This window comes from Apodemus sylvaticus, chromosome 8, assembly GCF_947179515.1.
Source record: "Apodemus sylvaticus chromosome 8, mApoSyl1.1, whole genome shotgun sequence".
Classification (NCBI taxonomy): Eukaryota; Metazoa; Chordata; class Mammalia; order Rodentia; family Muridae; genus Apodemus; species Apodemus sylvaticus.
In genome coordinates this window covers 101029524-101317843 of record NC_067479.1, presented here as the reverse complement: position 1 = coordinate 101317843, position 288320 = coordinate 101029524, and the positions used below count along the sequence as shown (strand labels likewise).

Genomic DNA, 288320 nt, shown 5'->3' with positions numbered 1-288320 from the left:
CCACAATGCTATGTCTGTCCTGTACTACATGGATAAGAAAATTGAGGCTGTGAATGGTTAGAAAAATTACCTTTAGAATATTCTATTAAGAAGTCACACCACTGGGTTAGAACTCTTCATAACTATCTATGTACAAATGCAAAAATATTTTTCAAGGATTCCCTAACTCTAAGAGGAAATAAAAATCCTCGCATTGCCACAAACACTTTTTTGTTTCATCTGATTTCATTCTTCATTGAAGATTTAATCCCTTATTCCTTCAACAACAGCCTGATATTTTCCAAGCTCATTGCTTTGCTCTAGAAGGGGAGAACAAGGAGATGAAAACTCATAACTTAGCAGCCGGAGAGGACAAGGCACACACTGCCATTGGCTGCAAGTGTTGTAAGAGGAGAAAATCCAAACTCCCATGAGATTAGCATAGGAGTAATGGTTTCTGTTATATAAAATCAGTGAGAATACTGGCTTCTAAAGAAAGGTTAATATCAAAGGGCGGATGTGCAAAGACCTGGCTCAATCACAAGCACCACGCCAGTTGTTGTTGGTGGGTACATTTTCCAGACCCTTGTTCACGTTAGACAGGAAGTGATTTAAAAAGGGCTCCCCAAAGTCAGGAAAGAAGCATGCTGGCTCGCACCTGTGATCCCATCACTTGGGAGTGGAGCCAGAAGCACTGATGTTTGAGATCACCTTTGGAAACACAGTGAGTTCAAGGCAAGCTTGGGCTGCAAGAGGCTCTATCTCACTATCTAAAATTAAAACAACAACCCAAACCAATCTTTGGATCACCAAGAAGAACTCTGTCACAATGGTGTCACTTCTTGGTAGGTTACCCTATGGAAGTTTTTATAATCACTCAGGTCCTCCACTTTCTCAGTGTGCAATACAGACAATAAGACTTAGTGTCATTATATCATGATCCAGTACTTTTCAGAGGCTTAGAGATTTCAATGACTACAAAGCCAGTCAGCGTGTATGCTGCCAAGCCTGGTGCCCTTAAGTTTAATCCCCAAAGCCTCCAAAGTGGAAGGAGAGAACTGATTCTCATAAGTTGCCTGATGATACACACACACACACACACACACACACACACACACACACATATATATATATATATACACACATACACACATATATATACATATATACACACACACATATACTTACACACACACATATATATACACATACACACACACATATATATACATACATACACACACATATACTTACACACACACATATATATACACATACACACACACACAAACACACACACACACACACACAAAGGTCCAGAGACATATCATGTAAATATGTCCAGGATTTAAGTGAAAACTACACACCTTGTGATGAACTCCAAATGAAAAATCGCAGTCAATAGTGGCCAATGACAAGAGAAGAAAAAAGATGGATCATCTAATGAATAATTTTAACATAGCTATGATTTGTTTTTTAAGTTGAAATGGTGTCTCACTTTGTAGAATCCCAAGATGGTCTCAAGCCTGCAGCCACTCTTTTGCCTCAGCCTTCTTCCTACAGGAATTATAAGCATGACCATCCACTGTACCATTCCCTGCTGACTTTTACAACAACTTAAGAGCTGGTGAAATGGCTCAGCTGGTAAAGACTCTTGCTCCATAATATTGATGACATGAGTCTGTTCCCTAGAATTCACAAAAAGTGGAAGAAGAGAAATTACTCCACGAAGTTGTTTTCTGACCTATGCTATGGTACACACACACACACACACATACCAAATAAATTTTTGAAATATTTAACAAGAAATTCTGAACACATTAAAACAAATAAGAATAAAAATGCAGCTAAAAGAATTTTATTAAAACATAAATTTAGCTGGGCAGTGGTGGTGCACGCCTTTATTCCTAGTGCTTGGGCAGCAGACGCAGACAGATTTCTGAGTTCAAGGCCAGCCTGGTCTGCAGAGTGAGTTCCAGGACAGCCAGGGCTACACAGAGAAACCCTGTCTTGAAAAAAAAACCATAAATTTTACAATAGAAAAATATAATAATCAAAAAGGACATGGTTCTACAGTTGAATGAAGAAGGTAGAGAGATTATATAGCAAAGGAAAGAGAATGTCAGATAAAGTAGACCTCTCAGTAGAAAAAATGATTAGAGAAAACCTGTGTCTCATTCACATTGCTGTGGGTATTAATTCACATTATCCAAAGAAATGTGGCAATGATGAATAAGACCACCAAGGAGACATTAATCATAAGAATATACACACACAGTAATAAGGCTTCAAATCATTGGAACAAATTATAAAGCAAAAACAAAGACTAGAAGAGTTCGAAATTATAGTTAGAAACATGAACACCGCTTTTCAACAACTCTAAAGAGAACTAAAAGGTCATCATCCAGAATCCAGAACCTAGCATTTTAAACAACAGTATCTGGGGTGGCTTGAATACGAATGATGCCATAGGGCGGGCGGTGGTGGCGCACGCCTGTAACCCCAGCACTCTGGAAGGTAGAGGCAGGTGGATTTCTGGATTCGAGGCCAGCCTGGTCTACAGAGTGAGTTCCAGGACAGCCAGGGCTATACAGAGAAACCCTGTCTCGAAAAAACCAAATCCAAAAAACCAAAAACAACAACAACAAAAAAAGAATGATGTCAAATACTTAAATACTTGGTGCTCAGGTGGGGGAACTGTTTGGAAAGGATTAGGAGGTGTGGCCTTGTTGAAGGAGGTATGTCACTGGGGGTGGGGGGGAATGGCTTTGAGGTTTCATCTGTGCAATTGAAGTTTCCTCTCTGCTTGCCTGATTGAGGATCAAGATGTGAACTCTTAGTTGTTCCTTGTTCCATGCCTTTGTTACTTTGGTAACTTTGTCACTTTGGTAACTAAGACAGTATCTAATGACAGTTGTGGATTATCCTACTCAATCACAAGAGAGACACTCCTTTCAAGTTCCTGCAAAGCACACACATAGGTTAATCAGATCTTGGGACAGAAAACCACTTAAAATAATCAAAACTCTATAGAGTATGTTCATGAATTCCAAATCAAACCAGAATTAAAGAGCAGCAAATAACACAAAGAAGAAAATTATTTGCAGTCTTTCAAAAGTTTTATCCCACGATTGGCTGGCCCAATAGAACACAGCTGCCCCTCCCATGGTTGCTTGGATAAAATTCAGTTGGAAGAATGAAACCCCAGATTTCACCCCCAAACCAAATGTAACCTGGCCTAGGGTCACCCAGGTGAAAGCAATGGGAGCTGCTGCTCAGGATTATCCTCAATTACAGAGCAAACTCAAGGCCAGTTGGGCTACATGTATCCTGCTTTTTGTTTGTTTGTTTGATTGTTTTGTTTTGGTTTCATTTTGTTTTGCTTTGTTTTATTGTTAAAGAAAACAGAAGGGTAACAAATAAAACAAACAAACAAACAAGCAGAAAACCTCAACACAACATTGAAATTAGAAATCCCATGATCAAGTACGGTTTATTCTCTAATATATAAGGCTAATCTCACACAGGAAAAATCAGCTAGTGAGGCACACCATACACATACAGGTGTGTGGTGGTACGTGCTTTATTTCTAGCACTTGGGGAGAATGAAGAACCACTGAAGAGAACACCCAAATCCCATGCATGTGCATGTGTGCACAAGTGCACATGTGTACACACATGTATATATGCACCTATACATAGAAATGCACATATGCCATACTCACACCATACAAACAATATAGAATTATCCTGAGTGGAAAAACTGCCATAGGAAGTTACATACCTTATGCTTCCGTTTATACAGTGATTCTCAAATGATAACATTTTAGATATGCTGGTCGGGTGGTAATTGTTCAGAGCTAGGGATGGAGACCAAATCAGAACAGGAAAGATGCATCTGTCAACAGATGAAGGGCATCCTCGTGATGCTGGAGAATGTATGAATCTTCACAGTGATGATATACAATTTAAAGTGCAAATTAGGACAAGTACAGAGGAGATCTGATCAGATTGGGGAATTCAATCAGTGTTGAGATTCTGTGACATAACAAAACATTAATGAAGAAAATTGGTCAGAATACACAGATCTCTAGTAGTTTTTTAGGATTATGTGAATCTATCATTTTATCTGTATATCTACATAAGTCGGTAAAGTGTTTAATGGAGATATCCATATAACAGAAGGCTGGGGTTTCATTCCCTGCACCAATATTCACGACCATCTGAAACTCCACTTCCAGGGAACCTTCACCCTTAATCTGGATCCTGCAGGCACCAGGCATACATATTATTTACATATGTATTTGCAAGTGAAATACCCATAGACATAGTCTAAAATAAATAAACTTAGAAAGAGAAAAGGAAGAGAAGACTGGTGAATGGCTCATGATTAAGAGAATTTTCTGCTAAGTCATGAGGACGTGAGTTTGGCTCCAGCCAGCCATATGGGGCAGTTAACAGACTCCTATAACTCCAGCTCCCAGGAACTCAAAGCCTTCTTTTGACCTGTGTGCATGCATCCACGCAGACACTCATGCATACAAACACATAAATAATATATTTGAAAAAAAGAAGGTTTTATATGTTTGTTGAAAACCAAGAGGCTTACCGCCCACTATTTATGGTGAAGCCAAAGAATACTGGAATTCAGGAAAACGCAAGCTGGATTGAAGGGTGTGTCAGAGAGGGCATTTTAACTAGACCATGCAGGTGGACCATAGGGGAAATCACGATGAGGTGTTGTGGACAAAAAGATCCCTGATAATAGATCAAGAATATAAAAGTCCCACAAGTTGTGCTGAAATAACGAAATTTATCGGCAGGCAATAGGAAGATGGAGAACAAGGCTATGGGCAAGGAACCTAGCACTGTGGTCTGTGGCAGAGTGTAGTGGCTTTATCACTTGTTGACTTAGCAAAAAGAAAACGCTCCTCAGAATCCTTTCCTTGTTTGTTTCTAGTAGGGTTGGTTACAATAGGCTATTTGTGAGGCATTTGGGAGGAAGAAATGTAATGTTAGTCCCAGGAAGTTCCTACACTCTGTCATTTACCTGCTGGTCCATTTTGCTGGACTAAAACATCAACCATCCTGCAGCAACTCCTTCCTCCCCAGAATTTTACTCCAGCGTCTGCACTTGGGGAAGGAATGTACTTAGCTACATGGAGAAGGGCCCAGCTTTTCCTATGGAACACAGTGTATTCACACTGGGAGGCAGTGTTACACCAGTACTGGACACATTTCAACTCACCTCCCGACTTAGCTGGTCACATTTGTTCACGTTTTCAACCATCTTCTCTACCCCCTTCACTTCTCCCCTCCCCCTCTGTCCTCATTCCCCCTCCAGTTCCCTCCTCTTTCCTACCTGCCTTAAAATAACTTTAAGGTTCAGCCCCAAGGACAAATGCAAAAGCCTCATTGAGAGCGTGTAGCCAGCTTGTGGGGTTGGTTAAGCACTGTGCCAGCCTACACAAAGTCAAGACCCTGATATTCTGCTTCCCTCAGTGAGCCCCGGTTACTGCAGGTACCCTACTAGAATACACCTAATAGTTCCTAAGAGAAAAGGGGTGGGGCTTGCTTCAGGTGGGCAGAGACGGTCATCTGGTACTTTCTCAAAGACCCACATAGGATTCTCCCCACAATACCGCCATCCATCCTCTATCCCTCACTTCAGTCCCCATGGTAACAAGAAAGTGTTCTGCTGTGTACATTATAGAGTCCCAAACATCTCTGTATAAACAGTTCGTTAACCTGGCTGATTAGGGATCTCATCACAAATAGCTGTTGTGTCTTGCGTGCCTTGTACCAGTGTGCTTTTTTACCTAGAGCACATATACAAGTAGACAGAGCAACTGATCGTATTAATAAGGAAATATGCACTCAGTGTATTCTGACAGACAGATAGCTACCTCAGTTAGGAGGGGAGTATAGATGCCAGTTGTGATTTAATTGTTTTTAAATATTTAATTTAGGGCTGGAGGGAGTAAAGGGGAGAATGTAGAATCTCATTTACCTAACCCCTTTTATGAGACAATTTATCAGCTATGTTCTTTGAGCTTTCATGATAAAATTTTGAACGGCAAGCACTCTGGGATGTCAACGCAATATTTTTCTTGGAACTCGCCTATGCTGTTTATATTTTTGAAGGCATTAGATACTGAGAATCATAAAAGAACAATTTGTTAAAAAATTTTTTCTCTCTTCTCTTTCTTCACTGGAAATGTTTCAAACACTTCCAAAAGGAAGGGTCTGGACCAATTATACGCTTTCTCCTTCAGCTGAGGCTCAGGTCCAGAAGCTTCTCAGCTATGCACCTGGGATTGGACCAACTGTGCTAGAGGCATCTTCTGTCATTACCCCTCAGAGCCAAAGAAACTAATCCTCTTCTCCATGTCAGTTTCTGTTTTCCTCCTACTCACTGCCCAGAGATGCATTCTGGGCTCCAGCCCCACCCCCATGAAAAGGCTGTCTATTCAATCAGAGGCACAAAGTTTCCTTGTGCCAACCAGGCGTAGAACACACACGATGGATTTATTCTGGCTAATAAGATGGGAGAAAACATGTAGAGGCCAATTGTCTGCTGAGAACAAGAACAGCTCCTTGTCTGGGAGTGTATAGTGTTGTAGCAGACACTATCATTTGTTTTTCTTGCAAACAGCCAACCTCCTTTATTGCTGAGAAAAAGAAAACTATTTGCTATAGATACCAAGAAGGTGGCTATAGGGTTTGTTAACATACCCACAGGATGAACAAATCAAATATTGATCCACACATGGTACCAGCCTTCAACATCTCCCCAGGGATTCTCATCCCTGGGGTCCGTGATCACATGCCATCTTCTTCACTGGACAGGTGATGTGTGAAAAATAGGATACTGGGTAAATGACAGAATTTGACTTTTGAAGCTAAGCCAGGGGAGACACTGCAGCTTTTACCTTGCTCCCTTGGATCACTGACCATAAAGAAAGATTACTGTGACAGCCCTTTGTTAAAGTCCAACGGGCCAGGATCTGGTGTCTTTCCAAATAACACAAATTCGTAGTCCCTGTGCATGAGCTAACTCCTCAGATAACTGGGATCCCAGCCACAGTCCTTCCTATAATTTCATTATACATATTTTTGTTTGTATTTGTTCTTTTAATCAGAGCCTTACTCTACAGCCTACCAGTTTGAACTTTAACTTATAATTCTCTCTTTTCCTCTTTGCTTCCCTTGTGTTGGAACTACAGACATATGGTGACGTGCCCACGCTTATAAGATATTTAAGTCAGAACTATTCAGTTAACTTTAACCCTAAATCATGACCCAATAATCTATAAGGTAAAGTATGCATTTATTATTTTAGGCCACTATAATTCAAGGTAATTTGCTATGAGGCAGTTCATAATTAATACAACAATGATGTCAATTTGTGCTGCTTTTGTGGTTTATATAGCATATATGTAGCTAGAAACCCACGCTGTAAATATCACAGACCTAACTGATAATCCTATTCCCATACCTTACTCAAATAGACTTAGCCAGTAATATTTCAGTCAGTAAAATCTCTAGAAATACTTATACCTGATTTGTAATATTTACCTAGTTGGACAGTGTAAATAATCCCTCCATAGCAAATCCCATGCTACGGAGGTTGATGCCACTGAGCACAGAGTTGAAAAGGGAGGCAGACAATAAGCTCTTTCAAACTAACAAGAGTCACCTCCTGAGTACTTGGTTTGTGATCAGAAGAAATAGATGGATCACATAGTCATATGTGTACTACTGTCCATGTGGCTTAGAGACATCTTAGTAAAGAGCACAGCAGGGCTGAGGCTACAGCTTGCTAAGTAAAGTACTTGCCTTATAAGTACAAAGACATGAGTTCAATCTCCAAAATCCTTGTGGTTTTGTTTGTTTGGTCTTTTAAAGCTATGTGTGGTGGAATGCACTTTTGATCTCACCACTGTGAAGTCAGAGACAAACAGTTCTGAGGCTCACTGCCCCATCAGTCTAATATTTGGTAAGTCCCAGGCCAGTGAGATGGCCTATTTTAAAAAATTAAAATGTAGACACCAGCAAATGAATGTTGTCCTGTAACCCTTACACGAATGCATACACACACTCTTGGGCATGTGCACACACACACACACACACACACACGTAAACATCACATAAAAGAAGTAGCAAATTTTTGACAACAGGCTTTTTTAAAAAAATAATATGACCTTAGGTCTAACTTCTGCCTCAGTATGTACTATATGTTTGTTACAAATGTTAGATTATTCATATACAGCATGAAGGGGGTATTATCTGTTCATTAGAGTTTTGAAAAAATGAAAAAAAATAACAATGCCCAAAGCGAGTTACTCTGCATCAGGCCAGAGTTCACGCATATTATACACTGTTACTGAGCTTAGTGAGGCGGGGAGGGAGATGTGACCAGCAGACTTTTAATTCTTTCTTGAACAGGGAGCTGGTTGTTGAAGTTGAGTGCAGAGTCAGAAATGGATGGATGATTCTGACAGAGAACTACAAAAGTCAACTGTGGAGATGGACAATTAAATGGATCCAAGCTTTCCCCCCAAACCCGCGAGCCACTCTGTGTGACTCAAAGGTGGGGGAAAAAAACAGAACAGAGTAGTGTTGCTAAATGTCCTTCAGCACCATGGCCAGAGTGGGACCCAGAGTGGGAGGAAGGCGCTGTCCTTCTTCTCAGTGCTGATTCTTCCTAAAGGGGTTTGACCCTGCCCACCATGCATAGATTCCGAACTCACTATGGGAACATAAGAAAACTGCCGCTGGTACAACCACTCTGGAAATTAGTCTGGCGGTTCCTCAGAAAATTGGACATAGTATTACCTGAGGACCCACCTATACTGCTCCTGGGCATATAGTCAAAAGATTCTCTAACGTGTAATAAGGACACATGCTCCACCATGTTCATAGCAGCCTTATTTATAATAGCCAGAAGCTGAAAATAACTCAGATGTCCCTCAACAGAGGAATAGATACAGAAAATATGGCATATTTACACAATGGAATACTATTCAGCTATTAAAAACAATGACTTCATGAAATTCTTAGGCAAATGGATGTAACTAGAAAAGTAGTAAAGTAGTAAAGGTAGCCCAGTCTCAAAAGAACATGCATGGCATGCATTCACTGATAAGTGTATATTAGCCCAAAAGCTCGGAATACCCAAGATACAATTCACAGACCATATGAAGCTCAAGAAGAAGGAAGACCAAAGTTTAGATGTTTCAGTCCTTCTTAGAAGAGGGAACAAAATACTCACAGGAGGAAATACAGAGACAAAGTGTGGAGAAGACACTGAAGGAAAGGCCATCCAGAGACTGCCCTACCTGGGAATACATCCCATATACAGCCACCAAACCCAGACACTATTGTGGATGCCAAGAAGTGCTTGCTGATAGGAGCCTGATATAGCTGTCTCCTGAGAGGCTCTGCTAGAGCCTGACAAGTACTGAGGCAGATGCTTGCAGCCAACCATTGGGCTGAGTATGGGTTCCCCAATGAAGGAGTTAGAGAAAGGACTGAAGGAGCTGAAGGGGTTTGTAACCCCATAGGAAGAACAACAATATCAACCAACCAGACACCCCAGAGCTCCCAGGGACTAAGCCACCAACCAAAGAGTACACATGGTACATATAGAGGCACGCATGGCCCAGCCACATATGTAGCAGAGGATGACCTTGTCAGGCATCAATGGGAGGAGAGGCCCTTGGCCCTGTGAAGGCTCAATGCCCCAGTGTAGGGCAGGAAGACAGGAGAGGGTGGGTGGGTGGGTGGGGGAGCACTCTCACAGAAGCAGGGGGAAGGGGATGGAATAGGGGGGTTTCTGGAGGCAACCAGGAAGAAATGTAAATAAAGAAAATATCCAATTAAAAGAAAAGAAAACTGCTTAACTGAAACAAAGACCCTAGAAACAAGAAATCTCTAGGAAAAAAGGGTTACATAAAACCTGAATTGTTCCAGGTTTCTGGCTTTAAGGGGCTGACATAACAGTCGTGTTTCTTTTTACCAACAAAAAAGACAAGACCACCCACTAGAAGAATGTACACCCTACCCTCATCCTGAGACAGGCAAGCACAGGGCAGAGTCTGGCAACCTGAGACTCTACTTAATTGGGTTATGCACGCTACCCTCTTCTAATAATGCAGTTGGACACCCAGCCACCTTACCCAAGAGTCCAGTGCACAAACATCCCTCTTCAAACAGTGCTCATAGCAAACACAGACCCCAACTGCATCAGAATACAAGCAAATCTCTCTCTGAACAGTAGTATCACTTTCTCTGCTCCTACCAACAACAATTTAAACAGATTCTATATATTACTTTTTTAAGAGAAAGAAAGAAAGAAACAAAGAAACAAAGAAACAAAGAAAGAAAGAAAGAAACAAACAAACAAACAAAGAAACAAAGAAACAAAGAAAGGCTGACTAAGTTTGGGCCAGTTTGGAGTGCAGGCACAACAAAGCAAAATTGTGTTTTCCAGTAAATGTCAAGAGAGAGGAGAGAGAATACTTTTTATCATCGTATGTGAATACATAAATTAGATGCATTATGGAAAGGATTGTGAGCAGCAGGAAAAACAATACACGGCATAATCTGTAAATCTAACTACAGAAACACTAACTGGGCCCGTTAGAAACTAGCCCATTCTTCCTTTAAAAGCCATAGAAGGGAATCCAGGGCTACAGCTTCATTTTCACACATGAAGCCCAATGACAGACTTGTGTAGTCTGGATTACTGCTTGCTGTGAATAGTGTTATTTTGCTATTTTGTCCATCTGTGTAAGCCTTCCCCCCACCCCCCAATTATCTGAGTAAGAGGCCAAGAATTCAAAAGCACCCACACCCATCCCCTGGTCACTGATAACAATTCCTGGGCTAATGCTCTATAAACATTCTGGGGAGGGATCCTTAAAACCCTTATGGCATTTTCTCTGCTGAGGGGTAACTTGACCTATAGAAAATTCACTTTTCCAGGTGGGGTCTCCCAGTTAATTTAACAGGGAAAAGAATCTTGTCCCAGATCTCTGTCCAAAGGCACGCAGTTCATTCCTGTTTGAACAGTACTGTTTCCAAAAAGCCAACAACCCAGTAGATGTTCAACTTATGTTAAAAACTAACTGGATTTGGGGCCGGCAGTAAAGTTTGCTGATGAATTATCTTCGGAGGAGTTGACCTTGGAAGACACTGCTTGGACTGACTCTTCAGCTTCCTGGTGAGTCTCTTCTTGATGCTGGAGAGTCTGTTTATACTAAGTCCTACCCAGAACAAGAAGGCAAGACAGTCCATCCTGCAATGTCAGTACCCAGAGGCCAAAGAACAGCAACATTTGGAAACAATTAGGATGGTCCCTAACGAAAAGAAGGGGCCACTTGCTATGAGATTGTCATTCCTCAGATGTGGTCAAGTCGGTGAGAACCATACTCTGGGATAAATACTTACGCAAAAATAATGGTGTGGCTGCTAAGTGTCAACACAGACTGTCTCCACCCAAATGGAATTTCCTCTTTCTGGGTAACTGAAGATGACGTTTACTTGACTCCATACATCCCAGTGTATCCATCCTCAGATGTAAATGACAGGGTTAGTTGTATGCAATTATGTATGTCCTGTGCTTAGCCTGGGAGAATATTCAATAAACATGGTTTCATTTGTTACTACTGCTGCTATTACTGTGCGTGGATGGAGGTCATGGAAGGAAAAAGCTCAGCTTTTCAACATCAAAAAAGGAGACGAGGCTGGGGAAATAATGCCATTGTAGAGCACCTGCTTGCTCTGCACGTGGCTGTAAACTTGAGTCTACACACCTCTTCCTCAGTGAATGAGAGAGAGAGGCTTCTTCCTGTGCCTTCACCTTCTCTGAGTGAGAACAGGAGAGACAGTGGATTTGGCCTCACTTCAGGCCCTCCCTGCTCAGTCTCAGGGATGGCCCTGTGCAACAGAAGCGCCACCAGTCCGTATACCCTTCCTAACCAGCAAGGAGACAGCTTAGCCTCAGATTCCCAGATACATCACAGCTAGGCTGCTTGCCAGATGCCCGCCAATTCCTGGAGCACCCCTTCTCTGCCCAGTCACCCCTGTCTCTTGACTTGATTGCTAACTCACTCCCCTGCTGCTCTTTTCTGAGGATAGAGGCTTCCCACCTGGGTCTTGGGGCCTTTTGTCCCCGAGAGTGAGAGAAAACTACTCCCATGTTCTGTGATAACAGCTGTGCTCAGTCTTTTGAGTATGCTGACCTCCAGGGAGAGGAAGGCACAATATGCCTAGTATGCCAGTTGTCACCACAACTTTCTCACCCAGATGAGCACTTGTCACTTCCTGGGGAGAGCCGGCTGCTTAATCAAAAGAAGTTTTGGTCCTCTGGTGACTTAATCTGGCTTTGCAAATCTATTCGGTAGTGCAAGGATCCCTGTGGGTCTTGCAGATGAACTTGCCAAGGACATCCTACTTCCAAAGAAGCTTTTGATAAGGAAGCCTCCTCATCCACTCCCTCCTAGGCCCCACCTCAGTCTGCTCCCAGCTTTTTGGCCTCTATTCAGGCCAAAGGAATGCAAATACATTTGCATCTGCTGGTGATGCCAGCTTTTCTGCAGTATCTCAATTCTTAGTAGAATACAAATGTAGCCCCTGCCCTCCCATAATCAAGGCAAAGCCATATGCTGTTTTCTAAGTCAATGTTTCTAATTACTGTAGGAACACTGGAAACAGTAGACTTGCACTTATTAAATATTTATATTCATTGCTTTATAAGAGAGAGACTGAAGCTTATCCAGAGGAAGAAGGTGGTCACTTGGTCACTGTTAGTATCAGTGAGAATTCGCTAGAGAAACAATTGTGTGTGTGTGAGTGTGTGTGTGTGTGTGTGTGTGTGTGTTGTAGTTAAGAGAGCAGGAGTGTTAACAAGGATGACATATGTAGAGCAGGCCAATTTGCAGAAAATTTGAAAAATCAGACAAGACTCTGAAAACCTCCAGCTCACACAATCAGGCCAGGAAGTCAGTCTCCATTTCTCTTTCGTTTCTCTTCTTCATATGTCTATGTGTGTGGCATGTATACTTGTATCTTAAATGGATATAGAGGGAGGTCCGAGGCTGGCTGATGTCAACGATATTTCTCAATTGATTTCCTCTTTGATTATTGAAATGGGGCTCCTAGCCTATCCCAGCATTCACCAAATGTCTCCCGGGACCCAGACATAGAATGCCTACCTCCAGATTTGCAGTTACAAATAGACTTCCATGCCCACCTGGCACTTACATGTGCTGGGGATTCTAACTCCCGAAAGGCAAGGCCTTCACACCCTGAGTCAGCTTTCTAGCCCTGAGACTAAATTTCTTTTAACGTTTTGAAACAGAATGCATTCAGCTCTGACAATCCACAGTGATAACTCTTAAGGCCTTCAAATGATTGATCTGGCCCATCCACCTTCTGGAGGATTCGGCTTCAAAGAAACTTCCAGACAACTGGCTGACACATCTTGGCCATGTTGGAACATAAAATGCACTCTCTTAAGGTCTGAGTAAAGTATTTACATTTTAAAAAGAAAGATGCCTGTATGACCTTCCGTGATCAGGTTCCTTTCAGTCCCCTCTCTGGCATTTATTGTGTATGATAGAGGTAAATGAAGGAGAACACACTTCATACAAAGAAACTGTATCCAGAGGTTCCATGGGAAGCAAAGCCTGCCTGCCTGGGTCTCTGACAACAAATATTCAGGCATTTCCTATCAGTCAAGAAATCTGAGATGTTGAGTCTCCATTCCAGAGAAGTTGGATTGTGGCAAATATTCTTGAGAACACCACTACACACGCCACAGTATTAATTCTGAAGGAAAAGGCAGTTCTTCCACAAGAAACTAGATGACTAGAATAGAGATCTCGACTTCCCAGCATATATCTGGACCCTGGGAGCAATCTTTGGACTTGACATGTGCTATAACCCAGACAGAAATGGCCGACTCTCCTCCCCTCCCACCTGGGACAGTTTTAAGAGAGCTTCTTGTGCTCAGTCGTCTCCCAGTAACCTTAGCCTATGTAGTGAGAATTAAGCGGAGTGCTGGTTGGGGCGAGCCTTGGCCAAGCCAGGGGCTGCCTTTGGCTTCTGTTTCCTGTACAAGGCCCCTTGCCAAAGACTACAGCTGGCCCAAAAAGAAGCAGAGGAATGGATACGTGTCCCTGCTTTCTTTGAAAAAGTTTCCTGTGCAGTTCTAAAGCAGTGTTGTTTGTTGTTGGAACGTGTGCTCTTTCTGCTTTTTTCTTAAAACATCCTATTCTCCCAAGACTCAAACATTAAATACTGTACGGAGAGACAAAGCGGAGAGACGCCTGGCCTGGCCTCCTCCCAGATAACCAAGTTCCTGATTGGCTCAGACTCAGCTCTCAGCAATTCCTGCCCACTCATCCATTCACCAAATATGTTTAAGAACACATTCCCAGGCTCTGCTCTGCACCAGTGCGAGGGTAGGAGCTGAGGACACAGCTGTGACAATGCGTTTGCAAGAATGGGTGCTGTCCTCTCCCAGCCTAATGGCCAGATGTGTTCGAGGTCTCTGATTCCGCTTCAAGATGGCCTTTTTCGTCCCACATGTTTAAGTATTTTAAAACATGTTTTGAAAAGTATCTTGTAGGAGACAAGGTTTCAGAAAAAGAGGAAAGTTAAAGAAAGTATGAAAATTAATGAAACTATCATTTTTGCATCCATGCCCAGAAATGTAACTGCTAACATACTGATATATTGCTTTCTAGTCTCTATTTTTCTCTAATACATGTAAACTTGGAGACATACTACATCCTTGCAATTGGAAGGCTTGGTCTTATGACCCTTTCCTTCAAAAGAACTTGTGGGAACAAAGGCTCTTGGCTGAGGATAAAATGAAACCTTTTGTAAGTGTGGCTTTGCAGCCCCTCCAGGGTAACCAGGGGAGCCTTCTCAGAATATGAAGCACCCACTTTTTAAAGAGACACAGGAAACAAACCAAACGTGACACAACCCAGCAATGCAGAAACTGACTCCAGGAAAGAGGGAAGTGCACACTGATGATGTGGCCGCAGAGGAAAGAGCAATTTGCTTACCGAGACTTTGGGCTCTGTCCCTGATTGGTGTTAATGCCTGTCTGTCCTTGGAAGTTACAGGTTTTGATGAATGTAACCAAGGAAGCAGAGTCGAGGATCATACAGGCAGGGATATTGAAAATAAAATCTTCAATAATATCAATAAATTCAATAAAATTTTCAATAGATATTGAAAATAAAATCTACTGGGTAGACAGCCCAGTGGGTAAAGTGATTGCTCTGGATCTTAGCAGACTAGAGTTTGAACTCTAGCATCATGTAAAAGAGCCAACAGCAATGGGAGTGCACTTGAAATCCCTGTACTGTGAGTGGAAACAAGCAGATCTTCGGAGCTTGCTGAATAGCAAGTGAGAGACTGTGTCAAAAACCTCAAGGTGGATGCGGATGGCAGCTGAAGAGCAACACGTAAGGCTGCACTTTCACCTCCACGTGCATACACACAGATGCATGGGTCTGGGCGTGCACGCACGTGTACACACACACACACACACACACACACACACACACACACACACACGCACTTTGACCTAGTGCTAATATCCATCTAAACATCAAAGTCCTTCCAAGCCCATGTTATGCTGGTGTCTTTGTCATTCTTGGAGGAGGTCCTGTGCTACAAGGCAAGCACTCTTTCTTTCACTTAATCAATGCCCCTGGATGGCATTGGGGAATCACATCCTGATCAGAATAGGATGGTAGATGTCCCTGGAAGGGACTTTACATTTTAGAAGAAAAAGTGGTTAACTCCCAATTGTATACCATACCACAAAGAGCTTGTTTCTGTGGGGTTTGTATAATGGAAGAAAGGACACAAAGCAGAACACTTGGACCCCTTCCAGAAGAGAAAGACACAGAGCTGTGAAAGCAAAGGATGGGAGACACCGCAGATTCCTAGCTCTGCAAAGAACATCGTTGATGTAGACATAATACGATAGCCTCTATCGATTGATTTAAACAAAAACAGGTATGGAGCTATAATGGGAAAAGGGGAAAAGGGTGATGTAAGAACTAGATCATCAGCCATAGGAAGTTACTAGAACATAATACCCAGGGGGGAGCAATTTATAAAGGAAAATAATTTATATTGGTTCCTGGTCCTAGAGGTTGGCAAGTCCCAAATCAGGCAACTGTACCTGGAGAGAATAACAGGATTCAACTCATAGAGGAAGAAAGAAGGCCAAGCAGGCCCGTGCGAGGGGACACATCGTAAGAGGTATCCTCACTGCGCCGAGTCAGTCTTGAAACAACCGTCCTAGACCCGTGAGTCCAAGAACTTGCCTCTGTCTGCTGACCTTTGCCCTGTGACTTGATAGCTTTGTGAAGGTCGCACCATTCCTCAACAGCATTGCATTGGTGGTTCAGTTTCGGTGTCAGCTTTGGTAGAATGAACCATGTCTGCACCACAGTGACTGAAGACTGATAATGTCTAAAGTTCATTAATTGCAAGTGATGGCCTGGAAGAGGTGTACGCAGAAATGTATGTGGTCTGCTTTATCAGCGTCCCTGCGTGTACTCATAGTTGTCTCAGTTATGTTTATATAAAATCATTGCCAAAATTTTATAATCAATGAAGAATTACCACCCAACCATTTGCAAAAATGGAAGTGGCCCTGCTGTAGGGATTTGTAGATAGATCACGTTCTGGGATTGCAGGAGGTTGAAGGATAAGGGCTCCTGAGCTGCCCACTATTTTTGTGTTGCATTGAGGGTGAGAAGTGGCTGTGACACGGCATAACCAACGGTCTAGCAAGTGCATTTGTTGCACAAACAAGGAGGACTGAGTTCAAATCCCCAGAACCTATGTAAAAAGTCAGGCATGGTTCTAATCGTATACATACAACCTGGGTATTGTTGCGGGTGGGGTGGAGGAAACATGTTTTGTTGGCCACCAATCCAGCTCCAGGCTAAGTGAGAGAATCTGTCTGAAAGGAATATGGCAGAGAGAGATAGACCAGGGCACCTGACATCCTTCTGTGGTCTGTGTAGAAGCATGGCCGTCTATACTCTCACACATATATGCCACACACACACATACACACTACAATTTTTTAATTTAACCAACTTTTAAAAAGCTAATATTTCTCTACTACCATAGGTTAGAGGAAGCCAGTTCTGACTAGGGAAGACATGGAACTACAGAGTTCTGCATATGGTCTATGGCCTTTCTTGTTAACATACCCTATGGACGGGCTGGAAAATGGCTCAGCGGTTAAGAGCACTGACTGCTCTTCCAGAGGTTCTGAGTTCAATCCCCAGCAACCACATGGTGGGTCGCAACCATCCTTAATGGGATCCGATGCCCTCTGCTGGTGTGTCTGAAGACAGCTGCAGTATACTTATTACATATAATAAATAAGTCAGTCTTCAAAAATACTTATCCTTAAAAAAAAAAACATAGCCTATGGACATTTTCTGCACGAAGTAGTTCTTGACAATCTGCTTCTCATGACATCTGGTCTCATGCCACTGCCACATTAGTGGCAGATGTACATGAAGAATACCGTGGCTGGGTGTGGTAGCACACACCTGTAATCCCAGCACTTGGGAGGCAGAGGCAGGCGGATTTCTGAGTTCGAGGCCAGCCTGGCCTACAGAGTGAGTTCCAGGACAGCCAGGGCTACACAGAGAGAGCCTGTCTCGGGAAAAAAAAAAAAAGAAAGAAAGAAAAGAAAAGAAAAGAAAAGAAAAGAAAAGAAAAAAGAAAAAAGAATACTGTGTAGGTTCCGAGGGCAGTGGGTCAGTCTTCTCCTGGGCTAGAGTTCCAGCCCTGCTACTTTCCAGCTTTGGCACTGAGCTGCACAGCTGCACTTCTACCTATGAGATGAGGAAAGCACCTATTGCACAGGCAGTGGTGAGAACTAAGGAAATGAATATACGCAAAGTTCCGAGCAGACCTAGACTCAGTACACACTCAGTAAATCCTAGCTGCTTCTGGCTTTTGTTGTTGTTTGTATTTTTTTTTTAATTTACTCATCCTTTCTTTAAATATAGAGTTCCTGTTTCCAAAACATTCACATTCATAAACTGGGTAATGTTGTGCATTCTTTTACAGATTTTAATTATCTATCATAAGGGTGCATCTCTGTGACATCTGCATGTCTCCAGCTTGTGAGTTCAGTCTGCAGTACCAAAACCTCCATTTAATTATGTAATGTCTTGGCCATTGTTCTATTGCTGTGAAGAGTCATCATGGCGATGGCCGATCCTTTGCCCCCTTTTTATTTATTCTTCTCTCATATATTACATCCCAACTTACTGTAGCTTCCCCTCCCTCACCTCTCCCCCAGCCTCTCTCCTCTCTCCTTTATGCCCCCCCCCATACCACCTTCCTTCATCTTCTTTCAGAAAAAAAGCAGGTCTTCTAGGGATATTAGGCAAATATGGCAAAACAAGCTATAATAAGAGCAGATGCATATTCTCACACAAAGGCTGGGTGAGGCTACCTAGTAGGAGGAAAGGGTCCCAAAGGCAGGCAGACGACTCAGAGACAGCCCCCATTCTCACTGTTAGGAATCTCACAAGAGCACTGAAACTGCACAACTATAACACGTATGCAGAGGACCCAGATGAGAACCATGCAGGCTCGCTGATCTCCATGAACCCACATGAGTCCTGGTCAGTCAGTTCTGTGGGCTGTGTTCCTGTGGTGTCCTTGACCCTGGCTCCCCCAGTCCTTCTCTCTCCTTCACAGGACTCCCCAAGCTCTGCCTAATATTTGGCTGTGGGTCTCTGCATCTGCTCCCTCCAGTAGCTGGAGGAAGTCTCTCTGATGACAATTATGCTCAGCTCCGGTCCCAGAGCATCATGCAGCCATGAAAAACTGTAGGCTAGAGGTTTTGTGGCTCAGTTGGTGTCCCAGTCCCTCCACTTGAGGCCTTGTCTGACTGTAGAAGGTGCTAGATTCAGGCTCCATGTTCCCCATTATGAGGAGTTTGCTAATGTCACTCATGGAAGCAAGGAGTTTCCATTGCACTAGGTTTCTATCTTGCTCCCAAAATGCCCAGCCCCAGTTCTAGTCACCTCTCCCAGTATTCTCCCCTCCACCCCCAAACCTGATCCTTCCTAGTTCCATCCCTACCTGGCCCTAGTGCACCTGTGAAATCTGTTCTGTTTCCCCCCCCCCCTTAATCCCCTTTGTTCCCTAGCCTCTCTGGGTCTGTAGACTGCAGCATGTTTATCCTTTACAGCTTATGTCCATTTATAACTGAGTACATACCATGTTTGTATTTCTGGGTCTGGGTTACCTCACTTAGGGTGCTTTTTTTTTTTGTTTTAATTCTGTCTATTTGCAAGCAAAGTTCATGAAGTCATTGTCTTTAACAGCTGAGTAATGTTCCATTATGTGAATGCACCACATTTTAAAAATCCATCCTTTGGTTGAGGGCCATCTAAGTTGTTTCTAGTTTCTGGCTATTATGAACAAAGCTGCTGTGAACATGGCTGATCAAATGTCCTTGTGGTATGGAGTAGCATCTTTTGGGTATATGCCCAGGAGTGGTGTAGTTGGGTCCTGAGGTAGATAGAGTCTCAGTTTTCTGAGAAACCACCATATTGATTTCCAGAGTGGCTGTGTGAGTTTGCACTCCCACCAGCAATGGAGGAGTGTTCCCTTTGGTCCACATCCTCCCCAGAATGAATTCTCACTTGGACTATGGCAACTCTTATATGACACACTTTCTCCAACAAGGCCACACTTCTTAATCCTTCTCAAGTACTGCTACTCCCTGGTCACTAAACATTCAAATATATGAGCCTGCTGGGGCCATTCTTAGTCAAACCACCACATGTAAACAATTGATATTTATTAGGTAATAATAATGCATAGAAAATAAAAGAAAAATAATTTAAATATTTTATCGAAAGATAAGAATGTGAATCTTTTCCACACACACTATACATGTAATCATAAACATGAAAAATAGAACTGTTTACAAAAAATGAGTTTTGTGATTCTTTTCTAATTTTCTTCTTATCAGTTGAGAGCAATCTGTGAACATTTGTCAGGAAAATAATTAAGGTTTTAATGGCTATTTACAATTCCTTTTTATGCTTATATCATTTTTGTTAGCATCTAATGTTACTACAAACAACATTTTAATTATTTGTTTTTTTCGTGTGTGTGTGTGTGTGTGTGTGTGTGTGTGTGTGTGTGTGGTATATTTGGTGTGCCTCAGCAGTAATGTAGAGGTGAAAGGACAACCTACAGGACTCAAGTTTTCGCTCTCTAGCATGTGAAACCTGGGGATTGAACTCAGGTCTTCAGCCTGGGTAGCAGGTGCCACCAATTATTTAGACTTGGAGGGGCTTCCTTCAAAATGAAGCATTTTTAAGGCTGGGGTTTTAGCTCAACAAGAGTAGAATACTTCCCTAGCATGCATAAATCCTGGATTCAAGCCCCTCTACCGAAATAAAAAAGTAAAAGCTAAAATTTCACTGATGGAGAGATGGTTCAGCCATGAAGAGTTCTTACTATTCACAGAAGACACAAGTTTGGTACCCAGCAGCATGTTGGATTGTTCACAAATCCTGGTATCTTCAACTCCAGCAGATCCCACAGCCTCTGACATACACAGAAACACCTGCAAGTCTGCATGCATACATACAGTTAAAAATAAAGATATATTTTGTTTAAGGTAAGGCTGAGAATTATGTAATCTATTAAGATACAAAAGAACACAGCTTTCTATTCTTCTATAATGGTCATGGGAAAGTCTTCATCCTGTAATGAGACCTATGAGATAAAACTTCCAACTGCTATTTGAAAGTTCAGACCCCTTCTGCCTAAGTCTCTTATTTGAGATAAACATTCTGTCCATATTCTGTCTCTTACTTCTAAAGCTGGAATCTAGGTAGGTGGGAACACAATATGTATAGGAGTGTAGGTAAATCTGGCCTGCATGAGACACAGCATGCACATGGGATCTCCTGGGAGCTCTCTGTTCCAGCTGTCTGTACCTCCATAGTCAGCCTCCTAATCATAGTGCCTATTTCACTGATGGAGAGATGGTTCATCTATTAAGAGTTCTTATAATTCACAGGAAACAAAAGTCTTCTTAAGTGTTAACTCAAGAGTTTTCTCAGAACACATTTCTGGCCAGGCCCAGAGATACAATGGAGCTGAAAGTTTGCAATTCCTATGAACTGTAGGTGAGGAGGTCCAAAGGCCTTACTTGGCCATGTGAGCATATGCTGCAACTTAGCCCTGGGATCACTTTGTCCTCAGAGAGTGAGTGATACAGTGTCTTGTTCTCCGGTTCTTAGCTACAGTAGGGCATCACTGGAGCTTCTGAAGCTTTCTAGAGTCCTGAGTTCGACAGCAACCACAATGTGTGGGAAGAGTGCTTCCTGTAGCCTTCCTCCTTGTCCTTGAATCCATTCCCAATCTGTATCCTATAAGCACAGACCTTCCAAAGCCCCAAATAAGAAAACACAAACTTGCGTTCTTAAGGTTAAGATCTGAAGAGGTATTTTTCTCCACTGTCTTTTTCCCATCGTAACATTAAACACGGACTATGGCAACAGATTAACACAAAGGCTCTGACATCTCACATCCTTGGTAGTGTTGATGTCTGTTTTCACTACCTTCTAGACCAGAAAGACTCCCTGCATTTCTCATGTTGTTGCTTCAAATTGTTTTGCCATATGTGTGTATGCACCATATGTGTGCTTTACACCCAGTGCTGCCAGAAGAGGGCAGACATTGGAATCCCTGGAATTGGAGTTATAGACCTTTGAAGACCACCATGAGGGGTGTTGGGAACCAGATCCCAGTTCTCTGGAAGAGTAGCCAGTGCTCTTAACTGCTGAGCCATCTCCAGTTCCACATCTCCATTCTTAAAACTTTTTTCCTCTGGCTTCTTTTCCTTTCTTTGGTTATGTCTGCTAGGACTAAAATAGCTGAGTGTTTGCTAAGGAACATAAGTTAGAGATTATAAAGTTATACTGTTAAAAATACATAGTGTAATATGCCAGGGGTCTACCCAGCCTTAGGGGAATGGGTTGAGGTGGGACACAGTGCTGGACAAAAGCCAAAAGGCTAATGACCTCTGGCCTTATGTACTCTTAACTCTTACTTTGTAATTCTCTGTGCTTGAATAACCGCTGATCTTTGGTGGCTAACATATGCTATGTAGCACAAGAAGTTCAGTAGAGGATTTATTACTATGGTTTCTTTCTCTCTTGCCCCAGAGCCTCACCTTTTTGACCCCAGAGCCTGGCCAGGGGAAGACTTTGGAGCTATTAACTCTTTGTGAACCAGGAAAAGAAAGTTACCCTCCCAAAGAGAAAACTTTTACACAAGCATATGCACAGACACGCACATATTCTTGTCAGGCCTGATCACCTGCCTCATTCACTCCACAAGTATTTATGCATACTTACATATATAGACAGATCTATACTTACATACATATTTGGTGGATGGACCACAAGCCCCGATGATCAAGTTCCATTGAGCAAGCACGATTGCAGAAAAACTTAACTCATTCTGAATGAAGAACAACCTCCAACCTTTATTGCTCAGGGAGAGAAAAAGCTTCTCTTTTTATTGCTGAATGAAAGAAGCCTTGTGAGTAAGAAATAAGAGCACTTAACTGCTGTTCTTGGTGCTTATTCTTTCTCAGGATACATGATCACTTGGTTTTCCACGTTATCTTTATATTCCAAAAGTTCTTATAAATTGAAAAAGAAGTTTCAGTAGCAATGTTTACATGAGTTTCCATTAAGACTAGTTATCTAAGTAAACATTTATTAACAGTCACTAGCTCCACAAATTCATTAAAAGTTTAAAACAATAATTTTTATGTTGTAAGTTAGCAGAGTTTTGTCAAGAGGCAAATTATATGCTTTGTGTCTCAATAGTGTTGAAGTTTTGTATGGATAAATCCAGCCAATATTCATCTTCTGTCCTTGTGCCCACAAGAAGTTGTCCTCTCCCTGTTTGCAACCTTTAGCTATCAAAGAATCATTTCACAGCCAGCCCAGAAGGAATTCTTTCCCAGATCACAAATCTGTTCCAAGCCTGCTTTCTATCCTAGGGCAATTAGCCCAAGACATGTGAAGGTTTACTGAGCCATTCATATCTATAGAGGGCTCAAAATTACCTTTATAAATTTAGGAATTCTATAGAATCACTATTAGGACTTATGATATCATCAATTTGTCTGCATAGCATTGCTACAAGAGAGTACATCTTCACTGATCTGCAGAAAGTCTGTCCAATAGGATGGGCTAGTGCCCAGGAATTATTATACTACTTTAATAATGACAGGAAAGGCATATCAGCTGCAAGAAGCAGTCCTGAGATGAAGTCTCTTTGGGCTCTTAGAGCTCACTCATTACAGATGATGATGGGCCATCTCCAAAGGTCACTCAACTACCTTTAGCTTATTCTAGATGGCTCCTGACAGAAATAATCCCTGGAACACACTGGAATTGTGTATTTTCACTTCATTTTTTTCATTACATTTAATTCTAGACTTTCTGGTTTCGGGCTCAATAAGTTTGTTATTTTTACTGTATACAGAAAGGGAAATGCCTTTTTAAGTTTTATTTTTATTTTATGTTTATGAATGTTTTGCCTGCATACAGGTCTGTGCACATATGTGCCCGGGGCCTACAGAGGCCAGAAAGGGCATCAGATTCCCTGCAACCAGAATTACATATCGTTGAGAGCTGCCACATATGTACTGAAAGCCAAACCTTAGTCCTTTGGAAGATCATTCAGTGATCTTAACCACTGAGCTATCTGTCCAGCCCTGGAAAAAAATTTCTATCCTTCTAGGTTTCATCTGGACCCTTTGTAACAAATGACAGATTAACATAAAGAAGTTTATTGAATATGCCTTTTATAAAGGCCAGATTTTTACAGCAGAATAAGATTAAAAGTGACTTGAACTTAAGTCCTTTCTTTAGTGAAGACAAAGAGAGAATGATGTGAATGAGGCACATTTGAAACACTGGCCACGAGAAGGGCTCTATTGAAGAGCTGATTTCCTCCAAGGATGAAGTTCTCTTGGAACTTAGAGCCTTTTCTTCCTAGTACAGGGGTGACATTGCTACAAACGTAAAGTTATTGTATAAACTAATTTTCCTTACAAAAGGGTGTAATAGACTCTGTTTTCCACAGTTGATCTCAAAATAATCCTTTTCCAATGTGGCCTTATTCTGCCCTCCTACCAATATCTTTTTCGCTTTTAGATTATTTTCTTCTTCTGATACATTTTTATTAAGTCTTATTTATTTGATTTTGTTTTTTGACATGCAGTCATCCTTGTCTGCATAGGAAAATTGAGGCTAGCTTACACTACATAAGACCTTACTCAAAAAACAAACAAATAAAATAAAATAACCAACCAACCAACCAAAAACCCCCATAGAGACTGACAGACATAAAGTGCCATTGAAGTTAATCTCTTTATAGCCTTTGACAAACTCATTAGTTTGACTGCAGCATTATGGTTTTCTTTAATGTATAATGATTGTAAGTCTTGCTGTGGTTTGAATTATGTATATGTTAATTTGAATCTAATAGACATCTGAATCTACAGGAAATAACTCATGTCCTTCCCTCTTTGGTTCTTTTTTTCCTTTCCACTTGGGGCTGGAGAAAGCTCTTATCTTCTTCAGAGGAAGAAGAATGCCAAGGGATGTGCTTGGGCAGCATGGCCAGCGACAACTCCAGCAGAGTTCCCCAGCCCATTTTCAGTTAAATATAAACCAGCTGACACACCACTGTGATTACTTTCTGTAACTGTTTAACCACTGAATCCAGAATTGTCCCTCTGGCTGTTACACTGTAGCAGCTCTTAAACTAGCAGGTGCTTCAACGATTTATTCCTAACTCCTATTAAAGAGATAAGAAAGACTTTCCTTGAAAGGGGCTTTCGTAGATGAGAGAGACAGCTCCCATCTGAATACTTAGAAACAGGGTTGGGTGGGTGGATGGAAAATTCCGAGGAAGAAGCATGAGGCTAAGGGGATTCTTGGTCAATCAACTCAATAGAGTTCTTTCTTAAATCATTTTATTGATGAATGATAGGCATGAAAAAAAAAACCTACTTATTTAATGTGCATACTTAGTGAGTTTGAAATAAGTACATACCCGTGAAACCAGCATCAAGGCTATAACCATTGATAGTACTTATTGAAGTTTTTCTCTTGCTTCTTTATTTTTATTTGTATTTATATAAGGAACATTTATAATGAGAATCGCCTTTCTAAATAGAAATTTAAATATAAGATATAGTATTGGTAGCTCTAGGCACTATACTACACAGATTCCTAGGCTTACTTATTTAGAAATTTTTACCTTTTGGCCAGCACCTTTCCATTACCCATCCTTTGAAGCCCTGGGCAATCACAGCTCTACTCTCTGAGTATGTGCTATTTCAGGTTCTACAAGTGACTCAACACAGTATTGCCCTTTCAATAGCTGGCTTCTTTCATTCACCATAATGTCCTCTGAATCCATTCATGTTGTTATAAATGACAAAGTTGTATTCTTTTGAAGGGCTGAACAGTGGACTATGTATATATACACACCACATTTATGTATGTGAATGTGGGAGCATGAGTTCATTCTTATGTTTTATAGGCACATGTGTATGTGGTTGTACATGTATACATGTGTTCCAGAATTTAACTTTGTATAGAATGTGTATGTGTGTGTGAGAGCATATATATTTGCACTATGTGGGTATAGAAGAGAGCACTGGATCTACTGGATCTGGGGTTACAGGCAATCGTGAGCCACCACGTGGGCAGTAGGAACAGAACTAAGGTATTCTCTTAACCACTGAGCCATTTCTCCACCCCCATCGATACTGCTTTCCATAATGGTTATTCTAATTTACACTCCCACCAACAGCAAAACAATGTTTCCTTGTCTCCAAATTCTTGTCCACAGGTTAATCTTATGTTACTAATTCAACATTGTTCCTCTGTGGTAACAGCATGCAACATGCCAAAGCACTGAGAGTCAGATGAAACTTGGCTGGATATCAAGAGGGAACAAATACCACCAGTGGGCCATTTTCACTAAACCAACTTAGCAAGATTCTTAAGAAAAGTGAATAGCCTTACTCAGGTTCGATGAAGCACACAGACTTTGTCACGGGTATCATCAAATATAGCCAAGGGAGGAAAACTTTTGGCTATAAAGACTTGTCTGGAGTTGTTCATCTCATTGACCTTCCATGGACATGACCCCCCATATTTTACAGTATTATATTTTTTGGACCTCTCTAAGTGAGTTATGATGGAGTTTTGCTGTTAACAAGTTTACTTGGGTCTGGTCTCATACCTCTTCTTTGTGAACACTCAGCCTGACAGAACAGCTTCTACTGAAGTAACTTTATGGGTTTTTTGTTTGTTTGTTTGGTTGGTTTGGTTTGGTTTGATTTGGTTTGGTTCGCCCACACTTTCTCATTTAGCTCCTGAATAAACAACACAGAGACTTCAGAATTTATTAACGAGCTACAAGCCTAAGCCAGGCAGATTCTAAGATGTTTATAACCGGATTAGGCTCTTAATACCCAATAAATGCCCTGTTATTTGCCAACTGAATCTTGCTCTGTTGCATGTGATTCCTCAGGGTGAGTTTCTCTCCATCACATGCTTATGGGCCATCCTCATAATCCATCCTGACTCATGGTGACCTTTTTACCTCCTTCTCCTCATGGTCCCTACCTAAGACCCCCTACTTGATCTGAAGTTCTGTCTTCCTTTCTCCTCTGCTCAGTCACAGTTCTAGCTTTTTATTACCCAATCAGAGATGATTGGGGAGCATTCTTTACAGCATATTGGTCAATACAATACATGTCCAGACTGCGGCCGGATTTGGGGCACAGAACTCAGCATCTGAATACACAGGGCACAAGACTAACTGCTACAGGCTTCCCTTCTTGGACATTCACGCACTCATCCATCTCTTCTCTCAGCTTTCACATGCCACACTGTTGTCTGGTTTCCAGTTCTACTGCATCTCATGGCTGTGGTGCTTCTCAATCCTCTTTTACTTCCTTTCTCAGTCCTACTTGCTGCTTGCTCCTGATTCTAGGATTCTAGCACTTACCACTCAGTTGTGTTCCCTCCCCTCCTCTCTCCTCCCTTTTGTTCCTCTTCCCTCCCCTCTCCTCCCTCCCCTCCCCTTTCTTTCTCTCTTCCTTCTTTCTTTCCTTCTTTTGTAGACAAGGTCTCCTGTTGCCCATGAACTCCCTGTGTAGCTGAGGATGACCTTGAACTTCTGATCTTCCTGGCTGTGCCTCCTGAGTGCTGGGATTGCCCATGTAACAACAAAGCCTGTTTTATCAGTTGTGTTTTATTATTATCATCATCATTTTCTAATTTTTATTGATACCTATTTTACATTGGTGTCTTTTTGTCCCCCAAGGATATATGTATAGTGAAAGTTAAGCTTTATTTCATACTTTATAGTAACAGAATCTCCCTGGGAGAAAACAACCACGATTATCAGTTAATTGAGAGTCTCCCTAGAGATGGCCTCATCTTTGAATTTATAAATATTCATATCCATCTACATATTTCCTCATGCATAAATTGCCTTTCTACTGCTTACTCCATACCTGGCTCTCTCCTATGATATCTAGACTTAGAGAGCTCTACTTGAGCACACAGAGAACTGTTTGCTCTTGCTAATTGGATGACATTTCTTTATCTTTGACTCTTGAAAATGACTTGGGCCACTCTGGGACACCACCCCAGCCAAACATGCCCTTGGCTTCTTTTACTCAAGATTCCAATGAACTTAATAGAAAAGGATTCCGATAGGCAGAGCTACTTGCTGATTTCCCACCCCACCTTCCCAGGCTCTCGCCACACCCAAGCTTTGTCTGACCTTCCTGCCAGAGAAGAATGAAGCAGTGCTGCCCAAGGAACATTCATCCCTGCCACAAAGCAGCTGAGCTAAAACGGGAAATGGCTCTTTCTGGAAGGGCATCTGTGGACCTTCAGCAATGACATACGGATGCCTGGCCATGAGCCCAGAATCACAAAACCTTCTCAGCCATATCAGACAAATGGCATTTGCACCATTAGGGCAAGGCTCAGCAATATCAACTCAGCAATACTTCCTGCTTAAATGTGTGCTTTTCCTTTCATATAAACAAAGGATCACTTTACACCAGAAACAATCAGGGCCCAGGACTACATAGTAGCTTTACTCTCCCACCTTTTGAGCTTGTTGTAGGAGCCCCAAACACTGAATCTCTTAGCAAATTATTACATTGTCACTTCCTAAAGAGTTAGACTTGGTCCCTGGTTCAACACACAGACACATAGACATACATATTCTCACACATACACACATAGACAGACAGACACACACACACACACACACACACACACCTAACTACGTAGATGTAGTCCTGGCTGGTCTGGAACTCACTATATAGACTCACTATATAGTAGACCAGTCTTGCCTCGAGCCCATAGATCTCTACCTGCCTTGGCCTCCCAGGTACTGGGATTAAAGCTGTACCACCATCATTACCAAGCTTCCCACCAATATGTTTGGATGCTTATCTTTTACATCATAGGTTAATTTTTATGCCCTGAATCATAACCATGTACATGAAAGCTTAGCTTTTGTTTTCGGATTAGCATGCCCACCCCCCCACCCCGTCCCTTCATAACCTTCTCTCTTTATATAACCTACAATCGGCTTTCTGACATTTTCTTGTGAATTTCTACTGGGAAAGAATCAAGAGGAAGGACAGAAATTTTGTGTGACTTTCTCCTAGCTCTTGTGCTAAGCAAAGCCCCTCAAGTTCCCTGGCTTAACTCAATGAAGGTGGAAAGAAAGGAAACGAAGCACTGCTCTGAAGTCCCCTGGCAGAAACTGTCCTGAATGCCCAGTCTCCCTTTCTTCAGTGGCGGTAAGCTTAGTATCTTGACACGGGGCTGCACAGAAGAAAGAACACATTCACCAGCTTCTGTACATTTAGATGTGGCTATGAACTAAAGTTTGGCAGAAAACACATGAAAGAAAACGTCCTGTGACCACATTAGGAGATTTCCTGAAGAAACTTCTAGAATATGTTCTGCCTTTTTTTTTTTAAATCATCTGCCTGGGACACAGATGTTGACTTATCCCTCAGAGATGAAGATATGGAATAAAAGATATTAATTGAAGCTTGTTAAGCAACAAGATAGACTTTATGCAGGACCACCATGATAGATATACAGAAAACAAGAACCAGAGGGTATTTATCACCAAGGGCCAGGGTGGAGCTCAGAGGATAGAAATTTACCAGGAGAAAACATCAAAGGTAAGGGAGGTTCCAGGCAAACTGACCTAACAGGGTTCTTGCTCAAGCAAGGTGTGGATTGTAGACCTCACCTGGAGGCTGGCGCTGGTGAGGAGCCTGTTCAGGAGGTGGTCAGATAGGGAGGACAGAGGATTCTTGTCAAACCAACCTAGCAGGATTCTTGCTTATGCTGGACATCATAAAAATAAACACAAAACTTCCAGAATAAGGCTAGCTGCGATTCACTTCAGAAAAGCTTGAGTAGAGTTTGCCAAAGGGAGCCAGTTTTGTAAAGGGCTATACCATGGAGATGGTACCCCGATACCCCATCCCGACCTTAGATTTGTATACCTTATTTTTCCATAGGGAAGAAGTTAATTCTGGCTAGATGTTTTTGAATTATATTTTTTTAAAAAAATCACAATAACATTAATTCACAGATGGTGATTTAAACGTTGTCAGTCAATCTTGGGCCCTGACTTTCCAACTTACACATTAAATTGTTTAGCTTGAAACTTCAACTCTTTGGCACTTGGAGCTAAAAACAGGACAGGAGAAACAGGGGAGCTTGAAATGTTCTTTGGGAGGCCGGATTCTAGGTGGCAGCTTGGGTATGCACGTGCTGGTAGAACTTTAGCCCCACCCCTGCTTGACCCAAGGGACAACTCTGTGTTTCTCTCCGTCTGGACAGCTGTGTGTGTCTACATCCCTTTACAATCTCTATTAGAAGAACTGGCTGCTGGTCAGGGGTCTAGGATGAAGATACACCCCACAATAGGGAAATTGCTAAGATAGACTTTATTCTGGATTGTAACAACAGGGAGAAATGAGCATTAATAACCAACCATCAGGATATATCTCAGAGTGTGGAAACTTACTGAAACAAAAACATTAAGGGTAAGGGGGACTCTAGACCTAATAGAGTCTGACCTAATAGAATTGGTAATGAAATCAGCAAGGAAGGAAAAAGTGGTTCATGGGTCAGTGTTTAGATGGATCCTTGTCCCTAGCCCCAGCCCTGGTCAGCGTTTGCATGAACGTTTACCTAGCCAGCCTGCCTAGGTGGAGGTGGTAGACAATTTTAGGTTGTAGCCATGTATTTTCTCATGTATGTGGTAGCAGTTATCAATCCCAGAACATGAGCACGCTAAATAAGCTAATACTGAGCTATAATAGATTCTGATCTAGCTCTTGAAAAATTTGAGAAGTCTCTCTAGTGACTGGTCTCCTGCCCTCTGGCCTGTTTGAAGCCATAGGAATCATTTGCAAGGCTTCACTGTGGCCAATGGACATGGTATGTTCATTCTGATTTAAGAGGGAACTTCTCAGTCCATCCCCCATTTCATGGCGAAGGGGATGCCTGCTCATGTACCGATGCACTCTGTGTGCTAACTTAGAATGTGTCTCTCTATAGGAGTCTTCTCTAAATGTTCTTAGTTCCTGTAGGATTATCCACCATCTCTTTGTTACCTGACATTTTATTGAGTCACCTGAATGGGGAAGAATGAGTATAAGATGGTAGGGTTGAGAGGAACCTGCTGTGTTTTCAAGGACAGAGGTGGTGCTGAGTTGTCCAGGGAGAGCTGACGAGCCAATAGATGGGTGTTTCCTGAAGCCTTGATGGAGTTTTCCACCTGGAAGGACAGCCAGGGGACATGGCAGCTATCGAAAATGGAAGAAGACAGAGTGCATGATGGCCTCCATGCCTCCCCATCTCTACAATACTCAGAAGACTGCAGCCTTCACCCTGCAGAACCAGACACCATCTTATAGCAAGAAGCAGGAAACAGCAGCTGCTGTGGACACCAACCCCTTAAAAAGAAATGCAAGATTTCTTTAAAGGTATGACTTAAGTGGCCACCTATAAAGATTTAATAAGTGAATGATAATTTTCATAACATCTCTTAAACCATCAAGCAAGCAAACAAAAACAGCAGTGGAGACTCAGGTGGAAAATCCAGATTGACTATCAAAGTAAGGAAATTCTACTTTGGGCTGGGAAGATGGCTCAGTGGTTAAGAGCACTGATTGCTCTTCCGAAGGTCCTGAGTTCAAATCCCAGCCACATGGTGGCTCACAACCATCTGTAATGAGATATGACACCCTCTTCTGGTGTGTCTGAAGACAGCTACTTACATAGAACAAATAAATAAATCTTTAAAAATAAATAAATGAAGAAATAAATAAATACATCTTTAAAAATAAATAAATGAATAAACAAATCTTTAAAAAAACAAAGGAAGTTCTATTTCTCTGTCATTATAGGCTGAGTTGCCCCCTAAGCATTATATTGTTGTTTTAATGTCTAGTAGTTCAGAATGTGATTTTCTTTGGTGATGAAAGAGATAACAGAATTAAAATGAGGTTTTTAGCCCAGCCCAATCCCTCACAGGTGGTACCCCTTATGAAAAAAAAAAGATTAGAACAGTTACATAAAGGATACCCCATAAGGCATCTACAAGCTAAGAAGAGAAGCTTCAGAATGATTCCAACCTTCTTGACATTAACACAAAATATGCATGTCAGAGGACAATTATGTGGAGTCAGGACCTTCCTTCTACTTATATAGGGTCCAAGGATTGAATCTGAGTGACTGGGCGCGTATAGCAAGTGCCTTCTCCTGCTGAGCCACCTTGCCAGCCTCTGGCATGCATCTGAAGGTCAGGTTCCCAGACTTCGGAACCATCCCTGTTTAAACCATTCTGCCTGAGATGCTTGCCTATGAAAGCCCTAGCAAATAAATATATCTGCTTATCTGAATAAGAGGGTGAACAAGCTTCTGTTTTACATTTTACATCTTTTACGTCAATGGCAGCATGTTAAGCTACGATACAGTTAGTTAGCACTTCCTGTGTGACAGAGACTGTTCCAAAGGCTTTTGTGTGTTTGCTCATTGAAGTCACCGAGTAACTGCACTTAGTCCTTATCTGAAGGTATGAAAACTGGGGCATAAAGCAATAAAGTAGCTTGCCCAAAGCTTCCCAAAGCTCTAGGGGCAAGTGGCAGAGAGAATCGTGAGCTAGATGCTCAGCTTAAGGGTTATACCCCCAACCCCTTCAGTTTTCATACAAAGAGGATTTCTTTTCTCCTTGTTCTTGTCCTTCTTCTTGTTCTTCTTGTCCTTCTTCTTGTCCTTGTCTTTCTCCTCTCCCCTTCCTCCTCTTCCTCTCCTCCTCCTCTCACCTGTCTCTGTCTTTTCCTTCTGGTATTCCTCCCTTCCTCCCTCTGTCTCCCCCCACCCCCCATAACACTGTGTCTTGCTGTATAATCCAGACCAGTCTTGAACTCATGATCCTCCTGTCTGCCCCAGCCTCCTGAATGCTAGGATTATAGGCATATGCCACCATAACCAGTCTATGTGTTAGAACTCCTCTGTTTACTGCATCTGCTATCAGAGTCCCCATGGAATACCATGTTTTATCATAGGTGGAAAAACTGAAGCCACACCGAAGTCTGTGCAGCCTTAGCAAGTAGCTTTCTGTCCCTTCTTAGTAACAGTGGGTGACTCATAGGAAAGAGCAAAGGCTCCCTTTCTCCCTTGCTAGGAGAACTTGGTCATTGAGCATTGGAGGTAGGTTACTTCTTTAGCTTTGAAGACACTTCTGTTTTGTTTGTAGGTGTAAATACTTTTTGAGCTTAGCCTGAAAGGACTTTTAAAACCTAGGAAAGAAGTGAAACAAGCTATTTGCAGTGTCTGGAAGGTTTAGGACTGGAGCGCTAAGAAATGTCTGGGAGTAGGAGACATGATGAGAGTCTTGGTCTTGGACCGGCAGCTGAACTATCCTTGAGAAGTTCCACCTGTGCCTGGACTAGGTCTGAAAGTTAAGATGGCTCCATTGGGGGCTTTGGTAGAGTGTCGAGGAAGGTATCACTGGCAGCTCACTAAAGCAGACTGAGCAGTAGTCCCACTTGCCTAAACTCTTAGGAGAACTTCTTGGAATCCTGACCTCATTACATTTCCATCCTCATGAGTGTCCCATCCCCCAGTGAGGAGTTTATCTCTAAGTACTCAAAGAATTTGGCAAGCCTTAGGATCTAATTAAATAGGCCTTCCCTCCCCATTATTTTCTGTCTTCTACTGTTTGTTCCTATTTGAAGATCTTTTTCAAAACTTCCCCTCATTTCTTCTACTGAGTTTTCATATCCTTCATTTCTAAGGGCTCTCTAGCCCTTTAAGAGTCTGCCTTTCTGCCTTTCTTTCTTTTCTTTTCTTTTCTTTTTTTTTTTTTAAAGCAAAGCATTAATTCTTGTTTCTGCAGCACAGTTTTCTTTCTCACTTCTCTGAACTGGTTTTTGGTTGTTTCTCAAGGAGAGTGGTGGTGGGACTCATTTTCCTCCAGAAGTTTCTTGTTCCTCTCAGGTCTCTATGTGTGGGTCTGTATCTTCAGTGTTCTATGCACTTCACTAGAGTGAAGGAAGACTAGAAATTTCAACCAAACGTTGTTGAATATTATATCTCTATAAATGTGAATTTACCTTCTTTTCAAGTGAACATAGAAATTCATGAAGCTTGACCAAATAATAGGTCATTAAAGAAACTTGCTAACTTTCAAAGGTTAAAATATAGAGATAACATTGCCTAACTATAAGGCAATAAAACCAGATTAATGATAAACGTTTTTAACATATAAAAATTCGGATTTTTTTAATTTAAAAAGTATTCAGGGGCAGGGTAGATGGTTCATTGGTTAAGATCACTGGCTGCACTTCCAGAGGTCCTGAGTTCAATTCCCAGCAACCTTATGGTCGCTTATAACCATCTGTAATAGGATTTAGTACTCTTTTCATCTGTCTGAAGAGAGTAACTGTGTACTCACATGCATTAAATAAATAAATAAATAAGTAAATCGTTTAAAAATACAAATATGCAAAATGGAAATGTGGCATAAAATAGAAAAAAGGAACAAGAAAAGTAGTTTAAATAATTCTATGTAAATAAATGTGAAAATGTGAAAGAATTTGGTATTTTAAGAAATGTATGAGTTACTACAATTGATACAACAGAATAGACAAATTTTAAATACATTTCTGCAGAAGAAAAAAATTAAATAATTTTCTTCCACAAAGCAAAAAAATCAACCAAAACAAAGCAAAATAAAAAAAACCCAAGAAACATATGTTTGTTGTGCCCTGGTGGTACATGCCTTTAATCCCAGCACTTGGGAGGCAGAGGCAGAACTCTGTGAGTTTGAGTACAGACTGGTCTATGTGGTTAGGTTCATGACAGCCAGGGCTACACAGAGATACAACATCTTTTTGAAAAAGGAAAGAATATATTAAAACCTAATGGCTTTCCATCAGGAACAAATAGAGATATGACAGACAAGAACTACAAACACAAACATAAAAATAAAAAGATAAAAGGTATATAGTAATTATAAAATCATTAAAGGAGTTTTGAAAAAAATTTCAGAAAGGCATATCACATTATGAATAGAAAGATTCAATCTCATAAAGATCAAGTTTTACATGAGGAAATGTAGATCTAGTTTGTAAATGCCAAACCATTCTTTAAAATGTAAATAACACATGATTTTCTTCTTGAAACTTGAAAAGCTTATTACAAAATCTATTTGGATGAACATGTAAGCAAGAATAGTCAGAAAAAGCCAGTCATTTAGTATACACCTTTAATCCTATATTCAAGAGGCAGAGGCAGTGGGATCTCTGTGAGTTTAGCCAGTCTGGTCTATCTACATAGCAATTTCAATGCCAATCAGGGCTACATAGGTAGGATTTCCATTGCTGTGAAGAGACACCATGATGAAGTAAAATATCATCCTAAGTGAGGTAACCCAATCACAAAAGAATACACATGGAATGCAATCTCTGATAAGTAGATATTAATTAGCCCAGAAGCTCTGAATACCCAAGGCACAAATAGCATAACAAATGACTCCCATGAAGAAGTAAGGAGAGGGTCCTGATCCTGGAAAGGATTGATCTAGCATTGGAGGGGAATATAAGGACAGAGAAAAAGGAGGGAGGTCATTAGAGAATGGGTGGAGAGAAGAAGGTTTATGGGACATAGAGGGAGGGGGGATCTGGGAAAGGGGAAATCATTTGGAATGTAAACAAAGAATATAGAAAATAAAAATATTTTAAAAAAAGAAGGTAACTCTTATAAAAGATACCATTTAATTGGGGCTGGCTTACAGGTTCTGAGGTGCTATTAATTATCATCATTGAAAGAAGCATGGCAGTGTCCAGGCAGGCATGGTACAGGAGGAGCTGAGAGTTCTGCATCTTCATCTGAAGACCTCTATCAAAAACTGACTTCTAAGCAGCTAGGAGGAGGGTATTAAAGCCCACAACCACCATGCCACACTTCCTCTAATAAGGCCACACCTACTCCAACAAGGCCACACCTCCTATTAGTGCCACTTCCTGGGCGGAAATATATTCAAATCATGTCAAAAAAAAAAAAAAAAAAAAAAGAAAGAAAGAAAGAAAGAAAGAAAAGGAAATCCCTGGAGAGGAAACAGTAGCAAGCTAAGGAGCTGCTGTACAATTCTATATTCTTCTGCATGTAAAGTAGTTTGGCAATTTATGTTCAGAGAAATCAGTGGAACAGAATTCTAACGTCCAGGTACAACTCATCTGTCTTTGGGAAGACAGTATCTCAGTTACTGATGGAATGATAGGCCTTGTAATTTCTTGTGGCTACCACTGTTGCAATTGCTGTCTTCAGAATTGAGGGGTTTTCTGCTGTAGAATGTTACAGGAGAAACTGGACAGTAGGTAGTCTTATGTTTAGTTTTCTTTGAGTGTATCAGAAACTCAATCCTTAAAAATACCAATTCAGTATTATTTTACTAATATACCTCAGGTTGTTCATTCATTTACCTGATGTTAAGGTTTTAATCTTAGATGGCCCTCCCAAGTTTTTATACTAAATAAAGGCTTGGTTGTGGTTTGTGATTCTGTCTGTGGGTCTATGCTCTTGAGGTGGGTGCTCCCTTGTAGGCTCTGAAAATAGCCAAGAACGCTCCCCTCTGCAGGCTCTGCCAGGTGGGTGGTGATGTGCCTCCCCAAAGGCTTAAAGCAACAGGGACAAGGGGCCATGACTAAATGAGTGAGTCAAAAAACATATTTTATTTATTTATTTATTTATTTTTATTAAGTACATTTTCTTAGGTAGTCACACATCAACTATTCATGAATACAAGACTATTTCCACTTTGGGTCAGTATAAACATTGTTGTCTAAGTCCTTTTGTGGTTATATGTTTTCATTTCTCTTGATTAATATCTAAAAATGGAGTTATGGGGTCAGAGGCAGAGGTCTGTTTAGCTTTATCAGAAACCGTCCCAGTGTATTACAATCCTTAATCGTCTGTCCCCACTTGTCATCACTGACATGGGACGCTTCCGATTCTCGACAGTCTTCATGCATTAGTACTGTCAGTTTCTCAAAATTCTTGGTCAGCTGGGCCCAGCAGTAAAGAGCTCTGGCTGCTCTTACAGAGCACCTGGGTTTTCTTCCCTGTACCAACATGGCAACTCCCAGACAACTATAACTCTGGTTCCAGGGGATCTGTGCCTGCTTCTGGCATCTGTAGAAATGAGGTATGCTTGTGTTGCCTCGACATTTGCAAACAAAATACACATGCACATTCAAAAATGCTTAATCATCACTGTTCTAGGTAATTTTCTAGACTGGGTAGTTTGGAGAGAAAATAAATTATTTAATTCCCACACTTCAGAAGGTTGAGAAGTCCTAGATCAAAAGACTGTGTCTGGAGAGGTTTTCCCTCCTCCCAGCGTGTACTACATCCTACTGTGATGGAGAGTAAGCAAACATGTGTGATGCAAGGAGAGGAAGAACTCAGGCTGAACTAATGCAGAACCAGAGACCTGCTCCTGGGATAATGGTAATGACTCCAAGGGGATGGGATCCTTATAGCCTGCTCCCATCTTGGAGGCCCCATCTCTGACTGTTGTTACACTGTAGTTACAGTTCAGCTTGAGCTGGTGATGTGGTGGTCATCCCAGCACTTGAGAGACCTAGTCAGATGACTGCTGGTTCCAGGTCAGGTCCATTTGCATATTAGAAAGGCCACTTGAACCACAGCAGCCACTATAGTGAATATGAAACAATATGTCATTGGGCTTTGATTTGTATTTCTTCAGAGACTAATGGCTTTACTCACCTTTCCATATGCTCATTTATAATCTTTTGTGGAGTGTCTATTCATAACTGTTATCCATTTGAAAATTCGGGGTATTTGTCTTTATTATTAATTGGAAGGGTTTCTTTAACTATTATTAGAAATTATTCTTTGGATTCACAGTTTTCTTGGGGTTGGTTTCCTTGGTAACAAGGTAATTTACCTTCAAAAATATTCAATGGAGTGTGTTCCTAGCAAGTTTAAATGCCTGGGGTCAATCTTCAGCACCCCAGGAATAAATATCTCTCTCTTATGCACACACACACACACACACACCAACAGATACTAAAATGTTTCCAAGTGAAACTAGATGAAAGTATTAAACACTAAGTATCTGTATTATGTAAGATTTTTGAATAACAGTCTCAGTTTATTTTAAAACCATTGTATTTGCTGTTTTTTTTGTGATCTGTGATGACATGTGGAGGGCAGAGGAGGAGTTTGTGGGATCTGTTCTCCCCTTCCACCTTTACATGGTCTCTGGGAACTGAATACACATTGATAGCAAACACTCTACCTACTGCCATATCTTGACAGCCCTTCAGTTTCTCTGAGAATTTGGTTTTACATTTCAGACTTCATTCACATTTGAAAATCTGAGGGAGAACATTTCTTTTGCAGGAGCTGATGTGTAATGATGGAGGTAGTCATACAGAAAATTTTCTCATAAGTAATATTTATGCCTCTGTTTATAACTAACATTGTGTGTGTGTGTGTGTGTGTGTGTGTGTGTGTGTGAGACAGAGTTCCATGTAACCTATGAACTCACTTTTTAGAAGAGAATGGCCTTGAACTTCTAATCTTTTTGTTTCAAATTCCAAAATTCTGGACTTAAAAAACAAACTGTCATGGCTATCATTTTAACTTAACCCTTTATTAATGAACGCTAATAATTAATAAGTTGATTCTTTTTATGTGGTATTTAATAACTTGAATTAGTTTAATCTTTTGATTCCTATCCCCACTCTCCTGCTACTAGGGACTAAAACCAAGGCTCCCTATCAAGGAATCGGTAGGTTAACCAGACTGGCTTTGAGTGGAATAGGTTTCGAACTCATTATCCTTCTGTCTCAGCCTTCCAAGTAGTTAAGATTATTGACTTGATCTTGCCCAAAGCGATCTACAGATTCAATGCAATCCCCATCAAAATCCCAACACAATTCTTCACAGAGTTAGAAAAAGCAATTCTCAAAATTTATCTGGAATAACAAGAAACCCAGGATAGCTAAAACTATTCTCAACAACAAAAGAAACTCTGGGGGAATCAGTATCCCTGACTTCAAGCAATACTACAGAGCAATAGTGTTAAAAACTGCATGGTATTGGCACAGTGACAGACAAGTGGACCAATGGAATAGAATCGAAGATCCAGAAATGAATCCAGACACCTATGGTCACTTGATCTTTGACAAAGGAGCCAAAACCATCCAGTGGAAAAAAGATAGCCTTTTCAACAAATGGTGCTGGTTCAATTGGCAGTCAGCATGCAGAAGAATGTGAATTGATCCATTCTTATCTCCATGTACTAAACTTTACTCCAAGTGGATCAAGGACCTCCATGTAAAACCAGACACACTGAAACTAATAGAAAAGAAACTGGGGAAGACCCTTGAGGACATGCACACAGAGGAAAAGTTCCTGAACAGATCACCAATAGCTTATGTTTTAAGATCAAGAATTGACAAATGGGACCTCATAAAATTACAAAGTTTCTGTAAGGCAAAGGACACTGTTAAAAGGACAAAACGGCAACCATCAAATTGGGAAAGGATAATCACCAACCCCACATCTGATAGAGGGCTAATATCCAATATATACAAAGAACTCAAGAAGTTAGACCCCAGGGAACCAAATAACCCCATTAAAAATGGGGTACAGATCTAAACAATGAATTTTCACCTGAAGAAATTCTGATGGCTGAGAGGCACCTTAAGAAATGTTCAACATCATTAGTCATTAGGGAAATGCAGATCAAAACAACCCTGAGATTTCACCTTACACCAGTCAGAATGGCTAAGGTCAAAAACTCAGGAAACAGCAGGTGTTGACAAGGATGTGGAGAAAGAGGAACACTCTTCCACTGCTGGTGGGGCTGCAAGATGGTACAACCACTGTGGAAATCAGTCTGGAGTTTCCTCAGAAAACTGGACATGAGACTCCCGAGGACCCTGCTATACTTCTCCTGGGCATATACCCAAAGGATTCCCCGGCATTCAATAAAGACACATGCTCCATTATGTTCATAGCAGCCTTATTTATAATAGCCAGAAGCTGGAAAGAACCCAGATGCCCCTCAAAGGAGGAATGGATACAGAAAATGTGGCATATTTACACAATGGAATACTACTCAGCAATTAGAAACAATGAATTCACAAAATTTTTAGGCAAATGGTTTGATCTGGAAAATATCATCCTAAGCGAGGTAACCCAATCACAAAAGAGTACATATGGAATGCAATCTCTGATAAGTGGATATTAATTAGCCCAGAAGCTCTGAATACCCAAGGCACAAATTGCATAACAAATGACTCCCATGAAGAAGTATGGAGAGGGTCCTGATCCTGGAAAGGATTGATCTAGCATTGGAAGGGAATATAAGGACAGAGAAAAAGGAGGGAGGTGATTGGAGAAGGGATGGAGAAAAGAAGGTTTATGGGACATGTGGGGAGGGGGAATCCGGGAAAGGGGCAATCATTTGGAATGTAAACAAAGAATATATAAAATAAAAATATTAAAAAAAATATTATTGGCCTGTACCACTGGGCCTTGTTCAAGTTCAGCTTAGGTACTCTTCTAGGTCACCTTAGAATACAACATTTACTGCTGCTTTCCAAGCCTCTATGGAAAACAGGATGGCATTTCATCAAACAAACAAACAAACAAACAAAAACCAAAACCCACTGATTATCCTGTGATTCAGCAAAAGAACAATCTTGAGATGTTTCTTCCACTCCATTATCTTGGTAGCATTTTCATGATAGTCCCAAGCAGGTGTGCACTGATGGGTAGACAGGTAAACAAAATATGCCTTACACATATGGTTGAAGCTTACTCAGCCTTAATGTATGAATTTCTACACATACCACAATATGGATGAACCTTGAGGATACTGTGATAAGGCAGTAACAAAAAGAGAAACACTATGTGGTTCTATTTATAAAGTTACTGACATGGCTAAATTAATAATATGTTGCCAGGCTGGGAAGAAATGGAGAGTTATTTAATGGGTGTAAGACTAAAACAGGTCTGCAGACAGATGGTAGTTAATAGTGCATGTATTTAATACCACTGAGATATACAATAAAAAAATAGCACAGAAAGTCAAACAGCCTGCTGTATATCAAGTTCATAGTCATGTTGACTGAGTTTCCCTTCCCCAGGGAAAAGAACAACATGAGGGTGAACCTACCCTCAGAGCTCTTTCCATTTAGAAATCAGACTCTTCTGAGCCTTTGTGAAGGGTTACATGAAGGAGGGGAGGGAGACTAGGAGAAAGAATGTGGGTGGCCTCTAGGACAAGGTAGTCACCTTAAAACAGCAGGGCATGATACTACTGCGAAATAATGGGGAAAATTGAAAACAAGGAAGGCTTTTTTTTTTTTTTTTTGGTTTTTCGAGACAGTATTTCTCTTTATAGCCCTGGCTGTCCTGGAACTCACTCTGTAGACCAGGCTAGCCTCGAATTCAGAAATCTGCCTGCCTCTGCCTTCCAAGTGCTGGGATTAAAGATGTGCACCACCACTGCCTGGCTGAAAACAAAGCTTTTAATAATCAATGTATCAATTTTTATATGTTGGTAACATTCATCTTCAAAAAAAAAATAATTCATAGCGTAAGCCAAAACAAAATGTACTTGTTGCCTGCTATGGTATCTTTCCTCGTCTTCTTGAACCAGAGCCAGGCATCTTAAAGGATGAACACACACACACACACACACACACACACACACACACACACACACACACTCTCTTCCTTCCCCTTTTATCATCTTCATGGCTGAGAAACAGGGTTTCTACAGCGTCAATGAAAACCCACATCTTGAGTGCAGGGCCCTTTAAAGCTGGGCATGCTTATTAATATTGCAAGGGTCTAGACGTCCTCCATGTGCCCCTAAGGCAGAGAGCTGGACCAAGAAAGACAGTCTTCTGTGTCCATAGGGTAGGGTCTAGACGTCATCCATGTGTCCCTAACGCAAAGATCTGGACTAAGAAAGACAGTCTCTTATGTCCGTGGGGCTAAACCTTCCCATCATGCTGCGTTTGAGAGAGAACTTCTGCTTTTTTTTAGTAAATCAACCCCACTGACTTCTCATCTTGTCGTGACCTAACCTCACATATCTGAGACATTACTTAGCATGCAGCTGGGGTTTGGTAAACACTGTGGAGAGAGGATTATTTCTTTAGACCCTTTAATGTTGTATTTAGGATCGCACACAGAACCAATTCTTAGTGGAGTCTTACAGACTGTTTCCCCGTGCTGTTTGTCTTGGAACCATAATGTTTCTCTGCAAAGTTCTTCTCTGGCCTGGGGTATGGAGCAGTTGCATGGGGCTTTCTTTCACAGCATGAGTGAGTGCCTGAGTTCAGACCTCAGCATCAGAAGCAAAGACGAATTAGGTTACAAGTGGAATCATGCTACTAACTAAGCAACCCAGATCATTCTATATCATCCAACTGTATACAACAAAGTCCATAGTCCAAGGTTTTGTTGTTGTTATTTTGTTTTTCTGGTTTTTTGCTGTTTTGGTTTTTCAAGACAGGGTTTCTCTGTGTAACCCTGGCTGTCCTGGAACTCACTCTGTAGACCAGGCTGACCTCAAAATCAGAAATCCACCTGCCTCTGCCTCCCAAGTGCTGGGATTAAAGGCGTGTGCCCCCACCCTGGCCCCAAGGTCTTTAAAATGAAAGACAGAGAACAGAGTTGTTTCTCTCCTTCATCTGGGAATTTCCGGGATAAAGCTCAGGTTACCAAACTTGGTAGCAAGTGAGGGGGCCCCCTCAGCAGGGGGCCCAACCATTATTGTTCATTTCAGTTTTTGACAAGTAGTTCCAAGCGACAATCCTGCAAGATCACTGGGTTCTCCATCTCTGTGCTCTGACACTACTCTGTGGACTGAAAAAAAAAAAAAAAAAAAAACAGCCCTCGAAGGAGAGTGGTCAAGGCATGTGCATTCCTATCATAGCAATTTGTACCATCTGCCTCTGCCTTTTCAGTATCAGTTTTTTTCCTCAGCTCACAGGCTGGGGTCAGACCCCGGCTCTCTCAGCTGTTCTTCAATGATCAAAGGTTGACACAGTTGTGATATTTGTCCACATGACATGTGACACTTACACCTTTAGACCTTTGTATCTTGACAATCCTTCAGGAGTTGATGGAGAGTTTCCCTGTCAGGTACGACTGGTTGTTGGAGAGGTATTCTACTGTGGTTCTCCAGGTTTGATCCCTAGAGCAGCCTTGCAGTTCTCTGGGGAATTTGTCAGAAATGTAAATTCCTGTGCCCCACCCCAGGCCTACCTAATTCAGAAATTCTAGGGCTGGTGGCCAGCAATCTGTGTCATATTGATTCCTCCTCCTGGATTCTGAGCCATGCTAAACATTATGAATCAAATGTCCAGCCTGCTCTGCTTTCTTACCCTCTCGTCCAGTGCTGGGCTTTTGAAATATAACCTGATTGTTTTCTATTCGTATTTCTAAAATGGTGTTTAAATATATATTTTTAGATTTGTCTATTCATCCTCCCAAGAAGGGCGACCATTGCTTATCTTCCCTTTCGACCCAGCTTTCACGAACATCTAACAATCCTATCATACAGCCTCCAGCCAATTTTAAGTCTATAACTACAACTGCCCCTTTGTCTAACTTCCACAAACCAAGCTAGTGTTCTCTCTGATCTAAATAACCCATGGTCAGTTACCAAACAACTAGAGAGGTATCCGTGGTTTAGAATCCTCTGACTTTATCTACACTAGCCATTCTCAAGATATTCCTTCGTCTCTCTTTTCCTTTTCCACATACATCCCAATGCTTTGGTCTTGATGCTCCCTTCACTCCCAGCCAAACCCAGTGTCTCTCCGTATGCCCCTGCAGGACATGACATGCCATCGTTCAGGAAACGTAAGCCATAAAAATAATCTTTCAGAACGAACACTGATCTCACCGTGTCGTCACAGCCATCTCGGAAATTAAAGTCCTGTGGGCATACATCGAAAGAAGTGCCTAATAGAAATAGAAGCAAGGTGACAATCAAGGAAGTGAGAAAATTGGGACAAAGACAAAACGGGAACACAGAAAATTAGATGAAACCTGAAAAATTCATGTGCATCAAGTACTCTCTGTAAGGCTTGTGACCTTTGCACAAGAAAGGGAAGTGGTAACCTAGCACGTCAAACTGCCAAAGGAAACACATACTTACCTCAAATATCCAGGGAGTCACAAGACAACAGCCAAGTGGTTCAGGGAAGCAAAGCTCTTCCTGGTTTGGGGAACAGAAAGATCACCCTGCCCCCTCCAGATCCTTTATAGATCCTAGTGGAACAGTTGCATCTTGTCTAGCTCCCAAGGACGAGCTGTGGAGATCCACTGCTTTCCCATCTCTCAATTTAGATTGTAGCATAAAGCCCAAAGCATATTTAGTAACCTCATCTCATGAGTATTGTGTTTGATGTGTCAGTATTTCAGAGGTCTGGGGCTGGTGTTTGCTCTCTCAATGTTTTACTAAATCGAAAGAGAAGCATACTCATGTCACCCTAATCTTTTCCAACATTTTAAACATACACATTATCATCCACAAAATTAAGTCCCCCTATCATTATTCTATTGGCCAATTAAAGAGACATGCAATAATGAAATAGGTAAAAAGGATATTTATTCAATATGGCCACATAGGGAACTGGAGGAAGCAAGAGGGTCCAGTTAATACCAAGTCCATTGTCAGGAGTACTGACAAGAGGTTTAAGTTTAAATAGCTAGAGATAGTCGTAAATTGAGTACTCCTGGTTAAGGTGTGATAGTGCTGTCCTAACACTGTCTCAGCTCACTCAAGTCTGTCTTGCAAAGTGGTCTGAGAAGTTGTCAGAGCTTTGGATCCTGGAAGGCAAACTCCTTCTCTGGATAGCGCTAGGCCTTCAGTGTTGTTTCCATTTCTCCAGGATGAAATACCTAAAAAATTTTAAATTATTTGGAATATAATGTTTCAATAGTCTGATGGCCTAAGGGAGGGGCTCAAGTGTCTCCTCTCCTACCACAGTGGTTAAGTTAGTGGTCTGGAGTAGAGGTAGTGACTTTCCAAGTTCTCGTTCAGTATTATTAATGTCAGTTGAGCTGTTGGGGCTAGAGATGAGAATGGGCAATCTAGGGTCAGATAAATATCACCTTCAATGCTTTTAATAGAAAGCCAGATACTGTGGACTTGCATGGGGACTCTCAACGACTTGTCTGACCATCTAGTCAGGAGGGAGAGGTGGCATATGGAAAGGGATTGAGATCCACAGACTCATAAGATAGCTTCAGTTCCCAGCTCTCGCGTTTTATTGCAATCTCTGCTCAGATTCACTATGCATGGCTGAGGCATAGCCACAGACAAGCCAAAACAAAATGTAGAGCGGGAAGTCATGCTTGCTCCAGTGTTCAGATCACTCGTGTTAGTCTGGAGCGGGAGCTGGCAGGTTTGGCCGTGGTCAAGCTGCACATTTGAACCCAGAGGTTCATTTCAAGATGGTCAGACAAGAGACTGGAGTGAAAGGGTCATGCCAGGAAAAGACCTGAGTCAGGGGGCAAAGAGGCAAGGTCAGTGGATCAAGGCGGAGCTTGGGAATGGCTGGCGTGAGGGTGGGGCGGGCCCGGAGGCGGGGCCTAGCCCGGTGAGACTCGCGCCTGCGCAAGGACCGTCCGGGAGGCGGGGCCGCGCACGCGTAGTGCGCGGGCCCTGGAGGGCGGAGTCCAGGAGGTGCCGGCCAAGGGAGGGGGCGCGGCGTTGGTGAAGTCCGGCGCTCCCGCAGGCCGTGGAGGCAATGCTGGCTGCTGCGGGGCAGGCGGCTGGACGGACGGGGATGTGACCGGACTGCCCCTCGCCTCTCTCCCATCCTCGGGCGGGCAGGTCGCTGGGCGACCCGCAGCCGGGCCGCGGCCGAGGAGGCAGCGCGACCTCCGCACGGTGAGAACCTGGGGGTCAGGGCCAGGGTCTCGGGGCGCCCGAGGCTGCCTGGCTCCGGGGAGCTGCACGGGCGCACGGAGGGCCCGGTGTCCTTGGCCATCAGAGCTCTGGGACGACCCTCGGAGCCCCCGCCCCTTCTCCCGAGCCGCCTGCGGTGCAGCGGGCAGGCCGGATGCCCCTGCTTGGTGGTGCTGTGACGGGAAGGGGCCGCGGGACGCCCCGGCAGCAGCCTTCCTGCACCGGGAAATCAGGGCGAGGCTGAGATGCTCTGGGATTTCAAAGACTGGATGCTCGCGTTGGTAAGGGAAAGTACCCGAGAGCCCGGAATGAGTGGGATTTTTTTTTTTTTTTTAAATCATTGAGTCAAAACAAAGACACGCCCTAAAACACATCTTGAGAACTTTGGTGGATTACACGGTATCTATAGGTTCAGGTCCTTTTTTTCCTTCCTCTCCCTCTTTTGGACATCTATTTTTTTTATACAGTTTTAAAATGTACCTACTTTCTTGACAAAGTGAAGGGAGGGGTAAGCCACTTGAGGTGGTCGTTGGTGATAACGCCTGATTTTTGAATTTAAATAATTGCAAATTCATCTTTGCTGGCTACCTAGCCAATTAGGTTTGCTGATCATAAAATAGGCCTTAGCAATGGAAATTACTAGTGCACAGACTCTTTGCTGTCCAAGATTGGAATGCCCTGTTTCACTTAAGGAGAGAGAAATCTGGTGTGGTGGCTCACGGCTTTATCCTGGCATTCAGGAAGCAGAGGCAGGTGGATTTCTGTGAAATCCAGGCTAACCTAGTCTTACATAGCAAGATCCACAATAGCAACGACAACTTAGACCTTGTCTCAAAAAAAAAAAAAAAAAAAAAAAGAAAAGAAAAAAAAGGGTGGGGGAAGACGGTTATGAATGAGATTGAGCATTTACTTTATTTTTTCAAAGTATCTGTTTGAAAAAGCATTTTTTTTATCGGAACATTAAGTATTAGTGGGATATATGTATTTGGACAGTTGATTAAAGTATCATCATTTAGATTAAAAAACTTTAATCAAACTTAATGGGAAGGATAAGTACAAAGTATGTGTTATAATGTGTAATCTCTAATTGGAACGGATGTAAACATTGATGAATGGTTTGCATGGATGAAGTCAGTCTTCTTTCCAGACTTTATTAATGTTTGTCTCTCTTAATTTGTTGGAGCGCATTGCTCCTCTCTTATATGGTGGTTTTCTTCCTGGTTCTCAACAACACTGACCTCAATCGCTAGGTTAAAAATATGTACAACCCTTAACCTGTAATTTGTCCTGTTTCTTTAATATGCCTTAACAAGAAAGCCAGAAGCCGTCCTGAGAGCAGGAGCTTTTTTATTCTACCTTCCCTCAGGTAGAATTTTTTGCTTGTTGCCATATTGCTTTTACCGTGTGGGGGAAGAAGAGAATTTTAACTTCACGGTTAGCATTCCTTCAGTCTTTCCCAATTTATGGCGTTTGCCTGCAGTTCTCATTTCATCTACAGTTACCCATGTCCTCCCCGTGGGACTGTCTGCAGTTCACAGAAGATGGCATCTTCCTTTGTTTCCTGGGTCCAGAATTGTCTTCCTAGTAAACATCTTGCATCCCCACTGGAGTATTGAGCTTGAGTCTTGTCTGGGCATCCCTTGTTTTCACTGAACCAGGAGCACCACGCCACGCTGCACTGAGCACTTCATCAGTTAGGAGTTAATGATTTGCTTATCTATGTATCCCCCAGGCTTCTGAGTTTCTTTTTAAGTTTGCTGCTACAGCACATACTGCTAAAATCTATTTACTAAATGCATTTGTAGGAACCGGTCCAGGCTTGAATGCAGATTTAGGAGAAGCTAAATATGTTTGGACCGACTTTCAGTACCAGAAGATTTGGGGAAAAAATCAGTATTTTAAAAAATGATTTTTAGAAAAATTGTATGATTGGTGTCTTACCTGCTGTTTTGTCTAAGTGTGGGTATCAGATCTCCGGGAACTACAGACAGTTGTAAGATGACATGTGGTTGTTGGGAATTGAACCGGGGTTTTTTGACAGAGCAGCCAGTGCCATTAACTGTTGAGCCATCTCTCCAGCCCCAACATTAGTTCTTTTATTTGTTTAAGGGTGAAATAAAAACTGATACTGGCTCAGAATGACATCCTGGTTATGATGGAAAAAAAGGTTCCTTGAAGGTGGATGAACGAAGGCCATGGCTAGTTAGGGTCGGTCTGGAACTTTATTTGAGGTGCAGGGGTTTGCCCACAGTTATGGCTAGAAAGGGACAGATCTGGGAACACAGATGTCCTCTGCCCATCTTTGTAGTTTACTTTTACCCCCCTCTATCCTAATTCTAAATACATTTTTTTTCAAATTACATTTATCTCTTTTGTGAGTGTGTGTTCTCACCTGCTCAGGCCCCTGTGCTGCAGTGTGTGCATTATGACACGTGTGAGAGGGTCAGTTGTGGGGATGGGTTCCCGTTTTTCAGCTTGTGGGTGTTGGGGATAGACTTGATGACAAACAAGCACCTTAACCCACTTTTTTTTCCCCTTTAGAAAGAGTCTCACTGTAACCCAGGCTAGCCCAGAACTCAATGGGTTGCTTAGCTCAGGCTGAGCTCAGATCACTGCAGCCCCTCCCTAACCCCTAGCCTTCTGAGTGTTAGGGTCACAGAAATGAGCCATCAGCGCCTAGCTTCTAATTTGTAATAACGGGTTTACCATCTTGGTATGGTATGAGAGAAATGGATATTTAGTATAAAAGGGCTATATCAGAAGATATTAAATTGGAAAGATTTAGCAGATCATTTGGTTCACTGCTAAAATAGCTTGGAACCACCAAAGCAGCAGGGAGCTTGCCTCTGTCTCCATCTGACCTCAGGCCACAGCTCTTTGCTTGCTTCTCATTGGTCCAGAGAGCAGCCTGTTCCTGCCTCCCTCTTCCCTAGCTGCCACTCCGAGGGACCTAAAGCCCTAGAGTGGCTGGGAAACCTGATACCTCATTTGGGAAAATAGGGGGAAACTGAACCTTTACCACTCCTGGACTGGAACTGGCTCACACTTCAGTGTTGGGAGCCTCTGGTCACCATATGGTGACTGCGCAGTGCCTTCTGGTGGTAAAGTGAGATTTTGGTATAACTGGTTACAGCTGGTTAATAGCCTGGCTAGAATGACATGCATGGTCTACCTGTTGTGAGAAGAGCTGCTCTGCTTAATCCTGTGATAGTTCTTAGGGACAAAAGGTGATAATTGTAGATTTGTGTCTCTAGCACATCCTTTTTCAACTATACGCCTAGTGTAGTGGGCTTCACTGGTTCCAGAAGACGTTTTGTTTTTTAAGAAATAAAAACAAACAAACAAAAAAACTAGTCTTTGTTTCTTGTTAATTTCAAATAATTTTATACCACTGATTGGTGTGTAAATGTAACCTTTAATCTAGGTTTTAATATTTGATGGGTTTTCTTTTTGCTAGTTTCTATACCGTTGGGTTAATTATACAGTGGTACAGAAAATAGTTCTTATTTCTAAGGGGACATGTGAGTTGGTTATTGTTTTGTAAGTAGTGCAGTTATTATATTTAGGTGTCGTAGATGGCCTTACTAAAATGCCACTCCCTGTCCTTTCAGGATTCTGCAGTTCACATATGCCCACTTAGTCTTCTTTGTTTCCCTGAGGCTAAAGGCCCTTGGGAGGAATTACAGCATCAGAGGGTATGAGGGTTTTATCAGTTTCAAAAGCTCTTGCTGGCTTTACTTTCCAAAGATCTGCACTTCTCCCAGAAGAATTTTAGTTGAATAATTTGTCATACTTTCATTGCCTTTTGTTTTGAGTTACTCTATTCAACAATGAGGATAAGAGGACTTTGTGTCTCACAGTTAAAAGGCACTTGCAGGCTTTGTCTCAGTTTTATTCTCTCCTGTCTGTGGATGGGTTTACCCACAAAGTCACTAAAATATTTTTACTAATTTTTATTAGCATTAACACTCCAAATATTATTTTTGCTACTTTGTATATTTATTTATTGAGTTTCAAGGAAACCCTGTCTGACTTTGAATCCTGGTCCTTCCTACTCTACCTTCCATGACTTAAAGGCCTGACTTATTTTTTAGTACTGACCACTTGGGAACTTTTTAAAATTTTACTAGAATAATTGACTTAAAAAAAAATACTTCGTGGTTTTGTCATTAATTGTGAGGCGTGCGTATGAAGGCACCCCACCGCTTGAGACATGCACTTGATTTAAGCCATCCTCTTATCTGAGATCCCCTTGAGCAGGGATTGTAGATATGAGCCATATTTCTGGTTGGTACTTACTTTTGAAAGATGAGTTCTGGGCATAAGTATTACTTTGAATATCTAGCAGGATGGTTCTTAGACTTTTCAAACTTAGAACCTCCATTGCACTTTTAAATATTCTTGAATACTTTAACAGGCTTTTGCTTGTTTTGAATGCTTAAAGTAACAATAAATCTATAATATATTAAAATTGTGGTACATTTTAGACAAACCAAAGAGTTCATGATTTTAGTGTACTTGTTAAAGGTTTTGTTTGTTCAGAAGGCCAGTTCTGATTTAGCTTGAATTGTTAACCTTTTAAAAAGCTACAAAACAAAACCTTGTTATCTGCTCTTTTTTCTTTCTTTTTTTTTTTTTTTTGGAAAGTGATGTATTCTAGGCAGATAGATAGCCCAGAGCAATAATTATCAGATGCACTATACTGATCCTGTCACACCATTGTTTCTAACTACTAGAAACTAGAAGATAGGCTTTTTGTAGCATCATTTTATGGATGAGATGTAAAGGGATCTGCTGAAGATAAAATAGGTGTCTCTAGCAAGCCATGGGATAGGACTAGACTGCTTTCATTTAAAAGGCACCATTCCACATGTGTATTATCTTACAGCTGGGCTGAAGACTGGACTTTTAGGCATTTGAAAGATATGTATTTAAAACCAAACCAACAGTGATAGTTGAAATTTTTCTTCTGTTTACCTTTTTGTGACATTTAATAGCTTACTATGATTGAAGAGGGTTATCTTTGAGGATTGTTGGTTTTAAAAATACTGTATGTTATCTCTTGGAGAGATGGCTGATGCAACAACATAGAAATACATTAAACTGTGTTTCTCATAGGAGGTAATAGAAATCATGTGAAATTAAGTCTGGGCTCTGAATTGGAGGTGGAGGTTGAATATAGTTCTTGAAAGATAAAAGACTGAGTAACCCTTTGTAAGAGGATGAGAATGTGGACTGTCAATTTGGAAAGAGCTGAGATTGAAATATATGTATTTTCTTTTTTTCCTATTGCTCTGTGATATAGTGTACCTAATTCTGTGACACATCTAGTCCCAATCCAGTTGTGTGCTTGTCAATCATATGGGCTGAGTCCGACAAGTGAGTGAGTACTGGATAGCATGACACTGGCAGAAGGGAAGAGACTTCTGGGAAATAAGAAATCCCCCAGCTGAAAGGAGTGACCAAGAAAGAAAGTCCTGGGATATGATACCTATAGGAGATTTGAGGGAAATATAAAGAGAGAGCCCAAGGACACACAGGCACACTGCACTTTGAGTGCCATGTCAGGCTACAGTTAGTTCAAGTTGATGCACCCTCATGTGACAGCTCTGTTGGATGTGACCTCTCATCCCCGTCTGTAGCTTCCTGTCTCTTTTGGTTTGTAACTTCTGATTGTTAGGTTGCCAGTGTTGGGATGTGACTCAGCCTACTAAGAGACCAGCCAATCAGAATGTTCCTTTCTTTATGAGTAAATTAAACAGTCAGAACATATGTGTAGTCCTTGGGTTGCTCTTGTCTGGTGAGTTAGTTGATTTTATGTCTCAGAGTGAATCTTTGGTGTTAGAGATTTCTAATTGCTTAAGTTGAGGCCTTGAACTATAAGGAGATAGAGGTTTCTTAAAGGCTACATCTATGAGAATTTTTTTTTCCTGTTTTTCTTTTTGATTGGTAGCTTCATTTGAATATGAGTGGACCAGTTTTGAAGATTCTTAGCCTTAAAATGGGACTGATTATTATAAACAATCAATAATCTGTTTTTTTTGTTGTTCTTTTGTTTTTTTTAGTTGAAGTTTTAATATGTAGCCCAGCCTGGCCTGCAGCTCAAAGAGATCCCTTTGCCTCTGCTTTTTGTTTGGTGAAGCAGAAGCTTGGTGGTCCATAGCTTCTGTTTTTATGTTAGGTATTGAAAAGGCCAGGTGACGTCTTCCGTGCTACAGATGTTTTCTGTTCCTCATTATTCTCCATCTGTCCAGATGCAGAAGGAACGATCTCCTGTCCTACAGTTTGAGTTGCCTGTCTCCCCACCCCGCCTAGCCACCTCCCCACACTTAGATGTGATCTCTGATGAGTGAGCTGGCAGTATACCCTAGGGACCACAAAGAGGCAGCATCACAAGGTTCTTTGACTAGTTCTTGTCATCATATTAATGATATTTGGTTGCAGCCTGAGTGCTTTGTGGAAATTTGAGAGCTTTCTCAGACCATTATGTCTTGGCAGCCAATGTTAGGGTTGAGAGTTGCATTTTTCTCAGAAGACCACAGCTGAGAAAGGCAGGAACTATTCCTAACGGCCCTTAAGTGTGTAGAATGGTGTAGGTGTTACTTTGGACAGAGTTGTTGGTATGACAGCTTACAGGAAACAATCAGGTGGTATTTCTTTTCAAGAGATGAAGAGGCAGAAAAGCCAGTTTTTCTTTGTCGTCCTCATTTTTTGCTTCATCATAGTCTGGGCTTGTCAACTCTTATTTTTGGCATTAGCTAGAGTTAGGCACTTGACTGTGTGGCCTATCTGGCAGTCTGTGCTTCTCTGGGATTTGAGAGCTTCTACATTGCTGATTTCTTCAGTCTTTGCTTTAAGAACAGACCAAGTCTGAATGGATTCAGTCATCAATCCATTTAAAATGGTTGAGCACTTGCTTGGCATAGTAGTGAACTAAACAGTTTATATGCCTTTTTGGAGCTTACATACAGTGAGGCAGTACTGAAAGAAATAAGCATCTTTGTAGTATCTCAACTGTTACAGTCGTGTGGTGGAAGCAGAGTGAGGTGGGAAGAACATGGGTGGGAAGCTGCTGCTTTATACAAGACGGTTAGGCCAACAAAAGCGTGGTCCCTGCAGACTCCAGAAAAGAGAATGCTTTTTATAATTAACAGTTTTTAGTGTGTTATGGGTTGCTGCTTATTTGCATGTATGTGCATGTTTGTGTGCATATTTGTGTGTGGAGGCCAGAGTTGGGTGTTGAGCATCTTCTTTAGTTAATTTCCACCTTGTTTTTGAGGTAGGGTTTCTCATTGAACCTGAAACTCATCGGGTCAGCAAGCCCAGTTGGCCAGTGAGCCTAGGGATCTTCCTGATCCCACGTGCCCAGCACTGAGATTACAGATGCATGATGCTATGCTTGACTTGTTATGTGGGTAATGTGGACCTGTGTTCAGGTCCTTATGCTGAACCTCTGCTGGGTCTGTCCAGTCTCCTCTCAGAGTGATGGGTATGTCAGTGAGTCATTGGCGGGAATTATTGGAAGAAAGTGATGTCTGATAGGTGGATTGCGTGGAGGGAGTCAGACCATCTCTGGTTGTCTAGACACTAAAAGCGCAAAGACAGTGTAGAATTTCAACTTCGTTTGCTTGTTTATTTGCTCTCCCAGTTGCAAACCAAGGTCTCCACCTCTGAGCGACATCCTTAACTTCGATTTTTTAAAAAATGATTCTCTTTGCTGCTAAGTAGAGAGTGTCAGCATTAGAGAAGAATACAATCCTTTAGCCAGCTGCAACAGTAAACTGGTTAGTGATGGCATTGATTTTAGACAGAAGTTGGGAGAAATATAAAATCTGCATACATTTTTAATACAGAGACAACGATTTGATGATGGATTGGATCTGGCCTGAAAAACTCAGATACAGTTGACACTAATCAGTAAGACTGCATAAGAAGCAGGTCTTAAGGGGCAAATAATTAATGACTTTAATCTTGGAAGTGCTAAGTTAACTGTGAAGACAGTAGGTATCTGGGTGTACTTGAGTGTGCAATTCACTGTAGACGTCTGTGGTAAAGATGTGAATTTCCAATGATTGGCAGATAGCATTTAATGCTCAGAGAACTGAGTAATAGAATTTGGGAGTGAGTGTGACTGGAGAAGTCCAGAGATGTTCCTTGAGGTCTTAGAATGCTGAGAAATAGAGACAGACAGACAGAAAGGTTTCTCTCTCTCTCTCTCTCTCTCTCTCTCTCTCTCTCTCTCTCTCTCTCTCTCTCTCTCTTACACATACACACACACAGGGGTGGGTGGGAGGAGGGGAAGAGGGAGGGAGACAGAGATGGGGAGGGAGAGAGAGGGGCAGAAAGTAAGTGGTTTCAGGACAGCTTGAGCAAACCTGTCTCAAAAAACCTAGAGAAAGATTAAACAGAAACAAATGAAAGAAAGCGGTGTCCATGAATTCAAATGAAATGTTTTATAAGGGAGGAGGGAGTGATCGATTGTGTTAGATTGAGGCCTAATTGTTGATTGCTAGGTTTAGCATAGGTTTCTGGGAAAACAGTGGAGGTAAAATTTGATTTGGATTACATGGAGAGGTGGCAGAGAGGAATCAGAGACAGTGCTGCAGATAGTATTTTCATACAGTTTGTTAGTGAACTTGGAAAAGTAGCAGTGAAGTCATGTGGAATCAAGCAGTCATTATTTTAAAATACAGGTATTTTATAGTTGTCTTAGACAGGGTTTCTATTCCTGCACAAACATCATGACCAAGAAGCAAGTTGGGGGAGGAAAGGGTTTATTCAGCTTACAGTTCTGCATTGCAGTGGAGGAAAGGGTTTATTCAGCTTACAGTTCTGCATTGCAGTTCATCACTAAAGGAAGTCAGGACTGAAACTCAAGCAGGTCAGGAAGCAGGAACTGATGCAGAAGCCATGGAGAGATGTTCCTTACTGCCTTGCTTCCCCTGGCTTGCTCAGCCTGCTCTCTTATAGAACCCAAGAATACCAGCCCAGAGATGGTACCACCCACAAGGGGCCCTCCCTCCTTGATCACTAATTGAGAAAATGCCCCACAGCTGGATCTCATGGAGGCACTTCCCCAACTGAAGCTCCTTTCTCTGTGATAACTCCAACCTGTGTCAAGTTGATGCACAAAACCAGCCAGTACAATTGACCCCTTGTCAACTTGACACACAATCACTATTAAGCCTCAACCCTTACTTTCTTATTCATCCCCAAGATCTAAATTACTTTAAAAGTCCCACAGTCTTTACATATTAAAAGTTCAACCACTTTAAAATGCCCAGTATCTTTAAAATTCAAAGTATTTTAAAAATTCAATGTCTCTTAACCGTGGGCTCCACTAAAATACTTCCTTCCTTCAAGAGGGAAACATATCAGGCAGGGCACAGTCACAACCAAAAGCAAAACTCAAACTCCAATGGTTCAATGTCTGGGATCCAACTCATGATCTTCCGGGTTCCTCCAAGGGCTTGGGTCACTTCTCCAGCTCTGCCCTTTGTAGCACACAGCTTGTCTTCTAGGCTCCAGCTGCCTGTACTCCACTGCTGCTGCTGTTCTTGGTGGTCATCGCATGGTACTGGCATCTCCAAAACACTGCTATCTTCCACTGTAATTAGGTTTCACCAATAGCCTCTCATAGGCTCTCTTCATGGTGACAAGCCTCTGCTCCTATGCATGACCCCTTCGAGTCCTGGGCCATCAATTGCAACTGAGGCTGCACCTTCACCAATGGCCTTCCGTGGCCCCTCACTGTGCCAAGTGCCTCAGCTGTTCTTCATGACCCCTTCATGCCTTCAAAACCAGTACCACCTGGGTGACTCTTACACAGTACCAAGTCCAGCCACAGCACAAAGTACAACTGTGGCTATCTTTGGAACACAGCCTCTGTGCTCTCAGAAAACACTTCCCAGAAGATTTCACCTCAGTGATGCTAGTTTCTTCTTAATCACCGTTAATTTCTTAGCTCCAGCTAACTAGCATCAATAGTCCCAGTAACACAAAGGTTCGATTTAGTGGTTCTGGTATCTTGTAAATCACAGCTGATTCTTAAGCCCCAGCTAACCAAAACCACATAATCTTCACAATCTGAAACATGGCCCTGATAAGAGTCTTTAATCTTCTCTCTGAAATTTCACAAGACAGGCCTCCATCTTCTGCAATGTTCTCAACATTATCTTCCAAGATCCTACAGAACATTTCACAGAGCTCTTAACACTGAATGGATCATTTAGCCCAAAGTTCCAAAGTCTTCCATAGTCCTCCCCAAAACATGGTCAAGTTGTCACAGGAATACCCCACTACGCTGGTACCAATTTGTCTTAGTCAGGGTTTCTATTCCTGTACAAACATCATGACCAAGAAGCAAGTTGGCGGAGGAAAGGGTTTATTCAGCTTATAGTTCTGCATTGCTGTTCATTACAATAGTGTAATTGTACATATACTTAAATTATATACAGTTAATTATATACAGTTAATAGAGTGGTCCAAAGAAGGGAAAAAATGCAAGGGGCATTTCTTTGAGGCACATATGAATTAATTTAAGTACTCTATCTCTGTCATTATTACTCTTGATCTTAGCCAAAGGACTGAGAAACAAACCAGTGTTACTTTTCTCATTGCTGTGGTATACTACCTGACAGAACATGGCACATGGCTTGAAGGGGCATGGTTAATTATGGTGAGAAAGACATGCCAACCTAGTGTGAGGCTGCTGGGGACATTATGTCAGGAAATAGACTTGGGCTAGATTAGCTGGGCAGTATCTCAAGCCCCACCTTAGATACCATCTCCAAAAGGTTCCACAATCTTTCACGATAGCACTACTAGAAGGACCAAATGGTCAAACACATGACCCTGTGAGGGCCATTTTGCATCCAGACTATAACATATGCCCCTGCGTATTTTCTTCTTCTCTTTTTTTCTTAGATAAGGATATTGGCTAGCTGAGAGATAGGTAGAAGAACACAGCCCTTTTATTGCTTTCTGATGGAGGGTTGATGAATTATCATCAGTTCAAAATTGTAGTTTTTATACACAGGTTGGCCACATTTAGTAAAGTCTTAGGAAATCAGTGTAATAGCCTCATATTTACTAACATTCGTTTTAGCAGTTTTGTTCAGTGTTTGTTCTATTATACATTCTATAGATTTGTAATCTGTCTGTTGTGGTACTTTTACTCTGAGATATCTCTTTTAGAAAAGAAATAAAATTAAAAAAATGAAAACAACAAAATGTAATTGAAATTTTAGAGGAAAGTGTAATGCCCACCTTTCCTAGTATATCTTTACATATACCTAACGTGATCATAGCGAAGGTAAGCTCGGAAGCAGTCCGACACGCGCGCTCAGGTCAGCATGAATGGCCTCCTCCTGCGGTTGCTTCTTGTTGAGCCATCAGCAGCGTTGCAATTGCTTCCTGGTGTTCTCCATTGGCCCGTCTCCATCCCTGCTCCTGACTTTAGGTTTTCTGAGTCTGACCAGTCCTGTGTGTTGTCACTTCTGGCTCCTTGTCCGTGGAAGTGACCTTTTGTTCTTTTTGCCTTTTATTCACTTTGTGCCTACACACCATTTCCTTGAGAAGTCTACTGTTTACCTGATGCTTCTCATTTTAGTACCATAAGGTAACTTCAGAAACACTTCTATGAGCTCCTTTGCTTATTATCTGTTGCGGTTCTAGGAAAACTGAGACGCTGGAAATATACGTTCTTTTGCACATGCTGTTCGTCATTTTCTAAGCTATCCTTCAGCATCTTAGTACCTCATTCAGTTGCTTCATCTTTATCTTTGTTGTTGTTTGAGACAGGATCTCATACTGTAGTTAATGTTAACCTTGATTACACCATCTGGAGTTACAGGTGTCTCTTCTAGGAAAGTTTTGCTTTCCTGACTGGTCCCTGTTAGTTTATAGTTACTCTGGATTTTTGTTCATTGAATGATTAAGTAAAATGTCAATATTGATCCAGTTTTGATTAACACATTTAAACAGTTTAAATAACATTATTTTGTGTGTGTGTGTGTGTGTGTGTGTGTGTGTGTGAAACTGATTCTCCACTTCTGCTCTGGGTTCTAGGATTGGAGATGAGGTGGTCAGACTTGCATAGAAAGTACTTCTACATGTCCATCCATCTCTGGCTCAAATAACATTCTTAAAGACAGAGCCATATAGAAATAACCTTAGAGAGCTAATTGTATATTTAAATATTCTTGTCAGCCAATGTAAGATTTATTGACAATTTTACTATATATGGCAGATCTATTTGTGTTTGGACTATTTAGTCTTCCGTTCTCATTATCTTCTCCAATTATATTTCCAAGAATATTGTTGTGAGTCCTCCCCCACTCTGAAAGTCAGCCTGTCTTAAAACTCATTCAAAAAAAAAAAAAAAATCAAAACCCAAACCAAACAACTCAATCCTTAAACGGGATCTCTCCACTAACAACTTCCGTTAGTTTTTGTCACCATCTCATAGGCCACTGAGTTTTCTGTGGTCTGGCAATTAGAATTACTGTGCTCCATTAGAATTCGCCAGATGTTTTCTGGCAGCTGCTCTGGTCCTGACTTGTTAGTACTAGGACTAAGGGGCTGAGGAAGAGAAGGTCACATGTGCAGGTGATGGTGGTACCATGCATGGATATAGTAAATGCATTAATGGTGGAGCATCTAGGGCACTACGGAAGGCAGGAAGCAGCCAAGTGTGTTGTTTCCTACATACCACCTAACACAATGGTTGGCAGTTCACCTAGGTCAGACAGTGCCTTCCTCAAGTAGCATCCGATCCCACCAGAGAAAGCGTTAACCTTCTAAGAGTTCCCTTCCAGTTCAGATGGCCACAACAACAACCCTTTGTGGCTTGTGCTTATGACTGACATGTCATATAAATCAGGTTTTACCTAACTCCCTCCTGGAGTTCAGTTTGCTCATAGATATTTTAATGGACATTACAGAGGTGTCAATGGCCAGCCTCAGGACGAGGGCAGGCACATGGAAGGAGCTCATGCTCTTTTTGGACATAGGTCTCTTTGGGCAGCTCTTGCTGTCCAGCAGTCCAGACGCTTGCTGAGTACTGTCCTTTGTGTTTTTATGGAGGTGTCATAATGTGGGGACGATTGATTACAGTGTTAGCCTTTAGTGATCAGCTTGACCTTCAGCCCCATCTCCCTCTCTGGAAGTTTAGGGACAGAGCTCAAAGTCCACTTTTCTAATCATGCCCTGTCCTGAGATTGTATAAGGGCACAGGCTCCCATTAGCACACAAAGGAAGTACTCTTCGCTGCGGAGATTCTAGGGGTTGTAATAGCTGTCTCCCAAGAAAACGAGGGGAGAGCATAGATTTCTATTTCTCATTATACTATATCTCAGGCATCTTGGGATAATGAATATCTTTCTCATTTATTCCTTAAATTTTAGTTCTTTTGCCACCAGCCACTCTTACGTCTTTATTACTATTTTTACATGATTTTAAGTCCTCTTTTAATAGCTTTGACCTTAACTGTCTTGTCATCCAGTTTATCAAATACCTTATCTTCAGAGTATTTTTCTTGGGGGAGGAAAGTTATATTCCTTCTTCCTTCTATTTACAGAATAAAGTCCCAAACATCAAAACCTGGAAGTTAAAATCTTTAACTCTGACTTCCCTGTGTTCTGCTTCATAAATCTTCTAGCCCTAAAGCTTTTACATTCTCCTCCAAATGCATGACACACTTTTTTTTCCTGCCATTCTTGTTTGAATCATCTTTTTTCCCTGCCAACAGTCTTACTTTTGCTTTCTTAAACCCACAGTGAGCCTTTGCGTTCTCGCTGCCCCTCGCCCCCTGGCTTCAGAGGTGTCACTGTGCCTCCTTCCTCTTCGTTTGCTCTCACTGGCCTTGGGTCCCATACTCCGATTTCTTGGTTCAGCTTGACGCAGTTACTTAGTCACTCCTAGGCTTCTGTCTCTTCTCTGTCATCAGCTGTCAAGTCTTGATGACTCTGTTCTTTCTCCATTTCCTTGGGCTGTCTGTCTGAGGAGACTATCATAAAATGCCCCTTCAGAGTAATCTGTTAAGTCTCTGATTTTCTATATAATTTGTGTTCAGGAAACACATACTGGTTATAGAAGAACACCAAAAGCATAGTATTTTTGTGTTGACCCCCCTTGAATAGTACTTGAAGTACAGGCTAATTCTTCTCAACCTACTAAAGGTTACTTTTCCAAAATCTCCATTAGATACATTGTTATATATTTTTTCTTTCACCAGAATGTTATTTCAGGGAATATTATTTGCTAAGATTATTAGGAAAAATCATGGGAATTGATTTCTAGTTGGGAGAATTTTTTGGAAACAATCTTAACAGAATTACAGACATACTCATTTCTTTTTAATTTCATATGTTTACTTATGTGCCTGAGTGGGTTTATGTGCACCATGTATGCACAGGTGCTCTCAGAGGCCAGAGGGCGTTAGAGCCCTTGGAGCTGGAGTTGAGGGAGGCTGTGAGCTGTCTGAGGTGGATTCTGGCATACTGAACTTTGGTCCACTGTAGAAGCAGTAAGTGCTCCTAATTACTAAGCCATCTCTCCAGCCGCAGCAGGCTGTTTTTCTAGTGGAATGGAAAAGATATTAGAAGTTTGCAAGTAACAACTTGGCCCTTAGTGCCCTAATGGCTCTCAGTGCCTCAGCTGCAGGGAAATTATGAGAGTAGAGAGAATCTGAACATTAGTGCGGAGAATTTTAAGCTAATTCTTGAGTAGTACTTTGAAGAGAAGCTGTTTCGGTGTCAGGTCAGTAACCAGGAAAATCTCCTTATATGATTGCTACGTGTTCCTGGAAGCTACATAAGAGGTAGCAAAGTCATTATTGTAGCTCCACATCACTCTGAAGGGTGTTTCTGAAGTGTTTGAAGAAGTCCTCTTGGATTCTGGGTGTAGGTATAGAAAAGCTCTTTAGTTTCTGGAAACTTTCCTTTGATTGCCAACAATAAGTCTAAGATAGAATTTGTCTGATTTGTAACATTTGCACATTAAAGTACTTTAAAAGTTAAGGGCTGCTTGGCATGGTGACATACATTGTAATGCCAGCACTTTGGAGGTTGAGGTAGGAGGATTTAAGGCTGAACTATATTGGAAGAACCTACCTCAAAAACAAAGAGTCAAAAGCTTTGAGTTCCTTGTATTTGGAATGACTTAGCACTCACTTCAAAATAATGAAATGCACAGTTTGTGAACATTTGCGAAAGTTTATTTATTTATTTATTTATTTATTTATTTATTTATTTATTTATTTAAAATTAGCTGTTGCTGTTGCTTTCTGACCCTTACTCATTTTCTGATGAACTTAGGTGTTCACATGGCTGCCAGTAGATTCTTACTTGGATATTACCTTGGAAAATCTGTGCGTAGTTTGAACTCATAGGTAGGATGTATTTGGAATTTTATCAGTCTACCTAGGTCCTTCTCATTGAAGCAAATGAGAGAAACAGAGAAGGCTTTGGAGAAAATTTTCAAGAAGTACCACAGTTGAGTGTCATTTTCAGCTAAGTGAGTAGTGAGTGCAGTGTGTGCTTTGGTAAAGAACCTTTAAAGGGCACAATATGGTCAGAGTTCCTAAAGGTTAGGTAGGGAATAATGGAAAAAGAATAACAAAGATAAAATTTGAAGGGTTTTGGTGTGTGTTTTGTGTGTGTGTGTGTGTGTGTGTGTGTGTGTGTGTGTGTGGTATGTAATGTGTGAGATGTGGTATGTGGGGTGTATGTGTGGGGTGTGTGTGTATGTATGTGGTGTGCACGTACTGGAGATTGAGCCCAGGTGTCATACATCCCAGGCAAGTTACCTTGTTACTAAGCTATCTTCCTAGCCCGTTTTATATTTTTAGTTTGAGACAGGATCTGGCTAAGTAGCTTCATCTGACCCTGAACTCCCCACATAGTTGAGTCTGGCCTTGAACCTGTGGTGCTCCTGCCTTAGTCTTCCAGTTGCCGGGAGATAGGCTGTGCCACCAGGCCCAGATTGCTTTTGTAATCTTAGCTGCCCTCACTAATCATCTGTGTGTCCGGATGGATGCTGCTTCCTCAAGGGTCAGTTTACTTACATCTGAGTACTCAAATTATCAACCTTGCAGGAGTGTGAGATACAGACCTGACATACAAGTGCCTAGCTAATACCAGTGGCTCTTGGCACTGTTCGGGGGGGATTTTGGAGAACCACAGGGAGACTTTAAGACCAGCATGCTATAATTTTAAATAGTAGTTCCGGGAAAACAAAGAATGGATCAAAGAGAGCAGAAGGGAAGCAAGGATTAAGGCTTGCTTGTGCCAGAACACTGGTTAGTGATGGAGGTTTGGGTGGGTGACATAACAGAACCAGGTAGACGGGGAAGGAGAACAGCCACTCCTGAGCCCTGCACTTCCTGCACTGCAGCATACCCCTCCACAGCATTCATACACGCATACAACAGTAGTGATAAGTACATTTTTAAAAAGGATGGTAAGGTTCTATCTTAGGAAATGAAGTAGTGATGTTGGAAGGACGGGATGTGTTTGAGAATTTTGACACACTGCTCATACATTGTATTCTTTAAACTTGAGATATGGAAAGAGCTGGGAGAGTTGACAGCAAGGATGTGGACAGAGTGAGTACTGAGCGTAACATTGTACAATGTATTGTTTTTTGCATGTGGATTCCTATTTACTCTAAAATATAATTACATCATTTATCCCTCCTTTTTCCTCTACCCCTCCCATGCCCAGCCCCTTTCCCCAATTTAAGGCCTAATCTTTATTGTTGTTGCATACACATACAAACAGATCAACATATAAATACAACCTGCTGAACTGTTCAGTATTATCCTTTAGATAATTTGTTTCTAGGGTATTGGGCAGACAGTCATGGGGAAAGCTAGTTCTTCCCCTCTCAGCAGTTATTAGTTGCCTTCAGGTAGCACTGGGGCACCGTGAAAGTTTCCGCTTCTGCATTGGGATGGTAACTGTTGGAGTTGTCTCAGGTGCTCTTCAGGTGGCCATGTTGGTGTGTTTGCATGAAGGTCGTTTAGCTTTCCTGTCATGGTCAGAAAGCACAGTACAGATTACTAGATTAGAACAGATTTCCTAGGCTCCTATTTCTTACAAACCCTCTGCCTCCTCTTTCTAGATATACCCTGATCCTTAGTTGAAGGAGTTGTGTTGGAGGTGTATCAGTTGGTGAGTTTTTGCTTATATTTTGTTGACTAGTTGTGGTTTCCTGTAATGGTTTCCTTCTGCAGCAAAAAGAAACTTCTTTGATAAGGATCAGCTCTACACTTACCTGTAGTTACAAAGATGAGTATTTAGAAAGCAGTAAGTAGTTATATTGGTTTAGGCAAGTGGCATTAGTAGGTCTTCTTCTAGGACCCATGGCCCCTTTGGCCAGTGTAGTTGTCTGTTTACTGTTTCCAGTGGGTAGTAGATGTGTCGAGGACTGTGTGTGAACTTGGCTGACTGCCGTTACCCAGATGAGTCTGGAGTACTTCTTACTCAGGTAGGACTAGTGGTTGCTTCCCTCCTTTGGAAGTCTTCATGTGCTTTCTGAGACTATGAAATTTAGTCCTCAGGGACGAGGCTTCCCGGTCAGATGCAGTTTGGGTCCTTTGGGTCCTGTCTGTGTCTGAAGGGCATGGAGTCTTTACCAATAGGGGTTTACTTTCTATGTCTGGGGTACAACCAAGGACAACAGCAGTGAGGGATTTTTATTTTAACCCAGATCAGGACTTCCCATTTTGTTTGTCTTACTGCACTGTGATAACCACATCTTACAGCACCTGCTGTATTGGCATGGCTATGGATTGACTAGAACAGATATAGAACATTTATATTGTCTTATGAAATTCTGTGGGTGATGCTGGAAAAAGTACTGTGTGGGATGGAATTATCACAAAATTGAAAATAGACTATTTATTTATTTATTTATTTATTTATTTATTTATTTATTAAAGAACGTGTAACCTTTTGTTGTTAAAGCAGCTATATCCTGGAGGTTGGTTGAGGAATAGAAGGGGGAACAAGGCAGCGAGGCATTCAGTTCTTTGTACTGGCCATTAGGTGGCAGTGCCATCTTAAGTTAGTTGGAGAAGTTTGTGGATTGTTGGGTCTTTATGCTTCCAGGAATAATACTTGGGAGGAAGAAGTTTTATAGAAATTTATATAAAATTTTTCATGTCATATGTGTTTAGGTATTACAGTGCTCGGTATGTTTAAAGGGGCCACAGTTTGAAAGAAGAGTTTTGGTAGAATAGAAATATAGTTGTACTTTGACTAGTCAGTCAATTCTGTGCAGTGATGTCTGCATAGAGCAGAGCCCTCTCTGTCTTCCCTCACTTCTCCACATTCTTAGGAAGTACTCTACCTGGTTGTTATGCCCATGGGAAAGACTTCTGAAGATTGTAATGCAGTACAGTGCTCCTCAGACTGTCTTCATTGGGTGACTCCACAGAAATGCATTCTTAATGCTGTCTACACATGTCTCACTGAAACTCATGGAAACATTTGCCTTTACTGTTATGATTCCTTTTTCATATGTTCTAGTCTATTCTTGTTGTTGCAGGGACTCAGAAAAGACTGATTCAGGTATACAAAATAATTTTAAGAAGCAATTGAATATTAGCGAATCTGCTGAAACTAACTTTCTTAAGGTCTGTGCTGATTTTCCTTGTAAAACACAAAAGGAAAGAGGTTTATTTAAAATAATTTCTGTTTATGCAGATATCAGTTTGTTACCGAGCAGCTATAAGAAACTATTTTTAGGCTGAATAACCTAAAACAGTGCAAATTTGTTTGTAGCCTTAGGGCTTAAGACATCCAAGGTCAGTTTACTGAAGGACCTGCTATTCAGTGAGAGCTGTCTCTCTCAGAGCACACTTTCTGGTCTTGTCTTTTAAATTTTTCCTGTTATTACTTTTATGCATGTGTATTTGTGCTTGTATGAATATCAATCTCTCTCTCTCTCTCTCTCTCTCTGTCTTCCCCCCCCCCCCCCCCCCCCCGCCAGTGTGTGTGTGTGTGTGTGTGTGTGTGTGTACTCAGCTCCCCTGGAGCTGGCATTAGGAGGTGGCTGTGAGCTACCTCTCTTGGGTGTCAGGAAGAGCAGCAGTTACTCTTAGCTCTGAACCAACTCTCCAGCTCACTTGTTCTTTCTTTGAGGGCCACTGGCCATGAGCCGCATTATTTGTTTTCTCTGATCATTTAGTTTACCCAAGGACACAAAGTCAGTGTAATAATGTTCAGCATTTTATAATCCAGTATTTTGCTGACTGACTGATGTACAGAGTTTGCAAATACAAACTTTGTGTATGCTTTTGAGGCAAGGGATCATAGGTGCCACTATACCTTGTCAGACTTCTTTCTAACGGTCCACTGACTTGTTTTTAGTATCTTTTCCTTTATGTAGGATTTCTCCTTCAGTCTGTGTTTCAAAACTCTCTCCCATGTAAGCCAGATGTAGTTCTGTGTGTGAGTTGTTTTGTTTGTTTACATCATACTTTTGTTTAGAACACTGATTTTTACTTTCCACTATTAATTTCTTAGCCATCTCTTATTTCTTGAGGTGGCGAGAACTATTTTAGGCTTATTGAACAGTGGATAAATTCTTTTTCTGTTTGTAATAGTTGACATTTTTTTAAATGTTCCATGTTACTGTATTTAGGTATGTTTAGTTTTCGGAGTGGAGGCAGGTGGGTCTGAGTTCAAGGCTAGCTAGTACTGCATAGTGAGACCCTGTCTAGTACACTTCTGTCCATGTTATAGTTTACTGTCCAAAAGTGCTTGTTTTCTTACTGTGATATTCTCTAGTACAACTCTGAATTATGAATCATTTGATTTTACCATTATTTTTAATTATGTATCAGTGTGTGGGTTATAAGTGTGAGTGTAATGCCTGTGTAGGGTGTAGAAGGTATCATGATGATAGGGTGTAGAAGTGGAGTTACAGGCAGTTTTATGTTGTCTGATGTAGGTGCTGGGAACCGAACTCAAGTCCTCTGGAAGGACAGGACATTCTCTTAAATGTGGAACCACATCTCTAGCCCTTTAATTTAATACAAATTTAATATAGCTCCTCTGTGTTTAGTGTCTTCATTTTAAAAGTAAACATTATATTAATTTCATAAGGTAGTTGTGAAAATTTTATATAAATAAATGCATAAGAAATTCTTGGAAGATCAGTTAACATGTAGAACTCTAAACTGCTCTTGCAGGTGCTGTAGCTTGTCTCTTTCATTCAGTTCCAGTAGTAACTTGGACAACCTGACTCCTCTGTGCAGTTTGTAGAAGTTATCTTTAAGGACCTCAGCTGACATATTCTCTTGTTCTCAACAGGGACAACTGGATCCTCCTTCCACTTTCTTGGTAGAAAAACTAGAGTTTCTTGTATAGGTGGTCACAGAGCCGCTGCACAGCACATTTCTATACGTATTTCTGACTGTTCGGATGTTGATCTGAGCAAGAGTGGGCCTGATTCATTTGTGTGCATCAATGTCTGCTAAAAGTTGAGAATTTAAAACAAGGCTTTTTTATTAAGCTTCAGAGAATATATTATTTTCTCATTGCTGTTGTAATTTTGAAAATTTTTATTGCTCAGGATCTCCATATTCTTGATGGCTGAATTTGCTCATAATATTTAGAAATACCTCATCTTGCCTCTTCCAGCCCTGTTGTGCTGCAGGCATTATAACACATCCTCTGAGTTCCGATGTCCAGGCTATGGTATGTGAGTGGACCTGTCATTAGTATTGCTACTGTAGACCAAAATGCTCCTGTGGTTAGAGTCATGAGCAAGGTGCCATCAGGTCAACATCTTCACTTGTGAGAGATGAAATTAGAACCGCTTCTTGCTTTTCCTTTCAAGTGTTTTATGTCTCATAATAAAACTTCGTATCTAGTACTAAATGTTCCTACTCTATGTTTTATTTTTAACTTCTTTGAGTTCTTGTGTTTAAAATGGATAAAACATTCAAAATCAAAACCAAAAGGTGATTGCCTCTGTCTTCATTCCCTCACGTGAATGCCTAAGTCTGCTTGGCTCTGTAAGAATAGGTGCTTCCTGACTCCCTTTCCTTCTCTCTCCATTCTTGAAGCCAGCTCACCATTTCTCCTGAACCGTGTCTGCTGAGAGGCGCTGATATTGTCTCCTCTCAGCCATTCCTTCACACATTAGTACTTGGCTTCAATGGGATTCGACATTGCTTTCTGTCATCTTAATGCTGGTCTGATCTGGTTTTTATTCTCTTCCTTGCTATTAGATTGTACCTTGTCGATCTTCCGTTCCCTATTGTGCTTTCCTCTTTTCATTCCTGATCCCAGGATGTTGCCCTTGGCTCCTCTTCTGCATGTTCTCCAGTGCAGGCGCACTCACTGGTTCTCTTGAGCACTTGATTTTTGTCTCTGCACTGATAGTTCTCAAATTATTGTCTTTGCTTTTGCTGTTTGCCTTCTTTGACCAGGAAACACTATCACCTGCATACTGTAGTCAGAGTCAGCTTGGCAGTAGCAGCTCACCATACTGAGTCCCTGGCTTCTGTCTACATAACATTTACCCTTGATAAGGTATTAATTTCTCTTTGTCCAGTTGGACAAATCTGGAATGCTAAGCCCTTTCAGTTGATGAAGTATTCATCTATTTCCCAAAATTTATCTAATGATATGATAGAAATTCCTAAGATTTAATATTGCTATTCTGTACTCAGGTTTTTTTTTATTTTTTTTTATTTTTTTTTATTTTTTTATTTTTTATTTTTTACCACAATCCTTTCAGTCTTTTTCTTAGCCACTCTGCTTTTTAAGTGATTTTCTTCTTTGCTGGTCTCATCACATATATAATATACTCTCCCTCCTCTTCCCTTTGCCTTCTCTTATCTCCCTTTGATCCCTATTCAGTGCTCACATCCCCTTCAGTCCCTTTCCCAGATTCACGACTTCTGCTTTTATTTTGTGACCCATTTAGTTTAACCTGTGTGAGCGTTGGATAAGAACTGTCCACTGGGCCTGATGGGATTATCAGTGGTGAACTTCTTGTTCTGTAAGTCCATCCTCCATACAGAAGTCAGGGATTTTCAAAATTCAGGTTTCTCGCCCCCCCCCCCCCCCCCCGACTCTGTCTCTGTCTGTCTGTCTCTGTCTCTGTCTGTCTCTCTGTCTCTCTCCTCCTCCTCCTCCTCCTTCTCCTCCCCCCCCCCCTCCTTCTCCTTGGTGTGGTGTATTTGTTTGCATGCATTCATAGGTGTTTTAGTGTGTGCATGTCAGGGACAGGCTGATTCTGGTTGTCTTCCTCAGTGTTCTCCATCACTTGATATTCTATTCTTTGAGACAGTGACAGACTCAAGCCTGGCCCACTGATTGGTTAGGCTGTGTGGCCAGTGAGCTCTGGGGATCTTTCCTTTCTGTTTCCCACTCTGTTAAGTACTGTGGTCATAGATGTTTGTGGCTGCTTCCAGCTTTTTATGTGGGTGCTGGGGTTCCAAACTGAGATCCTTATACTTGTATAAGTAGACACCTTACCCGCTGAGCATCCTTCCTAGCTCCTCAAATTATTTTTTATTTCCTGCTGTTAGTGGATTCTTCTTTATAGTAAAGTCCAGGTTTCCTTTTTTAAAAAACATGTTTTTTACCTTCATATGCTTGGTACATGTAAGCAGCGTATCCCCTCCCACTCGTCCCAGGCCCTCCAGCACATCCTGCCGTCCCCTCCATGTGTTCCCTTCTGTTGTTAACAACCTACTGAGCCCACTAGTGCTGCCTGCCGGATGTTAACGGAGCTTAACTGACCCGCTCTTGTACAGGTGATCCTAGCTGTACTGATTTCGTGAGTTCAGTAGCCATGCCATGCATGTCTCAGCATTCACAGCGTCATCACCACCCCTCAGCTCTTAAATCCTCCTTGCCTTTCTTCTGAGATGTTCTTTGGGCCTTTAGGCTGGGACTTGATGCAGGTTTTCTGTTTAGGACCGAGTACTCAATAGAATTTAATTTTCAGCATTTTGACCAGTTATGAGTCTCTGCATTAACTCTGTACTGTTGCCTCACTGGCCAAGGTTGAAGGCAGTGCAGATCTACGAGGGGCAATACAGATTTAGGGGTATAGGTATACATATTTAGAAGGCATTTTGATGACATGTCATGTAGCAAAACAATAATACTAGTATGTTCCTCCCTAAGTCCTATAGCCTCGAAGCCGCCAGGGGCTTTCAACCAGGCTTATTGTACCAGGTCTGAATTTCTTCCTGTGGAACAGGTCTCAGATCAAATCCAAAGGTAGTTGGTTACTCCCATAACCTTAACACCACTGCTGCACCAGTGAGCACAGTAAGATATGTACAGGCTGCATTGCTTCTATGTCCTCTCTTTCTTCTGGTTCCTTTGGGTGAATACCATATTGTTTTTCTTGTTTAACTAACTCGTGTTTTCTGAAAGTGCCATGCTAGCTCTGTGCTTTCGTTTGTGCTTTTGATCTAGTGTGTATTGTTTTCCTTATTCAGTGTCTTTGTTATTATTTGTTGCTTATTTTTGAGTTTTGGCCCTAGCACTGCCTTGTCTTGTGAAGCCATATATGATGTCACCTTCCCTCTCTCTTTCTCTCTCTCTCTTTTTTTTTTTTAAGATTTATTTATTATATCTAAGTACACTGTAGCTGTTTTTAGACATCCCAGAAGAGGGCGTCAGATCCCATTACAGATAATTGTGAGCCACCATGTGGTTGCTGGGAATTGAACTCAGGACCTTTGGAAGAGAGCAGTCAGTGCTCTTAACCACTGAGCCATCTCTCCAGCCTGATGCCTCCCTCTCCTAATTAGGTACTTTTTTCTTTGTAGAGATTATAGTTTTGTATTACCTTTTTTTTTTTTTTTTTTTGTCTATGTGACTTTTTCTTTTGAGCTATCTTATTTTTTCTGTAGCTTTTAGTACAGAGCCTGATGTATAATAGGTTGTAAATAAATATCTAATGAATGAGTAAATGTGTTTATGTCGTTACTATAATGAGAGGTTTATCCTCTTTTCCCAGGTTATAAATTCCTTACAGTACACCTTGCTCACTTTTCTGAATCTTGTCTTAAGTTTTATTTAATAAAACATGGCATTATATTGATCCAAAATTGAATTAAGAATTGCAACGAATTAAGTGGGCCCTTCCTTCAAAGGAGAAGGTGGATTATGTTAATTCAGAGCAAAGTGAGGTCGCTATGTCATGTCTTGTGTCACAGTCACTTTTTGGATATCAACATTCCTCATCGTTTTAGTCCTTCTATTGGATTTAGTTTTCAGTGTATGTCCTTATACTTCTTTTAAAAAAAAAAACATTCTTTATATTTGTGTGTGTGCTTTAATGTTCAGTCTTTGCTGGACCAGTTTCTTTAGTATGAGATTTGTGTATATACTATCAAGGATGCGCAGTAAACAGCAACATAAATATATTGTAGTATGAGGAGCATTGTACTGGTATTTTGGGAAACAGTCATTAATTTTTCTAGAAAAGAGAATATTCATTTTTTTGGTCTTGTCTTTACTCTCAACCCATGTTTTATTCCCCATTTGTGGTAGAATTTAGACATATAGAATTCATAGAGAACATTCTTGTTTCCTTTGCTTCCAGGGATTTGAAAATTATATTTAACTAGAAAATAAGACATCTTACCCCAAACTTCTAGGATATCAGGATTGATTTTACTTTACTGTGTGTTTTTTTCCCCGTTTTGGAGCCTGTCAAAACTACTAAAAATATTTTTTTTTTTTTGAAAATAAAACTTCTTTGCATTTCTCTCTGAATTTGCCAAGGTTGTCTAGGGAAATGAAATGAATAGAATGTGTGTGTGTGTGTGTATGTGTGTGTGTGTGTGTGTATATATATATGTGTGTGTTATATATGTATATATATGTGTGTATATATGTATATATATATATATATATGTATGTGTGTATATATATATATGATTAGATGATTTATTAGCCCATGATAGGGCTTGCATAGTCCAACAATGACTACCTTTATGCTGGAGAGGCTTAGAAATCTGTAACTGTTCAGTCTACAAAGCAGGATGGTTTAGTAGGTTCAGCGCAGTGCAGAAGGCCTGGAAGCTCTTTGGGAGTCTCATTGTTAGGTCTAGTTTGGAAGGCTGAAGAAGCTGGAATTTGATGTTGGCTAATAGCAGTAGTGATGGATGCCCTTGCAGTAAGAAGCACAGGTAGGCTGGAGCACTGTCCTTGCCTTGGATCTCTTTGTATTGGGGCTACCTACTAGAAGGTACTGCTTACTCTGAGGCTCAGTCTTGCTCCCATTCTTAGTTAGAATTTCATTGGTGTAAGAGACACCATGTCCAAGGCAACTCTTATAAAGGAAAACATTTAATTGGGGCTGGCTTACAGTTTTAGAGGTTTTATCATCATGACAGGAAAGAAGGAAGGAAATGTGCAGGCAGACAGTGCTGGAGGAGCTGAGAGGTCTACATCTTGATCTAAAGACAGCCTGAGGAGACTGTCTTCTGCAGGCAGTCAGGTGGATGTTCTGATTCCATACTGGGCAGAGCTTGAGCATAGGATACCTCAGAGCCCACCCATACAGTGCCATACTTCTGCAACAAGGCACTCCAATAAGGCAGCCCCTGATAGTGCCACTCTGTGGCTGAGCATGGAAACGCATGAGTCTGTGGGGGCCAAAGCTATTTAAACCACCACAGCTCCTCAGCTAATCTCTGGAAACATCCTCACAAATGTGCCAGAAGTGCATCTCTTCAGTGATCACACATTTTATCAAATTGACAATCAAGATTTACCATCACATCATCCTTACATAATGTGTCTTATTTAGGTGTTTGTTATGTATGGCATATAGAATGTGTGGTATATAGAATAAACTTGTCAGAGTAATGCATACTAGATCAAATCTACTGTGTATGTGCCACTCACTAGTGGATTCTCATGCCAGTAGCAATCCATTCATGTTAAAGTCACTCACATTACTAGTCTCTTACACACTTTTTGTGGCCCTGAACTTACTGCTCACTTAATTTAAGTTAGGGACCTTTCCAATAGCAGGCCTGATACAGACCACAATATTAAGCTATCGAATGTTGTGATTTGACAAGTACCAGTATTTAAAAAGTCTGCATTTATTTTTTAGGTCTACATCCCTCCTTATTCAGATAGCTACAGAGGTATTAATTAGGAGGCTTGGTGTTTTTTCTGTCAGTGGCACCAGCTTCCTTTCCTAGCCTTTAGTATGTCAATGACATTTGCACACTGTTAGTTTGCATACCTGAAGACTGGTAACATTCGAAGGAAATATTTTTCGAGCAGAAGAGTTTCTGATTCCACTTTCTATGCTAGTATTTTCACTGCCCTCTCAATTCAAAGTTCAGCAAGTCATGCACTTTGTACATTGATTAAGATGATGAATGTTCCTATATTACAAATTCCCTGAGCCTAACTTTTGCAAGCTTGCTTCTATTTGACAAAAAGTAAGTTAAAGTAGGACAGAAAAGGTCAAACCGATCTAATAATGGGACTTTGTATTGAACTTTTTGTCTTCTTTTTAAAACCACAAAGAGCCTTAAGCGACATGTACAATTTTAAATCTTTGAGGTTTCCCTTTTTTACTTAATTACCATAATCAAGCCTTTGAGCCAGGTTATGTTACATATGACAACCAGGAAAACCTAGACAAAGAGAATGTGAGGAGAAATAACTGAATAATAGAAATTTAAAAACAAACCAACAAATTATTTAAAACTATTGTGCAGAATCTGAATGTGAAAGTGAGTTTCAGACATGACAACTCTGCCTGTTTAGTCATTAGCATTGCTGTTCAGTTAATTGTCCCTAGACTAAAGTAGTGCTTATTTAAATCTCTAAAATTCAGCAATTAGTAACCTTCTGGAACACTATTTGCAATACTGAATTAAAAAGATGAGTGGGTGGCTTCTCAGAGGGTAAGGTAATGGATATGAAAGGAGTTTGCGAAGGAGCAGGTTCAACTTTTCCCTACAGTACTTGTTAACCCCGCCCCACAGTCTTCAAGCTCCTCCTTCAATGTTAGCCTCCCACTTCCTCCCTTCCCCTCCTCCCCTGACAGGTCCCCCTGACAGTCTACCTCCCAGTATAGTTCATTCCTTTGTCATGAGTAGTCTGCACTGACCCTGAGATCACATGGGAACACAAATCATTTCTGGTGATTTGCGCACAATATTTTAGTTTTGAAAAATCTTGATTTAGTTATGGGAGATGGGAAAAATCTATTGCCATATAATTATGGAGATTAGGAAATTAATGATAATGTAATAAACATGGTACTACTTATGTATATGTTCAATAATATTTGTTCCCATATAGATTCCTTTTCAACTAAGAAACTTTGATTCACTAGTCTTTAAAAAAGAAGGGGCTAAGGTCAAAAAATCAGGAGACAGCAGGTGTTGGCAAGGATGTGGAGAAAGAGGAACACTCCTCCACTGCTGGTGGGATTGCAAGATGGTGCAACCACTTTGGAAATCAGTCTGGCAGTTCCTCAGAAATCTGGGCATGACACTTCTGGAGGACCCTGCTATACCACTCCTGGGCATATACCCAGAGGATTCCCAAGCATGCAATAAGGACACATGCTCCACTATGTTCATAGCAGCCCTATTTGTAGTAGCCAGAAGCTGGAAAGAACCAGGTGTCTCTCAATGGAGGAATGGATACAAAAAATGTGGTATATTTACACAATGGAGTACTATTCAGCCATTAGAAACAATGAATTCATGAAATTCTTAGACAAATGGATGGAGCTGGAGAACATCATACTACGTGAGGTAACCCAGTTTCAAAAGATCAATCATGGTATGCACTCACTGATAAGTGGATATTAGCCTAGAAACTTTGACTACCCAAGACATAATCCACATATTAAATGGTGTCCAAGAAGAACGGTGGAGTGGCTCCTGGTTCTGGAAAGACTCAGTGCAGCAGTATAAGGCAATACGAGAACAGGGAAGTGGGAAGGGGTGGATGGGGGAACAGGGGGAGGAAAGAGGGCTTATGGGACTTGCGGTGAGTGGGGACCCAGAAAAGGAGAAATCATTTGAAATGTAAATAAAGAATATATCAAATAAATAAAAAAATAAAAAAAGAAATTAAAGCCATTCATACAAAAAACCCCACAAAAAACAAAACAAAACAAAACATAAACATATATAGTTTAGAAAAATTCTTTTCAAGTGTACCATATATATATATAAGTAAATAGAAATGAACTCAGAAAATCATAGATGCTCCCAGCTCTGTGCCACTCTTCTCAGTTCCACACTAAAGCCCAGAAACAGTATTATTAGAGTATCTCACAGATCACATCATTAGATGATGTAGCCAATATGAGCCTTTTCAAATCGTTAGTGATTGTGTTTTTAAGTGCTTATCAGGTAGAGTGCATCAGAGGTAGCATGGTCACTGAAATGCAGCAGAATCACAGTGCTTATTTATTTCAGAGCTACAGCAAATTTTCAAGCATTCAGATGGAAGGTAATTTACCTAACAGTGAGATAGCATGGCTTACAAAGATACACAGATTTAGGAAATTTACTTGAGATATCAAAATAATTTCTAAGACCACAGTTCAAGACGATCGGCACCATTTGTTCTGCAGTTATTTGCATATTTAGAATTCCATACATACTACTGTAGGAAAATGTACGTTCAGTTTCAAACATTTTTTTTTTCCTTTATAGTCTGCAGACCGTGGAGCAGTTTGTAGTGACAGTGTGTCTGGCTTTTGAGCTCTCCTTAGAGGGTGCTGGAGAATACTACGTATCATGCTTATTTTAGACAGGAAAGTAAGGTGTAGAGAAATAATCGACTAGATTATCTTCAGTGATGGAATCTTTATTATTTTTTAGTTATCAATTGGAACATGACTATTACATATGTTATGCTATTGTTGTCAGTTTTCTTACAGCTATTCTAAAAGAACTTATGAGTATAGAAGTATGTTTTATGGTGAAGTTCACTATCAAATATGGGAACAGCAGTTGTCCGGCAAGGGGATTGCTACTCTTCTCTTTAATATGTAGGGCAAAGCTGCTTGATTTGACACCACTGCAGAATCTAATTTGAATTTGCAGTCCTTTTGATACATTCATTAATGACTTAAAGCAGTCATCTCTAAGCACAGGTCCACAAACAGTCTATTTTTTTCAGTTTTAATGTACTATGTATATTCAAAATGTCAAGATTAAATTAATTTTACATTTTACTTATTTTGCATAGGAGTCATGGTTAATTGTTTGCATATAATTATATATCACTATATAATAAACTTATCTAAATACGTTATTAAACTTATTTAGAAATGTTAATCTTTTTCTTCCCTCAGATTCTGTCAAGTTTTAAGAACCAATGCACCTTATAGCCCATGGAAGAAAAAACACAAATCAAGACATTTTTGGGTTCCAAGCTGCCGAAATATGGAATGAAATCTGTGAGGAGTACATTGCAGCCGATGCCAAATGGGGCCACTGTGACTTTATTAGGGACTTCCAAGAGTAGTAATGTCAAAAGTTACATAAAAAATAATGGCTCTGATTGTTCACTGTCCCATTCATTTAATTGGAGAAAAACAAATACATATCAACTTGGTTCACAAAATACAGCAGAACTTAATAATATTCAAAGTACACATGACAAACTAATTGATCCTGAACAACATGCGCCTGCTCCAGGAGTGCTGGATGGGAATGGGATAAAGGGAGGTTTGAAAAGGGCTTCCTTGTTCACATCCAAGTTAGCAAGACCATCAACCATGTTTGTGTCATCGGCAGAGGAGTTGAGTCAGAAATCTTTTTCTGGACCATCTAATTTGGGCAAATTTACCAAAGGCACATTACTAGGAAGGACTTCATATTCTTCGGTCAATGCGAAGTCACATCTGAATGCGTTTTATGGGAACAGATCTCCTGGTAACATGCAGAAGCCAAGAGTGAACTCCTGTGCCAGCAGAAGTAGTTCCGGAGAAAGCTTAGCACAGTCTCCAGACAATGCTAAATCTATTACTTGTGAAAAAATGGTAAGGTCACAAAGTTTTTCACATTCCATTCAGAATCCCTTCCTTCCACCTTCATCCATAACCAGATCACATTCCTTCAACAGAGCTGTAGACCTTACAAAGCCTTATCAGAACCAACAGCTACCCGTTCGAGTGCCTCTCCGGTCAGGTATGCTAACAAGAAGTTCTCGGCAGTCAGAAGTACTCAATGGAAATGACCACTTGGGGTTTGGTTTTAATAGGCCTTATGCTGCTGGTGGAAAGAAACTGGCTTTATCAGATGGCCCAGGTGTATCATCCACTTTGGTTTATAGGATGGGTCATCCTTCTCTACTGAAATCTAGCCGATCTCCATTTTCTGGTTCTATGACAGTTGATAGTAATAAAAATCCACCTGCTGACATGTGCGTAGAGGAAGAAGGTGTGGTTTCGGCAAAGGACAGCTCTCCTGGTAAGGACCAAGAACTAATTGAAAATGAAAATTACCGAAGAGACAATGAACAGACTATGAAGCATGATTCTAAAATTAGGTACCTGAGTGATGATGTGGATGATATTTCCTTGTCGTCCTTGTCGTCTTCTGATAAGAATGATTTAAGTGAAGATTTCAGCGATGATTTTATAGACTTAGAGGACTCCAACAGAACTAGAATAACACCAGAGGAAATTACTCTCAAAGAAGAAAAGCATGAGAATGGACCATCAAAGGATATATTTGATTCTCCTAAGGAAAGTGAACAGATCTTCAGTAAAGCCGATGAATGGATAGATATAAGTGTCTCTGGTAAATATGTATATCCTTACATGCTTACGTGCTTTCCCTAGTGATTACAATAGTTAAGACTTAGCATTCTCTTTGATAGATTGTAAGATGCTAGTTGACCAAGACACCTCAGTCTGGATGGGAGTGCAGCAGAACAGCAACCTTGCGGCTTGTTGCAATCCCATGTTATTTTCTAGGGTACAACCCGTCAAGCTCTATACTTTGCCTTCTTGGGGGCTGACTTCTACACGCCAAGTTCTGTATTGTATAGGCCGTGGCTTCCAGGCAGTTTTCCCCATACTGCCTGGAAGTGGCCTGCTACTAAACACTAAACCACACCATTCGCCGTAGCCATTATTGCGTTCTGCTAAGAGTAAAGCTGTATCAAACATCAGTCAGGTAACATAAGCATGTTTAGTTGAATGCTTTCTGTCCTAGGAACATTTTTGTTTGGCAGTCTTTGTGTGATACTTCACCGAAGCATTGAGTAGAGAGAATGCCTGTTAAACATTTTTGGAACTCAATGCAGGATGAATGTTGTTTATCTACCCAGAAAAAGAAGCCCAAAGGGAGGGCACAAAGGCATGTCTAGTCAAGGGACTGGCTCACACGTAGTGATGCACTAAACTGTCTTCAGGTGTTATAAACTAGACAATGCCTAGAACAAGTCGTCCTTTAAGGACATATCTGTGAGGTTAAGTAGCCTACAGAGAGGAAGAGAGTTTCCTGAACAGTGGTTAAAATGAAATACCTTGAAATATTAAAGAAATGTGAAGATGTAAAAAAATGTTGCAAAGTGAATTTTATGTTTACTACAAAATGTTTTAGTGGCTTATTTTGAAAACTTTGCCTTTTTTTTTTTTTAAAGTTTATTTAGGATTTAGGAAAGCGGTACAGTTAGTTTTTGAACCAAATGCTGTTATAATAGATTGGATTATTAGAACTTATATTTTAGAAATGAGAAATGTCTGTGCTTTATAAATTCATGCCTTTTTCTTTCTTTTAAAATCATTTGAAGACAGGAGTGAATGCACAAAGCATACATCTGGAAACAACCTGATTTCACCAGAGACGGATTACAGAGCTGGGTCTTCATTTGAACTGTCTCCGTCCGATAGCTCTGACGGAACATACATGTGGGATGAAGAGGGCCTGGAACCCATCGGAAGTGTCCACCCTGTGGGCAGCTATGAGTCCTCGGAAATGAACAGCATAGTATGTATGGACTTGTGTTCCCTTTGGGAGATTCCTTTTTATTTTAGTATACAGGCACATAATGGCACTGATAAATATTTTAAACCTAGAAATCAACTTTCTTATTTGAGAATTAGGAATTCATACATATCTATTAATGGCTTAAAAATGTGTAACTAAAACATCCAGGGTATATGTAAGACATTTGACTTACATACAAACACGCACACACACACACACACACACACACACACACACACATATTTTACTATACATAAAGGCATATACATAAAGTGCCACTTGGTGAAGGGGTGTAGGGATGGTGCTTCACCTGTGTTTTCTACAGAGAGTGGTAGATTGATGGACCAGATGCTCCAGGACCAAGAATCAGCTGTTGGCAAACCTTGGGTAGACTATGCTGATGTACTGCCATTCTGTCACCACTTCAGTGTGCTTTTAATATAATGGGAGGGTTTGACTTTTATTCTTAACAAAGTCTTGCGGGTCTGGGTGGCTCGAGGACAGCTGCCTATAGTGACTTGAGCTGCTTTGTCCGTGGGCTTGATCTTGTCTTCGAAGCCCTTATTACTGTGATAGGAGGAGACAGGACTGCCAGTCACACGCTCTTGCAGTATCTAATTTGGCCTGCAAGTGGCACTGGTGTTTTCAGTCACAACCTGATAATCAGTTTGACTGTAATCCCACATAAGTACTAAGGTGATAGGAAAATAATCTTCCTGTGTCTGGAAGAGGGAACTACAAGTGCCACCACATATTAATGCATCGTTCTTTTATAAAACATTATGAGTAACTTAGATACTGACACCCTAATAAAATGCAACTGATGTAGTTAAAATGGCTCAGGGTAATTATTTAGGCTAGAAAATAGAAATACTCATAAATCAAATTGGTTTATAGGTATATAATATTCTAACTGACTTTCAGGCAGCAAAGCTTTCTATATCCATATAAGCCTGTGGCATGGAGAACCAGATATTGTGATGAAAGGCTTTTAAGTTTCATAGACATAGTTATATGCAGTTTATAGAGTGTCTTCATCTGACCAGATCAAGGTTACAGTTTAAGACTTGACTCTGTTCTTTATTAATAGTCTTTTGAAATGTATAATTGAAGTACTTATCTGCATTTTTTCCAGTAGATGGCAGTAGTAAGCCACTTAGAACTTGATTATTTTTAGAGGTTCATTATCATAACTGACAAAAGGCCCCCTTCTACTGAGTTTAGAATATACTTGGGTAAAATTCTTGAGTATATTCCTAGATTAATATGCTTGAGTATAACAGATGGGAAGCAACCAGGCTGCACTCTGTACTTTAGAACAAGATGGTGGCTCCTGAGTTTCTTCTTTGTTGCTTTTTGAATTAGGCTTGTCTCTTCTTTAAGTCTCTGTGTAGACCGGACTCAGAGATCTGCTTGCCTTTGGCTCTCGGGTGCTGAGATTAAAGGTGCACACCACCATGCCCAGCTTTGATATTGCTCTTTTCTGATCCAAGGGAAAGACAAGGTCTGAGAAAGGGTGACTTACTGACAAGCAGCTAAGGTCCTCTTTGGTAGTGTTGATGGAAGTTCACAAGTTTTGCTTTGAATATTTCCAGCTTGCTTTGTTTTACAACACATCACCTCACTGGGCTTCACTGACTGCTCTGTTTCCACTGATGAACTTTTCATCCCTCTTTTTGCCCAGATATTAGTGCACTTTGCCAATTTTATTTGTACATTCTCCTTCCCTTCACAGTAAATGTGCTTGATTCTTAGCACGTAGTTTAGCATTTTTGTCTTTTTTTACCTAAGGAGTTCATTTGTACTTGCATTTTGATATACTTCACTTTAACACCTTACTATTTTTACTTAAATTGTCTTCCTTTTTCTGTTTTTCCATTTTTTCTTTGCTAAAATACTTCTCATTAATATATGTAACTAAACTGCAAATGAACTTTAGTGTGCTGTCCCTTTTCTTGGGCTTTGCCACAGTGTTACTTCCAGTCTGGGTTCATATAAGGAAATTGCTCTAGATTGCGCACCAGTTGTCACTGCTGATGCAGTTTAGGTGAACCTCCTCCCTAGCCTTCCTGCTGTGAAGTTAGCCCAGCGTCGTGTGCATACTGTGTACGTACTGTACTTCAGCACTGTGCAGCAGCACCCTGCAGTGAGCCTGTTTCTTGCAACTGATAACAGCTTTTAGAACAAAACTTTGTTTTTGAAGAAAAGGAGTATTAAAGACATGGCACAAGTTCTTCTCTTGTCAAGGATAAACAGAGCTTTGAGACTGGCACCGTTGAAGTTACCAGCTAGAATCTCAGCTGTTTATGTGCTTAGAAGTATTTGTTGTATATAATTTATATGCAGTAAAGTACATGAATTTACAGACATCCCAAGGAATTTTGATGGAGTTGTCCAGGTTGTTATGGGGAATATTTCCATCAGTTCAGAAACTTCCCCTCTGTTCCTTTCATTGATCCTCTTATTCCAAAGAAAGGTTACTTCCTACCAAAAGATAGAGGAAGAGACACTAGAAAGTCTCCTGCTAGTGTAGATCAGTTGCTTTCTTTTTAAACCGTATATACATGGAGCCAAGTACATATTATTTTGTGTCTGGCTTTAATGAGTTGTAGGGTTTTGTTTTGTTTTGTTTTGTTTTGTTTTGTTTTTTTTTTGTATCTTCTGTATTTTTTGTGTCTGTGCACGTGTGTCCTTCTCCATGATGAAGTCAACATTCTGTATTGTATTCCCTGAGCTGGATTCCCAGTGCTTGTCCATTCTTCTTGCTGGATCCCAGTCCTCTGTGTGAACAGCCTCCTTTAGCCTTGTGTTCACAGGCTTTTTAGGTTGGTGGAAGGTTTGGGTTATTTAGAGAATTGCATTGTTGAAAATATTTTGTTGTATTTTTAGTGAAAATTTATTTCAGTTGGCAAAATAGAAGAGGGATTCTTTTCGTTATAGTCATGCTTATTTTTATAGATAGTGGTACCAGTTTTCCAAAGTATTGTCTTTACAATTCCCATTTGCAGCACATTCTGTAATTCTGCTTTCTTGTTTATACTTCATGTTGTCTGCCTTTTTGTTTACTATTCTGGTGGTGGGAATATCATGGTATTGTTTTGCGAATATACTTACTGTCTGTTAGAATAGCCTCTTTTGTGATATGCCTTTAATTGGTCAATACATTAAAAAAATTATTTGTAAAAATCCTTCGCATGTTTTTGTTGGTTAGTTTTATGTCAACTTGATACAAACTAGAGGCATATGGGAAGAGAGACATTTAGTTGAAAAATGCACCTAATATTGGCCTGCAGCCAATTTTAGACCCTTTTTTTTTTTTTTGGTTTTTTTTTTTTCCAAGACAGGGTTTCTCTGTGTAGCCCTGGCTATCCTGGAACTCACTCTGTAGACCAGGCTGGCCTCAAACTCAGAAATCCACCTGCCTCTGCTTCCCAAGTGCTGGGATTACAGGCATGCACCACCATCGCCCAGCCAGACCTTTTCTTGATTATTGATTGATGTGAGTGGACTCAACCCATGGTGGGATGGGGGAGGGCAGTTGGCTGAGCAGGCCGTGAGGAGAAAGCCATAAGCAGCACTGCTCCATGCCTTCTGCTTTGGCTCCTGCCTCCAAGTGCCTGAGGTAAGTTCCTGCCGTGACCTCAGTGGGAGTGCAACCAGAGAACAGTAAGAAGAAACAAACCACTTCCTCCCCAAGTTGCTCTTGGTCATGGTATTTTATCAAGCAATAGAAACCCTAAGACACATGTGTTAAATATATTTTCCATCCTGGATTGACTTCTCAATTTGTAAATAATATTTTTGATAAGTTTAACTAGACTTTTAAAAACATATAAAAAGATTTATCCTTTCATATATTATATCCTGACCACAGTTCCCTCTCTCTTCTCTTCTCCCAGTGTTTTCCCCTGGCCTCCCTTTTCCCCCAGTTCCACTCCTCTGTTTCCCTTCAGAAAAGGTCAGGCCTCCCACAGATATCAGCCAAGCCTATTCAAAGTTGTAATGAGACTTAGGCTTTCCCCTCAAATAAGGCTGGATGAGGCAGCCCTGTGGGAGGACAAGGGCCCCAAAGCAGGCCAAAGAGTCAGAGAGCACTCCTGCCCACACTTCTAGGAGTCCTGTATGAAGAACAAGCCACAAAACCACAAAATATATATAGAGAGGGCCTAAGTCAGACCCATGCAGGCCCCTGATTGTTGGCGCAGTCTCTGAGCCCCTGGGAGCCCAGGTTAGTTGGTTCTGTGAGTTTTCTTGTGGTGTCTTTGACCCCTCTGGCTCCTACAATTCTTCTCCCTTTTCTGTAGGATTCCACGAGCTGTGGGTCTCTGCATCTGCTCTCATTAGTTGCTGGATGAAGCTGTTCTAATGACAGTTATGCTAGGCTTTGTCTACAAGTCTAGCAGAGTTCCTCCTCCATCCCCCAGTTGTTAGTGTTGTTCAACTTACTGATTTTCTTTAATTGTTACCACTTTAGTTCACTGTGAAATCTTCCATTACTCCAAAGTAAAAAAGATATGTTTCAGTATTTTCTTCTAAAAATTTTATATTTAATCTTTTACATTTAGATTTATAGTCCACCTGGAAATTTACTTTTTTATAATGTGTAGGGTAGAGGTCAAGATTAATTTTATGGTATGGTGTGAAATAGAGGTTCAGTATCAGTTAATGTTTTTGGAGGGATAACGATTGGGAATCCATTTTCCCCTTTCTACTAAAGAGGCATCTTTCTTATAACTCAGTGACACGATACACACACACACACACACACACACACACACACACACACACACACACACACACACACGCGCGCGCGCGCGCGCGCACACACATTTTAGCCTTTTGTAGTTCTGTTACAATTTAGAATAAGTTTGCAAGTTTCAATGAAGGAGTCAGAGTTTGAATAGGATAGTACGAATTTATATGTCAATTTGGAGAAAATCTAAGTGTTTACAATTTGTGCGTGCAGTATATGCCTCCATTTATTTGGTTTTTAGAGATTTTCTTTTTTCTTTTTTTCTATAAGCTGTTCCAAATATGGTATTCTTATCAGTGATTTTCAAGGTGACATAATCTAGATTTACCTAGAAATAGAATCTCACTGAGAAATTGTTTAGATAAGCAGACTGTGAAGGATTTTCTTAATTTGGGCTGAGCTAGGAGGATCCAGCCTGCAAGTAGGCAGCACCTTTTCTGGGCGCAGCCCCAGAGTGTGCCTTCGTTCATGACTCTGATCTTTGTGGTTGTAATATGACCTGTCATGTGATCTCTCTCAAGTGTCACCATATGTCCACCATATTTCCTATTTTTATAGTAGCTCTTTGAAGGAGCTATGGGCTGCTTACAACTTCTTGTTTTAAACCGAGGTGAATTCATTTGAGTAAAGTGAAACTGTTCAGTCAGGATTTTGTTCCTCAGTTCTGGTTTCTTAGTTTGGGAATCCATTAGGATGCCTGAGTATATTTACTCTAGGCTTTCAGAAAATCGCAGTGTAGCCTGTTCATTTTGTGTGTGTGTGCCCATTTGTATGTCTGTATTCCTGGAAGCAAATGTCTAGCTGCTGAGTCATTTCACCAGCCTTTAAACATTTAATTGATATTTAATTGCTTTGAAGATTAAACACGGTAACTTTTCTGATAATTGCACTCACATCTGCAGTACTTGGAAACTGTAGGACAGAGACATCCTCTTTTCTATGATGCTGTGGATGTCACTGAAGAGGAGTACTGCAGCATCACGAGGGCTAATGTCTTAACACCAAGATGTTTAACAAGTGATGACTTTAAGCAGTATGTATGGATGAATAGGTTTTGCTTTTGGAAGGCTTTTTTTTTTTAAAAAATAAAAAAAAAAATTGGAGCTGTGGCCTTACTGTATGTCCTAGGCTAGCATGTGGGGTATCCTTTCCCAATCTCAGAGTGCTGGGATTGAAGGTTTGAGCAGCCAGCCTGCTTAGAGATTAAATCATGGAGGTGCTCGAAGCTGATGGCTCTTGAATATGTGCCTTGTCACACAGTTTATTCTCATATAGTAGGCTGGCACAAGTCCTCATGTAAACCAGCTATTTCACTTTAGAAGGCAATTGCTTGACACTAAGTTATCCTTTCACTTGGGGATGCCGATACATTTCTATTTCACATGACTGTTTTCCTAGGAGCAGGTGGCTGCATTTGGGTTTCTGCTCTGGTGACTACAGATAAGCATCCCTGACGTTGAGATGTGTGCTGGGTCTTATGAGATTCATAGTAGTTGATGTAGCTTTATGAGTCCCTGAGATTGTTTTCCCATGTGTGCCTCAAAGACAGCAGTAGCTTGTCTCCATCCTACTAGTGTTTACCCCAGTCAGCAGTCTTTTTATGTACTGTTAAATTCTGGTGAGGTCCTCCTTATTCTTTCTTTACCTTTCTGTTCTTTTGTACCTGCTCAGGACATGCTTTGTGTCCCCCTGTTCCTTGCCTAGGTCCTTGTGGCAGGATCATTTGACATTATTTGTATTTCTCCAAATGCTTACGTTCTGTCTCTTCCCACTGGCTATGCTGGAACGTAACACGACTTGTTTCTCTGCCTGTCAGGAGTTTATTCATTCTCCAAGGTTGCATTCAGGCCTTTCTTTTCCCTTGTTCTGCTAAGGCTGATGGCTTAATGCTGAGGTGGGTGCAAACCCATACTTTGAAGCTACAAGCTGGTTTTCTGCCAGATTGTGAGGACTGACTCCTCATCTGTTTATACCTTCATGCTGACGTGTGACTCTCTGCAGTTAGAATTAATCCAATACTGACGTCGTGACTCTCTGCACTTAGAATTAATCACCCCCCCCCTTTGTTTTCAACTGTAGTAGTCAGGGTAGGTAAGGGTGCATCATCTTTGGATCCTCTAGGGAAAACCCATTCCAGTTTAGACTTTACCTGTATTCATTCCTTTGCTTCTGCCTGCCTTCTGTCTTGGAAGCCAGCAGTGGTATATACTCTCATATGTCACCCTGATCCCCCTTCTATCTCCTTCCCTCTGGAGGTACTTGTGAATATATTTGGTCCATTCTAGATAGTTCAGGAGAAAGGCAGGGCATGATTATCAACATGAACTTCAATTCTAGCCCAGATTAATTCATAGATTCCATGGATTAGGACTGGACAACATTGTGGGGCTTGATATTTTGCATAACAAAACTGTAGATCTACCTTTCAAACATGTTATATTATTTTTTTAAGTTGGGAAGGGTCCATTGCGACTCACAGTTTAAAGGTCCAGTCCATCAGAGCCGGGAAGGCTTGGCGCTGAGAGGATGCTGTCTCACTGTTGGGTGGATCAGGGAACAGCGAGAGATGAGTGCCGTATTCTGTGTTCCAGACATTTTAAACAGGACTGTCATTCATTAAAATAATTGGTCTATGAAGTCATTAGATTTAATTCTAGCAAGTTGTAAAGTTTATACTTAGCTCTAGAAAGTTGTAAATTTGAATTAAAAATAAAATAGTCAAGCTCAGTTTTCAGTAAAAGTTCATTACATTGTGGTTATTAATTCAGGGAAGATTTGTGAGTTTAAAATGCAAGTTGTTTTTTTTTTTTAACGACTGTTTATGTGATGATTAATATTGTCAGTTGGACTAGATTCAGAGTTACTTAGGAGACATACTTGGCCGTGTTTTTGAGGGTTTGTCCAGAGAGGGTGAACAGAGGATGGAAGGCGGACATCATCTCCTGAGTAAAATAGGAGGAAAGCAGCTGAGAGCCTGTCTTTATGCTTCTGAGGGTGGTGCCGTGTGCTGAGAGATCATGAAATGTCTTCACCTGAAGACTGAGCAGGAAGTGGAGGCGGGGAGGATGGGATTTTTGTTCTGTGAACCGAAAAAGAGCTACAGGAAAACAATGTGAGGAACATAATTTGATTTACAGTTGAAAAATGTTGAGTATGAAAGATTGAAGTGGACATCATGAAGAGCAATGGAAGCCATTGTTGGGGGAGGGGTGGCAGTGGTTTGTGCTAAGGTGGTGCTTAGTGAAGGCATAGAGAAAAAGACAGTTTGGAAAGTGTTTAGAGATGGTACATTTGCCTGATCGTCCAGTGGAAAACAGCACCTCCTCAGCTTTAGAAGTTACAAATAGTAGTTGTGCTTCTGTTCATTCTGCCATGCCTTCTGGAGTTGCTGATAGACTTGTTCCTTTCCTGGCCCCTCCCAGCCCTGTAATATGGAAGGTGCCTTCTGGCTCTCCACCATCTGGGACAGCCTCTCTTTTCTGACTGGTCAGCCTGCTCATTTTGTCTCTCTACTTCCTACTTCTTGCCTTGAGTATGGCTAGTATTTTATTGTTTCTCATTGCTCATTTAGGTTTTAGGCTCTAAAGTCTTGGTAAATGTTTATTGAAATAAATGCCATAAAAGACCCCTTAAATATGGTCATCCAATTAAAAAATAGAAACCCCTAAACTGCAGCTCCTGTTTATTTCTGATCAGTGTTTTCCATGCATATTGTGACATAGTCACTTTAGAAAGTGAGTTTCCAGGGCATCACGTGTCATAATAGCAAGCTGCAAGGAACTAAACATGCTGTGTCTGTGTCCATGGGCAGGTGAGGGCAGCTTACAGAACATTGAGACGGTCTTAAGATAGGTAACTGGGCATTTCAAACTCATCTGGATCTCTCCAGCTGTTTCCTGGTACAGAATCACAGAACTTGAGAGAATAGAGCGAACTGCTCAGTGTGGTTGCTATAGATGTGGGGATACAAGGAGCGGAGGAAACCTGTTTCTCTCAGCAGATGCTTTTCCATGTTGAATTATCAGCACAAGTTCTTTCTTGTCCCACTAACTCAGTTTTGAATAAGCTTAAATTTATTAATATAGTTTTGACCCTTTAAACTAATTATATTTTCATTTAACATTAATGGATGCTATAATACATTAGCTACATTGCAATCTGAAGCTTAATTCAGTAGTTATTTTTTGTGTTTCTACTATGTTACAGAAATACTGTTGAATTCTGAAGACTTTGATGGATAAAGTTGTGTTTATCCTAATGGCTTCAGATTCTGGCACTATATAAACATGATCACAGTATGGAGTTAAAGGTCATGGGCTATTATTAATTTGCCTGAGGACTTCATTGTGCAGTCCTCACACACTGTGATTGTGTTGAGGGAGAAGAGAAGAGAAGGTTGTAGGGGGTGAGGAGGGGAGAGAGGAGAGGAGAGGAGAAGAGAGGAGAGAGGAGGGGGGGAGAGAGAGAGAGTGTGTGAGAATGCATTTGTTTTAAAAAGGAAGTGACATTAAACTGAAGTTCTGAAGACCATGTACAAAGTGCATCTGTTGGCCAAGTAAACCCTGAAGGTGACCATGGCAGCATCTGGAGAGAGTGTGCAGTGGTGTAGGTATCAAGTCGTGATGAGGACTAGCAACTTAGCTAACTATGAGTGTGAGATGGAGAACGGCTAAGGATGAAGCTAGGGAGTGAGCTTGATGTTCCAAGCTGAACTTGCAGATAATTACAAACCATGTTTTAAACGCAGTGAGATTGATAAAACAGTGAATAGTTTATATATATTTCTATGTTAAATTTTGATATACACTTCTTGTATATATATATAATATGAGCACTATAGGTTTTGGAATATTTGTTTTTTTTTTCATAAATACAGAGTTGGTATGCTATTTAAACATCCAGGAGAAAGGCTGTGTATTAGATAAAAGTGAACTTACAAGTAACTTATTAACAAAAAGCACAGTTTTTATAACCATGTCTCTGTTAGGTAGCTGTGGTCCCTAACATGGATACATGATTAATAAGATGGAGTAGACTTCTGTAAATGAGATTAGATAGGCATTAAAGATTTGTTCAAGAGAACACTGAAGCTGCAAAGCTAAATACTTTTCACTAATAGGATGGCTTTAAGAGTTGTAAAATTGCTGTTCTATTCTGAGTGAGTAGTTTATATATTTAAAAACAGCCTAGGGTCTCCTTTGTTTCTTCTAAAGCAAATGCCAGGACCAATTGCTTCCACAATCATCCCTTTCTAGGGACATTTAGGAGGCATTACTGTAGTTTTTTGTCACATTCTTGGTTGAGTCAGGGAGCCTGATTTTAGACCTGTGAACTAAGTACCTTGCCTTGGGAAGGCAGAGGTTGAAACGTGGTTTGCACAGCATCCTCCCTCCCTCCCTCCCTCCCTCCCTCCCTCCCTCCCTCCCTCCCTCCCTCCCTCCCTCCCTCCCTCCCTCCCTCCTTCCTTCCTTCCTTCCTTCCTTCCTTCCTTCCTTCCTTCCTTCCTTCCTTCCTTCCTTCCTTCCTTCCCAAGTGCTACCCCCTGTGCTATTCCCCCCTGGCCCCCTCTTCCCTCGCTCATCTTCCCTTCACTTCTCTGACAGGGTGGTGCTTCTCCTGGGTATCTCCCCGCCCTGGCACATCAAGTCTCTGCAGGGTTGGTTTAGGCACATCTTCTCCCTCTGAGGCCAGAAAAGGCAGCTATATTGGGGAACAGATTTCACAATCATGCTACAGCTTTAGGGACAGTTCCTCCTCTAGTTTGGGCCCCACATGAAGACCAAGCTGCACATCTGCTACATATGTTCTGGGACCCTTGGTCCAGCCTGTGTATGTTCTTTGGTTGGCGGCTCAGTCTATGAGAGCTCCCAGGGATCCAGGTTAGTTGACTGTTGATCTTCCTGTGTAGTTCCTATGCTCTTCAGGGCCTTCAATCTTTCCCCTAGCTCTTCCATTAAAAGTCTCTAACCATTGTCTAATATTTGCCTGTGGGTTTCTCTATCTGTTTTAGTCAGCTGCTGGGTAGAGCCTCTCAGAGGGCAGTTATGCTAGACTCTTATCTGCAAGCATAACAGTCATTAATAATGTGAGGGATTGGTGATGGGTCTCAAGTTGGGCCGGTTATTGTTTGGCTATTCCTTCAGTCTCTGCTCCATCTCTTTTCCTGTATTTTTTTTAGACAGGACAGGTTTTGGGTTGAAAGTTTTGTGGGTGGGTTGGTGTCCTTATTCTGGGGGTCCTGCCTGGCTCCAAGAGGTGGCCCCATGTCCCCACTGTTAGGCATCTTAGCTAAGGTCACATTCATTGACTCCTGGGCGCCCTCCCCATTCCAGGTCTCTGGGACTTCTTAGAGATTCCCCCCATCTCCCTTTGGTAGTTGATTTATCATAATGTTATGGCTCAGTTGCTACTGTTTCTTATTAATTTCATGCTTTATTTCATTATGATCTGCTTAAAATAATTATTTTGTGTCACATCATAGATTTGTTTCTATTTATACTACCGCATACTGTGTTATTTTGTAGATATGTAATTCTTTATTCAGTTACTCCAACATCAGTGAGCATCAGGATTATTTCTAAAATTTTGCAATCACAAATTGCTATAGCAACCATCCTGCTGCACATTTCTCTTTGTAATTTAGATGAACACCTGTGTCATGTTTGTGCCTGTGTGTGCTCAGTTATTCTAAAATATATGCATATCAACGTGCTAGTCACTAGTGACACTGATGATTGGCATCTGTGCCCTCGTCGGAAGTTTATTGCTGAATTTTAAGCCCCATAATTCTTACATTCTGAGCATTACTATCAACTCAAATTGAATTTTGTAGTGTTTTTATACCACTTAGCCCCCCAACCACAGCAACCTTCCTGTGCAGAATTCAGTCGGAAACTGGAGAAGACGCATGCATTCCTAGGTTTCTGAACCTCAGTGTTATGTACTAAGCAGTGAGCCTGCTGAGAGGTGGTGGGTTCCAGCAGCCTCTCCCCAGGAGCTGTGACCTGACTGGTTGATTGGGTAGGAAGGGCCCCAACCAGGGCAGGAATTTGGGTGTGGGAAATGAAGCAGAAGCCACAGAGGAGTGCTGCATACTGGCTTGCTGCAGGATTGTTCAGGTTGTTTTCCTATACAGCCCAGGACCACCCATAATAGCCTGGGCCCTCCCACATGAATTAGTAATTAAGAAGTACCATAAGCTTTCCTCCAGGCCAGTCTGATGGAGGATTTCTCAACTGACGTTCCCTCTTTTCAGTGTACTCCAGCTTGTGTCAAATTGATTTAAAAATAGCCTGCTGGGAGCAATCTTCCCGGCCCATTCTAGCTCAAGCTCTCCATGTCCTGTGACCAGTGTGTTTTGTCTTAAGAGATAGAGCCTTACTGTCTGATTTTTTTTTTCTCTTCATTTTTAAAAGTGGTTATAGTAGAGTAAGTGTACTGGTTGGTTTTGTGTCAACCTGACACAGGCTGGTGTCATCACAGAGAAAGGAGCCTCCCTTGAGGAAGTGCCTCCATGAGACCCACCTGTAAGACATTTTTTTAATTAGTCATCAAGGGGGGAGGGCCCCTTGTGGGTGGTGCCATCCCTGGTCTGGTGGTCTTGGGTTCTATAAGAAAGTAAGCTGAGCAAGGCAGAGGAAGCAAGCCAGTAAGGAACATCCCTCCATGGCCTCTGCATCAGCTCCTGCTTCCTGACCTGCTTGAGTTCCAGTCCTGACTGACTTTGGTGATGAACAGCAGTGTGGAAGTGTAAGCTGAATAAACCCTTTTCTTCCCAACTTGCTTCTTGGCATGATGTTTTGTGCAGGAATGGAAACCCTGACTAAGACAGTAAGTCTTGGAGGTACAGTCACCATGACCCTGATCTCCACTGTGAGCAGTGTTGTCAGGTTTCCTACAGTACAGTTGTTGTTTCTCTATATACTTCCATACTATACTCTTTAGAAGACAGTAGTTATGTATGAAGCCTACCTTAACCTTTTCTGCAAGGGAGTGTCTATAAATAGATGGATTTCTGCTTTAATACTGCAAAGAATTTGCCTCTTCCTGCTCTGTGTGATGTTTTGTATCAGTGTGCTATGGAGAGAACATGTACTGGTTTATTAGAGGAAGGCATGGTAGCTTTGAATTTATGACCATACCAGACCTTGCCTTATGTGACTCTTTTCGGGGTGTGTATGTATGTTTGTGTGTGTGTGTGTATGATTTTTTTGGCCATAGTTATAATCATAAATATATAACTTTTTTGAATTGTGTGAGTTCTATCAAATAGTCAACCTCGCTATTTGAGAACACTTCAACCTGCAGCTAGTAGCTCAAGAATATTTTTTGTGGAAGTCTATGCCATCTAATATTTTTGCCTAAATATAGATAGTGCCAAAAATCATTGTAATTGGTATCAGAAAAAAGTACAATTTGGTATATCAACCCTGACTCACTAAAACATGTGTTTTATGAAGAGAGGCTGAAAAGGTAGAGGAGGAGATAGGTACCTTTGATTCTTAGATGACTTCCTAGTCACTTGTCTTGACTAGGAATAAAATGATAGCATCACGGTGATTTGTTACTAAAGGGAAAAGGATTGCGGTTTAGAAAAGGCAGAATATCCTATTCCTGTGGTGATAGCTCACCTGGGTATAACTTGAAAGGCAGAATAGAGGGAAATTAAGTATAGTATCCATGAGGTGTTGTTTTCTGTAATGGAAGCCATGGAGAGTTCTGGGCTGATCCTGATGAGATTTCAGCCATTTGGAGCCATGACCACTAACCCACTCCAATGGGAAAGCTTACTCTTGATGATTAGACAGTATTGTTAGACTGGTTTCTTGGAAGGGATTTCATTGGTGAGAGAGTAAACTAAGAAACTCCTGGAGTCAGGTGGTTTGGAAAGGTGCTGCCTCAGTTTTTGGCTTTGTATCATGAATATCCAGAAATAGCATTACTAAAATGGAACATGAAAGTGGTGAATTTAGAAGTCATGGTTTTGGTTTTGACTGCTTTGCAGTGGAAGAGATGTCAGGGTCAGTACAGACCAGATGACAGAGCTTGCTTCTGAGCCAGCACAGGTCTACTTAGGATTCAGAACCACAGCTGGTTATTCTGAGGTAGCAGTGGACTAAATAAAGCTGATAGACAGTAGCTGGTAGGTTAGATAGAACTCTTGGAGAGTTTATGTGCAAAGGAGCGTCATTCTCCTGAGTTCTCAGTGAAGACCCTAAGTAAAGTGGTTGTGTGCTTCCCTTACGTGTCCTATTGAATATGTTTCTTAACATCACCTCTGCTACAACTGCATTGCCGTAAAATCAAGCAAAAGACTGAATTTTCACCAGATATTGGCTCAGCCCTCATTAAGTTTTAAACTTAAAATATTAGTAAACACAGGTAGGGGAGCTTGGCGTGGTGGTGCACACCTGTAATCACAGCTCTTGGGAGGCAGAGGCAGGGCAGATTTCTGAGTTTGAGGACAGCATGGTCTGCAAAGCAAGTTCCAGGACAGCCAGGGCCATTTACATAGAGAAGCCCTGTCCTGAAAAAACAAAACAAAACAAAACAAAACAAAAAACCCCAAACAAAACAAAAACATGAACAAGAACAGGTAGGGTTGGGGAGAAGGTGTGTTAAGGGACTAATTTTTTCAGGGATTCTTTTGCAGTGGGTTTGAAACAAAGGCCTTGTTTGTGGTGTGTATATGTGTTTGTATATGTGCTGGGCTGGCCTCCTCCCTCCCCCTCCCTTCTCTCTACTGCATTTGGTTGGGTGGGGGAGGTAGGGGATTTCTAACCAGCTATTGAGCTCCAGAGCTCCTTCTGTCTGCCTCCACAGTTCTGGGTTTACTGGGAATCTCAGTTTACAAGCACTTTTTTGAGTGTGTGCTATTTCTTCAGCACCCCCCCCCCAAACAAAAGTCTCTATGCTTCTCTGTTGGCTATACCCCTGAGATTCCATGATGGTTCTAAAACATTAACTGACCTTAAATAAGTCCGCTCTGCTTTATCTGCTGAGAACAATATAAAAGGCTGGAACATACTGATTCTTTTGTCTATTGTGATGACTTGTGTATGTTTTCACTTTTATTTGATGTGTATTTTGCCCACATGTATGTCTGTGTTTCATGTGTGTGTCTGCTGCCCTTGGAGGTCAGAAAAGGGTATTGTATCCCTGTAACTGGAGTTAGAGATGATTGTAAGTTACCACGTAGGTGCTGGGAATTGAGTTCTCTGGAAGACCAGGAAGTGCTTTTAACTGCTGAGTCAACTCTCCAGACACTTGTCTGTGTTTTGAATTGATTTCATAAAATTATTTTCTTTGGCTTAGATTCCTTATCCATTTATTTGATTCTTCTCCTCAATCTTTGAAGTTTTTTTTTTTTTAAACAAATAAAGTATTTTAAAGTCTCTCTGGCTATTCAGTTATCTAATCATCTTTGTTTTATGTTGTTGAGATACTGTCTGGTTTGTGGTACTTAGTGGAGTGTTGTCTAACACCTACACAGGAATTGGAGTTTCCTTGAATAGATAATACTTTTTATTTAGTAGATACCATGCCAGTCCCTTTACAAAGCACAAATTCTGGTGTAGCTATTGCTTGAGTTGTGGCTGTGTATGTGAGAGTAAGTAGTGGCCAGTCAATAAAGCATAGCCAGCCACTGTTAGTCATCTTGTTTTCAGTGTTTACCTCAGTTCTGCTTGAATTTGAGTTCTCTGGAGAGTGTAGCTTCCAGCTTGGTTTGCTGTTGTGTACTGTTGGGCTGGGAAAAGACTGAGTGAGGGTCTTCTTTCAGAGTCTTCCCATTGAGCCTTCTAAGACTATTGTTCTGTAGCGTACGCCTGACTTGCTCGATGTACTCCTTATAGATCCTTTTTTTCCTTTTGTTACATCATCCATCGCACCTTTGCGTGTCAAGAGGAAGGCAAGGTAATTGTGTTCGCTGTGGTCTCAGTCTTCACAAAGCATTACAACACTAATGTAAGCATTGCTAATTCAAGCCTAAATATGTTAATTAAATAGGAAGATACCGTTTTTCAATTTTAATAGTGATAAACTGTATTAAATTAATCACCCAGGGCCAGTGAGAGGGCCCAAGGTGGTAAAGATGCTTGCCACCCGGCCTGACAACCTGCATTCAGGTGCTCAGAAAGCACATCTTAGAAGGAGAGAATTAATTCCCACAAATCATCCTCTGACCTCGATACTCCTCCTGTGCATATACTAACATACACACACACACACACACACACACCAAACATTTTTGATGACACTGGCCCAAGTGGGTGAGAATTCTTAGTCACCATCTCTTGTATCACCGCTTTTTGTTTTGTGGTCTGCCTGTCTTCTCAGGACTCAGTTACACACTAGTCTAAACTTTTCATTCTTTCTTTCACATCCTGTAATTATGTTTCCCATTTTTCCTTCCTGTCTATATTCCAGTTCCAGTATTTTCTTTTTATTTGTTTGTCTTTATGCAATTGCATTAAAAGTTCAAAAATAAATTTTGAATAAAATAGTATGAATAAGTTACAATTTAATAGGTAACCAACTATTAGCTTAGGTTGGTTCGGTAGAGTTCAGAGTAAATAAACCTAGGGAAGTTGGGCATAGAGGTATATTTCTGTAAATCCTAGCACTTGGAATTATCATAAAACACACACGAACCACACACACACATACACATACACACACACACACAGATATGAATAATTAAATCTTGATAAAGACCAACTGACAAGGCAGGACATAACAGTGTTAAAGACATGCGTATACACATTCAAATAAAACACCACAAATGAACAGGAAACCACATGAGATGGTACGAGAGGCTCAACCCAAGAGCAATGATGAAGGAAGGGGCTGTGCACAATTTTGAGAGCTTTGCATCTTCTGTAAATGTCACCTTCTGCATTAGCCTGCTACTTCCATAACTATAATGAAGTTTGGCAACAAAGAGGAGCTGCCAGGAAGATTGAGGCTCTTCCAGCTCTATGAAGACAAAAGGAAAGAGCCAAAGAACACATCAGTTCAAATAGCCAAGTGAACAGGGGTTGCCCCACAGTCACTGGGCTCCCATAGACAAGGCTTAGCCTGCTCCCAGCTCCAGCATGGCCTCCAGGTGATAGGTGGGCCTTCCCATGAGACTTATGAGACAGGTAGGGAAGATTTCACCTTGGCTGGTGTGATCCCTAAGTGACAGTCATACCTGTAGAGCCAAGGAGTGGTCTGGTCTAAAATAAGGGAGACAGTCACAAATTGGGGCTAGAAATGCCAGCCTTTCATTCTGCCTAACTAAAAAGTCAGTGGTTTTCAGCAAAAGCAGTTTTTAAACACCTGTTATATGCAGAATATGCTAATTTGACAAGGTCTGATTGGACCTTCACCATTCTAACTCAACATAAAGTTTTTTTTTGTTTCTGAATGATGGAGAGATATCCTAAGATATATAGTAGGTGATTTTGTGAATATCATAGAGTGTACATATCATAGAGTGAATATCATAGAGTGTACATAAATAAACTAAGAAGGCTCTACTTTCAGGTACAAAGAAGTAATTACAATTTGTATTTTCAAATGATATCATGGTTTATAGAGTATCTCATGGAATATTTCAGTAGTAATATTTGTAAATTTTCAAAGTACAAGGTAAATATATAAAATGTTCATTTTTCCTTGTGCATGCAATTCCCTCACTCATATGAAGATCATGTGTTCAAGACAAGCTCTTTATATAGTGAGACCCTATTTCCAAAACAAAAGAAAGCAAAGCAAAACAAACGTTTCTATAAATTGATGGCTAGATAGGAACTGGAATTAATAAAAACACAATCTCAGAAGATATTTAAATGTGCATTTAACAGGATGTCCATATGGTATCTGAAGAGCAGAGTCGGAGAAAGGAAGGGAAGGAGAGTTGAATAATAAAGTAGTGTTGATGTTGGCCGGTTGGGAGATGCTGTGTAGTGGTGACATGATTTTATTCCAACATGATGTGTACATTTTGTGCAATACCAGGCAAAACCTTTTGTGAGCTGAGACAGATTCAAAATTCATACATAAGGGAAAACAGACTATGTAGTATGGAAAAGTTTACCAAAGTTGGAAGAATTACACTACCTCAATTTACAGATCTAGCAGTCAGCACAGTGTTGGCAAAAGGAGTGGTTGAACATTCATTGGAACACGATGGTGACACCAGAAAATATATGGACACTCACAGAGGGAATCTACGTAGACAAAAGGGCAAAGTCAGTCCCAAGGAGGAAGACTTCAATGACTCCTGCACAAGCCGCTCATCACACAGATACACATGCAATTAAAAAGTTAAGGTAATAAGACTAGAACAGGAGAAGGTAGATGCTGAGTCCAAGGGCAGGGCAAGACACTAACCAGCAGAGGCATGGGACAGAGGTACATGGCTTCCTCTTTCTAGTAAGATGGCTCTTACCTATCCTATGCAGATGAGAGCAAGGAAAATCACATTCATTATTTATTGTTCTTTCCTTGCCTTTTTCTTGGACCCTTGCTATAAGGCCCAGTACTGTTGTTGGTGTAACTCGACACTGATTCATTAACATCTTCCAGACCCCACTTGTTTATGAGTCTGTGCTGTAATGGGTTCCCCCACAGATGTTCTGTTTTCATGTCCTCTCAAACATGCTGGAGACACATCAGAATTAATGGGTTCTAAAACTGTTAGTTCTTCATTTTCCTACCAGATCTGACCTTTTTGGGGGATGGGGTGTCAAGTCATTGTTTTATTTACTTTTTTCAATTTCATCAAAATGGCTCTTCACTTTTTATGTGTTCTTTAGTTGGTAGACATCATGTATTTAGTCTTGAAGACTACATTCCAGTCATCTGTGAAATTTGATGTTACATTTCCACTCCACAAGATGTATTGGAACTACTTATTTATTCTCACCAGCACCGGTCATGTTCTTATATGTCCTATGGATCCTGCTCTGATCACAACACTGCTATCTCTGCCCCATTGAAATATATTCTCTGTATTGTAGCCACAATAACATTTTTTTTTGATTCAAATCTCAATGTATCAGTTCCTGATAATATTTTACTTGTGTTTCCCAGTGTGTACCCTGTTATAGAATAGTTCATATATATTGGTATTTTATTGCCTTGTGGGCATATGGGAGGCCAGGGTTTACAGGATTTGAATTTCGCTACTATTACTAATGGAGGGGGACTTTTACATACTATGGAGTTTTACTATTAAATAAATCTGGTAAAAGCAGTATAGTTATAATACAGAGATATCAAAAAGAATAAGAGCATAATCACATGATCTCAATGGAATAATTGATTTATTCCCTCTCAGATTTAAAATTTATTTTTAATTTAAATATGTAGACATTTGTGTATAATTTAATCTGTTCCTATATTTCCTCCTAGACGTCTCTCATTTCACAGAGCATCTTTTCATAAAACAGGATGGGCTCTAAAAATAGCATATATAATTATTGTTGCTAAGTATTAAATGCTGATACTTCCTTCTGCCCCTGCTAATTCATATGCTGGTTCCTCCTTATAGTCTTGTGGGCTGTAATAAATCCTCAAGATTATATTATTATTACCTTGTCACTTTTCCATCATAACAGGCTCATACCGTGCTATTTAAAGCTATTTTAAATAACTTTTTCATTATAAACAAAATATATAAAAAACACCTAGATAAAACAGTTGTAATTTTTCATAAACGTTTTTCACATTTATTTACCATGTGTGTAGTAAGTCCAGTCTGTGCACATGTGCAAGTATTCCACAGTACACATGTGGAAGTCAGTGTGAGTTTTTTCTCTGCTTCTCAATGTGGGTCCTGGGGACTGATTCAGGTTTTATTTATCTACATCCCAGATGTTGTTCCCCATCTCAGTTCTCCTCTGAGTCCCTCCCCCTACTCTTCCCCTTCACCTCTGAGAAGGTGCCACCCCCCCACACACCCCCTCCCCAGGATATCACCACATCCTGGCACATCAAGTCTCTGCAGAATCTTCTTCCACTGAGGTAGGACAAGGTAGCCCTCTGCTACATATGTGCTGGGGCCTTGGTCCAGTCTGTGTGTGCTCTTTGGTGGGTGGCTTAGTCTCTGAGTGCCCTTAGGGGTCCAGGTTAGTTGACACTGTTAGTCTTCCTGTGAGGTTCCCATCCCCTCAGGGCCTTCAATCCTTCCCCCAACTCTTCCTTAAGGGTTCCTAACCTCCATCCAATATTTGGCTGTTTTAGTCAGCTGCTGGGTAGAGCCTCTCAGAGGAGAGCTCCTGCCTATAACCATAACAGAGTATCATTAATAATGTCAGGGATTGGTGTCAGGATTGGTCTCAAGTTGAGCCAGTTATTGGTTGGCCATTTCTTCAGTCTCTGCTCCATCTTTGTCCCTGCCTTTTTTTTTTTTTTTTTTTTTTTTTTTTTTTTTTAAGACAGAACAAATTTTGGGTTGAGAGTTTTGTGGGTGGAGTTAAGACTTGACCATTCTTACTTCTGTAACATATCTTTGTTAGTACTGAAATCTAGATACCATTTTGGTAGTTGTGGGAGTACTGCTTTTGTTGATTGGTCACACTTCATTTGGTCCTGATGTGCATTCAGAACACTATGTTTTGTTGGTTTAGGGTTTGTTCCTCTGGCCTAAATTGTCATTTATGGCTTGGGACACCCAGTGCCATCTAGTTTGACACATATTCAGTCTTAGTCAGATGTTTTTATAGAGGATATCATGTTTTAAATTTAATTAAAATTAATTATCTTCGTTTCCTTTCCTCCTCAGTTCCCTTTCTGAGTTATGCTTCCCCAGACTGAGGCCTCCTATTTGTTAACCATTTCATTTAAGGGTGGGGCCCTTGAAACCTTGCTTATCTACACTGGAATGTCAGCTGGTGTTGTAATTGCTAAGTTCCTATTTAGGCAGCCATATCGTTGAGATTTCTTAGGTATAACTTACCTGTCACACCCAGAAGGCACAATCTCACAGCAGACTTCCTGGTACTATATCTCCTAGAATGTTTCTGGTCTCCTTTCTGTGATGTGCTCTAGGCCTCAGTTACAAAAGTTGTGTTGTAGGGTATCGCTTGTGGTTGATGCCCACAGTAATTGTTTTCTGTTTTGACTAATTGTGACTTTTTTTAATGGTCTCCTGCTACAAAAATAAACTTATTTGATGAGAGGTGATCTATACTTCTATGTGGGTATAAGATGAAAAGGCCAGATGGTTGTGGTGTATGCCTATAATCCCAACAGTGGGGAGACAGGCAGCCAGATCTCTTGAGTTAGAGGCCAGCCTGGTCTCACTTGAGTTCCAGGAAGAGAAATCCTGTCTTGAACAAAACAAAACAAAACAAAACAAAACAAAACAAAACAAAACAAGACAAAACCAAACCTAGTAATACCTAGTCCTCAGGGAAGAGACCTGTTCCAGCTCAAATCCTTAAAGACCTATGTCCAAAACTCATGGCATCTTCAACTGTAGGGATTTACTCCCAACTTTGGAGGTAACCAAGGGTAACAGCAATAGCTTGTGTTGTTTTGAGAGTCTCTTAGACTCTTAACCAACATCTTACAAGGTTTCTCATACCTGATACTGGGCTTTCATTAGATATGGCTTTTGCAGGGGCTGTTAATCACTCCAAATGGTACAACTTAATTTAAACTACATAATGTATGTATACATATTTACTCATATGTATTATACATAATTTTAGATAACTATAAAATGATTTTCTGTCTTTTCTCAAACATGATTAATGTTATTTTCCCTCCTCCTCCTTACTTCTTTATTATCCTCCCTTTCCTGAGTTAAAAATTCTTCCTTATTTTTCTTATTTCCCTCTTTATATCACCTGTATCCTGCTATTTCTCTCTCCTGGGGGGGGGGGAATCCAAAATTCAAAATTCAAAATATAGTACAGATGAAGTTTTAAAAATAATTTTAGTAATTAAAACTATTTTATTCTTACAGTACAATGATGAATAAATTTAAGTTATTATCTGATGATACTGTCAAGACAAATGAGTATGTAAGTATCTTAAATGAGGTCATAGTATTTTTACTACTTTTGTTCACAGGATATTCTGAATAATCTTGAATCGTGTGACCTTGAGGATGATGACCTTATGTTGGATGTGGATTTGCCGGAGGATGCACCTCTTGAAAATGGTAAGTTATGATCAGTAGTAAATCTCCAGATGCATGCGTGTAAATAGCTGGATTGTAGCCAGTTTGTAATTGTTAGGTCAAGGTTTCTTAATCTCAGTGGAACTTTTAGAGTGAGAATCAGTTTTTACTGGTGTAAGATAGGTTTACTTATAAGTTACGTGTTTAACTTCTAAGTGAACCTGTTTGTCTCAAATACAATTCTGTATGATTCAGCAATTTTCTATACCTTTATCTAAACAAATAGTGTGTGTATGGGTGTGTGTGTTTACCCACTTTTCCCTCACTTTATTTTGAATTTCAAAAGAAATATATTTAGAGAAACGTTTGTAGTATAAAACAGTATAATGTATTTGATAACTATTTTAAGGTCAGCTCTGGGAAAGTACTCACCTTCTGAATGAACCACATATTACTTCTTGACTCCTCTGTACCGGCAGTTGCTTAATCTGCTCTAATCTGCCTGGTGGCGGCTGTTAGAGTTCCTTGCTACCCACCCAAATTCTCTGGATTCTCGAATGAAAGACACACACACACACACACACACACACACACACACAGCCCCTATATTTAATATGCCTCAGTGGTTGGGCCTCTCCCTCTAATACTCCTGAATTAATACTTACTAAAACCTATATTCCATCTTTGCTACCCCAGACCAAATTGGGAGTAGGGCTGGGGCCACTCTTCCCTGACTCTTACAGGATCGTACTCTCTCTTCTATAGCTCTCAATCTTGCATCTTATTCCTTTCCTGGCAATGGATTCTACCCCACTCCTGAGTCCCTTGCCAGGAACCCAAAAGTTGTGCCTCTTTCTCTCTGCTGAGCCATTGGCTGCTGGAAACTTTATTTACCAGTCAAAGCTAACTGGGGGCAGGGATCCAAGTGTCTTACAGGCAGGCGCACATGTTCCCCTGTAATTTTGGGAGCTGAATTAACACAAATAGCATTAGAACCAATCCATAACTCCTCATTTTAGTCTTCTTTTCTCTCTGTGTCTCAATGTGTTCCTTACATTGTGCCCCAACAATGTAAGGGTTTAGATAATTTATGTGCAGAAGTGCTCTTCTGTTCTCTTTCTCCAGTAATGCAGCATATCCATGGTTTCTGTATTAGGAAATAGTAAGAGAGCCAGAGACACCCTGGGGAGTGGGGTTGCGTAGTCCTGCTGTTCTGGGAAGAGTGGCTGGAGAGGTCTGAGGATTCCCTGTCAGTACACGTTTGTATGGCATCTCAGGTTTCCCCAGGAGCAGGGAAAACAGTACAAAGGATGGATTCCTTTTTATGATGCTAGTATGGTGTGTGGATTTCAGAAGCTGAGCGTATTTGTTCTAAGTGTTCTAAGTGTGCTTTCTTCTCCCCACCACATCAGTCATATTGCTATTGGTTGGACTCCTTTTTTTTTTTTTTTTAATGAAAAGGTGCTCTTGTTAGAGTCTAAAGAATGAACATGTGTTTTGTTCCCTGATTAATGGATCTTGATTTACCTGGGAAGACATAGCCTCTGAGACTGTGGAGGTTACTGAGGGGTTCCTTATTTTAGGAGTCTGCAGCTACTTTGGACTTATTATTCTGAGGAGAACCATAGAAGTAGAACAGGGTAAGCAGAAACTCACCTCGACAGACAGCTTAGAATCAGGACACTCGTTTTAACCATGCTCTACTGATGACAGCATGTGTTATGACCTAGCTTGCCCCATTCAAATTGCTCACAGTGAGAAGCTTGGTAGGCTATGGCTGAGCTTGGATTTATAAATCTGTTCAGGTGAAGTGCTGAAGGCATTATTACAGGAGTGACTTTCCTGTGGCGCTTCTGGCACTTGGAATACTTCTGCAACCAGAATGGAGTTCTGGTCCCAAGAAAGAAAATTATAGTTAACACCAGGATGAGCAGGAAGCTGAACTGCTAGCCTGAGGGTAGTGCTGGGGGATGACACTGAGCACCCAGGAGATGCAGTTGTACCCACAGCTTTCTGGAGCTGTACAGAATGGAATTCCCTCCCACAGTATAGTAGTTCAGTAGGTGATGGAAACCACAGATGCTGCTGTGAAATCTGCATTACTGACCCAACAGATCAAGTGCTGCACTTCTCTGGGGCATGAAAAAATAAAATGTAAACCATCCAGAATGACTGAGCACAGGATGAATAACAAGACCTAACTCTGCAGGAGACATGGCGTGCTTTTATTTTCCTGTTTTTCAAGGCTGGTTGTGAAGGCTGACGTGTGAGACTTACCTCTTTGGGGTAAGTCACAGCAGAGGTAGTGCATGCCACTTTGACAGGGTTACTACAACTTCTCTTTAGAAATTTTGTTCCCTTTCTGAGCTGATGATGCATGAAGCACAGATCAAACCAGTCTTAGAACTTTTCTCATTTGTAGAACATAGCCTAGTTATCCTCATGTTAGACAGATGAAGAATGTCAGAGAGAATGCAAATATTTGAGGTCTTCTTTGAGTACACATGTGAAGTAGGCAGGAACTCCAAGGAGCTCACTGCATGTATGGTACAGATGGTTTCCTAGAAGAAAACATAGTATTGGCTATTTTGAACTGAAAGAATACTGAAGAAAGCAATATTGACCTAAAATTAGTTCTTTCTGTAGGCACCCAAAATAAAGTAGTATTTATGTTTACTACTACAGGAGGGTGGAAAGTAACTTTTTAAATATTTTTGAGTGTGGGATAAGAATGTTGGAAGGACTAGTAGGTTAGGGATCTTTTAACATATTGTTGACTGTTGACTGTAGTGGTCATTGGCTTCTATTTCAGGATGTTATACAAGTTTAAGAAGAAGTTGCATTGGTTCTCCGAACCCTCAGGTGTTTCAGCTTCACTAATTCTGCTAGTATTATTGGCATTTGTGCCTGCAAAGAAGGCAGGCATGTCAGTGAAACCTTCCATCTGGACTTGATCTTGTTACAGGTTACTATGACCTGATTAAGAACAGGTGTTCATTTACTGAAAACAAAGTTTATTGTCTATGTGTTGTCTATGTGTCTATGTATATGCATGTATGTGGGGGTATGTTTTCCTGTCCGTGTGTGAGCTCGGAGGCGGCCAGAGATCAAAAATACACGTGCTTCTGTATTGCTCACATCGTTGTTGTTTGAGACAGAGTCTCTTCTCGGAATTTGAAGTCCCTCATTTTGCCTAGACTAGCTGGTCATTGAACTCCAGGATGTTCTAGTGCCCACCCACCTTGGGCTGGGACACAAGGCATCCATGGCCAAGTCCTCTTTGTATATTGGTACATGAAGGTTTAGAACTGTGAACCTCTTGTTTGCAGAGTAATAATGTTTCCTATTGGGCTATCACTCTAGACTCTTTAAAAGGAGGAGGTTAGGTTGTTTACAGTTAAACAGTCTAGAATTTGGGGACATCTACTTCTGAGTGTTTTGGTGACTTTTGGATGAGTATGTAACAGTAATGAAGTTTACGATGATACTATAGTTTATGTATATTAATAAACATTTGGTTACTTACAGGTAGGTAGGTAAGTAAAACATTTGCACACTTACAGCTCTAAGTGCTGTCATGTGACATTTATGATAGAGATGAGAAAGAGTAGTATTGGGTCATGTGGAAAGATGCTTGAGTTGTGAAGGAGGAGACAGAGTCAAGTCTTATTTTGCTAGCTTTAACTCTGTCACAGTTTTTCCTTAGCAATCTTGGGTAAATGCAGAAAAAATTGTTGTTAATAGTGAAAGTGAACAAGCCTGGGTGGAGCCCCACAGCCTCAGCATGGCTATCCTAACTGGGCAGACGTCCATTAAGATGCGCAGGGTGTGGGACTGTGTGTGTGTGTGTGTGTGTGTGTGCTAGACCTTTTGATCTAGCTGTGCCATGTTTTTATTTGGGAGTTCTTTACAATAAGGTAATATATTAGTAAAAATAAAGCAAACATTTATAAGGTGCCCTTTGTTCTTTAGCGAAGTTTGTGTAGAAGTTTAAAGAGGAAGAGGCAGCCAAGTGCTCGCCTCCTCTAAGAAGGGTTGTGTCAGTTGCCCAGTTGTCTTTCTCTCCCTGTCTTGTTGGTAGTTGTTTTTCTAATGTCCTTGTAAAATTAAGCCTGTTCAGAGATCCCATTGTTTATCCTCTGTGTGACCGAGGTAGTCCCTCTCTCTTCTTGTAGGATATTACTTTATTTTGAGCCTCAATCTGCTTTTTTGACTCATCCCAGATCTTCAAGCTTAGATACTTAGGTGGTTTTCTCTAATTTTTTTAAATGGAAAAATTTTCAAAGACAGTGAGGAAGATGGGGTAGTACTTGTTTTAGAATCCTGTGAATCCTTTCTGAGGGTGCTCGTCTGTTCGTGCTGTCTGCACTGGATTTAGCTGTCACCCTGCCCCTGTTTTCCTTGCAGGCCTGAATCAGAGTTCAATCTGTTTTTGCAGGAAAGACTTAAGCAGAAAACCTTTTTCTATATCATCTTCAGTGTTCCATTCTAGGTGTTTTTGTTTATTTTTTTATTATTTATTTATTTATTTATTTATTTATTTTTGAGATACAGTCTGTGTAGCTTTGGTTGGTCTCCACTATATGTAGACCAGACTGACCTTGATGGCACAGAGATTCCCTTGCCTCTGCCTCCTGAGTACTAGAATTAAAGGTGTGTACTACCATGCCTGGCTCCCACCATAGGTTCATAAACTATGACTACTTTCATTACAGTGTTTTGCATCTTTGTTTTTGTATGCAGTATGTATCTCTTAATTATGAACTAGATGATATAGATCTGCCAATACTATTTTGTGATTCCTAAGAGCTATTCCAGATTTCCCTAGGTTTTTTTTTCCCCAGTGCCATTTAGACCTTTTAGCTTATGATTAAAAGCAGAGAAGACCAGACTGTACAGTTTTCCCTCTGAAAGCATTTAGCTTTACCATATACTGTACTTAAGAGGCTTTTGTCTAGTTTAAAAGGATGGCAACATGTCAGAGGGAGAGGTGCTTCAGAGGGAAATCCAAGAGACATGGAATTGTGGGCAAGGAATCATGAAACATTTAGGCTTGAGTTTTGACTTGGAAGGAAGAATTGTACTTAGTGAGAGATTGTTTTAATTTTGCAAGCTATTCTTTTTTTTAACCTTGACCTGAATTAGTATACCAAGGAATTTCATAAGGAAACAATTTTGCAATCTGAATTTTTTTTGGAAGGCTATTGGATGTTTGCAATTGGTTCTTTGTGTTGTAGGATGCCTCTTTCTGTTGTAGGGTGTTTCTCAATATTTCTGGTATGTCAGAAATGCAGCTGTGTTGCCTTTCCTCTTGTTTAGGAAATTCTAATGGCCAACCCATCGCCCACAAACACACACCTGGCATTTGGCACATCAGAGTATAATCCTCAGGTTAGTGGCTTGCCCTAGTGAATATCGTCTCTGTATACTGTTACTCCTTTTAGCCACTCCATTTAGACTTTAGCCTTTGTTGAAAGGATGTTTTTCTAACCACTCTCAGACTCGCACACAAAGTTCACTTGCTGGTTAGATTATACTTCTCTTATGTTCAAATCCATGAAGTCACATTTTTGCCACACTTTGTATTGAGATACACGAGAGTCATCTTATTTCTGCTTGCTTCTAGCTACTTGTGTTTTTTCTAGAAATTTATCTTTCTGTGCCAGTACTGTGAAATAGTTCAAGTTTATGCTTTTTTTTCACTTACATGATTTTTTTCTTTTTAAAAACCAAATTGCAATTGAAAACTTTCTTGATAACATAAAACCTGTAAAGTGCACTCACCTTAGGCTTTGGGAGTCATGATGCCATCCTATCTTTCAGCCAGTTACTTAAACAACAGTTATTATTTCTGGCACCCTCACTCTCCTGGGATTAGGCTAGATGCCCCAGTATAGGGGAATGTGAGGACAGGGAAGTGGGAGTGGGTGGATTGGTGAGCAGGGGGAGAGGGGGTGGATTATGGCATTTGGCGGCGGGGGGGGGGGGGGGGTGGGGGGACCAGAAAGGGGGACAACATTTGAAATGTAAATAAATATATAGAATAAAAAAGAAGAAAGTTGTGAGAGAAGAAGCCAGGACACATTGGGTATCGTGTTGTGTTCCTTTATTATCCCAGGGAAAGTGACAGCCAGCCTGACATAGCTATGCTTAAACCTGTTAGCTGTGTTAGATCCTTTTCTCTCTCCAGTGGGTTAAGACCTTGATGATCTCTCTCTTAGAGTACTAGAACTAAAGTATGCTGCCATTTGTTGTTGGAACTAGTGGCCACCTTCAGAAGGAAGGAAACTCCAGAAACGTCTTCAGGTCATGGTTAGGGTCATGTCTGGCCGAAGGTGTTTTTAGATCAGCATCTTAACTCAGCTCTAGTATTTTTGAGTTGTGGTACTTTAGGCTTGCCCTCCTCTGAGGTTTATCTCAGGTACCATTAGTGTACAGCATTACACATTCAGGAGGACTTCCTTCCCCTCTGGTCACACTGTGCTGTTCTTTGTAGGCCCCAGAACTTGGTTTTTATTGCTCTCCCTCTTGGGACTCTTTTGTTTTTATTTCCTTTTCTATTCTGTATATTTTATTCAGTCAAGGACTGTCTTAGTATTTCTTAGATAACCAGTACTATTATTTTAATATAACCATGTTAACTAGAGTCTAATGTTTGTAAAGATGTGCTGGATGGGCACATGCCTGAGAGAGTATAGGAGCAGTACTCCCAGGAGTCAGGGTAGTTCTTAAGTTAGGTCTTAAGTTTGAGCTTCCATCTTTTGCAGCTGTGGCAGATACTTGTCTTTCTGGCTAACCCATAGTATTGAGTTCAGGGTTCAGTACTGATCCCTAGTTTGGAGTCTGGTCACCAAAGCAGCACAGTAATTTGTGTGATGTCGTTCATTGATCTCACATGTTGCTACCTGGCCTGGTTTGCTTGCCTCTTGTTACTCTTTGCAATATGCTGGTTTTTATTGTAGCAATTATCAGTTCATTCTAATAACAAAATCGACTCCTTTGGTACTAGATAATTTCTCTTTCCAAATTAAAGGTAAAAGTAGCTATGTAGAACTGCTGAACTGGAGGAGTGTCTTACTGCCTGGTGGAAATACTCAGGGAATCAGTTTATGCATGAGTGTGAGCATCTGTGAGTTTGCTGGGCATGTTACTGAAGAGATTACACAGAAATATGCTTTAAGCTTTTAAGAACTGCTTTTCAAGTTTTCCTTTGCCACCTCATTTCTACGGCCATCTTTCAACGAGGCAGTCATACCTTTATTATCCTTATACTTTCCATAGCCAAACTTAAATTCCTCTTAATTTTAACAATAAAAGAACATAAAAGTTATTGGAAGTAATTTCACACGTTAGACTTCTTTTAAAAGCTGTCTCTACAAGAACGAAAACTGTGTATTAGTACAGACTCCTCATGACAGCAAACAGAACGTGAGTGTGCTTGTAAGTACGCTTAAGTTGTTTGCTTTTGGTTTTTTGCATCATCCTTTTATAAATGGGTAACTTTTTCATCTTCTGTAACGAGACAGTCAGCAAATTTCAAAGCCAAGTATCTGGTTAATGATGACAGGCAGTTAAGTCAATATTTAAAATCATAATTATATTGATATGTAGAAGTTTTTATCACAAGGAATTCTGAACCTTTTCATTTAGTTCTTGGACTGGAGAGCTCTTCCTGTCTCATGGCATGGGTTAGTGTTTAGGAGTATTTTTAGTAACAGTCCTAACTCTGTAGCTATGTAAGCACGGAGTGAAGATGGAGTCACAGGGCAGGCTGGGCTTGCTTCCCACAGGGAGGGCTGGGAGTGGAGCAGGAAGGAAGGCCTGTTTGAGCGGCGCCTTGTGTGCAACTATGTCTGAGTAGGCAGCCGGCAGCACAATGTCTCCCTTGTACCAAGTAGCTTTCTCAGAACGCGCTCCGAGATGTGAGGGCACAGCATTTGGGTGAGTGAAGAGGCTCGGGGCTTCAGGGATCCCTGTGGAGGTTTGGTGGGGTTGGGATTTCAGGAGTGGACTGCTTGTTGTTACGGAGCACTGGCTTTGTTCTCAGAGACATTTCAGTCTTTCTGAGCCAGCTCTGTCGCAGGCAGATCGGAGCAGTTTACTGTTTAAGAGTGTGAGCTTTATTTAAAAACATGATCATCTATCATGAAAGTTTAATTTGTGCTTCTTGAGGCTGAGAAACTTAATTAAGGCACTCCTTTCTAAGAATGGGTCCTGTGCTGTTCTTAAGATCTACAGTTTCCTATCCTGATTGTTTGTATGTGAAATATGTAATGTTGATTTTAGGAAAGTTTTCCTGTATTTCAAAACAGTCTTACAGCTAGTTGTTCACTTAAGTGGTTGATAAAGAAGTACTGTAATTTACTTTAGTTTGGATATATGAAGTTCAGTTTTCACTGTAAGAACTGGTTTCCTTTGGAAAACTTTATTTTGTGACTAGTTAGCATACATGGCTGGTACATTTAGAATTAAAAAAAAATTACTTTTAGCAGCATTTAATTATCAGGCCATAGTAGTTAACTTTTTTTAGTATGCACATATTTATAGACTGTTGCTTTTTAATTTGCCCAGTGGAGTGTGACAATATGAATCGCTTTGACCGAACAGACAGAAATGTACGACAGTCGCAGGACGGATTTTGGAAAAGGCCACCCCAGAGGTGGAGTGGACAGGACCATTACCACCTTAGCCATCCTGATCACTATCATCACCATGGAAAAAGTGACTTGAGCAGGTGAGTCTGCTGTCCTGCAGCTTCATGTCTGACCCCCCTCTGCCTAACCTGACTAACAATTCTATTTCCAAGCTAATTTTGCCTGGTTTTCAAAGCACCAAAACCACTTCAGGCTATGTGTGCTAAGTAACTGCTACAGTAATGAATCACTTCTTAGCTGAAAGCTGTTTTAGTAGCTTTATCACAGGCTTGCAGATGGCATTTGTGTCTATGACATAAACTTTTACGATGTGATTGACTTGAGGTAGGGCTCTTAATTTCAGAATTAATGAATGTTGACTTTATTATTTTATAATTTTTAAAAATAATATTGTAAAAAGTAACTACTAAGTTATTGGCTTTATTTTGCTTAAAGTTAAAAATGTAAAATTCCACAAATACTGTTAAAGGAGGCCATATGACACTAAGTACTTGGCATTCTGAAGCACAGAATAGTATGAAACCGGATCAGACCATGCACTGCAATGGGTTCACAGCCATTCACACCTGGGGGCAGAGCGTCACCTGTTATAGATTAGCTCTGCAAGTTAAGACTGTTTAACCCTCTGCATGCTGCAGTCTTCAGTGTACTATCTGTGAGTGGCTTAAAAATGCTCTTCTGTGACTATATGTGGATCATGATTAAGGTGTGTGCGTATAGCCGGTTTGTGGTAAACAGTGGTAGTTTGTGTTTTGTTTTATCTAATTAAAATTTTTTGAATATCTCATTCCACAAACTATTTATGTTTATCATGAAGTATATTACACTGCAAATAATAAAACTAAGGTGAAAATAATAGAAGAAAAATATATATCCCTCTGTGCTCTCTAAAACAAGAAGCAGAGTTGTTGCTAAAGCACCTTGTGACAAAAGCAGAGCACAAAGCTTGACCTATTGTCAGCGGACACACAGTGTGTGAGATGGAGGATTTGCTCCTCCTGGATTTATCACCGTACAGGACAAGTACCGAGGGAGCCTCCACCTGTGAACTTAGACCTACACTGGATCGGTCCTGGGTGGCCGAGTAATTTTCTTAACTCTTCTTTGTTATGTTCTTCTGTCTAAGCTGAACAAGTTTTAGTCTAATAAAATATTCTTCGGTAGATTAAGGAAAAATGGGATCCAACTGAGAGTATTTGAGTTGGAGTAAACACATAGAGGGGTGTAAGTAGGCCGCTTGGCAGAATGCATGCAGTCCTATGCATTCTGGCTTTGATGGGAATAGCATCAGAGGGTTGATCTTGCTGGGTAAGAGCCTGGTGTAAAGATTGCCTTCATTGCTACTGATGGGGATCCCACTTGTTTATAGTGAGTTAAACTAAGGCTGGTGTATGAAGCCTGAGAGACAAGTATTGAGTATCAGCTGTCAATAGCACCCAACAGAAATGGCGAACAGACAGGATAGGGTTGTTTTCACCCAGTTTCAAAGTCTGAGTCAATCAGGGCAGGGAAGAAATGGCAAAGCTTGTGGTTTGAGGAACAAATGGCAGAGGTTCCTTACATCACTACACACCAGGAAGTAGAGTTTGAGACTGGAACTAACTGCCAAGTATAACCTTCAAAAGTTCAACCTTAATGGTTTATTTCTACCAACTTCCTCCCATACCTTATCCAGCTTCCCAGAATATCATTACCATCTGGATCATTCAGAACACAACCTGTGAGAGGTACAGCATTTTCAAACCCTAACAAATGCTCAGTTTTAAAATGTGTTCATTCACTTAATACTCACTGGTAGCCTATATATTGTATGCTCCCCTAAAATTTTGGGTTGATCTGAATTTGGAGATAGTATGAGAAGTCAAAGTTGTGAATTGGTAATGACTTCTTGGACTATTGTGTTAAAGCTGATAGAATTCTGCATTGATATGGCTTAATAGTAGACATCTTTACACTGAAGCTAGGAAAAGACTTGTGTCTATGCCATTTCATATACATGTACATATGAGTAATATATAGAGGCTGTGGAGGAAGCATGTGGGTACTTTCAATGTAGTGTTATTGCTGTGATAATGGGTGCCTGATAAAGGTATGGAGAAGGCATACTGTGAGTGTGCAGGAGCTGTGTTTTTATGTTCTATCTAGGATAGCACAGAATAAGTGAAGTGAATCAGTCTCACAGGTCTGACTGGAGACTGCAGGGATTAGTTTTTTAATGTTGTACAGTGAACGATCAGCCTGGAACAAGGGCAGGTGCAGAAGTTTGCATGATAGAGTCTGGTATTTTCAGAGAACCATTCTTCAGGTTTATCATAGCTGGTCCTCAGCCTATTAGAAATAGAATGAGGGGAGGAACCGGAGCGATGGCTGAGCAGTAAATAGCACTGGCAGCTTGCCCAGAGGACCCAAGTTCAAGTCCCAGAACCAACATGGTGGCTTACAACTATCTCTAATCCAGTTCCAGGGGGTAATACTGCACTCTTCTCAACTCTGCAGACACCGTGCACACACATGGTACACAGACAGACATAGGAACATACACCCAGTAACATAAAATAAATAGATACAATTTATAGAAAAGAAAAGGAATGGAATGGTAGCATGAAGGTAATTGTCTCTGTCCTTAGAAATGTCTCAACTGAGGCTGAGTATAATCGCCTATCGGTAAAGTTAGAAAACACACCTCACCTCCCCCTCAAAAGTCCAGAACCCTAAACTCTGATTCCCTATATAGTAGCAGGTATAAAAGAGAATTTTTTGGTCAGGTAAATTTAAGAATGAACAAATTAAATTATTTGTTTAAATGGTGGCTGCACTAAACCTGTTTCTATAAATTGTGACTTTGTAGAATGTAGTGAAAGATAATATATAGCATTTTCCCCAAACATGATCGTAAATCCCTCCTTAAAAGAACTTGTGACTGTGAATTGCCAGTTCCCAGAAGTTTGTGGTGAGAGGAGAGAGCACAGACAGTAATTTTGCAGATTGCCAATCTGATTTACTTAGCATGGAGTTCTCGCAGGAGTGGCTTGGCTCACTGATAATGCTGAGGCTTGTGGGTTGACTAGTTCATTTTACCTTCAAGCTTCCTGTGTCTGTGCTGGGTTTCCTAAGTGTGCCTGAGCTATTTACAAGTGTGGGTGTCACAAAAAGAAACTTACCATGACAAGCCTTAGAACTGTCATTTTTCTATGGTCATTATAGCATTATGACTTATCAATAACTTAGGCCTGTTGGGGCACTACTGTTTCAGAACTACTGATCTGGATCTTCTCTGATATTCTTATCATAATACCACTCTTTTCTTTTACCCCTGCTTAATATGCCATTCCTGTTTTCTCCCAATAGTTTACTGTTCCTAAAACATTTACATTATATAGAATTCTCTCTGCCTTAACAAAGCGTACAGCCCTGCCCTCCTTGTGGTTATTCTTCTAATTATAACTGAAATCTAGCTCTTAACTAAGTACATTTCCTTTCCACTAGCATTTTTATAGGTGAGATCCTTAGGTTTTAGGAGTCTGAGTATTATACTGTTTGGAGGCAGGATTTGTCACATTTACTCTTAGTTTGAGACTTGGATCAGGTCCTCTTTGTTGATCATTCTATATGTACTTTATAAAACTTGTGGCCTCTTAGCTCATTGTCCTCCTTTATTGTAATTATTCAACCATTAATAACTCCATTGTTATACAAAGATAAAATTTTTTTATTAAACTAAGAAAATCTAAAGTACACAACTCAGTATTGACATTTTTTAAGTCATCAAAATAATATATAATAGTTAAATTCCTCTTAAATATATATGATGTCTTCTGAAACTAAAAGTTATATGCACTCAACCAGTTTTTAAAATGTATTTGGAATATTAAACATGATAGAAGTAGAGAAAAAATCTCTTAAGAAGTCCTCTATGAAAGGAAATTGTGATATGTTCCTAATTAGACAGAAACTGTTCTAAGGGAGAATATACAGTGTAACTGTTGCGTCATAGAATGAATTGGGTAGTGTTCTTATGTTTCTATTTTGTGGAATAGTTTGAAGAGTATTGTTATTAGGTCTTCTTTGAAGGTCTGATAGAATTCTGCACCAAACCCATCTGGTCCTGGGCTTTTTTGTTGGTTGGGAGACTTTTAATGACTGCTTTTATTTCTTTAGGGGTTATGGGACTGTTTAGATGGTTTATCTGATCCTGATTTAACTTTGGTACTTGGTATCTGTCTAGGAAAATGTAAATTTCATCCAGATTTTCCAGTTTTGTAGAGTATAGGCTTTTGTAGTAGGATCTGATGATTTTTTTGAACTTTCTCAATATCTGTTGCTATATCTCCCTTTTCATTTCTGATTTTGTTAATTTGGATATGGTGTCTGTACCCTCTGGTTAGTCTGGCTAAGGGTTCATTTATCTTGTTGATTGGGTTTATTTGCTTCTTTTTCTTCTAGAGCTTTTAAATGTGCTGTCAGGCTGCTAGTGTATGCTCTCTCCAGTTTCTTTGTGGAGGCACTCGGAGCAGAGTTTTCCTCTTAACACTGCTTTCGTTGTGTCCCATAAGTTTGGGTATGTTGTGCTTTCATTTTCATTTTCATCAAATTCTAAAAAGTCCCCTTTTTAATTAGAAATATTCTTCATTTACATTTCAAATGTTGTTCCTTTTCTGGTTCCCCCCAACCCCCAAGTCTCATAATCCATCTCCCCTCCCCCTGTTCCCCAATCAACCCTCTCCCATTTCTCTGTCCCAGCCTTTCCAGGACCAAGGGCCTCTCCTCCCTTTGATCCTTTGATGTCCAATAAGGCCATCCTCTACTGCATATGCATTTGGAGCCATGGGTAATACCATGTGCATGCTCTGGTTGATGGCTTTGCCACAGGGAGCTCTGGGAATACTGGGTGGGTCACATTGTTGTTCCTCCAATGGTGCTGCAAACCCCTTCAGCTCTTTGGATCCTTTCTCTAGCTTCCCCATTGGGGACCCTGTGCTCAGTTTAATGGCTGAGTGTCTCCCTCTGTATTTGTCATGCACTAGCAGAGCCTCCCAAGTGACAGCTATATCCGGCTCCAATTTCTTTCTTTCTTCCTTCCTTGACCAAACTATCAATGAGTAGGATGTTGTTCAGCTTCCATGTGTTGTGGGATTTCTGTTGTTTTTGTTGCTATTGAAGACCAGCCTTAATCTGTGGTGCTTTTACAGGATGCATGGGAATATTTCAGTCTTCTTGTATCTCTTAAGGCATAGCATGTTTTGTGACTGATTGATTATATGGTTAGTTATATACTGATTATATGGTTAGTTACCACGAGGTGCTGAGATGAAGGTATATTCTTTTGTTTTAGGATGAAATGTTCTAAAAATATCTGTTAAATCCATTTGGTCCATAACTTCTGTTAGTTTCAATGTGTCTCTCTTTAGTTTGTGTTTCCATGATCTGTCCATTGATGAATGTAGGGTATTGAATTTTCTCACTTAATATTGTATGCGGTAAATGTGTGCTTTGAACTTTAGTAAAGTTTCTTTTTACGAATATGGGTGCCCTTTCATTGGGAGTATAGGTGTTCAGAATTGAGAGCTCTTGGTACATTTTTCCATTGATGAGTATGAAGTGTCATTCCTTAATCCTTTTTGATAACTTTAGGCTGAAAGTTGATTTTATTCAATATTAGAATGGCTACTCCAGCTAGTTTCTTGGGACCATTTGCTTGGAAAATTGTTTTCTAGCCCTTTACTCTGAGGTAGTGTCTGTCTTTGACATTGAGGTATGTTTCCTATATGCAGCAAAATGCTGGGTCTTGTTTACGTATCCAGTCTGTTAGTCTGTGTGTTTTTATTGGAGAATTGAGTCCATTGATGTTAAGAGATATTAAGGAATAGTGATTGTTGCTTCCTGTTATTTTTGATATTATTTTTATGTTTGTGTGGCTATCTTCTTTTGAGTGTGCTGAAAGATTACTTTCTTGCTTTTTCTAGCTCGTAGATTTCCTCCTTGTGTTGGCATTTTCCGTCTATTATCCCTTGTAGTCCTGGATTTGTGGAAAGATAGTGTGTAAATTTGTTTTTGTCATGGAATATCTTGGTTTCTCCATCTATGGTAATTGAGAGTTTTGCTGGGTATAGGAGCCTGGGCTGACATTTATGTTCACTTAGGGTCTGTATGAGATCTGCTCAGGATCTTCTAGCTTTCATGGTCTCTAGTGAGAAGTTTGGTGTAATTCTGATAGGTCTTCCTTTATATGTTACTTGACATTTTCCCCTTACTGCTTTTAATATTCTTTCTTTGTTTAGTGCATTTGGTGTTTTGACTATTATGTGACAGGAGGAATTTCTTTTCTGGTCCAATCTATTTGGAGTTCTGTTGGCCTCTTGTATGTTTATGGGCATTTCTTTCTTTAGGTTAGTTAAGTTTTCTTCTATAATTTTGAACATATTTACTGTCCCTTTACATTGGGAATCTTCACTCTCTTCTATACCTATTATCCTTAGGTTTGGTCTTCTCATTGTGTCCTGGATTTTCTGGATGTTTTGGATTAGGGGCTTTTTGCATTTTGCATTTTCTTTGACTGTTGTATCACTGTTTTCTATGGTATCTTCTACAACTTAGATTTTCTCTTCTGTCTCTTGTTTTCTGTTGGTGATGTTTGCATCTATGACTCCTGCTTTCTTTCCTAGGTTCTCTATCTTCAGGGTTGACCCCCTTTGTGATTTCTTTATTGTTTCTATTTCCAGTTTTATATCCTGGAAGGTTTTATTCAATTCCTTCACCTGTTTGGTTGTATTTTCGTATAATTCTTGAAAGGGATTTTTGTGTTTCCTCTTTAAGGGCTTCTACCTATTTTACCTGTGTTCTATTGTATTTCTTTAAGGGATTTATTTATTTATGTCTTCCTTAAAGTCTTCCATCATTATCATCATGAGATGTGATTTTAAATCAGAGTCTTCCTTTTCCAGTGTCTTGGGGTATCCAGGGCTCTCTGTGGTAGGAGAGCTGGTTTCGGAGTTCCTGTTGCTTATGTTTTTGCCCTTGCCTCTTGCCATCTGGCTATCTCTAGTATTAGCTGGTCTTGCTGTATTTGATTAGAACTTGTTCTTGCAAGCCTGTGTGTCAGTACTCCTGGGAGACCAGTTCTTTCCAAGATGAATTTGGGTATGGAGAGCTGTGGCGCAGGGTCAGCTCTGGGGTGCAGGCGGAAATTGGAAAGATCCTGTCCCTGACTGTTCCCGATTCCTGTGTCCTGATGGCTTAGGGCAGGTCCCCTCATCAGGAATTTGAGCAGAAGTGGTGGTCTTCCTTGTATTCACAGGCATGTCCACAATCCTGGGAGACCATCTCTCTCCAGGCAGTATTTGGATATGGATTGCTATGGCATAGGATCAGCTCTGGGCGCTGTGGCTGCAAAGGATTCTTGAATTTGTCCTTAGCTCTTAGGATTTTTATATATATTTGACTTCATCTGAGAACAAGTAGTTTACTTTGTCCTTTTCAATCTGTATAGTTTTTTTTTCTTTGCACAATATTTTGCTACATCTTTTGGCATGGTGTTGAATAGAAATAGTGAGAGCCATTTGCTATGCCTTGTTTCTGATATTGGGGGAAAATATTTTTTTACTGTTGAGAATGGTATTTTTTGTTTTGTCACTTTTTGTTTTTTAAAAAAGATTTCCTTTATCCATCTGAAGACATTCCCTTCTGTTCAGACTTTGTTGAATAATTTTATCATGATGGCATCCTGTGTTTTCTCTAGTGGCTTTTCAGTAGACTCCCTGTCTTGTAATCCTGTTACTACAGTATGTCATACTGACTTGGAGATTTTAGCCAACCAGCTATTTCTTGAACAATTCAGTTTTTTTTAGCATGTACCTTTTACATTTCTGTTTGTTAAGAATTTTTATGTATCTATTCTCAAATGCTAGTTTAGTTTTTTTTTTTTTAAGGTGGATTTTGTTTTGGTTATGGGTCATTTAGGATGAATTCAGAGCTGTCCCCTTCATAAGTATTTTTGAGAAGAGTTTGTGAAGGACTTTTTTTTTTTTTTACTGACTTTAAATTAGACTTGGACTTTTCTTTGTGGCAAAAATCTTTTGCTACTAATTTAATTATCTGTAGATATTCTATAGATGCCTTTAAAGTCTTAGCATCCATTGTTCTCCAGGTCCTTTGGTTCCTTGCTGATGATCTGGTTTGATATGTTTGTTACTGAAGACAAACTTATAGAGCTACTGTATTGTTCTGCATCTCTCAATCTTGTAGGGAAGGAAGGGAGGCTAGCAGCAGATTCTCATAGTTTTTATTCTCTTAGAGTATCTTCTATTTTAGATTTCTCCTTTATCTTAAGGATTGCTTTGCTAGATGTGAAATGCTTTGTTGGTAGTTTTTCTTTTAAGATGTTGTCCCCTTGCTTCCTAATAAGAACTCGACTCTTATTTAACATTTCTTCTACACCAGGAGTCACTTTTCTTTGCCATTTAAAAAAAACTCTGTTTTGGCTTCTCAGAGTTAGATGATGGTGTGACGAGGCTTTATCATGTCTGGAGTTTGTTGAGTTTCTTGGATATGTATATTAGTATTTCATTAAGTTTTGGAAATTTCTGATCATCACTTGTTTATTTCCACCACTAGCTTGCTCCTTCCTCTTCCTGTTGTCTGTCACATTAAGAATTAAAGTGAATCTCATTCTTTGCTTGTCATAATAAGTTTCAAAAGAAATACTCAAGTCAGCTCTCTGCTCTCCAGGATTTGTTGTTGCTGTGGCCTGTTGCCACTTTCTGTTCCTGTTGCAGTGTGAGTTCTTGGTGGTTTACACTCCTCCCAGCATTAGGTGTTGTGCTTTGGACATTGGCCATCCGGTGTAGTGGTGCTTTGTTTCAGTCCACAGTTTTCAGTGACATACGATGCTGCACATTTTTTTTTTCAGATTTTTTATTTTTCCATTTATGTCTCATCTTTACTAAGGTGCCCAGATCTTTACCAGTTTTCTTTGAGTTATCCTTATATTGTTGAATTTTAATAGTTCTTTGTATAATTGAGATGTTAGTTCTTAAATCAGATGCATGTATAGTCAATATTTTCTTCCAGTCTGTATCTTTTCTAATTTCTTAAATGGTGTTTTCATTTTAAAATTTGAAGATGACTTTTAGAAATAAATGCTCAACATCCTTAATCATCAGGGAAATACAAATCAAAACAACCCTGAGATTTCACCTCACACCAGTCAGAATGGCTAAGATCAAGAACTCAGGAGACAGCAGGTGCTGGCAAGGATGTGGAGAAAGAGGAACACTCCTCCACTGTAGGTGGGATTTGCAAGCTGGTACAACCACTCTGGAAATCAGTCTGGTGGTTTCTTAGAAAACTGGGCATAATACTACCGGAGGACCCTGTTATACCACTCCTGGTCATATACCCAGAGGATTCCGCAGCATGTAATAAGGACACATGCTCCACTATGTTCATAGCAGCCCTATTTATAATAGCCAGAAGCTGGAAAGAACCCAGATGTCCCTAATTGGAGGAATGGATACAGAAAATATGGTATATTTACACTATGGAATACTACTCAGCTATTAAAAACAATGAATTCATAAAATTCTTAGGCAAATGGTTGGAAAATACCATCCTAAGTGAGGTAATCCAATCACAAAAGAATGCTCATGGTATGCACTCACTGATAAGTGGATATTAGCCCAGAAGCTTGGAATACCCAAGAAACAATTCACATATCAAATGATACCCAAGAAGAAGGAAGGAGTGGCTCAATGCAGCAGTGTAGGGGAATACCAGGATAGGGAAGCAGAAGGGGTTGATTGGGGTACAGGGGGAGGGAAGAGGACTTATGGGACTTTTGGGGAGGGGGATTCAGGAAAGGGGAAATCATTTGAAATGTAAATAAAGAATATATCTAATAAAAAATAAATTTAAAAAAAAAGAAAGTTTCAGTTTACAGGTTTTCTCTCTTTGAATACATGAATATGTGTGTGCATGCATACTGTATTTCAGAGCACATTTGCAAACCAAGATATACCAGGTTTTCTTTCCAAATCATAGGTATTTTATACTTGTGCATTTTATTTTAAGGTCTGTTGTTAATTTCTGAGGTCATTTCTTTTCTTTTGCACATAAATATCTATCTGTTGCTTGGTTAAAAGGCTATCCAATATTAAATTGCTGTTGTTGCTTTTTCAAAAAGGAGGTAATTGTGTTTGTGTATCTATTTCTAGAATGTGCCTTTTTGTCTTGTTTTTGTCTGTTGGTTCTTCATTTCTATCCTATCTTGATTATTACAGTTTCAGATAGAAAGTCCCAAAGCAGGTGAGTGTAAGTTTTGGCTGATCTTTTTCTAACTCGTCAATTCAAGTCAGTGATTCTACAAGATAACATCCTAGAGTATTGATTAGGATTGTGCCAGATCTATCATTTAAAGAATTAAATAATTACCATAAAACATGCCTAATCAACTTCTACATGAAGGTTTTTAATGGTTAGAAAGATACTAAAGATTAATTTTGAAATAAAAATTGTGACTGTGAAAATGCTGAACAAGCCTCTCGTACCCACACATGTGCTCACAGAGACTCTGCACTTGCCAGGGTAATAGAGCCATTAGGAAGTGGGGAAGAATAAGAAGCTAAGTTACAGATAGGATGTATAATTTGGGAAGATACCTCTGAAATTATAATTCACTAGTAATTTGATTGTTTTATTATTTAGGCTGGTGGGTTGGATGTCAAGTGCTACTTCAGATTTTCCTTTCCTTGTCCTCTTCCTTCCTTCTCCTTCTTTTCCTCCTCTTCCTCCTCCCTTCCTTTTCTTCCTTTCTTCCTTTCCCCTTTTTCCCCGTCTCCTTATTCCTCTTTCTCCTTTTAAGAAATAACTTTGTTTTTGAGTTATAACAAGTTCTGAGTTAGTGCTTCTGGCATAAGCATGGGTAGGAAGGTGCCCGTTAGAACTTACCCTCAGCCCAACCCCTAACCTCCCCCACAGCCAGCAAATGCAAAGAGCTCTTTAGCTCGGGGTGGCGCCTCATGCGCCTCTCCCCACTCCATACTGTAATACTGACGTGTTTGATTTTGTACAGGTCATGTGCAGCAGTTAGCCATAGCTCCTGTGAATTCATGAGTGCTAATGCCATGCCATGTCCACAGGACAGACTTTCTCAGCACGCTTGCTCAGCAGCTAGCTCTTGCATTCCTCTCTCCTCCTATCTGTAGCATTTCTGAGCCTTTGCAGGGCTGATATGAATGTCCCATAGGGCTGAACACTCAACAGTCACTCAGTCTCAGCACTGTGGCCAGTTGTCTCTACTCACAACTGCTACTCACTGCAGAAAGAAGTTTCTCTGACCAAGGCCGAGGGCAACATTAATTGATACATAATCAGTTACATAGAAGATAGGGTGACACCTTGTTTATTTGGCAAAACAATAGTAATAGTTCCCACCCTATGACTTCTACAGCCATGGGTTTTTGACCAGATTTCTTGTACCAGACATGAATTCTTTCCTGTGGAACAGGCCTTGATTCCAATTAGAAGGCTGTTGGCCACTCCATAACTGTCATGACTATTAGTGGGCACCTCATTCTGCAGGTCAGTGTTATGGGGTTAGTAGCGTATCTAGCCAGCAGAGAAGAAGTCTCAAGGTCAGTTCCAGCTTGATTTTTTCTGTCCTACAACAAAAGTGTGCTGAGTCTTCAGCAATAGGACTTGACATCTAGTGATAGTACAGAAACTAGATGATTAATATCCTGTATTGGTTTGGGAGCTTCTGAAGTTTCCCTGAATCACAGGGAAGTCTCATACCTGTCTCTGAGATTTATATTTAATAACTGACTTATTTTTAAGGAAGTGTTACCTACCCATACAAGGCACCTCCATTTAAACACACACACACACACACACACACACACACACACACACACACACACAGGCATGCACACATGTGTCTGCTTTAAGGCTTCCCCATGCATCCTTTAGTTTGGTTAATCCTCCCTACACATACCCTCCTATCCTCCCAACCCTTCTCACACCCATATTTTGCCTGCATGTATGTATGTGCACCATGTGTGTATCTGGTGCCTGCAGAAGGTAGAAGGTGAGGATTCCTTGAAACTGGAATTATGAATTATGAGAACATGTAGGTGCTGGGAAATGAACCCAGGTCCTCTGCAAGAACAAAAAGTGCTCTTACCCACTAAGCCAACTTTCTAGTCCTAAATAATATTTTTTGAAAAGTTTTTTTCATGTTACAGCTATAGATTTTTAGAATATCAGAAAAGAAACCTTTAAAAAAATATAAAACTGGTAGTTAAAATCCCTTCTCCTTCGTCATGTAGTACCAAAGCAGTTATAACAATAAACACTTATGCACATTAAAGGAATAAGAAATATAGCTTGTTTTCTTCATGAAACATATAGTTTTTCAGGCATGAAAAACATACACAGTGTATGGTGGTCTAGAGCCCACTACTAGGTTCTATAAAAATACCTATAGCAGCATATGATTCTACCTTATGGGATTAAAGGGCTTTTCCAGAAGGAGATGTCAGCTAACTAAAGATGAAGAGGAGTCGTTGAGATATCTGAGTGGAGGGACAGCAGGATGAGTGACTATAGAAGATGCTGTCCTTTGAAAATGAGGGAAACTTTGTAGTATACTTTGTTCCAGGATTGTGGACAATTAGCTGTTGGTTAAGTTTCTATGAGGAAGATAGGTTTGGGAAAAAAGCTTTAAGAATAAACTGGATTCTGTCTGTGGCATCCTAAACTATCTTAAAGATTCCCCCCCCCCTTTTTTTTTATCAGTACTGAAAATTGAATGAGTAGTTTCAGAGGATAACAACATTGTAAAAGTATCTTACAATAAATACTGAGTGTTTTGGGAATATTTGTTGAAAGATAGAAGCTTAAGTAGATGCCATATTCCTCTTCATGATGATTGAAATGAAATACACTGATTTTTACATATTTAATGCACAGAATTTAACTCCATTTCTAATATGTAACAATGGCCATCATATTGGAGAAATGTTTTCTTAATGTATCTCATTAGGACCTTGAGATATCATGTAGTTTTCATGCTTTAATAACTGTCTGAAATTTTGTGTAACACGAACACAATTTTAAGCTATCAGTTCTGACTAGCACATTGTATTTTACATTCCCACAAAATACATTATCCTCAGTTTTTCTTTTATTCTGCATAGCTATTAAAGGATGAGACTGAAGGAAAATGCAACCTCTTCCTTGAGACAGGATTTGTGTTGTAGCCCAAGAGGGTGTGTTCTCTAGTTCCTCTTTCCTCAGGCTGTGATTCCAGCTTAAAGTTCTAAAGATTTATTTATTTATTTATTTATTTATTTATTTATTTATTTATTTATTTATGAGACAGGCTTGCATATAGTTCAGGCTATCCCCAAACTTGCTGGGTAGCTAAGGAGGATAATCCTCTGGCCTGTACCTCCTGAGTGATGCAATTATAAGACTGTACCAACACACCCAGTTTACATGGTTATGAGAATCAAGTCCAGGGTCATGTGCATGTTGGGCAAACATTCTGTCCAGGGCTGAAAGAGTAGGTTTTGTTTTTTAAAAGTGTAGTTTGAGATTAGGGAATGAATGGTGTACATCAGACTCTTGTAAAACCTTGCCAAAATCATTATTAGTAAAGATGGTTATTGGCAGTGTAAAAAAAGAAGGAAGAAATCACTTCATCAGCTTTAATGATGGACACTGAAGAGATGATAGTCGAATAGTGTGTCCACACTGGGAATAATGTGGTTCTGTCAATTAGCTGTGGATCTAGAATACTGTACCATTTTAGATGCCACCCCAAGTCAGAAGCTGAAGACCAGTCAGTACAGGAAGGGGAGAGCATACCTCAAACAGCTAGAGCATTTTCAAGAGCATTGTCTGTTTTGGACTCTTAAAGATGGACGGTTCATTCAGCCAGTATGTGAAATACATACAAAGTGGATGGGGTTAGTGAAGCATAAAAGTCAGTTTTGCTAACAGCTAAGCAGATTGTGCTTCCTGCTCAGAGGGATATTCAGTGATTGTGGGGAGTGTGAAGGTGCTGTGAACTGAGTTGTAAAGATTGCTGTGGTAATGCTTTCTTTGATCTTCTTAAATTGTCTATCTTTTCCTTCCTTCTTCCCTACCCTTCCAGAGGCTCTCCTTATAGGGAATCTCCTTTGGGTCATTTTGAAAGCTATGGAGGGACCCCCTTTTTCCAGGCTCAGAAGATGTTTGTAGATGTGCCAGACAACACAGTGATACTGGATGAGATGACCCTCCGGCACATGGTTCAGGATTGCACAGCTGTGAAAACACAGTTACTGAAACTCAAGCGTCTGTTACACCAGGTGAGTATGCAATGACGATTCCAGTTCCACCTTTGTAACTCGAAAAAGAAAAATGAAATTTGTATTAATTACTTTTGTAGGCTTCAACCCTATAGCTTCACACAATGGTCTCTTTGGCCTCCATGCAGGGACACCCCTGCCATATGCCTAGCCTCAGTGGCTTTCCTTAGTCATGGAGGGAGAGTCTACAATCTCTTTCTCCTATTCTTGACTCTAAAGGCATAACCAGGTGGCCAACACTGCCAAGGTTTGCTACTTGCTGTGGCTGTATTGTCGTCCCTTGCTCTATTACATCTTCACCTGCTTTCTGTTTTCTATGATTTTCTTCACTGACTAAGTAAGCTTGACTGCCCTGGAACTTGCTCTGTAGATTGACCTCAGAGATCTGCATGCCTCTGTCTCCTGAGTGCTGGGATTAAAGGTGTGTACCACCATGCCTTGACCCAAACTGTTCTTTAATTCATTTCACAAGATGGAAGCTTAACTGACTGGGATCTTGCCTTGAGGTCACTACTCCCTTTATTCCATTGAATATCTTTAATCTATTTATCTCCTTGAACAGAGAATTCAGCTCTATTCTACTTTCATGTGCCTCTATTCCCTTTGAACCATACATCTTGTAGTTTTCCTTGCTCAATTTGGTATATTTCATCAAAATTCTCTTCATAAGAGTGAACCATATGACAGAGTCTATACTAGGCTATTTTGACATTTCCTTTGCCAGTGCAATTAACCTAAATCTCTTCATTTTAGCCTTAGGAAGACTCTTCCGACAAAGGCCAAAAACAGTCTTTAAGTCATATACTAAAACTTTTTTCATCTGAAACCTCTTGAGCCAGTATCCCATAATTCAAATCACCTTCAGTACTACTCTCTTCTATATTCCTATTAATATGGCCCATTAAATCCCACTTAAAGTATTCTATTGCTTTTTTTAATTCAAGGTTCCAAAATCCACATTTCCCCAAACAAAAGCATGGTCAGGCCTATCATAGCAATACCCTAGTTCTTGATACCAACTTCTGTCTTAGGGTTTTATTTCTGTGAAGAGACCATGTAACTATTTCAGCTCTTAAAAAGGAAAACATTTATTTGGAGCTGACTTACAGTTTCAGAGGTTAGTTCATATCATCATGATGGAACCGTGCTGGCATGTGAGCAGACATGATGCTGTAGCAGGAACTGAGAGTTCTACATCTTGATCTGAAGGCAGCAGGAGGAGTATAGACCTCAAAGCACATCCCCACAGTGGCACTCTCCCTTCCAACAAGTCCACACCCATCCCCAAAAGGCCATAATAGTACCCCTTCCAATAGACCATGCATTCGAAAACATGAGTCTATGGAAACCTAATCGATCCAAACCTCCACAGTTCCTCCTGACCCTCCTTCCTCTTCTTTTGGAGTTTTTTTACCATGTATCCAGACTCACCCGGAGCTTTCAGTCTATTTTCTGATTGCAGTGTCCCTGGGTTCCATTTAATTTTAATGGTAAATTTTGTCTTTGTTTTTCTGTGACAAATGCTCACTTAAATTTTTTTCCTCATGTGGATTATGGAAAAGTTCTTCTCTCCAGTTCCCATTCTCTCCTTCCTTTCTGTCTTCCTTATTAACCCAGAGTCTTGCTTTGCTGCAAATACTCAGTGCTGAGGTGTCTCTCCTCCCCTCTAGGTACTCATAGTACTTTGTTTTTCTGTAATATGTTGGGATCATTTGTTAGATCATATGAAAAATCTCTTGGGATTTTGATGGACGTATCATTGATCCAGTAAGTTCATTTCAGGAAAAATTGAGACCCTAGATCAGTAACTGTTTTGAAGCTCAGGAGATAGGTTTGCTTCATTAAGCCATGTATTAACGCATATTTTTTACTAGAAAGTGTGTGCTCAAAATAACTTGGGCTGTTTAGGTACTTTTGTGGTTCCATATATATTTTAGGATTAATTTTTACTAATTTTGTGAAGGAAGTCCCTAGCATTTTGATAAGGATTTTAATTAATCTGTCAGTTGCTATGGGCAATGTTATTGTGGCATATACACCAGAGAAGACTCCTTGGACACAGATTCAAGGCAAGAGAAAGTCTTTATTAGTTGGTTGGCAACAGTGCTTGGTATATGTTTCTCAGGCCTTTCTCAGGGTGAGCTTTTAAACACAAAAACACATCCTGAGTTGACACACCTCAGATAACAAGGACTATTAGCCAGAAGCAGATCTGCAGAAACCGAAGAGCAAGCTTAATACAATTATGACACCCCTCCCCCCCCAGAACTGTGGACTTTGGTGGATTAGGCTTTGGTTTTCATTTTGGCAGGTGGTGCTGCCTATGTTCTGGAATTTGTGGTCTGAATGGTACTTCAATCATGGTGTCAGTTGTGCTAAGATCTCAGGGCCTATTAGAGTATGAAAACTTGAAAATGGACCTACGAACTCTCCGTGGGTTACGCCTGCACTCCTGTGATCTGCTGGATCGCCCACTTTCCAGCCCCCATTTGTCCAACTCTCCAGTGGGGGGGGGGGGGTGTCCCGCGAGTTCATCTTGCTTCCACACAACGCCCACACATCCAATGGTCTGCCAGCTCATCCCCCAATTATTCAGTAGAAGCATGCTTGATTAGTTAGCCAGTTAGATTTATGTATATTTAAAATCACAATTACAAGATGTGGGTACAGTAATTTAAGAGCCAGCTGATAATGATAAAAGCTTTATCCCAATATTTCTATCTACCCTTATAAAAACTTAGCTATTTGTGGTTCAGGTCTAAAGCCATCTCGAATCCCTTCCTTCTCCTCCTCTACCTCTCTCTCTCCTACTCCTAGCTCTGCCTCCCTTTTCCTGTCCAATCACAGGCCTTTCACGGTCCTAATGTGATTGGACATGGAAAATCCTGCAACATTTTGCTTGAGTTGCTTAAACTGTTACGTAGATATCCCCAAAGTGAGCTGTACTTTAAAGGTTTATCTAATGTTATTCCTCTGACATTCTCCATACTGTATTTTAATTACTGTTTGAATGTCCAAATGTTTGACACTATTGAAGTTTAAAAGAGAACCTTAGTTTTTATTGCACGATAGTGTATTATTCCTAAATGTATAGGTTAAGCCTAGGTAGTGAGTTTTGAAATGAGGTTTATTCATGATGGTTATGTGTTTTAGTTAAGTAAAACAACATAAAAGTATTAAAGGGCATTTGTGTAATAAAGATAAACTTAGTGGAACTTGTAATGCTATGTGTATACATGCATGCATAAATATATGCATACTTACATGTTCATGTATGTATAAGAAGTGTAACTGAATGTGACAGGAAGTTTACTTCATTCTGTGTGTCATGTTTCTTGCTTCCAAAGAAACATATTTAATGGGTAAATTATAGTATACTCAAAGCTTTAAAATATATACATGTAGGTGAATGAACAATAATGAAATTTTCTCCATGTAGGTAAAACATTAAAAACTCAATAAGTCTACAACATGATAATTGTGCTGCTTTATAAAGAAACTTATACAGAAAATGTTTGTTCTAAAGGAAGTCTGAGTATTTAATCACTTTTTAATTCATAGATGATACATGCCTAAGCAGAATGGCTAGCTTATAGTTTGGGATGACATACAAATGCTAAATGATTAGAAGAATCTGTGCTACAAAGGATAAACAATTATATGCTGAATAAACTATGTAAGAGTCAGTCTGAGGTGTATGCTGTGAATCTGCCATCCCTTGCAGCACCGCCTGTAGGTCTAGTATAATTTTAACTAGTATTATGACAACATTGCGTTTAGAGTTTAAACAACGGTGTGAGTGTGTGTGTGTGTGTGTGTGTATTTGTGTGTGTGTGTGTATTTGTGTGGTATAAATTCCCTCCCTTCCTCCCTTTCTCTTCCTTTCTTTCTTCCTCCTCTTTTGGGCAGGAGTGGTGAACAGTGTCTCATCGGGTGCTCCAATCTGCCAGGCTCATTTATCCCAGCCCTGGATGTTAGGATTATAAGCATGCACCACCGTGCTTGGCTGGAAGTGTTTGTGTGGGAGGGCAACAGAGAAAGCTGTGTTCACATTCAGAGATGTATTGCTTAGGTTAATGACAAATTTAAACATAGGTTTACAGACTATTATGATGAGGATTTTCATGTATTTCAGCACTATCACTTATTTTCAAATGTCACCTTTTTCTCTTTTGTTTAAGATGCTATGCCTCAAGCATCTGTCAGGGACAAACTCTTGAAAAACTGAAAATCAGGCTTTAAAGCCTAGTTTTCACATCCTTGGATGTTGCTTTGAATTGCTAGATTTTAAACACCATAGATCAGTTATAAACAGTAGTACTCAAAATTATTAGTTGACATCGTGGACCGGATTTGATATGATTTGTCTGTCTGTGTATCTTCGAATTTACAAACAACTACTTTTGAAAATAAAAAGAAGCCTTTCCCCCTTCCCCCACTGGGTCTCTTGAGATGCCTCCATGGCCAGCCTGGCCTGTCTAAACACAAAGCAGCTTTGTTGACATCACTGATGATGCTTGTCAGCACGGACTGCTCAGTGCTGCCAGGATGTTCTCCTAACCATTTCAAGTATTCATGTCCACTGCAGCTGCTCTGGAACTCATAGGAAGGCCCCAGTTTTTGCAGTCTCGTGGTAGAACCTCCTGGGTAAGATGGCATTAACAGGGTTTGCAGTGGTTAATACGTGGAAGCTAAATATCAATCCAGAAGTTTACTCTCATGGTGTCTCAGAAAAGAGCACTGGGAGAAGGTTGGCTGACAGCTATCCTTTCAGCTCTTAGATGAGAATGGGTATTCATCTTTAATAAAATGCCAGTGTAGAATGGGAATGTAGCTCAGTGGTAGAGTTCTCTCCTAGTGGGAACAAGAGCCTGGATTCAGCTCTCAGTCTGAAAACAGGTCTTATTTTGTGATTTGTAGATGAATACATTAGCATTATAATTGCATGTAGAATTCAAAGCCTAAAGAAACTGCTGATACTTTACTTAGTTAAAGCCTAGAGTATTTGGGCAGTCAGCTAACCAAACTTCACATTCTCTTCAGTTGCTACACTTTATATTTTATTTTTGTCTTTGATTTGTTAAATATCCTTATGCAAAGCATTCAAAACAGTGTCCAACATCAGTATTACCTATTATGTGTATTATGAAGTAAAAACATGTGTGAATTTACTTCTTAGTATTATTTATTAAGTTAATTTATTGTATGAGTATGTATGAGTGTGTGTGTATGTGTGACTGTGTGTGTGTGTGTGTGTAACTGGACAACACAGGACACCTTGGAAGAGTTGGTTTCCTTCTTTCACCATGCAGTTTCTGGGAATTGAATTCCAGCTACCAGACTTACTGACATGTGTCTTTACCTGAAAAGTCATTTTAAAAAATAGAATGTTTTCATTCCATTTATAATTTTCTGCTACATGTCTCAAAGTGTTTTCTAATTTTATCCCAGATACTTTCATCTTAGTCAAGGCTAAATAGATAACACTACTATTATGAATGTCTTATTTAAGGGAAGAGCAGTTTTACAATTTAATTCAGGTAGAGAGTGTGTTGATGATCATTAAACTCTTGTTCTTTGATCTAAAAAAAGAGCCTTTTTCCTCTTTGATCTTGTAAGTCTAAATTGCTAGCCTTTTAAAAATAGAATGCAAGTTTTTTTTTTAAATTTAAGATGTAGAAACAACTTATTAATAATTGCTAATTTTCTTAGAAAAGCCTTTTCAGTCATCCTCTTCCCAGCCCCTCTGGAGATAGTATAGCTGGTAGAGTGCTTGTCGACCATGCATGAAGCTCTAGGTTTGGCTCCCACCCCACATTAAATTAAGCATGATTGCATCTTGCCTATAATCCCAGCACCTGGGGGTTGAGTCAGGAAGGTCTGGAATTTAAGGTCATCCTTAGCTGTGCAGCAATCTTGAGTCCAGCCTGGCTTTCATGACACCCTGTCTGGAGAAAAGAAAATTGAGTATATGGTGCCTTGGTTTCTTTAAATTGACTTCTAATCTTTCTAATACCTTGATAATAAAAACAGTATTGGTATGAATAAAATCCTTAAGGATATGTCAGTAACTTTGTAACTAGAATAGGAATTTGACAGTTTTACTTATGGGCTACAGAAGTTAACTTTTAAAGGCTATAGTGTTTTAAAAGTATTACCAAAAAAAAAAAAGTATCAAAAGGCATTAGATGATAGCATCAGCTTATGGCTTCTCTGATCTTAGTGAGTGCTCTGTTCTACTTGCTAACCTTTACCCTGCCACTGATTAGCTCCCTCCCTCTTTAACACAACGTTCCTTCCTGCAGTTCTGCTCTAGTGCTCAGAAGGCCTGACCCCTCTCAGCAGTGTGCTGGGATAACAGGCATGTAGCCGGGCAGTGGTGACACACGCCTTTAATCCCAGCACTTGGGAGCAGAGGCAGGTGGATTTCTGAGTTCGAGGCCAGCTTGGCCTACAGAGTGAGTTCCAGGACAACTGGGGCTATATAGAGAAACCCTGTCTCGAAAAACCAAAGAAAGAAAGAAAAACAAAACAAAACAAAAACAAACGGGCAAAATAGGCATGTGCTGAGGTCTCTTATGTTTGTGTGTGATTACATTCCTTGTAGGTGATTGAACTAGCTTTGTATTCATTGAAGTAATTCCATTTGTTCTTGGCACTTTTACTTCCTAGATACTCTGAATCTGATTTTCAGAATTATGTTAGGAATCTTTCATCTTTGTTGTAAAGAATATTGGTCATGTTTTACGTACATACTTTTATGTTTTACTGTTAGGGATATGGATTGATAGTTTCACTTTAGAATTATGCTACATGTTTTTATAGTTTCTTTTTTTTTCTTTTTTTCTTGAAAAGGGAAGTAAAAACATGTTATGATAAAGATTTACATGGAAAATATTTCAGATAAACATGTTAAAATTGACAGTTTTTATGGAAAATTAAAGAGTAAAGTGGTAGACATGTAAAACATTGCTAAATTAATTGAAATATGGGATAGAAACATTTTATGATGGAATTGAAGATTTATGTGTAAAATCTACAATTTCTGATAAAATTGTAGAAAATGTAGAAAAACATGTTAGAATTGAAAGTATTATGGAAAATTTTATATAGATATAATAATGGTAGGCATAAAAGTATTCCTAAGTTGATTGAAAGTGGAATTATAAACATTTTCTGATAATCTTGAAGATTTACATGGAAAATATTTCTGATAAAATTGAAGAAGTATATAGAAAAACATGTTAAAATTAAAGATTATCATGGAAATTATATAGATAAAATGATAGGCATAAAGATAATTCCAAGTTGATTGAAGGCAGAATTATAAATATTTTCAGATAATATTGAAGCTTTACATGGAAAAATATTTCTGGTAAAATTCAAAAAATACATAGACAAACACGTTAAATTGACTATTTCATGGAAAATTTTACATATAAAATGGAGATATAAAAACTCTTTCTAAATTAATTGAAGGTGGAATTAGAAACATTTGTGATAAAATCAAAGATTTACATTGAAAACATTTCTGATAAAATAGAGGAAATATATAGAAAGACATTAAAATTGAAGATTATCATGAAAAATAATGCAGATAAAATGGTAGACATCAAAAATTACTAAATTAATTTAAAGGGGAATTACAAACATTTTCTGATAAAATTGAAGATTTACATGAGAAATATTTCGTTATTCCATGTCTTTTTATTGGGGAATTGAGTCCATTGTTGTTAAGAGATATTGAGAAATAGTGACTGTTGCTTCCTATTATTTTGTTATTTTTATGTTTGTGTGGGTATCTTCTTTTGGATTTGTTGGAAGAAGATTACGTTCTTGCTTTTTCTAGGGTGTAGTTTCCCTCCTTGTGCTGGCATTTTCCATCAATTACCCTTTGTAGGGCTGGATTTGTGGACAGATATTGTGTAAATTTGGTTTTATCATGGAATATCTTGGTTTCTCCATCTATGATGATTGAGAGTTTTGCAATTTCTCCATCTATGATGATTGAGAGTATGGCATTTGTGTTCTCTTAGGGTCTGTATGAGATCTGCCCAGGATCTTCTAGCTTTCATCATCTCTGATGAGAAGTCTTAGTGTGCTTCTGATAGGTCTGCCTTTATAAGTTACTTGCCCTTTTTCCCTTACTGCTTTTAATATTCTTTCTTTGTTTAGTGAATTTGGTGTTTTGATTATTATGTGCCAGGAAGACTTTCTGTTCTGGTCCAGTCTGTTTGGAGTTCTGAAAGCTTCTTGTATGTTGTGGGCATCTTTTTCTCTAGGTTAGGAAAATTTTCTTCTACAATTTTGTTGAAGATATTTACTGGGCCTTTAAGATGTAAATCCTCGCTCTTGTCTATACCTATAATCAATCCTTATGTTTGGTCTTCTCATTGTGTCCTGGATTTCCTGGATGTTGGGTTACCAGCTTTATGCATTTTGCATTTTCTTTGACTGTTGAGTCAATGTTTTCAATGGTATCTTCAGCACCTGAGGTTCTTTCTTCTATCTCTTGTATTCTGTTGTTGATGCTTTCATCTATGACTCCTGAATTCTTAAATATTGTGATGTTTTACTTACACACTTTTTTGTTTTGCTGTTACGGATCTGGATTGATAGGATCACTTTAGGATTGTACATGTGATGGCTCTTGATACATTTATGCTACATGTTTTTATAGTTTCTAAAGAATCTGGGGATTTTTGCTTATTTGTGTGTTGTTGTTTTAAAGACAGTCTCTATATAGCTATGACTGGACTGAAAATTATGAAATCTGACCTGCTTCTCTGCTTCCCAATGCTGGAATTAAAGCCAGTCACCACCACACCTTGACCAAAGAAACTGTTATTAGTTTCATTGATTTTTTTTGTTGTTGTTGTTGCTTTACTTCCTGTTCCTTACCATTTCATTTCTGTTCTCTATTTGTTCTCAGTCTATTGTGTTCTAGTTACCCAGCTTTTTATTTATGTCAGCCTTTCTAACCACCACTTTCCCTAAACACCGCTTCAGTTCCATCCATACACTTTGGTCTATAACATCTTCATTTTATTTACCTGTGACCCCTTTTTAGGTTCATGCAGGATTAGAGGTTGGCTTTTCTTTCCAGCTTCTGGGAGTCCCACTGTTACTGAAGTGAAGCCGTTTTCACGGGACCTGGTTGATGTGTTCAGCTCTTTGAATAGAGCTTCTTAAACTCTCCACTCCTGTGTTCTGGTTGCATATTTCTTCTATGACATCAGTGACTGAATGTGACAGCTTTTGTTACTGCCCCCACACACTCCTAAGCAGACTCTGTTCATTTCTTTTTCCTGGCCACTGTATTTTCTCTTAGTTATATTAGATCATTTCTGCTGATCTGTTTCAATATTCATTCTGTCATCTCAAGAAAGACTTTAAATTTAAAAAAAAAAATACTTTTACCTTACCATATTTTATTTGTGAATAGAGATAGTTTCTTCTATTTACTTCAAGAGTTTATCCATACTTTTGAATTTTTTATTAATATATCTCTTACAGTCAGTTCTAAATTTTGTGCCATTAGGCTTCAGTGTTCATAGGACTTGATAGTTTTCTGTTTGTATATGTAGTAATTTTGTGTCTTTTATAGTTCCGTGTTATATGTGAAGTTTTTCATCTTGAGTTCCATAGTGAATACACACAGGCCCATGTACACGCACTCACCCCTCCGTCCGTCCCTCTCCCTCCCTCCTTAGAGAGGAACAGGTCTAATAGGCTTCAGGCTACAAACTCTGGATTGAAACCATGGTTCCCTTTTCAATGCTTTTGACTTATGGTCTACATCTGTTTGGTGCTCAGCAGAGGCTAGTTGGGGTCTGCATATAGCTTTAGTTTATTTCTTGACTGTCTTTTAACCTTGGATAAGCTGTTCAAGAGCAGTTGTGCTTGGGATGTACCTAGGAATTTAGATGCAATTTAATGATTTTTCTGATATATTTTTTTAATCCCTGGTATTTTCAGCTTGGGTGAGCCCTTTCTTTTCTTTCACCTAGAAGATCAGGCTTTTCTTTCTCTTGCCCCGCTATATAACATCCTACAACTACACCCACAGACATGGAATACCAGTGTGTGCTGTGTTTTCTCCCATTCTTTTGGTGTTCTGTACAGTAGGCAGGAAGATATTTAGTTATTTGGGAGTGGGCTAAATTTTCAGAACCTCTTTTTCTCAAATATACTTTTTTTGTAAGACCCTGTATTTGGAATGCCATGCCATTGGAAGAGAGATGAGCTTCTTACTGAGATGTGTGTTGTAAAATAAGTACCCTATCTCTACCTTCTTTCCTCTCTCTTTGTTTTAAAACCATTTCAAAATCTAATGTTCTGGGACTAGGGAAATGGCTCATTCAGTCAAACACTCATTTTGAAAGTAAAGTCTGAATTTTAATCCCCGGTAGTCATGTGACATTTCAAGTGTGTGGTGGCACTGGGAAGGCAGAGACAGGCAAGGGGGATGTCCCTAGCCTAATTGGTAATTCAGACCAGTGAAAGACCATCTCAAAAGAAACAGATGTCATTCCTGAAGGTGACAATGAGATAGTTTCCTGCTTTCCACATGCGTACTTGCATCACACACACACACACACACACACACACACACACACACACACACGACCCTCTCAGGTCTTAGTGTCCATAATATCACTAGTAGAAATTGAATTTATCCAATGCTGAGAATTTGGCAAATGTTTATTAGTCTTAACTGCAATCTGTATTGCTTGTTAAGCTTTGATAAATACAGATTTAAATACATATTCTGTGGTCCATTTCTGCAGATTCTGATTGAATAGGTTTGTTGTATAACAAATGGATTCAATGCCCCTCCTTCCTGCTCAGACACTTCTACCTCAGGTCAGGTCAGTGCACAGTCCTGTTTGCTCTGAACACGGTGACCAAGGAGGGCAGTGGTCCCGAGCTGCTGCAGCTGTGCTCTGCTCCCCTGACTCCATTCCTCAGCATCACCTGTGGCACATCCTGCACTGCTTTATCTTTCTTGACGTTGTCTCTTTGAATCATTGAACATGGGATGTTTTAAACTAGTAAATCAGTTCGTCAAAAGCTAGGATTTAATAGTATCCTCTGCTTTTCATTTTGGTGTTTAAAGACAAAATAATTTTTCACTTTTTCTTACATTTTGTAGCTTGTAGAATGTTTAAGACGTATCCATCATTAGCTTGAACTTTCTGCATTTGGGCTTACATAGCACCACCTCATTAAGACATAGAACAGTTCTGGTTTCCTCTTGTGTGTGTCCCTGAGGTTTTTCCTTAGGTGGTGCCTTTGCCTGTGTCTATCCTGATTTCCAGCACAGAATATCACTTGGCCTTTTCTCGGATGTCTTACATAGAGTCACATAACATGTGTTCTTGGGTCCCTGATATTTAATCAAATGACTTTCATGGCCATGCTTTTCTGAGTTTTTAAATTTACTGGTGAATTATTTAAATTCAAAACATGTATTCAAACCAAAGCAGATTTGGCTGAATTCCTCATTTTTCTTAGCTGAGTTAATTTTAAATGTCTTTAGGACATTATCTGTGGTCGTTCAGTGTTCTGCAGTTTCCTTGGGCTGTCTTTGCTACTACTCCCCCTTTTCTTATACATTTTCTTTGGCTAATACAGAAGGGGGAGGAGCCTTTGGAAGTCTTAGCTCTTATTTATTCCTTTTCTGCATTTGAGCTGGGGGGATTGGAGTGCAAGTGGATGTTGGTGATTATCATGTTCGTCTTTCACGTGTTATCTTTTTTCCTGGCAGCATGATGGAAGTGGGTCATTGCATGATGTTCAGCTGTCGTTGCCATCCAGTCCAGAGCCAGAAGATGGTGATCAGATGTACAAGGTATGGCTAGGTGTTTATATCACCGAAGATTTCAAAGTTTTCACTGTAAAACAATACAGCAATAAAATTTTAAGCTATGAATAATAGAGGCATCAAAAAACTAGAGCATTTAACAGGCTGTAGTGTCATATGCCTTAGACCCACAACCCAGGAAGCAGATTTGAAGTCTGCCTGTGCTACACAATGGGCTCAAGGCCATCCCAGAAAACTTAGTGATATAATTGTCACAAAAATGATCTGAGATTTTAACTTCAGTGGCCAAATACTTGTTTAACATCTCTAAGGCCATGCATGAGATCAATTCCTAGGATAAAAATGAGGCCAATCTAGAGCTTTGCTGTCTGGGAAAACAATCAGATTTCCTCTGAACCTTTGCCATTGTATAAAACTAAAATGGTAGTCCAGTGATACTTTCCTTTAAATTATCTCTGGTCTGGTGGAAAGTAACTTGCCCCTGTGTTACACTGTTGCTTACACCCATGAGTAATAACTATCAAAATAAGGTTTTCAGTGAAACTAAAATGATAGTATTTCATTTATTCATAGAATTAAAGAAACATTAAGATAATGAGATTATCTTTTCCATGTTTGAAAACCTGATTATAGAATTCATGTATATTTTAATAAGTAATTGAAAGTATAATTCTCAAGCATACACAGATACTTTTGGTTCATTTAATATTTTCAAGTAAATGTGTTCACATCCCTTTTCTAAGGTATAATTGCCCATGTTTGTTTGTCATTGCAATAACATAATCTCAGAACATTGCTGACTTAAATAACATAATGCTAAGTCTCAATTACACATGCTTTATAGATGAGCTGAAATTCTGATTCACGTGTCGTCTTCAGTCTGAGAGCCAAACTGAGGAGTCAGCACTGTGGTGCGACATAGCATTGTAGTGTAAAGGAAAATGAGCTCTGGGAAGTTCATATGAGTTCTACTTGGACATGGCGCTTCCAGATGATTGAGATGACCCAGGCATAACTGGGAAGAGGAGCATAGGCTGCTTATTGGCTTCTGAGTAATTTACCCAAAGCCAAATGATATATATGATATAATAATAAGAGTATAGCACAGTAGTTACGTGGGTTAGCAAGCTGCCTTCTCCACTTGGTGTCTACTTGTTACACAGTTACTCTCAGCCATGCTGTCCCACACTACTGGTCCTGACAAAGTGTTCCAGATCTGCAGAAAAATAGTTTCATATGTGCATCTAGTTTAAAACTTTGATTCCCTTGGAGTTTACTAAAATTTCCTTAGCTTTGTGCTAACTTCTTTTGTCCTCACATCATTTTTCTCTCAAATTTTATGAAATTTTATATATGCAAAGAATTAATGTTGAGACAAGTTCTCACTGCCAGGTTGTTCTTGACCTTGTGGTGTAGCTGAGGCTAACCTAGAACTCATATCCTCCTGTGTTCATCTTTGGACTGCTGTGACAACAAGTATGTGCTACCACAGCAGGCCGGGAACCTGCTCTAAAGAGACTAAGCTAACTTCACCTTTTCACATTGCTGTGCTCCCATGGCTTGGTTTTTCATTTCTTAGTTGGCCATATGTTTAGAATTACATGAATTACATTGACAACTGACATTAATTCCTGTCCTATTTCCCTTGTGTCTAGACAGATCATTTGTTGTTTATTTCTTACTCAAACTGAGATGGAATAGTTTATTGTGCCCTGTGTTTTCTATTTCTTTTGATTCATAGCCTTTTGTAATGTAAAGCTAGAAACAGATCTGACTCCTCCCACTAGTAAGTTGCCTGTGAGCACTCTTCTCTCAGGCTTCTCATCTGGAGTATTGCAGTGCCTTGGGTGCAGCTTGTTTGGCAGAATTGGGCATGTCGCGTTAAGGATGTTGGCTGGAGCCTTTCTCTTTAATTCAAGCAGTGCTTGTCAGGACAGTGGGTCTTTGGAGAACACTCCTTTCCTGCGACTCACCTGGCATATTCTGAGCCTATCTTACAAGTTCTATTATACATTAATTATACAGTTTTACTATACATTAATTATACAGTTCTACTATATGTTAATTTTTTGTTCCCTGTTCCCTCTGTCCTGCCCTTGATATTGACTTTTTTTTTGTTTGTTTGTTTGTTTTTGGTTTTTGGTTTTTGGTTTTTTGAGACAGGGTTTCCCTGTGTAGCCTTGGCTGTCCTGGAACTCACTCTGTAGACCAGGCTGGCCTGGAACTCAGAAATCCACCTGCCTCTGCCTCCCAAGTGCTGTGATTACAGGTGTGCGCCAACACTGCCTGGCCCTTGATATTTTCTAACCAACAACTTAGAAGTATCCTTGAAATCTTAGTGGAAGTTAGTTTTGCGTGGTGATGTCCTTTCCTATGTAACTGTTGGCCCGGTTTCTTTATTATGTAACTGCAAAGCAGTTCAGTACATACCTCCTTGCAGTCAGGGTCATCCTAAATGCTGGTCCAGGTGGGAGTTTGGTGGGTATTAGCTGTTGCTTCCCTTTTCCTCATTGATTGCATTGCAGTTGTCATTACACCATGAAACTATTTTAAAATTGTTAGTAGATTTCCTTTTAGATGAACAAATAATTTATTCATTGCTTGACTTCACTGACATTACTTATATTTCCCATTAGAAAATTTTACATAACTGCATTTTTCATATTTTAGAATGAAGATTTACTAAATGAAATAAAACAACTTAAAGAGGAAATAAAGAAAAAAGATGAAAAAATCCAACTATTAGAGCATCAGCTTGTAAGTATTCTAACAGACTAAGAGGCTCTCCACAGTTGGTGGTGTTCGCTTTTATAAGACCCAGTGGCAGTGGAGTTGGACATTAGTTTTGACTTTTGAAGATTCATGTAGCATTGTGTTCAGAGTGCATATGTTCCAGTAGAATATATGATTGAACTTTGACATAAAATATAAAGTATTCATGTAAATTATTTGTTGATTCATTGTTGATGGCCTTTTTTGTGGGGATGTAAAATTCTTAATTTTACTTGTGCTTATTGATGGAGACTAAATAGCTTTCTTTCAGACCTGCTTTGAGAAGTGAGTACCTGGGCCTTTTATCCCTGTGAGCACAGTGAGACTCAGTGCTTGCTCTTACGTATTTTGTTATACCTAAAGGGGTTTTAGAGAAGTAATTTCATGTCTTTGGCAATGATAAATGCTTTCTCAGAGTAAGACTTGCTTGCATCTTCATAATTTTATAGTTGTCATTTTGAATGTTCATAAAAAAACCATCTGTATAATACCCTGAATTCAGTTATAGGATAGTTCGCAATAGTTAAAAAAAAAAGGCCAGGTAAAAACTTACTGAATACAATTGCAAAAATCAAAATAATTATTGAAAGACAAAAAACAATGTGACAGAGCAAATTCAGCTTTATAAGATACTAATTTCATCGAGAATCTTAAGGATCTGACAATGAACTGTGCTACTGTGGTCCTATTACAGGCGTCCAGCTCATGAATGATTAGGGATAGACAGATCAGATATCTGTCTTTTGCCCTTTGCAGATATGGTTTAAAAGGCAGTTGATTGGAATCATGTAGAGAATTTAATTTTGACACTCTGGGACAGTAAAGTCAGCGGATCATTAACGAGTCTCCTTAGGATGAACAGAGAAACTGACACATCTGGACTGTTTATATTTACTACCCAGAAGAGTTCCATCAGACATCCAGTTAAGAAATGATCTTTAATGGTTTTGCTAGAACAGTTTCCCCAGAGAGTTATAAATGAACATCTTCTCTTATAGGGCACCATCATCGGCCTGAAGTAGAATTCCACCAAAGTCCAACTTTGGGGACCAATGAGTCTGCTGAGTTCATTTCAGAGCATAGGTGAGGGGTTGTTTGAAGGCGCGTGGGTGCGCCCACAGCAGCTCTGCCCCCTGGAAAGTCTCACTGCACTGCTGCCCAGATGGTCCCTCTTAGTTAATGATCCAGAGAATATAAACTCTAGCACTCCCTCAAAACAATAGGGCTACCATCGTTCCGGCAGAGGCTAGAGGGTACTGACGAGCATCTAGAATCTCAGCTGAATTAGTTGAACCCTTTCCACCTTGTCTAACAGAGGAATGTCATCAGGTCCAGTCTCAAAATTCTCTTGCGTTTAGTTACAGTTGGACTGATGAAGACCATGTGAGAAGGGCAGAGGCCAGTGCTTTACAACTGCAGGTTCAAAATAGACCAGAAAAAGAAAATAATTTTGAGTAGTATTCTTTTTATGCCATTGATTTTTACATATATTTTACACCTAGATATGATGTTATATATACATATAAACTTATATACAGTGAGTTTTTTTTAAGGCAGTTTAAAGATTGCCAAGAGAAACTTTGACTATTTGAATTGTAGCTCACTGGCTTTATCTTAAATACAGTTCTGAGAAGGGAGAGACAACTGTGTAGACCTTGATGTAGGCATGTCTGCCATCAAAGTATCCAGAGCTACATTGTACGATCTAACTTCTGAGTCGGCCTGTTCTCCCTATGACAGCCTCTGCCTGTGTGTATGTGCAAATTAAACCGTTTAAACATCTGTGGTTTTCTCCAGGCAACCCGCTGTAACTGCCACCAGAAATCTAAAGAGGAAAAGTGTACATATGCTGATAAATATACGCAGACCCCCTGGAGAAGGATCCCCGTAAGTCACCTAGTTTTCACTCCTGCCCTTTGCTATTTTGGTGTGTTGCTTTGATTTTTAATCTAACCACTAATAATTTTGAATCTGCCATAGCTATTTTTTTCTTTAGGTGAGTGGCTCTTCGCTTGTCTCCTAGTTGCTATGTGCTTTCCAAAGCTTCTCTTGTGTGCTCTATACAAGCGAATGTGCTTTTAATCGCTTTCCCATTCTGCATACTGTGGCCCATCTTCCTGGAGTGTCCGCTCTTTTCTCATTGCATGTTTTTGTGGGCTTAGTAATACCGTTGTCCCACTTGTACAGTAGATCCCACTTGGAAGGTGTATGATAGAGAAAGCATATTCCCTTTTGTGTTGAAACTTTTCCAAATAGGTTTTATTATTATAGTTATAGAGTATTGAGGCAATTAGGAAATGTTAATAATGAAAACATGGTTGGGGTGGTTTATTAGAAACAGTAGGAAATAGCTACCTAAATATTGTTCGTTCTTTTTGAAAGTACTATATATCAAAATATATTTAGTGCTCAAAGCACCTTGAGTACCTGGAACTCACTTCAGGATATCAGACATTATCCTATGTTATGGAGAAAGTAATAGACTTCTATTAATTACAACTTTGGTGTACTTTGAGATTCCTTTTGTGTTCTATGTTATAACAGAGTCCCAGTAACACAGATTAATAGGAAAATATATATAAAGTCTAATATAACCAATCCAATTAAGAAAACATAACTGTAAACCTTTGAATTTTATAAAATTGTTACTTTTGTGTCTTTTCATACGATGTGTAATTACATTCTCATGGGATGATATGATAATAGAAATTGACTTACTTGAAGATCATCTTAGTTCTTGAAGGAAAAGTGAGGTATCACAGAAGGAAATACACAGATAGATAAAGACTCCCCGGTTCCTAAACAGCCAGTGGGACGGCTGAGTCACTGATAAAGGTAGTTGCATGGTCTGTGTAGGTGTGTAGGCCAGAGGACTGGAAAGGTCTCGACAGAGGAGGAGCTTATGAGGGACCGTGAAGGAGGCCTCTCAGAGCAGGCAGGGGCAGGCATGTGTAGACAGAGAAAGCACAATTCTATCTTGATGTTGAAGGGCTTGGGAACTTAAGTGTTTGGAGACAAGTCTGAGAGGAATGATTATGTCCCGTGTCTCTACAGGGCCTCCAGTTCCCCAGAGGCTGTCTGAGGGGAACGATTATGTCCCGTGTCTCTGTGAGCAGTGATCTTTACAGGGCCTCCAGTTCCCCAGAGGCTGTTGTAGTTTTAAGCATCATTACTTGGTTTTTCTGTTAATCCTGAAAAGCTTCACTTTGCATCTTTGGGGAAGTCATTAAACTCTAAAACTTCCCTGGCTCCTCCCCAACCCCTGCCTCACTGTTCTGAAACAGGATATTAATCTGCCTTTTTAAGTACCTGCTTCAGAACAACTCCATGTATTCCTGATTCAGTTTTTACAGTGATCTTGGGAGGAGTAAAGGTCAGGACCTCAGCCAAGCGCTGTCACAACCTCAGACTTCAGCTTTCCCTGCTACTTTTTTATGCTGTAGGCATCATGTGGCCACATTCCTTTGTTTTGGAGATAGGAATAAAAATCAAGGCATATAGTAAATAGCTAGGACAGTACTATAACTTAGGGTTCATGAATAGTGTGGTTCATAGTCTCTTATCCCCAAAGCCAGATGAGAGATTTTGAAAATTAGAATGGGAGGATTGGACCATTCTTAACTACAGAACAGCTAGTAAAGGCTGTGGGGTAGGGGTGGGGTGGGAGTTGGGGTGGCAGCTGCACAGCTAAGTCGGTGCACACACGTGTCCTCAGGGAAAATAGTGGAAGTTAGTGTGAAAGCTCATGTGAGTATAGAGTCAGAAAGGCTAATCTAGGAGTGACTGTACTTTCCCCGGGTTCATTCAGTGAGTAAATAAATGCATGTTCACTTACTTCAATAATATTTAAGTATCTAGTTAATAATGAGTTTATTGTGTAATCTTTTCCCCCTATTCATTGGGCTTCATTTGAAATACATTATTTTGGAAACAGCTACTATAATTATAGTGATTTTCTTTTCACTCAAAAACTATACCTTGCTCCAGATGTTCTTTTTATATATGTGAATACACTGTCACCATCTTCAGACACACCAGAAGAGGGCATCAGATCCCATTGCAGATGGTTGTGAGGCACCATGTGGTTGCTGGGAGCTCAGTCTCTGGAAGAGCAGTCAGTGCTCTTAACTGCTGAGCCATCTCTCCAGCCTCAGAGATGATCTTTTAAAAGTAGGAGTTCAGCATGTTTGGCAGGGTTTAGGTGATACAAATGTGGGGCTGCAATGTGGTTCTTGTTTGTAAACTTTGCTTTTTAAGGTAGACGTTTTAGAAATGAAAAGGCTATTTAAGTATCTTTTTAGTGTACGTTATTTAATTTTTAAATCTGCTCAGGCTTTTGAGAAGGTTGCAGATAATCTGTCATCTTCACATTTTCTCATAACATGTTGAGACAACTTAGTTGTTTTCAACATTGCTACAGTCAGTTGATTGTTAGCATGTACTTATGAGAATTCCCTTGAACATTATCTAAACATGAAGGCAGAAATCTGCCTGCAGTGAAGGAAAGGGTTGATGGCCGAGGGGTTTGCTGACTAGGGTGTGTTGGAAGCCATGTAGGAGAAGGAAGGAAATGTGAAAGGCAGTAAGAGACAGATGGATGCCTGAGGAGAGGGCTGCCAGTGTCCGCTGGATGGCAGGGAAACAAGCGCTTTGCAGCCCACGTGAGTCTCCTCTGGAGATTGAGTGCATGGGTCTGGTATCCCCTAATGGCTAGGACACCCAAGAGCTAATAGACAGGCAGCAGAGCTGAGAGGAAAGCAGGGTATACATACTTGTGTGCATATCACTTTGTGCCAAGCTCTGTCCTACTAGGTGTAGAAAAGAACACAGCCCCAACCCACAGTAAGATGCTGCCTGCTGTGGCCACAGTTTGCCTAGATGCTGGTAATTTCCCTGCACTCAAGGAAGCTAACGCTGAGAAGCACTGGCATAGCTCTGGAATGCTGTGGGAGGCCAGTGCTCTGAGAAACCAAAGGTCATCTTATTTTGTTTGCGACATGGTGTCTCCTTAGCTCTGGCTGCCTGGAATTCGCTGTGAATTCTAGGGTGGCCTTCAACCCAGCAGAGTTCCATGTGCCTGTGTTTCCTGAGTTTGGAGATTGAATCACCCACAAGCCCAACTGAATGTTCATTTTAAATATATATAAAGTTACAGAGCCAGCTGTGGTTGGTTGATGCAGTCCTGTTGATCCCAGTGCTTGGAGGCTGATATAACAGGATAGCCAGGAGTCTAAAGACAGCCCGTGCTTTATAGCAGACCTATAGCATACTCTTACAAACAGCATTATTTAATATTGAATTCCAATAATAATTAAACAAAAGACACCATGAATTTGAGAAGGAGTTGGAGGCATATGGGTAAAGTTAGGAGGAAGGGATGATATGATTATATTTAATTCAAAAATTATGAAATAAATAATTTGGATGAAAAAACATAGGACAAGGACAAAATTCTATTAGCCTGTGTACTTCCAGTATTGTTTTAAAACCATTTAAGCTTAATATTTAAAGATAGTCAATTTGCACATTACATTTGAAATTATCCTGACCTATTATTGTTACCAGCAAGTCATTTGTTTGAACACCTTAACTTAAATAATTACAAAAATTAATCCTTAGTCTCCATCAGACAGCAAAGAAGGTCTGAAGGATCTATATCCTGGCACATAATCAGCTGTCCTGGATTGCTGTTAAAACACATGTGGGAATATGCAGACTGTCTTGTCATATGAAAGGCTTGTACAAGTTAAAACTCTGTTTACAGTTGCATCTATTTCTACTTCTCCTGGCTTAATAACTGAGTGTTACATATGAGACAGTCAAGGGAAAATGATCTGGCATACATTCCAAAATGTTCTCTTGGAGTAATTTCTAACACATAATAAATCTTAGCTTATAGCACTGCATATAAGAGAGACATATACAACATTAATTATACACATACTCACATACACCACACACACACCTCACATACACACACACACACACACACACACATCCCTCGCACAAGTATCTAAACAAGTAATATTTGTGAGGTGGTCACATGATTGCTTTTACATTATGTAATGTTAATCATTTCAGACACCAGGTTTTGCATATAGCACATGCCAGCTACCTTTAGAAATACTGGCAGGAGCCACCTGTGCTTCTGAGAGTTCACATGCTGACAGGTAGAAGTGTGCACACAAAAGATTACTGTTTATGTCTTACACTGATGTTAACACAACCATGTTGTGCATTTTGTAGTTTTATATGAAATCACTAGATTACCTGACTAGAATTATTTTTCAAGGCCAATAACATTATGCATGGCTCTTATAGCCATCTACTGATCTAAGTATCTGTCATTCAATTTGGATTTATTCCAGACATTTTGAATGGGAGACAGTTTGAAGCTGTTTTGAGTATGTGTTAGAAGAAGCAGTGTTTGCTGTGAAGATTCAGAAAACAGGCTAAAGCATCGTAGTTTGCTAGTATTGGAAACCATGGCATTTGTGTGTTGTAATTTTATCTGTGGGTACCTTTTAATTTGGCTACAGTGAAAAGCTGAGGTAAAATGTGTTTCTGATTCTGTGGTGTTGAGCATCTGACATACAGCTGTCTTCCAGTTGATAAAACATAATTAAGTTAAATTAAGGACCTTTAGTTACTCTTACTAAAAAGCATGCATCACCTGTCTTGCATGTCACACTTTGTAAGAATGTATTATCATAATACCCTAATTATTTCTAACCGTAACTTTATTTTTGTGTCCTAATCTTTTGATAATCTATGACTTGAAAAGAAAAATCTCGTGCTATTGTTTGATTTCATGATTCATAAATTAATATTTTTCTGTATGAATACATATAATTTATCTTCCTTTCTATAATGTTCTTCTGCAAAATAATAATCTGATTCTTAAAAGTATATGATGGTGGGGTTTGATGCATACCAGAAAGGCTTATTTATGTGTTACCTTCAAAGAGGTGTGGAGTTGTGCGATATTTTCTGTAAAATATTTGACAACTAGATTTTGAATTCTGATGTGTTATTAATTTGAGCTGCCTGTATGTTAAAAAAATGAAATTTACTTCATTTACACTATTGATGTGTTATCTTAAAAAGCGAAAACAAACGTGACTTTGGTTTCTCTGGTTCCCTCCTTCACGATGCCTCCCTACCCGTCTCTTTCTGCACAGGGTGGGTATTCTGCTCCCTCCTTCTCTCCTTGGCAGGGCTCCTTCCAGGGGATGCCACGGACGGTTCCACCGCACCGCAGACAGAGTGAGTCTGTGTCTCTCACTCCCATCCTGCTCTGGCTTCCCCTTCATGGTATTTCCCTGCTGCATGGCCCCTCCCCCTCCAGTACCTTCTATCCCTCCCAGTAATCTGCGGGCCCTGGTCCATGAGCACTCCCTGTGGTCTGCTCTCCTAACATTTCCTTGACTGCATGCAAACAAGCCTCCACTATGGCTTCCTGAAAGCTACCCGAGGTTAATTTTACCATAATGCTGTTGAAACCTTTCACTGGTGACCCTAGACCTGCTGGCATGCATCTGTCTTTAAGTAGAGCTTATCAAGATCATGAAATATATAAGATAACAATTATTTTTTACCTACTCTTAAAGTGTGCACAGATTTGATGGACAGATGCATACTATTTAGGGATCGGGCTTACTAGACCATTGCACATTTTAAATATCTCCTAATCAAAGGCTTTAACTGTATTTAATTGCCATCTAAAAGAATCTTTTAAAAAATTTCAAGGCTGTTTTAAAACCACTAATGTCTTTTATAATTTGTTAGCTGCTTCACAGCATAGACTCAGTGGCTTTGAATATGCATGGTTTACTAATACTTTTAATGATTCAGTTGTTATTCGACCTTCCACATGTCTTGACTGCTTTAGATTATCTATTTTATTATACCTGGTAAGTTGGCTGTATTTTATCTTTTTTTGAAAAGTCACCCACCCCCAAAAGCTAATATTAGTGAAAAAAGAGTCAGTCAGAGCTAGTTCTACACCTTCTCCATGGTTTATTCTGTGATTCCTACCATTTTTTCCCCATTAATTTTCCTTAGGTAAAGTATCAGGAGTCCCAAGGGGAATTTTAATCAGCTTAGAATAAAATTTATTTTTTGAAAAATTGTCTTTATTTATCAAAATTATAAATAAGTTGCGTAAATTCCAGATAAAATATATGATTTGGCTCTGGTTACCTCAGGGATAAGTGGGTATGTCTTTCTGTAGAGATTCTCCACCACCACCCCCCTGCCCCCAGACAGGGTTTCTCCTATAGCCCTGGCTGTCCTGGAACTCACTTGGTAGACCAGGCTGTCCTTGAACTCAGAAATCCGCCTGCCTCTGCCTCCCAAGTGCTGGGATTAAAGGCATGCACCACCACTGCCTGACTCTCTGTAGAGATTCTTATAGGATCCTTGTAACCATAGCTACAGGATCATTACACACCCTTCAGTGTCTCTCACTGAGTCCAGAGGTTCTTTTAGAAGAGAAATATGTTTTAGCTGCTATACTGTCTGAGATTCACCCCTGAGGATAGGTGTTACCATATGCTAACAAAGCTATCCTTCTCCCTCCTTTAGGTTGCATGTGTGAGAGAGATGAAGTAAACCCGTGAGATCATAGGAATGAACCCAATGGTTTTTCAGAGACAGTTAAGAATAGGTGTTAGGTTTCTTTCTGTACTAAATGAACATCAACATGATAATACCAGTTTCTGCATTTACGTGGTTTTCTGTTAGCAGCACTCAGTTTTTATAGAGGTTGATTATCAATAATAGGCTAGAGTTAAAGATTATGTTTCTCATTGTAATGTTTTGTTTTAAATCTTTCTGATACCTGCTTGAGCATTGACTAGAGTATACTATGGTTATCATAAAATACAGAGGCTGGGAATGTGGCTGAATGTTCAGAAGTTTGGTTTTTATTTTGAGTTGTAAGAGTGAGTGGTAGATGTTAGAAGTGGTAGACACAGTATGGGGGCTAGCCTGTAGTAATCAGACACTGGTAGATAGAGTATGGGGACTAGCCTGTAGTAATCAGACACTGGTAGATAGAGTATGGAAGGGAGGCTGTGGTAGCACACAGAGCCTGAGAGCATCAGTTATTAGGAGGATGTACCCAGGCCATTTCACTGAGCTGCCCTGGCCAGAATTCTTGCTAAACTTACGAATCATTGTAGGAAATGCAAAGAATGGCTTTTACGTGGCTTTCTATAGAACTAATGAGTTGTATTCTTTTATATTTTTTATTAAGAAATGAATACTAATATTTACTTTGTACTATTTCTTTTGATTTCAAATAAAAGTTTTATAGGCTACAGAAAATAATCTCTGTTTAGGTATGTAGAGAACCTTCTTGCTGTATCTGTGGAGACTTCAGTTAAGTATCTTGAGTTACTCTTTCCACGCTAATGTCCACCTGCATTGGATTGAAATGATGCGGTTCCTGCTGTAGAGTAGGAAAAACTAATAAAAACAATTGTTTCTGGCAAGTAGACAGCCTTAGTGACAAGTCCAGATAGCTTTTCCTGCCATTCTTGGTACTTCAAAACCATATTTAAGAATGACACCCATTTGTTGCTACACCTCACATTCTCTTGCTTATATCATTTAAATAACGTCATAAGTCTCTGTATGTCTTCTGTGTAAGGCAGCTTAGATGGAAAGGAATGGAGACAAATTATGTAAAGTGCATCTCCATCTGTCCTAACAGCTCAGCAGTTTCTGGATGTGTTTCTTGATGCCTAAATTTATATTCTAATAATTCTATTTACCAGAATTATATTGAAATGGTAAAATTTATAGCCTGTTTCCTACAGCTTACCCTCTGCCTTTGCACTGCTTATTGGCTCGAGGATTATGTCTCAGGGTCCATGGCCGCACTGTAATAATTAAATACTGTATTTTGGAAACATTTATGTATAGTGTATAAAATATAGCCATATATTTTAGAAAAGATAAATATAACATTGAATATGTAGGTGTTTTAGTCTCACTTCACTGCACATAACTTATAGTCAGAACTATTAATTGTTTTGTTTTTATAGTCAGAATTTAAATCAATCAGAGTGATGTTGAAATTTGTTCAGAATAAGTAACCACACTACAATTGAATTTCATTCCAAATTCAGAGCCTACGTCTTGCAATTTATTGTAGATGACATTTTCCATAAAAAAAAGTCCTCTGATAGACAGTATAATGAGCTCATTGTAAAGGAGCTCAAAGATCTAAATTGTTTTATATACTTCCTTCTAGTCTTTTATAAGGGGATGATCTTTTGTAGTTACAAATACGTTTGAATCATATAAACATGGTTCACATAGTATAACTTGAAATCACTTTTTTGTAGATGACAGTGTATTTGAGAGTAATTATGATTGAATCTTTTTCTTCTAGTTCACATAAATTACTGCAGTACATTTTATCTTTGTGTATAATACAGTGCTAGCACTTCCTTCGGCAGAACTCTGGAAATCATTTGCTAACTGCTATATGTGCTCACTAGGGGCAGTTAACATGCGAAGTCCAACTGGCAGACATGCTGACAGGCTTGATCCACATGGCCCACTATGATTGACTCCAAGACGCAATGTCAGTCAACTCTATATGCATAATATATATATTGCACCAGCTGTTGTGCTTTTATGAGCAATTAGCTTTGGGAGTGACTTTTCATCAAAATAAAATGTTTTGTTGAAATGGAAATTAGGGTAATTTAGTAGAAACTGAACTTAGCCAATTGTCCATTAAGCCAGTTTTTGTTTGTAATATCATATAGCTTTTGTAGTCAGTTTCAGATGCTATCTAGAATAGTTATTGGTTGGTTAATTAGAAATGTGCACCTAACTTGGTCTAGCAGGACTTTCCAGAAGTGTTAGTTTCTGTCAGTATATGAACTTGTGGCAGATACAACATTTAGTATTTTCTGTCTGAAGCTTTTGGTCATGCCCTCTTTGCCGATGGTGAGAGTGTTTCTTTACCCAATCCTTGGTGCTGAGGTGGTGTTGTGGCAAATCACACCCTTTTACCTATACTAGTGGAACTGTAGTGTTGTTAAACAGTTTAGAAATTTTATCCTACAGTATTCTACATCTGCTAGGTAGTTGTGATAGAATGTCTTAAGAGATGGTTTCATGGAGTCAGGCTCTCAGTGACTGTGCTTCTGCAGTGAATGCAGTCACTCTAAATCTTTTATAATTTAAAAGCAGTTCAGTCAATCTATGAGTTCCCTATTTCTGTCGTTTTTAGGTAACATACATAGGTATTATATATCCTCTTAAGTTGTTTTGAGATCTGGAGGTGCCATTCTGAAATATAGAGGACAAAGGAACATTCCTGGTTTCCAGAATCTACAGGAACTATGATTGAATTTATTTGAAGCTATTTATAGAGGGGCTTAGTTAAATACTTTGTCTTTATAGTGATGTGTGGAAGGTCATGTATCATTTATAGCGTCATTCTAAGTTAAAGTTAGTTACACCTTTAAGAGGTCTTTAGTACCATTGCAGCATTAGAAGCAAACTACCAAATACTAAGTTTATTTAGCTTTATAATGTGCTATACATTTTTTTAAATTACTATTTTTTTTGCTTTTTTCTGTCTTCATAAGGAATTATATGAGGCCTAATTGCTTTAGGTTTTTTAGAATATTAGTATTAAATTGTTTCAAAATTCTTTTTAGTATTATGTTTGGTAAAATTCAAGTGATCCCTTTGTATAAGAAGTGTTAAATGTACTTTTCTATGAGCATGAATATTTGTGCTAACTTGTAAACCACTTTAGCAACGAAGTATAAATCTATCAAATATGATTCACTATACACAAATATATTTTTTACAATACTTAGTAATGCTTAGAAAAACAGGCAGAGCAGATACCCTTGACTGCTGCCTGGTCGTGGCGATTCTCAGTGTTCTGTCTGGTCTCTGATGCCATTGTCCTGTCTTTTTCTTGTCTCTGCTCTCCCGTTGTGCCATTGGCAAGGAGTGGAGAAGTTAGTCCATTACTTCTCTGACAAAGCGTGGTACAGTACAATTTCAGATTTTTCCTGCCACCTTCCTCATGGTCACAGTTTGCTTTTCTGTTTTCTCCCAGTTTGCATGATGCATGTCAGAGCGTGCATGCATGAAATTACAGGCATGTTACAGGTGGCTCCATTTCCATCTTCCCTTTAACTATTAAAGTGTATTTAACAATAACAGTAAACTCATATGTAGCCCACAAAATGATTGTAGGTATTTCATTCATATTATGTAATAGCAATTTTATACTTATTTTCTGTTTTCTACTTTTCAGACTGGAACATTTTTACTCAGGGCTTGACACTTTAGCTGCCATCTTTTTGCTAGTAACTGGAGGGGAAGGATGCTTAGGAAATCCAACATGATAATTCTAGAGGGGTTGTGATGAAACAGTAATGAGGAAGAGCTTCTTCCCTTGGGGTTTCTTCCAGTGAGTCACCATGGGGCCACCTCTGTCCAGACAGACTGTACCACCAGAGGGTTTGGGCTTGCTGTGTCTAATTCTTATCCTTTCTAGGTGAGAATCAACTCAGAAGCAAGTGGGAAGCTTTTCAGGAAAGATATTACCTGTATGATGGTATTGAATATGTAGATTTCATGCACTACAACTTTAAGATAATCATCTGATTATGTTGTATATTCGTTTGTTTGTTTGTTTGTTTGTTTTTCGAAATAGGGTTTCTCTGTGTAGCCATGGCTGTCCTGGAACTCACTCTGTAGACCAGGCTGGCCTCAAACTCAGAAATCCACCTGCCTCTGCCTCCCAAGTGCTGGGATTACAGGCATGCACCACCACGCCCACCACGCCCAGCTTATGTTGTATATTCTTAAAGTCCATGGATTTATAACTGGTAACCAAATAACATGACACTGATGCTTTAGTGCTACATTTAAAAACCTCTGATGCTTTAAAATAAGATCATTGCCACTTGCTGATGAGATGTGTGAAATTTGAACATTACTTCCTTAAATGTCTGTGTACCCACTTAGAGAAAGAAGAGGCTAGTAACCTTCCACTCAGAGTCTCAGGAAAAGTAGCCAGCATGCATACAAACTTGGAATTGGGATTTCTAGGCTTGGGCAGAAGGAAACCCCTGCTTCCCAGTCTGGAGTATAGCATTTCTCCAGTACTTGTAAATGCCTTGCATTATGTTAAGGACCTGAGTCCATAGTCAGGTTTTATTTGCAGAAATTTAATTCTAAAATTTCATTTCAGGCCACTGTGATGATTTGCTCAGTATCTCACCAATTGTAAGGAATAGATGCAAAATCAAACTAATATCAGTCTGATTCTAGAAGCCAAGTAATTCAATGCTGTGTTTGACTAACTAGCTCTATCATAGAGCCATCCGATAAGTCTTTCACAATTTTAATATACTTTAATGTTCTAATTCTACTCCTTCAGTCAGGAAGGAAATAAAGGAGTCTTAGCTTTGACATCATAATACACACGGCTACTTTTGATTTTAAACACATAGCTGTGGCTAGCTGATTGAACCATGTGCTTAAACCTAGAAACCTCACGTTTTATAGCAAATAATTTATTTTCTTGTGATAAAGATCTTGGCTATTTTACCAGTCCCATTTACAAAAGATATATATACCTTGAACCTCTCAAGTGAAACGTGTGTCAGGAAGTCCTTTACTAAGTGGTTCGCATGTATAGATACTGTTACAACTGGAATGGGGAAACAGCTAAATGTCTAGTGAGATTGTTTGTCCAGCCTCCCGAGCCAGAAATGCCTATTCAAGTTCAAACAAAGCAAGCAAAATCCATTTGATGACTAAGCTCTTAGCCAGAAATGCCTATTCAAGTTCAAACAAAGCAAGCAAAACCTACTTGATGGCTAAGCTCTTAGGTCATTATGAAAGATACTTCTGTTCATGTTAACATGTAATTAACATCAAACATTCTAAGAAAAGCAGGATTATTTTCTATTATCCAAACTTATTTGTCCATTAATTTTTTAGAGGTTGATTTTTATTTAACCATTAATGATCTATTATTGACATAAACAGTCATCTTTGCTAATTTATGGCCAATTGAGCCATTCTTGAAGACACAGCTAATATTCCCTAGCTCATTACATAGCAAGCAAGTATTCAATCACTACTATGGAACAAATACTAGGAACACTGACTAGTATGCAAAACAAACTGTGAAAGCGCTTGTACAAAGAGACTCATTGTCTCCAGTTATCCTTGCAAGCAATCCCAATAGGCATCTGAGATCAGCGCCAAAGATGGCCATCAAACCTTTGCACAAGTTCCCCAGTAGTGCCTGTTGCTGTCGTTGTCCTTGACATGTGACCTTTACCCTGAGGAATTTGTAGAATCCGTAGAATTTGCAAAGTTTGTAGAATAGTGACATTTATTTAAAACTCTCATGTGAAACTTGCAGTTGTAGAGTCCAGGAAGAGGGTCTGGACATCAGTCTACATCTGAGAACGTTCCTACCAAACCCCCTACATGTTCCAAGGACAGAGTACTAAGTCTCACTCATCTGTTACTACAGGAGGATTCCTGAATCCCCCAATGGTGCTTGGATTTCTGTTGCCTTAGGTTATGGGTCTTGTGAACCTCTAAAGGCCATGAAATGCAAGGTACTTCCTGTGAGACCTTGCCCAGATAACAGGAAATATTGTAAATTTCCTTCTAAAGTCTGGTTGACCTGTCTTATTGCCCATTAGTATGCTGATTTTACTTGAGCTGTTGGTGATCGTTGTTGGGCTGTTCACTACCTGACTAAATACTTAGAGGTTCTTCCCCTCACTGATTGTCTCCGTTCTACAAAAGTAAGATCCTGAAATGCTCTGAGTCCTCAGACCTCTGCTTACTGTCCCCAGGAGTGCTCATCAGCCGCATACTGACTTAGGCAGCATGTCTGTTCCCCAGCAGTGTTCTCCACACTGCCATGGCATCTTAGTGAGACAGCAGCGTGGTTTCTGTTGGTCATGGTCAGGAAGCAGCCCAGGTCTCTGCAGTCCTTCCTTTCCCCATTTAAGAACTCAGTCCAGTCATTTGTACATTTGTGTGTTTTCTCTCCAGTCAGGCTTTTACTTTCTTTTGGATCACATGTTGTCAGAAGTGCTTTACTTGCTTCTTTTTCCTGCTCTACATAAGGAGCTCTGTCAAGCTTGGGACTGTTGAGTGGCCGCCCCTGGGTTTCTCCCTCCTAGAACTATGCAGGTCAATGCACACGTGTGTGTGGAAGCTGTTAGCAGGTAGCTTGTATGTGTTAGTGCCAGTCTAGTCTGTGTCTGTGGTATGACGCTTCCCCACCGTCATCTCCTCAGCCCTCACAGTATAGCAATTTTCTGCTCTTCCTTGAAAGAGTCCTTTACTCTTCATAATGGTGGAATTTCCCGAATTACAGTTTTCAAACATAAAGCGATCATTTTAGGATAGGGACATTAATTATATTACTAAAAATATTTTTATGAAATATAAAATTTATATTATTTATCTTATAAAAATCACTGCTTATTTCTAATTAGATGATAATTGACTTTATCTGTGTAACTGTTTGGTCTTATTTCTTCAGATAAAGGCTCAACATGCTATATTCTTAGAAACTCTGTCGCTTTCTACTTGTTAGTATTGTAACTGGAGGTTTGTCCCGTTGGATACCTACAGTGTGTCCTTCTGCCCACTGTCTGTCCGTGTATGTCTCTGTGAAGTAGGGAGCATGAGAAGTCTTCAGTGTGAGTGGGTGTCTCATGTCCTGCTGGAGGGGCAGCTCTCTGACTCCTGTGTCTTAACAAGAAAAGGAGATTTTTGTAGTCCAGGAGCATGTTTTTGTTCCTAGGGCAATGAACATTAAAAATACATTTTAAAAAATGGTCACTGATATTTTCAGTGTCTAAATGGCTTTAAGATCTTTTACATCAGTGTGAGAAAACTTTATTTTATTTGGAGATGAGAAAAGAAAGCAGGGCCTATGCTTGGCGGTTAGTGCTAGGCCCCGCCCTGGGGAGGTCTTGGCTTCCTTAGTGTGACCCTGTTTGATCTTTCTAGTAAGTCTTTTTGACATTTGTGATTACTTTTATATGCTTACTAGGAAACCTTCAGGAGAATCCACTGAATTTTGGTACCTTTCATGTTAGGCAACATTGTATTCATCTCCATGGTAATAGGTTATGACTGACTTTGAAGTCTGGAATAGTTAGCTTTAGGCAGTAATCAGTCTAGCTTTATTTTAAACTTTGTATAGTTAGAGTTAATGTTAATATTTATTTTTCTGTACAGATTAATTTTGACTATTGTTTTGCCTTTTAAATAGGTTTTTTTCTTAAACACCTTACTGGCTGCATCCGTGGGCTTTGATCATTCTCACCCCTCAGTTCTTCCCCGTCCCTTCCCAGGGTTGTCTGCACCTCTGCATCCCAACCTTGTATTCTCTTTAAAGAGTAAAAATAAAATAACCTGTCAATCCAATTTGTGTCTCCTTGGTTTATTGCCTTCCCACTGCAGCTTGGCTAACCTACCAGGGGTAGCATCCATAAAGGGAACGGACGCCCTTCCCCCAAGGCTGACAGCTGGGCCATACCTCCACAGGAGTTGGAGTTTGTGGGCCTCTCCTTCCTCTGTGCTGGAGAATTGACTGGCATGATATCTTAGGATTCCTCCCCACCTTTTAAAGCATTCGGCCCTGCTCAGCCATCCCCTCCAAGCGGTGAACCTGTTCTCAATCAGTCCTAGCCACGGCACTCCAGTCTGTCACTGCTGACCCTGAGCAGACACCTCCAGTGTTGGCCAAGGAGTAACAGAACACGGGGATGAGGTCTGAGAGGTCCATTCCTGCAGCAGGCGTGCTGAGAGGCACTGCGGAGGGTTATTTGTAGATTAGCATAGTTAAAAAGCATTGCATTAGTGAAAAACAATTCACTAAAATTCACATTTCAAACTCAAAGTTTTTGAAACTTTAGCCCAAAATATTAAATAGAAAGTATATATCTAGGAGAGGAAATGGTTGCTGATTGTTTTAAATGACCCCTTTGTTAGTTAGTTTGTACCTTTCTTAAACAAAACTAAAAACTGGCTAGCCAAAAATAAAGGACGTCATATGTTCTCTTGAGTGTGTAAAAGTGTCATCTTGGAAGGCTGCTGACGGTACACAAGGCCGCATGGCCTTCAGACCTTGTCTTCTGTGCTTCCCTTCTAGTTCTGGTGCTTGCATTTCTAGATTCTCAGCTGTCACTGAAACGACTTTTGGCTTGCTGGGACTCTAAGGGTTGAACTTAGTGCTTTGCACATACTGGGCTAAGTGTATTGGATGCTTTTGTGTAAGTTACTAGAATTTCACATAAACAATACTAATTATTGTTTTTCTAAATCTTGTATTTGGTAAGAATTATTCTAAATCTTGTATTTGGTAATTCTCAAAAGAGCTACAGAATTTGACAACAAAAATTAAAAAATGAATTTTAAAATGCATAATAGCTAGAGAGATGACTCTGTGGTTAAGAGCTCTGAATGCTCTTGCATAGGACCTGGACCAGTTCCCAACCACAGGGCACCTTAGAACCAGCTGTAACTTTGGTTTCAGGGGATCTGATGCCCTAATTTAGCCTCCATAGTTACCAAGCATGCACATGGTGCACATATGCACATATATGTAAAACAGTGATGTGTATAAAATAAAGTGGGTAATATGCTGAAGCCACATTAGCGCCACATAAGGAAATTAAATCAAAGTGCTACTGAAATGTCCTCTGGATCTCTTGTAGAAAAGGTTGAAGATTAATAAATCTAATGGTACAGGGATTCCCTCCCCGCTTTTGTCCCATTTAATTTTGGATCTTGTTCAGTGTTTGCTGCTTGTATCATTTTTGTTTGCATTATCATTTTTATATGTGTCATGAGTTTGCTTGGATATTGCAATTCATTCTTTAAAATAAATCACATATTTTCCATATTAAAGTATAAGTGGCAGTTTTGTCTAATTGTAATTAAACTTGCATTAATTCTTGGTAAATTTTTAATATAAATTGTTGGTGATGTTTTTAAATTTTAACAGCCTCAAGTACTACAGCCTTCCAGCAGCCTTCCCAGATCTACAGACCACGCCCAGGGAAAATTAATAAAGTCACAACGTCACGAGGCCCACAGTGAATATGCAGCTCACAGCATGAGTTCGGGTGGTCCACATCCAGATGGAAGCATTGCACACGGCTTGCAACAGGACAACGGCCGCGGTTTGGAAAGGTGTCCTTTTTCGTCCACAGGGGATGTGCTGAAGGACATACCTTCTGAATCGAACCTGAGCATGACTCTGAATGCTCAAGAGCCTTATCGTTTGGCAGAGAAAAAACCTAGTGACATACAGTTTGTAACTCCTCCTCAGACCCCTTCCCAGTCAAGTACAGTCGACCAGACTAAGAGGGGTGGAAGAAACCAATGTCCTCAGCCCAAGTCCCTGCAGCTTTTAAAGCCATCCAACTTGAGTTCTTTGACACCTTCTCCAGATTCTGATTCATCACCAAGTAGAACTTCCACATGTAAGAAGGCACCAGGAATCACACCATGCAATTCAAAACATCAGCCAACATCCAATCAAAACAATCTTGCAAATCATTTGAATCTGAAAACATCTAAACTCCGTCCCCCTTCTGGCTCTTTCAAGCAAAAACAAATAAGCACTCCCCAAGTAGAGCCTCAGAACTTCCAGGCCAAGACAAGCATCCCAAGGCCCTTGGCACGACCAAAAGAACTGCATGCTCCACACAGCAGTTTGCATTCTGGGGATTGTGTGGCCTCTAATCGATATTCTCGTCTTCCTAAACCAAAGATACATTAAGTGCATAGCCATCACCTGCCAATTTGTCCTTTGAAAACAGTCTGCTCTCTGATAGCTTTATGTGCAGCTTATTACTGTGTTGGAGGTTCCATTTCAGCAAATCTTAAAATTAAAATGCAGAAGCTTCTACTAGTTTGGTTCTTCCATTTTATATCCTGGTTGAATTACATACCATTTGCACAGACTTGTCTCAGGTAAACACAAGTTTACTTATCCATCTCAGAGGCCCAAGTCCCTCCTCATGCTATCCAGCCCTCTTTCTACATACCAGAAAAGTCAAAGTATTCCATTTATCAGGCAAGATGTGCACTTTGCTGATTTAGTCCTGCTGTGGTATGTAATAACTGGTTACCAGAATCTCACCCCAATGCTTAGTCCTCTTGTGAGTCTGGTTGCTGTTTTAACTAAAGATCCATAATGATGACGGAAGCTAGTTGTCTGTAAGCAGGCTTCTGGCCGGGTTTTGTATAGTTATGAGGTCTATGCAAAAGGTCCCCTAATGGTAAGACCAGGCTTTTAGGACAGGAGTCCTTACCAGTTTTCTCTCTCCTTTCTTGGATCAATAATCTAGTCCTACTGTTTCTCCACTTATCAGGACAAATTCCGACGCTAACAGTTGTCATTATTTTATGTAAGCCAATTCTACGTTGCAGTAACATCTTGTTTTACACACACATTTACCATTCGCTTTTATTGCTACTGGGTAAATTTGGAGAGCTTGAGATGCCTATGGTATATCAATTGTAACTGTTGGTGCTAGAGTTTTATGCTGGTAATTGACTTTTGAATTTCATTAACTTATGGATTCATCATATTACTTTCAAGTTTCCATAACATACATTGAAAATTTAAAATTAAGTCTTTATTATAATATTTGTATTTATTGACTTTTTCCTAGTGTCTGAAGACTAGAATAATGGACTTGAGATATTTGCACAAAATTTTGCAATATAAAAGAGGTTGGGATATAAAAGAGGGTTTTAAAGCTTATTTTCTATAAAAAATGAGTTGAAACACTTTAAGAGAAATATATAAATTTAAGACTATCATAAGTCACTTTTCTGGGTTTCCTAAGTTTCGCTTTTCTGTTGGTAAAAGGTCGAATGACAGTTTCTTGAAAAGTAGATTTTGGGGGGAAATTAAGTTGTAGGTAGGAAAGAATACTTTCTAAAGAGAGATTGCTCCAGATGTCCAGTGGAAGGTAGCTGTTGGACCTCCAGGTGAACCATGTACAGGAACCTAGCTGTGCTTCTGGCCACTTCTCAAGCAGTTGAGTGAATTTACCTCATGTTTGCCCAAATCATGCCATCTTTAGGCTGATCATACTTTGTTTAATTCACATTAAGATTTCTCAGAAAGATAACCTTAAGGGATGGGTATCTGATAGCTGACCAAAAATGTGTCAAAAGGAATTATGGCCAAAACAAATGTCTATGACTTCCTTTTTATGTACCTAGGTTATAAAGAGAAATGTGTTATCAAATACATTAGTGCAAAGTTGCAAAGTCATATTTGCTACCCTTTGGGGGCAGTCTTCCCTTAAATGTCAGAACCCCTCAAGTGAATTTGCCTTTTTGGAGAAGGAGACCTTTTCCCAGTTTGGGAACAGGCGAGCATAGTCTCACACCACAGTCAAGAAGCTCAGGATATGCTGTGCCAAGTCATCTCAGCTGTGGGCCGCAGCACTTACTCCTTGTCATGAGAGCTGAGCCAGGCTGGCACAGGTGTGTATGGGCACATATGCTTTCTCCTTACGGAGAATGAAAACTAACCTCATGGATCGCACATCAGCTGCAGTCATACTCTAGTCCCTGCAATAGAACATACTCAGTAATGTATTAGGGTTGTTGTTGTTTTTGTTTTTTTTTTTTTTTTCATCAGAGACTTGAATAGACTTTATGGAATACTTCCACAAATTAGTTTATTCTTGAAGGAAAGTTTTAATTTTTAAATTTATTTATAGCCCTCTTGTCTGAGGGAAATGTCTTTGTTGCCTATTATGTTAAAGTGTTGACTCTAGTAATTTCTTTATTCTAATTTTTGGCCCACTTTAATTTTTTTTTCTCCCTGATAAATTTGTAGAAATATTTATCTACCAGTTCACCTTCTCGAAACCTTTGTTGGGCCTCAGTCTTGGTAGAAGACGGGCAGGCTTATCAATGTATTTCGTTTTCCTTGAGATAAGAGCCTCACACATGCCAGGCTGGTCTCTAACTCACAGTGTAGCCAAAGATAACCTTGGATTTTTGATCTCCTGCCTCCATCTCCCGAGTGCTGAGATTACAGGCGTGCACTGCCACCCCTGGTTCTGTGTGGCGCTGGAGACTGGAATCTTGGGCTCAGTGTGTGCCAGACAAGCACTCTACCAAGTGAGCTGCATTCCCGGCCCTCATCCGTTTGCCTCCAAAGCGCAATGTGTGCTTCAGATACACTGCCCAGAGAAAACAGTTGGGGTGCCTTCACAAATACCAGGCTGTTGGCCTGCAGTTTTCTGGAAAAGCTGCAAGAATATCATCTTGTCTGCCCCAGTAGCACCAAGCAGTCCAATGAGGGCCCAGCACTGCTGAACAAGCAGAGGTCATTTTCTCAAGGTGGCTCACTCTCTTGATGGTGTCTGTAAACCACCTCAACTCGCTACCAACCGTCCTCTGCAGGAGCTTAGTTCACTCTCCCTGTTCTGTCAGTGAAGACAGTGGGAGTAGGTGAATTCTAAGTCCCAAGGGTGGCACTGGATAATTTTCACATGCACGAAAGAGAAAAGAATATACAGAATTATTTACTTGGCTCTTTAATAGGATGCATTTAAAAAAAAAAGTCTGTTTTTTGATCTAGAGTTTTGCTTGTTCTAAGATGTTCATTGGCATAGGGCCAGGCGATTTCAAGACATCCAACAAAGGATTCTAGAGTTGTATCATTTTTAAGATTTCTAAACACTGAGACTTACCTACCTGTTATTTTTCTTTTGTGTCTCATTTTTATTCGTTCAGTATTTTCAGGCACATTGACTACTGTTCATTGTATTTATATAGATGTTAGGGAACTTACTAAGCATTTTAGCAAGTAAAAATCTGAGTACAAAAGAAAATATCAGATACGCACTTTAAATGAGCTTAATTGCTTGGAGATGTGCCTGAAATATCAAGATGCCTCCTCTGGGTGTGGCTTTGTTTAGTAAAATCAATTTCTCTGCAGTTGTTGAAGGTGGCTGTACAGCTTTTTCCCAGAACTGTATCCCAGCATGCCACTGTCCCATGATAGCACTAAGTTTTCTTTGAATGTCCATCATCCCTTTAAATATTTTACTCAGTGTATCAAGACAACTTGATCCCGGTAAAGTCCCTTCTGAGGTCCCGTGCCTGCCGTAGATGGTGTTCCAGATGCAGGTGGCTTCCTGGCTTACCACCCTAGTGGTCCTACCAGTTTCCCGAGGTTGCACTTTGGGGTCAAAAGAGCTTGTACTGGAGTCCAGAAAGACTGCAGCACCATTTCCACTCGCTCCATTCTCCACAGTGGCTTCCATGTTGCTGCGTTAGCTTGGGTAGTTATGTCTGCATGCATATGCACACATTTGAAAATGAAGTAGAGCCGTACCTTCAACACGTGGGATTTTCCTCGGAGATGATCACCTGCTCTTTTCCTCATGCGGAAGCTTGAGTTCTATTTTTTCTTGGTCTTTCTACAGGTCCCTTTAACTTTCTGCTGCAGCAACTTGAGAGGATATATTTGGACAAATGATTATGAGGTTCCTATAATTATGTAATTGATTAAAGCTTGTGTCTTGACCTTGTTGAGTAAAAGCTGCCCCTTTCTTCCTGGTAGAGCATTGCCCAAATGAATAGTGCTGGCCTTGAGAACTTAACTTGGCCATGACTGGCTAAAACCAGAAACAACATCTGCAATGTTCTCCCATTGATTTTACAATCCAGTTCAGAGTACATAATGTATATTAGAATTTGCCTGTAAAATGAATTATGGAAACCGGATATAAAGTCTCTTTCCTGAAAGTGTTGGCTTAGTAAATAAAAAATAAAGTTCATAATTATAAAAATGTGCTTGTCTCCAGTTTGTTTAATCTCCTTTCCCCACTAACAATATAGAATACTGCTATTTTCAAATTCTGATTTTTCATTTACAAGCTTCCTTCCTCACTTGTTATACCCCAAGCTGGGACCTGGGAATTGCAGGACTGAGTTGTTCCATGTCTTCACTGATTGCAACAGTCTTGTGCTTTGGTTTCTATTTGAAAAAAAGTACCTGCTGTGGTCTTTGGTGTCAGGTAAAGGCTCAATAGAGGCCCCAACAAAGGTAAACGGACGAGGTGTTGGGGGTTGGGGGGAGGTGGGGGTGTGTTGGGTAGAGGGGCATATACATGGAGGCAGGGGGTGGGAGGAGGGGTAGGGAATCTTTTGGGAGGGGGGAAATTGGGAAAGGTTTTACCATTGGCAATGTAAATGAAGAAGATACTCAATAAAAAAAATGAAAAAAAAGTTATTTCTTTTATGAACTTGAGTGCCTCTGTGCTTGGCTCACTCATTTTGAGAATTTTAATGTCCTAGACACTATTTTCACTTTAACGAGTATGCAGTATTCCTTAAATTATTTTTGTCTTGAAGTCTAATTTTTCCAATATTAAAAAAATCTGCATCAGCTTGTTTTATGCATTCATTTGCTTGGGAAATCTTTTTTCAACCTTTACCTTAAGATGTTTATCTTCAATGTTAACTTGTGGCTCTTGGATGCAGCACAATAGTTCCTGTTCATATCCCTTCTGTTAATCTGGCTTATCTATTGAGACCATTGATATTGAAATGTCTCAATAAATAACGTTTGTTGAAAAAAAAAGAATACTAGGATGCATTTTGATAGTCTGAAGAAACTACCTCAATTGCAAAGTTATGTGAGGAAGAATATGTCATATAATTTTCCATCATTTTTAAGTAATACATATATACAAAATTCCTTCAATGAAAAACTTGTTTAATAAGATTTTACATACAAATAGGGAATGTATAATTTGTATTTCCTAATCAGATAAGCCATTAAAAACTGATACAAAGATAACTACTATTGTATTGATCTAAAGTACAGATTTGTATGTATGTATGTACATTTATATGTATATATGTATATCCCAGAAAGAGTTGTGGGATACTCCATTAGTAACTAAGTTTGGCTGGCATTTCCCATGCCGGCAGGAGGTACTGTCACCTTGGAGGCAGACGGACTCTACAGTGAATACAGGCTCCCAGTGACTCCGTCTTGTCCAACTGAGCATGGTCACTTCAGTGCCTTCACTTACACTGTTGGCTCTATCTGTTCCATTCTAAAAGTAGTCTTTCCCCACAGGAAGGACATCCAAGCAGAAGGTAGTGGTTCTGTCTTCTAGTGTTGGGTCTGAGGGGAGGTGGTGCGGTGGCTCTGGTGGGCCCTGAGCCTGGAGCAGAAAGCTAGTTCAGTTTCAGCAACCGCACCGTTCACTTCAGGAACAGTGGTCCCTCCTTGCTTCCCCTGTTTACTGTGACAGGAAGGAGACATGCTTATTCCTATCCAGGTTCATTTATTCTGTGTTTTAATTCCCACATGGTGTTCTAGTGTGTTTATGTGTATGTGTGTGTGTGTGTGTGTGTATTTATATACACACACAAACATTTTAGCCACATAAAAATCATATCCTGCCTTCTACTGTATATTCTTAGAATTTAATGTTGTGGTTTCTTAACCCTCTTAAACTAACTTCCCTTTTACCACCTCATGTCAAAGATCTTTTTTTTTATATTTAATTTATTTTTTATTAGATATATTTATTTACATATCAAATGATTTCCCCTTTCATGGATTCCCCCCTCCCTGAAAGTCCCATAAGCCCTGTTCCCCAATCAACCCCTTCTCGTTTCCCTGTCCTGGTATTCCCCTACACTGCTGCACTGAGTCTTTCCAGGACCAGGGGCCTCTACTTTCTTCCTTCTTGGGCATCATTTGATATGTGAATTGTTTCTTGGGTATTCCAAGCTTCTGGGCTAATATCTGCTTATCAGTGAGTGCATACCATGAGTGTAGTTTTGTGATTGGGTCGCCTCAGGATGACATTCTCCAATTACACCCACTTGCCTAAGAATTTCATGAATTCATTGTTTTTAATAGCTGACTAGTATTCCATAGTGTAAATATACCACATTTTCTGTATCCATTCCTCCACTGAGGAACATCTGGGTTCTTTCCAGCTTCTGGCTATTATAAATAAGGCTGCTATGAACATAGTGGAGCATGTGTCCTTATTGAATGCCAGGGAATCCTCTGGGTATATGTCCAGGAGAGGTATAGCAGGGTCCTCCGGTAGTATCATGCCCAGTTTTCTGAGGAACTGCCAGGCTGATTTCCAGAGTGGTTGTACCAACTTGCAATCCCACCAGCAGTGGTAGAGTGTTCCTCTTTCTCCACATTCTAGCCAGCACCTGTTGTCTCCTGAGTTTTTGATCTTAGCCATTCTGACTTGTCTGAGGTGAAATCTCAGGGTTTTGATTTGCATTTCCCTGATGACTAAGGATGTTGAACATTTCTTTAGGTGCTTCTCAGTCTTGCTGTATTCAGATTCAGGTCCATTCTTTCCCCTCACCTCATTCTCTTATTCAGACACAATCGAGGTATTTTTAATATCTTGCCCTCTGCCTGATTCTCTCAGGATGAATCTCGGGGGAGAGCATTTTCTCTTCTGGGTCTTCTGCCCAGCATCACACCCCTCCATTTAATGTCATTCTTTGTAAACATGATAAAAGGAACTTCCTCACACAGGCTCTTTTCTGCTTCCTCGGCTATAAACATGGAATTACTTGTTTCCTGGATTCTGAAGTATGGCCTGTAAATTCATTCTCAGTCATGTGGGGTCTGCAAATTGCTACAGAATGGATATTTTTTATAGCCAAATCATATCTCAGGGATCAATCACCGCAGAGGAAGGAATACTAGGTATGCTCCCTGGCCTGTGGGGTCCTGGGAGAGATCCAGGAACACAGATGTTGCAGCCCAGACAATGTACAGAGCTCAAGTGGACACTACAGGTTTTCCAGGCCACAGAGGAACTCACCTTGAAAACTACTGCTTTCATAATTAAGAGTTGCATTGGGGATTTTTAAAATGTTGACAAAAATAAGATTATTAGCACATACCAACACATTCACCAATCAACCTGTTGTTCACATTGGTTCACAGTAGTTTTAAATTACAGGAAACTTAAGTTTCTGTGACAAATTATAGCTGATGTTTTGTATCTATATGACCCACTAAGGTAGGTCCAGTGCAAATGTGAGTTGCACTGGCAAAATTAATAGTCTGTGATGGATTATTGCTGTAACTCATTTTGTTTGATTTTGAGATGAGCATATGAGACGGTCAGAGTCCTGGTGCTGTGGACTGTTTTGCATTGCCCAGGATATGACTTGGGCCAGCCATGGGTACCCCATGAAGCTTGAGCCTTTGGATCTGTTATTCTGAGAGAGTTTGTCTTGGGCAATGGAAGAGCCTTTCAGGGCTCCCAGAAATTCAGTAGGATAGCCCAGGGAACCATTATTCTAAAAGAATGATGCAAATAGTTACAGCACAGAACAACCATTGAAGTACAAGGAGTCAACAAGACATGCCCTTGCCCTGGCCAGCCGTTGGAGAGATACACAGTGTTGTAGCATTCTGCTCATGATACAACGCTGCATTCAAAGATTGTGTGGAAATCCCAAAATAACCCACATCTCAAGAGGATGGCTGATTTCCACACACACAAGATAATTCCACAGCTACACAATTGTCTTAAATATTTACCAGAATATTCACATTATATTCACAATATTCAAATACCTGTATTATAACAATTCATAAGCAAGTTAAGAGATAAAGGCTTGTGCGTTGAAGTTTTGTGCACATTCTTATAAATACCTGCATAAAATAATAATGGTGCAATTTTACATATTTCACAGTTGTGTCTTTATAATATACATTTACTTTTTCATAGTACTTTTTTTTTCTGCCTGTAATGGCATGGAATTCTGCAGGCCCTTTGGAAAATAGCTTGGCAGCTTCTTGAGAGAGTAAACACAAAAGTATCTCACCCCAGCAAATCCAGTCATAGGTGGATTCCCAAGAGAAAGAAAACTACATCCATATGAAGGTCTAATCCCAGATGTTATTGGGGGTCTCTATTCGTAATAGCCCTAAATGGAAAATAAGTACATGTCTTTCAGTTGGTGAATGGATACACAAATTGTATATGCCCACACAAGGAAATACTATTTAGTAAGGAAAGAAATGAACTGACATATGCTATGGCTTGCTAAATGGAAGAAGTCTAACATAAGATCTTGTATGATGCTATATCTGAAAAAAATACAGTAGAAAATGTATAAACACAAAAAGGAAATGTAGTATCTGACAGGAAGGAGTAAGCATTAATAAATGAGTATGTGGGTCTTTACTGAGTGATAAAAACATTTGAAAGTGGATTTATAATGAGAGATGTATACCTGATACACCCACTAAATATGTCTTTCAACTATATACTTGGATTGTGTAAAGTATATATGCAGAAGATAAATTGATGAAGTACATTTTATTTGTCTTTTGGTGTCTGAGGAAGATTGGTTTGGGGCTCTTAATACCCAAATACATGGGTGCTCAAATTCCTTAAACAAAACCACATACTGCTTGCATATAACCTAAGCACCTCCCCTCAAGTAGTTTGTGACTTTGAGATAGCTTACAGCGCTCAAGCTCAATGCACTGTAAATCATATGCAAATATATGTATATTATACGCATAAGGTCTGTACAAGTTCAATAAAGCCACAATTTTCCCTCTGGATGTTTTTGAAACACACACACACACAAAGTGCAAACAACACACACATACATATGTATGACTGGCTGTATCAGTTTAGGGAAAAAAACAAAAGTACAAAATAAGAAGAGAGAGCTTTGGAAACCATCCTGTTTCCAAAGTGTATATATATTGTGATGGTTTGTATATACTTGGCCCTCACTTGGAGAGTGACACTATTAGGAGGTGTGGCCTTGTTGGAGCAGGTGTGTCACTGTAGGTGTGGGTTGTAAGACCCTCACCCTAGTTGCCTGTCTGCCTTCAGAACAAGAGTTGGAGCTCTCAGATCTCCATGTGCCTGCATGCTGTGATCATACTCCCACCTTGATGATAATGGACTGAACCTCTGAACCTGTATGTCAGCCCTAATAAAATGTCTTTTATAAGAGTTGCCTTCTCATGGAGTCTTGTTTACAGCAGTAAAATTCTAAGACACACACACACACACAGAGAGAGAGAGAGAGAGAGAGAGAGAGAGAGAGAGAGAGAGAGAGAGAGGTGTGTGTGTGTATATATATATGCATATACATATACACATACATATAATATACATATATGCATATACATATACACATACATATACTATATATATATACATATATATGTATATATATATATGACCCTACATAAAGATAATTTCCCTACATAAAGATAACTGTACATAAAGAGAATTTATCTTCTCACCAGTGAGTCTGCGAAAGAGGATGGGCCCAGTGAATGGTGCCTTGTTTGAAAGCTGCCTAATTCTCAAATAATATACAATGTACAATATAAAGTACAAAATCCTCTGACCTGGTGAAACTGCTGAAAGGCTGGAGAAAGCCCAGACCACGCAGCTTGAAAGGCACCAAGAGTGCTACTCTCACCTCCCTGGCCTTCAGGTAGAAGAGGGAAGAGAGAGCATCTCTTCTCCGTCACTTTTCTCTGTCCTCGCCCCTGTGCAGCTGACCATGTGCGCATGCCTGGCCCTGTAGAAACGCTCGTTCCCATCAGGCCAAGAGAAGAATAAGACAGCGAATGCGCATGTGCAAGGTATGCTATCTTTGAGTGACAGGGGTCTGTTCCGAAACAAAGAGAAATGCCCATTTTTCTCAAGCAGAGAAAAATAATGGCATAACTTCATTAGAGAGACGTTGGTGAGACTGGCCGCTGGCCAGGGAGTCTAGAAATGACGGAAGAAACACAGCTGCCACCGTGAGAATTTCCTTTCTTTACACAAAATAAGTCAAGGGTGGCTTCGATCTTAGCAGGGAAGCCTGTCTTGCCCCGCTGTTGCTTCACAGAATACAGTCAGTGAGCCTGTAACTTTAAAAAGAAAGCTCCAAGAAGCATTGTGCTGCCTAGAGCTGGCCTGACCAACTCTGCTTGGTATAAATGAAGAGCATAAAGATTAGGCTCTCCCTCCTTGGCTCAAAACCAGGCAGCAGAATCCGGTGGCCTGCTCTTCAAGTCATCCAAGCTTGGGGGGTGGCAGGCATTAACGAACAAAGTCACGGAAGCCCTGAGTCTTCAGCCAAAGGGCATTGTGAGCCAAGCAACCCCTCTCCCCCTCGTTTGGCCTGTTCTAGTGTCTAGCACCATTCAACCATCGTTTAGAAACCCATCCACGTGTGTAAGCATTCTGTCCTTTCAGGCATGAAGATGACGCTAATATAGTGACAATCGGGACCTTGCAGCAGTTTTCTAGCAACGGAACCCAGGAAATCACTGCTCAGACAGAGTACATCTACACCTCTGGCACTCCTATTTGGAAACGTGTGGACAGAGCCAAAGAGAAGTAAGGACATTTAACATGGTGAACCCAAGAGGGACATGCCCAGCTTATAAATGCCAAGGGAGCAAACGAGCCAAGTTAGAGAACAACAACGAATAGTTGAACTATCTTTGACACACAGCACCGTCAACCTCCATAGTCTGAGTGAAACAAGGAGTGAATACACGAAACTGTAGCCCTAGTTCTGACGTCAGGAAGATGGGCCCTTACCTGGGTCACCGCAGAAATGACTACAATGCAATCCGATCACGGGAAGTTGTAAACAGCTTTGATTCCATTAGTATTTCCTTGTGTGGGCATATACAATTTGTGTATCCACTCACCAACTGAAAGACATGCACTTATTTTCCATTTAGGGCTATTATGAATAGAGACCCCAATAACATCTGGGATTAGACCTTCATATGGATGGAGTTTTCTTTCTCTTGGGAATCCACCTATGACTGGATTTGCTGGGGTGAGATACTTTTGTGTTTACTCTCTCAAGAAGCTGCCAAGCTATTTCCCAAGGGGCCTGCACAATTCCCCTGGTTTTGTTACAGGCAGTGTTTGGTGGTCCTCTACCCTCCAGTCCTTGCCAACCTTTGTCACTGGGCTTTTCTAGTGCATCCAGGCCAGTGGCTGCAAATGGATGCCAAGTTGTGGTTTTGTATTTGCCTTTTCCTAATAGCTAATGGGTTATCTTTCTGTGTTGTCATGAGTTATTCATTTATGGTGTTTGGTGGCAAGTCTAGCGACATCTTTGTGTTTTCTTATGGGCATTCTTTGTATTACCGAAGTGTAAAGTTGCACTCTGTGTTCTAGATACAAGCTGCTTAGATACATGCTGCTTATGGGATATGGGTTAGAGAAGTTATTTTCTCCCAGATGGTTGCTTATCTTTACATCTTAGGGAACACAGATGCTTAAATCTTGATAAGGCCAAATGTAACATTCCTTAAATTTACCTCATTGGTTTTTTTTGGTGTCATACCTGAATCCTTGCCAAACCCAAGATCTCAAAGATAGTCTTAAGGGACATCTCACAGTAGTTATATTACTGAATTCCTGCACTGAACCCCATGATGTGAAACTCAGTTGGTTTTGGTACCAAGTATCGAGTAAAGGCTTGCATTCATCTGCATGTGGCTATCAGTTTCCAGTACTTAAAACCACTAGTCTTGCCCAGTTTCTTTTCTATTAGTTTCAGTGTGTCTGGTTTTATGTGGGGGTCCTTGATCCTTGGAGTTGAGCTTAATACAAGGAGATAAGAATGGATCAATTCGCATTCTTCTGCAAGCTGACTTCCAGTTGAACCAGCACCATTTGTTGAAAAGGCTATCTTTTTTCAACCTGATGATTTAGCTCCTCTGTCAAAGATCAAGTGACCATAGGTGTGTGTGTTCATTTCTGGGTCTTCAATCCTATTTCATTGATCTAGTACCATGCAGTTTTTAACACTATTTCTCTGTAGTACTGCTTGAGGTCTGGGATACTGATTCCCCCGAAATTTCTTTTACTGTTGAGAATAGTTTTAGCTATCCTGGGTTTTTTGTTATTCCAGATGAATTTGAGAATTGCTCTTTCTAACTCTATGAAGAACTGAGTTGGGGTTTTGATGGGGATTGCATTGAATCTGTAGGTTGCTTTTGGTAAAATGGCCATTTTTTTAATTCGATATAATTTTTTATTTACATTTCAAATGATTTCCCCTTTTCTAGCCCCCCCCCCACTCCCCAAAAGTCCCATAAGCCCCTTTCTCTTCCCCTGTCCTCCCACCCACCCCTTCCCACTTCCCCGTTCTGGTTTTGCCGAATACTGCTTCACTGAGTCTTTCCAGAACAAGGGGCCACTCCTCCTTTCTTCTTGTACCTCATTTGATGTGTGGATTATGTTTTGGGTATTCCAGTTTTCTAGGTTAATATCCACTTATTAGTGAGTGCATACCATGATTCACCTTTTGAGTCTGGGTTACCTCACTTACTATGATGTTCTCTAGCTCCATCCATTTGCCTAAGAATTTCATGAATTCATTGTTTCTAATGGCTGAATAGTACTCCATTGTGTAGATATACAACATTTTTTGCATCCACTCTTCTGTTGAGGGATACCTGGGTTCTTTCCAGCGTCTGGCAATTATAAATAGGGCTGCTATGAACATAGTAGAGCATGTATCCTTATTACATGGTGGGGAATCCTCTGGGTATATACCCAGAAGTGGTATAGCAGGATCTTCTGGAAGTGAGGTGCCCAGTTTTCGGAGGAACCGCCAGACTGATTTCCAGAGTGGTTGTACCAATTTGCAACCCCACCAGCAGTTAGAAAGAGCAATTATCAAATTCATCTGGAACAACAAAAAACCCAGGATAGCTAAAACTATTCTCAGCAACAAAAGAAAGTCTGAGGGAATCAGTATCCCTGACCTCAAGCAATACTACAGAGCAATAGTGTTAAAAACTGCATGGTATTGGTACAGTGACAGGCAGGAGGATCAATGGAACAGGATTGAAGATCCAGAAATGAACCCACACACCTATGGCCACTTGATCCTCGACAAAGAGGCTGAAAACATCCAATGGAAAAAAGATAGCCTTTTCAACAAATGGTGCTGGTTCAACTGGAGGTCAGCATGCAGAAGAATGCGAATTGATCCATCCTTGTCTTCTTGTACTAAGCTCAAATCCAAATGGATCAAGGACCTCCACATAAAGCCAGACACTCTGAAGCTAATAGAAAAGAAACTGGGGAAGACCCTTGAGGACATCGGTACAGGGAGAAAGTTTATGAACAGAACACCAATAGCGTATGCTCTAAGATCAAGAATTGACAAATGGGACCTCATAAAATTACAAAGTTTCTGTAAGGCAAAGGACACCATCAAGAAGACAAATTGGCAACCAACAAATTGGGAAAAGATCTTCACCAATCCTACATCAGATAGAGGGCTAATATCCAATATATATAAAGAACTCAAGAAGTTAGACTCCAGAAAACCAAACAACCCTATTAAAAAATGGGATACAGAGTTAAACAAAGAATTCTCACCTGAAGAACTTCGGATGGCGGAGAAGCATCTTTAAAAATGCTCAACTTCATTAGTCATTAGGGAAATGCAAATCAAAACAACCCTGAGATTTCACCTTACACCAGTCAGAATGGCTAAGTTTAAAAATTCAGGAGACAGCAGGTGTTAGAGAGGGTGTGGAGAAAGAAAATGGCCATTTTTCTGTATTAATCCTGCCAATCCATGAGCATGGAAGATTTTTCCATTTTCTGAGGTCTTCCTCGATTTCCTTCCTCAGAGACCTGAAGTTCTTGTCATACAGATCTTTCACAATAGCTTATGCTCTAAGATCAAGAATTGACAAATGGGACCTCATAAAATTACAAAGTTTCTGTAAGGCAAAGGACATTGTCAAAAGGACAAAACGGCAACCAACAAATTGGGAAAGGATCTTCACCAACCCTACATCTGATAGAGGCCTAATATCCAATATACACAAAGAACTCAAGAATTTAGACCCCAGAGAACCAAATAACCCTATTAAAAAGTGGGGTACAGAGCTAAACAAAGAATTTTCACATGAAGAAATTTGGATGGCCAAGAGGCACCTTAAGAAGTGCTCAACATCATTAGTCATTAGGGAAATGCAAATCAAAACAACTCTGAGATTTTACCTTACACTAGTTAGAATGGCTAAGATTAAAAATTCAGGAGACAGCAGGTGTTGGTGAGGATGTGGAGAAAGAAGAACACTCCTCTACTGCTGGTGGGAATGCAAGTTGGTACAACCACTCTGGAAGTCAGTCTGGTGGTTCCTCAGAAAACTGGGCATAACACTTCCAGAGGATCCAGCTATACCACTCCTGGGCATATACCCAGAGGATTCCCCAGCACGCAATAAGGACACACGCTCCACTGTGTTCATAGCAGCCCTATTTATAATAGCCAGAAGCTGGAAAGAACCCAGATGTCCCTCAATAGAGGAATGGATACAGAAAATGTGGTATATTTACAGAATGGAATACTACTCAGCAATTAAAAATAGTGAATTCATGAAATTCTTAGGCAAATGGTCAGATCTGGAAAATATCATCCTAAGTGAGGTAATCCAGTCACAAAAGAACACACATGTACTACAGTCACTGATAAGTGGATATTAACTCAGAAACTCTGAATATCCAAGACACAATTCACATATCAAATGACTCCCAAGAAGAAGGAAGGAGAGGGCCCTGGTCCTGAAAAGGCTTGTTCCAGCATTGTAGGGGAGTACCAGGACAGAGAAATAGGAGGGGGTTCAGAGGAGAATTGGTAGAGGGAGAGGGCTTAGGGAACTTATGGGGAGGGGGGAACCGGGAAAGGGAAAATCATTTGTAATGTAAACATAGAATATAGAAGATAAAAAATTAAAAATAAAAAAAAACATGAAAAAAACCCCACTAGTCTTGCCGGGCAGTGGTGGCACAGAGAAACCCTGTCTCGAAAAACCAAACCAAACCAAACCAAACCAAAACAAAAGCAAAACAACCTCCCCCCCCAAAAAAAACCGCAAAAGCCTACCAAACAAACAAAAAACCCACTAGTCTTAGCATCTTTGCTGAAAATTGATTGTGTGTAAGGAGAACTTGTTTCTACAGAATGACGTCTTCCTTAAGGTTCTCTGTGTTCTTGTGCCATAATGGTAGGCCATTATGATAGGAAGGAAGCCAATACCATTTAGGCCATTCACAGTCTGTTACAGTTCTGTGGATCTTGATGAGGACGGCAGGGGTCTCCACAGTGCTGAATCTCCCTGCCCACCAGCATGGCCTGCCACTTCAGTTATTTCTGTCACATAATCACCAGGATACAGATCTTATACCTATTTCCAAACATATTATCCTTTTTATGCTATTGCAGGTGACACTTTATTGCTGTTTTCTTTCTTGTAGATTTTAGGTTGCTCAACTCTTCTATAGAGAGATGCAGTTGATTGTTGTATACGGCTCTCAGACTGGGATTGTGCTGCTATCAGCATCAATAATGCTATCTAGGGGCCTCCAGAGCTGGTCTGTGTACTGGATCGTGTCTGCAGATAACGGTGGTACCTTCTTTTCCCAGTGTGGATGCCCCTTGTCACCTTGCTTAAGATGATTGTACAAACTGTTTTTCTCCTGGAGATGAGTCTGCTAAAGCTAGACACCCACTGGCTCGCTGTGGTCACAGAGCCTTGCCTAGGAAAATGGCTTTTATGTCCAAAGGCAACTTTCCACCTTAGGGACTGGACAGGCACAGCTCCAGCTTGCTTTTAGAGGTTTTCACAGGGATCCAGGGGTACAGGATGACATGTCCGGACCTCTTATATTTGGAACCCCATTTCTGGGAACCTTACTACACATGGAATGCCTTGTGCCTATCTTCTTTTTCCAAACATGGTTTACAGCAAGAACCAGCACTGGGCCCTAATTAGTGCCCTTGAAACACTTTAATAAAATTTCTTTTATATCTTATCTATGAGGGAAATAGTGGCGCTCTTGGGAATTCAGCCAGAGAATTTGGAAGGCTCAGCTTTCAGACTTTCAGACTCTCTGTGGCTTTATATAAATGCTCTTACAAAAGAGTTCAGGATCTGATGTCTGGCTTAAAACACACACACACACACACACACACACACACACACACACACACACACACACACACATAAGAGATGGAGAATGGGCATGGGTATTTGTTACAGGGACTTGCTTTAGCAAAGAAACTACTTTTAGTGGCAAGAATTAGCCTGAGTGAGGTGGGATTTAAAGAAAGAATATTCTATATAATTTTAATATCATTCTCCAGCTGTGAACTTCTTTTGGTGCACCATAAATTAAAGAGTGAAATTCAACAAAACAACGTGTATTATTGAGAACTGAAAAAAAAAAAAAAAACCATGAGTTTCAAAGGCACCCTGGTTCTTTGGGGGTTGTCATGGTGCAGAGCTGGCAGTCCTGTGGGAGCAGACTGCAGGGAAGAAACCACTGCTGTAGCTCTCAGTAGAGCTGAGTGAGTGGAGATCCTGGTTACCCAGCCATTACTGCTTGTGGAGAATGGTTTGCAGAGTTAAACACTTACCAGTGTAAACACTGTGAGTGAAGGCTGGTTGCCAATCGGGGTTAGGGTTGATGGTGTCTGCACTGGAGAAGATGTGGTACCCACAGTAGGCTGGTGTCTGGACATACATTCTGCATGGTGAATCTCAACTCTTGAAAGTTCTTGAAAGCTGCTTGCTTCTACAGCTTGCTTCGTTGTGTTTTATAATTCTGTGTAAATTTGCCAAGTTTTGCAAGATAGCGTGTTGGAACTTTGAAGAGGATCATGGGAGACCAGCCTGGTCTGAAGCATCTTTCTTCATTGTCCACTTACCCTGCTCCTCCTTTCTACGGGGGCTCTCACCCCAGCGAGCCTCAGGGCCCAGAACGAACCCTGCCACCTTAGTACATAGACCATTCCTGGGACTCCTAGAAGCCTCAAAAACATCCCCGACACCTTGGTAACGTACTAACTGAGCTTGGTGCGGTATGTGGCTGTGGAGACTTGGGTGTTAGGTGACAATGATGAACGACCCTCTTGTGTCTGGGGGCCTGAGTTTCATATATTCCTAATGTCTACAAGTTCGAGTCCTACCACACAGCCGCTAGCATCTCCTCTGCAGGGAGGACACCTGAGCTCACAGAAGTTGAGTAACTTACCTGAGCTCACACCTATTAAACAACATCAAACTTCTGTGACTTCTCAAGGTACGTTTAATCTCAGCTCAGTTTTGCAATAGCATTCTCTTTTTGGCCTAAACCTCAGCTTCCTCTGATAAAGATCACAGGCCCCAAAACACTCAGTTGCCAAATAGATCTACATGGAGTTGAAGTCTGGTGTCTTCTGTTATATAATGCCGCCACCTAGTGGTCACATTGGCAAACAACTTCCTAATGCATGTATCCTGTGTCTTTTTCCACAAATGGAAACAGTTTCTTAACTTTTCAAAATCAGGACCATTACAAAATATGTGCAGTTAGAGTCCTGGGGCAGAGCAATCTTTTCAGGAAGAGTAGATATATCCCTGTGTTTTCTGGCTTCCAAAGAAAATAAGGAAGCAAGCACCTCATTGTCCTTACTGTCCAGCGAAAAGCCGGGCAGTTTATAAAAGGTTTCTGGCCTTGGAATGAAATAGCAGTTCAACAACAGCAAGGAGGGCACTGGGTGTGGCTGTGGTGTGGACACTGACTTACCGAAAGAGCCAGCCTGGGCTCCTCATTCAATTTCTAGAAGAGCCCTGGTCCAGCCTGCTCCCCCTTTCCTGGGACAGTCCCTTGAGATGGAAACGCCCTGTGATTTTGGCTCAGTTATGTTTCAGAGGCAGCACTGAGGGTCCCACACCTTGTGGCTTGACATAGTGGCTGACTGTGGTGCTCTGTGACATGAATCAATGATGAACACTAGGTCTGTGCTCTCATGACTACATGTGACTACATGTGACTACAGATAACTCGAATCAAAGGTGCTCTGAACTGCAATGTCCTAGAATTGTAGAATCCACACCATGTTTCAAATAAAAAAAATCAAATTACAACATCTCACTTTAAATTTTGAATTATTACACTTTGAAATATACTATGTCATATTGGATTATAGTGAATCTAATTCTTCTCATATTTCAAATATGACTTCTAAAGAATGTACTGTTGTATAAATGGTTTGGCAAGGCTACATGTGTCTGTGATTCTGGCTCTTGGGAGGCCAGACTGGTCTACATAGCAAGATCTTCTCTCACAAACAAGATGCAGCAAAACACACAACATTACAGAGACAACACAACACAAAACCTTAAAGCAAACACAAAGCAAAACCCAACATAACAAAACAGAAATTTGCATGACACTGTATTTCTTTCCTTTTGAAAACGTTGCATTTATTCTCTGTGTCTGTCTGTCTGTCTGTGTCTGCATGTTTGTGTGTGTGTAGAGGTTGGAGGACAGACAGCTTGGGGTAGCCAGTTCTCTCGTTCCTGGAGCCCAGGGGTGGAACTCGGGCTTGGCTGCAAGAACGTTCACCTGCTGAGCCATGACCCCCTGGCCTGTGTCCGTTAGAGCTGTTCCAGTCCTTTGATAGTCCCCTTCTGAGTTCAGAGAGACAGGGAGGTGGACTAGGTAAGGTCTACATGCAAAGCCTCCAAAGCTTCCTTTTGGTCCTAGGAAAGGCTAGAACCAGAGTCAACCAATACTTCTCATGTTACCCAAGTCTCAATAACATGATGAAACCTGTGTTGTCAAGCACATGGCGACCATAAGCCTCCAATGCCCCACGGACTTCGTCCTTCTCGGGTTAGGTTTTCCCGCATCATGTGTTATATGTAGTATTAAGAGTCAGTTGCTCAGAGTCCACAGTTTTACCCACTCTTCTCTGGCTGCACCATTTATGTCAGCAAACAGTCAGCAATTCGTTTTCTTTCCTTTTCTGCTCTGCATGATGACGGAGCAGAGCAGAATTCTTGGACAAGTCCTGGACGTTTGTCTCAGTTACCTTTCTGTTGTTGTGATAAGACACCATGACTGAGACGACTAGAGATGAAAGAGTTTGTTTGACTCTTATGGTTTTAGAGTGTTAGAGCCCATGACTCTCGTGGAGGAGAGCATGGCAGCAGGCAGCAGGCAGGCAGGCAGTAGGCAGGCAGACAATAGGCAGACATATAGGCAGGCAGGCACAGACAGGCAGACATACAGACAGGCAGTCAGTCAGGAAGGCATCAGGCAAGCAGGCAGGCAGGCAGTCAGGCAGGCAGACATACAGGCAGGCAGTCAGTCAGTCAGTCAGTCAGGCAGGCAGGCAGATATGCAGGCAGGCAGGCAGGCAGCAGGCAGGCAGGCAGCAGTCAGTAGGCAGGCAGGCAGGCAGATATGCAGGCAGGCAGACATGCAGGCAGGCAGGCAGGCAGGCAGGCAGGCATGGTGCTGGAACAGCAGCTAAGATCTCACATTTTGATCATTAAAGGGATGTTGAGAATAGCTTGAATCTTTTGAAACCTCAACCCTATCCCCTCTCTCAACAAGACCAAACCTTCTAATCTTTCCCAAACAGTTCTAGTAACTGGGAATTAAGCATTCTAATTTATGAGCCTGTGGAAGCCATACTTATTCAAACTGTTAGAGCACCTAACATTACAAGTCTCATTTTATGGCCCCTTTTGCTAAATCAAAGGGGCCATAAAACCCAGGGAGGTTGGCCAAAATAATGAAGGCTGCTCACCTGCGTGGGCTCCTTTCCTTTCCAGTTTGTTTAGTTTCGCTGTGCTGGGCCTGGGACCCAGGACCTTGTGTGTACGATGCCGGTGTTTTGTACCCCACTCTCTGAGACACTTTCCTAGCCATCACTTACTCTATTTAAAAATTAATTCATTACTTTTTACTTATTGACTTTACATCCTGCTTACTGCCCCCTCCAGGTCACCCCGCTACAATCCCTCTCCCTCTTCTGATGGGGGGTAGGTGCTCTGAGTAGGTTGTGACCTCCTGGCAAGTCCTTTAATTCACAGGCAATAAAGCAAGTGGTTCTGGCATATACTGAAGGCTAGCTTATATATCCAGCTTCATGGACTGGAAAATAACAAATATTAGATTCCTTGGCAGTCCTTGTTGGATTAGCTGTAGCACAGGCTATAAATGATTCTAATAAGTTATACATATCACATAGTATACACATATCAATATATATTTTAATATCTTAATATCTATTATGCCTAGGTTCGTTCTGCTACTCTAGGGAACTCTACAGAATACAAAAGGAAAGGCACTTTGTGGTACAGGAGTCCGGGCTTTGCCACGTGCAGCCCTCTCTACAGGAAGGGGAAATTATAAGAAATTCAGTTTCTCTAAGGCTCTCTTAATCCGTAGAATTCAGGGAAGACGTGTCCAGGGGATTCTAGGTCTTTTTTTGTTTTGCTACAGATGGGGCTTCCCGCATTAGTGTGATCACAGGGCCAGGCCTGCATTCCCAAGGATGGCCACACGAGGGCGCGCAGCTCACTCTGTGGAGCAGTTTTTTTTTTTAATTTTTTTTATTCGATATAATTTATTTACATTTCAAATGATTTCCCCTTTTCTAGCCACCCCCCCCCCACTCCCCGAAAGTCCCGTAAGCCCCCTTCTCTTCCCCTGTCCTCCCTCCCACCCCTTCCCAGTTCCCCGTTCTGGTTTTGCCAGCTGTTTAGGTCTGGAGAAAGTGACACCTGCAGGCAGGGGACTTTCTGGAGCTGCTGAGGGGTGAGTTGGAAGTCTGGTGGAGGTCTGCGGATGCCTCACCATGGACAGCTCTATTTCCAAGCAGCACAGCAGCTGTAAATCACACCTTACCTGCAATCCTGGAATCGCACAGCACTGGCCTCTCTTAGGCCTTCTTAAATGCAGGGGAGAGGAAGGGAAGCCATTCCAGAACGGGGCAGGACGTGCTGGCAGGCCAAAGCGATGCGCTGGTCACATCTCCTGGTGCCCGCACTTCTCACGTTTTTTTTTTTTTTTTTTTTTTTTTGTTTGTTTGTTTGTTTGTTTAGGTTTTGTTTTTGTTTTTCCATTCAGCTTTGGGAGGGGAACACTGTCTTCTGAAGAGGGATTCCTGGACCTGCCTTAGTGTCATGGAACCTGTCTTCTGACTTCACATGTCCCACTGGCAAACTGGGGGCCCTGCGGTGCCTTCCCAGGCTGGGCATCCAGAGACAGGCTGGGAGACCTCATTCCCAGTGGTTTGGAAGGATGGTGAGCAGTTAAACAATGGCCTGCAGTCCTGGGTCCTTGCTGTCTGTGATTCATGTTTAGGTTCTGTGACTTTAGGTGCTGGTGATCCTTGTCTGGAAGTCTGAGGAGTCTGCATACACCAACCAGAGGTAGCCAAGCAGGCACTGCCACACATGATCAATCAGGAGGGGAGACCAGACATGAGCCCTAGATGAGTTGGTGAACTCTGCCCTTGTTTTCTGTCTGAACGAATCACCTTGGTCAGCCCTGTCTCCTGGGCCTGGCAGCAAGATGCTTGGGGGGCAGTTGAGGGTGATAGAGTACTTCAGAGAAATTATTTTCTTCCCCTTCGCAGTCATTGTCCAGAGATCACAGACTGCTGCCAATGGCCTGCTGACCAGGGCAGCCACAAGAGAGATTGTTGTTTGTTTTTTATAAGTGAAATTCTAAGCACCACTCTGCAAATATGGAGTCCTTTCTCTTTGTGTGTTCCTGTGTTAAACTCATTTCTAATACTGGGGATTATGGGATGGCAAGCCACACTAATCCTAGCCTTTGGGAAGCTTGCATTCTGGTGCAGAAATAAATGAGTGTATGAATACTCTGTTAAAGGCACATTACCTGTCCAGAAACCCTGGAGATGAGGAGCGTATGTGTGTCTGACTGTCACGTTCAGTCTGTGTGTTTGTGAGATATATGTGGCTTATCCTGTCTTTGATCTGGAACCCAGAACAGGAGTCCTGCAGTGGCTGCTATTTCATTGGCCCACAGAGGGTGGAGAGCCAGGGGACCTCATGCTCTCATCTGTGACAGCCAGGGCTGAAGCAATACACGGACGGATGTGGTGCACATGGAGAACAATTCCCAGAAGCCCTTGGAGCCCTCAGAGCTGCATGTGCCGAAAAACTCTGACTCCGTGCTCTACAAACTTCCAGAGATTTAGATTCCTGTAAAAATATGGCCACCGTTGCACTGAGATTAGCACCTACACGAAGGTGAATGTCCTGGGGATGACAGGCAGCAGGTCACAGTGGCAATACCTTGACTAGATCACATGCAGATCCTGAAGAACAGGCAGAAAAGTTTAATTTGAATATCTAATCAGATTGTATTTACCAGACTGAGTTCTGTCAGCAGAGGGAGCTGTTGGGTCACTAGGTCAGCCCCAAGGGTCGCACCCACAATTCCTGATATAGGTCCTTGGTAGGTGTCTTGTATGGGCCTATAGGAGTCACTGCATGGTTCCCTTGCAAGTCAGGCCTCCTGCTCAGGACAGCTCTATCCTTCTGATGTCCTTCATGAGTAAGTGTCTTTCTTTGGGGGATGGAGTTAGGAGCCTAGTGACTTTTGGAGTTCCTTAAGTTCTAATCTGACCCAGACTTTCCTGGTGCTAGCACCCGTAAGTTTCTTTTCCAGATAGCCCTGTCAGGCCTGGGCAAGTGTGTCATATGGGTTACTTGTGACACTGACTGTAACCAGAGAGGACCAGCCATCCTCTCCAAGCCGTTGCTTGGCCTTCCACTTGTGGCCTGTGGCTACTGGCTGAAGACTGCTCATAGGATGCTGGTTCTGTTAGAGTGGTTCACTCAACTGGACCGAAACTTAAGAGAAACTATTGCTGTGAGGTCACCGGTGGATACTCGGCCAGGACTAGGGGGTGTGGAATTCAGCTCTGTGTTCAGACAAGCCTCAGTCTAAATCTGTTGTGTGCCCATGAAGAAGTGACCTAACCTCTCTGAACCTCAATAGTCCTAGGACCCTAAAGCCATTGGGATTCTGCCGTGCCTGTGCCTGTCCTTCCTGAAAAGTCACTGCACTGTGGTTCATGCAGGGGTTTCACCTCCCAATCTTCTGTCTGGGTGTCCTCTCAGTCTCTATCCCCCAGGAAACACAAGCTGAGTTTTTCCTGTGACAGGTATCCCATGCTCATCCCCGACTCTGTCACATTGCAGTTAGACTGCTAAGTGGGAATATAACTTGATGGGGACAAGACTTGTCTGTCACATGACTCCAGGATTCATAGTCCCAAAGGGCTCTGCTTCCTCTTGCCCATTGCTTGCAGATCCTGCAGCTCCATACCCTCCAGAAACATCTTAGATTTCTTCTATCAAAGCCCCTTCCTCCTTACTTCCTGCACTCCCTGAGCTGGAGCACAGACTTTGATGGTTAGGGATAGGAACCAGCGTCCCTCTGAAGACAGCTCCCAGCTGAGGGTGTGTGGCTGCCACCGGACCTGGATGTGTTGTTAGAGGGGGGCAGACCTAGACCCTTGGATTGTAGAGATGAGTCTGTTGTGCCGAGAGTCATGTGTGAACATGTATCTTTGTGTCTGCGGTTTGGGTGGAACTACATGTGTGCTTGGGCTTCTCTGTGTGTATATGAGTATGTTTACCTAAGTGAATGTATGTGTATGTGTGTGAAAGCATGTGTGCAATTTTATAGGCTGGTATTTATTTATTTATTTTCAACCAGGGTCTCATGCCCTCAAACTGAACTTTTGATTCTCCTGCCTCTGTCTCTCAGGTACAGGGGCTACAGGCTAAGCCCAGTTTTGTGGAATGCTGAGGATCAGACACAGGGCTGGCTCCGCATTCACTAAGGCAACTCTCTCCAAGCTGAGCTGCATCTCCGGCCCTCAGACAGTACATTTCCATGGGAACATGTCACACCATGTTTGATACTTGAGCCCACATGTATGGTTCCAGGGTGTCACTAATCACTACACACGGGACAATACTTTTCCTCATTCCGCTTGACGTCAGCAGCTGGCTCTGTTGGGTCTGTCGTCCTCCCTGGCTCTAGTCTTTCTGAGGACTCGGTGTGGCTTTCTGTCAGGTGCCTGGCTTCAGTCTTGACACTGCTGCTTGCCTCGTGCTCAGAGAGTAGAACTACAGCCATGGGAGAGCCCAGTGCTCAAGGCTGAGCTGACCCTCTGCAGTGCTCTTTCATGGCACACGACACCCACTTACTGACCAGTTGTAAGCAAAAGGAGAGAAGAATGGAACAGTAAACCCCAGTAGGCTGTTCCCATCCCCCCTCCCCGTATGCCTGGCAGGACCTGCGTGAAAAGAGGCATTGGGATATTGTAGTCCCACACTTGGATTTCTGGTTTTCATCCCTGGAACACAGCTAGCTCTCAGGCCTCAGCCTTGTCCAGAGCTCAGCCCACCTCACTGTCTTAGTGGACCGAGGCAGAGCAATGGGGGCTGAGTCTGTGGCAGAGGAGCACGGACAGAATTCATTATTCTGGGCAGCCACAGTACCAGCTCTTAGGCACATCTGCTTGTTCCTCAGCCGAGGGAAGGACACAGGATCCTTCCTCTCTCTGCTCAGCTCAGAATAGGTGGGCTGCTTTGGGCGGAGGAGCCCCACTCTCTCTTGCTGTAACTAGGAAGAGGCCGATTGGCTCCTCATGGACAGAGCTGTTGCTGCCCTTGGGTGTGTAGGCTCCAGAGTTTGGAGCCAGCTTGTCACTTGTGACCCTGGCCTTCCTTCCCTAGGCTTTGCTATGCCCACGTTAGGTGGACTCCGTCCATGTAGCATAAGCTGTCTAAGAGTTTTCCTGGACTCTACTCAAATCAGGCAAAACACCCCAAGGGAACAAGGGTTCAGTGGTTTCAGTGTGGAGTCCCAATGGAGGGTTCTGATCGAGCTATCCTGCAGTCCCTCACCATGATCAGCTGGGAGTCCATTCTGTTGGTCAGAGCCGTGTCTAGGGCTGATATTTCTTCCCATGATCCTCTAGAGAAGCCTCCAAGAGGAAGTCAAGTCTCCAGTGTAAGGGATATTGTAATGCGAGCACGTCTTAGAGGATGCAGACCCCTTTTCATGCACATGTATTGGAGGAAAGCCCTGACACTGTGGCTTCTGGTGTGATGGGGACACACATCAGATGGCTGTCGATTCATGGGTTATTGACTGCAAAGGGCTCTCTGACCATCAGGAGACAGAGCCACGGAGATGCAGTGGTAGTTTGCCTCAGCTCATACCCGACCCTGCATCTACAGTTCTATGTGTACGTTTCCAGGGCTCACAGTGGGCTCTACTGCGTCCTGAAGTCTGATTTCCAACCTATGCCATGTGTTACCCCCTTGCTGTCTCTCATTCTTTTCTAACCACGCGTCCCCTTCTGTATGCCTTGGGTTAGAGTTCCCGGGGCCTGAGTTTTCTGGTCAAGAAACTCAACTACCCTTCCCCCCCAATAAAAAGATTTATTTTCTATCTTGTCCATGGTTTTAAATTCTTAGGTTTTTGTGACTGCCGTGAGCTGTTAGCAGACCAAACGGAGGTTCCCGCTTGCAAATCCCGAGAGGCCTGTCCACTCACGGGCTCTCATTCCTTGATAACCTGCAATGGACCCCATGCCGGCTCTCACCACGCGCTCATGCCCAGCCACTCCCTGGCCTGGACTTTGATCAGTCTGCTCTCAACAGATCCAGGCCAGCAGAGCTCTGCGGTGTGCCGGGAAGCTGTCTCTGCTCCCTGAACTCATGACTGAGTCCAGGGAGATTTGTCTCTCCCTGGGAGCTGCTGCTCCTTCACCCTGGATTCCAACATGAACATGGGGAGCGGATCCCAGATCAGCCCACTGTGGGGAAGCACACCCTACCGGTCTTCCCGGTGAGCCTCTGTGGTACATGCTTAGCAGGTAGCACCACCTACTATGTGCTGGGCATCCAGCAAAGCTGAATGATAGTGGTATCTTCTGGGTCAAGCCAGAGTGAATCATGGTTCATTATGTGATATAATGTTATCATAGAGATAATAATATTTTAAATGCTCTTATGCTACAGAGTTGCCCACCCTTGGAGGAGTTCTGTGATCTCTCTCTCTCTCTCTCTCTCTCTCTCTCTCTCTCTCTCTCTCTCTCTCCTTCCCTCTCCCTTGCTCTTATATGTGGTATGTATAGTATGAGTTTAAATGTGCTTGTGGTATGTGTGAAGTAGATATACATGGTGTTTATGGTATTTAAATGTTTTCTGGTATGTGTGGTGTGTGCGTGCATTGTGGTGTATATGATATATTGTGCATGTGTTAGCATGTAGGTGGTGCATGGCATTGATCTGTGGTATAGTATGTGTGGACCAGGGAGCATGCTGCCTCCTGTCAGTATTCAGGCAAGTAGCCTACATCATGTGACATTGAGGGACCAGCCACCCCTGCTTCCCTTGGCTTGGAATTATTCAGACTCTCAGACAAGCTCAACTTGATGCTTTGAGTCTGGGTCGGACCTTTCCAAGTGGAGCACCCATCTCTTGCGGAATAATGAGCCCCGGGGGTAGAGTTGGTTTAGCTCTTTGCTGGGTGGGGCAGGACATTTGTGTGTCTTCATTCCGGGTCTGAGGAAGATACCATGCCACCTAGACCAGTGGCATGTCCTACACTGTTGTTTCGGAACAATGACCAGATTAGCCTCAGGTTTGAGGAGCAAATGAGTTGCGTTTTTTTTTTTTTTTTTTTTTTTTTTTTTTTTTTTTTTTTTCTGAGAGTCACAGAACCCTGTAGCTGAGTCCACAGGCCTCATTACAGAGCTGGAGAACAATTAGCCTCAGTGAAGCTGTCATGTGCATCCAAGAGCATTGTTCGGGTTCCTCCCTGTTTGGCATCCCTCTGGCCCTTTGTGTTGAGGTTACTGTTGGGCTTCAGCTCTCAAATATAGTTCCCTTCCTCCCTTGCCGTGATCTCGGATCTCAGTGGAGCAGGTGATTAGGAGAGTCCTGGCCAGATCTCTGCTCTCTCCCAATCCCCGTGTCTTTCTGAGGCTTTGCTTTGTATAATGACAGAACCTTCCAGGAGGTTGTTAGAATGTGTGTCCCCGCCCTCTCATTATCCCCTAGGCTTCAGCACACCTGAGGTCTGAGGGGTGTCCTGTCTGAGTGACATGGCTAAGGCCTGAAAACAGCAGGTTTTCAAGAAGGCTTCCAACTCTTTCCGTGTTCTGAAATAATGAGGGAGGGAGTATTGCTCTGTTTCCAGTTTACCCAAATAACAAGAGCATTTCATTTATAATGAGATAACCAGGGACCCATGCTTGGTAGGCCTTGATGCCATTACGGAGCCATTTCTATGTTAATGACGATGAGAAAAGAATGCAGACATGGCTGTCACAGACTGAAAAGGGTGACATTAAACTTGCCAGTTACAATGCAGCCAGGCAGGCCCCATCCAACGAAGAGGGTGAACCAGCACCTTTCATAAATACATGCATGCTTCTAGATTAAAGGGTATTGGTGCTCCTTTGAGGACCCACCCCAGCCAATCAAGTGATACCTCACCTTCTCCTGTCAGGCATGAGGCCTAGGCTGAGGATAAGGACAGTGGTAGGCAGGTCATGGTGGGATCTGTAAACCACAGATCACCAGCCTCGATACAGCAGGCTGCTGTGATAGGCCCTAATGAGGAGTCCTAAAGCTGATGACAGAGAAACTGACTCCAAGCTGGTGAAAGATGAAGCAGGATTTGGAGGAGAGCTGAGAGAAAGCCTCCACACTGCTTGAGGTGGGTATCTCAGGACTCATCGTCAACAGGCTCCTTTGAACTCCTTCCCTGCAGGGTTGGGTCTGCTCCCAGCTCCCTTCATAGCCTCGTCCTGCCCCTGGCAATGTTGTAACATTTTGTCAGATTCCAGGGATAGTGAGAAGGACCTTTTCTAGAGAGCCCAGTGCAAATATCGTGGCCCACTTGTGTTTCGTGTTCATTCCTGACCTAATCCAGTACCAGTCAAAATGCAAAGCTCTGATGAGCAGGCCAGGGCTGTGTGTGGGAGCCACCTGGGCTTTGTCGGCGTCTACAGAGATAATAGCAGACTATTCTGACTGTGGCCCTAGGCCACGGTTCGCTTGCCTTTCTTCCCTCAGTGAATGGGTGTGTTCCTCGCTCTTGGCATGGCGGACCTGCTGATGACCCAGCAGTCTGGGATCTGTCTCCCGTTCCCACAGTCAGCGGCCGGCAGCAGTCACAGCAAGTGCTTGACCCCACAGGTGGGGCACATTCGCTCTTGGCACACATTGCTGAGGCTTCTCCACACCTGAGTGTCCCTGTTCATGGGCTCAGTGTGGGACTTTAGTTCTTGGTTACCACAAACCTCACAGATACATACTATTCAGAAATGTAAATTTAAAATGTTGATGTGATTGGGAGAAAAAGATATTTTGTGTTTTACCGACATCCTTATCCTGTCTTCACCCCAGTTTTAGACAGAGGTAGCTGGACTCTTCCCTACGAGCAACCTGCAATCATGCAGAGCCTGCTGGGAAAGGGTCTGCCTGGATCTCAGACTTTGGGAATCTTAGACAATGGACTGGCAAGATGGCCAGGTAGGGTAGAGAGAGAGAGAGAGGGAGGGAAGGGGAGCTATATTAGTTAATATGTGGCCCAAGGGAGCCCATTGTCAAGTTAGCCTAGAGAAGCCAAAAGGTTGGACACCTTGTCTGTAGAGAAGGCTTCTGGTGGGTGTGAGCCAAGGCCGAGTGAGCAGCTCCAGCCAGTGTGAGCAGCTCCAGAGCAGCTCCAGCCAGTGTGAGCTGCTCCAGCAGTGCATGAAGACGGGGAGACCAGGGCAGTCAGGAGGCTTCTCTGAGAAGAACAGACAAGCTCTTGGCCTGCCTTGTTGACCTCTTAGACTCCAGGACGCAGTAAGAAATCTGGGGAAATCCCCTTCCCAAGGTGTATTGTCAACGGTTGGTTGTCAGAGACCACAACTCAGGCTTCGATTCTGCCACTGCACTTAGTGTTGGGGGAGGGCTTGGAGCTCCAGAGATGTGAAGGGGTAGCGAGCAGAGCGAAGCCTGAGCATTTCTTACTTACCCAGAATCACCTGAGTACCGGTGGCCAGAGCTCAACTCTAAACTACATGCATATGATTCATTAAAGTTCAAAATCACCTTTAGGAGGCCGGGAACCCTGGCTGGCATTGCCCAAGCTCTCAGTACCTAGGAAACCTCCGGAACAATTATCTATGAAAGTGGATAAAGTAGTCAGAATATTCAAAACCACAGATAGCAATTCTCCCTTGAGTTTATCTACGAGTAATAGCCCAGCTCAAGGAAAATATCTTCTGGGTCTTAGCCTGTTTTAAAAGATTGAACTAGGGCCCGGGGAAGTGGCTCAGTGATTCAGAGCAGTTGCTATTCTTCCAGAGAAGACCAGAGTTAGGTCTCAGTTACCTAACATGAACCTAGGTTCAAGCACTCAAGGCATATGGCTTACAACCACTTGAAACTCCAGCTCCAGGGGATTGGACATACCTCTGGACTGTGAGGATGCACGCACAGGCACATACAGGGACACCAGGGACACACGCACATTCATACAACACATGACACACATACATATACACATATACCACATATGCACACTACACATATTATACATATATACCACATACATACATACATACAAATGTACCACAGACACATACCACAAACACACACAAACACACAAATAGACAGAGAGACCCATATGCACACACAGAAAAATATTTAGGGGAAAATGCATTAATTCAAACAATTACTAAAATTTAAATAAAATAACCCACATAAAAGGAACAGCTATGAAGAGCATATGAAAAGCATCCAGATATTAAACTTGCTTCAGATATTAAAACTGCCCCTAAAGGGACAATAATAGAAAGTCTAGTTACTGATACAGAAGTAGGTATGTCACGGGAAATATTAAAATACAGGATTTAGTTCATAATGGAAATGGCATTTCAAAGCAGTGGAGAGATGATAAAAGACGCAATGGTATTGCGACCTCTGGCAACATATTTAGAAAACAAGAGCAGTTGGTTGGTTCTCAACCTGTGCACTAACATTAATCACAGGTCCAGAGGGAAGGCTTTAATAGACGCGGAACCTAGTCCCATGGCTGCACAGAGACATCTTTCCCACATTTCGTCTTCCCTGCAGCTCTAGACGCTCTGAGACCCTGACACTGATGGATGTAGCCTCTGACACACACACACACACACACACACACACACACACACACACACGTGAGTCATTGCCTTGTGGGGTTTGAGAGGTTTGGGAGCTCAACCATGAAGAAGCCACAGAGGCTGCAGGCCCAGCATTGTAAGCCATGCTAGAATGTCAGCCATCTTCCAGTTGAAGTATATGTGTAAACCACTGGGCACACCGGCCATTCCTCGGAGGAGCAGGAGGCCAAGGGACCTCCCAGGAAGGAGGGAAATCTGAGGTGGGTGTTCCACCTCTACATGAGCTTTCTCCTCAGCACGGAGGAATTCTGAGCCCAAAGCCCCAGGCAGCCTTAGCAACTTCAAACCTTGCAATTGCAAGACCACATCTTATCGATGGTTAGCAGCTGCTAAGTGAGGGGTAGAGCAAAACAAAGGATGTCTCTAAAGTGCTACAAAGTTGCTGCTCTGAGCTATTTTGAGAATAAATATAAAAACATTGAGCTTGGTGCTAGCAGGCTTTTTGAGATAATTCATCACAGCTCAAGTGAAGTCAAGAAAAGAAGAACCTAGAAGCCAGTATATATAGGGCGTCTGTATCAGTCCATTTTTAGCTGCGGTAACAAAAAGGCAGGAACCGCGTACTTTCCTTTTGAAAGGAGGTTTACTGAGCTAACAGTTTCTAAATGTAAGATTGGTTTAGTCTCTCATGGCACATGGCATCCGAGTGCAGGTCGGGGGCTGAAGTGAAGGTGAAATCAGAAGCGGGAGATTCAGGGTCCAGACCTGGTCTTTTTATAACCACCTCTCAGGAAGAACTGACTCGCTGTGAGAATTACATTAATCCCTTCCGTGGCAGCTCCTTTCCCTTTCCAGACTGGGGACCAAGTTTGCAACAGACACGTATTAGTTATTTCTCTGTGCCTGTAACCAAATGCATGGCAAAAACAATTAGTGGAATTATGATTTATTTCTGATTAAAGCTGCAGAAGGATTGTGGTCCTCCATATCAGGCAAAGAACGGAGGATGGCTCTGTCCATGGTCCTGATGTGAGACAGTGGTAGGTCACATGACTTGCACTAGACCACAAATGCAGGCTTGAACAAGGGCCTGTCCCCAGTGACCAACTTCTCTGAGCCACACCCTACCTCCCAAAAGTTCTATAGCCCTCAAAATAATACCACAATCTGGGGGCTAACATTCAAAACACGAACCTGTGGGAGACATTTTAGATTCAAAACCTAACAACTTGTGCCATTGCAGAATCATGTTCCAATCAGCACTGTATTTGGTCCACTTTTTAAAGCATCCTTCTCAGAAGGGACAGTACCTGGAACTGGTGGGGGGGGGTCACAAGCACCAGTCAGGGGAGCTGTGTGAGCACAGAAGTTTTCTGCTTCCCAGAGAGGGTGGAGGGTGAGCCCCAGTCCAGTCTGCCAGCACCCAGAGTCTATTATAACTACTTAGACCTATAATGCACCTGATTTTTTGGGGAGCCCTAACAGTCTGCCTTAGCACAAGCCAGGTTACAGTTGGGGGACTTGCCCCTGAAGTATTTCTGTACCTAGAGTACAAGCCCTAAGCTTTGTGTGTAGTTGAACCAGGACTGTCCTTCTCAGCGTAAAGTCTGCAGAGCAGTAGTACTCCCTGGAGCTGCATATCTGCAGGCTACAGATGCCATGGATCTGAAGCCCTTGGAGGGGCTCCTTGGTCTATGGGAACAAGCTCTCCAGGACACCCAGATAACTGTAGACAATGGGGAACAATGCTAGGGAGTAGAGCCCAGAGGCTCAACATTTAGAACCCATGGGGGCCACAAACACGTCAGTCTGCATTGGAAGTCACTGCCCCAGGTCCTTACTGTTTGCTGCTGCATGTTAGATGACTAGGAGTGGAGGGACTGCAAGTGGTGATGTTTGTGTACGTTACAGAATGTATGATAACCCACACCCAGGCCAGTGAAAAGGCTCAGTAGGTAAAAATATTTGCTGTGCAAGCTTGAAAAGCCAAGTTGGCTCTCTAGAACCTAGAGTGGAAAGAGGACTGACTCCAGAAAGTTATTTCCTGACTTCCGCAGAAGTGTTGTGGCACGTGTACTCACCCCCCTTTGCTTACACACTCACAGATGTGTATAATAGCAACAATAAGATATAATAGACTAAAAGCTAAACTTGCTTCTCCCGCAGACATACTTGCTTTTGAGGCCAGGTAGGTTACAGATTCTTTTCTCCCTTAGATATGGGTCAAATGCATCTGTCTTAGGTTGGGTTTGTCTCTGAAGAGACACCATGACCAAGGCAATTCTTATAAAGGCAAGTATTTCATTGGGACTAGCTTATGGTTTCAGAGGTTTAGTTCATTAGCATCATGGTGGGAAGCAGGGCAGCATCCAGGCAGACATGGTGCTGGAGGAGTCAAGAGGTCTATATCTTGATCCAAAGGCAGTGAGGAAGAGACTCTCTCCCACAGGCAGGCAGCCAGGGTTACTTTTGCACTGGGCTGATCCTGAGCATAGGAGGAGACCTCAAAGCTCACCCCTATAGTGACACACTTCTTCAAAAAAAAAAAAAGGCCACACCCACTCCAACAAAGTCACATCTCCTAATAGTGCCACTTCCCATGGGCCAAGCATATTCAAGCCACCACAGCATCCAAAACTGAGAGCCAGGGAATAAGGCCCTGTGTGAGGAATGTTGCCTGTTGCATGGAAGGGAGGAGAGTGCTGCCTCAGTAGGGCCATGAGACTTATCAGAACAGCACAAGAGGAAGCAGTTGCTGGTCTTCCACACTATACCAGAAGCCATGTTAGTACTTAAATTATCTCCCACAGACTCAAATCGACCTCGGAGCGAGTGTTACTGTCTGCACTCCCTGCTCTCTCCTGCTCCTGTCTTAATTTCAGTCCAGCATCGTTTGAGTTCTCAAGGATTGATCTCTTAGAGCCGATGATTCCTGAAGTGGTCTTTGCTGCACAGCCAATGTTCCTACCATCTGAAGGAGCTTAAGACACAAAGCAAGGAATCTTGGAGGAGGGGAGGAATTCCTGCCTGGGGGCTCTGTTCTTAGGGGCAAATTCAACTGGAGGGGTCTGGAAATGTGGAAAACCAGCCTCAGCCTCAAACACCTAGGACAGGAGGAATGGGGAGAATGGCCAAGGGTCATGTGCTGAGCTGTCCAGGCCACTGTGCTGGGTCCTTCCCAGAGGCTTTTGAGATAGGCATGCTAAGCAGGTCAGTTCTGCATCCAGTCATGGCTGTCCTGACTCCAGGTCACAGGAGCCAGCCCTGTGGTCCTGGGAAGAAGCTAGTTTGCTTTTTGCGATGTATTCCACAGCCTGCCCATTTTAATCAGCCTCTGCAGAAGACAACGATGACAATGGTGGTGAATGACAGCTTTCTTTCTATGCTAGGAATGATGCCATGTGCTTCCGTGTAAAGCTAAATGTACAAAGCCAGTTGGTGAGGACTTGGATCAGCCCAATTTTACAAATAAGAAACTCAGGCACAGACAGGCAAAGCAACTTGCCCAAGGCCACACAGGGAGCAAAAAGCGCTTGGTTCTTACCCACTGTACAGGTGGGCTTTACCACCTCCAATCCCCTCTCATCTCCCGGCCCTCACTTCTCATTTCTTCATCTCCCTGTGGTCCAAATGTTTCTTGGGGTTCTTGGTAAGGCTTCCATTAGGTCTAGTTCATCCTTCTTCATCAGACAGGATCCCACTGGGAGACAGATCTCATCAGTCATTTGAGCAGAGAGAATTTAATATATCATGTGATATATAGTTGTGAGCTGTGTAGCTGAAAGGGCACACAGAGGACTCTACATCATCTCCTAGGTCGCCACTGTACTTCCCTGTGCCTGGAGAAATAAGGAAAGAGAATGGAGTCATCGATTCCCAAAGCAGATCAAAACGCCATGCAGGGCTAGATCCCAGAATGCTGACTGGTGCTGGGGTTCTTCCAGTAGACACAGGAGGGGCATGGCATGAAAACTAGATATAGACGAAGTTGCAGATCAACAGGCGTCTGTGTGGTGTTCACAACAGACCAGCAGGAGGGAGCGAGAGTACTCCCTCCTCCAACCTTGTGTTCCTTCTCCCACACCTCACATGGGAGAGTCTGACAGAGTAGCTGGCAAGCTGATCATGAGGTCAGAGCCTGAGATGGGATAGGGCTGGGCTTTAGACCTGAGACACTGGCTAAACAGCCCCCCTTCCCAAGGCCCAGGCTGGGGATTTGTTGCTCATACCCCAGGCTAAGCTCTTTATCTGCATCTACACCTTCATCATGTCTGCTCACCTCTGGTATCTCTACAGTGCTTTGGAGTCCCACACAGCCATGGTGCCTCTTTCCCGGGATACATGGGACAGATACAGAGCACTTCTCCAAATGGAGTGATAAAGACACGCATCAGATTGCTCTTGAGACCTTGCTCCTTAGTGAGGAAATAACCACAGTTGATAGCCAGCAGGGGAGGGAGAAGCGTTCTTCTTTGAGGGTGTGGCACTGGAAGTTTGCTCCTGCTGCCAGGGACAGCACCACACCTAAGCGCATATGGGCTGAACTAATTGGACTTAGTGGGTCAACGTAAAAAGTAAGAGAAAACACAAAGGCTTGGGTTTTGGAAGAAGATGCATTAGAGGAAACATGGAGGAGTTAGACAGAGAAGAGAAAGATAGATATTTACATATTCTATTGTGTGTATGTATGAAATTCTCTGAGAATAAATTCAGGTAATATATGCACACCTTATGTCTTTGACCTTTTCAGAAGTGAACAATTAAGTTTCTCAGAAAGGTGCTGAACACAAGCTAAGATTTTTTTCAATACCAAAGCATCACATCAATTAAATATCTGCCCTCAAGTCCTCTCTTGCTTTCCATATTCCAAAAAGCTTACAATGAAATTCACTCCAAAGTTACTGAACTGAGAAATTTACAATTACTGTCCTGGTACAATAAAACGGGAAGGACTGTTTAGGCATTTAATTGACACCCAACTGCATCATTGGCGTGTTAATTAGACATCAATTACCGCACAGTACTAATTGGCATTTGATAAGCATTCTAACAGATAACCAACATTTGCTCTACCAAATTAAATGCCTTGGTGGGCTGGGTGTGACAGCTGGGAGGGAGAGAGGGGCTGTCTGTGCCTGGCAGCACAGATAGAAGGGCCTGCCTGCCATGCCCTGCTTGGGAGTCACTTGTAAGAGTCAAGTGATTGGCAGACATTGCTTTGGAGAAAAGAGCTCTTATTTTTGATGGATCCAGTCCTTGCAGAAGATCCTCTTCTTTGCCTTCTGCTCTTTCTATTTGGCCCCATATATGAGCCCCGTTTCTGTGGGCTTTGGAGTCAGCCTATCTGTATTCTAAGCCTGGTTTCACCACTGTCTGGACACATGCCCTGACTTAGCGTGCAGTTTCCAGTTTCTTTTCTGTAAACCAGGAGTCAGTCTTTTGCATAGAGTAAGAGTTCAGGATGATTTAGGATCTGCTCTGCTAGGACCTGACTGACTCCTTTCTGACCTCCTATTCTTTCCCCTAGCTTGGACTCCAGCTCTGACCCTGTCTCTGTGACCCACCACCTGAGCCAAGTTTTGGCCATTACTAGAGTCCATGAGCTGGAGTTTTCAAGGCCATTCAGTCACAGTGGGCTGGCCACTCAACCGCTCTCTTCTTGGGTTTCCCTTCTGGGTTGCCATCCTAAAGTACAGCCAGTCCATTGTAGCCATGGACTCAGTACTCAGACTCAACTTATCATTCCCTAAACAAAATTGTATAACAACAAACATATCCTTTATGTTGCATTAGGCATTTGTAAAGATCTAGAAAAAAGACAAAATATCCTGAAGGTCATACCTGGTTATGTGTTGATACCATGCTGTTTCATAACGACCTCGAGCATCCTGGGGTTTGAATATGGTGAGGGTCTTGGAACAAATCCTTGTGGGTATAGTGTGCGACTGTTTTTATATTGTAGAACTGATGCACAGATGGATTTAGGATAGTGCCTTTCCTTGGTGAGGGCTTAGAGTTGGCTCATGTAATCACCTCTGAAACCATTGAACTTGGCTCTCAACAAAGTAATTTTTTTTTTAAGCAACCAACTTGAGTATATTCAGGTAATCTCCCTTTTTCCCTGTGGCAAGTGTCCAAGTGGCCCCATTCTATCTTCTTTACCTCTCTTCTCTTGAACACTGTTGGGTCATTATGAGCAGATTCTGGCCACTGCAGTGTGGCAGCTGAGGGGGGTAGGGGGTGGGGGTAGGAGTAGGGGGAGAGAGAGGGAAAGGGAAAGTGTGAGGGAGAGGGAGAACCTGAGGGAGAGGGGGAGGGAGAGAGGAAGACAGAGGGAGTCAGGGAGGGGGAGGGGAAGAGGAGGAAGGGGGAGAGGAAGGGAGGAGGAAGGAAAGGGAGGGAGAGAGGGAGAGAGGGAGAGGGAGAGAGGGAGAGAGTTTGATATACACTAATTAATAGCTAGTGAGTCTTAGTTTTCTTAGAGTATAAGAAAATGTATTTCTTTGCTCTCAGTTAATACTCTGATTAAAATATTACTTGAGAATTCAGGTCGCACATGGATCTAGGCCAATTCAATGAAAGCTAATTTATTGAATGGCTAATTTGCTGAATGTCAACTCACAAGGAGTTAATTTGCTGGAAGTCAGCTTGCTGAGTCATCTGATTGCTGACTGGTGATTCACACTGGAAGCTGTAAGAACCTCTGCTGGTTTAGGAAGGGCAGTTGCTGCTGCTCCTCTGCTTTAGAGCGAGAGCACCTGTGACAGTCGGCCCACAAGAGCAACGTCCACGTCCTTAAGGGAAAGGAGGACAGTCCCTTGCATTTAAGAGATAGTTGGACTGGTGAGTTCAGAGAAGTCAGCTGTAGAAGTACTCTGGCTTAGAGCCTGGAAACACATTAGGACTTCATATCCGGCCGAGTCGGGCCAGACTGATCTGTGCTTAGATGTCTGTAAGAAAATGTTGATAAAACTAAAACAAAATATAATTCTTAATAATTTGGAGCCTCTATCATTTACAGATCAACCTTGGCAAACCGTTGGGGAATCAGACTATTTCATTCCCTGTTATAGCTCTACGAGTGTGTTAATCCTGGAGAGAGAAAGTCTGTCTGTCCTCCAGGAAGATGGCCTGTGGTCTGGCAGCTTAGTTTCAGGGCAGGGAGGAGTGCTGGAGAGCTGTGTGCAGGGAACTGAAACATTCCCTTCAGGAGGGAACAGTGCTCACAGACTCAAGAAGAAAACAAACTTCCTGGAAAACCAAACTTACAAAAGTCAGGACGACCCTTCCCCCCAGGGTTCTGTGAGCAAGTGTTGCAGGAGGAGATCAGGGGAGCTATCTAAACAAATTGTTAATCCCACCAAATGACAGTAAAGACACATTTATAGCAAGCTTGATTATACACACACAATATAGCAGGTGTGGTAACTACTGCCTATCCCTGAATGTGGGATTTGAGAGAACATAGGAAAATGGGGCTTTTATAGGCCCCCAAACTGCAAGGACAGGGGGTTTCCAAGGATTGGAGGATTTCCAGAGGAATTTTGGTTATGTTGCAGCTGGGCAGAACATCTCAAAATCATTTGGCAGGTTGTCTTATGAATGTAGATGTCAGGGTTTTATGTGAGTCAGACTGTGAGTCAAGTTCCACTGGGTTTAGAACATGTCAAATTCCAGAAGATGGGTCAAGACATGATCAAACTTAAGTTTTACAGAATACAGGAATGGACATATTTTGACCTTGTAATAGCATGACTTTCAATCTTAAGATGGAGTCAGGATGGTCCATCAGGATGCCTGAGCACCTCTGGGTTTCTCAGCTGCCTGCAAGCCAGAGAGCTCCCCAGTTGCAGCTTTTATGATTCATCTCAGCTGGGTTGGGCTTTTCTGTGACACCACTGCATTTGACCCATTCCTGGTCCTGTAAGGAACCCTGATGCTCTTGTTAGTAACCCCAGGAAAAACTAGCTGGTTCACCAAGGTGGACTTTAAAGCAGTTGTTACTTTGGTCTGTGTGGGTTCTCTCTCTGGGTAAGTGGATGTATGTGTGTACATGTAAGCACATTTAGGACTGTGTAGTGTATATGAATATGTATAAGGGAAATCTGCAAGCATGGTACATTCAAATACTATAAGATACAAAATCAGACCCTTATCCTCAGCATTAGTCATCAAAATAAGTTGGTACTAATATTATCTTGTGTCTGTTTTATAAAATGTTTATATTATTAAAGTATATTAATGTATATATAACATACTTATACAAAATTTATTTACTTATATTTATATATAATTTTAATTTATAAATTAGATATTTATATAATGTATATAAGAAGTACATTTGTATCCTTTTCTGTCATAAAATATCTGAGAATCATACCATTCATCTTTTTCCTCCTTTCAACTAAAACATGAATGAGATTTCTTCCTATGTAAGCACATATAAATACTTATGCTTCAAAAGAAGCCAAGTGTTATCCCAGTGTGTGAATCTATTGAACCATATTTTATTTAAACATATTTGAGCATTCCAACTGTCACACTTAACAAAGCTTGGAGCTGCCAGCCTTTTTAAGTTTAGACATTCTGGTGGGTGTGGGTGCACGATGATAGTTCATTGTGGGTTTACTGTACAATTTCTTAATGGCTGGTGAAGCATAGTCCATCCTCATGTGTTTATTGGGCACGTGTCCAGCTTGTGTGTGATAGATCTGCACAGTGCCTTCACTCATAGCCACTCTTTATAGATTCTGAATCGCATAGTCTCTCAAACTACATCTGTAGAGCGCAAATATTTTCTATTTGTAAATTGATTTTCATTCTCTTTTAAAAGTCCAGCGTCCCCAGTTTTAATCGGGTCTCATCTGGTAATTGCTTCCTTTGTAGTTAGTGCTTTTGGGACCTTATTGATTCAATCTTCCCGTACCCTTTTCCCTCTTCTCACATACTTTCCTTTGGTCCAGTTGTTTTATATTTCTCATTAAACCTTCAGTAGCGTGTGCTTGTTTTTTAATGAGAGGTGCAAAGTAGATTGAAAGTGTTTATCCAGTTGACCCAGGGTCAGGTTTATGAAAAGACTATCATTAAAAATGAATTAATATTTTTTTTTGGTAAAAGGCCTCTGTAATTTATTTTTTTAAAAAAGCCCCTCCAGAACTGCATTTTGTAACAGTGACTTTTTTATTAGATATTTTCTTGATTTACATTTCAAATGTTATCTCCTTTTGGTTTTCCCTCCTAAAACACGCTATCCTATCTCACCCTTCCCCCTGCTCACCAACCCACCCACTTTTGCTTCCCTGTCATCATGTTCCCCTATAGTGGGTCATCCAACCTTCTCAGGATCAAGGGCCTCTCCTCCCTTTGATGTCCAACAAGCCCATCCTCTGCTACATATGCAGTTGGAGCCATTGGTCCATCCATGTGTACTCTTTGGTTCCTAGTTTAGTCCCTGGGAGCTCTGGGGTTACTGGTTGATTCATAACGTTATTCCTCCTATGGGGCTGAGAGCTCCTTCAGCTCCTTGGGTCCTTTCTCTAGCTCCTTCATTGGGGACCCTATGCTCAGTCCAATGGTTGGCTGGGAGCACCCAACTCTGTATTTGTCAGGCACTGGCAGAGTCTCTCAGGAGACAGCTATATCAGGCTCCTGTCAGCAAGCACTTGTTGGCATCCACGTTAGTGTCTGGGTTTGGTGACAGTATATGGGGTGGATCCCCAGATGGGGCAGTCCCTGGATGGCCTTTCCTTCAGTCTCTGCTCCACACTTTGTCTATGTATCTCCTCCCATGGCTGTTTTGTTCTCCCTTTTAAGAAGGACCAAAGTATCCATACTTTGATCTTCTTCTTGAGCTTCATTTGGTCTGTGAAGTGTATCTTGGTTATTCCAAGCCTCTGGGCTAATATCCACTTATCAGTGAGTGCATACCACGTGTGTTCTTTTGTAATTGGGCTACCTCACTCAGGATGATATGTTCTTCTTCTTTTTTTATTATTGAATATCATCTTAATTTACATTGCCAATGGTAAAACCTCTCCTGATTTCCCCCTTCCCCAAAAAATCCCAACCCCTGCTCCCACCCCCTGCTTCCATGTATATGCCCTTCCACCCTACCTACTCCCACCTCCCCCCCTTGATTTCCCTTTGTTGGGGCATCTATTGAGCCTTCACCTGACCAAGGACCACTCCTCCCACTGATGCCCAACAAGGCATTCCTCTGCTACATTTTTGGCTAGAATCATGTGTACCCCTTGGTAGATGTTTTAGTCCCTGGGAGTCCTGGGGTGTTTGTGTGGCTGAAATCATTGTTCTTCCCATAAGGCTGTAAATTCCTTCAGCTCCTCTGGACAACCCTCTAGCTCCTCCATTGGGGACCCCATGCCCAGATCAATGGTTGGCTGCTAGCATCTGCCTCTGTATTTGTAAGGCTCTGGTAGGGCCCCACTGGAGACAACCATGGCATGCTCCTTTTAGTATACACTTCTTATCATCCATAGTAGTGTCAGGGTTTGGTGACTGTTTATAGGATGAATCCCCAGGTAGGGCAGTCTCTGCGTGGCCTTTCCTTCAGTCTCTGCTCCACACTTTGTCCCCTTTATTGCTTCTGTGAGTATTTTGTTCCCTTTCTCAGAGGAACCAAAGCACCCTCACTTAGAAGTCCTCCTTCTTGAGCTTCCTGTGCTGGGTGAATTGTAACTTGTTTATTTTGAGCTTCTGGGCTAACATCCACTTATCAGTGAGTGCATACCATGTGTGTTCTTTTGTGATTGGGTTACCTCACTTAGGACGGTATTTTCCAGTTCCAACCATTTGCCTAAAAATTTCATGAATTTGTTTTTAATTGCTCAGCAGTATTCCATTGTGTAAATATACCGCATTTTCTGTATCCATTCATCCATTGAGGGACATCTGGGTTCTTTACAGCTTCTGGCTATGCAGCTAGCTATACAACTATAAGGCTGCTATGAACATAGTGGAGCATGTGTCCTTATTGCATGCCAGAGAATCCTCTGGGTATATGCCCAGAAGTGGTATAACAGGGTCCTCTGAAAGTGTCATGCCCAGGTTTCTGAGGAACTGCCAGACTGATTTCCAGAGTGGTTGTACCAGCTTGCAATCCCACCAGTAGTGGAGGAGTGTTCCTCTTTCTCCACATCATTGCCAACACTTGCTCTTTCCTGAGTTTTTAATCTTAGCCATTCTGACTGGTGTGAGGTGAAATCTCAGGGTAGTTTTGATTTGCATTTCCCACACACCTATGGTCACATGATCGACAAAGGAGCTAAAACAATCTAGTGGAAAAAAGATAGCCTTTTCAACAAATGGTGCTGGTTCAACTGGAGTTCAGCATGCAGAAGAATGCAAATCGATCCATTCTCATCTCCTTGTACCAAGCTGAACTCCAAGTGGATCAAGGACCTCCACATAAAACCAGACACACTGAAGCTAGTAGAAAAGAAACTGGGGGAGACCCTTGAGGACATAGGCACAGGGGAAAATTTCCTGCACAGAACACAAAATACCTTATACTCTAAGATCAAGAATTGACAAATGGGACCTCATAAAATTACAAAATTTCTGTAAGGCAAAGGACACTGTCAATCAGACCAAATGGCAACCAACAAATTTGGAAAAGATCTTCACCAACCCTACATCTGACAGAGGGCTAATATCCAATATATACAAAGAACTCAGGAAGTTAGATTCCAGAGAGCCAAATAACCCTATTAAAAATGGGGTACAGAGCTAAACAAAGGATTTTCACCTGAAGAATTTTGATTGGCTGAGAATCCCCTTAAGAAATCTTTTCTTTGTTTCTAATTGTTTAGTTTCAGCCATGAGTTTGGTCATTTCCTGCCATCTACTCATCTTGAGTGTGTTTGCTTCTTTAGTGTAGGATCTCTCCAGTTCATTTACCAGGGCTCTTAGTGCTTCCTCTTAGCACTGCTTTCATTGTGTCCCATAAGTTTGGGTATTCTTTGTTTTCACTGAATCCTAGGAAGTCTTCAATTTCTTTATTTCTTTCCTCCCTGACTAAGTTATCATTGAGTAGGGCACTGTTCAGTTTCCATGGGCTTTCTGTTGTTTTGTTGTTATTGAAACATACCCATAGTCTCTGGAGATCTGATAGGATACATAGGAGTAGTTCAGTCTTCTTGAATCTGTTGAGGCCTGTTTTGCGACTGATTATACAGTCAGTTTTGGAGAAGGTACTATGAAGTGCTGAGAAGAGGGTGTATTCTTTTGTTTTAGGGTAAAATGTTCTGTATATATCTGTTAAATCCATTTGGTTGATAACTTCTGTGTCTGTTTAATTTCTCTTTCAATGTCCTGTTCATTGCTGAGAGTGGGCTATTGAAATCTGCCACTATTGTTTTGTGAGGTTCAATGTGTGTTTTGAGCTTTAGTAAAGTTTCTTTTATTAATGTGGGTGCCCTTGCATTCAGGACATAGCTGTTCAGAATTGAGATTTCATCTTGGTTGATTTTTCTTTTGGTGAATATGAAGTGTCCTTTCCCATCCCATTAGATAACTTTTGGTTAAAAGTCTATTTTATGTAAATAAATTATATCGAATAAAAAAAAGAATGAAAAAAAAATAAAAGTCTATTTTATTGGATATTAGAATGGCGACTCCAGGTTGTTTCTTGGAACCATTTGTTTGGAAATTTTTTCCAGCTCTTTACTCAGAGGTAGTGTCTGTACTTGTCCTTGAGGTGTCTTTCTTGAATGCGGCAAAATGCGGGATCCTGCTTGCATATCCAGCTTGTTAGTTTATGTCTTTTTACTGGGGAATAAAATCTATTGATGTTGAGAGATATTAAAGATGTATGATTATGCTTGCTGTTTGAGGTAGAATTCTCTCTCTCTCTCTCTGTGTGTGTGTGTGTGTGTGTGTGTGTTTGTGTGGTGTGTATGTGTGATTCTATCCTTTTGAGTTTGTTGTTAAATGATTAATTTCTTGTTTTTTTTTTTTTTTTTTTTTGGTATAAACACTCTTGTTGTGTTGCAGGCTTCCTTCTAGAATCCTATATAGGGATAGATTAGTATATATTGTTTTCATGGAATATTTTGGTTTCTCCATCTATGATGATTGAAGAGTTTTGCTGAGCATAGTACCCTGGGCTGGCCTTTGTGTTCTCATAGGGTCTGCATGCCATCTGTCTAGGATCTTCTTACTTTTAGACTCTATGTTGAAAAGTCTGGTGTAATTCTGATAGGTCTGCTTTTATATGTTTCTTGACCTGTTTCCTTACAGCTTTTACTATTCTTTCTTTGTTCTGTGCACTTAGTATTTTGATTATTATGTGACTGGAGGATTTTCTTTTCTGGTCCAATCTATTTGGTGTTTTGTAGGCTTCTTGTACATATATGGTCATCCTTTTCTTTAGGTTGGAGAAGTTTTTTTCCTATGAATCTGTTGATGTTTTTTAATGCTTTGAGCTGGGACTCTTCTCTCTTTTATTCCCATCATTTTTAGGTTTGGTCTTTTCATTGTTTCTTGAATTTTCTGGAACTTTTGGTTTAGGGGATTTTATGCTTTGTATTTTCTTTGACCATTGTGCCAATGTCTTCTATGGTATCTTCTATGCCTGCAATTCTCTCTTCTATCTCCGGTATTCTGTTTGTTATCCTTGCATCTGTAGCTCCTGACATCTTTCCTAGGTTTTCCATTTTCAGGATTTCCTCTATTTGTAATTTCTTCATTCTTTCTGCTTCCATTTTTAGGTCTTGGATTGTTTTGTTCAATTCCTTCACCTGTTTGAATGTGTTTTCCTGTATTTCTTTAAATGAGTTATTTATATTCTCTTTAAATGTTTCTATTATCTTCATTATGGGAATTTAGTTCAGCATTATGCCTTTAAGGTTTATTGGGCTATTTAGTCATGGCTTGTTGTGGTGGGAGAGCTGGGTTCTGATGGTGTCAAAGTATATTGGCATCTGTTGCTTATGATTTTGTGGTTGCCTCTTGACATCTGGTTATGACTACTGTTTCCTGGCCTGGGTGACTCTGTGTGGAGCCTGCCTCATATGTCCCTGGGTTGTCACATCTCCAAGGAAATCTGTGGTTCTAGCTGCAGCCCATCTTGAGGGAGACTTGTAGACTGTTGCCCTGGCTGCAGCAAATATCCTAGGAGCCCTGTAGACTTGTCCTGGCTGCAGCAGATATCCTTGGAATCCTGAAGACTGAGTAGTGTTGAGAGAGGGGGGGAAACAGGCTGACCTGCCTCCCCCATAGCTACAAACTCAAAGGGAGATGGCTATAGTGGTAGGGGATGAGTCCTGTGTCTGAAGGGCACTTGGGGGTTCCAACAGCTGTGGTTATTTGGGTGGCTATCTTAACTGTTGCCCTGGCTTCAGCACATTTCCTGGGAGCTCTGTAGACTGAACAGTGTTAGAGAGAGGCCTTGCTAGTATTTTTTTTTTTTTTTTTTTTTTTTTTTTTTTTTTTTTTTTTTTTTTTTTTTTTTTTTTTTTTGCCAGCATATACCACTTCTGGGTCTGGAAACTCTTCAGCCTTGTTAATAGAAAAGATAACATGCTTCCTGAAGAACTGGGCATTTGTTATAGTCTCCATGATTGACTTTTTTTCCTCTTCTCTTTCCAGAAATTCTGAGCAAGGCTGTTAATCTGAGATTGTAGTCACATGTACTATTCTGTGACTTAGTTGGCACCAGCACCCAAATTTGCTGGGACTCTGCTGTTGGATTGTTACTGATTCAACCGAAGAGACCAATCTAAGATTTTCTTTGGGACTGAGGTAGGCCTAGAAGTTTTACTCACACTCACCATTCTATTGTCAAACATAGTGGAGTTCTTCCTGGCTTTAGGTAGATTTGTGATGTGTCCACACTCAGTCTATGGCTACCAACTTGGATCACTGATTCAGATGCTAAAATTAGTCCACTGCCCCCTCCCCCAGTGCTAGAGTAGTAAAAAGGCCCACATTAATATGGGCTTCCTACTGGTGAGCTGAATCTATAGCCTAAGACTCTTGCTTTTATCCAGTGACATTGCTGGCCAGCATAGAAATATGAAACTCTGGGCCACGTGACATGAGGGCTATTCTCAGCTGCCATCCATAGACACTGGCTTAGGGAAAGGATTTATTAGGATATGTTGAGTTTCAAGACAAAGCTTTGTTTGTATCCCCCTTACCAATAACAGTGAACAGAGTATCATTTTGAAGCATGTTACATATAATTGTGGTAGTGTTGGTCTACACACCCTTGGCTATCAAGGTTGATGCTAAATTTGGTTGTACCTCAGTCTCATAACCTGTATGGTTTCAGAGAAGCACTTGGAACCTGACCACATTTGTTGCTAATGAAGGCCAAACATGGATCCATCACACCAGAATACACTACTGTGTCTGGTAGTTGAGCCGTTCTGCAAGTTCTGTGAACAATGCCATAGTGATAGATGTTCCACCGTGCAGGACTGTGAAAGGCAGTCTGTTCTGTTTGAGCAAGGCTTAACCTCTGGAGACTCAGTAGATATTCTAAAAGGGCTGGACTGGTTGGCCATGCTCCCAGACACCAGACTTCTGACACGAGACCCTCACCTCCATAGTTCTGTGGCCATCAGTCACATAGGGCCATGCCCCAAGACCCTAGTATACTGGCTGTACTACAACTCCACAGTCACTTGGCAACAGCCAGGTATGCCCCTCCCCATGGTTACCTGGCAACAACCAGGTAGGCCCAGCCCACTATAAAAGGGGCTGATTTCCCCCTCTCTTCTTTCTTACTCTCTTACTTTCTTCTCTCTCTCTCTCTCTCTCTCTCTCTCTCTCTCTCTCTCTCTCTCTCTCTCTCTCTCCCTCCCTCCCTCCCTCCCTCCCTCCCTCCCTCCCTCCCTCTCTCTCTCTCTCTCTCTCTCTCTCTCTCTCTCTCTCTCTCTTTCTCTTTCTCTCTTGTCCCCCTTGCTACCCATCTCTCCCCATTCCCTTCCCCCTCTCTCTATGTAGCCATGGCCAGCCTCTATGTCTTTACCTTCTCTCCCTCTTCTTCTCTATAATAGACACCCAAAACTACGGACTGCCTCTACTCATCTTGATTCTCCAGGCAGGAACAACGGGGAAGGTCTTCTCCTAAAGAGCCCTGCATCTAGTCTCCTGCTAGAAGGCCTCCCAGTGTCCCCAGCCAGAGCAATCACCAACCTAAGCCGCCCAGTGACCAGACCAAGGACACTTCTGCCCATGGGGGATCCAGCCAGCGCCTTCCCTTAGCCCTTTTCTCTTCGGCCTTGAGCCAAAGTCCCCAGGGACCCAACCCAAGTCACAGCTCTTCTGTGACACCTAGCGGTGCCTCCAGCACCCACCCGACGGTGTGGGGGTACACGCAGTCCAACTACTAGTGTCTGCCCACCTAATGTTCTGAGCTCTGGTGGGATGTGGTTCACCCCTCCCTCTTCCCACACTGGTGCCCCATACCAACAGGGTGGAGGTATTAGAGGTAGCAAGCCAAGGCTGGCACTAAGCTTTGCTCTGCTTGAACTCCACATCCATCAGGACCTAGGAAGTTCTGAGGCTGTGCAAACATAAGGTTCCCACTGTGACTGACCGTGACGCAGGCAAAAACTTGAGTTTGTCCCACTGGCATGCTTGTCTCCATCTGAATCTGCATAAGCCTAGGAGCTCTGCCTGCAAGACCCATTGATACTGCAACTCACCGTCCTGTGCTTCTACCACCACTTGCCCCTTTGATGTAGACTATCATCTTTGTTATAAACTAGATGGTCTTATTAAGAGTCTGTTTATTAATAACTTGATATTCCACTTTACTTGTTCGATTAGCACATTAATTATGTTGGCTTTCTAAAGTTTTTTGTTGAATATGGTTTCATACAATGTATTTTGATCTTGTACTTCCCCTCCCACAATTTCTCCCAACTTCTTCCCATTTCTCTACTCTATGCTAGGTTCCCTTTTTCTCTTCCTTGTCCCTCTCAAAACAAACAGTAACAAAACCCAAGATGTCCCTCCCTGTATTCTCACCTATGTGCGGTCTTCCCTCCTCTCTGCTTGCTCTTCCCATTTCAGCCCCCCAATCTATCCATAACTCTCCATTTTTCTTCCCTTTCCCAGGGAGATCTATGTGCCCCTCATGCCCCTGCCAACTCCCTTACTCTATACAAAATTTCTGTGGTTCTATAGATTGTAGCATGATTATCATTGACTTGACAGGTAATATACACATATAAGTGAATCGATAGCATATTTGTCTTTCAAGGATGTATTTTTCTAGTTCCATTCATTTATCCAAATCATTTTATGATTTCCTTTTCTTAATGGCTGGATATTTCATTGTGTGAATGTGCAATATTCTCTTTATTCATTCGTCTACTGTTTTCATTTGCTGTTATGAACAGAATAGTAATGAACATGATTGAACATGGTCTCCTGGGTAAGATGAAGCACACTTTGGTGTGGGCCTAAGAGTGCTTGAGCTAGATCTAGAATTTTCATTAAGAAAAATTTCCAACATTTTATATATTTATTTTGTCTTTCTCCTTGGGTTTATATATATGTGGATATTCACATGCCATAGGGCTCTTGGGAAGACTTGAAGACAAATTTAGGATATTGGTTCTTTCCTTTCTCCTTTTGGGTCCTGGAGACTGAACTCAGGCCATCAATCTTGGTGGCAAGCAAGTTCACCTGCTGAACTCTTTTTACCAGAGTGAAAGATTTAAAGTCTTTAAAATTCATAATGCAGTTCAAATTCCTCAGTTTTGAATTTCTTAGAAACATTCTTTTCTATTCAAATATATTAGCAAAATTTTTCATTATCTTCATTTATGCTTTTAATTCTTGGCAGGGGTATACCTGAATCTTCTTTTCCATTTTCAAAAGATTCCTGGGCATTCCCTTTTGGCACCATGCACCATTTCCCCAGTATCTTATTACCTTTATTAGTGTGTTCAAAGAAAAGCATGTGGTGTTGATCGTTGACGTTCTCAGTTCTGTACCTGTATTTCCTTTTCTTGACTTCTGTCTGGGTGGTCAGTGGTTTCCACTGTGTTTGAGCTAAATACGTTCTTTCTCTAACTTCATGAGATGAATGTTTAGGTCCTTGCCTTTTGGCATTTCATATTTTCTCTTCCGTGCATTTAATGCTAAGCATCATCTATATTCATAGCTTTAAAGGAATCCCATCAATTTTGATATGCCCCTGATAGTCTCAAATATTTTCTAATATGTATTCAAATGTTTTTCTCTTCTGTGCCTTATGTAAATATCCGATTAATTTATAAACATTTGAGATTTTTGCTATCTTTTGGTTGCTGATTTCTCATTCATTCCATTGTAGTCAAGGGACCTACAACTTTGATGTCTTCATTATTGTTGAAACATGTTTTATAAGTTCACTTGTGGCTGATTTATTAGCTTTATATTAATTTTAAATTAAGGATCCATTTTACAATTTGAGCTATAATATCAGTAACATGTTAAACACATTATTTTAATACTCTAATTTCTTACCTTTTTAACGTTTTTCTCTTAGTCATGGAGAGAAGTATATCAAACTCACACTATCATTGTATACTTCTGTTTTACTTCCTTGTAGGTTAATCAATAACTGAGTTCTATATTTTTTTCTCACACTATTAGGAAATTATGAATGCTGTTTATTTTTATTTCACTAATTGTTGGCTCTGTTATCATTATGAAATGCAGTATATTATCATGTAAAATATGGTGGTCCTGAGGACATGAGGGAAACGTTCCTCTAACTATTTGTATGGTACATTTCATTTTTACTTAATGTCCATTCTATGTCCTTATAATTTGGACAATTTTGTAGGAACCATAAAATAGTTGACCTTCATTTGGTGTATTTGGTGAAATCATTTCTGACACGATTGGCTGTATAGCTATCTCATAACTACTTTTTAAAAAATTGTTGGTCACATCTAAATCTATTTTCATTTTCTTTTTCTTATTTTATCCACAGAGTAGGCTTACTTATTCTATTATTTCTCCTTGTTTAGTTTGATAGTTTTGTATTTTTCATAGTGTAAGAAATTTTACTTTAGATATTCAGAAGACATTTTAAATTTGTTATAAGCTAGCATGAAAGATCCATGCTAGCTTATATACCAAACAAATTAAGAACTTTTGAGTGCATTACAAAATGCTTGTGTTTTATTTTAATTTTTCTCATGTTAATTGCAGCTTTATTTTTAAGCCTGTAATATAATATCACTATTATTGTTTACTATAGTCAATATTTATTCAAATCTCTTTTTGTATGTATTTATAATGTCCTTTCTTTGTTTTCTGGAAATTTATGGTTTTACCTAGCATTATTTTTCTTCTTCCTGGGGTATTATTTCCTTTAGTGTTCCACCTAGTACATATTCCTTAGGATTTAGGTTATATAAAGTGTGTCATTTTAAAAAGACTTATGTTATTTTTACGAGAGGGATGCTGGTTCTCTGTGTGTGCGTGCATGTTCGTGTGTGTTGTGCATGTGTGTGTCTGTGAGCTTAAGTTACAGTCAGTTATTTGCTTTCCACTGTACATCCTGGGAACTGAACTTAAGTCTTCTAGAAGATTATCATGTGCTTTTAACCACTGAGCTATCTCTTCAGGCCCCATGAAATATGTCTTAATATTGCCTTTAGAATAATAATAAAAACTTTTATACTACATATAAAATTCTACTTTAGTTATTTTCATATACACATATTTCTATATAACTATATAACCTTTAACATTACACATGTGCGCGCGCGCACACACACACACACACACACACACACACACACACACTTTCAGATGCTTTTTCTTGGTATCAGGTAACAAGATTTTTCTGTAGATAAGATTGGATAACCTCGGCTATGTAGAGTGGATTTGCTTTACGGCTTGCTGGTTCATTTTTACGTGCCAAAAGTGGATTTCAATTACTAGTGCATCTGGAAGAAAACTGTCTCCCTTAGTAACTATGAACTTTAATCCATCAGAGCTTCACATGGGGAGAAATGAAAGCATGTATTTTGTGTTCAGTTGCTGGGCACATTGCTATAGAATTGCTTTATGGAGACTGGCCAACAGTGAAATGACCTGAGATACGAGCTCTAGGCATCACTTGTCTTTCAAGAACCTCAACTCTTAAGGTGCTGTACTATTTTGAGGCTTCAGGGACAATTTTCAATTCAGTCTCCAAGACCAGCAATCTCTAACAAGTCTGCCACTATCAGTTCATGTGCAGATCCTAGTAGGAGATAGGAGATAGAAAGTGTAGCTTAAAGAGTGTGAAACTGTACTAGGCTTCTTCCAGTCAAGTGCTTGATGTTTGCGAAGTGGAGGAACTCAGGGAATTAGGGAAAAGGACTCTCCACTGTATAGTGGCTGGACCTAATCCTCAATCTTTGTGTTCTGCTTATTGTTACTTGTTCATTGAAGAGATCAATTAAGATTTTATTTTCTGCTAAGCTATTTCTGATCTAGGCCTATTGACGAATATCCCTGTGTATGAAAATATTTTGATGAAATGATTTGAACTTGCTGCTCACTGTGCTGACCATATGTCTCCCCTGTCTGCAGCTGAATTGTGTGCTTTATCCATTGCTTTGGATATGTTGAGCTGCCTTCATGATCATTACTTAGGAAAGGCAAAATTTCAGATTCTACCCAGACTTACTGAGGTAGAAAATGAGATAAGGCTCAATACTCTGCAATTAAACAAACCTTTTATGGGATTTAAATGCCCACTGAAATCTGAGACATACACATACATTCCATCATCTCAACTATAGACAACAACTTATTTTAATTATGGTATCCACTGATAGTGTTCCTATCCAGTAAGGACAGACATTACAGAGCTTTGGTAATAGTGCTGATGTTTCTCTTTAATATATTTTTAAATGTCTTACTAAATGTCATTCCTGAATGTCTCTTGGGAAATGCATTTAGGATACAATATTGAGTAGCTAACTCATGAAAAATATACTCCAATATTCCTATCTTCATAATGTTTCCATTAATTTCTCTAGAGGTTATAATCAAGAAGTCTTAGCACTCTCCTTTAAGATGATGGCCTATTATTTAGTGTAGGTTCCAGGTAACCAATCATGGAAACTTCCAGAATCATTCAGATGTTTTATCTAATGCACAGAATTAGAATTTCTGGTTAGGGAAACCAGTATCCATATGCACAAAGTAGTCTGGGATCACAATTCTCTTTCTCCACCAGTATTCTATATTTCCTTAGTTAGCTGTCCATACATTATCTGTAAGTACTTACTGATACAAGCTAGCCAAATATTTTAATTCTGTTAATGTATATAGAAGTATGCATGTGCACATGTGATGTTTACACTCTTATCCCTACATCATGTTGGGATCTTATTCTAGTTATACATCCTAAAATAAGTATGGGCAGGGGTGTGGATCTCACAGGGAATGAAACTCATTTGACAATTCAAATTACATTTCTTTGTAAAACAAACAATTGTTTTACTAGTGTGTATTTGTTGTACACAATGATTTATCTAATAATGTTATTTTCATTCATATCTAGAATGTACTTTGACTATATTCGCATCTTCTTTTCTTCTCATTTATATTAGTTTGCATTTTCTCCTAATAGCTTCCCTTCAACTTTCATGTCATTTAGGTTGTGTGTGTGTATGCATGTGTGTGTGTGTGTGTGTGTGTGTGTGCAGAGTCTTTCTGAGCCTCATTTATTTTACTTAATTTGATAAGTTCCTCCACTTCTACCCAGTTTCCTATGAATGACTTTATTTTATTCATTTTATGGATGAATAAAAGTTAGTGTCTATACATGCTACGTTTTCTTTGTCTATTCATCTTTTGATGAATCCCTAGGATGATTCTATACATGAGCTACTCTTTTTTTTTTTATAGTTCCATGCACCCTATCATATCACCATGGACTAAGGCTGGTCTTCAATAACAGCAAAAACAACAGAAATCCCACATACAAATGGAAACTGAACAACATTCTACTCAAGGATAACTTGGCCAAGGAAGAAATAAAGAAAGAAATTAAAGACTTTTTAGAATTTAATGAAAATGAAGACACAACATACCCAAACTTATGGGACACAATGAAAGCAATACTAAGAGGATAACTCATAGCTCTGAGTGCCTTGAAAAAGAAATTGGTGATGAGGAGTGCTCCGTCATCTTGGCTCGAGGACGTCAGAGAGATCTGATAGCTCTAGGTACACAGACATAGTCCAAGGCTAGCATCTCTTGGGTCAAAGCCTTTCAATAGAGGTCACCCAATAAAAAGATATCATTGGAAACTCCTGCCACAAGGAATGTTAAATAGCCCTACCTTGTGTCAAAATTTTGTACAACAGCATTTGGAGATAATTCACAATTTCCCCAATTCATTATTTAGCATTATATGGATGATATCCTTTTTTTTTTTTTTTTTTTTTTTTTTTTTTTTTTTTGGCAGGGTGTTGCCCCATTTGTCTGTTTTTGCTCTACATTCCCTAGCCAAATGTTGGTCTTTGCTCCATCTTTTACATATTCTAGGCATAGGCTCCCTTTTGGTCTTACTTAGGTTTTTCCTTCAGTTATTTCTGTGATGACCCTGCTCACTACAATGAAAAGATTTGAAATCTTGGATCTTCTCTAGGTCCCCAGTGGCAGCTTCTCCTATTACTGTCATATCAGGAATACAAGGTTTAACTCAGCTGTATGTCTAATCTACTCATTTATTGATGCTGACCCTTCTCTCAGTGGTCTGATTACTTCCTTGCAGTCAGCATTTGCATTTTCAAAGGCTAAAGGCTAAATTATTGCCTTTCTTGCTGCTGAGTCTGAGACACTCCTTTCTATAGCTGAGGTTAGCCTTTGCAAAATGTCAGAGGTTCCTTTGGACTTTGCATGACTTGAGGAAATGGTTCAAGTCTTTGCCCTGATTCTGTGATTTTGTCCCAGGCATTTAAGACTGACAATTGACACGACAGAGTTTTTCCATCATATATTGCCTGTACCTCTACCTCAGGAAACTGACCTTCAGCACGTAACTGATCTGTGGAAATCTCTATCTCTTTCCCTATTTTATCATACTATCCCCCTTGCCTCTTCTTTTCACTATGAGAACCATTGTAAATGTGACACAAGTTCCATCATTGCTTTTGCCTACATGAGCTACTCTTGATAATATCACAACAATCATGAATATGCAAGTATACCTGTAGGGAAAAAACATGAAATATGCAGGTATCTCTGTAGCCTGCTGACTTAAGATTCCTTTGGGTGTGTTCTCAAGAGGGATATTGTTGGACCATGTGATAAGGAAAGTTATTTTTAGATTTTTGAAGAACTTCCATCCTAATTTCCATAGTTTCTGGATTACTTTGTGTCTCCACCAGTAATACATAGGGTTCTTTACCCTGCACTCTCAACAGCGCTTGTCATTTTGTTTTAATGTTAGCTGTCCTGACTAGAGTGGGATGGATATAGTATATAGTCTTTATTTCCATTTTTCTTGTAGCTAAAGGTATTGAACATTTTTAATATATTTTTTGTTTACTTGGCTTTTAAAATATCATTTTAGAACTGTTTATATACTTACTTTTTGGTTTTATCTTGTGTTATATAAACCTTTTAAGTTCTTATAGATACTGGACATTAGCACCCAAATATATAGGTAAGAAATATTTTCCCCATTCTGTAGGCTGTGTGTCCAATTGGTGATTATTTTGTTTGCTATGCCGAGGCTTTTTAATTTTGTATACTTTCATTTGTCAGTATTTGGAGTTACTTTTGAGTGATTTGGGTCCTTTTCATATACCTTGAGTACTTTTGTTATGTTTTCCTCTAGACTTTTCAAGTCATACAATTAGGTCTTTGAGTCATATTGATTTACTTTTTGTATAAGTAAGGGGTAGGGACCTGGTTTTATTCTTCTATATGTAAATATGCAATTTTTCAAGTGCTGTTTGTGAATGAGGTATTTTTTTCTCCAATGTATGTTTTTGGTTTCATTGTACAAGATCAGGTTGGTATAGATGTCTGTATTTTCTTTCTTTCTTTCTTTCTTTCTTTGTTAAATCAGTTGTTTTATTAGTTTGTTCATTTTTGTTTTTAGTTACCCTTAATTTAAAGTACAATTTGAAATCATGTATTGTGATACCACCAACTTTTCTCTCTGCTTAAGAGTGCTCTGACAGGCTATTCCTCACTTTCTCTTCTATTAAATTTAGAGTATCCAGTTTTATGTTGAGGTCTTTGATCCACTTGGACTTGAGTTTTGTACAGGATGATAATTATGTATCTATTTGCATTCTTCTACATGCAGACATCCAGTTAGAAGAATACCATTTGTTGAAGATGCTTTCTTTTTTTACACTGTATGGTTTTGGCTTCTTTGTCCAAAGGCAACTGTCCATAGGTGTGTGGGTTTATTTCTGGGTATTTGATTGGATTTCATTGATCAACCTGTCTGTTTCTGTACCAATACCAGGCAGTTTTTTTTTTACACTATTGCTTTGTAGTATAGCTTGAGATTAGGGATGGCGATTCCTACCAAAGTTCTCCTATTGTTTAGGATTGTCTTAGCTACCCCACTTTTTTTTCTGTATGAAGTTGAGAATTGTTCCTTACAGCTGTGTAAAAAAGTATACTTGAATTTTGATGGAAATCGCATTGAATCTGTCGATTGATTTTGGTAAGATTGCCATTTTCATTATGTTAATACTACCTAACCATGAACATGGGAGATCTTTCCATCTTCTGATATCTTCTTCAAATTTTTTCTCCAAGAACTTGAAGTTCTTAGTATAAGAGACAATTTTCTGAGTATGGCTCAGGCTCTGAGATAAACAATTAATAAATGGGGCCTAATGAAACTGAGAAGGTTTTATAAGGAAAAAACCCCACCACCATCAATAGGGAAAAATGGCAGCCTACAGATTAGGAAAATATGTTCACTCACCCTACATCTGACAGAGGGTTAATATTGAAAATATATGAAGAGCTCAAGAATTTAGACAGAAACAAACCAAATAACCCAATTAAAAATGGGGTATGGAGTTAAATAGAGAATTCTCAACAGAGGAATCCCAAACGGCCGAGAAACACTCAAAGAAATGTTCAACATCCTTTGTCATCATGGAAATGCAAATCAAAACAACCCTAAGATTTCACCAATTAGAATGGCTAAGATAAAAAACTCAAGCAACTGCACATGCTGGTGAGGATGTGGAGCAAGGGGAATATTTATTCATTGATGGTGATATTACAGTCTTGTACAACCACTCTGCAAATCAATCAGCCAGTTTCTCAGAAAATTAGAATTGGTTTTACCTGAAGACCCAGCTATATCATTCCTGGGCATATACTCAAAAGATGGTCTACTATACCATAAGGATATGTGCCACACTCATTTATAGCACTTTATTTGTAGTAGCCAGAAACATGAAACAACCCAGATGTCCCAAAAAAAATGGATACAGAAAATATGGTTCATTTATGCTATAGAATATTTTTAAGCTATTAAGAACAAGGGCATACTGAACTTTGCAGATAACTGGATGGAACTAGAAAATATCCTGTGTGAGGTAACCAAGATACCAAAGGACAGTATCCTTTGGTACATGGTATGTACTCACTGATAAGTGGATATTAGCCAAAAAGTACAGAATACTCATGATACATCCCACAGACCCAACAAGTTAAAGAATAAGGCAGACCCAAGCAAGGATGCTTGAATCTCACTTATAATGGGGAATAAAAGAGTCATAGGAGGCAGAGAGAAGGAGGGTATTAGGCAGCAGAGAGAAGAGGGAAGGAAATGGGGGACAGCAGGAACAGATGTGAAGAGAGACAGGAAAGAGGACCAGAGGACCAGGAGAGTCATTGGAAATCTTCAGTGACTCGGGGTGAGGGGAATCTCTCGAAGTCTTGGAGACCTAGGATGGAAGAGGCACCCAAGAGTCAATGTCAGTGACTTTAGCTGAGATGCCTAACAGTGGGGACATAAAGCCTGAAGAGGCCACTTGTATAGCCAGGCAGAACCTCCAGTGGGTGGGGGTGGGGGTAAAGGCATCAACCCATCCACAAAACTTCTAATCCAAAACTACTGTCTAAAAGAAATACAAAGACAAAGATGGAACAGAGACTGAAGGAATGGCCAAACAATAACCAGCTCAACTTGAGACCGATCCTATGGGAAAAACCAATCCCTGACACTGTTAGTGATATTCTGTTATACTTGCAAACAGGAGCCTATCATAACTGTCTTCTGAGAAGCTCTACTCTGCAGCTGACTGAAAAAGATGCAGATTCCCACAGCCAAACACTAGACAGAGGTAGGGGACTCTTAAGGAAGAGTTGGGGGAGGGATAGGATTGAAGTCCCTGAAAGGGATAGGAACTCCACAGGGAGGTCAACAGAATAAACTGACCTGGACCATGGGAAATCTCATGGACTGAACCGTCAACCAAAGATCATACACAGGCTGGGCCAAGGGTCTCAGCTCAGTCTCTACAGCTGCCTTGTCTGATTTCAGTGAGAGAGGATGTGTTTAATCCCGCAGAGATTTGAAGCAGCAGAATTGGGGGAATACTGGAGTGGGCACCCTCTCAGAGGAGAAGGAGAGAGGGCATGGGGGAGGGATTCTGTGAGAGCTCGGACTGGGAGGGGACAGCTTTTGGGATGTAAATTAATTAATTAATTAATTAGTTAATTGATTAATTAAAAAGAAAAAGATTGCTTTGACAGATTGTTTAGGGCAGAAAACTCAGGATAATCTCACTGGATTTAGAAGGCCTTTAGTGCAGTCCCAAATTCCTCCATGATAGAATTCCGGAGGAAATTAGAAATAGAAAGACTATATTTGAACATAATGAGGGCCATATATAACAGATCTATATTCAATTTCATGCTTGATTGTAAAAACAATAAAAGCAGAAATGCTGGAAATATCACTACCACTTTTTTAAACACCTAGGAATAAGCCTGACAATGAGCTGAAAGACTACTAGAAAAATTATGAAACATGGAAGAAATGGGAGAAGATACAAAAAAATGGAAAGACTTCCTATGCTAATGGGTTGGCAAAATTAATATCAGGAAATAGCTACCTCACCAAAAGAGATTAGTTTCAATTGCATTCTACACACACACACACAGACACACACACACACACAGACACACACACACACACACACACACACACACACACAGAGAGAGAGAGAGAGAGAGAGAGAGAGAGAGAGAGAGAGAGAGAGTATAATTACTGCTAGAAAAATTATGGAAGTACAAAATAATGTAAAGAGTCAAGGTGATCTAGCTTTTCTTTCTCTTGGCTGGTTGGTGCCTTGTTGGGGGAGCATACCCATTGGTAGTATTTAGTTTCTTGTGTTGATCTTTGTGCTGTTTGTCCTCCAGTTTGGTTTGTGTATGTGGTGATGGGTGTTGTTAGAAAGTTTCTGGAGTTACAGACAGTTGTGAGCTGCTATGTGAGTGCTGGGCCCCAAACCTGAGTTAAGTACTCTTAACCACCGAGCCATCTCTCCAACTTCCTGACTGTCTTTTTGACTTTCAGACTGAAAGTCACATTTCTCTTACTCAGATGACCAATTGTATAGGAATTTGTTGTGATGATAATAGAAAAGTAATGCAACAAGGGCAAAACTAAAGCCAAACAAAAAATATGGAAAGGACAATCTGCAGATTTAGCCAACTAGCAGAGAGAAATGGGCAAGTTTGGTGATGAACCAGGAAGTGGATAGAATGAGATATCACAAGTTTGCTCTTCAAATTGGTGGTAAGTAAAGCAACTGATAACCATTCTCTGTGATGGTGAGGCCTAAGCGCTGTTGGTGAGAGTGCGGATTTCTGTAACTCTTGAGAAACTAAGAGATGATACATAATATTATAAATAACATGAAATCCTTTGATTAAGTAAAGCCAGTTTGAGCCATCATTCTTATAGAAATAATAGGATCATTATTTTTCCTGTAGATGTCTAAGAAAACTTATCATGGTGTCAAAAAGCCAGAACCAATCTTTAGATCCATCTAGAGGAATAGATGAATAAGTGATGATGTTTCCGAGGTGTGAAGTATTGAGCACGAGACGGTGTTAAGTTGATTTCTTCACAGCTCTCAAGTAACCTGCCAATTGTATGCTATTGACTGAAAAGCAAGTGCCAGGAAATGGCAATGGTAGGACCCCATCAAGACTAAAAATGGCACAACGAAAAGTGAACCAACATTTATTTAAAGGTACCTATGTCCTCGTGTTTGTGAGAGCAAGATGTGAAAATTCACTCAGCAGTTACAGCATTGGTGTGTGGAGGCAAAGGAAAAAGGAAAATTTAACACCCTCTTCATCTAACTCTGTTGACCAAGTTTTATAATGGAAACGTCTACAAGGTTAGGCATATTTTCTACAATCTTAGGAAATGAAAGAAATCTTACAATATTGAACATGCCCCTCTGCCCAGGAGCTGATTGATGGTCTCTGCCTGGCATGGGCTCTTTCCACTGACCAGGAGTCCAGTGTAGATTGCAATGCAGTATCTTGTTTTCACACTCAGGGCAACTTTGTGCACCTACCTGAACGCTCAGTGGTGCACCATTCTTTTCTAAAAATGAGGGGATGATGAAGGGGAGATTAAAGTAGAGATAAGAAGGATGCGTCCCATAAATCTCAAGGATTGACTTCTAAGGTGGGAATCATTGGGCATACTGAGAGTCATATGTCTTATCTGAAGCAGATGCATATAGCAAACTTAAGCTGTTGTTTGTGAAGGCAAAGGACAAAATGAAGAAACAGGCAAAGCCACTTTATTTTTCAAGAGAGTAAGTGCATGTGTGAGCACACACACATGAACACACACACACACACATGAACACACACACACACACACACACACACACAAACACATATTTTCTTTCTAAGATGGAGTTGTCTCAACACCCTTAAAGCATGTATGTCTCCTGCAGACTTTTCTCATGCTTGATATTGTTTTAAGGTACACATTTTGTATGTCCCATCGCAATCTTAAATGCTATACACAGTGCTTCCCTCACCCTTCCTTCTGCATGTTCCCAATTCTGATCTCTAGTCACCCAAGCTATTCATGTCATCTTCATGAGAAGCTAGACAAGCAGAAAGGAAAACAGCAAGAAATAGTCACATTGTATTTGATTTCCCAAATATTCTTTTGTTTTAGTTGGTTTTTGCCAATTCAGCACAAACTTGGTGACTGAGAAGAGGGAATCTTAATTGAGAAACTTGAGAAAATGCCCTCATAAAATTAGCCTGAAGGCAAGTCTGTGTGGTATTGTCCTGACTGATTATTAATGGTGGTTCAACTCATTGTGAGAGGTGCTACATCTGGCAGATAGTCCTGGATTATATAAGAAAGCAGGTTGAACAAGCCATGGGAAGCAAGCCAATTAACAGTACTCATCTATGGTTTCTGCTTTAGTTGCTGCCTCCAGGCTCCTGTATTGGATTCCCTTAATGGACTAACTATGTCCTAGGATATGTAAGTCAAATGAATCCTTTCCTCTCCAAGTTGCTTTTGGTCCGTAGTCTTTACCACAGTAAACAAACTCAACTAGGGTATTCTTTAAGATCCAAAAAGCAGCCTTGTGATACCCTTCAGTTGGAAGAGTACTTGCACAAGCCCTGGATTAGCTCCCTTGCACTGTGTAAAATTATATGTGCTAGCTCCATATGGTGGTATATACCTGTAATTACAGCACTTGTGTAGTAGAAACAGGAAAACCATAAATTCAAGCACTCTTGGATAAATAGTGAGTTTGAGGCCAGTCCAGGATGCGTGAGACTTTCTCTCAGGAAAAAAAAAAAAAAAAGCTTCAAAAGGGCAAACCCAGATAAAGCACGGTTATTTGTCTTTATTATTTATTGAAATATATTGTCCAGGCCTTGCAGTCATGTGATCCCCTGTTAGCTTCTTGAGTAGCTCAGAATACAGGTACACACCTCCATGGCCTACTTATGGTGTGTAATTTATATGACAATGATAGGACTGTAAAGAAAAGAGAGAAAAAGGTAGCCGACCCCATCCCCGCCACTCATAAGAAGAAGGAAGAGAGACCCTGGCAGCTGAGGAGTGATTGGCAGGGGGTCTTTCATTGAAAATGTGAGTGACCCAGGAAGGACATTCTGCTAGCTATTGACTTTTGTATTAATTAGTAATTGTATTTATAACATGATATCAAAACCATATTTTTCACACAGCAACTTGTTTTTCAGAACCAACACTGAAGTATTTAATAAAATATTACTGTCATATTTGTATATCTCATATTTCGGTGGATGTTCTCTGGTGTGGATGTAATACTGCCTTGTGCACATCTTTGACCATAACTGGTGGTGTCAGAGGTAGGCACAGTTGCAGCATTGTTTAAGTTGGAATTTACAGCAGGCATTGGAATCCCTACTTGTTGAATGCTGAGTGTTATGTAGGGATCCATGCAGGGAGATGCGAATTCCCATGTGAGGCTGGAGGGAGGTGAGGGCTGAGACTAAATGAGTCAAGACACTTGAATATAATGTTGGAATCATGACAATAGGCAAAGCAGATTGAATCAAGAGAATATCTGGGAGAGAGAAGAATGAGGAGACCCCAGTGACCAGTCAATCTAAGTGTAGATGTTACAGGTATCAAGCAAGCTGGAATGAGAAGTCAAGAGCAACAGAAGAAATATCCGTTTAGCCTGGAGACTTGCAGTACAAGGTTTTGAAGATACTAAACACATATATTCATATCTTATTAATAACTTTTAAGATAGTTTTGGGACTAAATACCTATCATATGTAGTAAATGAATGAAAGATACGAAAAGAAGCTATGCAAAAAGTTTGAATTAAGACTCTTCTTCCCAATGTGTATGTTTTCCTTGGTTGATTTCTTACAGCCAATGATTTCTGCCCTTTAAGTTTCCCATGCATCAGAAACTACTTTGAACTGAGCCTTTGTCAATGATCTCATTATATACTGAGATAACCAAAAGACTGCCTTGACTTCAGCTAAGGAAAGGTTGCTGAATAACTAAGGTCAATATAGTAGTGTGAAGAGAAATGACCTCTGAAGAGTTGGGGAACTGAACATCTGTGTACTTCCATGAACTTTCAGGCAGTATGAATTACAGAGAAAATATCAACCAGACCAGAAGTTTGAATCACATGTAGACCAAGGTCTGGGGACTCTGTCCAGGATCAGTGTAGACTGAAATTCTTGGTTATATCTAGTCTACATTACATCTAGGGATATGAACCAGTTCCTGGACAATTTGTACTAAGGTCACAAGGAGACAAGGTATCAAAAATATGACATTATGAACCACATGAAAGAATTACAAAAAGGAATTCATGCTGATGCAGCATGGCTGAGGAAGAGAAAATCTGTATGGATAATGGTCTTGTGATGAGGATTCTCTGGCTTCAGTGCAATGATTAGAAATGAAGCCCATGAGAGTGGCAGCTCTGTAATTGATTTCAAGACAGGAGAAGCCACAGCTTTAGCCTGGAAGGATACAATAGCCATTTTTCATTATTATACTGAAATATTTTCATTTTATAAAGAAAAGAGGTTTATTTGGGCCCGTGGCTCTGGATGTGCAATACCTTCATCTAGCATTTGCTTTCTGGCTCACAGACTCTTGGGTATTATACTTCTCCTTATGTTAATAAATGCACAGCAGTTCTACCATAATGATTTTTTTCTGATAAATTACTATGTATGATTAGAATTGCTAGCATGTGCATGTTGTATTTAAGGAACCCTGGGCGGTTTACCTGTAGGTACATGCCTGAAGAAAAATAACTCCTTTTTCTCATTAACCCTTAATTGGCAATAGCTCCTTATCTAGAAGTGGAGGCTAATGTAGGTCCCTTCCCCCATGCTGGTATGTTGATGAGCTTCATATAAGTCTTGTTAAGGTAAACACAGCTATTTTGAGTTTATTAGTGCAATGGCCATATTGTTCCCAGTAGATAGTGTTTCAAAGCACTTTCCATCATCTCCCAGTTCCCTTTTCTGTGATGTTCCCTGAAACTGGAGGTTAGAGGTGATAGAGAGGTCTTGTTTAGGGCTGAATTCTCAAATGTCACTTACTCTCAGTACTTTGACCCTTTTGGGTCTCCACAGATTATATTCCCCACTACAAGAAGAAATTTCTGTGATCAAGGTTGAAAGCAGCACTAATCTATGGGATAAATATATTTATAAGACAGTCTTAAAACATATTCATTTTGTGAAATAAGAGCAGTAGGGTTTCCTGTACGGTAGTCACTGACAGTCATGGCCACGGGCTTTCGATCAGGCATATGTTCTATTCTTTCCTGTGGATTCGTAATGAAATCCAACCAGAAAGTGATTGGTTGACTTCCTGACATTCACATCACCATTGCGCCACTGGACACATCTTGGTTGTCAGATCAGTGTTGTAGAAAGTAAAGTCTAACACTGAATAAGATCACTGATCAGTTTTCTCCCTACGTGTTCTGTATAGGACTTTCCAACAATATGAAAGCCAGCTAGCAGGGACCAAGTCTTCAGGTCGGTGCCAGCTTGACTTATCCATGTCCTACAATAAAAGTATATAATGTATACTTGTAGCGACTGGTTGAAAACCAAAACTAAGAACAATGAATATAGGGAGATACTCCTTGCCTGGCATTAAGAACCCTTGAGATATAGAATCAGCATTATTTATCCATGCAGACTACCTCTATTCAACTCCATTTCAAAAAAAATTAGTGTACAAAGTTGCCCACCCTAGCAATATTTTTACCTAATGTTAATTAGTTTCCAAAGTCTCCAACTCTAGATATTATGAACAGAATAAAGTCTTCTCTTTTAATGTTATTAGTGTATGACTTTTGATATTAAACTGTTACATACATTTTGGAGTAGTAGATGGAAAAACATAATCAAATACTAGAAAAGATGAGATCAACATCCTGCCCATAAGCCCAGGTCACGCATAGAGGGGTACATGCAAGAGACAGTGGAAGACATAGAATAAGGATGTATAGGGAATGCAGCACATGGACAGGCAGGGTTTTGACCGATGATGTTTCAGGAATTTTGTCTCTTGGGGTCAAGTGGAGGTCATTTTAACTGTGACGACTTTTCATGATGAGAGTATTGTAGGCTGTTCTGGGGGATGGGCACCACTTCTGGGTTCATAGAGCGTTATTCCCTCTGGTCCTCTAACTTGTCCACATCACCCTCATCATAGCTTGAATCAGAAATGTCCTCTAGGATTATGTTTTTGGCATGTGTTCTCTGGCTGAGAGTGCTCGTTTTGAGAGGCCATGAAGCCTGTAGGAGATGGTGTCTGGTCAGTGGAAGTGGGTACGTGCCTTTGAAGGTGATAGTCCAACCCGTTTGGGCCAATTCTGTTTCTTGCTCCCCTGCCATTTACACAATAGTCCTCTGCCCCAAGCTCCTGTTTGTGTGCATGAAGCTAAGCAACTATGGACTGAAGCTTCTGGAAACATCCAAAATAAATCTTGTCTTTCTTAAAGTCATTTTATTAGTTACTGTAGTCACAGTGACATAAAAGTAATACTAGTATGATATTGTTATATATGTGCACTGCTCGCATCTCTGTGAAGTACTTAAGGGGACACTTTGCGCACTGCCAGCCTCTGCCATGTGCAGACTTGTCCAACCTGCTTTCTGACTTGATAACTCTAGCTATCTGGGTCTCCCTGGACTCAGTGGGACTCTTCTTCCTGCAACATAGACATGGATCTCACCAAAGGAAGACAATGGTTGTCTTAGTTAAGGTTCTTATTGCTACAATGAAACACCAAGACCAAAAAGCAAGTTGGGGAGAAAAGTGTTTATTTGCCTTACACTTGCACCGTTCATCATTTAAGGAACTTAGGACAGGAACAAGCAGGACAGGACCTTGGAGGCAGGAGATGATCCAGAGGCTATGGAGGAGTGCTGCTTACTGGCTTGTTTCCAATGGCTTGCTCAGTGTGCTTTCTTTTTCTTTTTTTAAATAATTTTTTAATGAATATATTCTTTATTTATATTTCAAATGCTAAAATCTTTCCTGGTTTACCCCCTGCCCCCAAACTCCCAACCTCCTACCCCCTGCCTCCAAGTATATGCCCCTCCACCTGACCCCCCCTTTCTTATGCTGGGGCATCTATTGAGCCTTCACAGGACCAAGGACCTCTCCCACTAACGCCTGACAAGGCATTCCTCTGCCACACATTTGGCTGGAACCATGTGTACCTCTTTTGAACCCAACCATCAGCCCAGGGATGGCACCACCCTCAATGGGCTAGACCTTCCCACATCAATCACTAATTTAAAAAATGCCTTACAGCTGAATCTTATGAAGGATTTTTTTTTTCAGTTGAGGTTCCCTGCTTTCCAATAACTCTAATTACGTCATGTTGACATAAGGCTAGCCAGAACATTATTGCAGGAAGTCTGGGTTAAAGACTCAATAGTAAGCTAGAGGAAAATCTCATTAGAGCTTGAGAGAAAAGCCACTGATCAGGGAAGCTGAAAATTTCAAGTCACTGGAGAATGGGAAGAGCAAATGCTTAATCTTTCAGGTCCAGCATTGGAGGTCAGCAAGCAGCCAGATGACAGCAAAGAGCTGCATGGTGAAAACATGAGAAAGAAAATGGGAAAGCTCCGAGTGTCAGAACAGAAAAAAGTCATACTTGGGCTTTGACTCATATCCACCCAAAGGAGGAGGGAAGGAGGAGGAGGAGGGGGGGAGGAAGAGGAGGGAGGGTGAACGAAAGGGAAAGGGAAAGGGGAAGGAAGGAAGGAAGGAAGGAAGGAAGGAAGGAAGGAAGGAAGGAAAGAAGGAAAGAATAAAATGGAAATTTTATGTTCTTCCAAGTTATGACTCTGACAAGTGGGCTAACTTAGAACTGCATGGCAGTGGATTCCTGACTGACTGCAATGAGAACAGGGTTTCTGGCTAGGAAAGCACATTATCTCATTAGGGGATAATTGCTCTTCCCATCTCTTTAGCTTGGCTTAGGTGAATAAACCTTCCAGAGGAGTGGTTTCCTAGGCAGTTGATTGACAGTCCAGCAGGATTAACTTTTAGGGGAGGAGTCAGTATTATATAAAGTTATAATCTCTGAGCATAGGAATTCTGTTAGTGAGGCTTTCATCCTGTGGTCTCTAAGACTCCTGGAACACCGAGTTAGTACTAGAACTTGGTATGATCATCCTTTTTTTTTTTAAAATGAAAGATGGATGAATAGGACGGGGTGATGGAAGCTTGTGCCAAGGCTTCAGAAAACCAGTGATGCCAGGCAATGTGTGTCAGGGATGAAGTCTATGGAAGGGAGGGAGTCCTAGAGGCCATTGTGTGGGGCTGAGAAAGAGATGCCTAGAATGCTGGAGATGCCAGCATGTTGGAGATGCCAAGACAATTGGACATCTGCCAGGAAAAGCTACAGGCTCAGAGTGGAGATGATCCAATATAAAGGCCATATGGGCTATGGGGAGTATACCTGTCGCAGCAGGCCTGCCCACAGTTGGTGAAGTCCAGATGATTCTATCAGAAGCCCCAGATAGAAGAGCGCAGATCTGCAGAATGTGGTATATTTTTTATCCTTGGTTTGCTTCTGTTTCAGTCTGATCTTTCTTTGCTATCCTCCAATTCTTCCTGTTTTAAATGAAATAGAGATGCCTATTGTCTGCCATTGTATATTGCATATATGTAAATTAAAATTTACAGGGGGTCATAGTTATAGATGGCCTTAATTATCAGAAGAAAGTGCATGTTGACCTTTTGCATGGTTCTAGGAATGGTAGACAGTTGTGAACTGTTGGGACTGGAACAAGTATATTTTACATTGAGATAAAAGTGGGACTTCAGGAGTCAGGTGAATATTATGGTTTAAAGAGATGTGTTTGAGTGTCAGGTTTGCACGGGTGCAGTTAACCTTTATTGCTGCTGATTTGGCTGGACTTGAAATCACTATGAAAACACACCTCTAGTTCTCTGCTTTCAGAAAGGATTCACTAAGGAAGACTCCTACAAACGTAGGTAGCATCATTTAATTGTCTGGGACCCCAGACTAATTAATGATGAGAAAATATGCTCAGTGCTAGGATACATCTCTCTGTATCTACATGTGACCTGTCATATGCTCCTGTCACTATACCTGCCTTGCCATGAGGTGGCTGTACCCTTAAAGCCTGAGCCACCAGAGAACCTTCTGTAAGTTTCTTTTGCTAGATATTTGTCACAGTGTAGAACAATGTAACTAATTCAGTAGCCCACCTGCTCCACTGAAGACCAAACTGAGAAGGAGTTGGAGGGTAGTCAGCATGATTTTCAATAACCAGGAATGTATTGGGAAATAAGTTATTTGAAGAGGTCTGTGGTTCATTTTAAGCTAAGGGTGGAATTGCAAGATGGTACAACCACCTTGGAAATCAGTCTGGCGGTTCTTCAGAAATCTGGGCATGACACTTTGGGAGGACCCTGCTATACCACTCCTGGGCATATACCCAGAGGATTCCCCAGCATGCAATAAGGACACATGCTCCACTATGTTCATAGCAGGCCTGTTTGTAATAGCTAGAAGCTGGAAAGAACCCAAGTATCCCTCAACGGAGGAATGGATAAAAAAATTGTGGTATATGTACAATGGAGTACTATTCAGCCATCAGAAACAATGAATTCATGAAATTCTTAGACAAATGGATGGATCTGGAGAACATCATACTAAGTGAGGCAACCCAGTCTCAAAAGATCAATCATGGTATGCACTCACTGATAAATGAATATTAGCCTAGAAATGTGGAATACCCAAGACATAATCCACATATTAATTGATGTCCAAGAGGAACGGAGGAGTGGCCCCTGGTTCTGGAAAGACTCAGTGCAGCAGTATAGGGGAATACCAGAACATGGAAGTGGGAAGGGGTGGATGGGGGAATAGGGGGAGGGAAGAGGGCTTATGGGACTTTCAGGGAGTGGGGAGCCAGAAAAGGGGAAATCATTTGAAAATGTAAATAAAAAATATATCAAATAAAAAAAAAGCTAAGCACATAGTCCTGAATCATGTGTAGAACAGAGCAAATAGTATATTCCAGACACACTTGTTTGTAAGCTTCATTGTATCTATGATACTGGCGTTGGCTATCAGAACCTCATCTGTGCTAACAGGCTGATACCTAGCATTAGTTTGCAAGTTGTCCCGCAACAAAACTTGAGCCTAGTTCAAGTTTCTGGGCTAATCCCCAATAAGACCAGCGTCTCCAGGTTACATCCTCAACAAGATCAGCATCTCCAGGTTATTCCTCCAACATATCTGCACCCTGAGGTTACAAGCCCACCCTGCCTAATGACTATCAATGCAGAGGGAAGCAGAAATTACGTTTATGATAAGACTCTCAGCACCAGTCAATTATGTTACAGGCCATCGTAACTTCCCAATTAGATGCTTGCACTTTGCCTCCTCACCTCCCCCTACACAGTTGCTGCTTGCTATAAAGTCTTGCCCCAATAGACATTTGGAGCTTCCCCCAAAATCACCCTGTTTGACTGTTGTGTGTTGGGGGGGGGCATCCAAGCTTGTTCAAATAAAGACTCTGCTGTGAGTTGCATTAGATCTGTTCCTGACTGTTTGTGCTTTTTTGGGGGGGGGGCATTAACATTTCCCTGGCACTACAGCTTCACCCAGTGTGGGTGAGTTCCTTTCCTCCCACCTAAAGCCATTTCCCTCTTCTTCCCAGGATGTAAGGAGAGAACTGCATGAGGATTGTCTGATTTTTATTCTCTAAGGAGATAGTGCCAGGGAGATAAATGTTCTCTGTAGCTTTCCCTTTGCAGGGTTTAACAAGATCAATTTTATGTCTTCTCCACTGTTGCTTTTATCCCTAGTTTGTTGAATTTCTTTTCCCACCTAGGTAGAATTTAGTAACTTTCCATTTTTTTTCCTGGATATTAAAACTTAATCCAAGCCAGGCATAGTGGCACATGTCTTTAATCCCAGAACTCGGGAGGTAGAGGCAGGAGTTCAAGGCCAGTCTGGTCTACTAAGCGCCTCTCAGAATGGCTAGGGCTGTTAACACGGAGAAACCCTGTCTCACTCTCTCGAGAACTCAAAACGCCAAAACCAAGCCAAACCAAACCAAACCAAAGAAAACAAATAAAAAACTTAACCTAAATGTATACCTTAAATATTAATCTTGATTTAAATCTCATCTCTTTGGAATGTAAGAGATATTTTCAGCAGGTGTCTTAACTTTTAATCCTCACACAACTACCTCTCAACAGAATGTTTTTTTTTTCCACTTTTTTTTAAACATTTTTTTCCTTTTCTTTTTTTTATTCGATATAATTTATTTACATTTCAAATGATTTCCCCTTTTCTAGCCCCCCCCCACTCCCCGAAAGTCCCGTAAGCCCCCTTCTCTTCCCCTGTCCTCCCACCCACCCCTTCCCACTTCCCCGTTCTGGTTTTGCTGAATACTGTTTCACTGAGTCTTTCCAGAACCAGGGGGCACTCCTCCTTTCTTCTTGTATCTCATTTGATGTGTGGATTATGTTTTGGGTATTCCAGTTTTCTAGGTTAGTATCCACTTATTAGTGAGTGCATACCATGATTCACCTTTTGAGTCTGGGTTACCTCACTTAGTATGATATTCTCTAGCTCCATCCATTTGCCTAAGAATTTCATGAATTCATTGTTTCTAATGGCTGAATAGTACTCCATTGTGTATATATACCACATTTTTTGCATCCACTCTTCTGTTGAGGGATACCTGGGTTCTTTCCAGCATCTGGCAATTATAAATAGGGCTGCTATGAACATAGTAGAACATGTATCCTTATTACATGGTGGGGAGTCTTCTGGGTATATGCCCAGGAGTGGTATAGCAGGATCTTCTGGCAGTGAGGTGCCCAGTTTTCGGAGGAACCGCCAGACTGATTTCCAGAGTGGTTGTACCAATTTGCAACCCCACCAGCAGTGGAGGAGTGGTCCTCTTTCTCCACACCCTCTCCAACACCTGCTGTCTCCTGAATTTTTAATCTTAGCCATTCTGACTGGTTAAGATGAAATCTTAGGGTTGTTTTGATTTGCATTTCCCTAATGACTAATGAAGTTGAACATTTTTTAAGATGCTTCTCCACCATCCGAAGTTCTTCAGGTGAGAATTCTTTGTTTAACTCTGTACCCCATTTTTTAATAGGGTTGTTTGGTTTTCTGGAGTCTAACTTCTTGAGTTCTTTATATATATTGGATATTAGCCCTCTATCTGATGTAGGATTGGTGAAGATCTTTTCCCAATTTGTTGGTTGCCGATTTGTCCTCTTGATGGTGTCCTTTGCCTTACAGAAACTTTGTAATTTTATGAGGTCCCATTTGTCAATTCTTGCTCTTAGAGCATACGCTATTGATGTTCTGTTCAGAAACTTTCTCCCTGTACCGATGTCCTCAAGGGTCTTCCCCAGTTTCTTTTCTATTAGCTTCAGCGTGTCTGGCTTTATGTGGAGGTCCTTGATCCATTTGGATTTGAGCTTAGTACAAGGAGACAAGGATGGATCAATTCGCTTTCTTCTGCATGCTGACCTCCAGTTGAACCAGCACCATTTGTTGAAAAGGCTATCTTTTTTCCATTGGATGTTTTCAGCCTCTTTGTCGAGGATCAAGTGGCCATAGGTGTGTGGGTTCATTTCTGGATCTTCAATCCTGTTCCATTGATCCTCCTGCCTGTCACTGTACCAATACCATGCAGTTTTTAACACTATTGCTCTGTAGTATTGCTTGAGGTCAGGGATACTGATTCCCCCAGATTTCCTTTTGTTGCTGAGAATAGTTTTAGCTATCCTGGGTTTTTTGTTGTTCCAGATGAATTTGATAATTGCTCTTTCTAACTCTGTGAAGAATTGAGTTGGGATTTTGATGGGTATTGCATTGAATCTGTATAGTGCTTTAGGCAAAATGGCCATTTTAACTATATTGATTCTACCGATCCATGAGCATGGGAGGTTTTCCCATTTTTTGAGGTCTTCTTCCATTTCCTTCTTCAGAGTCTTGAAGTTCTTGTCATACAGATCTTTCACATGTTTGGTAAGAGTCACCCCAAGATACTTTATACTGTTTGAGGCTATTGTGAAGGGGGTCATTTCCCTAATTTCTTTCTCAGCCTGCTTATCCTTTGAGTATAGGAATGCCACTGATTTGCTTGAGTTGATTTTATAACCTGCCACTTTGCTGAAGTTGTTTATCAGCTGTAGGAGCTCTCTAGTGGAGTTCTTTGGGTCACTTAGGTAGACGATCATGTCGTCTGCAAATAATGATAGTTTGACTTCTTCCTTTCCAATTTGTATCCCTTTGACCTCCTTATGTTGTCGAATTGCCCGAGCTAGTACCTCAAGTACAATATTGAAAAGATAAGGAGAAAGGGGGCAGCCTTGTCTGGTCCCTGATTTCAGTGGGATTGCTTCAAGTTTCTCTCCATTTAGTTTGATGCTGGCTACCGGTTTGCTGTATATTGCTTTTACTAAGTTTAGGTATGGGCCTTGAATTCCTGTTCTCTCCAAGACTTTAAGCATGAAGGGATGCTGAATTTTGTCAAATGCTTTTTCAGCATCCAATGAAATGACCATGTGGTTTTGTTCTTTGAGTTTGTTTATGTAGTGGATTGTATTGATGGATTTCCGTATATTGAACCAACCCTGCATTCCCAGGATAAAGCCTACTTGATCATGGTGGATGATCGTTTTGATGTGTTCTTGGATTCGGTTGGCAAGAATTTTATTGACTATTTTTGCATCGATGTTCATAAGGGAAATTGGTCTGAAGTTCTCTTTCTTTGTTGGATCTTTTTGTGGCTTTGGTATCAGTGTAATTGTGGCTTCGTAGAAGGAATTGGGTAGTGTTCCTTCTGTTTCTATTTTGTGGAGTAGTTTGAAGAGTATTGGTGTTAACTCTTCTTTGAAGGTCTGGTAGAATTCTGCACTGAAGCCATCTGGTCCTGTGCTTTTTTTGGTTGGAAGACTTTCTATGACTCCTTCTATTTCTTTAGGCATTATGGGACTGTTTAGATGGTCTAGTTGGTCCTGATTCAATTTTGGTATTTGGTATCTGTCAAGGAAATTGTCCATTTCCTCCAGATTCTCCAGTTGTGTTGAGTATAGGCTCTTGTAGTAGGATCTGATGATTTTTTGGATTTCCTCAGTTTCCGTTGTTATATCTCCCTTTTCATTTCTAAGTTTGTTAATTTGGATACTTTCTCTGTGCCCTTTGGTCAGTCTGGCTAAGGGTTTATCTATCTTGTTGATTTTCTCAAAGAACCAGCTCCTGGTATTGTTGATTTTTTGTATGGTTCTCTTTGTTTCTACATTTCTAAGTTTGTTAATTTGGATACTTTCTCTGTGCCCTTTGGTCAGTCTGGCTAAGGGTTTATCTATCTTGTTGATTTTCTCAAAGAACCAGCTCCTGGTTTTGTTGATTTTTTTGTATGGTTCTCTTTGTTTCTACTTGATTGATTTCGGCCCTGAGTTTGATGATTTCCTGCCTTCTACTCCTCCTGGGCGAAATAGCTTCTTTTTGTTCTAGGGCTTTCAGGTGTGTCATTAAGCTGGTAATGTATGCTCTCTCCATTTTCTTTTTGGAGGCACTCAGGGCTATGAGTTTTCCTCTTAGCACTGCTTTCATTGTGTCCCATAGATTTGGGTATTCAACAGAATGTTTTACCTCCTTATATTGAAGGGAAATGATAGGATCTGCATTAGTCTTCTTTTGTTACTATTATAAAATACCCAAGGTTAGGTGATTTATAAAGAAAGAGACTTATTTAGTTCACAGTTATGGATATTCAGAAGCATGGTGTTGGTATTTGATTGCATCACAATGGTGGGTCTGTATAAGGTTACATCAAGGAAGTGCCAGGCTGCCTTGTAAGAGCCTCGTCTCACTGGAACTAATCCATTCCTATGAGTCTTCCATTCATCATTTCTAGAGGTAATGTTCCATGTCCCTGTTATCTCCCACAAAGCCTCATCTTTTAGTACTATTGGACAAAGGACCAAGGTACCAACACATGAACATTTGGGGACTAATTCAAATCATATCCAAACCTTATCAGCCTATTGGGTGCTTTACTGTTGTGTTCGCTAGCCTTGTGACTGCATGAGTGTAGGACAGGCCACGCTGGAATGGCTGTGAGTGAGGAGGCAGTGCTCTTTCTTGCTTTCAGTCTTCATTTCATATATGTGCTCTTTGGAATTTGAGAACATCTAAGAACTATGGAAAGCATAAAAATATTTCTAAGTTGATTGCAAGTGGAATTATAAATATTTTCTGAAAAAATTGAAGATTTACATGGAAAATATTTCTGAGAAAATTGAAGAAATATGTAGAAAAACGTGATAAAATTGACTGTTTCATGGAAAATTATACAGATAAAATGGTAGGCATTAAAATATTTCTAAGTTGATTGAAAATAGAAATAAAAATATTTTCTGATAAAATTGAAGATCTACATGGAAAATATTTCTGATGCAATTCAAGAAATACATAGAAAAACATGTTAAAATTGAAGATTATTATGGAAAATTATACAGGTAAAATGGTAGGCATAAAAATATTTCTAAGTTGATTGAAAGTGGAATTATAAACTTTTTATGACAAAATTGAAGATTTACATGGAAAATATTTCTGATAAGATTGAAGAAATATATAGAAAAACATGTTTAAATTGAAGATTATTATGGAAAAAATACAGATAAAATGGTAGACATAAAAACATTAATTAATTGGAAGAGGAATTACAACATTTTTTGTTAAAATTGAAGATTTACATGAAAAAATACTTCTGTTAGTCTATGCCTTTTTATTGGGGACTTGAGTCCATTGATGTTAAGAGATATTAAGGAATAAACATTTTATCTGTATTCCAGGCAGACTTAGTGCTGGAGGAAATGAGAGTTCAATATCTTGATCCTGAGGCAGCAGAGGAGTGTCCCACTGGGTATGGCTTGGGCATTCATAAGACCTCAAAGCCTGCTTTCACAGTTACACACTTCCTCCAACAACGCCACACCCGCTCCAACAAAGCCCTACCTCCTAATAATAGTGCCTATGGGCCTACGGGGGCCGAGTATATTACACCCCTCTTCTGAAATGATCCCTGAGGCTTAGGAGAGGGAACTGTATTATACATATAATCCTTACCACTAGGCTTCACAACTCTGTATTTTGAATCATTGTAGTTTTCTGTAACGGCCTCTGTTGTCAAAAGAAGTGATATGGGGCACATTTTAAATTATTTTTAAAATATTATTTATTTTATGTATGTGGATATTTTGCCTGCTTAAATGTCTATGTACTACATGCATGTCTAGTGCCCATGGAGGTCAGAAAAAGATGTCAGGTCCCTTAGAACTGGAGTTACAGATGCTTGTGAGGCACCATATGGGTTCCAGAACCTTAACCTAGGACCTCTGCAAGAGCAACAAGTAGTCTTAACTGCTGAGCTGTCTCTCTCCCACAGTACAATTCTATCTGTATTGGCACTGTTCAAATCCGATATTTTTTAAAAACACCATATGTTTTTGTACTACTGGACTGAATGTTACTAGCATTCCTTTCTCTGAAGGAACCTACCTACTCTTTTACTAAATTACTTTTATACTTTAGTTTTATTTGGTTTTAAACATGAGTGACTTATTAATTATTCGGTTGAATTTAGGTCTGACCTCTTTCCCTCTTCCTGTTCTGACCCTAGGGTGAGGCTGGCTGAAGCTTGCATTTCTGTATGATCACAGCATTGGAATAGTCTTCAGCAGGAGGCTTTGTAGGCTTGGATCCTGGGAGGGCAGGACCCAGCAGGGTACTATTGTTTCTCTTTGGACACTGGCTGCTGACAGTTGAGCTCTCTTGATACACCTCTCACCAGAGTGGTGGTTTATATCACCATGAAAGAATTAGCTACCAGTACCCGACTCCTTGGGTCAGAACTGAGCCCTCTTGATAAGCCACACGCTACGCTATGGGAAATCAGGAGGACAAAGGCTGTCTGTTTTCCGTGCTTTGTCCTATCCCACTACTTCAGATGTAGAGACTAGGCTCTCTCAAAACATGAAATAGGCTTAGATTCTGAGTAGTCCAAAATGGGAAATGTCCTCCAGAGCCAAAGTAGGTCCTAATGATCTTTCCAAACTGATGCCTCTCTCTCAGCTCCTGAGGAGCCTGGAAAGAAATGAGAATTTGTAAACCACAAAGACAATGGCAGGGAGTCAGTGGCTAGAAGTCACTGCAGGGTGAGTCATAGTCCTGGAACCCTCAGACAAGCTGAGAATAGGGTGGTTGGCTTCAGTGTCGGAGAGTAAGTGTACTATCAGGCATGAACTACTCCAGCTGTAGACATGCAGTAGTGACAAATGGAAGGGCAGAGGCTAAAAGCCAGATGTCTCTAGGCTGATCCACCATGGGGTCCTTCTGTCCACTCCAGTTTCTGACACTAGTTAGACACTAATAGCTGGAACTGGTATCTGTGTTTTGGGGATGCTCAGAAAGTGATATCCAATGGGGAGGCCTTAGAGACTGAAATTTCTCTCTGCTGTTTCCTGCCTTCCTGTCTCTCATTTCGTTTTATTTGGAGACAAGACATTGAAACTAGAACCAGTTTGCTCTAAAACAAATCACAAATTCTGGGAAATGTTACTCTTTTTTTCTTCATTTCTTGGTAAAAGTTTTTTTTATAATGAAATCCCCTAGTCCACATTATTTGGTAACAGATCATGAGGCCTTCATTCTAGAAGTGGTTCTGTTCCATACCCAGGAGGAGAGATGCTGTACAGAGGACATGGACTCAGAAAGGAGGGCTTTGTGGGCCTTCTATTTTGTCTGTTTTGATTGGCTCACAGGCCTTGTCCAATCACTGTTTTCCATGATCTCCATGTTTCATCAAACCTAAACATAGTGGTTCATTCAAGGTGAACCCGGGTCTCTGAATCCTATATCTTACGGCTCTCAGGCCATATAAAATCATAACTGAAAAAAATCTGCAAGACTCTCTCCTGTTAATCTGTCTATTGTGAATTTATATCAGCAGATTCAAATCCATAACTTCCTAGAGTGAAGTTTGGAATCCTCTACAGTTTGAGACCAGGACTCCTGCTACACATGCTGCCTAAGTATGCTGTGCTACTGCATTCGTATTCTTGGAGCCCCCTATGTTTCTGGAGATCACAAGATAATCACCTACTTCTAGAAATTTCTGTTAGAAAAAAAAGCCTACTGACCTCCTGGCACATCTCTCTCTGTCTCCTATAAAGAACTTAGGTGATGCCCATCCTTGGTGTCCTAGCTCTTCCAGTCCTGTTGGTGACCTGAGGCAGGGGGATGCTTCTTCATCTTGTCCTGCATTCTTCTTCCAACTATCCTCCTCTTCCCTAGGACTTGAACTCTGCACTGTGTTCTCAGAGCTCAGGTGCCCAAGCACCAAAGTCAAATGAGTCTTTTGAAACCCAATTTGCCTTTTAGTACAGGACTCAAGCCATCACACTCAGAGGTAGAAATTGAACTCTTTGTTCTGATCAGGTGTTGCCCCCACTCCCTCCCAGGCAGCGCCGGGAGAAGACAGGTTTCTCTGAAAGGTGGAAAGAGGGCCCAGGGCCAGGGAAGCCTAGGAGCTGCTTTCTTGTAATATCTAAAGATACTATCTCAGTACGTTTTACTTTTAAAGTTCTGTTACATTTTTATTAATATTCTCTGGAGGGCTTATTAAAATTTGAAGATTATGGTATGAAATTATTAAAGATGACTTTATAGATGGTAGCATATTTTAAAATCCAGATATTAAACTCCATCAAAAGAAGCTTGGTCCAAGAAGAGACCCATTTGCAGAAAATCAGCCCATGACCCCCTACAGCCAGCACAAAGGAAGCTATGTGACTATCCCCTCTGCCATGCCTACTTTCCTGCAGCACCCCAGCCTGGGACTCCTGGACTGCTGTAGTTGTTCTTACTGAGGGTCTCTAATCTGCCCCCAACCCCCATCGTAAGCCTCTGGGGGTAAGCAAAGCTCTGGTAGAGGAAGGTATGCAGGGCAGGGGAATAATGGAGAGAGTGGGGCAAGGGAAGGCTGATGCCTGCCAATAGAATTAAAGCAAACATTTCTGTGTTGTGTCTGTTTCTTGGGGCCTGCAGCCACATAACGGTGGACCTGGAATGATTCTCGTAACTGGGTAGACAACAGCCTTGGAAGTGTTAGAGCTAAGAACAGGAGAGTAGGTCTGATTCTGGAGGCAACAAGGATAGACCTGGCTGTGGTCTCAGTCTATGTTGGATGGACCCTGCAATCCTCTCTGCAGGAGTGCCTGGACTGGGCTTGCAGCCCATGTTGTGAGGTTGGATCAGGCAGGAGACCATGGCTTGACTTGTGAAAAATAAACTCAGCCCTAGACAGAACTGGGCAGGTACACTGAGTGTTAGCACTATCCTTCAATATTCTGAGTATCCAGGGCTTCTATGTAGAACCAGGCTGACATAATGCTTGACTGACACTAGGGACCAGCCTCTGTAATTCATTGACTTTCAAGAGAGGCTAGGCTTAAGTCAGTGCTGGCCCTTCTGTCTCTGCTGGACAGCTGCTAGGTCCACCTGAGGAAGGGAGCTTCCTCAAATATATGATAGGCAAGCTTAGAGTCTCTCCTATGTCTTAGCTGGTGGGAAAAACATCAGAGTTCTGCTCTTCAACAGTGATCCCAGAACGTCCTAATGTATTGCCTAGGGGTGGTACTATAGTTTCCTGACCCTCAGTGTTCTAATATGTGCAAAAGACCCAGTGATACTCTCCCTGTACTAGAATTGTGATGGCCAAATGAGCTTCCAGTTAAAGAATTATAGCATTCTGTCAGTGCTTGGTGGTTTTGTATGTTTGAGTCTCTTCTTCCTGATCCTCAGGAAAATGCTTCAGTATTTGGTAGAGAAAATGCAGGGGGACCTGTTGTTTTGAATAAGGAATGGAAACCTATTCTGCCAGGCCCATGTGCTTATGTCTGAAGGGAAGAATGTGCTTAATTCAGAATGTCGCACATTTTGACTTCTTATGAATATAGCTTTGTTTACAACATTTGAGATTTGTGATTTTCAAATGAAGACCTTGAGTCCTGACCCTTCTCTATTCTCTGGGCTGCATTAACCTCATCAGGAGTCTTGGGTCAGCTGGTACCAGCCTTCTTGGCTAACCTCAAGATCCTGAAATTCTGGCCTCAGAACAAGAAGGCAGATCACCAGGTTTTGCTGGAATTCAGATATCTATAAGGTAGCCCAAAGAGTCAGAAGAGGGTGGCCATTTTGTCCTCCCCAGAGCTGTAACCCATTGAAACAGACTCTCAGTTCTACATTAGCAGCTGCGTGAAAACCAGACTCCCAGAAAACAGCTTTACTGCTTCAGAAATGATTTATTCTGTAAAGTTAATGATCTGGAACGGTAGATTGGCCTTGGTCAAAAATCAATTTTTATTATTTGGTGAAGGGCTGGATAAAGTCTCTCTTTCATTATCAGGCCCATAGACGGCAATCCCAAATTATACCTTTCCAAGGACACAGCTGCACTTGGTTTGGGGTTCAGGCACATCCACGAGGTTTTCTTTTTTTCCTTTCATTAGTTCCTAAAGCTTAAATCCATACCTGGTGATGACTTGTGTAACTCACTTAAAATAAATCAGCTAGATTTGGCTCCCACCTATGGTGGGTACTCCTGGATGTGAGTCACAGAGAATGGTTATTAAGCAGTTGTTTGCTCTGTGCTGCCCAGGACATAGCAGGTGGCTCTGAGTGTTCACAGTGACTCACTGCCCTGGTGCCTGTCAGGGGCTGGACCTAGCCCCAGGACTCTCACAAAGCACAGTCACTGGGATCGTACAATATGGGGAAAGGAGGAGGAGGAGGAGGAGGAGGAGGAGGAGGAGGAGGAGGAGGAGGAGGAGGAGGAGGAGGAGGAGGAGGAAAAAGCGGAAGAGGAGTTGTAGTTTGGTTGCTGTTTAACAGGGTAAGATGGAAATCCAGAGGAAGGACATGACAGCTGGGGCCTGCGACAGGAGGACCCCGTGGCCATCTTGTTTCTCATGCTCCAGGTTCCTGGAGCTCTCTCCCTGTTGAGCACTACTCAACAACCCTGTCCCCTCTTACTACCACTGGGTAGAAGTCATGTTGTCTTTCCTGGGCACTTTTGCCCTTTTTGTATGCAGGAATCAACTCTATACCTAGCCTTCCCGCCTCTCAGATCTGTGAGCAGACTTTTTGCAGTCTGGTATCCTGTCCCCTTTCCCCTGCCTGCGCTGGCCCTGTACCTTTGCTCTAAGCATGTTTGCTTAGTGAGGGCTTGCAGCAGCATACTCACCCTGAGGCCCTCCCATGATGCTCCTGTAGACCTGAATCTGGGCCCCACGGTCATGCATGGCTGCCTCCTTCCAAGGTTCTTGGGGATGGCTATGACTTCTCCGTGCCTCTAGGGCTCAGAGCAATGCCTGGCACACTCCAGGGAGGTGCTCTATAAACATTTAGAGGAAGAACAAATGTATCTTTAATTTAAAGAAGCTTCCCTGGGGTTCTCATCACTCCTGACCTTGACCTTTCCTGAATTTCAAGTTTGCTGATCCCTCTGCCATTTCTTAAGCCTAAGATTATGGCCAGCTATGTGTAGTTATAGCTGGTCTCCTGGGTCAGATATGAACTTCATCCTTCCTGCAAGGGCACTGGCCTAAGAATAACTCAATACCCATGATGGTATGTGCTGTTTTCCCTGATTATTGCTAGGGAGTGGTGTTTCCCCCATATTTGTGTGATCTGAATGGCTTCCAGGCACATCAGCATATTCTTGCAGCAAGATAATTTTATTGTTAATAATCCAAACACTGGAGGCTAATACCTCTCCCAGTAAAGGCAAGGTCTCAGCCTCTCACTTGCACTTTGAAGAAAGTGAGGTGTGTGCTCTCCACAGCCACTCCGCAAGTCTGTCTGGATGTTGCTTGCAAGAATTACCTCCAGTCTCTGTCCCCCTGCCATTCTTTAGAGGCCCAATTTTCACTTAGACACTGTGCCCCAGGACTCTGAAAAGAACATGGCTTCCCAAGGATCTGAGTCTACAAAATGTGCTTCAGTCTTGCCAAGTCAAAGAGGGTCCTGTGCAAGGAAGAAACAGTTTGCACTGCACCGTCTCCTCATGTTGTCCTTGTACCCAGTCTGTCTGGACACCCCTATGGTGCCAATGAAAACAGCTTTATTTGCAGTTACATTGTCCTTGAAGGCAAAGGCAAAGGATGACATCCATCAAGACAGCCTTAATGTCTTCATCTTTCTTTCTTTTTCTTAGAAACTGGTGTGCAATTGATTCAGCAAAGTCCTAGGTCAGAGAAGGAGTTTCTGTTGATGGAGACAGAAGTGGAATGGATCCAAAACTCCATTTGGGCATGGCAATGACCTTTTGATCTTTAAAGCTGATTCCATGGATACTTTTAATTTGGTCACTTCAGCATTTTTCTTCATACACAAGATCCATACATAAGTATATTAGATAACTGTAGTTTCTTTCAGGTTATTTTTTTTTTTTCAGAGAAAAATGCCAGATACTTCCTGCAAGTAACACAGGGCGGAAGGCCACAGAGGAGTTGCTAAGAGTGAACAAGTAGGGGCAGAAGTGTGTGCACAGTCACTGCTGGGTGCTGAATTTTTCATTGAGAGAAGACTGTGGAAGGGGGCAGGTCAACAATGACTAAGTGACTTTGTGTTCCTGAATATTCTCTATTGCCGTGCTGGCTGCCCACTTCCTGGAAGTAGTGCCCTGCCTTGTGACTCACTAAGAGCTCTGGTCCCTAAGCCTACCTTGTTATGTTGGCTCTTGTACTTGTGTTCTTGACAGACTGTACAGATCCTCTTTTCAGTGTGGGTCTCCTTAATCATCACTGATTCCTTTTCCATTTCTTCTGCAACCTCCGTTTGCAACAGGAATGGCCCTGCCTCTGTTAGCATTTCTTCTGTGTCTACATATTTTTCAACATGTACTTGTCCATTTTCCCCCCAGAATTCCATGGCAGAGGTATTCCAAGAAACAAAGTTGGTTAGAAATGAAGTAGAGATGTTGGCTCTTCCGTAATGGCTCTGTGTGTGCCCCTTGATTCCACTCTTATTTCTGGCAGCCTCTTTATACACGGTTTTTATTTAGTGAGGCAGAAGAGATACACTCCCAGTTTCCAAACAGGGAAAAGCTTGGGAGTTGTGATAAACAGTCATTTCCTTTTATGGAAAACCAGACATTAGAAAAACATCTGCAACAGATGTGAGTAGGAGTTCTAGAAGATGCTACTAAAAACATAAATTTAAACAACAGGGAAAATTGTAGGGTAGATAAATATATATGGGAAATGAATCTTAGCATGTATTTGTATATATATATATATATATATATATTAATATTTCTAGGGGAAGTAAATTAAAATATATTAATGTAGCTGTCTTTGGCAAATACAACTGGGTAAACAATATACTTACTGGGAAATGTGAAAAAGTATATGTGACTTTAAATTTTTACTAACATTTACTCTTAAATTTACTTAAATTTACTCTTTGAAGATGTTATGTATTTATTCAATGTGTTTTGACTGTTTCTATTATTACCTCCCCCAGGTTTCCCTTAGTATACCCACCCTGTCTCCCTCTCAACTTTATATCTGATCTTTTTGTAATATATAGCTTTCTAAGTCCAGTGGAGTCCTTAAAAACATTTAAGGAACATTTAAAACTTTTACAGAAGCAAATGACGATATGCCCATCATCTGTGAATACATTATCCAAAGCCTAGATATTAACCACAGCCAACCTTGCTTCTTCTGGTTCTCCAGAATCATCTTGAGACAAATTCAAAGCCAAAGAGCAGGATCTGATATATCACCAAAAGCTAATTACTGCAAGTAAGGATTGAGCAACAATTTCTTGAGCAACAGTAGGTAGGCAATGTTCTCATGTCTCTCAATGTTTAAAAAATGCTATTTAGTTTTGGAGTTTGTATTAGATTACAAACAAAAATTGTATTGTGAATTTGACAGACTTCTTCCAAGTCTTTCTCTCTTTTTTCCTCACTGTATTTTGTTCTTGAAGAGAATTTGTCATCCCTTCTGCAGAGTCTTTCACAGTCTGCTGTGTTCATCCTCTTGCGGGTGTAACAGGTGCCCATCTTTTATATGCCTGTAAATAGATCTAGAGGCTCTGATAGCTTTAGGGGAGAGTTGTTGGCAAGGGCATCCTAGGGGCATGATGTCTTTAAGATACATGTGATATCTGGATGCTTTTCTTTTGTGATTAGCAGCCTGTGACGATCATGACATGACCATATTATTTCATGGGCATTACAGCTTGGTGTCATACTAGGTTTATGTCCATGTTTAAGTGTAACTTAAAAATGTTTACTATGGAAAACATTGCACATTGGCTATTTAATTGGTCAGTCTATCAATATACCTATCAAGATGCTTGAGCTGTATGATATGCTTGATTCTTCTACTTTACTCAACAGGTTTTCAAAATAGTGAGCTGATTGTTTAATTTCTTCAAAAGGCAGCCAAAGTTGTTTTGTTTTGTGGAGCCAAGAGCTGAATCATATTCAATAGGTTTGAAACTGTTGTCATATTTGAAATATTTGGATCCATTCTATCCATTGTCTCCATGGAATCTCAAGTTGCCCCATCTTTGCCTGGGAGGATTTATTCACAGAAGCTTCTGAATCTTGCAGCTATCATCCTACTGGACAGCAATTTCTTCCTTGTTCCTAGGTTGGTGTATCACTCCCACTAGAGTATACATGTCCTGATTAGTTTTTATTGTTAACTTGGCACAACCGAGAGTCATTTGGGAAGAAAGAATCCCAACTGAACAACTGGCTCGCTCAGATTGGCCTCTAGGCATGTCTGTGGTCCAAAGTAATGATTCCCAATTGATGAAGGAAGGGCCCATAGTGGAAATACCATCCCTAGGCAAGTAGTCCTGAAGTGCATAAGAAAGCTATCTGAGCACCCAGTCATCACCCCCTCCCATGGTTTCAGCTGCAGGTTTTTTCCTTGAGTCCTGTCCTGTCCCAGAAGTAGATTGTCTTGGTTTCATCCTCTAAGTTGCAGCTGGTCATGCTGTTTATCACAGCAACAGAAAGCAAACCAGAACAACACATTGTGTTTATTTCCCTTTCACAATTAGTAACCACTGATGTTCATAGGGCTGAAGTATTAATTCCTGAGTGATTGCAACATGGCACAACTCTGAGTTTATCATTTTCTTCATTAAAATCTGGAAAATAGCTACACAGGAAAATATTACCCCATTGGCCTTGGATTTGCTTTGTGACATAGATTTTTGCTTGTAACATACAAAGTAATTGAAGAAACAGCATGAGCTCAAACTCAAGTCAAACACGGGAGTCAGATTTATTAAACACTTACTCTTTGGGTTCTTGGCACTCTCTTTGCTGATAATAAAGGGATATTTTCATTCTTGCTTTTACTATAAATGTCTGGGTCTTCAGTATCCATGGAATTGGGCAAGACATCTGTATCTTTTATTCTTTTTAATACAGTGTTGTTTAATAGCTTCAAAACACAATTCTGTTTTTCTGACAATTGAAAAGGAGTACTTAGAGTTTTGTGTCCAAATTTAAATATAAATGAAAATTCTTAACATGATCCTCAAGGCTCTTTATGATCCATTCTCTTTGCCTTCTCATATTATTTATTGCCCCATAGACTTCTTCCTATGTTTTAAAATTTTATTCTTAAGTGACTTTGTACGTGTATATAATGTATTTTGATCACCTATACCCTGTTGTCTCTCTACTCCCTCCCACTCCTTCTAGTATCTTCCCTCTTCTCAATAATCTTCTCTAATGCTTTTCTATTCCTGCATTTTTTTGGTTTTGTGGAGTGTGTGTGTGTGTGATGTAATGCTGAGTTTAATAAGGCCTGCTTGCAGGAGCATAGGCAATTAAGTAGTGGTTACACCATTGAAGATAAGTGAATTAAGAAAAGAAATAAGGAGGTGGCTGGAGAGATAGCTCAGCAATTAAGAGCACTGACTGCTCTTCCAGAGGTCCTGAGTTCAAATCCCAGCAACCACATGGTGGCTCACAACCATCTGTAATGAGATCTGATGCCCTCTTCTGGTGTGTCTGAAGACTGCTACATTGTACTCATACATAAAATAAAGAAATAAATCTTCAAAAAATAAAGAAATAAAAAGGAAATGACATGACTGGTCTTGGAGTTCAGCACTAGGTGAATGAAAAAAATTAAAAAGGAAGGACATGACTGATTCTAAATATGGTGGAAGAGAAAGTTTATTGTAGATGAAAGGGAGAACATAGTCTGAGGCAGTGACATATGGTAGAGTCCAGAGTAAACATGGCAAGACTGAGTCAGGCCATGAGAGTGGAGGAGAGAATTGGGGCAAGCCAGGCAAAGAGGCCAGGGGGTAAGGATAGACGAGAAAGCCAGGTAATCAAATGGTTAGGTTATAAAGAGAAAGGCAGCTGATAGGACAGCCAGTCTCTGGGATGGAAAAATTTAGGGTAAGAGGATGGGGTATGCCAGCCAGGAAGACTTTGTAACAGGTAGGAACTGAGGGATGCTGGGAGAACCTGGGGACAGGAGTCCACTTTGATATGTTAATGGATACCTCAGCCATTTGTCCTGGGTTTGGGACCTAACAAATTTCCAGGTAGCTCTTAACTTCCAGCAGCTTCTCTCCAGCTGCTCCCCCATTGATGATGGAATGTTGATGGGCCCAGTAATTCTATGAGAACAATGGATGTGCCATGTCCAGATGACAGGGTTTCTCAGCTGTCCTCTCCAACTTTTGGCTCTTCCATTCTTTCTACTGTCTTGTCCATGAAGTACCAAGATCCCTGTAGAAGTTGATATGAGATGTTCCAGTGATGACTGAGCAGTTATTTATTCTCAGTATTTACCCATTATGAATCTTTGTATTAACCACTGCCTTCCATTTAAAAAAAAAGGCTTCACTGACCATGGCTGCAAGTAGCACTAACCTGTGGGTATACACACAATTATTTATGTATAATTATGTATAATTATTTATATATAAATAGAAGGGGAAGAATAGTCCCCTTCTAAGAAGGACTGAAATATCGACACCTTATTCTTCCTTCTTCATGTGGTCTGTGAATTATATCTTGGGTATTCCGAGCTTCTGGGCTAATGTCCACGTATCAGTGAGTACAAAGCATGTGTGTTCTTTTGTGATTGGGTTACTTCACTCAGAATGATATTTTCTAGTTCCATCCATTTGCCTAGGAATTTCAGGAATTCATTGTTTTTAATATCTGAGCAGTACTCCATTGTGTAAATATACCACATTTTCTGTATCCATTCCTCTATTGAGGGACATCTGAGTTCTTTCCAACTTCTGGATATTATAATAAGGCTGCTATGAATATAGTGGAGCATGTGTCCCTATTACATGTTGGAGAATCTTCTAGGTATATGCCCAGAAGTGATATAGCTGGGCCCTCAGGTAGTACTATGCCCACTTTTCTGTGGAACCACTAGACTGATTTCCAGAGTCGTTGTATCAGCTTGCAATCCTACCAGCAATGCAGGAATGTTCCTCTTTCTCCACATCCTCACCAGCACTGCTATCACCTGAATTTTTCATCTTAGCTGTTCTGATCGTTGTGAGGTGGAATCTCAGGGTTGTTTTGATTTGCATTTCCCTGATGACTAGGTATTAAACATTTCCTTAGATGCTTCTGAGCCCTTCGGTATTTCTCAGTTGAGAACTCTTTGTTTAGCTCTGTACACATTTTAAAAATAGGGTTATTTGTTTCTCTGGAGTCTAATTTCTTGAGTTATTTGTATATATTGGATATTGGTCCTCTATTGGATGTAGGGTTGGTGAAGATCTTTTCCTAATCTGTAGGTTGCCATTTTGTCCTATTGCCCTTTGCCTTACAGAAGCTTTGCAGTTTTATGAGATCCCACTTGTCAATTCTTGATCTTAGAGCATACATTATTGGTGTTCTGTTCAGGAAATTTTCCCATGTTCCCATGTGCTGGAGGTTCTTCCCCACATTTTTTTTTAATTGGTTTCGGTGTATCTGGTTTTATGTGGAGGTCCTTGATCCACTTGGACTTAAGTTTTATACCAGGCAATAAGAATAGATCAATTTGCATTCTTCTACATGCTAACTGCCAGCTGAACTAGCACCATTTGTTGAAATTTCTGTCTTAATAAAAGGATAATCATAATGTTTGAACTCTAAAGGAATCATTTAATATACTGTGATTTTTCCTTTATATGTTAGCCTATAGTTAAATGTGGTACTAGTGTGTCAATACAATATCTTACAGTAGGACAGGATAGAAATGGATTCAGACATTTATACTCACTTAGATTTGGGACCCTGGATATATTAACTGTACTCATCAAGTCTACCTTTCTTCTCTGTAAATGTGACTGTTTATGTGTATTTTTTAAGTCCTTGAAATTCAAGGACTCCATGGAATGGCCATGGCACAGATAGAACTGTAAGTTTTCATCACAATCTGGATTTTTGAATAGTTCCTGCCTAGGGGCTTCTCAAACACACTAACTTTTCTCTTGTAGAATTACCAAAGGCATGATTAATCATCCTTTGGTAATTCCACAAGAGAAATTAACAAAGGGTTACCGAAGAGAAAGTCTTACCCCTAAAGGTATCTAGCAGGTCTGACAGGAAATGTTTGTTTTCTCTTTTTCTTGCTTTGAAGTAATTTCCCACTGTTGGGTGTGTTCTACCTCTTCCAAATCTTGCCTTCCCTTCTGGTACCTCCCTTGCCCATCCTTTATTTCCCCTTTCCTCCCTCCATTGAAGTTGAACATGATCACATGACACATAGTGACCTGTTTCTTGGTATGTATTTCATTAAAGTACTAATGCTTCATGCCTTGAGACGCCCTGCTCTAGGAGCTGTGCAGAGTTCCGAAGATGAATTTTTGTTTCTTTTTTTATTAGAATCTTGATGAATTTGGCTCTGTCACAGTGTTGGGTACTTAGAAAGACCACATTCCATGACAAATTCACTTACTTAGTGGCTTGTGCTCTGTGTTTAGGGACAGCGGTTGGAGGTTTGGCAAGATTGCTTGGCAAGGATACACAAGCCTTATTTGTCCCTCCTATAAAAAGATAGTTTCTTTCTCACTAAGCCCTCCTGGGAAAAATTGAGAATTTCCTTCTATATGAAATTTGAGTATAGAAATTCAGTAAAATACATATTTCCCAAACTGAGGGAAATTTGCATTCCCTTCTCTCATGTGGTTGGAATATTTCAAGTCCAGGACTTCACATTAGCATGGGAAATCTTCAAAGGTTAGATTAGGTTGTATGACGCTCTATTTTAATCTGATTTATAGAGCTGTTAGATTCATCTGTGCATCCATCTCTCTAGCAAGCCAGCCACCTGTCACTAATTCACATATCTGCCTGTTCAGATGTCAAGGCATTCATTAATACCATAGAAAATGTTTATTAAACAGACTATTTCCTGTGTTTTGAAATTTTTGTTATTCTGTGAAAAACATATAGCATGGAACTCATTGTGTAGTTGAGGCTCGTGTCAAATTTGTGGGGACCTGCTTGTATTAGTTTCTTTAATACTGAGATTAAAGACATGGGCCACTATGCCCAGTCGGTGTGCTTTTTAAAAAACAATTTTGAGTGTGCTGTGTTGCACGTATGGTATATGTACTTGTTTGTATGGATGTATGTATGTGTATGTTCACGTGGATCTGCATGTGTGCTGACTGTTGACTGTTGGTCTTTCTACACACACACACACACACACACACACACACACACACACACACACACACTGAACATGAAGCTAATCAATGTGCTTGAATGGCTGGCTAGCCAATCTGTTTCCCTCTGGCAGTGTCCCTCTCTCAGACCTGAGATTACATAAGTGTGCCATCACACATGGCTTTGCATGTGGTAGTTGGGAATACAAAATCAGGTCTTCATGTTTTCACAGTGTGTTCATCATTGACTAGACCATTTTTCCAGAACCCCGTTTTGTGTTCCGGTGGAGATTTAGCCTAGGAACTCACAGGAAATATTGAACACATTTTTGTTCAGATTATTCCACCAAGTGTTCACCACTGGCAGAGAAGTGGGCATGGGGAGCCAGACTAGCTGAAGACTTTCTTAAAGTCCCCTATGAAAGGGTGAAGGGAGATTTTCTTTGTCCAGGAGTGGACTTGGCGAGGCTGGTCTAGAGAGTTACACCTGTATCTTGAAGGACTCAAGGTTGTTTGTGGCTTCTGGACACCCAAATCTCCCCCCTGGGTTGTGGTTGTCAGTCTTTAGGCAGCTCTATTTGAAGTATCCCATGTTTTTTTTTTTTTGACAACCATGCTTGACTTAGCTGCCTGCTGACCTTGGCTGTTTCCTCCCCAGGCAATTAACATATGTAATGCTATATTTCCCAATAACCTTGCTTGGCCTAAGTCATCAGCTTGGGCAAAAGATCTCCTGGTTCCAGCTATTGCTTTTGTCTTCTTTATCTCATTTTCTCATGCTTGGACTTCCAATCAACACCTCACCATTTGGGGCCCTTACTCCTGGTAGTTTGGGATAAGTGGGTATAGGCATTCAGACCTGAATCAATCTGGAGTCTTTTCTTGGAGTCCCAATAGGTGGGGAGCTGTAGAGATATGCTGGTTGGATCAAGAGTATTCATAACTCATCTTTGAAAGATCTAAGACAACCATGGGATTCACAGAATTTGTGGAAAATTCCAGTATCCAGAAAAACATACTTTTATCATTAAAATTCCAAGTGGCAGATCTGAGCTTAGGGTGCCTGCAGGCTGAATTTCACTGGGGATTTGATTTCAACATGGATTTTTAAGACATAGCACTTGGAATTACTGAAACACAATGATGATCCCACTGGCAAGCTGGCAAAGACAGTATCTGAGTTGAGTACACTCTAGGTCAGGGTGTCACCAAGACACCCTTCTACTGCCTGTCTTGTTGAGATGAAGCCTTGCAGAGATCCTCAGTGGGGAACACCGGGCTCTGAGGCCAAGCCTCCCTTGCTTTTTTCACAGGCACAATTTCTCTCCTGTATTGTCTTACTTAATCTGGCCAAGACATCAGCTAAGGGAGTACTTTAAGAAAAAGTACAGCGAGCACCTATACATCTGTCACTTAGATCCAATAATTGTTAACATCCTGTCGAATTTGCTTCTTGCTCTATTTTGTTCCCCTGAACTGTTTGAAAGGAAATTGCAGGCATCATAAAACTTCACCTCTAAATACTTCAGCATGGGTCTCTGAGAAATAAAGAGCTTCTATCACAAAATCACAGTACCGTTTCCACACCTGAGAAAATTAATAATTCCCTATAGATTTAAAACACAGCTCAAATTATTCCTCAAAATGTCTTTTCTGCCTTACTCCTTTGCTTTCTCAAGATCAGGATCCAATTAAAGTTCATACCTTGAAATGTTCACTTTTTAAAAAGGGACATGAAAGTCACTCCCCTCCCCCTCCCCACGGTGTAGATGAAGACAGAGGTCAGTTAAACAATAGGCTGTGACCTGGGAGTTCTGGATCATAGGGCAGGAATCCAAGGCCATGGATTCCCCCATGTGGGAAGTTACCAGATTTAGTATTTTAGGTACTCTGCAATGATTGCTGACCTTTAATTTTATCAAATGCAAGTAATCAGAAAAGAGTCTATCATCTGACAGTACCATTGATTAACTAACCAGTGACATTTTAACCCTAACGTAAAGGTCATGGTTTCAAAATATAAGATATTCTGGCAAATGTCAAGAGGTCATTGGCCTTGCTCAAGGTTCTACATCTGCTAGATGGCTGAGCTGGTCCATGAGGGGTGGAGGGACTTCATATCAAGAGAGACTTGTCAGCTATGAGAATATGGAAGAGGTTGGAACAGGATGTGGGAACCTTAGAGATTTTCATGAGAACTATTAATCCTGTCTCTCCCCACTCCCCACTCTTCTCCTGGCATCTACAAGTGAAAAATGTACACCTCCACCAAGATTTTATTATAAAAGTTTCAAATATCCATCCAGGGTTATACAATTTTACAGTAAATGCTCATGTTATGCCATTTGGTTGACTCTCCCTCCTGGCTTCATCACTTATCTCTCAGAAGTAGGGCGCTACAGTGGCTTGAATATAGTGGTTTGGAGGAAGTGTGTCACAGTGAAGGCGGGCTTTGAGGGCTACTAGCACTCAAGTTCTGCCCATTGCAGGATGGCAAGTCCTCTTCTGGCTGCTTTTGGATCAAGAGGTATGACTCTATGCTCCTCCAGCACCATGTCTGCCTGTATGCTGCCATGCTTCCTGTCATGATGGTAATGGACTGAGTCTCTAAAACTTCAAGCTAGGCCTAATTGAATGGTTTTCTTTATAAGAGTTGCCTTGGTCATGGTGTCTCTTCACAGCAGTGGAACCCTAAGCTATCTGTGACTGCATATTGGTCTCTCACTCCATGTAGGACCCTACTACAAGCTGTTGTTTTCACATATCATCTGACTGTGACCTCCCATGTTATCCACACATCCCAGTATGCTGGATGAAGGCTTGTTTTTTAGACTGCATGGCAGGGTGAAGACTAGCCAAGATCAGCTCATAAATCTTGGGCTCCCTCAGGTTTTTGTTTATTTGTATTTGTTTTTCTTAATACAGTGTTTCTCTACTTAGCTTTGGCTATGCTGGGACTCACAATGTAAACCAGGTTGACCTTGAACTCACAAAGATCCACCTGTCTCTGCCTCCTGAGGGCTGAAATTAAAGGCACAGGCCACCATACCTAACTTCTTTCAGGTATTCTTGATGGTCCAGTTATATGGTTGTGACAAATGTATACACGTAGAACACATAAACATAGGACATTGTGCCTAGCTCCATTTCTGCCCAGGTTTGCCCTTGTGTGAGAAAATGCATTTCCTGCTTTAAATGGTTAATATAAATATTGATATACAAGTGAGATAGCCTTTGGGAGAATAAAGGAACATTAGATCAGACACAGGTAATGGTTTACTTTCCTACAAGGAAAAGAATCTAGCTTGGTTTGGGCCAAGGTTTGGTATGTCTTATACCCATACATGATATGGTAAGGCCAACATACCCAGCTCTGTATTCTCTTAGGCTTCTTACTGGTCTGATAAGCTCCTGGAATCACATGCTATCTTGTGATACAGGCTGTGTTCTGAGATAGTTTGAAGTGTCTGATTTTTGTGTGTTTCTATCTTGGAGAGTGGGGTGTCTCAGGACTGCAAAGGTGGCCTCTTTCTATGTGTACACAGAGATCTGTCTCTCAAAGCCTCTACCTAGAGCAGCCAGCAATAGTCACTCATGGCGAGAAAACAGGCCTCGTTTGCATGGGTTTAGGAGTACAGGTGAAACAAACCTGAGGATTCAGCCTGACAGCGCTGAGCCAGACACTTTTTAAAGGAGGCTTAAACCACAGTGGACTGTCTGAACACAGGGGGCATTGTACTCCCCATTCCGAAGTAGCTTTCAACACTGGAAGATTCTCTCCTTATCAGATTTGGGTCCCAAAATTTTATAGGATGCTACATGGGGATTTCTTAGAACTTAGAATTCAAGAGAAAAAGGAACCTCCCACAGAACTAGAACTCTGTCCTAGGGTCCTTGTTGGAAGCACCTGAAAGTTTAGGCCAGTGCTTAGATTTCTGGAAAGTCACAGGTGCTGTCGAGGACCTGGTGCTGAAAGAGGTGGAGAAAGAGGAACACTCCTCCCCTGCTGGTGGGGTTGCAAGCTGGTACTGCCACTCTGGAAGTCAGTCTGGCGGTTCCTCAGAAAACTGGGAATGATACTTCTGGAGGACCCCGCTATACCACTCCTGGGCACATACCCAGAGGATTCCCCAGCATGTAATAAGAATACATGCTCCACTATGTTCATAGCAGCCATATTTATAATAGATAGAAGCTGGAAAGAACCCAGATGTCCCTCAAAGGAGGAATGGATACAGAAAATGTGGTATATATTGGTAGTATACTAAAGGAGTACTATTCAGCCATTAGAAACAATGAATTCATGAACTTATTAAACAAATGGATGGAGCTGGAGAACATCATCCTAAATGATGTTCTCCTACAGGGAAGTGGGAAGGGGTGGATTGGGGAACAGGAGGAGGGAAGAGGACTTATGGTACTTTTGGGGAGGGGAGATCCAGGAAAGGGAAAATCACTTGAAATGTAAATAAAGAATATATTGAATAAAAAAAAAGATTTCTGGAAAGGTCTCAGCTATTCTGTGACTCTGGCTCTCAGTTCTTTAAGTGTTTACTTGGCATATATGGCCTGTAGGGCAGGGAGAAGCATTATGTCTTTCTGGGTAGCATTGAGGGTGCCCACCTGAGTTGGACAATTAATTCATATGCAAGCCAATCAAAGTCATGCCAGACAACTCCTTTCCTAGTGCAATTCCCACCTGGGCTTGGTCTTATTGCTTCCTTGGTAGAGAGTACACAGGGAGAAATGATATACATTCATAGACAGATCACTCACACATACCATAAACAACACATTTGTGTAGCTCATGCACATTCCATATGTCCCACACATGTATATTCCAAATGCACAAATAGTCACATATTTCATATACTTCCCAAATTCACACATATTCCACACAGGCTATGAATATCCTGTACATGAATAGTGTATACTATACTATATATCTTACACATTATGTATGCTTACCACATACTCCATAAACACATTACCATGTACATATATCACATGTACCATATCACACATACCAGTGTATATTTACAAATATTATGCATGTATACCATATACACTACATGAAGTACAAATACCACACACCTATGTACACACCAGAATATTCTATACACTTCATACACAAGTACTAACCACACACAGAGTAAGCATACATATATCACATATACAACACAACATAATATTAGACATATCACACCTGTACATGTTTATTACCTCACACATACATCATACTGTATACACATACATACAGTTTTCCCTCTCCTTCCATCTTTGTCTTTTCTAGAGCTGACTTGCCTCTATTCTTAATGTTGTTACACACACACACACACATACACACACATACACACACACACAAACACACACACACACACACACACACACACACGCGCGCACACACACTCCAAATAGAGCAACTGTGTGTTGCATTTCTCAGCACAAGATGACAAGCAGTTGCAAGAGGCTGGCAGCCAGTGATATCTAGATTTGTGAGCCCTATGAATGCATGTTTGCCAGAAAGCAAACATTTTTTTTCTAATGCATTTTCTAAGCCTTTTTTTTATGCTTAGGAAGGTGTCTGTTTCAGAGAATTGCATAGTACATAAACAAACAAACAAACAAACAATAAAGAAGACAGGAACTACAGACAACAAAGGGATAGATTTCAGAGATAAAGATAAACCCTCAGAAAGCAACTTTTGAAATATAGATTCAACCAGAGTTTGTGGGTAGATTCTTATGACTTAGCTTCATTCTCAGGCTGCAACTAAAGCCTTTCAGAAAGGCAAAGGACTGAGTTGAGAGCCAAGCCCAAATCTTGTGAAATGCCCTGTGAGGTTCTGTATACAAAGGCAGACCCCTATCTGAAGGAGAAACAAGTGTGCGATGTCTTTGCCCAGCGTCAGTTTTTCTTTCATCTTTATGGAAATTGTAAAAATACTAGCTTACAGAGTCTCTGTGAAGTTACCACATCTAGAGATTGGGTACAGCTTTGTTGCCCTGGTGACTCCGTTGACACGGTCTCTTGCTGGGCTGCTTACTTAGCCTGGCTCTAAGTGACTGGCCATTATTCTAAGACCCTTGTGTTGCCAAGGTATGTAATACCCTTGAACTAAGTTTCCTTGTTCCAGCTGTCAGTGAGAAGCCCTGGTTCTTCTCTGGTGTCCAGTGTAGAGAGAAAGGTGACAATGGCAGTCCTCAAGGAGGAGTCCAGTGTCCTCTGTGCCTTGGCCTTCACCTTCAAGAGCCATGGAGTTGGGAAAGGTTCACTCTTAGGGGACTTTGGGATCTGTAGGTAGTCTCCTTGGCTCATTTGAGCTTTGAGAGGGGAGATACCAGTTAGAACTGGTCTGGGCTGCAGAGGAGCCTCCTGGGTTCTCAGCAGGGTTCTTTGAGCTAGACTCTGGACTTCCTTTGCCTGTGCTAGGTGGAGTAGGTCCAGCATAGCCAGCTATCTAGGTGGTTGTAGATCAGGATACATGTGCATTATGTTATCTTAGTCCTGATGCAGCATTTTTCTCTGGAGATGTTTGAAGGGTAAAGGAGATGTTGAGTCCTGAAATTCTTTGGAGAGGAAAAAGAAACAATGTCATAAAAGTTAGAATGGTGGAGGAGAAACTATGATGGTGAAGTCTGGAACATACTAAGTACTTAATAAACGCTCGATGATGGTAAAAAGGGGGGCAGTTTTACCAAAGATGGAAAAGGGCCATTTGCAGTAGCTTATCAGTGTTATCAGGGCCATCACAAGCCCTGGGGAGTATGGGTTAGACAGTTTCGCAGAAACAGAGGTGCCTTCATGCCATCAGATTCACCTTCACTCCCTTCTGCTGTGTTGGAAGCTGTGTAGCCACACCCTTTAACACTGTCACATCTGCCCTGAAGTTGGCAGCTTCTCAGTGAAAGGGTACAGATCATCACTTATCAAAGGGTCTAGGGCAGTGGTTCTTAATTTTTCTAATGCCGTGACCCTTTGAAACAGTTCCTCATGGTGTGGTGACCCCCCCAACCTTAAAATTATTTGCATTGATACTTAACTGTAAATTTGCTACTGTTATGGATCGTGATATAAATATCTGATGTGCAGGCTATCTGATATGGGACCCCGACAGGGATTGTGAACCACAGGTTGGGAACCACTGCTTTAAAGGCAAAGATAGGGATGGAGATTTTGTACAAACCAGAATTGGCCTTCAAACTAAACCCCTATGGAATGCAAGCATGACTTGAGCAGGAACGGGGATAGAGGAGGGAATGTGCCAACTGGGGGGCATTTGAATGTCTCTAGAACTTTCAGGTTGTGTCACAAAACTCTGTGGAGACTACATTGTCTGATAAGGTGTGAGTCATGCATTGGCTGTTTCAGAGAGAGCCTCAGTTTTGAAATGTGGAGAATGTAGTGGCTTGGAGTTGCCACAGGTTTGGAAAGGAGAGAATGACCTTTCCAATCACCTTCCCAGGCTGTGCTGTGGCTCTGCTCATTAAAACAAGGTGGGATGCAAGCTTGTGGCATGAGGGTCAGGCATCCATCTACCTGGACCAGTGCAGGCTTTTCTTAGGTGGGGTCTTTTTCCAGAAGGTGGCCCTAGAAATTTGTGCTTGGCTCTAAAGCTTGGTTGAAGCCCACTTCCTGTTCCGTGATATGGGCCAGCCAATACACAGTGGTGCCAAAACGTGAAAATCTGGAATGAATTTGAAATCTTAACAAGTTGACTCTTTTTTTTTTTTATTTTATGAAAAATGTTCCAAGCTGCAAATAAAAGTACTTCTGAACTTGGCAGAAAAAAAATGTGTGGGTAAGGAGGTTATCAGTTCAGGGAGAAAAAAGGGCTCTTGAGTGCTGTTGACAAACACGGGCAGAAAAACACTCCTCTGTGGGGCCTAGGCTCTGCTTCTGAGGGTGCAGCCATCTGTTTTTGTCCCTTGTGTGCTTTTGCTTCTGTTAGCTGCCACCTCTCAGAGGTCACAGAGGCAGAGAAATAATCTCTGCAGGTGTCTGAGACCACTGTGTGCAGCAAGTCAATAGTGCTGGCTGTCCACCTAGCTTCTGGGCTGCAGCAGAGGCCAAGAGCTGCATTAGATGACTAGATCCCTCAGGTGTCTTCTCCTAGGGAAAGAGGGTCCAAACAGGCATGACACTATTCATGGGTGGGTGGTTGTGTAAGATCAATTCAGTCCCCTTTTGAAGCTCACTGGTGCCTTGGGTAGGCTTGTAAGGAGAGTAATCTATGAATAATTGATCTTGGCCAGTTGACAAAGCAGCTGTCTTCTGTCTTTTGACATCATTCAAATAGTTCTGAAGGGCCTAGAGAGATGACTCATGGCTAAGAGCACCAGCTGCTCTTGAGGGAGACCTGGATTTAGTCTTGGTGGCTCACAATTGCCAACAACTGCTCACAACAGTTCCAAAGGATCTGGTGTCCCCTTCTGGACTCTGTAAGTACCTGTATATATGCAGTTCTCATATGTCCTCTCAGATCATAGACCACACATAATGCTCATAAAATTAAAAATAAATATAATCTCCAGATAGTTCAGAAAAATCTATTTCTATAGTTTTGTTGTACTGACTTAGCTCCAGCTATAACTTTTTCAACACCTTTTTATCTCAGACCTTTCTGATTGCAAGGAACAGAAACCAAACCGCACTGATAGCCCATAACAAACCTAGAAAGAGTCCTATTCTGCCCTCCAGTGAAGCAAGGGCTAAACTTGGCTAAGGGAGGGAGGGGACAGTCCTGACTACACTGGTGGACATTGGGAACAGCCTCTGAGAAGGTTGCTGTCATGTCAGAATGTGTTAGAGAACTTGGCTGCTGTCCTCAGAGGTGAAGCCAGCCAACTGGTGACTTGTTTTAGGGCTGGCTGTCCCTGTGGAGACTGCAGAGTCCAATGCTAGAGATTGGCTGGAAGGAAGGATGAGATTCACGCTGTGACCAGTGCCTGCTCCAGGGCTATTCAAGTGGAGGAGTGAAGGGGAAACAGAAGTGGATCTCAAACCTGAGCAACAAAGACTGAGCTCTGTACTGCCCTTCAGGAGGGCACCCTTCGAAGTACACAAGAAGAGGGCAGCATACTCAGGGTTCCACAGCGATTAGGTTTTAAACAATTTCACGCCCCCCATTTTATAAAGTAATTCATACTTGTTTTGGAAAATTATGAAATATAAACAGGCCCCCAAATAAAAAAAAATAAACACAGAGCAGTTCATCTTACAGAAACAGATACTGCAGGCTTGTGTTAAGGCTCTCCTTTCGGTTTTATTTTCCTACTGGTTTTCACACTGTTGGTCCCAACCTCTGAATGCAAAATTGTGTCCTTTCTTATCATCATTAGCTTTTGGCTGATGGTATGATTTTAAGGTATTCATAAGATCCCAATCCCCTCATTTCCAAAGAGCTACAGTTTGCTGAGTGTTTTCAGGCTGGGATCCTGCACCCATTCAGAGCACCACCTGCCCCTTCCCCCAGGTTATGATAAAGGGGCTGTGGTGTCCAGTGCTAGCTGACTTAGTTATAGCAAGGATGCCTAAGAGGCTGGTGGCTGCAGACTCTGGTCACAGTAGGTGGAGCTCAGAACAAAGAAACAATTCTGGCTCCAGGAAGATGTGTGTTTTCAGTGTTGCCTTGTTCATAGCCTACAGCTCTCAGCAAGTCTCATCTGAAATACAAGGTGATAAAGAACTGACTGGAGGATTTTCTAAAAAACATAACATTTAACAGGCAACACGGAATATATAGCATAGAATATTTAAATATATGTCAAATATGAAATATGCCATGTGAATTATATGATATAATTTTATTGTGTCGTAGCATATATAAAATATAGGCTAGCTGATGGAAAAAGAGTGTAACTTAAGCGAGAGAGAGCATATGGAGGCGCTCAGCTCGTGCTCAGCAAGGAATCTGCCCTATACCTGTTAGAGACAGACGTGCTTTGGCAGAAAGGAATGAAAGGAGAGACATTTGTAGAGTGTGTTCAGTGGACTGGACCTAACACAGGAGGAAGGAGAACACAAGATGGCAGGTTTGGTAGTGCTAGACACTGTGCAGAGCCAACCAAGCTCTGGCTGGTTCTCAAGGGACAGGGGAAGGAAGGTTTCGAGTTTCCTCCAAGCCCCAGCATTCTGTTTCATTTCCTGACAGGCCTTTCTAAAAGACTGACATTTTAGGTTTGTGTTTTACTGTTAGCTTTCAGAATTGCAAGCAAAGTTCTTCAGGGAAAAACATCCGCTTCTACTTAGTGGTGGATTTGTGGTCTTGCCCTGGTACGTGATTTGACCTGTCTGGGTAGTGAACACCATCCTATGGAATTCTGTGAGCAGAATGTGAGATTCCTGGGAGGAGCTCTGCTTCAGCTATTGTGTCCAAGTCCCAGATTCCTGTGGAGGATTGCTTGATCTGTGTTATAGTGTCATAACCAGTTACCAGCATGTCCTTGGACAATTCACCTGTCTTTTCTGCAGAATAAGTACAATACCATCCACATGGCAGGGGTTTGCAAGGACAAAATAGACATGTTCAACATATTTAGGACAGCTTCTTACCTCTCTCTGCTTAAGAGACACTTTCTTGATCCATCACTACCATGCATGTACTCAGTTCATGCACATGCACCATGCAGAGAAGCACATATGCACATGTGTACAAACAGGTACACATATGCATTCAGTGCATGCATGCACAGATATGCACAAACATATGGCTACGCATATACATATGCATTTAAGCACATAGACAAGTACACATATAAATTGACATGCATATGTATGCACAGATAGCCTTATCACACCCTTGCACATATGCCTACATGCATCCTGTAGTCCACCTAGATTATGCTGTCCAGTTCCATAAACATGCCATGCATTTTCCAATTGTATGACTTTGTAAGCATCATTCCCTCACTACCAAGGTATCATTTGCTAATCAGACTGTCAACTCCTCCTCATTTTGTATGATCCGTGTCAAATGTCACATCTTCTGTGAAGCATTTCCCTAGACAAGAACTATTAGCTCCTTCTTCATTTCTCCTAGAAACTGTGAGGGGGTTGAGGAGATTTATCACATTCATCTTTGGGTCTCCAGCATCTGACACAGAGACAGGCATAATTGCTGAATACTGGAAAAGCAGGGGTGGAGTTTATTCTATCAGGTTCCTCAGTTTATGATCCCTTTACAGAGGTTGAGGGGGAGGGCATTTTCTGGGCAGAAATGCTGCTTAGGCATCACAGGAAGGAGGGGAGGCAGGTGCCTCACAGGAGGCAGAGTCAAGGCCATCACAGGTGGTAGGAAACAAAAGGGAGAAACATTCTGTTCCTACAGCCTGTCAGCGCAGTTGCCTGGGGCCAAGGACACAGCCTGTGAAGGAAGAGGGAAACAGAAGAAGATGGAGGAGAGGGAGTCTGGGAAGCAGGAAAGGTAATAGGTATCCTCAAAGAACAGAGAGGTAAAGATGGTGGTGACCCAAAGGGGTGACTGACTGTGGGAGGGGTGGGAATGGAATGATAAGCTATCAAGCCAAATGCGTCAGGTAAATGCATCCTCAAATGTTTACTTTTATGACCTTATTTTACTCTTAAAAATTGTTGGAGACCCTTGGAGACTTTGTGTTCTGTGGCTTATATAAAATAAATATTTAACAATTATTAATTATAATGCAGCACTTTTAAGACATATATGAACTAATTAAGACAACAGAATACATCTATTGCTCATAAATATAATAATTTATGTTTAAAATTATGTATAATATAATAAAATTGAGGAGAAGATATGCTTTTGCAGTCCTTAGTAGATTTGATAAAGGGGATCTTTGTGTTTTCATCATTTGTCAGTCACTTCAGGAACCTCTTGTGATCTTTGTAATGTCCCATGTCAGCCTGTTTCTGGAAAGTCCCACAGCATGTACAAGAAATCTAAAGTGTTAGGTAAATAGTTGGACATTAGAGACTCACTAAAGAGGCCACGGGGACTTGAGGACGTGTTGGATGAACCCATGCTAAAGTGCTGATGTCCGTGGTTTCTTTTTTTGGGGGGTGAGCTTTGTGTCTTAGCTGTCACTGTAGACTTCCTGTCTTGGTTAGGGTTTCTATTGCTGTGATGAAACAACATGACCAAAAGCAATTTGAGGAGGGAAAGGCTTAACTCATTTTACAGTTTCATATCACAATCCATTATCGAAGGAGGTTGGGATAGGAACTGAAGGCAATAACTGAAGCCCAAGCCACGGAGGGATACTGCTCGATGGCTTGCTACCTCCCTCCTGGCTTGCTCCCCCTGGCTCACCTCAGTTTATTTTCCCCTATACACCAGGACAACCAATCCACTACCCTCTATGGACTGGACTTTCCCACAGTGAATCCTTAGATCAAGAAAAAGAGCTTGCCTTTAGACTGATCTGATGGGAGGCATTGTCTCAATTGTGATTCTCTTGTTTTAAATGACAATAGCTTATATCAAGTTGACAAAAACAACAACAATAAAAACAAAACAAAACAAAACAAAAAAACCCCACCAAACCAGCAGAACTTTCTGGCTGCTAGTGACCTGTGAAGCTGAGGGTCCTTGTGCCATGGAGAGTTTCTGTTCACATCCTTTGTGGGAAGTAGTAAGGTTGTGGGGAAAGGCAGAATCCCTGAGTGGGAAGTAGGAGATAAAATGGATTCCTGAAGTCTAGAGAGCCCATGTGTACTTGGCTGAACCAGTTCTCTTCAAAATACCCTGTTCTGTCCTGACCTTGTCTGGAGTGGGGATGGGGTCAGGTTCTCTGGGATCCTTCTGGTTTGTCAGGGCTAAAATCCTGCCCTCATTTTATGTAAATGCTTTATCCTAACTGGTTGTTTAGGGGGACTTCCTTGTAGAGGAGACCAGCAGCCTACCTTATATAAAAGTAACTTGCATTTTTCAGATAATGAAAAAGTTATTAAGTTGTTCAGAATGGAAAATGGAGAAAGAAAATAAGAAAACAAGACAGCAATGTTGTCCTCAGTCCTACAGGTAGCTTCTGCTAGTACTGGGATGATGATCCTTCTGTTTTCTCTATGAGAACACATAGCTCATTCTTTATGCTTGATGGACTATTTCTTCTTAAATACAAGCCTATCACCCGACTCCCACAAACTGAATGACATTTGATTTCTTTATTCTGGCATTCAAAGCTCTACTTTCCTGATGGTCTTTGACTTATCCTGCCTACATTATCTCATCCTGTCTCCCCCTCACATAAAATATGTGCCTATGTCCTCTCCATACCCTTGAAGCTAGCCTGCTACATGACTGAGCACTCTTGTAAATAGAATGTGTCCTGTAAATCCCAGGAATTTATATTTGCTTATTGTCTCTTTGCTTTCTGGACAATGCCAATGTATTCTGACCCAGTGTCACTTTCAAAGTCTCATCCCAGCCCAAGCTGCCCCTCTCTCCTCGTAAGTGGCACTGCAATTCCTTAATTGGCACTGAACTTCCCATGTGTGGCACACTGAGTAACTGCTCACTGAGGGGAGCCTATGCAGTGCAGGGCAGAGGCTGTGTGCTCTCTTCATAACCCAGCGTGAATGAATTTTTGGTTCCTTGGTTCTCCCCTTGGACTTTGATATATCTACATACGGGTAGAGTCCACAGAAAACAGATCACTTCATCTGTGTGGTTGGAAAAGAATCAGGCTTGAGCTGGTTCTGGCCTGTGATTCTTGGGGCAAACAGGACTCTAGACCACAAGATGTCAGTGTTGTCTCAGCTACAGAGGAAGCAGACAGGGTCACAGGCTCACATCTTGACTTGCCTGGTGCTGGAAGTACTGACTGCTTCCAGGAATAGACAGATGCAGCTCCTTGCAGCAGGTAGGTCTGGAGGAAAGATAGTCAAGTGTATTGCGACAAGACTCCAACAAAAAGAAGATACCACACAGGGTATCACTGAGAGCCACTGAGGGCTCTCAGTCTGCCTTCCACATAGGAGATAGGATAACAAAGTTGATGCAGTTGCTAGAAAACCACTTATTATCCTGCCACATGTCCAGCTGAAAGCACTAAAGGGTCAGAAAGGGCCCCTTGGTGGGCTGGGCTGAAACAGATTTAAGCAAAAATGTGTATGTCTCTGTCTAATCTTTTCTTCTAGCTTCAGTTCTAAGAGCTAACAAAGCAGGGATCCACTGACTTCACTATTAGTCATGACTTCTCTACAGAAGACAAAGAAACAGCTTGTTTTCTTGGAGGAGTTCAAGAGACCACTGCCTGAAACCCTGACCTCTAATTGTGGAATGCATCAACAAAACCCAGGAGACTTCCAGGAGCTTCAGCAGTACAGGTTGTGGAGGACAGAGCTTTTGTGATTTTGCATCTAGCATGAAGTATCTGAAGGCTACTGGGTAGGAAATCAGAAGGATTCCATCTTATCTCCACCCCAGCCCTGTGAGCCACATGTGCCTCTAAGCCTCAGATCCTGCCCCCCATTTCCATCCAGCTGAGAGCTACCTGCTCCCCAGGATGCTGCAGCTTCTCCTTACTTCCTGGTGGGTGATCAGAAGGCTTCTTCACAGTGAATCTACTCTTATGACCTAGCTATAAGGATTTTTCTGTCAAAACACCCCCAGCATACACTTTCTCTTTGATGTTCTGCTATTTATTAACTAGGAGGTAAAATTGAGATTATTCCAAAACTTCAAAACGTTTTTAATATTGAATGCAAAACATAATTTCTGTAAATCTATTAATTTTCCCTGAATTGGGTCTAGCAATTTATTTTTCTGGTTTGTTCATGCACCTGACCCTTTCTGATCCTTTTTTATTTTTTTTTTTAAGTCCTAGAAAGCCTAGCACCTTACAGCCTCGCAAATCCCAGGTCTTTTGTGCAAACAGTCTTGAAGATAAAATCTTCATAATAAAATTCAGGTTGATTGTGTTATTTAATATTGTCTGAAGGCATCATGGATAACATATTGATTTCTCAAAATTAAAACTAAGAACAAAGAGAAACCCACACAATTGTTTGCAGTCCACCAACTGTTAGGGAAATGCTGAAAAATGTTTCAATGCAAAATCAATGAAATTTGACCATAATAAAAAGATGAGTGAGGATCCGAAAGATCTTCTGAGTTATCCGTGCTCCCTGGGAATACTCGAAGCAGCCATTTTACTTGGCCATAAGGTTAACGTTGGGTAGGGAAGAAGCAATGCTTCCTTGGTAGTTTCTGCCCTGGGAATGGTGTTGGAGATCCAGAATTGCAGTTGTTTATGTTTTACGTGTGAAGTAATCTACTCCTATGCTGCTGCAGCTAGCCCTAGCCATTCACTGTTAGATTCTTCCCAGTAATCCAGGTACCCCAGCTGGCTCTCTACAAGGCTGAGCTTGATACTTTCATGAGCTTGGAATGGAAATCCTGGATATCTTAGCTCTCATGTGCTGCTTCTGTCTTTCTGTGTCACTTATTCTAAGGACTGTAGCTATTTAATATTTCCACATGTTTCCCATATCAGCCACTGAGGACAGGCTCATATTAGTGCTCTCATTTTAGAGAGAGGTCACATGGTAGCTCAGAGGGTTTAAGTAATTCATTGGAGGTCACGGGATTATTCCTACCTCAAAAGATCCAGATTAAAGGTGAGTCCTCTTACTTAGAAATGATTTAATTAAGAAAAATCCCTCAAGGGTGAACCCAACCACTTGGGGTTTAGTTAATTCTAGATGTAGTCAAATTGACAAACACCATGCTGCCCAAGTATAGATCTATGGTTACACTGTCTTATTCACCCCTCTATTGACAAATCTGAGTATAGTACATAGAAATTTTAATTAAAAGATTATTGGCAGGATGGAGGTACGGACCAGTAGGTGGTTAGGTGAATGAGTGAGTGGATGGGGAACACATGATTGACATGAGTGAATGTATGGGCTGGAACATGGATAGATGGATGGTTGAATAGACGACTATGTGAATTGCTTTAGTTCTTTGATCGAATCCACATATACGAGAATAATGTCTACAGCCACCACCCATATCCACCAACCCCCACCCTTCAGCAGATTCATTCCCTCCTACTCCTTTCATTTTGATATTTATATAAAAAAATATGTGTTAAGCTTGAAAATAAGACAAAAAGACTTCTAATACCCTTCAATATCAAACTAGCACACTCTCTAGTAAGCCCCCCTCCACACACTCCAATCTGATATTTTAGTGGAGATTTCTAATTTACTATTTCTTACTAATTGCTGCCAGAACTTCATCAAGGTAAGTGACAACCTCAAACTGATGGTAAGATGCAAGAGATTTGTCTTTGGTAGAATTTTGTAGAGCATAGGAGAAAAGCAAATGCTAAAGTTTCATTGGAAGATAGTGGTTGGGTGTCTAGCACATTTGTGCTGCAGCATTCTTTCCGTGACAGTATGCTCTGAGTCTTCACACTCTCTTTGGGGTCAGGTCTTTGGAACCAGGTTTGTTAACCCGTTTGCTCCTCTATCAGTGGGGTAAATCAGTCTTTCCCACATGCACACTGTATATTTCTGAATATTATGCTTTGACCATGAATTGCTAACATGTAACTGCTTCACACTTCTCAAAACTGTGGTGTTTGCTCCATTTAAGGTGAATGTTTCTTCCCAATGCCACCATCCACCCCCAACACATAAACTCAGGCCTGATCTCTTCAAAGCTGTCTCCTGTTCATTCCTGTAGGCTGAATTAAATGTTAGCTCAATAGACAGTCTTTCCTAATACATACCCCTACACAAGTGTCCATTTGCACACGCAAAGGTATTCATATAACCTTATAATACTTATATAACCTCTGCTTTACATTTTTGTAATATCAGCTAGAAAAGTTTTTTTTAAGAGAATGGGACTAGACGGTTCCACCAGGTATTATTCAAGTGCCTTTACCTATGATAGGAGAAACCCAGCTCCTCCTGTTTGCACAGACAGTTGAGATAAAACTCCTTGTTTCTTCCCGAAAACACCAAGTCCTTAGAATTTAGCTGCTGAGACTACAAAGGATGAGTGAGTTGGTCCTTCTCTTAGAACAAGCATGGTGGACTCATGCACAGCCTCTCGAGCCTCACCCTCATGCTCAGATGAGAGCTCTACTGCTTTCTATCCATCCTAGTCCTGTCTCCAAAAGTTACTTCATCTCTCTGAGCCACACTGTGACCCCCTCTAAAATGAGAGCACTAATACTTTTCCTCATTGGCTGATACAGAAAACACATGGAAATATTAACATAACTCCAGTCCTTAGAAGAATAAGTGACATGGAAAGATGGACACAGCATGTGAGATCATGATTCCTACCTTCAATCCAGACCACACCTTCTGCTTACAGCCTATATAAAGGACATAGAAGATGAAACCTTTGGCTCTAGGCCTACTTGCTCTTATTCTTGTTGGCAAGTTCATTCTTTCATTGGCATTATGTGGGACACTGAACCATGCCACCTGACAGAAAACCTGGGAAGATCAAGCAGATTCAGAAACCCGGGCAATTCTCATAATTGAGAAAGGTAGGTGTTAAATCTACTCCAAACCTGTCCCCTGGAACATGTGACCACGACACTGGATAGAGAGGACTGTGACAATCAGTCATGTAGGGACAACACCTGAAGCCCGTAGATGAGGGAAAACAGCTACACAGGCTGAGGAAGCAGATTCAGTAAAACAAGGACAACGGTTGGAATGAACTGGGTTGGTCCCACAGATAGACAAATGGCACAAACATTTGAATAGAAGGACAATGGGCTGATCATAGTGAGCATTCACAGAGTAGTAGGAAGGGAGGGACCTGTGATGCAAATTCATCTCTAGGAGTAATGGTGCTTAAGTTGGAGGAAAAAATATGACCTAATTTTGCTTTGCAATGGATCATTTTGGCTGTTGTTTTAAACAAGGGTTAGGAGGCACAGACACTGAATAGAGCTGGCTCAGCTGGGACCCTGGGTGGAATGTCATTTCCATCCCCTTAAGGAATGATGAGTTTATACCATGATACCAGGTTAACTAAGGTTCTCTCTCTCTCTCTCTCTCTCTCTCTCTCTCTCTCTCTCTCTCTCTCTCTCTCTCTCTCCCTCTCTCTCTGTATTATTTATTTCCATTCCAAATATTGCTCCCCTTCCTAGTCCCCCATCCGAGAGTTCTCCACCCCTCTTCCCTCTCCTTTGCCTCTGAGAGGGTCCTACCCCTACCCCCTCACCCATCTCCCTCCTATGTCACCCAATCCCTGATCCCCATCAGTATCCCCCTTCCCTCCCTTCCCTTGGGCATCAAGTCTCCTCAGGATTAGGGACATCCTCCCACAGAAGCCAGACAAGGCAGTCCTCTGCTATATATATGCTGGGGCAACAGACCAGGCCATGTTTGCTCTTTGGTTGGGGGCTTAGTCTCTGGGAGCTTCCAGGGGTCTGGGTTAGTTGATAGTGTTCATCTTTCTATGGGGTTGCCATCTCCTCCAGCTCCTTTAATCCTTCTACTAACTCTTCCACAGTGGCCCCAGACTTCAGTCCAATGGTTGGCTGTAAGGATCTGCATCTGTCTCAGCCAGCCACTGGTAGAGTCTCTCAGAGGATTTGGTACCAGCCTATGGGATGGATACAAGTTGGGCTGGTTACTGGGTGGCATTTTCCTCAATCTATGTTCTATTTTTTTTGTCCCTGCATTTCTTTTAGGCAGGAACAATTCTGGGTCACAAATTTTGAAGGTAGGTTGGTGACCCTAACTCTCCACTGGGAGTCCTGTCTATCTACTGGAGATGATCTCTTTTGGTTCCATCTTCCTACTGTTAGGCATTTCAATGAAGGTCATCCCCATTGGGTCCTGGGAGTCTCTCACATCCCAAGTCTCTGAGACATTCTAGAGAATCCCTCTGACCTCCAACCCCTGCAGCTGCATATTTCTATTCATTCTCCTGGTCCTCTGGGCTTCTCTCCTGTCTACCCCCATTCCTGATCCTGCTTCCCCTCTCCCCTCTCCCCACACTCTCCCACCCAGGTTTCTCCCTCCCTCTGCCTTCCATGCTTATTGTGTTCTCCCTTCTAAGTGGGACTGAAGCATACTCACTTGGGCCTTAGGGTTCTCTTTTTAAAATATCTTCTTGGTAGCTTAGGTAGAGGCCTTCTGAGAGGCATCACTAGAAATAAAGGACCAAGGGAGGGATTGATAAGTATGCAGATAAACAAACAAACAAACAAACAAACAAATTCTATATAATTTAGCTCTCTATAATTCAGAAGTTGCTCCTAATGAATATTTTTGCTAAGAGAGAGAGGTTTTACGTGTAATTGTAATCCATCCAGTGTTGGGACCCAGGTGTTGCCTAGACATTGATATCTGTAGAAGTGTAAATCCCTTTGTAATGAATGGTCTTTTAGGTGTTCCCTAGGTAGTGGTGTCTAAATGTGTTGGGTAACCCATAGATGATTTCAGGAGGAGAAATGGAGGCAGCCATTTTCTAATTCACTCCTCTACATGACTGTGATCCCACCACTCAAATGACAGGGCAACATTTTTATCCATGTCTTGGTCTCCCCAGCCCATAGTATTATGGTATTCGAATGCTACACTGTGACTATTTCCTTGGGGGGAGCTGCCTTCATTGGGTTTGGTAAAAGTGCCATAGCTAGAGGTCTAGATTGCATGACAAGGCCAGACTTATTTAAGTAGAGTCTGGCAAGCTCCAGACTCCTGGCTTTCTTTCTGGTTGGAGTTTTCAGACACTGACCTTACATGATGAATTTGTATTTTCCCATTTCAGAACAGAATGAAGTGTGTGGTCTTCAGCTAAGTGGCTTTGTATTTATGCAGGAATCTAAATGCCAGGACTTAGGGAACACAGCAGAGCCAGGTGAGGTCTCATTTGCTCTAATATGTAACAAGGAAAATGTGATTGTATTTCTAAGTTCTATTCTCTCTGGGTAATTATGTACAGTGTTATATTTTCCAAGATCAAAGGGTGACTCCTTGGATCTGCGTTGCAAATGAGTTAGTGCACTGTGCAAGCTAACTCATGCTTTCTAGGCTGTTGTGGGATAGGGTGTGCAGGCTGAGAGCCAGGGCTCTTTAAAAGGAGATACAGCAAACCCAATGAGGCAGATAACATGGAGTTGAAGAAAATTAGTGGGGGCAAGGGTGGTGAAGAAAGCTTCAAAAATGGGACATAGGATATGAACATGGAGTTAGAAATCCTAGAGAAAAGAGACTGTTAGTAAAATTCAGTTTGAAAGCCGTTCTCTTATTCAAAGGTAGAGCCAACAGCAGTACTAGGGCCCCTCCCTGATGGAGTGTCCAAGAGGAGAAGATGTTCTGTTGTAGATATTTACAGAGTTGTTTGGAAGGCAGTGTTCTTGAAATCCCAGCAATTGTGTGCATCTGTCACTAACAAATGGAAAATGGAAATAGCCTGAGAAATAGTCTTACACTCACTGAAGTCAGTGCTTACAAGGCCAAACCTGAAGCAATTTCAGACAGACTATGAAATCTCTCCATTGAGTATATTGACCCTGATGGAGCAGAGCGATTAATTCAGCATGGACCAGTGAGAGCTGTGTGTAAGTTATATGTCTGGCAATGTACATTCTTGTGATCGAAACCTGCTAGATATGTTATAGAAGAGTTATTGTCTCGTTAATTTGATAGTAAGGGATCTGATATGGAGAAATACTGGCCAACTTCTGGTCATAGTGTATCAATTCCCTGTCATGACTTATTTATGGTGGCTGGGGGTGTCCCTATAACAGACCAGGAGGAGACATCACAGAAAACCCAAGAAGACATTGATAAAACTAGAGTAGGCATGTTTTTTACTTTTTCTGTATTTATCATGAAGGAGATCAGGAAACACAAACTTTCTTGAGTCCCATTCTTTAATTTATTACTGAATTTCTAGCATTCCAGGAAATTTTAGCAAGTACCCTGCGAAAAGGCTTTATGCTCAAAGAAATTTGGGTTAAGCTAATACATTGACTTTAGGACTTTTGCAACCTTTAATAGGCTGTGTGCAAGATGAAGAGGAGGCAAGAGTATGCAGCTAAATGTATTGGGTCACGTTGTTCTTGTCTTTAGTGGGTGGTCTGTGTCTATAGATCCATCATTTGGTGGTTTGTATATGTGCTTCATTCTACAGAGAGGGTTTGAGTCTTTTGAGGTTTCCTCTTCTTGAAAATATTCCACATTGTGAAGACCTCTATGTGTTTGGCATTTCAGAACTTTGTTGGTGGTGCCTACAGAGCAATGAGGAAAGGACAGGGAGAAGGATTCTGCTCCTGCGGGTTGACCGTTTTAGCCACATAGGAAGAGGCTGTGCAGCTTAAGAAAACTGATGTGTTGCAGCCAGCTCCTTTGGTGATTAGCATTCTAGCAAAGGGGGTGTAGAAAACAAGTTGGGAGACAAAAGACTCTTGCAGAGAAGCACAGGAAAAAGAGGCAGGGCAGGAAAGAGGAAGGGCAGCCTGATACCCCATGTTCCTCCATTCCCTTTTAGATGGACCCTGTGATACCTGCTTGTCTCCCTTGGCTCTCACGCAGGCTCCTGTTCTGCAGGAGCACAGGGACATTAGCAGGGCTTTACAGCCAAGCACGCTCACATTGCAAACCCCATACTCATATTCAATTCTCCATCTGTGACTTGGGGTAGGGTTCTAGGAGTTGTGTCTTATCTCCAGGGATCAGAACCTTTGCAAGGGTCCAGTGAGAACTGTGGCTAAGGACAGTGCTTTCCTTCTCCTGTTGAGAGCCCAGCATACGTCCTCGTCCTCAGCTTCATGCAGTCTCCCTTGCTTGGCTCTCAGTCTTGTCAACCGCAGACTATCTCCTTTCCCCTTTGTGCTGTCTGTTCTTGCCTCCTGTTCCTCCAAATCTCTGCCCCCTCCCCCATCTCTCTCTCCTGATCAAATCCGGCTCCTTTGCTTACACGTGGACCGTGCTGCTCATGTCACCGTCGCTTCCTGGAGTTGCAGTCTAAGGCAGGAAAATGAGGCCAAGGAGCAGCTCCCATGCTAGAGGTTACATGCCCAAAAAGCTTTCTCCTACACAGAAGGAGGGCAGCCGGATGCCCCACTGGAGATCGGTGTCTGCTGTGCTGGTGGATGTTGCTCTACAGCATTGAATTCTGCCAGATCAATTGGAGGAGGAATTTGTGACACTGGGTAAATTGTTAATGGCTTTTTTTTATTTTTTATTTTATTTTATTTTATTTTATTTTATTTTATTTTATTTTATTTTATTTTATTTTATTTTATTTTATTTTATTGCCACTTGAAGCTATTTGCTGTACTCTTTTCTGGCATGGGAATTAAAGCTTGCATGGCACACTTCTTTTTGGTATTCATCCTTCTTAATGTTCTCTGTCTGTTATGTATGTGTGGTGAGCAAGCCGAAGGCCTGAAGTAGCTGTCAGCTCTGGAATTCTGGACAGATGATTTGAATCTGTCTGAGTGAACAACAATTATTTAGGAGCATCGCTGAGAAGCTAACCTTGGAGAACACTGAAAAATATTGAGTTGAGTAAAATTTGAAGATTTATTATTTTCCTGCTGATTTATAACTATAATATATGCTCAGAGTAAATACTAGAAATAACAGAAATGAGAGCTACCATCAAAGTTAAATTTGAGTATATTTTCTAAGCCAATCTGACTTTTCCCTAGTTCCCGCATAAACCGATACCCATTCCCTGCAATAGGTTAGTGAGTAGGGTATACACATGGGGTACTTTTTCTTAAAAAATTTAATATATCCATTTACTTATTATGTGTGTGCATATGTGTTCATTTGCATTTGAACATGTTTGGAGACCACTGTGTGGTGGTCAGAGGATAAATTGTAGGACTCTGTTCTCTCCTTCTACTCTTTGGGTGAAACCCAGTTTATCAGGTTTAGGAACAGGCACCTCTACTGGCTAGACCACCTTTAATATAGATATTAAAAACAGTCTCATATATGCCAGGCTGGCCTGGAATTCCCCCTTGTCGCTTCCACCTGGGATTAGAGACATGCTCCACCACGCCTGCTTATGCAATGCCGAGGATCAGATGCAGGGCACAGGACTTCTCACATACTTCTACTTCTCCTTGGATTTTAATGTTTTCAAGTTCTTCTATGGTGTCACTTTTATTGTTACGTCTAGAAGAATATTTGTTTATAGCACTTAAAAGGCCATTTACAATCTCTCTCCTCCTTTTCTACTATGTCTCTTGAGCCTTAGGTGTGGGGGTGGTATGGTAGATGTACCAACTGGGGATGGACACCGTAAAAACAGTTGTTCTCTGTATTTTGATTGATCATGACTTTTTATGCAATGCTAAGTAGCCAGCTTTGAAATCATATACATACAACCGATGTTAAGCAGACTAAGTAGGTTATATTTACATATTTATGCATTTATGTGTCTATGTAAGACATAATAATAAGGAAAAAGAGGCCATGAGTGTGAGAAGGAGTGAGGGGAGGATATGAGATGGTGTGGAAAGATGTAGGGAGGAGAGAAATGGTATTAATGGATTTTGATGAAAACAAATAGCAAGACCATTAAAAATTTAAAGATACTCCTCAATCTCAATTTTCATATGATGAGATATATTTATTTTGATAAGTTTATCAAAAGTTTCACCGTGGCTTTGATTAAACAAATTGATTATTCCATTAAAGTGCAAATAATTTAGTAAGTTTTGTGACCATTGATGATATTCTGTCTTTTTTTCAAGCCTTCTTTTATTTTGACCGAAAACCTTAGTGATTGTCCTTACAGTTTCTCAACATTTCTAAATTAATTGAATATTAGATGCTTTATCTAACAATCTGTATCTATTAATGATGTTTTCCTCCACATTAAATTATCAATTTTTCCTGGTGTTTTTTTTAAATACTGTAATGATCTAACTTTCTGAAATTCATGTTCTTTTTTTTTTGCTACTGTTGATTTTGGAAAGTAATGAAATTTGTATGATTACGTCCAGTACATAGCACATATGTTTATTTATACTTTCTTTTCTTATTTTTAATTTTTTTCTTATTGTGTTTTTTTTTATTATTAATCATTTTATTAGTTTACATTTCAAGTGATATCCTCCTTCCTGGTTACCCCTCCACAACCACCCCCCATTCCATCCTCTCTCTTCCCCCTCCCCTTTGTCTCTATGAGGGTGCTCCTCCACCATTCACCCACTCCTGCCTCACCCCTCTAGCACTCCCCCACACTGGGGCATCAAGCAAAAATATGGAACACTTCACTAATTTGCATGTCATCCTTGCACGGGGGCCATGCTAATCTTCTTTGTATCATTCAATTTTAATATATGTGCTGCTGAAGCAAGCACTTCTTATTGTGTTTATCAGGAGTTCCCAAACAATGGCAAAGTAATGGTAGTCCTGGCAGGCATTATTTTCTTGCTCTTGAATTTAATAGAAATGCCTCTAAAATGAACCATGAAGAAGAATGGTTTATGGTATTTTTTTTTCCACAGCAAAAAATGTCGGTTTTGCTAAGAGGGTCTACTCCTTTCTATGAATAGGGTGTTGATTTAATCAAATACTTCTCTGCTTCTGACCAGGTAATAATATTATTTTTTTCCTTCTCTAAGTTATTGAAGTACTACAGCATCTTAATGGATTTACAAATACTAAATGTCCCTCATGTTCATGGAGTATTTTGGACATAGTCATGTTGCATATTTATTTGAATATATTATACATTCAGTTTTACAAATAATCATATTCATACTTGTAATTGTTTTATGATGATGTTCTTTTGGTTTATATTTTCTCAGATATTTAAATGTAACATTTTATTTATTTATTTATTTATTTATTTATTTATTATTGTGTATGTATATGTTTGTGCAAGGGGCACAGTGCTTGTGTGGAGGGTCAAAGGACAACTTGTAGGAGTTAGTTGTCTTCTTCAACCATGTGGATCCTAGGGACTAAATTCACATCATCAGGATTGAAGGCAAGGGCCTTCACTCGTTGAGTCATCTTGTCAGCAAAGCACTTTTTTTCCCTTTAGAGAGCTGAAGAACCTTTCTTTCAAATGTTTATGCTCAGAATTGTTTGGGAGTTTACTTCCCATTCCTTAAGATTTCTGAATGCATATAAATGTGCCTTGAAGAACTTTAATTCTCTTTTAAAGAGTCTCTGCTTGATTCTTCTTTTCCTTTCTGTTTTTAATATTATGGATGCATGCTTTTTATTCATTTTTTAAAGGTATTTCTGATGCTCTGTAAATGTTTCCAGAGCAAAGAGTTGACCTTATCTGGCTTTTATGAATTTTTTACCGTGCTGCTGTGCATCCGGTTTACCTGTTCCCAGCTAGGTAGGCTTAAAGACAATTTTCTGGTTTTAACAAAAATATTTCCTAATAATAGAAAAATAGATAAGTAAAACTTTCACAAAATCAGCTTAGATGGAAGTGGATCCTCATAACTCAAGCACGAGTCAGTAGCGCAAAAACTCAACCGGGGCCCTAAATACAAGTACAATTTCTTTAATCCTGCTTAATCATCACCTCACTGAAGTGCTAGCAACAGGAACCCAAAGAACAGCAGAACAATAGACCTCACTGGTAACATACCTACAAATGGGCTGGTGATTCTACTCCAGAGAGTGAGCAGACACATGATGGAAATGACAAAGAACCCTGTGTAGGATGTTCTCTGGACCTCACCAGAGTGTTGGTAGCTTTCCCTGCCATATTTAAAGCTACCTTCTTAATTAGAATGAGTTAAGATAGATAGCTTATTTTGATTTTTTTTTTGAAGTAAAAACATCATAGAGGATATGCTTGGGTTTACTTTAGTGGCAAAAGCTATTGAACCCCCCTCACAAAATGTATCATGATAAGCTAGAAGGACATTCTTTGTTAGGACCAGAATTTCCTCACAGATCAAATATGTCATTGCACACATGAAGAAATACTTTTTGGAAGAAATTCCTTTTCTAATTTGCTTATTTTTTGTATATTTATTTTGAGATAGGATTTTACTTTGTAGATCAGACTAGCCTAGACCTTTCCATGTAGTCTAGGTTGGCTTTGAACTCCATAGCCTCCTGCCTCAGCCTCCTGAGTGTGGAAAGTAGAGGCCTGCACTGCCATGGACAACCAGAATAAAGTCTTGGAAATAACTGCTATGTATGTAGTTGACTATCAGTGTAAGTGCCAGTAAGATGTGTCTCTTTAATGTGGTTATTAGATCACCTCTCAGTAATACGTGTCTAAAGCACATTGGCTGTGTGCACCGAGCTACTCCAATACATTTTCTAAAGGGATAGAGAGGATAGCCTCTCAATAGAAGTTTGCTTCTTTAATAACCATTAAGGAAAAAAAACCTCTTTCATAGAAATTGCAGAGGAATACTGCATCCCCAAAGCTACAGATCCAGAAGCTATGACTGCTGTACCAAAATACATCTCTCTACCATGTGAAATTTATCATTTTTCTATAAAGGTAAAAAAGTAGTCCAACTAAATTTAGGCCAGAAGGGTCATCAATGTACTTTAAAGAGAGTAGTAGAATGTTATAATTCATCGAAAAGGATGATAATGACCTGTATATGTTAATATATTAATAATAATATTAATATATTAACATGCAGGCTAATATACATATTTGGAGCTCTTATTAATCTAATACCAAAATGTTTTATAGATTCATCAAACTTTAAGATAAGAAAATGCATTTTCCTCAAGCAGAAAGATAAGCAATCCAAGTTTGATGGAATATTTCTCCAAGCAGACATTTTGAAGAGACAAACACAGTCAATCTGTCCCTTCAAGGTAAAAATGGTATTTTAACAAGTGAGAATCTGCTTTTATTATTATTATCATTGTGTTAAGGACAGATAGAACATTTTTGAAAACAGATGTCTGGGCTGTTTCATTCTCACATGATTTTGTAAGCAGTGTATGCCATAGTATTTCTGCCCAAAATTCATAAAATAAAAAGTCTCACTGGAAAAAAAAACATTGAAACAATCTTTTTATCTTTAGCTTATTTGCTTACAAAAATCAAAACATATTACCTTTGAGTTATTTGGCGTGAATAAGTGATTGACAACTGGCACCACAGAACTTTACTAACATATTCTTAGTGAAAAGCAAAAACTTTTTATGATGGATTCAGAGAGTGCGGCCAACACTGCGATTCTTGTGGTAGCTGTAGGCGTTCATCAGTAGCTTTTCCTCCACCAAGGAATCTAAATATTGTTATTCACTGAATTTAGATTTGAATCTTGGAACAGTGTCATGGAGATTTTTTTCCTTAAACAATGGGCTGAGAAGCACCTTAAACAATGTTCAGCGTCACTAGTCATTAGGGAAATGCAAATCAAAACAACCCTGAGATTTCACCTTAAACCAGTCAGAATGGCTAAGATCAAAAACTCAGGAGACAGCAGGTGTTGGTGAGGATGTGGAGAAAGAGGAACACTCCTCCACTGCTGGAGGGATTGCAAGCTGGTACAACCACTCTGGAAGTCAGTCTGGTGGTTCCTCAGAAAACTGGGCATAACACTTCTGGAGGACCCTGCAGTACCACTCCTGGGCATATACCCAAAGGATTCCCCAGCATGCAATAAGGACACATGCTCCACTATGTTCATAGCAGTCCTATTTATAATAGCTAGAAGCTGGAAAGAACCCAGATGTCCCTCAGTGGAGGAATGGATACACAATGGAATACTACTCAGCAATTAAAAACAATGAATTCATGAAATTCTTGGGCAAATAGTTGGATCTGGAAAATATCATCCTAAGTGAGGTAACCCAATCACAAAAGAACACACATGGAATACAGTCACTGATAAGTGGATATTAGCTCAGAAACTCTGAATACCCAAGACACAATTCACACATCAAAGGACTCCCAAGAAGAAGGAAGGAGAGGTCCCTGATCCTGAAAAGGCTTGTTCCAGCACTGTAGGGGAGTACCAGAACAGAGAAGTAGGAGGGGGTTGATAGGAGAATGGGTGGAGGGAAGAGGGCTTAGGGAACTTATGGGGAGGGGGGAAATGGGAATGGGAAAATCATTTGGAATGTAAACAAAGAATATAGAAAATAAAAAATTATAATAAAAAACCCCAAAAAACCAATGGGCTACATGTGGAATATTTGCATCCTGTGCCTTCTCAGGGTTAGTTTCTTCAAATGTAAGGCCATCCAGAACATTGCTGTATTCAGCATGGGTGTTTAGCCTTTGCTTCTTTGGCATCTTATCTCGTACTCATCATAGCCACCCCTGGGACATAGTTTGAGAACTACTACCTCACTGTTTTGTCTGCAGTGGGTATCTTAAGGCTTTAATGGTACAGGATTTATTCAGTATAAGGATGGTGGCTATTCTATGGAATTTTGCTTGATTACAGTTATTACAATACACATGCTTTGATTCTTTGAATATTATAATATCATTTTAGAGTTCAAATTTTTAAGAATAAGATAGTCTTAAGTGCTCAGCTTAACATTTTTGGGGGGCTGGTGCCTGGAGTTTACGTTAGAAAGAAAGCTGAGGTGTTAGGCTAGAATGAACATTGGACTTCAACTTTTACTGTTTGGTTTGTTTTATCTGATACTGCTTTTCTATCTTTCCTATGCTGCATCTCGTGTTAGATTTTTTTTTTTTTTTTGGCAACAGTTTGTAGTTACAGTTTCATCTTCAGTCATAGTACTCTCTTGCTTTGCGATGGCAATTTAACTGATTTATATGCTCGTTGTCAGCAGCATTTTTGATGTCACTTTTCATCTAAATTTTTGTCTTTTCTCTAACCTACCCTTCTTCTAACTCTTCAATTTACGAACTATTTTTATTTGATTTTTTTCTATCCCATATATCAAGTAACAGGCTCTGCAACTAACTTTTAATGCTACAAATGAATATATTTCATTAAAAACATCTTATTATAGTTTCCTGCAATTATCTGCACCAAAAATTAAATTAAAGGGATTAGAGATTTCACTCTGATGTAGAGTGCACACCTAGCAAGCACAAGGCCCTGGGTTTAGTCTCCAGACCAAGAAAAAGAAGTAACTAAAAGGTTAAAGAAACATATTTATTATTCCCAAAGCATCTAAAACTTCCCTTTGGAGAGCTGCGCGTCTCTTCTGTCCACTGTGTTTTAGGAATGAGACTCTGGTTACCAGGTTCCCACAGCAAGTGCTTTTGCCCGCCCAGTAATCTTCCTGGATCGATTGTTTTTCTGAAAACCATTCAATGATAATTATTAGTTTTGCTTCAGTTTTATCTGAATTATCAATTATTAGTTTATCTTTGGTTTTAAAATGAATTTTGGTACTTCTTTGAAGTCTACGCAAACAAGCATCCAGCCAAGTCTTTACTTGTGGCATTTTATCCTACAGTTACCCATTCTTCATATTTCTCTAAGTATTTTAGTTTCTACTTACATTAGCTCAAATACAGTTTTAAAAAAGCATTCTGCCAATGTTCTACTCATATGTTTGTGCTTGAGGGTAAAAGTCTGAGTCCAGCTTGAGATCTGGTTCCTTTCCTATTCTACAAGACCCTCCTGCCCATCATGTGTTGAACAGTTTTCTTATCCTTGTCATTTTAAAATAGCCACAGTATAGTCCTGTGTGATTTGTTTTCATTAATTACATTTGGCCCATGGAAAGCAACTTCTCTTTGAGATGTCAGGGGCAGGTTTCTTCTGCATAAAAACATCTTCCTTTAATATAACTCTGATAGATGTTGATGTCCTACACATCGTGGTCCCTTCCAGGAGCATTGCTTACGTCTGTGTGGCTTTTAATTCTCTGTAATATATGTCTTTTAATTTCTTTGCTCTGCTGTTTCTGAGGTGAGAGGCATTTGAGGCATGGTCCTCTTGACTGGCATTGTCTTCCGTCATCTGCAAAGCAACCGTAAATTTACATACAAGTTGCTAATAACAATACATATATGTATATGTACATATGTATATATGTGTATATGAGTATATATGTATATGTGTGTATAAGTATGTGTATGCATGTAAATATACATATTCTTCTTGGCTGGGTCCTTATTCCTTCCATCACTTAGTTTATAGTTTATACAGACTTCATATTTTCTTTAAATGGAAAGCCAAAACATGTAGTTAAAAAGACTTTTGGCACTATATTCATACATTCTCTCTCTCTCTCTCTCTCTCTCTCTCTCTCTCTCTCTCTCTCTCTGTGTGTGTGTGTGTGTGTGTGTGTGTGTGTGTGTGTGTGTGTGTGTGTGCCAGAATGTAGTCTGTAGTTTTGGACTCTTTATTGGCATGAGAAGAAGAGGAGACATTCAGCCTCCAGGGCAGAAGTGATCCTGGTTTGCAGCAGTAAGAGTGCTCAGGATGCCCTGGTCAGAATACTCATCTTTCTCATCTTAGGCTGTTGCTGTCCTGGTCCTCTCTCATTTCCTTATCTGCCTTGTAGATGCCCCTGTTGGAGGAACTGAGTTTATATTTCATGAGGGAAGCAGAGTAGCCAATATGAAATTTCAGGCAGACCCTATAGGAAACTTGGGTTTTTAACAGTAAAGTCAGATATTACAAGAGGGTGGCTAGTAGAGAATCCACAGGCTGTGAATCACGTTACCATCTATGGATTATTTCCAGAAGTGATGGTGCTAGGGGCAGCCTCTGGGCCACTTGAGGCAAGTGTGATTTCTTTGTTATCCAGGGCTCCTAATTATTTACAGGTATGCTGCCTTCAGGTTCATCCTATGGAAAGTTTCATGTGTTTCTCAAAGCATGTTTTCTTGATACAACTCATTTCTCCAGTTTCTGTCAGTTCTCCTCCTCCAACATATACTGTCTGTAAATTTATTTCCACTTAAATCAGCCAGAAGCAATTTGTTAGTATTTAAGGAAGAGTCTGCCTGATGTATTCTGTATCCTGCTTTTTGGGTGTGTAAATCTGTGGTGTTCAGCCCTTATCTGCCAGCCACATGTGAACTCTAAGTGCCAAGCTGTGCTTGTATTAATCACTGCTGCTTTCTAGTTAATGCAACCAAGATCTTTGACCAAGGCCATATGTTTTTGTATTAACTCTGATGTTTTTCAGGTTTATTTGAGAAGCAGTCTGGTGTTTTCTCCTTAGCTGATGGATGAATTTGCTTGGATTATTTACAGTTACTTTGCTGTAAGAATTGTCATCTTGCGTTTTAAGCTGGGGGATGACTGACATACCTAACTATGGACCAATTTTGCTGAAGTTTATGAATCACACATTTAGGGAAAAATCTGTTGAGTTTAAATCAATCCTTTAGAATTTTTTCCTTCCTGGATAGTATGCATATGAGATGGTAGTTTTGTCTTTAGAAAATCAGAATGAAGAACCCATTCTTACATTTCTTATGTTTTATCCAGGGTACTTCCAACACCATGACCTTCTGTGCCCTGTCCAGTGAGCTCTTTAATGCCCAGCCTCTGACCCTGCTGACCTCTTCACTCTGAGTAGACACCCTAACAACAGTAACCTACTTATCCTTCTGTGAATCTATGTGGTTGAGCTCACTCACAGGACTCTCTGGGGAAGAAAACAAACCAAAAATCAAATGTTCAGACCTTGTTGGTTCACCTTTGCAGCGTTAGCGAGTACTTTCTTCTCTGTCTGTCTGTGGATTCCCCTTTGGGAATTTGAGGAGTTGAGTTGCAGAGGGGTGGGGTGCCTTAGGCCATTCTCTTCCTTTGGGTAGTGTCCGTCTTTCATGAATCTGGAAGATGTTTACCTAAATCACAATTTTGATTCCTGTGGAAATTCCACAAATCCTTATATAGTGTGTATTTTTAGTTAATAAAAAGGGTGGAAAGGAGAATTATATGTCTCCAGCATGCTACTGGAGTAATCTGTTCCACACTGCTGAGAGAAATTTTAAGCTTTCTGAGAGCCCATAGATGCTAGCTTCAAAAAGGAGCTTGCAGCCGTGCACTGCGGTAGAGTGTGAAGGCTTCTATTATCCAAGCATCAAGTTAGGTGGAAAAATAAAATTGTATATCTTCTTCACACTTAATGCCAAAATAAACATTCTGGACACCCTGAAGACTAACCTTTAAAAAATGGGGGGGGGGGCGGGAGGAACAGAAAGGGAGCACGCATAATGTTAAAGTAGTAAAGACAGTCAGAAGGATGTCACAAAATTCAAGAATCTTAAAAGGAAAGATGTATAAATATGGACCTAAGATAAGGAAATGGCTCTTTATGGTTGTGAAAACATTGAAACTGGGGTTAGAAATATGGCTCAACTAGTCCGAGCACTTGCTGCTCTTACACAGGACCAGCACCCATGCCACCCAGTGTATAACTGCCCATAAACTTCAGCTCTTAAGGTTCAGTGCCCTCTTCAGCTTCTGTAGGTACCTGCACATACATAAACACAGATATACATACACACATAATTATCAATAAAATAAGTCTTAATGAGTATGTTGAAACCAGGTTCAGGAGACAAATAGAAAACTAGAAAAATATTTACAAACTACAACAATTAGTGCACCACAATGTGAAGATTATTTATAGTCAAATAAATAAATAAATAAATAAATAAATAAATAAATAAATAAATAAATAAATAATGTCATTTTCTAAACAAGTAAAAGACCTTATGGATATCTCATAAAAATGTTTAGAAGTTCTTTTGAGATTTATAGGCAAAGTGCTCCACTTAATATTTAAAAAAATAAATACCAATTTCAACTGTTGAATTGCACAACTATACACTCTGATAAGACATAAAAGGCTTTAGACTAATATAGAATTTGCTTCGTGTTTTGAAGGATGCTGGAGCCCCACAAAGGCACAGTGACTGCATTTTCGTGGGAGATGAGGCAGGTTCCCACATCTGCAGCCCATCTGGCCCTTTCACTAGCATGGGGGCAGGCACAGATATTAGGGACAAGAAGCAAGTCATGCAGGGCCTCTGCCTTCGTGTCCTGAGACCTGTGTTCCAGTTCTCAGTCCGTTCAGGAGCACTCTCTGCCACAGAGGAAGGAGACACCGTACCTGTGTTTGCTTATGCCCATGCTTTCTGAGCAATCAGAATTCTGTGGTCAGGTTAATGCAGTTCGAGGTTAATTCTTTCCTCTTAACGTGTACATCAAAGAGCTGGGTAGACGCGCAGGAACTTGAGAGGGCAGGTTGATCGCCCTTATTCAGATTTCCAAAACATACTCTCTTTCACTTAGTAGTTTCAGGTGTGGGAATGCCTCCTACCGTTAAACCCGCTGTTTTGGTACAATGATGAGAACAGCCTAAAAAATTGTCCACAGAGGGTTTGATGATATAAATTATGGTAAGCCACATCACAGAATAACTGGATTGCTTTTCCAAAATGAGAGGATGCTCTGCATATATGGAAACCGAACAGTTTCAGAAGTCTGTGCAATAACAAAGTAACAGAATAGCACATGGATGTCAAGTTCTGTAAGGAAAAAGAAATACGTGCTGTGTCATTGTGCATTTGCAAAGCCTGGAAATACTAGCAAGACAGTGCTGTTAATCAGAGAATGGGAATGAGAATTCCTCCCAATTTCCATGCCTCAAGAATACTTTAAAAGTGAAGTTTTTCCAGAGCTATTCCAAAGATTGGAATGTGTGTGTGTGTGTGTGTGTGTGTGTGATTTCTTTGGGATTATTGTGGATAAGTAAACAATATTTTTCTTTGATTTAAACTCTTTTTATCTAAAGAATAGAAGTAGGTATCATAAAGCCTTTGTCAAAAACAACCACTATTCCACCAAGTCAAATTCTCCTGTTAGTGTTGGCCATGAGTGTGATATGATGGAGATGCTACTGGTTTACATTTTGGACAGACAAGTGCAGAGTCAATATCCATTTCCTCAGTTTTCTCCTCTTCTCATTCCTGCAGAGCCCTCTGCTGCCTGCTCAGGCCTATTTGAACTGCCAAACAATGATTATTTCCCAGGGTCATCTGGCTTTACCTTTGCTTCAATTTTTGGTGGGGATGTTGTTAATTTCTATGGCTTTTATGAACCCTTTCTATGAATGCTGCTTTGTCCAAGGCAGAACTTATGAAAAAGACTCCTGGCATTTTCTGGAATGACTGAGCCTCAGGTGGGTCATGACAGCAAGAAGCCTGAGGAACCTGAACCTACTTCTATTGGGTGTAGGGTGTGATGCTTTGTTTTTTGTTGTAGGAGGAAAAATGGGCAACAGACCCTGAGAGGTTGTGTTAGAGTTTCAGCCACTAAAGTTGAATGAACTTTAGGTCATTCCAAGACCTAAGCTCCAGAGAAGTGATTCACAGACTCAGTCTGTTACAGGAGCCTGACACAGCTGTCTCCCGAGAGGCTCTGCCAGATCCTGATCAATACAGATGGGACTGCTGGAAGCCAACCATGGGACTGAGCACAGGGACCCCAATGAAGGAGTTAGGGGAAGGACTGAAGGAGCTGAAGGGACCTTATCTGGCATCCATGGGACAGGAGGTGCGTCGTCCTGTGAAGGCTTGATGCCTCACTGAAGAGGAATGCTAGGATGGTGAGGTGGGAGTGGGTAGGTGGGTGGAGGAACACCCTCATAGAAGCGGGGGGGGGGGGGGCGATGGGAAAGAGAGTTTGTAGAGGGGAAACCTGGAAAGGGATTAACACTTGAACACTTGAAATATAAATAAATAAAATATCCTATTAAAAAAAGACCTAGACCCTAGAAGTTAAAAAAAAAATCAGGAACAGAATTCCGCTGAGAATAAATGCAATAAGGTACTTCATATGCCCTTTACCTAATTTTAAATAAACTGTATGTTTTACATGTAAAATTACAACTCAGCATACCCTAGGTACCTTTTCCCAAAGAGATGTCATGGTAGTTTGCTGACAAATGGATGGGCTAGAAAAATATCATCCTGAATAAGGTAACCCAAACCCAGAAAGACAAACATGGTATGTGCTCACTTAAAAGTGGAGATTATAGGTTAATATGCACTTATTAGTGAGTGCATACCATGATTCATCTTTTGAGTCTGTGTTACCTCACTTAGTATGATGTTCTCTAGCTCCATCCATTTGCCTAAGAATTTCATGAATTCATTGTTTCTAATGGCTGAATAGTACTCCATTGTGTATATATACCACATTTTTTGCATCCACTCTTCTGTTGAGGGATACCTGGGTTCTTTCCAACTTCTGGCAATTATAAATAGGGCCGCTATGAACACAGTGGAACATGTATCCTTATTACATGCTGGGGAATCTTCTGGGTATATGCCCAGGAGTGGTATAGCAGGATCTTCTGGAAGTGAGGTGCCCAGTTTTTGGAGGAACCGCCAGACTGATTTCCAGAGTGGTTGTACTAATTTGCAACCCCACCAGCAGTGGAGGAGTGTTCCTCTTTCTCCACATCCTCACCAACATTTGCTGTCTCCTGAATTTTTAATCTTAGCCATTCTGACTGGTGTAAGGTGAAATCTCAGGGTTGTTTTGATTTGCATTTCCCTTAACCTAGAAAACTGGAATACCCAAAACATAATCCACACATCAAATGAGGTACAAGAAGAACGGAGGAGTGGCCCCTTGTTCTGGAAAGACTCAGTGAAGCAGTATAGGGCAAAATCAGAACAGGGAAGTGGGAAGGGTTGGGTGGGAAAACGGGGGGAGGGGGGGAGGGGGAAGGGCGCTGATGGGACTTTTAGGGAGTGGGGGTCCAGAAAAGGGGAAATCAATTGAAATGTAAATAAAAAACATATCGAATAAAAGAAATTAATAAAAAAAAGTGGAGATTAGCTGTAGAAGATAATCATGCTACAATTCTCAGACCCAGAGAAGTTAAAACAAAGAGGGCTGTAGCAGCACTCAAAGATCTCCCTGGGAAAGGCCAAAGGATGGACTTCACAGGTGGAATGGGGCAGGGTGAGTGCGGATGGGAACAGGAGGGATCAGGTATATATGCGGTGTGGGGGAGGAGACAGAATGCTGGGTGAGATGACTGGAACTGTAGTCAGGATGTGACATATGAGAGAAGAAATAAAAGGGGGGAGGGGAGACAGGTAGTCTGCTGGTGCTTGGCATGTGAAACTCAATGAGGAGATGTTAAAATAAAGTTGAATTTTATTCAAAAAAAAAAAAAAACACTCAGCCTGGCTGAATGGAGGACAGCAGAGCAAGACCATGGCATCTTCTTCCCCAGTTTGCTTGGCTAGCATTGAAGATGCTCAAGAGAAACAGGCCTGAGCTGTGACCTCAGGCTTTGGATGAAAACACTGCAGCATTCATCATCCACCTTGTGCTTGCAATGTGTAATATACCAGCTTGTCTCTATTGCATCAGTGAAGGATTCTCCCCTTCTCTCCCTGAACAGAGCTTCTCTGTGTAGCCATGGCTATACTAAAACTTGCTCTGTAGAACAGGCTGGCCTTGAACTTACAGAAAGCCACATGCCTCTACCTCATAGTGCTGGCATTAAAGGTGTGTGCCAACCTCACCTAACCCTTATCCTATCCTAATCCTAACCCTAACCCTAACCCTAACCCTAACCCTAACCATAACCATAACCATAACCATAACCATAACCATAACCATAACGAGCAGGTAGAATAAAAAAGTATTCTTAATACTTTTCTTACCATCAGCACATAAATGAGAAGGGGTATCTTTTCCCCTGCAATGTCCTGGTTTTTCTATATATGAAAGGTGTTATTATCTCGGAACCATGTTTTTTAAATATAGGTTTATAAGTCTCAAGGAAATGGTACCCAAAAGACCTTTTCTAGTATCTCTGTATCCTGTGCTTTGCACTGTTATAATTTAATAAAGGGATGTTATTATTTAAACAGAGAAAGGCCTGTCACACAATCCCCAGGCCTGCTCTCCTCTTTGCCCTCTCTGAAATTTGGTGAAGTTTTTTGGTAACCTGGAGTCTAGAGGCAACCTTGAGAACTGAGTACTGGTGTCTTAGAGGTCTTGGCTTCTATAATTTCCTAGGCTGAGGACAGTGTACACTCCTAGCTAAGGAGACAGGAAAGGTTGGAGAAGGATACTGCACAGAGAGAAGATTCTCCTGGGAGACACAGAGCACATTTGAAACCTTCAGTGCTGTGCCAGCGCTCCCTCCTTGGGGACCAAGATTCTATTAAAGTCACACCCAGCTTTCATGAATTAGACTCTGAGAGAAGAATTTCCGTCTCATCTCTGTAGGAAAGATGTAATGTTGAAAGCACAGGGAGCTTAGCTGCTGCTGTCTGAGGCTGTCCTTCAGTCTTGGCTATCCTGTTTCCTTCCAGGTGCAGGATGTCTAGATTCTAGACATTTTAGAGAATGTCTCTGATGCTTTGTTTGGCCCATCCATACTGCAATGAGGCATTTAGGTACATATAAGTCCTGGCTCATATGACCCTTAATTGTTAAAATGATCAAATTTCAAAGCTAAAGGTGGCGACAGAAACAGGATTCTATGCACACACCCTATTCTTGTTCCACATAGAGGAGCCTGGCAGGTAGAGTGAGTTGAACAGGGCAATGATTGGTTCCAGAGGGTCTGTGTCTAGAGCACAGTTTAATGTCATGATGTTGGAGGATCCAAAGAAAATGATCTAGTCAGGAGTGCTGTGGGTAGGAAAGCCAAAAGTCATGCCCAGGCGACAGCTTCATACACCCCCCCCACACACACACACACCGACTTTATAGCAGGTTCCCTGCTCTCCTGTCATCCTGCCTTCTCTTCACATCTTCATCTGATGAACAGTGTACTTGTGCACTTGGAGGAGATCTCTGGAGGCCCACTGGGGCATAACCTCAGCCACCCCTGACCCTGATTGTATCAATGTTGTACCCCAAGGAACTGCGCAAAGCTGTCTTCAGCCTATAGGTTTGAGAGCTGAAGGAGGTCACCATGTGGGGTCTTCCCACCTCTATTAGGTGTTGCTCATTCCAAGGAGTGATCCTGGGCTGCTCCAGCAGAGTCCGAGGAGGCTTTGCTCCTCTGCTTCTTTTCTAGACACATTGAATTAGTCATTAAGTAGTTATTTTTTTTAATTTTTCCAAAATATGTCTCTGGAGTCTATCACTTTTTGAGTTCTAATTATTAGGGAGCTAACAGCCTCCCCGATACCTAGTCTTTAGTTATCCCTATCAATGCACTCCCAGATGCCCATGTAATTAGCCCTTGAACTGATACTACAGTTAAAGAAGAAGCTCCAGTTCCAGTGAGTCTCATTGGAGCAATCCCAGCCACTTGTCCCAGAAATCAATTCAAGAACTGAACTTAGGAAAGCCAACAAAGTGACTTCACTGATAGCTTGGCTGTATTAGGAAAAAAATCTCTCTTCTTGGTGCTTGAAGTAGTCTCTGCATTATATATTCCAAGGCAAGGACTGAGGGCTTCTATAGTGGTGGCCCAGGTCATCTCGGTTTGGTCATTCATTGCCTGGCACTGTCATAAAGGGCTGTGTGAGTACCCCTACTACTCCTGAGGTGGTCTTGGTTCTTGGTCTCAAAATGTTCATCAATCAGGTATCTTGTCCCTGGGATTTAATATAACAATAAGTGAGGAAGACTGAAGGAAGAAATGAAACCGAATGGGGTTATATAGGTGTGATGGCTATTCCTAGTGTCAACTTGACTATATCTGGAACGGACTACAATTCAGAATGGAGGGCACACCTGTGATCCAGATCTTGAAGCTGGGCGACACAGGCTTTTCATCTGAATCTTGACATGGGATTATATACATTTTTCATGGGGATCTTGAGACGTAGTGGCTATTAAGAGCTTAGGCTCAGGCAAGATGGTATGCTCCTTGAATCCCAGGAGACAGAGACAAGCAGATCTCTGAGTTCAAGCCCAGCCTGGGATAGAGCAACTTCCATGTAAAAAAAAAAAAAAAAAAGCTTAGTGCCAGTTATGGTGGTACACAGCTTTAATCTAGGCCATGCCTTCTGCTAGAGGGCAACATAAGGATAATGGAAGAAGGAAGGCTTCCATCTTTTTCATCTACTTGCACTTACTTTCCAGAACATCTGTTGAAACCTACTTCTTCAAGATTCTAGCTTATATAGAAGGCTAGCTTATACACCTAGCCCTGTGGGACCGAACAACTACTCGATTCTTGGACTTCCCATTCACAGCTGTCCATTGTTGGGTTTGTTGTACTGCAAATTCTAAGTCATTTCAATATTTTCCCTTAATATATAGAGACATTCTGTAAGTTCTGCGACTCCAGAGAACCCTGATTAATATAATGGGTGAGTGATAAGCCCTCCTTCAATTTATGTAGGTTATTTTGCTCCTGAGAATTTCTGTACTGCCTAGAGCCCCGCCTAAACATCAAAGTTGAGATGGCTATGCATATATATGCCTTTTAAAACTGCTGTTCTATGGCTGCATGCTTCTGTGGCCTCTGTGTGCCTGACTGTGATGTGCATAGATGTGTGGGAATGGTATTGATGTGTCTGATCCTGTGTGGGTCCAAGTGAGTAAGTGCTGGTTTCATTTCTGTGCACCAAGTCTCTGCAAATGTGTGCCTTTGGTTGGTGTGTACTGAGGTTTGCTTGCCTGGATATTTGCATGTGAGTTTATGTGTGTGATGGTGGTCATTCAAGATCTCGTATCTTCTCTGTCCTTTGCTGTTTCTCTGGGCCTGTCTCCCTGGGAGAGTGAGTGATTGCTGTTGGTGGGGAATGTTCCAATAAGGAACAGTGTGAAAGAAATCATTTCACACTCTCCATAAAGCAGACCATGTGCCCTGTTCTTAGCAAGTAAGTAGTTTCTGAGTTACTGGGAATTAGCTTTTTTTCTCTCCCGTGATGATGCACTGCCTGATGGCCGCTTGCTTTTTAGCACAGACCCCCTTCCCTTCCTTCCTGAGCTCCTTCAGGGATCGGAGCACAGAGCTGGGCAAACTCTCATCTTTCTTGGTGATTTACTACATCTTGGAGAGCTTGGGCAATCCATGGAGGGGTGCTGAGCATTCGTGGGAGGAGAGATGAGGTGCTGTGTAAGATTTGGGGCAGGGAAGAGCTGTTTTTATTGCTGTGCCTCTTCTGCCTTTAGCGCCATTTGTAATAGCTGTGCAGAAAAAGAACTGACTGAGGGGAAATAAAGAGTAAGTAAGTTCAAGTCAGAAAAGTTTGCCCTCTCAGGAGCCCAAGGCTTAAGAGCACCAGGACAAGCATTCTATAGCCTGAATCTCAAGCTAGTATTTTCCTCCAGGGTCTCCTGTATTCACTGCTGGGTGAGAGCAATAGAACCTATTCTATGTCCTTTCCCTAATCAAACTTCCTTTATGACTACTTTGAACACAAAGTCTTCTCACTGTCAAACAAAAAGATGGGAGGTAAACTGTAACAAAGAAAGTACAGCCCCAGTCTCAGCCTTCCTCACATGGGCTTGTGAAAGGGAAGAGGAGGAAGCCTTAGCATGACCGTGAGCCCCTTTATCAGACAGAATATTAGCTGCACAGCAGTGAGTACAACTCTAATCTCCAGACTCCCCATAGAGCGTCCTTTCCATCACACAAAGGTCACCCTGGGCGACTTTTGGGTTCCAGGTGACTTTTATTTAAAACTGGAAAATAACTCCCACTTATGTGACCATATAAGTGAAGTGGAAACTCATGTAACGAGAGTTAGGAAAAGAGCCAGCGACAGTGGAATAGAGGACTTTCATCTGGAAGGAATGATCCTGCCTTTGAAGAGGTAGTTGTAGGAAGGTTTGATGTAGGCCAGATATGGAGAGTTCTGAGAATGATCGGCACAGTGGCCAACCTGACAGTCAGTTCAGTGCAGTTCAGCCATCCTATACTCTCGACCCTTCATAGTTGGGGTCTTGGAAGGTGTCAGGCATACAGAAAAAGTGAAGACATGGTCATTCCTTCAAGGAGCTCAGAGGCTAGTGGGGAGTCAGAAAGTAAAACATTTCTCCCAGTAAAATGTGCAGACAAAGCCCAGATATAGCTCAGTAGCAAAATATTTGTCTGTCCTGTACTAGGTCCTGAGTTTGGCGTTGAGAATGGCTAATAAATAAGATAAATAAATAAGTAATATTAACGAAACAAAATAAATAAACAAAACAAGACAAAACCAAACCAAACCACAACAATGGTTTTGTTGATGACTGTCAGATATAAGGTTACTAAGATAATAAAAAAAGGACATATGTGATGGCTATTCTTAGTTGTCAACTTGACTATATCATGAATTAACTAAAACCCCAAAATGGAAGTCATACCTGTAAGGGATTCCTGCTTAGTTTGACATGGGAACATATGCTTCCAATCTGGATCTTTGAGGTAGGAAGACACATCTTTAATCCAGATCTAATCTGGGCCAATGCCTTCTGCTAGCAGCCAATAAAAGGACATTAAAGACAAAAGCTTTTGCCCTTTGTCCACTGGTTCTTGCCTTGCTAGCAAGCGTATATCTTCACTGGCATTAGTGCCTACTTTTTCAGGATTCCAGGATCTAATGACCAGCTGAGATCCTGCTCTGTGGACTGAACAACTACTGGATTTTTAGGACTTTTTGATCATAGCCAGAAATAGCTGTTGGATTAGCTAGACTGAAGTCTGTAAATCATTCTAATAAATTCCTCTTTTTTCTATGTATAGAGAGATTCATTCTTTTACTCCAGAGAATCCTGACTAATACAATGTTCTTTAACTGAAAGGCCCACATGATGCACAGATGGGAATAACATGTATAGTACATAGGGATTCATAGAGACTTTTGTCTAGCAGAACTTAATATGCAGGGTAGAAAATAGGAGGAGGATAATGTAGCAATTGTTTTGGAGCCAGGTAACATGAGTCTTGAGTCCTCTGAGGATATTATAAAGAGCTTGAACATAGTGGAGCATGTGTCCTTATTACATGCTGGGGAATCCTCTGGGTATATGCCCAGGAGTGGTATAGCAGGGTCCTCTGGTAGTGTCACTTTCAGTTTTCTGAGGAACCTCCAGACTGATTTCCAGAGTGGTTGTACCTTCTTGCAATCCCACCAGCAGTGGAGCAGTGTTCCTCTTTCTCCACATCCTCACCAACACCTGTTGTCTCCTGAGTTTTTAACCTTAGCCATTCTGACTGGTGTGAGGTGAAATCTTAGAGTTGCATGCTCCACTATGTTCATAGCAGCCTTATTTATAATAGCCAGAAGCTGGAAAGAACCCAGATGTCCCTCAATGGAGGAATGGATACAGAAAATGTGGTATATTTACACAATGGAATACTACTCAGCAATTAAAAACAATGAATTCATGAAATTTGTAGGCAAATGGTTGGAACTGGAAAATACCATCCTAAGTGAGGTAACCCAATCACAAAAGAATACACATGGAGTGCAATCACTGATAAGTGGATATTAACTAGCCCAGAAGCTCTGAATCCCCAAGACACAAGTAGCATATCAAATGACTCCCATGAAGAAGTAAGGAGAGGGCCCTCATCCTGAGAAGGCCTGATCCAGCATGGTAGTGGTGTACCAGGACAGAGAAAAAGGAGGGAGGTGATTGAAGAATGGGTGTAGAGAAGGCTTATGGGACATATGGGGAGGGGAGAACTGGGAAAGCGGAAAGCGTTTGGAATGTAAACAAAGAATTTAGAAAATAATAAAAAAAATGAGCTTGAAAATGGGAATCTGTCCAAAAGTTGTAATCCAGGTGGTAGATGGTCCAGGTGTGTGCTTCATATTACCCTCTAAGATAATGTGCAGATCAAAAGTATAAATCAATGAGAAGATGATGGTATGCCTCAGGTAGGAGAGGAAAGGTAGAGCTAGGGCAGCAGCACAGAAGGGCAGAGAGCGATGGGGGACACATTAATAAGTCAAAGCCAGTTTTCTAGGTTAATATCCACTTATTAGTGAGTGCATACCATGATTCACCTTTTGAGTCTGGGTTACGTCACTTAGTATGATGTTCTCTAGCTCCATCCATTTGCCTAAGAATTTCATGAATTCATTGTTTCTAATGGCTGAATAGTACTCCATTGTGTAGATATACCACATTTTTTGCATCCACTCTTCTGTTGAGGGATACCTGGGTTCTTTCCAGCAATTCTTATGCAAATGGATGAAACTAGAAAACATCACACTAAGTGAGGTAACCCAGACTCAAAAGGTGAATCATGGTATGCACTCACTAATAAGTGGATATTAACCTAGAAAACTGGAATACCCAAAACATAATCCACACATCAAATGAGGTACAAGAAGAAAGGAGGAGTGGCCCCTTGTTCTGGAAAGACTCAGTGAAGCAGTATTCGGCAAAACCAGAATGGGGAAGTGGGAAGGGGTGGGTGGGAGGACAGGGGGAGAGAAGGGGACTTACGGGACTTTCGGGGAGTGGGGGGGGGGCTAGAAAAGGGGAAATCATTTGAAATATAAATAAAAAATATATCGAATAAAAAAAAAGACATGGATGATGAAAAACTGAAAAAAAAATAAGTCAAAGCCAGAGAAAGTTGTCTATCAATATTTGGAGGTGAGAGAGAAGTATTGCAATCTCATGTCTTAGGAGCAATGTGGAAAGTGATAGTGGGACCAAGAAAAAGTAAGCCCCAGAGTGAAGGGGCTGGAGGGGCTGTAGTATGGGGAAAGACCATTCATATCAGACACAGGACTGACCAAGAAAGAATAGCAGAAATAGAAGTGGGCTGTGGGGTGTTCTTGAAATGAATGGGAATTACAGTGTGCACAGCGGGTCAGTCTAGACTTTAAGAAGTTCTTACATGAAGAAGAAAGATATATTCCCAGGGGGAGCATAACCAAGTGAGAAGAGTTTTATGGAATGGAAAAGAAAAGGAATGCAGATAATTATAAAATGAATATACATCCAGGCATCCATTTCATCGCTGTGCTAGGTAGAAAGACCAAGCCAGATTAAAGGAAGTGCAAATGATGGAAGAAGGACTTGAAAAATGCTGAGGATGGATGGACGGACATGGGCACTCTTGGCTTGAACAGGAAGATTCTGGCCAGAAGGAGCCAGTCTGTTGCAAGTCAATTTGAAGGTCACAGCACTTAGAAGGGGAGGGGATTTGTGTAATTAGTGTCCATGTTTTTAATGAAGCAAGAGGCAGTTTTATGTTAGAAGTGTTCAGGGTTTTTTATTGTAGCCTAGTGAGGGGATAATTAGAAAAATTTGGATTGGGAATTAGGGGAGGAACTAGCTATAGACAAGGTGTGGCCCACAGAGCCAAAGATCCAGTGAGAATGCACTTGGCTCATTGGCAGTGAGAGAAGCTTCTCACTATTATAGTGTCTTTTCAACAGTGTTAATTGCCCATATATAAGACACTATTTCCAGGATTGCTGTAACTCCAAATCATGATATGGATTTTGAGGGATCGATATAAGTTTGAATGTGATGATGATAGTTAATGTTGTAGATCCTTTCCTAACTTTTCCCCCCACAAAACTCTTAAAGATTAGGATGTTGGAATCACTATGAGATGTATTTAAAAGATGAGGAACTATATCTCAGGAAAGTAAAATTTGTCCCAAGTTGAATGTGCTAGAGACAGGATTCAAAACCAGGCTATCTCATTAATTCTCAGGGAGTTAATGGTGCGATTCTGACTGCATTTGGAAGACGGAGAGGCTAGCAGCAGGCTGGTAGATTAGGGAATAATTAAGGTTGTCAGAGACATGTGTCTATCTGAGGCCAAACAATTGATGAGTGCAGAAGTAAATCTGGAAGAATAATTGGTTCTGAGGGTAAGACATTGGTTTCTGGAGGTGAGAAGGTCAAGAAATATAATGATGGTGTGTTGAATGGAGTGAAGATGTTGAGATGTCTTAGGATGTTGTAGCTAAAAGGCAGTAAATTAATAACTGGCATATAAGGCCCAAGGTTAACTATGCTGGATATTAACTGTGCTTTGAATTATAGATTGGAGTTTGTTTTTCAAGCATTATCACCCTGTCTGTCATCTCTGGCTTGGCAAATATAGATGTCATCTTCCTCTGAGGAATGATGACCTTCCAGTGAAAGTCAGTATCTCTCCTCCCAGGCTAAGGAACCAGAGAAGTCATAGAGTCATGAGACACAATGGAAGCACACAAGTCATCACTACTTCCCCTTGAATGTTCTCTGTTGGTTGATTGACAGATCAATGCTTAAGGGAGTGGTTGTAAGCAGTCATGTGCATATGCTTATGTGTGTGTCCACCAGTGTTTGTGCATGTATGTATGTGTTTGTGTGGTTTCTGGATTATAGCTATCTTATAGGTGATTATAACTATCCTATAGGTCCAGACTTATATGAATAATTAATTCCTTAAGTTGAGAAAAGCTCTTGGTTAGTAATCTAAATGGGAATCATGGAAATCTATATTTTTAGGTCAACTAGGAAAGGAACCTTAAGGAACAGAGAGTCTCTCGGAAGGCCTATAAGA

General features: G+C 40.9%; 1 protein-coding gene and 1 non-coding gene across 8 annotated transcripts; one reads left to right on the top strand and one right to left on the bottom strand.

Annotated features, from left to right (window-relative positions):
- The first annotated feature begins 45424 nt into the window (after positions 1–45424).
- Positions 45425–159999, top strand: Ccser2 (coiled-coil serine rich protein 2). 7 transcript variants are annotated; one of them, XM_052190195.1, is made up of 11 exons: positions 45425–45651; positions 75007–76459; positions 77457–77653; positions 99474–99564; positions 108094–108256; positions 122329–122524; positions 134295–134378; positions 137022–137108; positions 138921–139010; positions 144305–144389; positions 155170–155361. In XM_052190195.1, exons 2-11 carry the CDS (start codon positions 75046–75048, stop codon positions 155262–155264), a joined length of 2502 nt encoding a protein of 833 aa, XP_052046155.1. In that variant the 5' UTR covers positions 45425–45651; positions 75007–75045; the 3' UTR covers positions 155265–155361. The 7 variants fall into 7 exon arrangements, 6 of the variants coding, with proteins under 6 accessions (XP_052046155.1, XP_052046154.1, XP_052046153.1 ...); XM_052190194.1 differs by lacking the exon at positions 144305–144389 and having other exon boundaries at positions 108130–108256; positions 155170–159999; XM_052190193.1 differs by lacking the exon at positions 144305–144389 and having other exon boundaries at positions 155170–159999.
- Positions 160000–267219: 107220 nt separating this feature from the next.
- LOC127691815 (U6 spliceosomal RNA) lies at positions 267220–267325 on the bottom strand. The gene has a single exon (XR_007979388.1). It is a non-coding gene; the product is annotated as a U6 spliceosomal RNA (small nuclear RNA).
- Positions 267326–288320: the final 20995 nt, after the last annotated feature.

Bases quoted from the DNA above. Each gene is read 5' to 3' on its own strand.
- Ccser2 (XM_052190193.1), top strand. From the start codon at position 75,046: ATGGAAGAAAAAACACAAATCAAGACATTTTTGGGTTCCAAGCTGCCG. The intron at 76,460-77,456 runs GTAAATATGTAT...AATCATTTGAAG, and splicing joins GATAGATATAAGTGTCTCTG to ACAGGAGTGAATGCACAAAG. The intron at 77,654-99,473 runs GTATGTATGGAC...TTTTGTTCACAG, and splicing joins CCTCGGAAATGAACAGCATA to GATATTCTGAATAATCTTGA.